General features: G+C 44.8%; 9 protein-coding genes and 2 gene segments (V, D, J or C); 8 read left to right on the forward strand and 3 right to left on the reverse strand.

The window, feature by feature from the left end:
* Positions 1-19,144: 19,144 nt before the first annotated feature.
* On the reverse strand, positions 19,145-21,415 carry timm29 (translocase of inner mitochondrial membrane 29; the record flags this gene model as incomplete). Its single annotated transcript, XM_084438877.1, has 2 exons — positions 19,145-20,386; positions 21,313-21,415. The coding sequence occupies 2 exons, from the start codon at positions 21,413-21,415 to the stop codon at positions 19,578-19,580; spliced, it is 912 nt and encodes a 303-aa protein (XP_084295003.1). The 3' UTR covers positions 19,145-19,577.
* Positions 21,416-21,777: 362 nt separating this feature from the next.
* yipf2 (Yip1 domain family, member 2) lies at positions 21,778-28,245 on the forward strand. The gene is made up of 9 exons (XM_084437943.1): positions 21,778-21,971; positions 22,366-22,449; positions 22,753-22,907; positions 23,173-23,253; positions 23,369-23,456; positions 23,608-23,724; positions 25,661-25,827; positions 27,116-27,298; positions 27,390-28,245. The coding sequence occupies exons 2-9, from the start codon at positions 22,419-22,421 to the stop codon at positions 27,468-27,470; spliced, it is 903 nt and encodes a 300-aa protein (XP_084294069.1). The 5' UTR covers positions 21,778-21,971; positions 22,366-22,418; the 3' UTR covers positions 27,471-28,245.
* A 2,330-nt stretch (positions 28,246-30,575) lies between these two features.
* On the reverse strand, positions 30,576-53,842 carry carm1 (coactivator-associated arginine methyltransferase 1). Its single transcript, XM_084438179.1, has 16 exons — positions 53,693-53,842; positions 50,938-51,063; positions 50,433-50,539; positions 49,547-49,651; positions 48,820-48,930; positions 43,556-43,733; positions 43,166-43,256; positions 39,303-39,384; positions 38,565-38,650; positions 36,164-36,253; positions 35,353-35,490; positions 34,331-34,420; positions 34,057-34,169; positions 32,855-32,935; positions 32,577-32,645; positions 30,576-32,273 (listed from the first exon to the last, which is right to left on the reverse strand). Exons 1-16 carry the CDS (start codon positions 53,832-53,834, stop codon positions 32,134-32,136), a joined length of 1,749 nt encoding a protein of 582 aa, XP_084294305.1. The 5' UTR covers positions 53,835-53,842; the 3' UTR covers positions 30,576-32,133.
* An 8,390-nt stretch (positions 53,843-62,232) lies between these two features.
* Positions 62,233-67,068, forward strand: clpp (caseinolytic mitochondrial matrix peptidase proteolytic subunit). Its single transcript, XM_084438101.1, has 7 exons — positions 62,233-62,278; positions 62,858-62,959; positions 63,063-63,134; positions 63,490-63,586; positions 64,119-64,306; positions 64,472-64,577; positions 66,451-67,068. The coding sequence occupies exons 1-7, from the start codon at positions 62,267-62,269 to the stop codon at positions 66,672-66,674; spliced, it is 801 nt and encodes a 266-aa protein (XP_084294227.1). The 5' UTR covers positions 62,233-62,266; the 3' UTR covers positions 66,675-67,068.
* Positions 67,069-68,229: 1,161 nt separating this feature from the next.
* aldh3b1 (aldehyde dehydrogenase 3 family, member B1) lies at positions 68,230-75,492 on the reverse strand (the record flags this gene model as incomplete). The annotated part of the gene is made up of 9 exons (XM_084438071.1): positions 68,230-68,836; positions 68,967-69,066; positions 71,159-71,325; positions 72,580-72,972; positions 73,652-73,733; positions 73,919-74,004; positions 74,526-74,646; positions 75,014-75,124; positions 75,331-75,492. The coding sequence occupies 9 exons, from the start codon at positions 75,490-75,492 to the stop codon at positions 68,640-68,642; spliced, it is 1,419 nt and encodes a 472-aa protein (XP_084294197.1). The 3' UTR covers positions 68,230-68,639.
* A 9,773-nt stretch (positions 75,493-85,265) lies between these two features.
* LOC311309691 (immunoglobulin heavy variable 3-33-like) lies at positions 85,266-85,748 on the forward strand. The segment is given in 2 exons: positions 85,266-85,272; positions 85,438-85,748.
* A 1,670-nt stretch (positions 85,749-87,418) lies between these two features.
* Positions 87,419-205,345, forward strand: LOC311309692 (Ig mu chain C region membrane-bound form-like). The segment is given in 8 exons: positions 87,419-87,461; positions 89,949-90,246; positions 200,343-200,404; positions 201,312-201,368; positions 201,516-201,830; positions 203,458-203,787; positions 204,101-204,436; positions 204,872-205,345.
* On the forward strand, positions 124,058-126,616 carry LOC311309157 (uncharacterized protein). Its single transcript, XM_084438333.1, has 10 exons — positions 124,058-124,068; positions 124,308-124,379; positions 124,781-124,963; positions 125,053-125,142; positions 125,275-125,388; positions 125,498-125,569; positions 125,683-125,909; positions 126,002-126,161; positions 126,250-126,344; positions 126,447-126,616. Exons 4-10 carry the CDS (start codon positions 125,094-125,096, stop codon positions 126,570-126,572), a joined length of 843 nt encoding a protein of 280 aa, XP_084294459.1. The 5' UTR covers positions 124,058-124,068; positions 124,308-124,379; positions 124,781-124,963; positions 125,053-125,093; the 3' UTR covers positions 126,573-126,616.
* Positions 205,346-219,487: 14,142 nt separating the features above from the next.
* On the forward strand, positions 219,488-241,910 carry nacc1a (nucleus accumbens associated 1, BEN and BTB (POZ) domain containing a). Of its 2 annotated transcripts, none has more exons than XM_084437728.1 (8): positions 219,488-219,614; positions 227,779-227,932; positions 228,807-229,073; positions 229,200-229,800; positions 230,500-230,670; positions 236,676-236,781; positions 240,053-240,150; positions 241,378-241,910. In XM_084437728.1, exons 2-8 carry the CDS (start codon positions 227,807-227,809, stop codon positions 241,686-241,688), a joined length of 1,680 nt encoding a protein of 559 aa, XP_084293854.1. In that variant the 5' UTR covers positions 219,488-219,614; positions 227,779-227,806; the 3' UTR covers positions 241,689-241,910. The 2 variants fall into 2 exon arrangements, with proteins under 2 accessions (XP_084293854.1, XP_084293853.1); XM_084437727.1 differs by lacking the exon at positions 219,488-219,614 and adding an exon at positions 220,195-220,813.
* Positions 241,911-251,174: 9,264 nt separating this feature from the next.
* On the forward strand, positions 251,175-256,412 carry alkbh7 (alkB homolog 7). Its single transcript, XM_084439184.1, has 4 exons — positions 251,175-251,558; positions 251,887-252,063; positions 254,149-254,273; positions 254,577-256,412. Exons 1-4 carry the CDS (start codon positions 251,265-251,267, stop codon positions 254,698-254,700), a joined length of 720 nt encoding a protein of 239 aa, XP_084295310.1. The 5' UTR covers positions 251,175-251,264; the 3' UTR covers positions 254,701-256,412.
* Positions 256,413-264,771: 8,359 nt separating this feature from the next.
* The window catches only part of cacna1aa (calcium channel, voltage-dependent, P/Q type, alpha 1A subunit, a), a gene marked incomplete at both ends in the record, with an annotated part of 107,013 nt that continues 106,784 nt past the window's right edge, over positions 264,772-265,000 (forward strand). The window contains 1 exon segment of the mRNA XM_084438178.1: positions 264,772-265,000. This exon segment is cut by the window's right edge and continues 109 nt beyond it. Within this exon segment, the coding sequence (XP_084294304.1) occupies positions 264,772-265,000 (229 nt within the window).

Consider the following 265,000-nt stretch of genomic DNA (forward strand, 5'->3'; position numbering starts at 1 on the left):
TCTCTTTCTGTCTATCTATCTGTCTGTCTATCTATCCTGTCAAGGATAATACAATTCAATAATGACATGAGAAAACAATTAAGTAAACTAACAGATAAGTAAACAAACAAACAAAAGAGATCCACCTGAAGTAGAGGAGTAAATGAAAAGGCAGAGTGTGAGCTGTGAGGAGATTGTTATGTGATGTGCTGGTCTTCTCTCAGGCTGTGACATGCTCTCACATATCTTGCTGCTTCTATGGCGCTGACACCATGTTCTCCAAGTATGTGTTGCATTTTAGTCTGGTCAGAGAGTATCAACGTTTTTGAGTTTACATTTAATTTTTGTAAAGAACTTTGTTCTAATATCTTCATATGTTCTACATTCAGGAAATGTTGTTCTGTCTCCAGCTCTCTCTGTGGACAGAGCTGACACAGCTTCTATGAACAGTCTCTATGACTGACACAGCTATGGCTGGGATCTCTGAGTCTGTACATAATGTCTTTCTCAGTTTCTCATCAGTCACAGCACTCAGATAGTTTGACACTGTATATTATCTGCTTAGAACCAAATAACATAGAAGTTTATTTTGAGTTTTTGTGGTAATGTCCAATAGTTAAAGTAATTTTCTTTTTCTTTACCTATGTGGTTGGTCCAGATGGTGTGAGGGCTGTCCTGAGGCCTTGTGTTGTTAGAGGAAGTGAGTCTCAGGACCAGCTGTCTGAGGGGACGTGTCTCTATGTTCTCCTCTTGGTAATGGAGAGCTTTGTAATGGTAGGAGTTGGGGTCACTTGTTTTTAGGTACCTAGAATAGCATTTGTCCAGTTATTACTCACTCCCTCCCTCCGTTACTCCGGACAATGTTGGCCTGCATTTCTCTGTTGGCACCACAAGAGGCAGTAGTCACCAAAATCAAGAAGGACACCAAAATTAACCTGTCGATCTGTGTGTAGGGCTTTGATTGGGTGTTTGTCCCATTTTTCAGTCTTGATTTACAAGAGGACCCCATACTTCACTACCATACAGTAAAATAAGTTCAATTATAGATTTGAATATTTTAAGACAGATTCTAACAGACATTTTTCTTTTATTGATGTTTGAAGACTTTTTTTTTTTATAGCATCTTCCCTTGTCTCTGAGATCATCAACAGCCAAATTGAAATTTATGGTAGGTAATTTTTAGTCCCAAATATGGTTAACTGTATGTGTTCCATGTCAGTGGGGCCCATGTGTAACCCGGCTGAACAGGGACTCAGACGCAGAGAAAGTAGACCCGAAAACAGTGTTCAAAAGTCAATTATACAACGGTTAGTTCTGGTTCTTGATTCTGATTGGCTGGAAGCCGTGTTAAAATACTTTGTAACACACACCTGGGACCGCATATCATTCCATTTTCAGTATTAATGCGCCTCCCATTTGATCCAATGCATTGTAGTTGTTGTTGTTGCTTGGCAACCCTTTTGTTAGGGGAACTATTTTGCTCGGCGGAATTGAGGGAATGATGCTTCGTTTTGAATAAATCTTAATATTTTACATTGCTGTGTTTATTTTACACTAATAGATGTAGTAACCGTTATAAAAGCAATAAACCACTCGAGGCCGTGTGTTATAGTGATTTTATAACAGCTAGGGGGATTTTAGGCACTCCGCTTCGCGTCGTGCCTAACAACGCCCCCAAGCTGTTATAAAATCACTATAACACACGGCCTCGAATGGTTTATTGCTTAAGTCTTTACTGCACAAAAGGCAAACAATAACCAGGCCAGAAACAGGCAAACACACAGAAGATATAAAAAGGTCCAAACTGAGGCAAGGCAACAACTCTAAACAAGGAAAGAATCTTCCAAACAGAAACTGAATACAAAAGGCCCACGTACAAGATCACAAACACATAATGACATTTTGGCACAGAAGACATCCTAAATAGGCACCCCACAATAGGGAACAGGTGAAGCCAATCAGGGCGGGGCAGACAATCACTCAGGCAGGGGAACGCTCTAGGGCAGGGGGTGGAGTCTGAAACGAGGGGGAAGGTGAGAACCACGCATGACACAAACACATGACCTAGGGGGCAGGGCGGGGCATGACACCATGAAGAACCTATTTGAGTTTCCCTGACACCTGGGTCATTTTTGGAAGACCATAATTATAGTCTGTGATCCAGTTGCCGTCAGAATGCCTGTTTAGATGGAGCAAGCAATATTAGATCGTCAGCAAAATTATTTCAGAGCCACTTTTGGAACGGATGCATGTGAGGATGTGTGTGTGAAGGGAGTGAGGAGGGCATGCGTATAAATATAAATGTCTGTCTGGAGTGTGAACATTTTAGAAGAGAGAGAGAGAGAGAGAGAGAGAGAGAGAGAGAGAGAGAGAGAGAGAGAGAGAGAGAGAGAGAGAGAGACTATCTATAAGGTTGTTTTGTATAGTTCAATTTACTGGGTTCTGCTGCATGCGGGTCTGTTACTGTCTTTCTAATGTAGTGTCATTTTACTGTGATCAGATAGGGGTGTTAAGGGACTGACTGTGAATGCTCTCAGACAGTAGGAGTCTAGGTCTGTAATGCTATAATCGAATGTGCTATTGCCAAGAGGAGAGCTGTGTGTGTAGTGACCAAACGATTCCACTCGAAGCCGACCTTTAACGATGTACAGACCCAGTGTTCGACATACCTGCAGTAATTGGTGCCTGCTTTTGTTAACAGTTTTGTCAAAGTTGTTCCTGTGGTGATGTGAAAGGAGGGGAATACAGATTTTTTCTCTCTCTCTCTCCATCTCTTTCTCTCTTCATATAGACAGAGAGACAGGGAGAAAGAAAGAGAGAGTAACATCAGGTCAAGCTTACAGTGTGAGAGCAGCTTGAACTCTCAGCTCTACACGTCTCTTTCCAATTCTCAGCTCTGGTCTGTTATTGACTCTCCCTTCCCTCAACACGCAGCTTTCGTGTGGTTCTTCTTCCCTCCAAAGCATCACATATTTGTTTTGGTCATTTCTTTGTCATTTGTCTTCCTTTCTGTCACCTTGTGGAGAGAGAAGAGGGAGAAGGAAAGAGAGAGGGAATGTTCTGTCCTCTCATTATTGTGTGATTCTGAATGGGAACTGTTTCACAGAGAGGCAGTACTGGAATTGTGGTCTTTGTATACAGAGGTTATGATTCCATGCGTGAGAAAAAGCCATTTTAATAGGTTTTCAGTGTGTGGTTAGTCCCGCTGGCCAAGGCTCAGTCTGTCAAATAACTTCCAGAGTCGGATCAACGTGGCTTCTGTTTCTGCTTTAGAGCACGCTGGCAGCTCTGACGAACGGTGTCGTTCTGGAGTGTGGACATAAGATGTTGATTCTAAGATGGAGGTCCTCTGCTGGCAGTGGGAGAATGAGTGAGAGACACTGAGAAAGACCAGTACCAAACATGAGACACAGAGAGACCAGTACCAAAAATGAGACACAGAGAGACCAGTACCAAATATGAGACACTGAGAGACCAGTACCAAACATGAAACACTGAGAGACCAGTACCAAACATGAAACACTGAGAGACCAGTACCAACCATGAAACACTGAGAGACCAGTACCAAACATGAGACACAGAGAGATCAGTACCAAACATGAGACACAGAGAGACCAGTACCAAACATGAGACACAGAGAGACCAGTACCAAATATGAGACACTGAGAGACCAGTACCAAACATGAAACACTGAGAGACCAGTACCAAACATGAAACACTGAGAGACCAGTACCAAACATGAAACACTGAGAGACCAGTACCAAACATGAGACACAGAGAGACCAGTACCAAATATGAGACACAGAGAGACCAGTACCAAACATGAGACACAGAGAGACCAGTACCAAACATGAAACACTGAGAGACCAGTACCAAACATGAGACACAGAGAGACCAGTACCAAACATGAGACACAGAGAGACCAGTACCAAACATGAGACACAGAGAGACCAGTACCAAACATGAGACACTGAGAGACCAGTACCAAACATGAGACACAGAGAGACCAGTACCAAACATGAGACACTGAGAGACCAGTACCAAACATGAGACACTGAGAGACCAGTACCAAACATGAGACACAGAGAGACCAGTACCAAATATGAGACACTGAGAGACCAGTACCAAACATGAGACACAGAGAGACCAGTACCAAATATGAGACACTGAGAGACCAGTACCAAACATGAAACACTGAGAGACCAGTACCAAACATGAAACACTGAGAGACCAGTACCAAACATGAGACACAGAGAGACCAGTACCAAATATGAGACACTGAGAGACCAATACCAAATATGAGACACTGAGAGACCAGTACCAAACATGAGACACTGAGAGACCAGTACCAAACATGAGACACAGAGAGACCAGTACCAAACATGAGACACAGAGAGACCAGTACCAAACATGAGACACTGAGAGACCAGTACAAAACATGAAACACTGAGAGACCAGTACCAAACATGAAACACTGAGAGACCAGTACAAAACATGAGACACTGAGAGACCAGTACCAAACATGAAACACTGAGAGACCAGTACAAAACATGAAACACTGAGAGACCAGTACCAAACATGAGACACAGAGAGACCAGTACCAAATATGAGACACAGAGAGACCAGTACCAAACATGAGACACAGAGAGACCAGTACCAAACATGAAACACTGAGAGACCAGTACAAAACATGAAACACTGAGAGACCAGTACCAACCATGAAACACTGAGAGACCAGTACCAAACATGAGACACTGAGAGACCAGTACCAAACATGAGACACAGAGAGACCAGTACCAAACATGAGACACAGAGAGACCAGTACCAAACGTGAGACACTGAGAGACCAGTACCAAACATGAAACACTGAGAGACCAGTACCAAACATGAGACACAGAGAGACCAGTACAAAACATGAAACACTGAGAGACCAGTACCAAACATGAGACACAGAGAGACCAGTACTAAACATGAGACACTGAGAGACCAGTACCAAACATGAGACACTGAGAGACCAGTACAAACATGGGTTCTCGATCAGTACCAACTTTCTGAAGGGTTGACTTTTATAGTGAAGCTAGTCGATCTTCTCCTCAGTGTGATAGAGGAGTGTTGTTGATTCCCATCATACACACTGGTACTGTAGGCCTATTTTTCTGAGCACTAGTTTATATCAAAGAACCGAAGACGCAAATAAGACTCCAGTCTTACAGTAGGAGGCGTCTGGGGCCGCTGACCATGACAATGACCTTCTTATTTCTTTTTTTGTTGATATTTTGGGGAATTTCTACTTTATTATAGGACCGTGTAGATGAACAGGGAAGGTGTAAGAGAGAGAGGGGGGAGGCCATGCAGCACATGAGCCAGGCCGGATTCGAACCCAGGTTGCTATGGTAAGGATTAGCCTTTACGTGGTACACGCCTTAACCCCATGAACCACCGGGGCGCTCTGGCAATGACCTTCTGACCCTCTTTAATAGAAGTCTGACCCTCTGTGTGAGGAAGGTCAGACTGCAGGAGAGAGGGGGTGGGACTAGAGAGGGGGAGGAGGGAGAAAGAGGATTGACATGAGGAATGAAAGAATATAATATTGGGCCCCCAAACCTAGAATAATAATATAATAATAATAACAACAACAACAATAATAATAAGAATAGTCTTAATGAAAACCATATTAATAATAATAATATTAACAATAATAATGGTAATGATAACCATATAATAACAATAATAATAATAATAATAATAATGCTAATAATTATTATAATAATTATAATAATAATTATAATAATTGTAATAATAATAATAATAATAATAATAATAATAATAATAATAATAATAATAGTGGTTTATGGGGGCCCCTGGCAGTGCAGAATCATCCTCACTTTTCTCCCCTTACGGCTCCCCTACAGCTGCTGGTGTAAAAAAGAAAGGTGTGCTCGGGCAGTGAAAGCCAGAGGAGAGTGAGCTGACTGAGAGGGTTGAGGGAGTGGAGAGAGGAGAGAGCAGGAGAGGGTTGAGGGAGTGGAGAGAGGAGAGAGCACGAGAGGGTTGAGGGAGTGGAGAGAGGAGAGAGCAGGAGAGGGTTGAGGGAGTGGAGAGAGGAGAGAGCACGAGAGGGTTGAGGGAGTGGAGAGAGGAGAGAGCAGGAGAGGGTTGAGGGAGTGGAGAGAGGAGAGAGCAGGAGAGGGTTGAGGGAGGGGAGAGAGGAGAGAGCAGGAGAGGGTTGAGGGAGTGGAGAGAGGAGAGAGCAGGAGAGGGTTGAGGGAGTGGAGAGAGGAGAGAGCAGGAGAGGGTTGAGGGAGTGGAGAGAGGAGAGAGCAGGAGAGGGTTGAGGGAGGGGAGAGAGGAGAGAGCAGGAGAGGGTTGAGGGAGTGGAGAGAGGAGAGAGCAGGAGAGGGTTGAGGGAGTGGAGAGAGGAGAGAGCAGGAGAGGGTTGAGGGAGTGGAGAGAGGAGAGAGCAGGAGAGGGTTGAGGGAGTGGAGAGAGGAGAGAGCAGGAGAGGGTTGAGGGAGTGGAGAGAGGAGAGAGCAGGAGAGGGTTGAGGGAGTGGAGAGAGGAGAGAGCAGGAGAGGGTTGAGGGAGTGGAGAGAGGAGAGAGCACGAGAGGGTTGAGGGAGTGGAGAGAGGAGAGAGCAGGAGAGGGTTGAGGGAGGGGAGAGAGGAGAGAGCAGGAGAGGGTTGAGGGAGTGGAGAGAGGAGAGAGCAGGAGAGGGTTGAGGGAGTGGAGAGGAGAGAGCAGGAGAGGGTTGAGGGAGGGGAGAGAGGAGAGAGCAGGAGAGGGTTGAGGGAGTGGAGAGAGGAGAGAGCAGGAGAGGGTTGAGGGAGTGGAGAGAGGAGAGAGCAGGAGAGGGTTGAGGGAGTGGAGAGGAGAGAGCAGGAGAGGGTTGAGGGAGTGGAGAGAGGAGAGAGCAGGAGAGGGTTGAGGGAGTGGAGAGGAGAGAGCAGGAGAGGGTTGAGGGAGTGGAGAGAGGAGAGAGCAGGAGAGGGTTGAGGGAGTGGAGAGAGGAGAGAGCAGGAGAGGGTTGAGGGAGTGGAGAGAGGAGAGAGCAGGAGAGGGTTGAGGGACTTGGAGGAACTCTGTATAATTCAATTTGTTAGATGTTTTTTTCTGCCACAGAGACAGAGATCATGAAGACAGATGATACAGAGAGAGGGGGGGGGCAGAGGCCATAATGATAATGAGTTATCATTCAACCGGCCTGCACATTCTCTCTGTCTCTCTCTCTCTCTGTCTCCTTTCACCCTCCCTCTTCATCTCCTCCCTCCTCTCTCTCTCTCTGTCTCCTTTCACCCTCCCTCTTCATCTCCTCCCTCCTCTCTCTCTCTCTCTCTCTGTCTCCTTCCACCCTCCCTCTTCATCTCCTCCCTCCTCTCTCTCTCTCTGTCTCCTTCCACCCTCCCTCTTCATCTCCTCCCTCCTCTCTCTCTCTCTCTTTTCACCCTCCCTCTTCATCTCCTCCCTCCTCTCTCTCTCTGTCTCCTTTCACCCTCCCTCTTCATCTCCTCCCTCCTCTCTCTCTCTGTCTCCTTTCACCCTTCCTCTTCATCTCCTCCCTCCTCTCTCTCTCTTTGTCTCCTTTCACCCTCCCTCTTCATCTCCTCCCTCCTCTCTCTCTGTCTCCTTTCACCCTTCCTCTTCATCTCCTCCCTCCTCTCTCTCTCTTTGTCTCCTTTCACCCTCCCTCTTCATCTCCTCCCTCCTCTCTCTCTCTCTCCCCAGCCTGCTCTGTCTCTATCAGTCCATCTCTGTCTGTCCAGCCGGTCCAGTCGTGGCGTGGTCAGCGTCGATGCTCCCGGGGTCCGCATGGCGCCCGGCCACGCTGGAGATGGGAGCAGATAACCGTCAGGGTTGAAAGGTCACAGGTCAATGATCAGAGGTCAGACGGCGTTAGCAGTAGTTTGTCTCATCCAGGAAACACTGTAGGCCTGGCTGACCCCCCCTCCTGGGCCAAACGATGCTGCCCCCTTTCTCTCTCTCCCTCTCTCCCTATCCCTCTCTCTCTCTCCCTCTCTCTCTCTCTCTCCCTATCCCTCTCTCTCTCTCCCTCTCTCTCTCTCTCTCTCTCTCTCTCTCTCTCTCACACACAGCAGGATAATGCGGTCATTGTTATCATCAGAGGCAGCCATTATTGGCCTTAATGGAGATGGAATCTGCCGGTTCCCTTATTACTGTTGAAGCAGTGGCCCCCAGGCGCACAGGACATGATACGCTGGCTGTGGCCATTTTTGTACAATCAACGGGTACTGAGATGAACAGCCTCTGACCCGGGCTTTCCGTACCCGCCCGTCCTCAGATGTGTTTTTGCGCACGGTCGATGTTTTCAGCCGTTTCATCATTTGGTTGCGAGAGATATTTGTGTCATGTCAAAGACAGCACCTTGTTCTTGTTATGTCTCAGACTGCACACTCGCACACACTCGCACACACTCGCACACACTCACACACACTCACACACACTCACACACGCCCTGGAGGACATATGCTCCGTGCCACAAACATCTTCTCTTTCTCCACGTCTGCTTCTCTCTCCCCCTGCTCGTCTCTCTTTGTTTCTCTCTCTTTGCTTCTCTCTGTTTTCACATCCTCCCCTCCATCTCCCTCCTCTCAGCTTGTTCTCTCTCTTTCTCTTCGTAGCACACGTATGTTTCACGTTTGTTTCATGTATGTCTTTCACCTATGTTTAACTTTTGACTGACTAGTATGGTTAGCACATGCATGTTTCACGTATCTTTAACTTTTGACTGACTAGTATGGTTAGCACATGCATGCTTCACATATGTTTAACTTTTGACTGACTAGTATGGTTAGCACATACATGCTTCACATATGTTTTGACCGACTAGTGCAGTGCCCGTTCCAAACGCTCATGTTTTCGGAACGGTTCGATTGCAAGGAGACCCGTGTGTGTGTGTGTGTGTGTGTGTAAGAATCTTGACAACAGAGGTCCCCTGTTGCATTTAAATTGAAGTCAGGGACTTTAGAGTTAAAGGTGAATTCTGGAGTGGACTGGGGGAGGGGTGGTAGTGCCTGTGTAACTGAGGGACAGTGTCCTCATGAGTCCCAGGTAGCAAGTGCAACTCACTCCTCAGAGGAGCACTAACAGTCTCTTTCTGGAGAAACCACTGATCAAAACAACTTCTGTGACGTTCCTCGGGTCCTGAGCAATACACCTGCTGAATGCCAACTTCATACAGTACCCGGTTCTGGAGGTAAGATCTTGTGCTAGACAGACATTACAGTAGGCTACAGACAGACAGATTCCAGCCTTTATAATTAGGTATGTTACCCTCCCTACCAGGGCTGTATGATGAATCATGTCCTAATACCAACCCATAAACACATCCTCATCACATTGATATCAGGCTTTGCCCTTGATACTAAGCCATCTTGTCTATAACAGAGTTATATTTCATATAATTTCAAATACAACATGAGAATTCTCAGGTCTTGGTAATATTCAAACTTTATTGATTTTTCCTTGACAAAGCACCAGTCTCAGACAGATTACAGTGACAGCTGCTGAAAGCAGCCTTTTTTTCTTCTTCTTCTTTTTTTTTGAGACAGCTGACATGATGAACGTTGCATCAGAGGAAATGAGGTCACACTTGGCCACGGTTGTCATTCATCGTCCGACGAGTCAGACACGTCCGAACCCACCGACAGCGATGAATGTGACCCGGAGCACCTCTCTCTGTCAGGGTGAAGGGATACTGCAGGCCTACACCTTCCCTCAGTGACATCAGCTCAGCCAAGACTTAAGCCCCAGACGCACTGGAAGAGTCTGACGCTAGCGTTTTGAAGTACACCAACTGTTTTAAATGGCCGATCACGCACCAAAATCGTTTTGAGGCGAGTCAAACTGCCTTGACGCTTCTACTCCGAACCCGTTTACATTTTGGGGCGTCAAATGGGGACAAATCAATCTAAATTAAATCAGCTCCCTATCAAAGCTGACGCCTGCAGTGCGCCATAGGAGCGTCAAATGAGGTGAGTCAAATGAAGCGTGTCAGTTGACTCTTCCAGTGCATTTGGGGCGTTAGGCGGCCATCTTGGTAAGGACTATTGTGAGTGTACGCGTGGTGGACAATTGTCTTGATGACACGTGTGTGCGTGTGCATTTCTCTGTCTGTGTCTGGGTGCGGGATGTGAACTCAAGCAGCAGGGTACACTCAACACTCGATGGTTTCTCTGACTCACAAACTCACCGACAGCGTTGAATGTTCCCTGGGACTCGACAGCTCAGCTGAAGATGACTGACAAGCTGCAAAAGGAGCAACTTTTCTGCTGCAAGAGGAGCAAAATTTCTATAATCGAATTGAGACCGAGGAACCACACAATCTCAACATGGTGCTAGTCAACATTGTTGTTCTCTGTCAACATTGTTGTGCTCCGTTAGTCAACACTGTTGTGCTCTGTTAGTCAACATTGTTGTGTCCTGTTAGTCAACATTGTTGTGTCCTGTTAGTCAACATTGTTGGTCTGTTAGTTAACATTGAGTCCCAGAGCAGGATCATTGGGTTAGCTGATGAATACACCGCTAGGCCAACTGCTAGCGAAAACCAAACCACAAAATAAACAATAATATTGACTGCTTGCACATGTAGACAGAAGCATGGATCCAAACAACAACAACAAAAGAATGGAATCAACAAACTACTGCAAAACAACCATGACCGTCTACATCACACAGACATGTGCTGAACACACAGTTCTAAAATACCTGAACATCACAGGATATAAAATCAAATTATTCAAGTTTAAATAACTGTTTCTACATCATGCAAAACTTGATGTGTACAAAGTAGCATCGTTGACATAGTACATGGAAACACCAAGACAACAGTAGCTTGAGTGTACAACATAGTAACATAGTTACCAATTTAGAATCATCACCTCCTATCCAAACCCCAGTGTGTGTGTGGGGGGGGGGGGGGGGGGGCAAGCAAGCATGGAGGGAGAGCGGGGACACTGGGGGGAGAAACACAGGAGGAAGGGAGGAAAGGAGGAAGGGAGGAAGGGAAGGAAGGAAGGAGGGAGGCTGTCTGGGTGGGGAGTTTGGGGGGTGGGTTGATCGATTCCAGGCTTGGCGTTTCCAGACAGGCTGAATGGTAAAGGTCAGAGGTCGGGTCTCGTTTCCTCTGAAAGAGAGGCTGTGTGTGTGTGTGTGTGTGTGTGTGTGTGTGTGTGTGTGTGTGTGTGTGTGTGTGTGTGTGCAGGTCAATATGTGCCACATATATATGCATGTTTGTGTGTGTGTGTGTGTCTCAGTGTGTAATTGTGTGCGTATATATGCACAGAATTACACACTGAGACACATATTGACCTATATATACATAATGTATATGTGTGTCTGTATGTATGTTTGGGTGTGTGTGAGCGTGTGTGTGTGTCTTTGTAACAGAGTGTGTGTGTACTGTACCTGTCTGGTTTGGCCGTGTGTCCATTTGCCTGTCTGCTCCAGCTAGGGTGTAACAGGATCACATGGATGGATGGACAGACAGACAGACAGACAGACAGACAGACAGATTGCAGACAGATAGATTACAGACAGACAGATAGATTACAGACAGACAGATTGTAGACAGACAGACTGCAGACAGACAGACAGATTGTAGATAGAGAGACAGACAGACACTAATATATACATGTATCACATCTACAGTTCAGTTCACATCATATGTATGTTCAATGATTAAATACACAACATACAGCCCATGCTGCTTTAGACATGTGTGCTATTGGATTGAGCATGATCACATGTATGCACACACACACACATGCACGCACACTCACACATGTACACACACACATACACAAACACAAATGCACACACACACATTAACATAAAAATACACACACACACAAATACACACTCTCACACACACACACACACACACACACACACACACACACACACACACACACACACAAAAGTGCACACACACGCACGCATGCACACACACGCACACACACACACACATTAAAACACACACAAAAATACACATACACAGACACACACATAAAAAATACTCACACACACACAATTTCAGACAGAGAGAGCATACTAATTGGCCCACACAGACAGTGATGGAGTGGAGGGACTCTTAACACCCTGCTGTTAGCACAACTCTCTGGTAACTGCAACCAAAATAAACATTTAGCACTGACCCACACACACACACACACACACGTGCACTCGCACACACACACACTCACCTTACCATGTGGGAGTTAGTTTTTGGCCCTGTCTAAAGGTGCTGAGCTGTTGGTTCAGGGTCAGAGAATTAGTGTGTGTATTTTTATGTGTGTGTGTATATATATATATATATATATATATATGTGTGTGTGTGTATTTTTGTGTATGTGTGGATTTGTGGGTGTGTATTTTTATGTGTGTGTATATATATATCTATATATATCTATATATATGTGTGTGTGTGTGTGTATTATTATGTGTATGTGTGGAGTTGTGAGTGTGTATTTTTATGTGTGAGTATATATATATATATCTTTATATATATGTGTGTGTGTGTGTGTGTATATTTTATGTGTACGTGTGGATTTGTGGGTGTGTATTTTTATGTGTGTGTGTGTGTGTGTGCGTGGGGGGGTATTTGTGTATGTGTGTGTGTGATCTAGTGATTGTTAGGTGAATGAGGAGACAGATGAGCGATGGTGACGGTCTCAGTCCGGGGGTGGAGTGCAGAGGAAACTGGAGGGGGGGGGGGGGGGGGGGGGGTCAGCAGAGGAAGGACCGAGCCCCTCCCCCTCCCCCACCTGGGACTTGAACCCGTGACCTTGCGGTGAATGAGTTCAAGGCAGGCACCTCCTTATTGTGAACGGCCGTTGTGTGTGTGTGTGTGTGTGTTTTGCTCACTTCTTTATATATTTAGGCAACTGGGGTTGGTTTTCAAGTCTGTCATTTTGTGTGTCTGTGTCTAAGTCTATCTTGTGTATGTGTATACGTCTTTCATACGTTTAAACTTTTAAAATATAAAATTCAGTGATTTGTACTCGAACTTTCTCAGGTGTGTGTGCAGTGTGCTACTCTGCACTAGTCCATGCAGCTCTGTGAGTGTGTGTGTGTACCTGAGTGTGTCTTGGTTTTGAAGAGCTGAAATATTTTCTCAATGGTGCCCATCAGTATTTTTAATATTTTTAGTGTTTATGTGTAAGTATGTGTGTCTATGATTTGTATGTGTGTACGTGTTTGTGTGTGTGTGTGTGTGTTTTTGCGGGGTTATTGATGAAGATGTCAGACATAATGAGAATAGTGAAAGCCCTTCCCCCCTCGTCTGGGTGACTGAGTCTGTGTCTACCTGACCCAGACTGAATCAATACTCTAATCCAATTCCCCCCCCCCCCCCAACACACACACACACACACTCCAAGGTGGGGTAAGCTACATACCCTAGATAACACACGGTACACACATACACACTCACACTATCACACATACTAGAGGCAAGATGCAGAGTCCCCAACACTATCACATGACAGGGGCACAATCATGTGCTGTTCAAAGTCATAATCAGCAAATTCACTCAGTACAAGTCGATGTGAAACCATTCCCTCACATGCATGTAGACTAGTGAGATGCAAAGGAACAACACTGCCATTGTGTGACTCTGGTAGACAGACAGACCTGTGGTAGACAGACAGACAGACCTGTGGTGGACAGACAGACAGACCTGTGGTGGACAGACACAGACAGACCTGTGGTAGACAGACAGACCTGTGGTGGACAGACAGACCCCCCCCCTGCATTGCATCATGCATTCATATCTGCTCCCCCCACCAGCCCCTGACACGCTGTCACATCATGTTTGTGTCTGCTGCTAAGAGCCTCTCCCAGAGAATGACTCTGCACTCACGTGTCAGCTCCCATTTCTGAGCTCCCATCCTTGGAAAACACAGATGAAACACACACACACACACACCAGCACCAGGTAGGACGCTGGCAGAGGATGAGTGTGCTGGTGTGAGATGAAAGAGGTAAAAAATTGCACTTACCCCCTGGTTCTCTTGTGTCCAGACCTCGATGCAGACACTCCGGTTCACTCCTCCTTGCTCTGCCCCCTCCTTACGTCTCTCTCTCTCTCTCTCTCCCTTTCTCTCTCTCACACCCTACATTCCTCTATCTCTGTCTAGCCCACCCTTTCTGCCCCTCTCCCTCCATCCTCCATTGCAAAGTCTGCCCTCTCTCTCTCTCTGTTCTCATCTTTCACTCGTCCGCCTGCGACCGATCCCTCGCTCCCATGTGCCTCTCCCTGCTCTGTCTCCTCCTCCAGCTCCTGCCTAATACTCTTCCCTTCTCTCTCTTCTTCTTGCTGCTGTAAACTTAACTGCAGACTGTCTGCTGTTTCCGTGCCTGTGAGAGAGAGAGAGAGAGAGAGAGAGAGAGAGGGAGGGAGTGGGGAGTGCAAACCAGGACACAGCCTGTGTCAGTTTGAATGAAAATTGTGCACGCTCGGCTTATCCCTCCTCCCCCTCTCTGTTTTCTCCCTGCTACCCCTCCTCCACTCCCACCCTCTAGTGTGCTTCTCTCTCTCTCTCTCCCTCCCCCCCTCTCTCTCTCTTTCCACCTTCTAAAATGTTCACACTCCAGACAGACATGTATATTTATACGCATGCCCTCCTCACTCCGTCATTTTACACTCTTCTTCACACACACACATCCTCACACATGCATCCGTTCTTAAAGTGGCTCTGAAATAATTTGGCCGAACTCGTACATTTAGATCTAACACAGCCGTCCAACCATAAAACAGAGCAACCTCCTGCACATTTATTATCCTTCTTTTTTTCAGTACTCCCCCCTACCCCCCCCGCTTAGTTACATATTGATTGACTGGTGTTCGTGTGTGTGTGTGTGAGGGCTAGTGTTGTTGTGGTCACAGAGGTCAATATGGTGGCCAGACTTGCCCCCCCCCCCCCCATTCTCTCAGCCACTCTCTCTAAGCCCAGTCTGGCAGTGACCCCCACCGAGGTGAAAGAGCGTTTGGGTGAGGCAGCTGGAAAGGAAACCTGTTTTGCCGCAGGAGGGTGAGGTCAAAGAACCAGAGCGAGCAGACGACAGGACCCTGGTGGAGGACAGGACACATCCACACCACCACCTTATCTTTAGTTTTACATCGTATAGATTGTATTTTTGGTGTAGTTAGTAGCTTGTGTACTGTTGTAATTATTTGTAACCCCAGCACATCTTGGAGCTGGCAGTAACATTTCACTGTGATTGTACACGTGACAAATAAAGATCTGAACGAGAATATGGTTTTCACACGGCTTCTATCACGTCAAATAAACCTGCTGGTGGACCAGCAGTGGTCTGTCTCACCGACCACCTGACCATGACCACTCCGAGACCTCCTGAGGGATAGAATGACCGTCTGCAGTCAATGGGTGGAAATGAGGGAGGGAGGGAGGGAGGGAGGAGAGGGGGATGGGTCAGGGTCGATAGACACAGGATGAGAGAATGTGGAGAAACGCAGGAGAGGAGGAGGAGGGGATGTAACAGGACAGAGGGTGACAGACGACAGGGATTGGACGCTGTTCAAAAACAGTTTCTGTATGTATAGCCTGTTCAATCCCTCAGTATAATGGCATTACTCTACCCTATGTGATAACCTTCGCTTCTCATTTTAAGTGGAAAATCACCTCCTTTGTGTGTGTGTATTTCTGATGTCACTTCCATGCAGACATGGTGCTCGCTATGCAGACCATGACAAACTACAGAGTGCATTAGAATTGGATCAATTATAAAACGGAGAAGAGAGCTGAAAATGTCAATATGTCTCACTCCCCCTCCGGGATTATTTATGATAGCTATAGCATGTACATAACACACCCATGCCCCCCCCCCCCCCCAGTTATTGATTCATATAGCATGTACATAATCCATCCATACAGGTATCTATCTTATCTTTATACTGTGTAGAAATTGTACTTCTTGTGTGATTTGTAAATTGAGTATTGAAGTGTATCTGTTGAGCGTCATCGGTAGCAGCATCTCACTGTGACTGTACATTACATGTGACAAATTAAAGAATGGGTTGTTATTGCATACACAGGGGGGTTGGCACAGATGGACACTCATATGAGCGAAGCCTCTTTCTCTGTTGCTTCCGGGGCGTTTTGACGTGCGGCTGCTGAATTCTTGATGTGGGAGGTGAAGCATGTAAGTCAAGATACCACAGCACATATACATACTCAATAAAATCAATCAATCAATCAATCAATCATTAAAATAGTCAATCAATAACAGATGGGTTGTAGGGCCTGGCAGTCACTCAGGCCTTCGCCCCTGACTCCTCCAGGTGACATCTGATAGCACTCACCAGTGATTTGTAAAGGCACCTTTGTGACTTCATTGATTCACCTTTGACCCCATTAAGGTCAGTTTCAGGTTCAGGTCTGCTGCTGTCCAGGAGGGTAGGGTTACCTAGCCTGTTGTTTGAGAACTCTAGGGTAATGGGGGCGTGGCAGGTCTCTGTCTTTGCTGAGGTTGATGTCAGTGTCTAGAAAGCTACTTTTATGTCCCATCTTTTTCCAATTCCACACGGCCCCCTGCGGCTGTTGTTCCAGTGGACCAGGATCCAGGTGTTCCTGTATGGAGCTCTTTTCCAGGGTACAGACAGGTGCCAACACTGATACCTTGCGTGCGTCTGGCTGGTCTGCCTGTGGACTAGCGTTGTGTCTGCAGTCCTCTGTGCCCCAGCATGAATGGCTGCTGATCAGGATGGATGAGCCTGTCCTGGAGAGGAGATAGGGATCAGGAAGTGGAGCCAACGCCGTCTCAGTGTCCAGAGAAGTGGACCACTGGATCAATAAACGTCATGAGCAGGGAGGGCGACTGAGGGAATGAAGGAGATGGAGGGAGAGATAAAGAGAAGAGAAGCAGGGAAGTAAAGAGAGAGAAAGATAAGAGGGGAGACGGAGAGATAGGGTGAGAAAGCCGGGGGAAGATAAATTAATCTGAAGAGCAAGGACTTCTCCACAAAATGAACGAAACTTCTGCAATGACATGGGGGGGCAGGGAGTGCAATTAGTGTAATACTTAACTTCAGTCATTAGGATGAAAAGACACTCATTCTCTCTGCCTGAGGGCTAGCACAGCGTCTCTGATCTCTAAAGGAAGACCAGGGATGAATCCTGATTGACTCACCTCAAATGCACAAGTATGCACACAGCTTATTGGAGAAATCAGACAAAGAGAGGCATTGATCCAGTCTTGGCTGTCACTATCTGTATAATCAATGGGGATTAGGGCTGTCAACTGAGCTCAGAAATGATATTCGACTTTCTCTCTGAAATATTTTCAGAAAATCAAATATATTCTATTATTGTGTATTGTATAATTTTGCATAGAAAAGGACGCATACAATGGAACCACTTCTAACCACAAGAGGGCACTTGCCGCCTATTATCATGAACAAGCACCAGCTGATCTTTTGTGTCCCTCTGCGTTCGCAGGATTCAAGTATTCAACTAACATTAAAGGAGAATTCCACCCTAGAACAACATTAGGTTCAACAACTAGACACCCATAAAAAATAAAGAAAAATGTGGTTTCCTTGACTATAGTTGCTCCATGTAAACAAGGCATGTTCACAAAGTCTGCGTCGACATGTCCCCGGAAGCAAAATAATGAGGACTACAACAAAAAAAACGTCTAGGAGGTCGGGGACTCGAGGCGGGTGCACCATGCCAACCCTATGGCTCTAGCCTACCCTATAAAGTTAGTGCAACAAAAAAATTAAAAATATGGGATTGCACACAGTTCTTTGGACTTTTTGCGGTGTTGCAGCAACCGATGGAAACTCACTTCCGCTGGTGCAGGTAAATCCTTGATTCCACAAATTGCACAGTATTTGGTATTGTCTGTGTTTTTCTTCAGTGGCAAATATAGCTACAATGCAACAAATGTTCTGAGTGACAAATGTTCACTTGAGAGATAATGATGGCTACTGCTGTTGTCCTGCCATATTCTGACTCCGTTCGCCTCCTCCCGATAGCTCAGTTTCGCACAATGCATGCCGGTCAATTGAGTCTGAAAATAAAAAACTGAAAATAACAGCGTCTGTAACCACCACATTCAGTTTATTGAACTTATTACTAAAAATAATGACATTTTATGGTTTGGTTTAAGTTCATTGTAAACAAGACACATACTACATGTGTTTAGAGGCTACAAAATCATAGACTTGAATTCTCCTTTAATACCCAGTCAACATGGGTGACATTTAGTGCAAACAGGGTCCTTTAATCAGGCCTATATCCTAGCCAACTGAAAACAAAACAAGAAGAATAGCCTGTAGTGCTCTGGTCCACTTGATCGTATTTAGTGCTTGTTTATAGGGCTGTGTATTGACAAGAATCTGACGATACGATACGTATCCCAATACAGGGATGACGATACGATATATTGCGATATATTAGGATACTATAAGCAAGGTAATATATTGCGATTTTCGCCCCAAAAACAATCTAGGCCTACTACTTTTAGTAGTTTAACCACGCTGAAATATAAAAATCGATACAGCGCTTGAGAATCGATACAATATTGCATCACGAAATATCGCGATATTTAATCAATATTTTCTTACACCCCTACTTTCTTACAGGCCCTAATGTTGCCTGCCGGGTGCAGAGAAGACACACTTGGATTTTAAGGAAGTAAGATATTTCCTCGCCACCTAGATAGATGGATATATGCTGTAGATAGTGGTTTTGCTGATTTTTAGCTATTTTGAAAAGATTGAATACTAACGTAATGTATTTGTGTTTTAGAGTTTTGTGTTTGTGTGTTAGAAGATGGGCGGGACTCGGGAGGCTGTGTGACGCACGTTGCTCTGCGGTAGCCTTCTTATCAAATCTACATTTTGAAGATTAATTATGCATTTCCCACTAGTCGACTAGTTGAAGTTCGAGTATTTATTTGACAACCCTGATGGGGATATGGTGGGAATTCTGCCAGTGCTAAGTTTCCTCAGTAGAGGGTCCATTTTTCTGCATTGATTCCCATAGAAATGGAGGAATCTGCTGCCAAGTGACTTAACTCCCTACGCTCACAAGAGAGGAACCTCTGCAGGAGCAAATGATCATTTGAAACAAAAAGCACACGACTTTCAATTTAACAGTTTTAATAGGTCCAGCACAAACATACTTTTGTAATCCTTATTCATGATAAATCCTTTGAGATGTTCTCCATTGTTGTCAAGTGATGTGGGATCATGTTGGAACAATATGCATCTTTTTGTTCAAATTTGTAAAGTGAAATGCAGTTTTTATTAATAAAGGATATCAGCTAACTGTTTGCCATCATATGACACCAGAACTCACTGCATCAACAGGCTTTGGTTCTGCGTCATACTGTAGGCTTTAGGCCTTTGCGGAACACAAGAAACATACATCTTACACTTCACCTACCATCCACACCCAGTAAATGTGTCCATTCATGAATTCTACTCCTAACTTGTCATTACATATCCACCAATCCTAATCTTGAATCCACAGTGGGACCACCAATCATCATCTTGGCCCCACAGTGTGCCCACCAATCACTGTACCAATGCCAGTAAGAGTCAACTGATCTTTTACATTGAGGCCTGAGCTGCAGGCTGCTCCTGTGTCTCTGACTCCGTCTGCTGTGTCTCTGACTCTGTCTGCTGTGTCTCTGACTCTGTCTGCTGTGTCTCTGACTCTGTCTGCTGTGTCTCTGACTCTGTCTGCTGTGTTTCTGTCTGCTGCTCTCCCACACTCTCCTCCTTCCCCTCCCCATTTCCTGTTCCTGTTGCTGCTGCCGTTTTGTCCTTGTCTTCTTCCTCCTCTATATTCAGGGGCAGCCACGACTCCTTATGCAGTCTCTCATTCTTCTCTACCTCCTGAACGCTAGGCGGCGCTGTGGCCGCCATGGCAGCTGGCAGGTGCTTGAACTCCTCGTCGTTCACGTCGTAGTCCTTCATCTTGGTGTCCAGGACCCACCAGTGGCCGGCGAAGCCCACATCCAGAACCCTCTGGGGTAGCTCCCTCCAGGGCACGGAGAGGTTGGAGCACTGGGCCTCGTAGAGGCTGCAGTCCGGGTCGTAGTCGGTGCGGTAGGTGAGCGAGGCCACGCCCAGGCTGACGTGACGCAGGCAGCCCTCGTTGTGAAGCCTGACCAGGCTCTGGACATGGCCATCGGACGCCCCGCTGCGTATCCACGGCGACAGGAGGCCCAGCTGATTGGAGCGGTCCAGGAGGGAGGTCTGGAAGGAGGAGCTGTCAGGGTTGGTGTATACACAAGCGCAGGTTCCTCCCAGGAGACCCAGGTATACGGAGGCTTTGATTGGTCGCTCCCAAGCACCAACCACAATCTCTCGACACGCCTCCTTGTAGTCGGATAAGAGGCCTCGGCACCACACACCTGACGGAGAGACTAGATTAATGCTACATTCATGTGGTGTTGGAATAATCGGAAAAATGAGTTCCTGACTGAAAATTCACATGAACGCCCCCCTAAAAGTCGGCGAAGATTTAGGTACACGACTTGCCGACTTGTGACGTCATAGTCAGGAAGTAGCGGATGAAAGTAGGTTAAATGTTTAGTTGTGGGCTGTAATTTATAAGGTAAGCCATATGGTATTAGGTTGTAACTGTTAGTTGCTGTCCACTTAGAGTGATCTAGATTAGTTAAGTTATTCAACAAGTCAGGTTTGTGCTTCAGGGAATCCTTTGCTCTTTGTTGTCAAAAACTAGAAACAGCTACCGGCGGGTTGTTTAAACGCCATGGGCGAAAAAATACAGTATCTTCTTTGTAGCGTTCATGTTGTTTCCATATTACGACTTTAAAGCTCATGAGCACACCGAATAGGGAAAAAACGACTTCACATCTCGGGAAATTGGACCATCCGAGGAGCACGTGAATGCAGAATAACACACCTGAAAAGAAGCCAGACTGACACACACCTGACACAGACAAAATTATGCAGAGGTCTAAATACGCTTATGAATTCTGAAGAGAAAGTGATCAAGAACACAACTTGGGACACTAATGGACTCCCATCATGTGTTCCCCAAAAAGCTTATTGAAAATGTCAACAACTGTTACCAAGTAGCAGAACATGTGCAAGTGGACATGGACGGTTCCTATCAAGGCAGCATGCCTTAGAGTTAAAAACAAACAAACAAGCGTTTGGTGTGCTGTAGCTAATGTCATGTGATGAAATGACTTTGTCAATGGCATTGCTAACATGGTTGCAGTTGTCATAAGGGTGATCGGGGGCAGACAAACTCGTAGCAGTTAGGGAAACAAAATAGCACAAAAATAGACTTAAGTCTAAGACTTCTCACCCGCTTTGCTGTTTTTCAACCTTTCCCATCGGGTGGCTTTGACCGGCGTGGCTGCCTCTGCCGCAGAAGAGCACAGTCTCCTCACTACCCACGAGGCCGCCATGTTGTTCGTCGACCGGTAGTCTTTCCGGAAGTTGTCGCTGGCTCCGCAGGAAGGCGCAGCGGTGTAGAGTTGCAGTCATGCCAATGGGAAATCAGGCAAAACAGGTCATAGTTGAGCCAAGATGGCGACTAGAAGGTCGTTCGAAAGGAAAATATATTATTATAGACAGCAGGCATTTTACAATTATATCATAACTGAATGAAAGAGTTAATTATCCTCTGATTTTTATATACAAATTGTATTTTTATGTACGTCACGTGTCCCCGGATATATCTTCCGTTTTATCGTTGATCACGTGACCATTATCCTCAGGATCCGTTGTGTACGTAAGGTGACGTGGAACATGGTTCAGTATCGTTAATGCTGAGAGGCGTATTAGCTAACAGATCTCGACACTCGCTGTCCATGCTGTTGTTGTCCGGTGAGTTTAGATAGGCGTAAATATAACGTCTTGAGTTGTGGGATCATCACAGTGCTGTTAGCCCAGGCTGATCTAGCTAAGGATCACATTGCTGGCAGGCCCTCGCTGCGATCCGGACCCCTGCAGCAGAGACAGGTAAGCCTCCTCACGATCAACATGTGGCCAGAGACTGCAGCCAGTCCGAATAAAATAACCAATAAAACGAATTACTAGTGGCTAAATGACTTTAATTGTTCATGGTCTGATGGCCAACTACAACACATACACACACAGACGACCGCAAACTTTAACAAGATGCACATTGTGCGAGAGAAAGCTGCTGTATTTTAAATGATTGTTATAAGCAGTTGCAACACGTTTGTGGACTGTCCTGTTTTTGATTGAGAATGGGGAAGTGTGTATCTAACAGTGTCTTGGTAGACTGCTACCGCAATGGGTTGATCAGGCCTACTACCTGTCTTCCTCAAACACCAAGGCCAAACAGACAGTAGCCTATCATGGAAGTCCTCTTTGTCTGATCATTTGCCAGGTTGTGTATGAGGTTGCCAGGTTTCCAGAGGTTGCCAGGTTTCCAGCGTTGCCATGGCAAGTCCAGATGATCTGAAATTCCAAGGTGAGGCTCATGTTTCCTCCCTCTCCTCCTATCTCTCCTATCTCTGTTCTCTCTTCCTGCCTCTCACCTGCTTTCTGCCTCCAACAACACTCCATCCCACCTTCACCTGCTTCAACCTACCTCCTCTTTCTCACTATCCTTCTCATGTGCAACTCCCCCCTCTCTTCCTCTCCTCCTCTCTCCACCTGTCTCACCTCCTCCTCTCTCCTCCTGTCTGCTGTCTCACCTCCTCTGTCCTCCTGTCTCACCTCCTTCCCCTCTCCTCCTGTCTCACCCACATCCCTCCTCTCTCCTGGTCTGCAGAGTTTGACGAGGCTGCGGACCTGCTGTCGGTAGACCCCGGGGCCTCCACGCTCAGCGTGTCGGGGGGGCCCAGCTCCGCGCCGGCCGGGGGGGCCGGAGGAGACGTCAGACTGGACCTATCAGGGGACGAGGAGGGCCAGGAGGAGAGTTCAGAGGTCAGCATGTCATGTGTTCAACACAGTTGTCTGACCATAGCCTTCATTTTATTACTGCGATGGCTTTAGGACCAAATCATCAAGAAATTAGATGTATGTAAATTGTAAATTGGCAATGATTTAGAAAAGCCTTTTAGAGAGCCATTTCCCCCCTAGTGTCATATAATATGTATGCAGAGCTAACTCATTTTGTGCAGCTACTGTAACTGTTTACTGTGATTATAACATTAGCTACTGTAACTGTTTACTGTAATTATAACATTAGCTCCTGGGAGGACAGAAACAAACCAGTGGATTCTGGACCTTTGAATACTATCAGTCATTCTTCAATGTGGACACAATGCAGGTATCCATTCAATTAACTACCGTAGATATATGGCCAGTAATACCACCTATAATGAGATGATTGCTCTGCATGTCTCCCAGTGATTGGCTTTGCTGTCCCCTGTCACATGATGCAGGTGTTGGACCGGGTCAAGGGGTCGGTGATGCCGTTACCAGGAAGGAACTTCATCAAACACCACATCCGTTCAAATCCAGATTTATACGGTAAAGAAACGCCATCGTCTCATATGAATGTATCACTTTCAGCATGAACAGCAAAGGAAACAAGGTCAGACTATTGAGACACAGCCCAGCTCTACTGTTGACCACTGCCACCCCAGAGTGACCGATCGACCTGTCCTCCCTGTGTGAGCAGGGCCCTTCTGGATCTGCGTGACGCTGGTGTTCTCCGTGGCCATCAGCGGGAACCTCTCCACCTTCCTAAGCAAATTGGGGGACCCTCAGTACCACTACAGACCCCAGTTCCACAGAGGTGAGGAGATGCCTGTACCACTACAGACCCAGTATCACTACAGACCCCAGTACCACTACAGACCCAGTATCACTACAGACCCAGTATCACTACAGACCCAGTATCACTACAGACCCAGTACCACTACAGACCCCAGTTCCACAGAGGTGAGGAGATGCCTGTACCACTACAGACCCAGTATCACTACAGACCCCAGTACCACTACAGACCCAGTATCACTACAGACCCAGTACCACTACAGACCCAGTATCACTACAGACCCCAGTACCACTACAGACCCAGTATCACTACAGACCCAGTATCACTACAGACCCAGTATCACTACAGACCCCAGTACCACTACAGACCCAGTATCACTACAGACCCCAGTACCACTACAGACCCAGTATCACTACAGACCCCTGTACCACTACAGACCCAGTATCACTACAGACCCCTGTACCACTACAGACCCAGTATCACTACAGACCCAGTACCACTACAGACCCAGTATCACTACAGACCCCTGTACCACTACAGACCCAGTATCACTACAGACCCAGTACCACTACAGACCCAGTATCACTACAGACCCCAGGACCACTACAGACCCAGTATCACTACAGACCCAGTACCACTACAGACCCAGCATCACTACAGACCCCTGTACCACTACAGACCCCTGTACCACTACAGACCCAGCATCACTACAGACCCCTGTACCACTACAGACCCAGTATCACTACAGACCCCAGTACCACTACAGACCCAGTATCACTACAGACCCAGCATCACTACAGACCCCTGTACCACTACAGACCCAGTATCACTACAGACCCAGTATCACTACAGACCCAGTACCACTACAGACCCAGTACCACTACAGACCCAGTATCACTACAGACCCCAGTACCACTACAGACCCAGTATCACTACAGACCCCTGTACCACTACAGACCCAGTATCACTACAGACCCCAGTACCACTACAGACCCAGTATCACTACAGACCTAATACCACTACAGACCCAGTACCACTACAGACCCAGTACCACTACAGACCCCTGTACCACTACAGACCCAGTATCACTACAGACCCAGTACCACTACAGACCCCAGTACCACTACAGACCCAGTATCACTACAGACCCAGTACCACTACAGACCCAGTATCACTACAGACCCAGTATCACTACAGACCCCAGGACCACTACAGACCCAGTACCACTACAGACCCAGTATCACTACAGACCCAGTATCACTACAGACCCCTGTACCACTACAGACCCCTGTACCACTACAGACCCAGTATCACTACAGACCCAGTATCACTACAGACCCCTGTACCACTACAGACCCAGTACCACTACAGACCCAGTACCACTACAGACCCCTGTACCACTACAGACCCAGTATCACTACAGACCCAGTACCACTACAGACCCCAGTACCACTACAGACCCAGTATCACTACAGACCCAGTACCACTACAGACCCAGTATCACTACAGACCCAGTATCACTACAGACCCCAGGACCACTACAGACCCAGTACCACTACAGACCCAGTATCACTACAGACCCAGTATCACTACAGACCCCTGTACCACTACAGACCCCTGTACCACTACAGACCCAGTATCACTACAGACCCCTGTACCACTACAGACCCAGTATCACTACAGACCCAGTATCACTACAGACCCCAGGACCACTACAGACCCAGTATCACTACAGACCCCTGTACCACTACAGACCCAGTACCACTACAGACCCAGTATCACTACAGACCCCTGTACCACTACAGACCCCAGGACCACTACAGACCCAGTACCACTACAGACCCGGTCTAGACTGGAGTGGGAAGGAAACTATGGACTGGATCATCACACCTCACGCTCAGACACACACAAAAATACTCAAAGCTGCTCTAGTGATCTCTCTCTCTCTCATCCACAGTGACGATAGCAGCGGTAGTGATCTTCCTGTACGCGTCGCTGGTTCCTCTGGGCGTGTGGGGCTTCCTGACGTGGCGCCAGGGGGCGGAGCGGCAGACCGGCGGATACTCATTCCTGGAGACGTTGTGCGTCTACGGCTACTCTCTCTTCATCTACATCCCCACCTCGGTGAGCTGACCGCTCTATCTGGAGAAACCATGCAGATATTATATATCTCTCTGAAGAGACCAGTGTAGATGTATCTCTCTGGAGAGACTGTGCAGATATTATATCTCTCTGGAGAGACCAGTGTAGATGTATCTCTCTCTGGAGATACCAGTGCAGATATTATATCTCTCTGTAGAGACCAGTGCAGATATATCTCTCTGGAGAGACCGTGCAGATATTATCTCTCTCTCTGGAGAGAGAGAGTGCAGATATTATATCTCTCTGGGGAGACCAGTGCTGATATTATGTTTTGGTCGTAACAGATAGAAATGTCACACATCTTACCCAAAATGTAAACAAACCAGGCTTGTGCCGTTACCAGAGATGCAGTGTGTAGCCTGGTCCATGAATTCACAAAATGTCTGATTGGCACAGTGTTTGTCTAAGAAGTGTCAGATTTACGCTGCATGCACCTAGTCTTTATCAAGTCTGTGGTAATGAAGACAAACACATAGTTTGTGCTCTTTCTATGTTGAGAATGACATCTTGAAAACAAGAAAATAATCCACAAACTGTAGCTCTCGTATGTAGATTTATTCTGAAGTGCCGAGTCTTACACTGAAATCATCTGGTCATAAATTAAATGAACAATCATCAGGTTCAAAATACCTCCATGCAATCATAATATAACCCATCATTGTGTGACTCTTCCAAACGGAATAAATCTTCTATATGTGAGCTATAGTGTGCAGATTATTTTCTTGTTTTCATGTTATACTTTTAATCTAGCACCTGATGTGAAAGTTTGTGTGCGACTTCTCCCTCGATCTTGTTTCACCTTCCTCTCATCACCCTCCTGGGATCTGACCACCGTTCTCTTCTTTTATAGCTTCACTAATAATTCTGCCATGTCAGGCATGATAAAACAGGAGTGTTGGGTATATTTGCCCTCTGCTGCTGAGTAGGGTGAAGAGGATTGTGTTCAGTAACCCTGACCCCTCCCTCCCCTGCAGGTGTTGTGGATCATACCATTATCTCCCTCCTCTGCAGGTGTTGTGGATCATACCATTGTCTCCCTCCTCTGCAGGTGTTGTGGATCATACCATTATCTCCCTCCTCTGCAGGTGTTGTGGATCATACCATTATCTCCCTCCTCTGCAGGTGTTGTGGGTCATACCATTATCTCCCTCCTCTGCAGGTGTTGTGGGTCATACCATTATCTCCCTCCTCTGCAGGCAATGTGGATCATACCATTATCTCCCTCCTCTGCAGGCGTTGTGGATCATACCATTATCTCCCTCCTCTGCAGGTGTTGTGGATCATACCACTAGATTGGCTCCGCTGGCTACTGATCCTGGTTGCCATGGTGATCTCCGGCTCGTTGCTGGTCCTCACCTTCTGGCCGGTCGTCCGCGACGACACCAAGGCGACGGCCTTCGCCACCGTGGCGACCATAGTGGTTCTCCACGCTCTGCTGGCTGTGGGCTGCAAGGTGAGACCTGCCTTCATTCACACCCTCTGTCAAAAAAAAAAAAAAAATGGTGGCTGACAAACTCATGTTGTCCTCCCTTCCCGTCTTTCAGATGTACTTCTTCCAGACTGCGGACCACACAGCGGCCTCCTCGAACCACACAACCCTGCTGACCACTCCCCAGACACACTGACCAGGAAGACCTGGGGGGGGGGGGGCGGCATGCACGGTTAGGGGGGTGAATGTCCCCTACCTTTTCAACGGCCCCTGAAGTCACATCAGCTGGAGACCAATAGTTGATGTGGGGAAAACAGGACACAGAAGGATGGATGGTCACTGCAAGGTGACTAGTCACCATTTTGCTCTTGCCTTTTCACATCAGTGATTGCAGAAGGGATAGTGGGAAAGATAGCTCTTTTGGGTATATAGTACCTGTATGTATATATAAATGATGGGTTATGATTGCATGGAGGTATTTTGAAATGGATGATTCCTCGTTTAATTCATGAAAAGATGATTCTGCTGTAAGACTCGACACTTCAGCAATAAATCTATATGCCTGCTGTAAGTCTGCAGGCTGCACTGGGAAGGGAGGGGCGGGGCTTCTTTCATTTCATCTGAGTTGGGCCGAAAATTCAGGCCAAAGTGAATTCACATGGGGGTTGGCGCTAGAGTCTATGGCCCTCACCTGTCCCATTTCCTCCCTGGCAGTGCAGGATGAAGGAAGCCATTTAGAAGTATTGAGATGCACCAAAGGAAGGGTACACTGGATGAATGTGAAACTAACATGTTAACTGTGAAACCCAAACCACTCCCTGGGACCTGAAATGTGTTGAAGCGAACCCGCTCTTTAATTCCATACATCTAGAACCATAATTTTGTTTTCGTATACAGGTGAAAAGGTTTATGTCAGTATAATTATTTATTTATTCCTTCCTTCTTGTATTGCCTTTATCTCCCCTTTTTGTTTTAGTTTGTGTGAATAAACTTATCATTCACCTCAAACCTGAAGCCATGGTTTCTCCCTGGTGTCTGACAGGAGATTAGACAGACCGATACAGCTGAAGACTACAGCTACAGTAGACTACAGGCCATCAAGGCCTCACGCCTGTCCATTCTTTAGCCTCTACCCATTCCTGCTTTTTCACATTCAATAGGGTTATCTTAGATACCAGATTTTCTCAATAAACCACAGAACTTCAACGATCGAGGGCAAGGGGATGAGTATATCTGTGGTCCATATTAATAAGGTGTATCTATATACTTAGATTTCCTGGATGTTTTGAGGTTAAAAAAATGTTGAGGCACAGAGATGATGCATACATCCGTCCTATGATCTTGCATCTACATAACTGCAGTGGAGGGCGCTTAAGTCGTGTTAGGATTGGTCCCTACTGTTGGATTTGTCCAAAGATTCTCAGCGTAGGACCCAGGCATTGGTGCTTGTCCTTAGTCCCAGCCCTGGCTCATTCAGCTCAGCCATGACAGGACCAAGCTTGTGTGTGTGTCATACATGGGAGAGGTGAGTGGGCAGCATAAACAGCTCCAGCAGATGGGGGGGTGGGGGGGGTGGTATCGGTGGTGCTGCTAGACTCACTGATCAGGACATACCAGCTGCTCCAATAACCAACCAGGAGACATCACCGCCGCTCCCAAGGTAGGTCATTATAAACACATCCCAAGAACTCCATAAACGGTCTGAGTTTGCCATTCACACATCCGGTGTGGTATGGATGTGTTCCAGGATCTGCTCCCATCAGGAGACTCCCAAGGTCAGCGGGCGTGAACAGTGTTGTTGCCGACTACCACTACGCTCTGCTACCTCGGGGCGACTGGTTGCCCCGTCACTCCGAGGCCCCTGGGGTCGACAGACGCGGTCACGGCTCTTCTCTGTCCTGGCCCCGCAGTGGTGGAACGAACTGGCCACTGATGTCGAGAGCAGAGTCGCTGCCCATCTTTCACAGCTGGCTCAAAACTCACCTCTTCTGGAAGTACTACCACAATCCCCCCTCTTAAAGTCGCACTGAAATGAAAAAAGCATTCTGTCCCATTTTGGTTCACATAATTGGTCATAGTGTTCACCTATTCAATGATGTATGCCAAATAAAAATACAAAATTCTACTTTTGTTGTAATCTTATATCAAAGTATATAATTTCTTACTTCCTGGAAAAAGGTAGATCACGTGCAATGACGACAACAGGTACCTTCGATTTTAGGCCAACCTCACGACATCCACCCGTCAATCAACGCTATCCTATCGAATCTGTCTAAAGTTCTTAAAACCCGTCCACTTGTCAATGTTCCAATCAAATTCCTCTGAACGCATGTCGCACCCTCAGCTTGTTTGCGTCGGAAATACGTCAAACTACGGAAGTTAGATGATCTCAAACGTAAGCAACTATTGTATTTATATTTTGCTATTCTTCACTTTGCCTTCTGCACTAGATTATGCTCTTAGTCACTTGTTTAGAAAGGAGATACACTTGTGAGCTCTGGTGAGTAGTACACCGACTACCCATGTTAAAATGCAATTATTATAAGTCGCTTTGGATAAAAGGGTCAGCTAATGTAAGGATACTGAACAAGAGACAGACAGCAGGAGAAACGGGGTCTAACTCATAGTCGTACTTCCTGAGGACACGGAGCAAAAGCTGTGATGACAAGGGAAGGTGAGCGCTAGGCTAGCTACCACACACTAACATGGGAAGGTGAGCGCTAGACTAGCTACCACACACTAACATGGGCAGGTGAGCGCTAGACTAGCTACCACACACTAACATGGGCAGGTGAGCGCTAGACTAGCTACCACACACTAACATGGGCAGGTGAGCGCTAGACTAGCTACCACACACTAACATGGGCAGGTGAGCGCTAGACTAGCTACCACACCCTAACATGGGCAGGTGAGCGTTAGACTAGCTACCACACACTAACATGGGCAGATGAGCGCTAGACTAGCTACCACACACTAACATGGGCAGGTGAGCGCTAGACTAGCTACCACACACTAACATGGGCAGGTGAGCGCTAGACTAGCTACCACACACTAACATGGGCAGGTGAGCGTTAGACTAGCTACCACACCCTAACATGGGCAGGTGAGCGCTAGACTAGCTACCACACCCTAACATGGGCAGATGAGCGCTAGGCTAGCTACCACACCCTAACATGGGCAGGTGAGCGCTAGGCTAGCTACCACACACTAACAAGGGCAGGTGAGCGCTAGGCTAGCTACCACACACTAACATGCAGCTGTAAAATACTACCAGACCACGTGATTCAGGATGGTTTTTGGGAACTTCTCCACCAACATTTAATTTGCTCCTTTTTTTTGTTGTTTGTTGCTTTTTTGTGAAAGAAAGAAAAAATAAAATAAAGACAAAAAAAGGTTACACCTACAAACTAACAAGAGACACTTTTCTCTTTAAAACTGCTAAATCATAAATTCAAAATGAACTCAGTCCAAAAAAAAATAGGTGAGACTGGAAGCGATGCATACATGTCCATGAAGTCTCTGTCCGGAGGATGGCCAATCACAGCTCTAGCCTGATAGTGGGGGAGGGGAAGGGGGGGGTCTGGGCAGAGGGTCTGGGGAGAGGTGATATGTTGGAGATCGTTGGCGAGGGAGGGAGGGGGTGTGACTCCGCCCCGCTTTCGTCTCACCTTCAGTCTCAGTCGCAACACAGAGGAGCGAGCGGAAGGGAGCGAGGAGGTAAACTAGGATACAGGGAGCGAGGATGTAAACTAGGAGACATCTGATCCAGTTCTGCAGCTCCAGACGCCGACGCCAGAGTCCTTGGTCCTTCCTGCCGGCTTGCGCCCCCCCCCCCCCCCCCCTCCTCCTATAGCCGGGGGCAACAGACCCTTCCGTCACCTTGGCTAGGGCAGGGCATGCTGCCCCCGTCCCTGGAGCTCATTGGCCAGAGATGGGCACACCTCAACAGCCAATCAGCCCCACTAGAGGCGAGGTTCCGTTGCAACTTCCAGGGTCCCGCGGGTATTCTCGACTGAGATTCGGGTTCTAGAGGGTTCTCCTATAAAAACAGACGTCTAGCCTAGGTCTGCGTTTTTCCTATAAAGACTACAACGATGGCCGACCGCGGTCGAGGTGGGGTGAGTCTATACAGAAGTGTTCTCTACAGGGAGGTGAAAACATAATGAGGGTGGTTGGTAGTGTTCTACTACACAGTTAATAAGGCCCCATGTCCTTCCAGTGCAGGTCTGTAGAGGAGGGGGGGGGGGGGGGGGGGGGCAGTTGAGGGTGACAGTTGCTGGTAAGTGCTGCCAGGGGGGGTGGGGTGCGGTCCGACTTCCAAAACAGACGGAGGCAGGAGCACGAGTGGAGAACGAGAGAGGGAGGAACCCAGAGAGAGGGGGAGATGACTCCTGCTCTACAGTCCTTCCACTTTGAATCCAGAGTCTCTGAGCGAGCGAGCGTGCGTGTGAAGCATACAAAGGTCCAGTTAAACTAAGTCCATGTCTTCCCCCTCCCCTCCGCCCCCCTCCACCACTGTCATCTCTCACACGGGGGAGTGCTGCCCCCTGCTGCCTGGACTGGGCGTGGCATCGTAGCGTAGCTGCAGCACATGGAGGGAGAAGAGGAGGAGGTGGAGGAGGAGGAAGGAGGGATCGAGCTCTCGGCTAACGGACAGTGTCTGTGGGCGTTGTCGGGACGGATACGAGAGCGTTAACATGGGGTGACGGAGAGGACGACAACGGAGGCGGTGCTGACGGGGGAACGACAGCACTGGTTTTGGTATACTGGTTTTGGCTGTGGTCGGAGGGGGGGGGGGGGCGGGGCCTAGACATGCAGAGGGGGACGGGCGGTGGGGGGGCGGGGCCCAAGAGATCTCCTTAGTTCCCGTAATGCATGGTGTTGCTAGGTATCGCCATGGGAGACGCCATGGAGATGGGGGGTCCGCCCATGGTGAACTGGTTGGTGACGGGATAGTGAGTGCTGCTGCTGCTAGGACCCGATTGGCCAGTCGTAGCTCCTGGAGACGAGAGGGAGAGAGGGACGCAAACAAGAGTTCGAAGTTAGATTCGGAGACATCTTGTGTGTTACACAGAAACATCACACGGGCGCGCAGCTCCAGAGATCCTTCAGTCACCCCTCGTGTCCTGTCTCCTACCCGCCGGAGGAGGACACGTTTGGGGGGGGGGGGGGGGGGGGACACTCGAGGTGGCAGCTAGGAGACAGAGGACACGAGGAACGCGGGGGGAACCATCGAATGTAGGGGACAGAGTAGCGTACACTGGACCATCATTATTGTTATTATTATCATCATTGTCGTTACCCTGGACGATTCCTGTGCTCATAATGGAGCCCATCCTGGAGTGGGTGTGGTTCACTATCCCTGTGTTCACTACAGGAGAGAGAGAGAGAGAGGGGGGGGGGGGGGTGGAGAGAGAGAGAAGAAGGAGAAGGAGAGAGAGAGGGGGGTCAGGGAGAGACCGCTACAAGCACACGTGGACGGGTACGGGTACGCATACGCACACACACACACACTTAAAATAATGAACTACAATAAAGAGAAGTGTGTAGACGGGAACCTAAGTGGAGTGGTACCAGTACCCAGGGGGATGAGGTTGTTGTGGGACACCGTCGAGCCGCTGCCACCGATGACTGTACTGAGGTCATAGGCTGTAGGCATCCCTGAAAGAGAGAGAAAGAAAGAAAGAAAGAGAGAGAGCAGTCTGTTATCTCCTGAGAGAGAGCAGTCTTATCTCCTCAGAGAGAGAGCAGTCTGTTATCCCCTCAGAGAGAAAGAGCAGTCTGTTATCTCCTGAGAAAGAGTTCAGTCTTATCTCCTCAGAGAGAGAGCAGTCTGTTATCCCCTCAGAGAGAGAGCAGTCTGTTATCTCCTCAGAGAGAGAGAGCAGTCTGTTATCCCCTCAGAGAGAAAGAGAGAGCAGTCTGTTATCCCCTCAGAGAGAGAGAGCAGTCTGTTATCCCCTCAGAGAGAGAGCAGTCAGTTATCTCCTGAGAGAGAGAGCAGTCTGTTATCCCCTCAGAGAGAAAGAGAGAGAGCAGTCTGTTATCCCCTCAGAGAGAGGGCAGTCTTATCTCCTCAGAGAGAGAGAGAGAGAGCAGTCTGTTATCTCCTCAGAGAGAGAGGGAGAGCAGTCTGTTATCCTATTATCTCCTCAGAGAGAGAGAGCAGTCTTATCCCCTCAGAGAGCAGTCTGTTATCTCCTCAGAGAGAGAGAGAAAGAGAGCAGTCTGTTATCTCCTCAGAGGGCAGTTTGCCATCTCCTCAGAGAGAGAGCAGTCCGTTATTTCCTCAGAGAGAGAGAGAGCACTCCGTTATCCCCTGAGAAAGAGCAGTCCGTTATCTCCTCAGAGAGAGAGAGAGAGTCGTATCTCCAGAGAGTCTTATCTCCTCAGAGAGAGAGAGAGAGAGAGTCTCATCTCCTCAGAGACAGAGACAGAGAGAGAGGAAGAGAGAGAGAGAGTCTTATCTCCTCAGAGAGAGAGTCTCATCTCCTCGGGGAGAGAGAGAGAGAGAGAGAGAGAGAGAGTCTCATCTCCTCAGAGAGAGAGAGATGGGGAGAGAGAGAGTCTTATCTCCTCAGAGAGAGAGAGCATGCATCCCCACTGTCATTCACTACTGACGCTACCAGACTAGCAGTGGCTAATCAACGCTAGCGTTTGGTTCCAGTCCCGTGTATCTAGGTGTGTGTGTGTCCTTCATCTACACTATTGTGTGAGCGTGCACTTGGCCCATGCAGTGCGTCTCTACAGTGTGTGTGTGTGGTCTATGTGTGTGTATTTACCTGCCACGCCCATTCCCTGGCTCATGCTGTAGGCCCCCCCCGTGTTCCACATGGTCTCAGAGGGGGAGGTGTAGTGCGACCCAGGAGGGGGGGTGGGGGTGTTGCCTGTGTACCTACAAAAACACACACACACACACACATACATACAGCAGACGCGCCAATGAGAGGGAGCTTCCTCCTCTCTCTCTCTCTCTACCCCCCTCCCCCACTTTTTACCCTGAATGGTACGGGCTGACGTGACCGGCCAGCAGCTGGGCGGGAGATACCAACTCACCTGAAAAAGGGGTTCTTCAAATCCAAGAGGTTGCTGGACTTGGAGCCCGTCTGGTCCACTTGGGCAACAATACTGATGTCGTAGCTTTGTCTGTTGGGGAAGAGGGTAGGGGGTTAAACGGACCTGTTTATGTTGAAAAACAAACAAATAAACAAAAAGCAATGACAGAAAAGAGGAAATAAAGACCGAGGCAGATTCAACACTCGGAGATGCAAGCGCTCTGAAGGCCACGCCGCCATGTTAGGCCAAGGAGACGCAAGCGCTGCATGTTAGGCCACGCCCACGTTCCAGTGATGTAGCTCCTATTGTTCTCACGCTGGCGTCAGTCCAGCAGTCGCCGGGATCGATTTAGATTCAGCTATTTTTATGGAACGCGGCAGTTGACTGATTTTAACCGACCATTTTCAAGGTGTGTGGGTTCACTACCAACGATTAGAGGCAGTATCCCATCACATAGTGGTGGTGACACAGATGACCAGTGGCCAAACTGAAGTACCCATCTAATTTTAGTACCTATTTAACTTTAGTACCTACCTAGCTGCTAGCTAACTTTAGTACCTACCTACCCGCTAGCTTACTTTAGCACCTACCTACCCGCTAGCTTACTTTAGCACCTACCTATCCACTAGCTAACTTTAGTATCCATCTACCTGTTAGCTAACTTTAGTATCTACCTAGCTGCTAGCTTACTTTAGTTACTACCTAGCAGCTACCTAACTTTAGCCACTTCGGTTTTGAGTGCATAAGAGGAAGCAGGAAGAGCTGTACCATGGCACCTTGTTTCTGAAAAAAATATGTACGGTAGTGAACGGCAGGAAAAAAATAATTTCTTGACTCGGTTTGAATTGTGCCATGACCATACACATATGATGTTTGTCAATTTATGGCTCCTAAAAACATATGACACATGGCTGCATTTTGGGTGAGGAGCCATCCACACTGATCTCCAGCAACACACAGAACCCCCCCCCCCCCCCCCCCCCACACACACACACGCTTCTTCCAGTCAGTGTGCCCCTCACCTCTTGTTGGCGATCAGCAGTGCGGTGCCGGACAGTGTGTCCCCGGCCTTGGTGAACAGCGGGGACTGCAGCAGACAACGCACCTGGTACCAGTGTGTGAGAGGCTCCGTGGGGGCCGTGGACAACCACACCGTCATCCTGGGAGGGGGAGAGAGAGAGGGAGGGGGGGGGGGGAGAGAGAGAGAGAGGGAGGGAGAGGGTAGAGAGAGAGAAAGGAGAAGGAGGGAGAGGGGAGAGAGGGAGAGTGTGGGAGAGAGAGAGAGGGAGGGAGAGAGAGGAAGGGAGGGAGGGGGGTAGAGAGAGAGAAAGGAGAAGGAGGGAGAGGGTAGAGAGAGGGAGAGAAGGAGAGAGGGAGAGAGAGAGAGAGAGAGAGAGAGGGAGGGAGAGAGAGAGAGAGGGAGGGAGGGAGGGAGGGAGGGAGGGAGGGAGAGGGTAGAGAGAGAGAAAGGAGAAGGAGGGAGAGGGGAGAGAGAGGGAGAGAGGGAGAGAAGGAGAGAGGGTAGAGAGAGAGAAAGGAGAAGGAGGGAGAGGGGAGAGAGAGAGAGAGAGGGAGGAGGGGGAGAGAGGGAGGGAGAGGGGTAGAGAGAGAACGGAGAAGGAGGCAGAGGGGAGAGAGAGGGAGGGAGAGGGGTAGAGAGAGAACGGAGAAGGAGGCAGAGGGGAGAGAGAGGGAGGGAGAGGGGGAGAGAGGGAGGGAGAGGGGGGAGAGAGAGAGAGAGACGGGCCACTGAATCCTGACTGAGCACAACAGAGAGACCTCACTAACGCTCCATGGGTGGCTGTGGTGGGCCGAGTCCAGGGGGCTACTTACATCGATCCTATGAAGGCGACGTCGAACCAGAAGGCCAGGCCATGGACCAGACCTGAGTGCATCATGTGGAACTTAAAGGGAATTTCTATCCTGAGGGGGGAGGAGCCAGGAGGAGAGGGTTAACGGTTGATGAGGAGCAGGGGGAAACACCCAAGACACAGACACACACACACACCCCCCCCCCCAAAACACAGACACACACACACCCAAGACAGACACACACACAGCCAAGACACAGACACACACACAGCCAAGACAGACACACCCAAGACACAGACGCACACACACCCAAGACAGACGCACACACACCCAAGACAGACATACAAACACCCCAGACACACACACCCCAGACGCATACAAACAAATACGCATGCAAGCACATCCACACCTGTACAGTCCCTCTTCAAACACACACACACACACACACAACTGTAAAGATCCTCTTGAAACACACACATACACACACAACTGTATAGATCCTCTTCAAACATACATACACCTGTACAGACCCTCTTCACACACACACCCTTCAAACAAATACACACACACAAACCTGTACAGACCCTCTTCAAAGACACACACCTGTACAGACCCTCTTGAAACAAACACACACACCCTCTTCAAATACACACACCTATACAGACCCTCTTTATACACACACACACCTGTACACACCCTCTTCAAACACACAGCTGTACAGACCCTCTTCTCTCCCACACACACGCACACACACTAGGGCTGGGAGTCCGAACTTCGGGATTCGAATATAATTCGAATATTGACAGAAATACTGGTATTCGAACGAATATTAGGCAGCCCTTAATATTCGAACCTGTTATACGCATAATTTTTTGTAAATGTGTTGGCTAGCAAACGTTGCTTTTGATTCAGATTCAGAGGGTTTTTCACGCCTGGTGAAGTTGCAATCGCGAGCTCATTAGCAAGGCTATTGGACACCTGGGCTCCTGTAGGAGGTGACGTTAGTTAGCACGCGTTCCAGGCAACCCGTAACTCGTGTTTTTCCGACCTCCTACACGTGAAAATGCTCTGGAATGGCAGTCAAACCCGTGAACTCGTACAGATCGATGTAGGCTACTGCCATTCCAGAGCATTTTCACGTGTAGGACGTCGGAAAAACACGAGTTACGGGTTGCCTGGAACGCACCATAAACCCAAGCATGTAGTCATGCCTAAACACTGACTAAACTCTTAGTTGCTACTAGTTAGTCGCATATTAGTTTGGTGTCTAATTTCGGTTGCACCACGGCAATTTAGGCGTTGTCTTAACTAGTAACTACTAACTAGTTACTAAAAAATAGTCGTTGTATGACTGTGACGGCAGGATCCAAATAGCCAATCGGTAAGCAAGTAAAAATGTAAACAAGGAGGTTGATCGCCCTTACCCAGCCCTTACCAAGGAGCTTGGGCCGTGTCCGAATGTCCATATACTATATAGTACATACTGCAACTCGCCTACTACATGCGATTTAGTACATACCTGTACTACTCCACGAAAACATGTTTAGTATGCGAGATAAATGAAGCATGCTTCACGAGTCATCCAGTGAAAGCGACGGGCTCCGGCTCACAACAATATTGAGCTAGCCAGGCATTTGAGTTGGTCATCCAACACGCTCGATCCTCACCTTTCTGTATAATCCCAACTGTGAAATGGATGTGATAATAGTCCACAAAATATTCTTCCTTTGCCTCGTTTAGCACCAGCTGCAACTCTCCTCCAAATGCATTATCTCCGTTAGCAAGGCTAACGTTGCACTCGGTAGCTTGTGCTTATTATTATTATTATTATTATTATTGGGGTTGGTGCTTGTGCATTGGAGGGGTTCTTTTGGGGGAGTTGGAGCCGTTGGATTGTTATGCTTAAATGATCCTAGCCAGCTAGTTTGATAACCTTCTTTGATTCAGACATAGCGTAGGCTGCCTGGTACCGTCCACTGACCAGTTGCTGGTTAACTATGAGAGGCAGGATCCCAGCCGACCGTTGCTTCCCCCCAACCCGCAACGGAGGGTTATCAGCTGGGCTGGGACTCCCCTCGCAGTTAATCTTGATATAACTAAGACATCTGATAAAAAAATCATTCTGAAAACATCATTGCTTATCGATATTGCCTATGATACAATGCCCACTAGTGGACAGAATGTGCACAACTTTATTTTAAAACCTAGGTAGGTCTTTCTGTAAGAATTTAATGGTAAAAAATATTATTAATAATAATTCGAATATATTCGAATATTATTATTAATAAATAAACGAACTTCGAATATGATTTTTGGGCAAAAGTCCCAGCCCTAACACACACACACACCCCACCCTGTACAGCCCCTCTTCAAACACACACCTGTACAGCCCCTCTTCAAACGCACGCACGCACACACACACCTGTACAGATCCTCTTCTTTGGTCTCCAGGAAGTTGACTGTGTATTTGACTGATTTAGCCATTAGAATACGGATATCGAAGGTGTCCTGATGGGAGGGAGACAGAGGAGTCAGTACACTGCCCACATCCCCATGGAAACGACCTGCGCCCAGAGGGGGCTTGGCAGTGCCGGCACGAGAACAGAGGCTCCACTCGCTGGCACCGGGCCCACCGGCTGGGCCTCGCACCCCCAGCTGTGTCACCCCAGAGCAGGCATGAAGCAGGCAGGACGGGCCGGCAGAGCTGGCTACCGCTGGGGGGACTGGGATCACACACGTGCATTAACACATACTATGAGTTTTCACCCAGTAGACGGGAGAGGGTGTGTGTGTAAGTAGTAACAGCGTCTGAGACTTGGAGTAATAGAGATGGGCAGGGATTTAGGAGCTATTCTGGTAGTGTTGATTCTGTGTCAGTCTGGCAGGGAGAGCACACACAAACACCACCACCATCCACAACTCAAGAAAAGCAGCTGACTTATTTACTGCTGACAACAAGCCGTCTCTTATTCTGCAACTCTCTCACACACACACACACGCACACGCACACACACACAGGAACGTGATCCTTCATAAACAGGTCTTGTCCGCGTGTACCCCTTCAAAACACCTCCTCCTCTTATCCTGACACACTGCCCCCCTCCATGTATGCGTGTGTGTACAGTATATGTGTGTGTGTGTGTGTGTGTGCGTTACATACCACGATGGGCTGACGGAAATACTCGTCCACCGCCGCCCCCCGCAGGGCTGACAGATCCACCCCGTGGAAGGAAGGCTGGTACCTGAGGGGGGGGGGGGCAGAGACTATTAATATTTCAATATATAAATAGTAAATGCACTGCACTTATATAGTGCTTTAATCCAAAGCACTTTAAAATGAAAGCCTCTCATTCATCCATTCACGCGCCCATGGCGGCAGCTGCCATGCAAGTGCTAGCCCCGCTCATTGGGAGCATTCTGGGGTTCAGTGTCTGGCCCAACGACACTTCGACATGTGGACAGGAGGAGCTGCAGCCACACCAGAAACTTTTAGCGCTACAGTGGAAACCGCTTTTAGTGAAGAGCTTATGTGGATCAAAAAGCTTGGGAAAGGACCATTCCTATACAAATGCTGTTTAAATAATTCATTTATAGTAATCAAGGAACCCGGCTTCTCCCATCACTGCTATGCTGATGACACCCAACTGGTCCTGTCATTTCCCCCTTCTGACACACAAGTGGAGACAAGCATAGTTGGGTGCTTGGCTGACATCTCAGAGTGGATGACGACACATCACCTCAAGCTCAATCTGGACAAGACGGAGCTGCTGTTCCTCCTGGGGAAGGGCTGCCCGCACCGCGACCTGGCCATCACCATTGAAGACACAGTGGTGACGCCGACTCAAAGACTGTGAGGAATCTTGGTGTGACCCTGGATGACCAACTGTCGTTCTCCGCACATATCACATCCGTCACACGCTCCACTAGATTATGCTCTTAGTCAGTTGATTTAGAAAGGAAATGCACTTGTGAGTTCTGGCAAGTAGTAGTACATTGGCTTTTCATACGTTAAATGCAATTATTGGAAGTAGCTTTGGATAACAGCGTAGGCTAAATGACTCATGTAATTTAATATATGGAAGAACTGATAAATTTCCCATGATGGCTACTTCGCCTGGCGGCAACCCGTCTGCTTTCTGGCCAGTGTAGCCTGGCTCCAGACCTTCTCCAAATGTGAAGGGAAACTAAATGGCAATTCAGTCCGAGTGTCGGGCTAGGTGCTGCGTGCACTGAAATCATGATGGTAAAAATAATTTGAGTCATTTCAATTATTTCATTATCTCTCAATGAAAAACATCTCTTTGAAGCCTGTCAAGCTGCCAAAACAAGCCAACAAGACGCAGCAGCGAAACTTTCTTGAACGTGCGCCTGTGGTCGAAGCTGTCCCTGTCAAGGAGATTGATAATGCCTGGTCACACAATGCCCCCTTGAGCCTTTAAATGGCAGAAGAGTTGGCAGAGAGCCTAGGAGAGGATGATTTCTACGTTTCTATAAGCTGGTTTAAGTGATTTCTAAAGAGAGAAAACATTATTGCGTTTGTGCACGGGCAGGAGACTGGAGGAGGTGATAATAATCCAGTGATCAGGTTGACCCAGAAAGCTCTCCACTGTTTATATATATATAATATGATAGTAATCATATTTTCTTTTACATATATATATATATATATGACTGCAATGTAATTGAATCATTAATGGTGCTAAAAGCTGAAGCATTGAATCTTGACATTTACTGTTGAGCCTCTCTTAGTGGTTTCTTTTTCCCACTTTATTTGATTGTGTGCACCAGTCTATTTGTTTTTGATTGTGTGCACAAGTCTATTTGTTTATTTGATTGTGTGCACCAGTCTATTTGTTTATTTGATTGTGTGCACCAGTCTATTTGTTTTTGATTGTGTGCACAAGTCTATTTGTTTATTTGATTGTGTGCACCAGTCTTTTTGTTTATTTGATTGTGTGCACCAGTCTTTTTGTTTATTTGATTGTGTGCACCAGTCTATTTGTTTATTTGATTGTGTGCATCAGTCTATTTGTTTATTTGATTGTGTGCACCAGTCTATTTGTTTATTTGATTGTGTGCATCAGTCTATTTGTTTATTTGATTGTGTGCACCAGTCTATTTGTTTATTTGATTGTGTGCACCAGTCTTTTTGTTTATTTGATTGTGTGCACCAGTCTATTTGTTTATTTGATTGTGTGCACCAGTCTTTTTGTTTATTTGATTGTGTGCATCAGTCTATTTGTTTATTTGATTGTGTGCACCAGTCTATTTGTTTATTTGATTGTGTGCACCAGTCTTTTTGTTTATTTGATTGTGTGCACCAGTCTTTTTGTTTATTTGATTGTGTGCACCAGTCTATTTGTTTATTTGATTGTGTGCATCAGTCTATTTGTTTATTTGATTGTGTGCACCAGTCTATTTGTTTATTTGATTGTGTGCATCAGTCTATTTGTTTATTTGATTGTGTGCACCAGTCTATTTGTTTATTTGATTGTGTGCACCAGTCTTTTTGTTTATTTGATTGTGTGCACCAGTCTTTTTGTTTATTTGATTGTGTGCACCAGTCTTTTTGTTTATTTGATTGTGTGCATCAGTCTATTTGTTTATTTGATTGTGTGCACCAGTCTATTTGTTTATTTGATTGTGTGCATCAGTCTATTTGTTTATTTGATTGTGTGCACCAGTCTATTTGTTTATTTGATTGTGTGCACCAGTCTATTTGTTTATTTGATTGTGTGCACCAGTCTATTTGTTTATTTGATTGTGTGCACCAGTCTATTTGTAGATGTTCTTTTTTTTTTTTTTTTAGAAAGTCACTGTATATGAGCTTGTAGTATGGGATGTCTTTTCTACCTCTCCCTATTTTGTGCTTCCATTTAGTGACATAACCAATCCAGTTCACATTTCTACTTATGCCTTTTGCTACTGTCTTAAACAAACTAATCATCAATTCAATACCAAAGTTAACGGAGCCTAATCCTCCATAGATTCTAGGCTTAAAAAGGAGTCCTGGTTTTGTTACTTCTCTGGTAGTGCCCCATACCAACCGGCAAGCTTCTTTGTTTATTTTCTTAACAGTTTTGTCAGTAGGTGGAAACACTGTACTCAAAAACATCAATTTGCTTAAAATGAACATTTTCATGATGTTGATCCTCGACTTGAATGTGGTTGTTCTATTTGTCCATTTATTTACTTCTTTAATCTCAATCTCTTTATTGTCCCAGTTTCTTTGTGCAGAATTTTCGTTACTCACTATTAAGCTCAAATTTTTACTTTCATCCTTCATTTCTATATCAAAGGGGGTTTCCATGTCGGGTTACCCCATCCATACTGCCTCAGATTTCTCTTGGTTTAAAGTGGCTCCTGAAACTGACTGATGTAAATTAAAATGTTCTTTTACAATGTCTAATTCAGATTGCGATCTCATAAAGACTGTAATGTCATCTGCGTAAGCAGAAATGATGGATCTCTAGTCCAGCCAGAGGAATTCCCTTCAGGCGCACATCATCTTTAATTATTTTCATCAGAGGGCTTATTGCCAACACACATCAGGCGCTACTAAGAGGACAGCCCAGCTTCACTCCCCTCTTTATGCTTTTCCTCTGTCAAAAGTCCATTTATGTTAACTTGACACATTGTTTTGGCATACATACACTTAATCATGTTAACAAATGTCACAGGGAAACCAAAGTGTTCCATTGTCTACCATGAATAGTTCCTTGAAATAAGGTGAGAAGCCTTCTAACAATACAATATAAAAACCATCTCCTGTCTTCTGGTACAGAATTTCTCGCAGTGTGCACAACTTGTCCCACATTAATCTTCCTTTATCTACACAGGTTTGTTCTTTTTCTATTAATGCAGCTTTGAGGTCAATTACCTTAGCATAAAGGCTCTCTCTCTCTCCCTAGCGCCCTGACTTCCTCATAGTCCTCAGTACTTATTCCCCGCCCCCAGGCCAGTCCCCCGTCCTCTCCTCTCCTCCATCCCCTCCCTCCCTCCCTCCCTCCCTCCGGGCCTCACCAGAAGTTGGCCTTGGTGAACTGCTCCATGTAGAGCTGCTCGTCTGTGAAGGGCGCCAGGTGGACATCGCCGATGGTGGGGAACATTTTACCTGTGACACCAAGGGACAAGGAAGTCAGTCGCCAATAATGCACCCATCCAGTCCGGTCATTAAACTTTCGATATATTTAGTGGTGTGGTGTTTTTTTTCTGGTTATATTCCGACTCCTTGCAAATCCCTCTCCCAAACAACCTGAAAGCTAACCTGAAAAAAGTTCCTGAAATCCGGGAACATTTTGGAGTGCAGGCGACCTGTTAACCTCTAGTCCTCTCTGACCAGACCTCCTCTCCCCCTAAACTCCAAACCTCTCTCCCTCCTCGTCTGTTCCTCCCTCCCTCCCTGGCACTCACCGCTGGGCTTCAGGAACTTCTTGGCGTGGAGGTAGCTCTCCAGCATCCTCTCGTTGAAGAGCATGTAGCCCATGGGCTCTGAGATGATGATGTCCACCTGCTCTGGCAGCGTCACCTCCTCCACCTTGCCAGGGATCACCACTACGCGGTCGCCCAGACGGTTACTGTTCACCAGCACCTGGGGGAGGGAGGGGGGGTCAGAGGGAAGGGGGGGTCAGAGGGGGTGCGCCTGCATGTGTAGTCTGATGGGGAGATCATTCAAATACACAGTCAACTTTCTACAGACCTGCCAACCTTGAAGTGACGAGAAGGAGTGAGTGAGAGAGAGGGAGGGAGGTGGGTTACGTGGGCACTGCAGAGTGTGTGTGTGTGTGTGTGTCTTAACCAGTGTTGGGCTTGTTACTCAAAAAAATGTAATATATTAGTTATTACTCATTACCCTTTTTAAAAGTAATATTGTTACTTTACTTATTACTCCAAGCCAAAAGTAACTAGTTACTTATGCAATGTATTACTTTCCCAGTAGTGTTGCATGGTATACCGATACTAGAAAGGTACCGCGATACCCTGCCGTCAAAAACGCTACAATACCCCATTTTATTAGTATCGGTACTTTAAGAATGAGCCGTATTTCTGAGTTGGGTCGAGGCAGTGTGTCGGGGCAGTGTGCGTCTCTCTCCCTCTCTGCTACTCTATCCCTCTGGGGCAGTGTGTGTGTGAGTGTGTGTATAGCAATCTGCTTCTCTCCATCCCTCTGCTACTCCCTAAGCTGAGTGCGCGTTCTAACCGTCCAGTTCACCAAACTACTTTCACACAATTCACTTATTTCTTCAAATGTTTGGGGCAAACACAAATCTAACGGAAAAAAGTTGTAAAATAGTTTGCAAAGACCATTCGCGAAGGAAAGTGAAAGGGCTTAGGGCTGCTCAGTTGGTTACTCTAGACGGTGGCGGAGGATTTCCAAAAGCAAAAGCGCCTATTTGGTAACATTTCGGATTAAAACCCAATGCTCACAATGAATACATACAATTCAATTGAATAGGCAATGATATTTGCCCTCCTGCATAATATGGACCTTTGGACATGTTATATCGTTTCTATCTTTCAACAACCTTTTAAATAACTTAAAGCTGAAAGTGAGCTCATAAGACAAACATACAAATCAAAACTGAGGGCCTACAGCACCAATTAGGCCTAAATACAATTCCATTAGGCCTAAATACAATTCAATTAGGCCTAAATACAATTCAATTGAATAAGCAATGTTGTTTACCCTCCTCTTTAATATGGAGCTTTGGACATGTTATATGCTTTCTATCTTTTCAACAACCTCTTAAATAACTTAGTAGCAGAAAGTGAGACGTAATAGCTGAAAACGATAACATAGAACAGACAGCAGCAAACAAATCAAAACTGTAGGCCTACAGCAACAACTAGGCAAAAGTAGGCTTACATTCAATTCTGCTTAATAAAGACCCAACCTACTACTACTTCACCGCAAGCTTATTTTACTGCTCACATCAGAAATGTCAAAACATTGAATAACGCACCTACTACTAGGGCTGCTCGATTATGGCAAAAATCATAATCACGATTATTTTGATTGATATTGAGATCACGATTATTTAACACGATTATTCATTGATTTTTTTTATTTTTTTATCAAGTTTTAACATTTTCTTAACATATCAAATTATACATTGACTTTGATAACAATTAATTTATTAAATGTTGACTTGCTTTTCTTTTTAACAATGTTCTTTGGATTAGATACATTTCTCCCATGGGAGACAGTATAGCTCTGCAGTGTAGGGTGCACTTGATTTGTGCAAAATCGTTTTATGGCGATTATTTTGTTTTAATGATCGTTGACAGCCCAGATCTTAATCTAGATTAAAATCCGATTAATCGAGCAGCCCTACCTACTACTGCGTAGCCATTTTCTGGTGAATGTTTTTGACATGACGGTTGATCAGCGCTCAGAATGAGCAGAACGTTAAGTGTTTTGAAAATGCACTCACAGTGAGCATTCTAAGCGTGAGCGCTCAGTAGGGGTGTATATCATTAGGGGTGTATATCAGTAGGGGTGTATATCAGTAGGGGGGTGTATATCAGTAGGGGTGTATATCAGTAGGGGTGTATATCAGTAGGGGTGTATATCAGTAGGGGTGTATATCAGTAGGGGTGTATATCAGTAGGGGGGTGTATATCAGTAGGGGTGTATATCAGTAGGGGTGTATATCAGTAGGGGTGTATATCAGTAGGGGGGTATATCAGTAGGGGGGTATATCAGTAGGGGGGTATATCAGTAGGGGTCTATATCAGTAGGGGTGTATATCAGTAGGGGGGTATATCAGTAGGGGGGTATATATCAGTAGGGGGGTGTATATCAGTAGGGGGGTGTATATCAGTAGGGGGGTGTATATCAGTAGGGGTGTATATCAGTAGGGGTGTATATCAGTAGGGGGGTATATCAGTAGGGGGGTATATATCAGTAGGGGGGTGTATATCAGTAGGGGGGTGTATATCAGTAGGGGGGTATATCAGTAGGGGGGTGTATATCAGTAGGGGTATATATCAGTAGGGGGGTATATATCAGTAGGGGGGTGTATATCAGTAGGGGGGTGTATATCAGTAGGGGTGTATATCAGTAGGGGGGTGTATATCAGTAGGGGGGTGTATATCAGTAGGGGTGTATATCAGTAGGGGTGTATATCAGTAGGGGGGTGTATATCAGTAGGGGTGTATATCAGTAGGGGGGTATATCAGTAGGGTGTATATCAGTAGGGGGGTATATCAGTAGGGGGGTATATCAGTAGGGGGGTATATCAGTAGGGGGGTGTATATCAGTAGGGGGGTGTATATCAGTAGGGGGGGGTATCAGTAGGGGGGGGTATATCAGTAGGGGGGGGTATATCAGTAGGGGTGTATATCAGTAGGGGGGTATATCAGTAGGGGGGTATATCAGTAGGGGGGTATATCAGTAGGGGGGTATATCAGTAGGGGTGTATATCAGTAGGGGGGTGTATATCAGTAGGGGGGTATATCAGTAGGGGGGTGTATATCAGTAGGGGGGTATATCAGTAGGGGGGTGTATATCAGTAGGGGGGTATATCAGTAGGGGGGTGTATATCAGTAGGGGGGTATATCAGTAGGGGGGTATATCAGTAGGGGTGTATATCAGTAGGGGGGTGTATATCAGTAGGGGGGTGTATATCAGTAGGGGGGTGTATATCAGTAGGGGTGTATATCAGTAGGGGGGTATATCAGTAGGGGGGTGTATATCAGTAGGGGGGTATATCAGTAGGGGTCTATATAAGTAGGGGTCTATATCAGTAGCGGGGTATATCAGTAGGGGGGGGTATATCAGTAGGGGGGTATATCAGTAGGGGGGTATATCAGTAGGGGGGGGTATATCAGTAGGGGTGTATATCAGTAGGGGTCTATATCAGTAGGGGGGTCTATATCAGTAGGGGGGTCTATATCAGTAGGGGGGTGTATATCAGTAGGGGGGTGTATATCAGTAGGGGGGTATATCAGTAGGGGGGTATATCAGTAGGGGGGTATATCAGTAGGGGGGTATATCAGTAGGGGGGTATATCAGTAGGGGGGTGTATCAGTAGGGGGGTGTATCAGTAGGGGGGGGTATCAGTAGGGGGGGGTATATCAGTAGGGGTGTATATCAGTAGGGGTGTATATCAGTAGGGGGGTATATCAGTAGGGGGGTATATCAGTAGGGGTGTATATCAGTAGGGGTGTATATCAGTAGGGGGGTGTATATCAGTAGGGGTGTATATCAGTAGGGGGGTGTATATCAGTAGGGGTGTATATCAGTAGGGGGGAGTATATCAGTAGGGGTGTATATCAGTAGGGGGGTGTATATCAGTAGGGGTGTATATCAGTAGGGGGGAGTATATCAGTAGGGGGGTGTATATAAGTAGGGGTGTATATCAGTAGGGGGGTATATCAGTAGGGGGGTATATCAGTAGGGGGGTGTATATCAGTAGGGGGGTATATCAGTAGGGGGGTATATCAGTAGGGGGGTGTATATCAGTAGGGGGGTATATCAGTAGGGGGGTATATCAGTAGGGGTGTATATCAGTAGGGGTGTATATCAGTAGGGGGGTGTATATCAGTAGGGGTGTATATCAGTAGGGGTCTATATCAGTAGGGGTCTATATCAGTAGCGGGGTATATCAGTAGGGGGGGGTATATCAGTAGGGGGGTATATCAGTAGGGGGGTATATCAGTAGGGGTCTATATCAGTAAGGGTGTATATCAGTAGGGGTGTATATCAGTAGGGGGGTATATCAGTAGGGGTGTATATCAGTAGGGGTGTATATCAGTAGCGGGGTATATCAGTAGGGGTGTATATCAGTAGGGGTGTATATCAGTAAGGGTGTATATCAGTAGGGGTGTATATCAGTAGGGGTGTATATCAGTAGGGGGGTATATCAGTAGGGGAGTGTATATCAGTAGGGGTGTATATCAGTAGGGGGGTGTATATCAGTAGGGGTGTATATCAGTAGGGGGGTGTATATCAGTAGGGGGGTGTATATCAGTAGGGGTATATATCAGTAGGGGTCTATATCAGTAGCGGGGTATATCAGTAGGGGGGGGTATATCAGTAGCGGGGTATATCAGTAGGGGTGTATATCAGTAGCGGGGTATATCAGTAGGGGGGGGTATATCAGTAGCGGGGTATATCAGTAGGGGGGTGTATATCAGTAGGGGTGTATATCAGTAGGGGTTGTATATCAGTAGGGGTGTATATCAGTAGGGGGGTATATCAGTAGGGGGGTGTATATCAGTAGGGGGGTGTATATCAGTAGGGGGGTGTATATCAGTAGGGGTGTAAATCAGTAGGGGGGTATATCAGTAGGGGTGTATATCAGTAGGGGGGTGTATATCAGTAGGGGGGTGTATATCAGTAGGGGGGTATATCAGTAGGGGGGTATATATCAGTAGGGGGGTGTATATCAGTAGGGGGGTATATCAGTAGGGGGGTATATCAGTAGGGGGGTATATCAGTAGGGGGGTGTATATCAGTAGGGGGGTATATCAGTAGGGGGGTGTATATCAGTAGGGGGGTGTATATCAGTAGGGGGGTGTATATCAGTAGAGGGGTATATCAGTAGGGGGGTATATCAGTAGGGGGGTATATCAGTAGGGGGGTATATCAGTAGGGGGGTATATCAGTAGGGGGGTATATCAGTAGGGTGAAAAAAGGAGGATCTATATAGGTGTGTGTGTGTGTTACTGACCTCTGCGTGTTGGGCCATGGTGCTGGCCTCCACGGCGTACACCTTCCTGGCTCCCGCCTGTACTGCGAAGAAGGACAGGATGCCAGAACCGCAGCCCACGTCCAGAACCACCTACACACAGGAACACGTCCACAATCACCACAATCAAACACACACCCATACAGAACCACCTACACACAGGAACACGTCCACAATCAAACACACACCCATACAGAACCACCTACACACAGGAACACGTCCACAATCAAACACACACCCATACAGAACCACCTACACACAGGAACACGTCCACAATCAAACACACACCCGTACAGAACCACCAACACACAGGAACACGTCCGCAATCAAACACACACCTGTACAGAACCACCAACACACAGGAACACGTCCACAATCAAACACACACCCTTACAGAACCACAACCCAGGTCCAGCAACACCTACACCACACTGGAACACTATACCACCATCATCATCATCACCTACACACAGGAACACCATACCATCATCATCATCATCATCACCACCTATACACAGGAACACCATACTATCACCATCATCATCTCAACTCGCTAAGATGCGCCCAGAATTCCAACTCAGCCTATTGGAGAAAGCGGTGGAGCGATGACATCCCCGTCACCAGCACCACCCTGTCCAGTCTCTCTGCCTCAGCTACGGGGAGCTCTGGTCCTGGGAGCTGGAACAGAACCGGGCCAACGGACCAGTACCTTGTCCTTGAAGTCTGTGTGGTTCTGGAGGATGGCTCGCTGGTAGGTCCCTGTCCGAACGTAGTCCTGCATCATGTTCTGCTGCTGAGAGAGGTAGCCATAGAACTAGAGAGAGAGAGAGAGAGAGGAAGGGGTAGAGAGAGAGGTGAAGTAGGCGGTGCAGGTTTATGAGCAATCTCTACTTCCCTCTAGTGCTGGTGTGCAATGCTAGTGGTGACTCCTGATTGGTCTAAATGGTAAGTGGACTGCACTTATATAGCGCTTTTATCCAAAGCGCTTCACAATGAAGGCCTCTCAATCACCCATTCACACCCACATTCACACACCAATGGCGGCAGCTGCCATGCCAGGTGCCAGCCTGTTCATTGGAAGCAATTTGGGATTCAGTGTCTTGCCCAAGGACACTTCGACATGTGGACAGGAGGAGCCGGGATTGGAGCCGCTGACCCTACGATCATTGGACGACCCCTCTACCTCCTGAAACACAGTCTAAATAACAGATACACGTCACCTATAGAAGTGGCTGCACTTAAGTTTTGAAATGAATGATGGAATGTTCAGTTAGAGTGGTGGCAGTTGGGGATTTGAAAATATCCACAGCAAACTGTCACAGTTTTCACAGTACTTTCACATATTATATCTCAAAATGTTCATCTGGTTCTCATGATTCCTGCTGTGTAAATATCTAAGCGATGACGGCAGTGGCAACTCCTGATTGGTCTAAATCTCATGCCACACACCCACACACGTCACATATAGAAGCGGCTGTACTGCTTAAAAAGTGAAGCTGAGCTTACTTCTCATATGATCACTGGTTTTGAAGTCAGGTGTGTAAGGTTGTCACACACCGTGTGCAAGGGTAAAAGGGTTGTGTGTGTGTGTGTACCTGGAAGTACTGTACAGCGGAGGATTCCTCTGTCCTCTCACTGAAGACTGACTGCTCTGTGCTGTGACCACGGCAGTTCTTCAGGAGGTTGTAGAACGAGGAGAATTCTGAGGACACAGAGCCAGCTGTCGTTAAGGGGGCACACACGCACACACACACACACACACACACACACACACACACACACACACACACACACACACACACACACACACACACACACACACACACACACACACACACACACACACACACACACACACACCTCTACTGTACAAGACACACACCACAGTAGCCCTTCTGGTTTGCTAAAACAGAGACTGACAGACCACAAATGGCCACAAATTTACAAATTAGGTTATTGGCCGCTGACTTCATATTTTTTTCCCCCTCCAAGCATCTCTTGAAGACTGGGGCCAATAGGACATATATAAGACAGACAGACGGGTCAGCTGGCCAGGCTACGGCGGAGAGCCCTGGGTAGGTGGCGTACGCCGACGGTTACCTGCGGGGGAGGAGAATTGGAGCAGCACGCTGTTGCAGCCCAGGGTGACGATGAACGACTGCTTCCCCACACGACTGCACTCCGTCTCCCTGGAGACCGAGCACTTGAACACGCATGTCTCCTCCGCTGTGGGACACGGACACACACGTTAGGATCAACACCTATGATTGACTGACTGACATAAGCGCACACAACTGATACGCGCACACAACTGATACACACACACAACTGACACATACACACACACACAGCAGTCAAACAACGTGACATCATCACAGCTCAATCACGTGACCTGCTATTAACCACAAAAGCGTCACTAGAGCCATATGATAGGCCTATTCATTCATTCTGAGAAATAGGTTAGATCTTGTTAGGCGATTCTGTGGTAACTTTATCCCCAGGGTTCTGGATATTCACAAAAGCTGTGACTTCCATTTGTTGGGTACATGCATCTCTGTAGTCAGCTGGCCCTATGTCTGACTGGTATCCCTCCATAAAATGCATCGACGCCCAGCCTGATGAAACGGTCAGGCCAAGTCTGACATCTACAAGAGTGCTAGTGATCTCAGATGAGTGGAAGACTACAGGGACACCTAACCATCCGGCCATTATAGATCACAAGTCCAACTGTGTCACCTCTCCTCCGACCATGAGGCCTGACCTAACAGAACAGGGTACAGCAACAGCACCTTTAGGAGGACTCTGACCATCTCCTCCATGGTCTCATCACATTAGTGTGTGTGTGTGAGAGAGAAAGTGAGTGTGTGTGTTGGGATGGACACATATTAAGATTGCTGCATGCTAGATGTGGGTGCAGTGTTTCCTATAATCTCATTTTAGCTAATCCATTCCAGCATCTGTTATTGGATTAAGAGCCGCTCTCAGATTAGAAGCATGTTGCTGTCACACCACCAACACGTATCGTTTCAAATCATCGTGAGACAACAGACCGGCCCATGTGTGACACACCAGTGTTTTGGCTATGGATGGTCTATGTGTGGGCATGCCCATCTGTCAGAGCACAGATCTTAGGCTGGAGAGCATGTGTTAAAATATTTACTATCATCTCCCTCTCTCCGACCTGCACTCTCAACATGCCCTGCTCTAGAGATTTGCCATGTCAAAGTTAAAAGCTTTAAAAACTGCCTAACTATCTTACACAACAGAAAGATGCAAGAGTTCACAGGGTAAAAAAAAGTCTATATGATGGTTTGACAGGTGACAACCTATTACAATATAAATAATGTACTGTATATGACAATAGTGTGGGCAGGTAAAAATAAATGAACACAAAAAATAAATCATATTGGCTGGGGGTTTCCATCCCTGTTTTGTGTGGCTGGGCATCAATGGGGCCCCTGGTATGGAAACATTTACCCATCATCACACGAAAGCTCGGAAATTGCGTTTATGGGCCCGGACCCAACGAATGTCTCTCACACACAACCCACCTAGAACTTGGCCGGGCCAGACAGAAATAACCACCCATCACACACATCTCAAACGCTACTTACGGAGAAGTATTGTTATATAACCAAAACATAAGGCTATAATGCTGCTTAAACGGTGCATCCATCACCAGCGCATCTTTCTCTGTCCCTCTCCTACAACAAAAGCTGCAGGCGAGCGGGCGGCCGGGGGAAGCTATTGTTCAGGGGAGAACAAAGATGAATGTACCTTTAGCATCACTAAGATTGGCCTGGCCTGGCTAACCCACAAACACCACGGCTGTTATTCTCCCAACGCTACACTGGATCGCGCTAAATTGTTTCAAAACCAAGTCAATAATTTACGCGGCTATCTGCGAGTCCACAAAGAAGCAGACATCTAGGGTTCGCTGGCTAACGTTAGCACCAGCTAGCTAATCACCCAGTCTGGGTGTGCAGAGATAGCTAGCTAACGTTAGCCTCAGCGAGCTAATCACCCAGTCTCGGTGTGCAGAGCTAGCTAGCTAACGTAAGCACCAGTTGGCTAATCACTGATGATCTGGCCGAAACGCCGCTCACTCAAACAAAACGCAAGATGGACACCGCTCGCCAAATGGGTCCAGATTCATATAGCGAGGCAGTGAAATACAAGACGAGGGAATACGAAGATGCAATTGATGCTAGTCGGGCATGAAGGGCAAATACATGCGTAGGTACCGTTAGCTAGCTGGACGGCTAATTGCTGCTTAGCTAGGCTACCTAACGTGTGTAGCTTGAGCCGTGATTGCAACAATATAGCTAGCCTAGCTGGCTAACGTTAGCTACTGTAGAAGCCAGGAACGATTCAGACCAAAATTGGTGGTGTAAACGTGATACGCTGCCTGCCTGAAAACAATTCTGCTATCATGATGTTATCCATGCATGGCTACCACTACTAGCTAGCTAATGCGAAGTATGCAGCAGACTCGGGGAGGCTTTCTGAAGACGAGAGAGGAGACAACGTGGTCTGCATGAGAGCTAGCTAGGCTAGCTAGTTATCCCCATCCTGCCCTGGCTGTTCAACTAGCTAGCGACTTTGTGCAACAACACAACATTGGCTGGATTATATCCAACCAAGCTAGCTAGTTTGCTACTTATATAACATGGTTAATCCACATGTTTGAGACACAGCGTTAAAATGCTAACGTTAGATACACTTGCATGCGTGAGACCCGCACGGGAATGACAGCATAGCGCAGCCTTTAGCTTAGCAGCTAGATAGCTAGCCAAATCAGCCAGGACAGGACAGGCCGAGTCGGGGACGAGCCGGCCGCCACATATCCACTCACCGTTGGATAAATTGATCAGAGCAGCGTCCTGTGTGGTTTTCACCTCCAGCCGTAGGGGCTGTTGTTCGGAGTGACGCTGAATGTCTCCGTTCGCGTCTCCAATGGAGAGGAGCCGCACGCCGGGGAACACCGACACCGCCATCTTCGATCTGGGGGCAGAGACAGGCAGCTCAGCTCGCAGTGGCGCTCAGCTCCGCTCACATCCAGGCGCTCTGCTCTCCGCTGGATGCGCTCACTAGGAAAACCCGTCCACGCGTCTGTACCGCCACCCGGTGGCCGAAGTCTGCTCTCGTATCCAATATTGAAGAGATTCAAGATTCCTTTTATTCGTCACATGTAATGTAGGTGTACAGTTACAGTGAAATGTTGCTGCCGGCTCCAAGATTATGCTACAGATGAACTCTAATACTCAATTCCAAATTTACAATTTACAAATTAACCATTTACAAAAAAAATAAGTACCCTTTCTATAAGTATAAAATTAAGCTGGGATAGGATAGATAAAGGGGGGAGGGGGGGGGGTTAGGGTTAGTTATGTACATGCTATAACTATAATAAATGAAATTCCTGAGCCTCTGTGCTTGCCACGTGAGTGCGGTATCTCTTCCCTACGGTATTTCTTCACTAGTAGTAGGCCTAGTAGTTTGGTACAGTATTTAGCATTATAAGCACTGTTATAAGGGGATTTACGTTTAAGGTTTAAGGTATTTATGTTTTGTATATAGCAGTCCATATCAACATTTTGACAGACTGTGTGCACTCTTGAGATACTAGTGCTCCTAACATTAACGATGCTAATGCAGTGTTTTTGTTGGCAAACTCATACCCAGAAGGACACACCCACTCTGGGTGTATACTCAGAGCATCAACCTGGGAGATGCTTAATTACTTTCTAAGTGTCAGATACCATTCAGTGATATGTAGCTTCACTGTACCTACAAACTCAACTGCATCAGCAGAAGACTAAAATTTTTCTTCTTGCTTGAGCATTTGGCAACAGGAGTTTGGCACAAAAATAAAAGCCACAAAAGTATAACAGCAGAGCGTCTGTAAAAAGGATCAGGTAAACAAAACGATAGCCAAAATAGATAGATAGGAACATCTATCTATCAACATTTATGACATCATAAAAATAGGATCATTACTCGATTCTTATATACACACACTGAGTAACAGGCTCGCACTACTGTTGTCAGTGACCATACAGACTGTGTGCACTCTTGAGATATTAATGCTCCTTGCTCATGTCACAGCTAAGTACACAATGGATCTCTATGGGCAAATACAGTATATATGAGAGAGAGATCCATTGTGTACTTAGCTGTGACATGAGCAATGAGCACTAATATATCAAGAGTGCACAATTTGTCAAAGTTTTTATATGGACCGTTGTATATAATCGTACACCTAAATACCACAACTACTACTACTACTACTACTACTAGGATGCTATCATCATAATAATAATAATAATAATAATAATAATAATAAAATGTAGCTCAAAGTGCTTTACAACAGGGAAATTACATGCAGAGTGCTTCACATAAAAATAGACATGAAATAAACATAAAAGCAGGGAAAATAAGATGAAAGATAAAACACAATAAAAAGATAAGAAATGATGTAAACAACATTTTAAAAGCTTGAATCATAGGTTGAAAGATAAGGCCCTCTGAAATCCATGCCTAATCCCAAATTCCTCTGTCTCTGGTGTCATTTATATTTCAACCTTCTGAAGGCCGACTTCTGTGAGCGGTCGTTGGTCCAGTCCTCGTTGACAGATAGTCTACAATTTGTCAATTCTGCTGCCAATAGTGTTTTTACCTTCTGAAGACAGATTTCTTTCCTAGGCTGATTATTTTTCCACATAAGCTTCAGATATAACATTTCTGCAGCCTAACAATTTTGTGTACATTAAACCAGATTTTTTTAAAAGCCTACGGAAGAACCACAGAGGACTCCAAACAGCACCTTGGAATGTAAAACGCCTGGCTATGTTAACCTTTAGAGTTTTATCTGGAACATTGTTTTCTGAGGATTCCTTAATTGTTCTAAATGGTTCTTGGTTCTATACCCTGTTTCAGAATGTAGGTAAACTCTGCCGACTATAGAAATCCATGTCATGGTGACCATCAGTAATCACTGAACACTCGCTGACATATCAGGTCACTGATCAATTAAGACTTCAGAACTTCTTCATGGTGAAATAATACATTTAATCAATGATTCAATCAATACATGTTACTGTACCATTTACTGCAGATTAAATACATTTTCTTTAAGGCACAATAGGTTGCCAGTATTTGCTGTATCTTGAGTCAACCAAACTTCTCTTTATTGTAAACACAAATGTTGCATCCATATTACATGACTGTTCCCCATTTCTGAATTTGAGCAATACTTTCTGTTGTACCAAGATCACTGCATCACATCTTTAGTTTTTTTCTGAACTCCGTCAGGTTTTAGTACACATGCCCCCACTATTCATTCATTCAAGCACACTATCAAAATGTTAATGAAGTGTTTTTGTTGGCAAAATGATACCCAGAAGGACACACCCACTCAGAATACCTGGGAGATGCTTAATTACTTTCTAAGTGTCAGATACGTACACATACGTACATACGTACCAGTTAGTGATACATACTGTAGCTTCACTGAGCATTTGGAAACAGGAGTTTGGCACAAAAATAAAAGTCACAAAAGTATAACAGCAGAACGTCTGTAAAAAGGATCAGGTAAACAAAACGATAGCCAAAATAGATAGATAGGAAGATGACATCATAAAAATAGGATCGTTACTTGATTCTTAGATGCACACACTGAGTAACAGGCTCACGCCACTGAACTACTGTTGTCAGTGACCATACAAAACAATGGCACATATTTATATTAAGATAAGATCCTTCATATTCTTATTCTCTACACTGAGTAACATCAGACCAGTGTGGACACTGATGTTGCATGACCTGAGACTGGGCCTGTATGGGTTCAACACTGCACTGTGAATACATAGAATTACTCTTTTCAAAACATAAAATACAAACACAGTTTACTTTACAACTTCATTAACAGCACCATGAATTGTTAAGGGAATTCAACAAGGATTCTTAACCAAGATCGAGATCATTCCACAATGACCTGGGTGGGGCTTGGCATTGCTAGCGTGTCCCAGCTGAAGGTGTGTGTTGTCCTGGCCGCGTCAGTGTCTGGGCGTGGGGGGAGAACTGGAGCCAGGGTGGCACGAGGAATGTTCTGAAGTGTGGTGGTGGAGTTTATTTAGCATCGGCAGTGTTGCCTGTGAAAGACAAAGGATGGGAGGTTTGTCAGCACAACTGTACAAGTACACATGTAAACATGTTGTCCCGCACCCATGCACGCTCCCTTGTGGTAACAAGCCCCCCTGCCTCTCACAGACTCCTCAATCCCTCAATCTAGTGGTCAAACAAGTCCATGTGCAGTGCCTGTATGGTCTTCAGTCAAAATAATGAATGTTGAAATACAGACATATCTGGGGCTACTAAACACCTCAAGATCTGCAGCCGTTTGCACCATCTAATCTTAAATTCCATCTTAAGTTCCGTCTTAAAGTCCACACTAAACACTATGTTCAAACTAGTTAGTTTGATACTTAAGTTGTGTCAATGTTCGGTTGCACCACTGAGATGTAAGTTCCATCTTAGTTACACTGGAATAAAGTCCCCAATAACCAAAACATTGTCGCAGAAAATGATGTTTTCGCTGTCTGTGGCTAATCATTGCTGTGAACCAGCTACACCGTTAACATTGCAGCCACTCTGCTTGTCTGAAACAGGCGTTTGATCATCCTTTTTCCCCTTTTGTCCCCTGTGTAGATAATCCCGCCATTAATAATAGACTGGGCTATTCACCAAATTATTAAAAAACTATGGATTATTACAGTATATTGATTATCTGTGGCGAGCAGACGATAGCCTACTCATTCTCTTTACATTATAATTAACCACAATAACGATGTGATCTTAGAAAATAAAGTAGGCTAGCCTACTGATCAATCGTTGGGTATTGTCATTTGTGTAGGCTACAGCCTACCATGTGTAAAAACCTGATCACATATGAGCTGGGCATGGATGGAATGAAATCTTTCTGTTCACAAATGCGTTTTCATGGTTGTTTGGTGCTTTGATTTTAAAATATGTGCCATCTATGCACCCCACCAGGTCAGGGAAACCGGCAACATTGTACATCTTCTTCCTGATGGTTCACTGTCTGGCTGCTGAAGGCGCTCTTCCAGGCGCCAGCATAACGCCAGTGCAACTCTTCTCACCGGACGGCACACGGTCATTTTGTGTCCCCCACCACATTTTGCATCGAGCCGGTTGCAAAATATTGCGATGCAGACTTGAAGAGACAGAGGTAGAGCTCCGTTCAGGTCCGACCGGTGCTGGATGTCGTTAGCATTCATGTCGGTTATAGACATAATTTATATACATAATTTGCTCTCGTCTAAACTGATAAAAGGCGTGGATGTCTATATCGTCGTACAGCCTACATCTAGGGGAGATATTCGGTCTCTTAGTACTGTACTCTCTTTCATATTTCATATTGACATAATCTATGCTAATCTTTGAACTGGTAAAATACCATTCTGTTCACCTCTGTTCAAGTTAGCTAAATGTCAACTGTTATTTAAAGTTATAACTTAATTCTTACACCTACTAAGGGTTAGGTGTAAGATTTAAGTTATAACTTATGCCTACGTTCAGGTGGTGCAACCCATAAATGTTAGTAGCTTGTAAACTCCAATCTAACCTTGGACGTTACATTCAAACTAAGCTATGTTCCAACTTAAGATCAGCTGGTGCAACCCAGTGCTGCTCTCTGCAGATGTAGAAAGTACATGGTTTCCAGAGTAAACATCTCTGAGACTATACTGAGACACCAAGCATAGTTTTTGATGTTAAAATCAAAATGTACCTGTCAATAGAAAAATGCATCAAAAAGGCGCCCATTTTGTGGTGGATTTTGGTACTATAGGGGGACTGACTGACCCTCTCTGACTCACTCACTCTCGATGTGACACCGGCCAGCTTAAAGTCCCCCCCCACCCCCTTCGGCTATTGCCGGGTGGCGGACAATGAGATACTGTATGGCCTCTCTGATGTGCTCTGAGAGAGGACACGGTGCCAAAAGAGAGGATAAGTAATAATATGTCATGATGTCCCACAAACAGCATGGAATCGTCCCTCACCTCAGAAGAGAGCGCAGGACTTGGGGGGTCTGAAGGGGTTGTCGCTGGAGGGGACCCCCATGAGAAGAGGGTCTTTGTGGGCATTCTGTAGACAAAACATCTTCAGGTCAGCTGCTGCTTGTGACACCTGCGTTTGAAAAAGGCAGAGAAATAAAACAGATTTCTCACTGAAGTAGGCTAATTACCTGGGAAGTCGTTCCCACTGAGAATATCTTTTTCAAGAGAGACCGGGACAAAATCAGCCACAATGATGCACTGGAAACTGCCCCTCTGCTAATTGTTCCCATAATCATTTCTTTCTTCTCATTGATCACTGTGTTTTTCTGGCAGACATATTATTATTATGATTACTATTATTATTATTATTATAGATCCAGATCTTTTGACAGTATACATTATGGTCATGAACAGTTCAGCAACATCATAATCACTGGTTTTTATTGATCTAATTCGCCCTCACAGCCTCCTTGAAGTGAGGTGGAGGTCTATAGACTAATCTGAAGTGTGAGGTGGTCTATAGACTAATCTGAAGTGTGAGGTGGTCTATAGAGACTAATGTGAAGTGTGAGGTGGTCTATAGAGACTAATCTGAAGTGTGTGGTGGTCTATAGAGACTAATCTGAATTGTGAGGTGGTCTATAGAGACTAATTTGAAGTGTGATGAGGTCTACAGAGACTAATATGAAGTATGAGGTGGTCTATAGAGACTAATTTGAAGTGTGAGGAGGTTTATATAGACCAATATGAAGTGTGAGGTCTATAGAGAATAATCTGAGGTGTGAGGGGGTCTATAGAGACTAATCTGAAGTGTGAGGAGGTCTATAGAGACTAATCTGGAGTGTGAGGTGGTCTATAGAGACTAATCTGAAGTATGAGGTGGAGGTCTATAGAGACTAGTCTGTAGTGTGTGGAAGTCTAGAGACCAATCTGGAGTGTGAGGTGGAGACTAATCGGAAGTGTGAGGTGGAGGTCTATAGAGACAATCTGAAGTGTGAGGTGGAGGTCTATAGAGACTAATCTGAAGTGTGAGGTGGAGGACTACGATAGACTAATCTGAAGTGTGAGGTGGAGGTCTATAGAGACTAATCTTAAGTGTGAGGTGGAGTTCCATAGAGACTAATTTGAAGTGTGAGGTGGAGGTCTATAGGCACAAATCTGAAGTGTGAGGTGGTCTATAGAGACTCATCTGAAATGTGAGGTGGTCTATAGACTAATCTGAAGTGTGAGGTGGTCTATAGAGACTAATCTGACGTGTGGGGAAGTCTAGAGACTAATCTGTAGTGTGAGGTGGAGACTAATCTGAAGTGTGAGGTGGAGGTCTATAGAGACTAATCTGAAGTGTGAGGTGGAGGGCTATAGACTAATCTGAAGTGTGAGGTAAAGGTCTATAGACTAATCTGAAGTGTGAGGTAAAGGTCTATAGACTAATCTGAAGTGTGAGGTGGAGGCTTATAGACTAATTTGAAGTGTGAGGTGGAGGTCTATAGACTAATCTTAAGTGTGAGGTGGGGGGCTATGATACACTGATCTGGAGTAGCCGGGCCAACAATCGCACCACTGTCACACACCCACAATCAACAAAGGCCGCCACTGTGCAGCCCAGCACGGAAACAAGCAGCTGTTTGCTTTCACCCAACTACACAGCCCCGGGACATAATATTTCACATTCTTGGATCTTATTCTTAGAACCATTATTCAATCGTTCATTGTTAGTAGGCAGTATCTGAAATTAACCATTATAATGAACAAAGTAACAAAAAAGAGATCAATTTCTATACTGTAGTTGTAAGGTCGTGCAACATTTTCTTAGCTCGTTACATTATTGTTTCATTTCCAACCTATCCATCACAGACCACGAACAACAGCCTGTACAATTTATAACTAGCAGAAGCTCTTTCACACATTTCACTAAAGTAGCTGGCTACTTATTCACTGGTGCTACCATGTTGACAACTCAGTCCTCAGAAGTTACATCCAGCAAAATTGATCAGAATGACATTGCAGCTCTACGTTCAGCCTACCTTGATCCTACGAACACTCGCCTCTAAACGCAACTGTTTCACGGCTTTTTGAGCAATGACCAAACTGCTGCTGTTTGCGCTGTTGTTCGACATGTCTGCGACTGACCGGTCGAGTGGAAGGAGAAGTCCCTGACTGACATCACACCAGGAGACCAGTCGACTCACATGCTCCCCCACCTGGTGACCAGATGTACCTACATGCCCAGACCAGTTTTCAGAGAAACTCCTAGAACTCCAGCTCTTAGATGTTGATCTTGAAGTTGATGCGCTGAAAAATGTGTCAGAAAAAAATAAGATGAATCTGATTTTAACTAGGTGAACAATTTATAATTATAGTGATAGCTGCCACAGTCCCACCCAGCTTTGTCCAAGGAACCTAATCATTGCATATGCCACTCTTGCCTGACTGTAGGCTACAACTGTATCCTTTTTTTTTCTTTTTCTTTTTTTAAATTACAATTTTTTTGCACATCATTAATTGCACCGTCTATATCACGGACACGGTCACAGTCATCCATGATCGGATGGAATAAATAGATGAGGATTGATTTTCCTCTACAGTAGGCTATACATTTATACATTACTAGTTTGGGAACCTTTAATGTAGACCTTTAGGACTGGAATGAGGAACTGATGAGTGCTGATAAGGTACTGTAAGGAAGCAATGACAAAAATTCCAAACATGTAGGCTACCTGTAGAACTACTGGTTATATATGGCGAGAATAATTTCTACCCCGTGGGGAAGGACATGATTGAGACCGAAGGGTGTTTTTGGTGGAATAAAACGATGGAGAAAAGATGGAGAAAACTTGATTAGAAGGTTTCCGGTAAGCCCTATGGCTGTTTAGAAGGTTTTCACGGCTTCTGAACAATTATTATATTGTCTACATCACCCCCCACGAAGGTTCCATCAACTTGCCATGTGCTCTTTATGAATTTTCCTCATTTATTTAAAGAAGCTACAATTTACAGTGTCACGTTGACTCAAACTGTGAAAACTTGAATTCAACATAGGACTACAGTATGCTACATGCCAACAAATAGTAAATTAATTAAGTAGTCATGTCCAGCCCACAAAGATCTGATGTCCAATTGCTCATTCAATGCCATTGCAACTGAACATAGTGAACATTTATCACAATGCATATTTCTGGTGCATCATCCAGCGATGATGTTGACATGTTGAACGCTCACCAGTGGTCACGTGACAGAGCAGTCATCACGTGACAGAGAAGTTTAAACCGACTTCAGGAAGTTTAAGAAGAAGTGCTTCCGGCTCACCCGGGGTCATCCAGAGGGGATCGCACATTACAGACCTCACTATGCTGATACGAGTGAGTACTACCGACAAATAGGAAAACATCATAGTAAAAGCTCCTTCTGCATTTTGAATTAAAATGATTTAATATACGATACAGCGTTGTCATTCAAATACGTCCATTTTAAAGTCAAATGATTGAGAGCGATGATGAAAATGCACTTGTGTAACTAAGTCTGTAGCTAGCTGGTTAGGTAACTAGACTAACGTTAGCCTGCTAGCTGATTCAGACATTGATTGAATGTTTGTCAACATCATGGATGTATTAATAGAACGTCAACATGTAATTTTGATCCCGACGTCATCTGTCAGCCAGCCTTCTCTGTGGTGCTTTAGTAGCCTGGTTCATGAGTACAGAATGCCAGCTAAGTTTTAATGTCTGCAAAAACTTCATCGGATAAAATAACAGAACAGATTTTGTTAGACTGTTCAATCAATGATATCAATCAATCAAAGATTGATCATATCGTACACGTTTGGAACAGTTGACATGTAGTAACGTTAGTCATGTAATCATTTGTAAGGGAAATTGTGTAATTTAAATTAATTTTCCCCACAGTAAGTTGATATATCTCTCTCTATCTGTGTGTCCCAGAGGGTGTTGCAGTGCGGGGCGTCGGCAATAAAAGGCATCAGGTCCATCCACCACAGCTCTCCCTGGAGGAGTCCACTCATCCCCATTGTAGTAGAGCAGACGGTAAGCACTTCCCCCTCAACAGAGCTCTGTCCTACACTCCAGACGGGATTTTTCTTGTTTTTTCGGATCATGCGAGATACTTTCTCATCTGTTCATGTTGCAGGGAAGAGGAGAGCGAGCATATGACATCTACTCCCGGCTCCTGAGGGAGAGGATTATTTGTGTCATGGGCCCGGTAAGAGTGGCTGTTTGGGATACTGTGGGGGACAGTGTGCTTTGGATTGGGATTCAAACCCATCTCCATTTGGAGCACAGGGTTTGCCGCTGCAAGGTTAAAGGTTAGATGTGCTGCACAGAAATCATTCAGCTCAGATATCAATCCATGTTTGGGTTATACCAAAGTGTCTGTTATTTGAAATGGACATTTGTTCATCTCTCTCTTTCTCTCCCTCTCTCTCTTTCTCCTCTCCTCCCTCTCTTCCTCTCTCCTCTCTCTTTCTCTCCCTCTCTCCCCTCTCTATTCTCTTTCTCTCTCTCTCTCTCTCTCTCTCTCTCTCTCTCTCACTTTCTCTCTCTCTCTCTCTCCCTAGATTGATGACTCAGTGGCCAGTCTGGTGATCGCTCAACTCCTCTTTCTGCAGTCGGAGAGCAACAACAAAACCATCCACATGTACATCAACAGCCCTGGTGAGAGGGGAGGGGAGGGGAGGGGAGGGGAGCGGAGGGGAGCGGAGAGGAAGAGGAGAGGTGCAGGGACGGAAGGAGCAATGACAAGAGGAAGAGGGATAGTCAGACAGACATGTGAAACACGCCTAGGATCTGGGATTGAAGGACACCAGTAGGGAGTCCCAAGACCAAGTCATAGACGGAGAGAGAAAATCACTGCCGAGTGCAGCCCCGACAAAACGTTGCAAAGTGGTTATTGATACGGAAATGGTGGTGCGTTGAACACCCTGCGTGTTATGGAAGCTTTGCACCGATGGCAGCGGAGAAGATAGGGTGAGGTTTATTTATCAGTCTGCTGATTGGGTAACACCTCTGACACACTCGACTAACGAGAGAAGACCTACCTCCAAGCCTGTGGCACACCGTTTCACAACGTTTTGAGGATGCGTGTCGTTCAACCCGGAAACCATAGCAAAACGGTGCAGAGCGTTTTGAGCTTGAAGTCACCCCAGGTCATCCTCGTTCACGTCTGTGCTCCCCTCTCCGTTCCCAGGCGGCGTGGTGACGGCAGGCTTGGCCATCTATGACACCATGCAGTACATACTCAATCCCATCTCCACCTGGTGTGTGGGCCAGGCGGCCAGTATGGGCAGTCTGCTGCTGGCTGCGGGCACCGCTGGCATGAGGCACTCCCTGCCCAACGCCCGCATCATGGTGCACCAGCCCTCGGGCGGAGCCAGGGTATGTACCAGGGGGGGGTTATGGGGGTGAAGGCTGGGTGGGAGGAGGGGCAGAGAGCCAGGGTGCGTGCCGGGGGGGTTGGGGCTAGACAAGACACATGACTGTAGCTCTGTACTGCTGCTTATCATGGTTAAATAAACATGTTCCGTGTGTGTGTGTGTTCAGGGTCAGGCCACGGACATCGCCATCCAGGCTGAAGAGATCCTGAAACTCAAGAGACAGATCAACACCATCTACGCTAAACACACTGGCCAGGCCCTGGAGTTGATAGGTGAGTCAGATCAACACCATCTACTCCAAACACACACTGGCCAGGCCCTGGAGTTGATAGGTGAGTCAGATCAACACCATCTACTCCAAACACACACTGGCCAGGCCCTGGAGTTGATAGGTGAGTCAGATCAACACCATCTACTCCAAACACACACTGGCCAGGCCCTGGAGTTGATAGGTGAGTCAGATCAACACCATCTACTCCAAACACACACTGGCCAGGCCCTGGAGTTGATAGGTGAGTCAGATCAACACCATCTACTCCAAACACACACTGGCCAGGCCCTGGAGTTGATAGGTGAGTCAGATGCCTGGTTCAGAAAAGGCTCACATCACGTCCAGCTCTCACAAGCACTATGTTAATAACAATGGACCTCATTCCTGAACATTTTCTTAAGTGTCTTCTTAAATGTCTTCTTACAAACTTTGTAAGACCAATCCTAAGAAAGATCCCCGCCGGATTCATGAACGCTTGGAAAAAGCGCTCCCCTTCTTAAGTTGAATGCACGTTCTCGTACACCTGAATTTGCATACTTAAACACCCCGCCAGCTCCTTACTACAGGGTCGTGTGCACACAGAATCCCCAGACAGCGCGGAAGAAGTTGAGAGATTCCCAATTGACATGATTGATGTTCAAGTTCACATGCAAATTCGACATTTTATTCGTCACACAACATACCAGTAAAATGAGCAGTGAGATGTTTCTCCGCTGGCTCAATTATAACGTGCACACGAAGCTTAAGCAAGGTGAAAAAAACTATACAAAATAACAATAGAAAACAAGACAGTATATGGACTTTAAATACAAAATGCAAAATATATAGCCTACATGAAAGGGATGGGATGTGCTGAGAGCAGATTAAATCGCACAGTTTAGTTAAATGCATGAGTAGGCTACCTGTGGATCTTGATAGGCCCTATCTATATTATGTAGGCCCATATGATATATTTTAGTTATGGATATTCACATGTTAATTTACAGAATGTAGATGTGTCCATTCTGACGACTATGGAATATAAGGTGCTGTTGTGCTGAGTCTGAGTATAGCGACTGAGTTTAGAGCTTATTTATTAATTCACTGCCATTTGCAGTGTTTATTTAGTGCTTTTATTTATTTTAGGACACCACAATGCCTTGTAAAGTATAAATGTGAAACGTAATTGGCAATGATACAAATATTCTCGTATTTATTATTATTATTATTATTTCAAGCCTAGGATGTCTGTAGATCCAATGCAATCACCTCGGATTTCTCATAAATTCAGCCCTTACGAACATGGGCGCACTCCAATCTGGCCTACCTACGACTGCATTTTCGCGTTCACAAATCCTGTTCTTAGATAAGAACAAATCCCAGATAAGAAACCATTCAGGAATGCCAGAATGGAACTTGTAAGTGGAGTTGAGAAGAAATTTCTTCTTAACTTTTTCTAAAATGCGTTCAGGAATGAGGACCAATGTCTAGAGGCTCTGAGTTGGATGTTTTCAGCTAATCATTGACTATTGTAACTCTGCAACCTTTCTACATGAGTCAAGGGACTCAATTACCGACTGACACCTTTGTTTCATTTCATTATGTGGGGAATGCTGTATGGCTGTGGTTTAGTAAAGATATTCAGTACAATTCCACAGTGACGCTAACGGAATGGCATTCAGACCAGTGTTCATTTATTTCTTAGTCCTGTCAGTTTGATTAGAAATGTCATTATGTATTTGTATGCACTGCTGTTCTGTGATAATGCATCACGTTGATATTGCAATTTCGTATTGTAGCATTTATTAATTTGCTAAGGAAGAACACGTGTCATATTCTGCAGCCATTTTGTGCCACGCATGCTCACCACACGCCTCTCTTCTTGCGTCTCCCAGAGGGCGTCATGGAGAGAGACCGCTACATGAGTCCCATGGAGGCCCAGGACTTTGGCATCATCGACCGGGTCCTGGTGCACCCCCCCCAGGCTGGCCAGGATGAGCCAGAGCTGGTCCAGAAGGAGCCCGCCGCCGCCAGCCCCGCCCCTGCCAGCGACTCCCCCGTCCCCGAGCAGGGTTCTCCCGGGACCAACCCCCCTTCGTCCTACAAGCCTGAACCCTGACCCCCAACGCCCTGGAAGCAGAGTGGAATCGCTGGGGTGCCTGTCCATTGTCTGAATCGCTTCCTCCTCTTTATTTCCACATTCTGGTCTACATTGACTTGAAAACGCTGGGGTTAGGGTTAGGCCTAACGTGACCCTCCACACCATCCTGACATGTGAAGACAAATTCCTGGGTGTCAGTAAGTGGGCATAAAATTAGATGAAATATCTGGAAATTGGAATAATATAGGTGCAAACTGTCTTGCTATGTTGTGCCCTCTCAACATGATCCACATGGGTATATATGCCATGAGGAAGCTACTAAAGACCATTGAGATGCACCTGTCATTCTGTACTATATCTCTGTGCTTGTAATGCCTCTGGAGAAAGGAGAGGTAGCATGAGCACCATTTAAATAAACATTTTTAAAGAATTTGATATATTTATCAAAACCAAGATGTGTACAGTGTGTGTGGATGAGCAGAAATACACTATCCATTTCTCAAACTGAGTAGTGTCCATCCAAAGTGGATAAACTAGTCAAGCGCCCAAATGTATTTGCCTTGAAGCAGAGGCAGTTCTGTGGGTCGTTTGCATTGATTGAAATGAAGTAATTTTTGAGCTAGAAACTGACCCGGCATCACGCCAATCTGAACATGGATGCTTGTGGTGAAAATAATGTTATTTATACCAACAGATTTAACACAAGTGGTGTCTATAGCCAAGATGGCTGGAGGTGTTCTGAGAATATTCCTGTAGTATTCCAGAGTATACTCTGTAGTGTGCCTCCAGTCATGTCATAAGCATGAACATTCACGAAAGCCTGTCTTGTAAGATTCTCAGTTGCGTTCCATCTTCCTGTTACTGGATAATCCAAGTGTCACTGGGCTGAAACCTGGCTTAAGATACCATGCTTGTTGATGTCAAACCAGTTACTCCATGTTTTTGCTAGGATTCTGGTTAAATAAATTAAGAGATTAATTAGTATAGTAGCAGTTTTATTCATTAAAATGTCATTTTTATTTTCATACTTAAAAAACGGAAGTAGTATCTAGTCTCCACAATGGACAATCAATAAAGATGGTGAATACAGAAGCAATATCTAGAATCCACATGGACAATCAATCACAATTATATAAAATAGTCTCATGATTCAGTAAACCAAAACAAAGTGACCCACAGGAAGTTATCACAATCCGCCAACAAACATGACAAGAGAAAACAAATAGGCACAACGTACAGAATGCCACATGTAAACACATTTGTAAAACCAATCTACTTTAGTTCAATGGAATCTGGCACCTGTGAAAATTCACCCCGTGTTCCACAAAAGGGCTCGTGCAAATGTAATAGGCAAAGTTATCAGTACATAGTGATAGTTAACCTAAAACTCCCGTGAATTAAAATGGTCTACAATAGCATTCTCCCATCTACACCGATCTGAATGTGAAGGATGGGTCAAAGCAACATTGAGTGTCAGAGGGGAGGGAAAGGATTCGGTAGGGAATGTGAATCCAGAACCTGCGTGACCCGGTTAGATCAGAAACGCATAGGGAAAGGATTCGGTAGGGAATGTGAATCCAGAACCTGCGTGACCCGGTTAGATCAGAAACGCATAGTAAGTAAGCACTGCCTCTTTTAAATCAGCTCTTTTGTAGTCATGTCAAAGTGATTGTGTCTTCCACAGAGGGTACAACAAATCTGAGTGATAAGAATTACATTTTACATCAATACAAACTCTAAAACAGTTTTAAAAGGCCTTGTGAGTAAAGGGTGCTCCCGAACCCTGGACAACAGTCAATATTAGGCAGCGAATGGAACGGTTAATATAAGGTACAAAATTAAGGAGTCATCTGTGTGTGCTCGTACCACACACACACACACACACACACAATCTGAAAGTACTCACTTGACACTCATGCATACCGTACAAAAAAAACAAAAACATGCGCGCACACACATCTCCCATGATGCCCGGCGGCAGGCTCACATGAGGGAGCAGCCTCCCCAGCTCTTCTTGGTGCTGGTGGCCCAGCGGAGCCAGCCCAGGCTGGAGTCCCGGTACGGAGGGTACCTCAGCACGTTGATCCGCTCCAGGCCCCAGCTGCGCTGCATGCAGCCCCGGCGGTGGCTGAACGTCTCGAAGCTCCAGCGGCCGTGGTAGCTGCCCGAGCCGCTCGCCCCTGAGGGGGAGGCAGGGACAGGAGAGAGGGTTAGGATGACTGGGGGGGGTAGGATAGGGCGTGGCTGAGCAACTATTGTGCAATGCTTTCTTGTTTGAAAGAAGGGTGGGGGGCTGGTGCACACACATACCTACTCCTCCGAACGGCAGGCCAGGGAGGGTCATGTGAACAATACCATCGTTGGAGCAGAAACCTCCACTGCTGGTCTTCTCCAACACAGTGGTCACCACCTGAAGAAGCAGAGATATGGTCACTCAATCGACAGTTGTCATAGTGTGCTGCGTATCACCGCGAGTTCAATCCTTGGTGTGGACATACCAAGGTACCATGACATATTTTGTCACTGGATGTTGTAGAAGTTATGTAACGAGCGTGGGTTATATTTGTTAATTATAGACCCTTTTACAGCCTAGTCAGCGTAAGTATGCGCGCGCATTTTTGAAACAGTAGCAGAGGAAGACAGACGAAATCGCCATTATTAAGCGTACGGACTGGACTGAGGAAATCAAAAGAAATGCCTGCGTTTGCGGTGGCCATTTTATATCAGGCAAGTTATTTTGACTACCTGGTTTCACTGGAATTTCTGGTTGAAATGTAGCCCTTCTCAGTCCTGTTGTCGCATTCCGCTCGCTCATACCAGACAACAGTCCTTTGCTGGTCCATTCACTTTGCCGTCAAAATAAATCGATGTCGGCCTAGTTAGGAGAGGCGCTCATATTTAGCCTACATGTGTCAGATAAACATGGAACTTCACTTACCTAAGCAAAAGGGTCTATTTTAACAAATGCTGGGTTGAAGCTTCAAAGCACCGCCACCACCACAGAAGACTACCTCGGAAAAATAATTTCACTCGGACAGAACGCGTCCAAGTTATTTATTGGCTTCAAAACCCAGCATTTGTTAAAATAGAGCGTGGGTCATATTTGTTCATTATAGACCCAGTTATGTATGCGCGCACATTCTTGAAACAGAAGCAGGGGGAGACAGACGAGTTCAGAGCGAGTCGTATTTTAGTGCAAAGACTATTTTATATACCATCAATATGTCTGGCTGTTGCGTCTACGGGTGTAGGCTAGAAATCAGTGCTCTAGTGGCAAACTTTATTCGTTTCAAGAGGAAACTGGCCTTTTCAGAACTGGAGTCGTCTGTGGCTACAAGCCATTAAGCGTAGCCTACGGACTGGACTGAGGACATAATGAGAAATGCCCGCGTTTGCGGTGCCCATTTTATATCAGGCAAGTTATTTTCTCGTCCCTATAGCGCCCTAGAATACAGCTTGTCGGTGGACACGCAACCGTATGCATTTCAGATTGATCATGTTGGCAATGTGTGTGAATTTGCTGCCATGTGAGAGATAAGGACCTGTTTTCGCATGTCGTTGACAAGCTTCCCCTTATGATGTCAGAACGATGGCTTATGAATGCGATGTTATCATGTTAAATACAGTAGCCCAGAGATGGTTAGCATTGGCAAGGCTATTTCAGTTTGATAAAAGGCGTTGTGGTGTTTGAGCACGAGTTGTCGTAGCCTAATGGACTTCGTTCTGGTGTGGAATTATAGTTGTTTACGTTTTGATAGGAACAATTAAATTGTCCCAAGTGTTGCAAATTATTGGTACCCCTACCAATGGCGATTGCTCCTATAAGGCTTGGTTATCATCAGTGTAACTGCTAGCCACTGACCACTACCATTAATTTTATGGAAGCTGCTGCTAGTTGTTGTGAGCCCATGAGCTAACTGGCTATCCCGCTCTTATTGTGCAGGATTAGCATTGGAAGCATTGGAACTGATGTGTCCAGGTGACAAGACCCATCTTTATTTATCAAACATTACCGTCCTACCAGTCCCGCACAGAAACAAGCCAGCCAACACACATAGGCCAGGCTTGACCTGGCCTGGTTTACTTCAATTCACGTCACATATTTGAAGTTTCCAGGTTTTACTAATTGCAAAAGTCAGGCTTACTCAGTTAGCCAGCTTTGTGAAATACCCCCCTGAAGAGGCACAGATATGGTCCCTCAATCAACACAGTGGTCACCACCTGAAGAAGCACAGATATGGTCCCTCAATCAACACAGTGGTCACCACCCGAAGAAGCACATATATGGTCACTCAATCTAAAGTAGGCTTTTGACAGACGGACCACCTAAAATATGGAAAATATTTCAAAGTAAGAGTTTACCGTGATGAACTATTCCTGAGTAAGTGATCCCTCCCCCCCACCCCCCTCTGAAATATTCTTCCTCGACATCTCGCTCCCAATATTGACGACTGGGGCATTTTTTCCCAGGACAGAACTCCCACAGACGTCTCCCGCCTCACCGAGTTCTCGTCAGAGAAGACGTAGAGGGCCAGCGGTTTCTCCTGGCGGTTGATGAAGGCCACGCCCTCCTCCAGGGACGCCACGGTGAGGATGGGCAGGATGGGGCCGAAGATCTCCTCCTGCATCAGAACGTCGTCCTCTGGGACATCCACCAGGACCGTGGGGGCTGGAGGGGGGGACACGCTCGGGTCAACCGCAGATTCAGTTAATCCTACTCAACAGCTCTTTATATTTGCCTTTATCTGAATTTCACCACAGGTCGGTCAAGAACGCCTCATTCACGATGGTGAACAGGCGAACCTGTCAATCCCTGGGCAGTCTATTGCAAAACAGAATCTGTACCACAAGCTATAATCACTACAACTGTGTTTTACTGGCCCCTCCCTTTCCTGTTGTAAAGCAATTTGTGCTGCATTTCTTGTATGAAAGGTGCTATAAAAAATAAAGTTTTACTTACGAGCTATAATCACTACCACAAGCTATAATCACTACTACAAGGAAACATTGCATTTCATTCTGCAACTAGGCCAGGTCCAGCCTGGCTTATGTGCATGGCTGGCTTGTATCTGTTCAGGAATGGTAGGACGGAAGCCATGGCTGCTTGTCGAGGCTGGCTGCCTGTATGGTAATTCATTACAGTACAGTGCTGTCAGGATATTGGCCGCGCCTGATTATGTGTTATCTGTATTGTAAAGCGCTTTGTGCATTCGTGCTGTGAAAGGCGCTATATAAATAAAACTTACTTACTTACTAGTCATGCCACTTAAATAGCTGTGAATTGAAATGACATGAAATAATGTCTGATAAATTAAGATAGGTCTCGTCTCCTGGACACATCAGTTCCAATCTCTTCCAATGCTAATCCAGCACAATAAGAGCGGGACAGCCAGTTAGCTCATGAGCTCACAACAACTAGCAGCAGCTTCTATAACATTAATGGTAGCGGTCAGCGGCTCAAGCAGTTACACTGATAAAGTCATCCCCACTGGGTCTTGAACCCCTGTCTCCCGGATGGGAGTCCAATGCTCTGACCGCTACTCTACTTGTGCAGTGGAGATCGGCAGGTTGATTTTGGTGTCCTTCTTGATTTTGGTGTGCTGGGACTACTGCCTCTTGTGGTGCTAACAGAGAAATGCAGGCCAACATTGTCCGGAGTGACGGAGGGAGGGACAACCGCTATACTAGGTGTGCTGGCTCACAGCCACGCACAAAAAAAGATGAATTCACACTGACAAGCAGCAGGTGGCAGTATACACTCACCATCCCACCTGATCCCATCCCTCCGACCCTCCTAACCCCGACCCTCCAAATCCTCTGACCCTGACATCTAACCTCTAACCTTCCAAACCCTCTAAATCTGACCTCTTATCCTGACCCTCCAAACCCACCTGACCTCCCCTCCCCTCCAAACCCAGCTCACCGATGTAGCGCTCCCCCTCGTGGCTCTGTCCTCCAATCACCACCCTGCCCTGGCTCTTGCCCAGCAGCTCCATGAGCCGGCTCCAGTGGCGCGGCGTGACGATGCGGCCCATGTCGGGAGAGGTCTGCGGGTCGTCCCCGTAGAACGCCTTCAGGCTGTCGCGCAGCGCGGGCAGCAGGGCGTCACGCATGGCGGCCGAGCAGAGCACGTAGTCGGGCGCCACGCAGCTCTGGCCAGCATTGAAGAACTTGGACCAGATCAGGCGGCGGGCGGCGGAGACCACGTCCAGGTTCCCGTGGATCAGGCAGGGGCACTTCCCGCCTAGCTCCAGGGTGACGGGCGTGAGGTGCAACGCCGCCGCCTGGAGGATGGAGCGAGCCACCGCCTGGGAACCTGGGGGAGGAAGAGGAGGAGGGTGAGAAGACGCCGCTATTCGGCAGGGTTATTCTGCGTTCCTTTTGTATCGGAAACGTCGGGTCAGGTCGACGTGACATATTTGATGACGATTCTGACCTGAGCTCAGTTTTCTGCCATTTTAATCGGGTTAAAAAAAATCTAGCCTGACTTCATCAACGTCAGCTGCTGACATCAAACAAGTTGACTCCGCGCATCAATAATAAGTGAAAGCTGTAATAAGACTGTTTATTAGCGCTTCGGTCTTATTTGTGTCTCATGAAATCAGTCGAACACACAGTACTGTCCAACTTCTATCAGTGGACAATGTTGCTACGGTGTTCGTATGCACAAAATAGCGTAGTTCGTTGTTATCAACTGGTATTGCTAACAATGATTAACTTGGCTAGAACTACAAAGATGGGGCAAAAGGGGTGAAAGTGGGTTTTCCTGCTTTGTTTCTGGAACGCATTCAACTGGGATGTGACGTCGTCCCAGGCGCCAAATCCAGAACTCTGATACAAAAGAAATGCAGCACTAGAATGGAGCCCAAGTAGCTGAGCAATACTGGCAGACAGCAGAGAGAGAGTAACAGAGAGTAGGAGAGAGAGTAGTAGCAAAAGAAAAACTGGACTATGGTGCTTATTTGTAATATCAGTGCCTCTCTGGTCGGCTGTACCTGTGTAGAAGATGTGGTCGAATCTCTTCTCCAGCAATGCCCTAGTCTCCTTTGCACCACCGCATACCACGGCATAGCAGTCCTGTCACAGCATGGAGTAAGAATGAGTATACCAACGTAGAGTACTAACAGCCCTGACCTCTGACACCTCAGCTAATGTTACCTCATACTGGGCCGTTATCAATGACACCTAACGTTACCTCCATTCTGGGCCGTTATCAATGACACCTCAGCTAATGTTAGCTCCATACTGGGCCTTATATTTACCTGAGACAGGTATTTGGGGATGAGTTCTGCCAGGACCTTCTCTGTGGCTTGGCTGATCTCCGATGGCTTGAGGACTACACAGTTTCCTGGTCGATGACATCATCACAGCAATAATGACATCATGAAAGAATTAGAGTTAACCTACAAGCTAAGTCCAAATACAACACCTATCCCCTTCCCAAAAATGCAAACCCCACCCACCTGACACTCCGGGCAGACTCAAGCAAAAAGTATTTTGAAATACTATTTAGACCCAGGTCTGCATTCCACCTTATACTCTGATAGGTTGGGTCTGGGTCAGAGTTTTCTCCATTTTTCTTTAGCATATCACAACCTCATCACATTCCTCACAGAACTCAAGTATGCAGGAAATATGTACCAGGGCTCCATCTGGATCCTCTAAAATGCAACCCTCCTTCATTAGAGGAATCTCTGATCTGACATGAGACATCAAAGCACAAGCTTTCTCCTCTCCAGTCACATTATATCAGAGATCCCCTCCTGAAGATGATGAAGGAAGGTTGCATTTCTGGAGAATTTGGACCGGGCCCGGGTGTTGTTTCTGGACTGGGTAATAGGAGGTTAGAGATTGGAGTGTGGCGGTCACCTGCTGCAATTGCCCCCACCAGGGGTAAGAGGATGAGCTGTAGGGGGTAGTTCCAGGCTCCGATGATTAAAACCACCCCCAAGGGTTCTCTACGGATAAAACAGTCATCCAGCCTGGTGGCCTGAAGATGGGTTGATGGACGTGTGGATGGAGAGAAAGGAGAAGAAACGAGAGAGAGAGAGAAAAGGGGAAGAGAGCGAGAGAGAGAGAGAGGAGGGGGTTGGAGGCAAAAGAGAGAAAGAGCTGTATGTCAATTAACCTTTGTCCAACATATGTCAATAACCTCACACAAAAAAACATGTTAACTTTCATTTTAGTCACTGAGAGAGACAAGGCCTCCCCAAATTCACAGTTTGACAGGACATTTACCAAGCTCAAAGAAACCAAACAATTCATACCGATTATTATGATTAGAGGCTCATGAAACCGATGACGGCAAAACTAACGAAGACACAGCAAAAGCATTCATTTGAAGCACAAGGCCTCACCAGATTCTTGCCCACGTATTCATTCTGCATCCAGGTCTTCAGGTTGTCCATAGCATAGTAGATGTCATTCAGCACCATGTGAACCTCTGACAGGATGGCCTCAAACTTGGGCTGTGGTGGTGGGGTGGGGGTAGACATTGATTACAGAGTGAACACACTGGTGACACAACATCTTTCTCACTGAGGCTGCCATACGCCTGCCCCGTAGTAAACAGACACAGAGTAGATCCACTCTATGCCTTCTTTAAATAGAAGCAGTCAAAGATTTGGGCTACACAGTTGGCTCCCCTTATTTTCATTCTGTAGGCGTGTTTCACCTTGGCCAGGTCCTTGTGGAGTGCGTCTACAATCAGCTGCTCGTTCTCCTTCACTAACGAGAGGAGATTATTGAGCTGGGTTCTACGGAACTGCTCGGGAACCGTCACCCCGGAGCAGAACGTGGCTCGCAGCCGGGACATCATCTCACTTTGGCTGTCCATCTCTGAGAGAGAGAGAGAGAGAGAGAGAGAGAGAGAGAGAGAGAGAGAAAGAAACACACGCACACATGAACGCCTTTTGACAGAACTTCAAAGCCAATACATCAAGTAGCCTAGATCAATTCCCTTCAGAGAAGCAGACTGCAATGTTATGTCATATTTTAGAGATTCAGCCTAGCCTACTTCCAGCATTTATCGAATCAGGCAACAGATTGAGAGACAGCGCCATACGGAAACCCACAGACATTTACCAAGCTCAAAGAAACCAAACAATTCATACCGATTATTATGATTAGAGGCTCATGAAACCGACGACGGCAAAACTAACGAAGACGCCCAGGGGCGTAGATTCACTTTTATTCCCATGGGTTTTTTTCACCTCAAAGGGGCCCCTAGCCTTTGTCAATCAAAAAAATGTTTCTAATAATATATTCCTTAAAATAGCCTATTGAATTTATCTTAATATGTACCAGCTGAAACATATAGCTGTGATATACTGGAGCTATATAAACTTATTTCTACATAAGAACGAGGACCGTGAGAAAAGACGTGTTCTTTATTATAAGGACGAGACCAGACTAAACATGACACAGCACTTCCAGGCATCAACTGCAGTTACGTAGTCACCAGTAGGCCTAGTATGTGCTAGAGCTCCACAACAAATAGTATAGCCATACTAATGTAAGACAAATCACTAGGCTCAATAAAATTAAAAAATACATTCGCTCAGAGGTAACATGTCATGGTAAAGGCTAAGCCTAATAATCCAAAGTAGGCTACTCAAAAAAAAGTTTAACACATGCAAAATGAAAAAAAATATTTACAAGTAGGCTAACATAGTCACCTGCTATTCTGTGGAATTCCTCCTTCATGGTCAGAGGTTGTGTCCAGAGCAAGGGACACTTTCCTTAGTTATGGCTCTACACACAGTAGCTTTCCCAATGTGTGATATCGCCAATGTTAGTAGGCCTAGGCTATATAAAAAAAACTCCCGTTTGCAGAAACGCAGGGCAGCCCACATTGCTCTGATGTAATGCCGCGTTCCAGATAGGATTTTGAGCTCGTAAGTTACGACTTCAAGTCACGACTCACGACTTCATAGCGTTCCAGGCAAACTGTCTGAATGCGTGGCATTCTCTGGATAAATGTAAACAAGCCGATATGGTAAAAGCTTGAGATTTGGCACATTGTCAGAGCTGGCAAGCTAAACATTGTATGCCTAATTTCGCTATGCTAAGAAATCGTACGTCACATTTTATTTATTGACATCATCGACTTTTCGCCGTTTGCATGGTCACGTTCAGGTTTACCTTAATGTTAGCTAGCTAGCACTAGCTATGTCTTGTCAACATATTTGGGCATCATTACATACACATAGCAGATTGTAGTGCAATTGATTACAACGTACACATTTACTTTACGTTGCCCTAAAGTTATCTTTGTCGCCATACCCATGGGGGCTGCCATCTTGCTTAGAGGGCCGTGTGACGTCAGAGAGCGCAACTGGGAGTACATCGATCTGGTACGAGTTCACGGGTGGGACGTTACGGGTTTGACTGCCATTCCAGTGCATTTTCACGTGTAGAAGGTCGGAAAAACACGAGTTACGGGTTGGAACGCGATTTCAGGCCGGAAAATGTTATTTAGTAGGCTAGATAGCCTACATACTGGAGTTTGCGGAAAAAACGGTAACGTTATTAGAATGATAGGGCATCCCATCACCAGTCTTAAAATCCTCTCCCTGTGAAACATGCATGCATTTAAAACTTCACGAAGTAATGCGCTTCCTCATTTGGGGAGACTGTTGGAACGGAAAACCCAGGCTTTCCCTTACTTGAGGCTTAACGAACTCAGTATTTGCACTGAACCCGCTTTCTGGAATACCCCCCTGCTTTCATGTGATTCAATCGTTGAACTCAAGCCGCCTGTCTTTTTTCCCCGCCGCAATATATCCTCTAGGGGCCCGTGGGTTCGCAGAACCCACGCACCCTATGCAAATTACGCTATGAAGACGCCGCAAAAGCATTCGTTTGAAGCACATGGAGAACAGAACAGGGGGGCTGCGAAGCGACTGATCGCGGCTGATTCCCGACAGCTGTAGGATGTCGGCAACCAGATTGAGTCCACCGATTTATCACCACAAAATAACTGACTTGTCATTTCCCCCTAGTGCCCTTACTCTAATGGTCTCATAAAACCTATAGGCTACAGTGTATGCCTGAGGAACAAAGTTGAGGATTGTGTCCCCAATGCGTCCGCTAAAGGATTCTTACTGAGCTGTATTTCATCTGTTATAGTTGTAGTTTTAGAGGTTACATTCGCGAGGATTTTGACGTTTCGACTCACCTGTCAATTTGTCGGTAGCTACTGTCGCCAAGCCTAGGCTGCTGTCTCTCACTCTCTTATATAGGCTACTAATCTAGCCTACATTCCACCACCCGGACGAGGCAGACAGACTGACTGACTTTGGGAAGCAAAGGAGTATTTCCGGGTGCCTGGGTTCTTGTTGTCAGCCTGCTGTAGGTCTAGTTCATGGTTAGAGTTAATTGTCTTGTTGGGCGTGGAAACGTGTTAATGCCTGTTAATGTAGCCTCGTAGGTAGGCTACTCGACCCAATCTCCTCCACAGGTAGGCCTACAGCCAACCAGAGAGCACCCTGATGTCGCAAGCTCATGTTGTTAGTCGAAAATCAGTCTGGTATGGATAGCCTACTCGCGATCGACAAACGATGTCGCCAATTCAAAATTCAAGGTCTGTTTATAAGCCATGTATCGGCCATGCTTCACACATGTTATGAATTCCTATTCCTTAGGACAGTGCAAACAGTAGCCTACAAAAACAGTGCAAATACAAAAACAGTGTAGGCCTGCGCAAATTACTATATATATATATATAAATCAGCGTTGGTTCTGAGGAATTTGAAATAAACAGCTACGCTGGGTGGGATTATGACAGAGAGGAGTTAAATTGCATTTTTTCAGATGGTTTTGTGCGTGGCTGTAAGCCAGCGCACCAAAGATAGCAAATGTCCGGTTGTCACTCCCTCCCATAGACATTATAAAGAACTATGGTGCGTTCGTTTATAACTGGGAGGTGGCAAATTGCGACTTGCTACTAGGAATTATTAAATAAAACAACGCATGAACTCGCACTTCCTTGTCGCAAATTCGGATATGTTTCTCAGCCCCCAGTTGCTCGAATGCACTAGATATAACTAGGTAACTGTGATATAATGGTATATAGCTCGAATGCACACAGGTCGGAGGTAGGTATTTTGCCACTTGCGACTTGCCACTTCCGACCATAAATGAACGCACCACTAGACTGACCATTGTGCTGTAGAATTCCAATGGACTCACGTCCGACGTGGCAGCCATCTTGTGCAGGGCATCCCACTATGTGACGTCAATGATCCCACAGATTCAGTGTATATTTTAAATGGTAGATGTTAGATTATCTGGGAGAAAGTCCCTGTAATTGTGCATAAGTGGCATTTCCTACCACTGGGATTAGCTGGAATGCTTGTATATTTATATTGTGACAATTTTTTTTTTTTATTGTGACTTGCCAAGAGATTAGCAGCCCCCCTCCCCCTGCCAGTATACTGTTAAGGTCTACTCTGTATCTGGTGTATTCTCCAGGGTTCCCACTAATTTTTACCAATAAAAATTACAACTCTACAATAAAAGAATCCAAAGCCTCGGTGTCTCTCACGATCTTGACCGGGACCTTGATGTCACTCCCCACTAGAGACCCGTGACCTCACGTGACATAAGGCAAATCAGCAGGATCCACCTGCTCTTGCATGTCAGCATGAACCGCCAAGAACAAGGCCTAACCCAGCCTGGGTGTGACTCCGAAGTGCCAATATCGCCCGAGCCCGCTCTCCAAGAAAACAAACTGGCGCAGCCAGGAGAGCAGGTTTCACTGAACTGGTTACAAATTTGGTCTTGGACTTTGCTTCCAAAACAGGACAATCCTGTTTCCAGTGCCCTTTCTGCTGACAATAATGGCAAACATCACCCCCATCACGCCACTTTGGTTCAGGACGAAGAGAATCATATTAGTAGTAGCCTCCCTTAGTAACTTCCCAAATTCTAGTCAAGGCTAACTGATGCTCATGGTGAAGGAGCAACAGCTCCCTCTGCTGCTCAAAAGCGAGGCTGCACTGGTACCCAGAAGTAGACCAGTTGCCTCAGCGCTCGAGGGGGACAACCCTTCCGCTAGAAAGGCCGCAGCAACCAGACCTTCCATCAACGCCACTCGAACCTGGTCTCTAACTTATTACCACCTATGTCAGTATCATAATGTTCAGCTAATTGGTCTTTTGGTCTAGCAGGAGGAGCCCTCAGATTTTGAGGTACCCCTATTCGAGTTACACAAGTGTTTTTTCATATCCGATATGTCTATGAAATGGATTGTTGTTGACTTTTATTTTGGGCTATTCTACCTAGCCCAATCTCTGAAAAAGAGTCCCATTAGGCCAGTCCGAATAGGGGAATAAAGACCATAACTTGAGAATGCTCACTCTTATCTTCATCAGATTTGCTGAGGTATTTGACAGGTGTCTGCCCTACATCACAAAAGAGACATCATTTACATATACAAATACTGAAATATAGTACTGTAAACATAGCTTTAGTTTAGGTGGAAATTGTAAATAAAAATGTGAATATAGCCTACATGTAGCTCCCCCAGTCCAATTCTTTGTGTATTCATTATTTGCTGTGCATTGTCCCTTGTGTTTCCTGTGTCATCTTGTAAGTTTGTAAACTTTGTCTTTTGTTCTACACTTGAGTGTGTACTGTGCCTCGGTTTCATTGTTTAGTCTTTGGTGTAGTTCTTTACCCCTCTTGGTGCCTTTAACATTTTGTGGAAACGTGTTAGACTTGCCCTTGGTGTAACTGTGTGACTTCATGCCAGGGTGATGGAGAATAAAAATGAGAATGCATACTCGTGCTGTGACATGATTTTAAAGATATTTTAAAGTTTCAAATTATGGTCCAGGCAGTGATAAGACTCATGTATTTGTCATTTGTCTCCTCTTCCTCCTTCTACCTCATGCACACTTCCACATAGTTTCATTTAGCTTATCTTTTAGCCTTCATGCACAGTTTGTCCTTAGGGAAATATCAGTATAGTTTTACTTTGTTGTATATGAAATGTGTTGGTTTGTCAACCTCTAGTAGTTAAGAAATGCTACATATATATATATATATATATATATTTTTTTTTTAAAGAGGTGGGTAAACTGAGTTTACGTGGGTATACCCTCCACTACACGCTTGTTTTCATAGGCTAAATAGTTTATAGTTCTTGTGGTGTTGACCTTAAAACCTTTAGGTCAGGGGGCCTAAACTTGATACACAGCCTCATCTGCAGGTGCCTCCCCAGCTGAAGCTTGTTTTCTTGTGGGCCAGATGCCACCAGGCGGATAGTTCACACACACACACACACACACACACACACACACACACACACACACACACACACACACACACACACACACACACACACACACCTACAGTAAGATGACCCCAGGGTGATGGGGTGTTATGCATGATGAACCCCAGCTTGTCAGTTGCTCGTTTCAAAAGACCATTTTAGCTTCTGGGTTGATTCTGAGACTCAGTAAGGACTGTCCCTTTTCACTCTTATAATCTAAAACTACCATACTTTAGTAGAGTTGAAAGGTAGTTTGCATTGGCCAGCTGTTAGTTACCACGTTTGAACCACATGAGCAAAATTTGCATCTTATTTGATAAGATATTAAGATATTTGAAGTCAACAGATACTCAGAAACAATGAAATAAATCTGCAATTATTTATTGTTTATATCAATTGATGTTAATGTTGTCTTGGTATCTTAAGGTTGTGTTCAACAGTGGTGAAATGAACTATTTCAGCATGAGGAGTAGGCTTGATATTTTCAAAATCAAAAACACTTTTCCTGCCATTTCCTGAGTCTTACTATAATTATTAGTGATATAATTCTATATAAATATAACTGGAGTGAGTGCTATTAACAAAACAAAGTTCTGTTTCACATGATGTGGCCCAAGCACACAGACTATCCTACATGAATATGGTTGTGCTCTTATAACTGATATCTCTTCATCAATCACTCACCTGCTGACTCCATCACCTGCCCAGCCAGCCTACCAGGCCTTGCTCTCTCTACTCTGTCTCTGATCAGGAACACCAAGAAAGAAAAAAAATGTTTCGCATAGTGCATGCAAATCATTCAGCAATGTAATGCATGGAGCTAATATGTTTACCTAGTGTGTGTTATGTAATCCCTGTAGAAAACCTGCCCAGTGTAAAGTAACTGGTAATCCCTGTTTTGCTTGTTGTTCCAGCAGGGACCTTATCTCCACAACCTGATACGTCTCCTGCTGCCTGAGGACATTCGCCACATTCCCACAATGCACTACAGTAGCTCTCAGATTACAGCTCACGTTCCCTGACCTAACAACAAGGTCAACTCCACCTCCCACTTCTGAAATGCCAAATTTCCCCCTAGTGGGATTATTAAAATATTATTCATCTTCTTTATCATCTGATATTTTCTCCTCATTCCTTAGTAAGAGTTAGTCTGGGCAGCTACTTGAATTGCTTTTTTGGGGAAATTCAAAACTGGAGATTTTTAGTGCTAGTTAAGAGGATGTATTATTTGTGCCTACGGCTCCTGGTATCATACAGTACTATACTAGTAGGACCCCGGTCACTGCTGCTTGGATCCATCTTACCCCACTAAAGTTCATCCTTGGTTGTGAAGGTGCGTTTATTCTTTGTTGGGGAACTGTCACATATTCAAAAAAGCTACATGTTCAACAAAGCTACAGGCTTATTTCCCTGAACAGATTTTAGAAGAGTGGAGCATGTTGGAACATATGATTATTGTCCTTGCTTATAGGAGGAACTACTCAAAAAACTCACTGTTTCATTAAACCATTATCATGTAGTGTGCCATCTATTTATTGACATTTGACCCCCCAGTGGAGCTCTTCATTCCTGATGACATCCTGATGCAAATCCAGCTCTCTCAAAATGGCTACTTAAGTTCTTCTGTCTTACTGTCTCGTTGTGTCTTGTGTGTACCAGCTGAGTTAATATCTCCATCAGCATCCTCCTCCTGCTCAACAAATAACAACTATTATAACTAACCTAGTTCTGTCTCCTTCTGCCCTGTGAGTGCTGATGGACGCTATTCCTTGATAACTCAGAAAGCCACATCTTCACATCCAACAGTTTCCTTTTTTGTCCTTTCTTTCTTTCTTTCTTTCTTTCTTTCTTTCTTTCTTTCTTTCTTTCTTTCTTTCTTTCTTTCTTTCTTTCTTTCTTTCTTTCTTTCTTTCTTTCTTTCTTTCTTTCTTTCTTTCTCTCTCTCTGTCTAACAGATTTGCATGGTCAGAAAATGGAGTCCATTCCCTCTGGTCCAGTCCTGAACCATTCACATTGCATTACGTTTCACTGAATCATTCACATTATGTTTCACTGAAACTTTCACATTATATGACGTTTCACTGAATCATTCACATTATACTATGTTTCATTGTGGAAATAATGAGATGAATGGTTATATCCACATGCTTATGCATTAAAAACTCCTCATTGTTCTTTGATGAAATTATTATAATTTCTATGTCATGTTGCCTTTGATTGATTGATCGACTCTTGACCCAAGAAAGCTCCCTCTGGATACACATCCATCTCAGTTTCTACTGTGCGCTTCTGTCTTGGAACAGCTGAGCTGATGTTGTTTCTCCTTCCTCACTGTGTGAGAAACTGTGTGGATGGAATAATAAATATCACTCTTTTAGGAAACCCTAACCATAAACTGACTAGTGTTATATTCTTATTTGTCCATCCTTCAAGCTTTCTGCACACATGCACGCACGCATGCACACACACACACACACACACACACACACACACACACACACACACACACACACACACACACACACCCACGTAAGATGCCCCCAGGGCGATGGGGTGTTATGCATGATGAACCCCAGCTTGTCAGTTTGTCGTTTCAAAAGACGATTTCAGCTTCTGGGTTGATTCAGATACTGTCCTCATCAACCTGTAAACAAATTCCACCATAGTTCAATTGAGTTGAAACTTATTTTACATTGGGCAGCTGTGAACCAGGAAGTTAGCACACAATGTTTGAACCAGATAAGCAAAACTTGCATCTTATTTGATTATTGTAATACTCAACACAACAGATACCCCCAAAAAAGATTAAGTAAATATGACATTATTCATATCATTTGATGTTACAGGCATGTTATCCTGGTTTAGTTGCGTTCAACAGTGCTGAAGTCAACTATTTAATCATTAGCTTTGTAATCAGATACTCTGCATTTAATCAGCAGATAAAACAGCATACTTGGTTTTGGTGGGTAGTAGCAGAGCCTTGCATACGATCTGGATGGAAGTGTAATATAATGTGTCATATCATTTTAATACAGTCCATAGTGATGAATCCCAAACAATCTCTGAATTGTAAAATATTTTCTAGTCGGCAGTTCCTCATAGTTCTGAGGAATGTACTGTATTAGAAACCCCTGTGTGTGACTTTGTTTCATTGTTGTCTCTCTCCTGTATGTCAAGACTCTACGTGTTTGTAGGGGTGTTGTAAGAACATGTTTTCATAGGCGTGTGTTTCTCAGTTTGAAATGACTGAAGTATAAAATGACAAGTATGTCCTTTACATCAGAATGCACCAGCAGTCAGATCATGTTGTGTAGTTATCTGATATACTGTCTTAGGTCAACTAATCGGTATTCATCTTAAATGGCACATGAACTTGAGCAGGTTGGTGTTGCATCCAAACACATTGCTCAAATATATTAAAGGAGTAGTAAAGGGAAAATGCATGTTTAGCCCTGTTTTAAAGTTACTTATGATCATATACAATGGTTCAGATCAAAACGTTGACAAAACTAGCACTAACACCTCGGTGAGTTTCTTGTCTTTGAAATTGAGAGTTTAACATGTTTTTTGAAAGATTTTTCAAGGTGCCCACCCACATCCATTGTATGACCAAAACGGTGGTAGAGCAATTATCAGACTTTCTCAAAAGTGCTAGTTTTGTTAACGTTTTGCTCTGAACCAATGTATATGATCATAAGTAACTTTAAAACAGGGCTAAACATGCATTTTCCCTTTACTACTCCTTTAAGGGAGCACTTAAATCACCAATCACCATCATCGCGGATCTCAATGAATGAAATATCCATGTTGAAAATCTTTATTGATTACATTGTGTAATTTGTCAAGAACAAAATGATGTATGAATGGTCAATGGAAACCAAAATCATTAACCCACTGAGGGCTGGATGTGATGATTAAGAGTTCCCTTTAATTTTTTTGAGCAGTGTATATTATGGGGATACATACTGTCCGTAAAAATGTACCTACAGTCATGTGTTATGATATGCAATCATTTTTAGATAAACCAAGCTCTAATAAAGGCCCACTGTGATGAGTGAGTTTCACAGTGAGGTGCAGGACTGGAATTAACTTCAGGTCATTGTTCAAGTTAACCAAACTCATTTTCCTACTCCATGTGAAGATAACATTGCACCTTTACTTAAATACATTTCCCCAATACTGACTTGTTCTGAATAAGTCTTGTCGCTTGTATATGCTTATTCAGATACTACAAGCCAACCCCACAATGTCATGCAAATTCAATAGCCTCAGTGGGTGTACTTATGACCCGTCTCCCTGTCACTGAAGAGTGATCCACCTTTGATCAAAACATGACAGGTGAACTGCATCTCCTCCTGCTCCTGTTGGGTCTCTGTCGTACGTACTCATTCTTACTGGAACCCTAGATAAGCACCGCTTAAGGCGCTGAGCTGTAGGATTTGACATTTAGGACATTTAAAATAATATCTACCCAATAAATGATTCCCTTATTTTCTCCTTCAGGGGTGCAAGGTCAGAGTCTGGAGTCCATTCCCTCCAGTCCAGTCCTAAAGAAGCCTGGAGAAACTCTCAGTCTCTCCTGTAAGGCGACTGGGTTTAATTTTGGACAGTATGGAATGAACTGGATCAGACAACCAAGTGGAAAAGCGTTGGACTGGACAGGTGTTATTTGGAATGACGCCAGCAAAACCATCTATGCAGAAAGTGTAGAAGGAAGGATTGAAATCACCAGAGAGAACTCCAACAGCCTGGTGTACATGAAGCTGTCTGGTCTGAGGCCGGAAGACTCGGCAGTGTATTACTGCGCCCGATAAGCACAGTGATGTGAGTGAGTGGAGGAGCTGTACAAAAATCCCTCAGAGAATATGACTGTACTAGAACCATGGGAGGGCAGTAGAGTACAGATAGTGAAGTAGTGATAATGAAACACACACACACACACACACACACACACACACACACACACACACACACACACACACACACAGCTGTCTTTAAAGTCATCCTTTTCCCCAGCTTCCTCTTGGCCCAGCGTTTATTCGTATGCGTCCTGTTGTTTTGGGGCATTCTGGGTGCCTGTTTTTTGGGCCTTCATTTTTAATTTTTGAATCTGGTACTGCCGATTCTGAACCAGACATCCTGAAGTTCTCATCAATGCTCTGATGGCTCTCATGGCACCAACCAACCAAGTCAGCTACAGCAGATCGTACGGGAAGGTAGAAAAGGACGATGACAGTAGTCAGCACACATGTGACGAATATGGCAGCCATGTTGATCCTGCAAGCATGCCTATGCTCCCCTGACTTCCCCCTTCACCCTCCTCTTGCTCACCTGAGAGACAAACCCGCAAAAATAAACAAACTAAACAACTGGTGTAACCAGGCCAGTGGCTAAAGCAGTTACACTGATGATATCATAAAGTCATAAAGACCCACCATGATTGGTTTTGGTGTCCTTCTTCCAGTCCCTAGGTGTGGGTTGGGGTTAGAATAAGGGTTGGGGTTTGGGCAGGATCTGACCTATAAGGCAAGGGGTAAAGATTGGAGTGAAAGGATGAACATGTGGAGGTTTGGGGTATAGTCCCATAAAGTCATCCCCACCGGTTCCCCGGTCTCCCGGGTTGGAGTTCAGTGGAGACCGGGGTTCAAGACCCGGTGGGGATGACTTTATGTTATCATCAGTGTAACTGCTTTAGCCACTGATTGCTACAATTAATGTTATGGAAGCTGCTGCTAGTTGTTGTGAGACTCAGATCATAGTATGCTTGCTGCATACTGTATACTGTAAGCTTATACTCATTAATGAGTGTGACAGGGGTCATGCTTGGGACAACAGTAATAAGTTCTGCCATGTGTATATTGTAGCTGTCTAAACTCTATTTCCAGCATGGTCTGTCCTTGTCACACAGACACTGCCTGATATCTTAAAAACAACCATGTTATAATATCACTGCTTCTTTTGGCTTCGCTTTTATTATTATTAATCATTTTACAATTATTATTATTATTATTATTAGTATCATTATTATTATTAATATTATTGTTATTATTATTATTATTATTATTATTATTACTGTTTTATTCTAAGAGTATCTAGATGACAGAGGGACTGGAAAGTGAAAAGGTGTGACATACAATACAGTATAATCCTGTTCAAACCAGTTTCAGACTTGGAAGATATTGTGAGCTCCCTGCCGTCCCTTTCTGAACCATAAACACACTTAAATGATCTTTGCATTGACCACTGCTGAATTAGCTTACTGATGCATTTTCATATCTATTCGGGGTGTTCTAAACATTCTGAAACACCATCCTCCATAGTATATTGTGTTAAAAACTGTAAAACTAGGTTTATGCAAATTCCCCCCATAGAACACCTCCCTTCTTTTCCTCTAACTTATATCAGCATGTCTTCATGTGTTTCTCTGAGTCCTGGAGAATAGAGGAGAGCAGCTCTCACCAGTTCACCATCTTCAACACCAACCATGTTCCCGGGATCTCTGCTGCTGCTGCTGGCAGCTGCTTCCTGTGAGTCTGCCTGGACTTGGGAGATCAACACAATAAAGACAGATGACTTAGTTCAAACATGTAACATGTCATTTATTTTTTTCTCTTTTTTCTCTACAATGTTGTTCATGTATTTCTTTCCTCAGGTGTGAACAGTGAACAGCTCACTCAGTCCGCCTCTAAGATTGTCGAGCCAGGTCAAACACTGACCATCACCTGTCAGGTCACCTATTCTGTGGGCAGCTACCGGACAGCTTGGATACGTCTACCTGCTGGGAAAGGACTGGAGTGGATTGCAGGCATACAAGATGGATGGACTACAAATTACAAAGAGTCACTGAAAAATAAGTTCAGTTACTCGTTAAACTACGCCAGCAAAACTGTGACTCTGAAAGGAAAGAGTCTGCAGCCTGAAGACACAGCTGTGTATTACTGCGCCCGAGGAGAATCACAGTGAGAGAGAGAGGTGGGAGAGTCGTACAAAAACCACTTCCCTGTTCAGCACAAGCAGAAACATCACCTCAACTACAGCTGATATCAATGCTCCCCTACTGCAGGATAACACACTGAGTACTGTGTCATCAGACTCAACACTGGAAGTACCAGAGGACATCCATGACAAAGACTACCTCCACCTGCCAATGACATTACCAAAGTATTATGAATAATAATGATGATGATGATGATGATAATACTAATAATAATAATAACAACAACAATAATAATAATAATAATAATAATAATGATACTTATAATAATTATAATAACAGTAATACACTTTGTGTGTATAGCACCTTTCATAGAAAAATTCAGTGCTTCACATAAAAAAGACACAAATAGACATAAAATGAACATAAAAACAAGGATAGAGTTCCGTATTAAATGTAAAATAATATGGAAGATAAAACCCACTTGATGAAAATAAGATAAAAATAAGAAATAAGATACAAATAAAGTTATGAAAATAAAGAAATCAAGTCAAATACACCATAAAAAAAGAAATGCAGCAGAAATGCTAAATCATAATAATGGCTTCCAAGGCCAAAGGCAGATAGTAATTCCCTTTGTTTCCTTGACTATAATTATACAAAGCAGACGTAAATCCCTTCATCTCCTTTAGTATGATTTAATCAATGCAGATGGAAATTATCCTCGCATGCCCTGTTATTAGTATATGGGGCCCACGGCCCAAGGCAGACGGTAATTCCATTTGCCTCCTTTAATATAATTACATGGTTAAAAATGTAAAAATAAAATAATAAAAATAAAGAAATAAAGTAGCTAAAATATAATATAAAATAGAAGAAGAAAAAAGTGCAGCAGTAAGCAAGTGCAAAAGCGTTTCAGGCCTGAATCAGGAAAGTCATCGCTAGATAAAGGTTAAAGTGAAGTTACAATAATCTAATAAGATAAGAGAGAAATTATACCATTATATATTCCACACAGATAAATAAAAAGTCCCTGGTCATGTCATTTAAAAAATCAGGACACAGATATTAAGATTATCACCTATCGCCACCTTCTTAAATAATGGCCTACTGTAAGTCATTTTTTGAGGAAAACTATTTTTGGCCTGAGTCATATCTTCATGATTATGGCCACCTCTGGTAAAAAATATTAAAAACCGACATGTTTCGACCGCACTGGTTTCGCATGTTTCAGTGCAGAGAATACCCTGAAGAGAGAATGCCCTGAAGAAGACCAGTGCGGTCGAAACATGTTTGTTTTTGTGTGTTGGCTGTAAGCCGACACACCAAGGAGAGGGAATCCTTTTTGTCCGTGCTTCTTGCGTCGTGTTGTTGACCTGCAATTCCATTGCTGCTACCACAAGAGGCAGTAGTCCCAGAACATCAAAACCAAAAGACTCAACTGACCCCTACATGCGTAGTTTCTCTCCCTATCTGTGTGTGTGTATGGGGTGTGCAGGGGGTGGGGGGGGGGTTGGGGGGTCCCAACCCCAACCCGTATTCTAACCCCAACCCACACTAGGGACTGGAAGAAGGACACCAAAACCCACCCGCCAATCTCTACTGCACAAGTAGAGTAGTGGTCAGAGCATTGGACTCCCACCCAGGAGACCAGGGTTCAGGACCCCGTGGGGATAACTTTATGGGACTATACCCCAAACCTCCACACGTTCATCCTTTCACTCCAACCTTTTTATCCCTTACCTAAATTCCACAAGTAGAGAAGTGGTTAGAGCATTAGACTCCCACGCATGACATTCTCAGAGATTACCGTCTATGCTGAGCGAAACTCCTCTAGTCTATATGTAGCTAAACAAACGCTGTTGTTTACGTTTTGTAACGGATGTGTCCAGGTGACAAGACCCATCTTAAATTATTAGTCATAATTTCATGTCATTTCAATTCACAGCTATTTCAGTGGCATGACTAACTTCCGTCCTACCAGTCCTGAACAGAAACAAGCCAGCCATGCACATAAGCCAGGCTTGACCTGGCCTGGTTTATTATGAGTGCAAATTGATTAATTCTCTTCTTCTCTCAGGTGTGAACAGTGAAGAGCTCACTCAGCCAGCCTCTATGACTGTCCAGCCTGGTCAAACACTGACCATCACCTGTAAGGTCTCCTATCCTGTTACCAGCTATGGCACTGGCTGGATACGACAGCCGGCAGGGAAAGCCCTGGAATGGGTTGGATATACCAGCAATGTAGGAAGTTTATACTACAAGGACTCACTGAAACAGAAATTCACCATGACCAGAGACACCCCCAGCAGCACTCTGACTCTGAAAGGACAGAGTCTGCAGCCTGAAGACACAGCTGTGTACTACTGTGCTCGACGGTAATATGTATCAACCTGAAGGGGGCGATCTTAGTCTGTACCTCAAGAAGAAGCAGTCCAGTGAAAATCCATAGGTTGCTGCTATTAAGTTGAAAAGATGAGTCTGACGAAAAGATGAGTTTGACAAAACATTTCCTAAACAAAACACAGCTGCAACCTATATCTCAATCACTATACACATGTATTGTTGTTTCACTGAAATATAGGTTATTAAAACGAATGAGTTATCTATACTTTCATTCACACTAAGATTGTTAAACATCACATGACACCATTTTCCCTTCATCTTTATTTTCTTTAAGACAGTAGCAGAGTGGAATTGCAACGTTCTTGCAATGTCATGCCTTTTAGGTCCATACACAAGCATGTTGATCCATGTGAATGCTTCAGTAAAAGTTAAATGTATCCCTTACAGTACCTTGATGTGCCGTGTTCTAATGAGTAAAAAGATTACAACTTTAACCTACATCATCATTCCACTAGTTATATCTGTGTCCTTCAATTATGCAAATCGTTTACGCCTGAATGTCCTCCCTCTCCCTCCACTTCTCCCTTATATAACCAGTCTGTGTGAGTCCTAGTGAGTCTCTCCTCATCTCTCCCTCCACCTCTACCTTATATAACCAGTCTCTGTGTGAGAGTAGTGAGTCTCTCTGAGTCCTGGAGAATAGAGAAGAGCAGCTCTCACCAGTTCATCTTCAACACCAACCATGTTCCCTGGATCTCTGCTGCTGCTGCTGGCAGCTGCTTCCTGTGAGTTGGGTTTCTTGGAGAAACACAACAAACATTAATGGTTTTTATATTGTGAGTGAAAATTGATTAATTCTCTTCTTCTCTCAGGTGTGAACAGCGAAGAGCTCACTCAGCCAGCCTCTATGACTGTCCAGACTGGTCAAACACTGACCATCACCTGTAAGGTCTCCTATTCTGTTAGTGGATACTGGACAGCCTGGATACGACAACCTGCAGGGAAAGGACTGGAGTATATTGGGATGATATATACTGCACAGACCCTCTACAAAGATTCACTGAAAAACAAGTTCACTCTCACAGTCGATGGCTCCAGCCGGTCTCTGAGTCTGAAAGGACAGAGTCTGCAGCCTGAAGACACAGCTGTTTATTACTGTGCTCGCTACCACAGTGGTACAAACCAACATCACTCCAGTACAAAAACTCTCCACTCATGTTTATATATATCAACTTGAAGGGGGCGATCATAGTCTGAGAATAAAATGCAGCCCTGTGGTCGTGTGAACTGAAGACTAAATATAGAAAATAGAATCAATGGAATGACAGCCAACCCACACAGCTACATTATTCATGTGTATCAAATCAATTAATCAATCAAAGCTTTATTTGTATAGCGCATTTCATACCCAGAGGCAACACAATGCGCTTTACAGAGAACAAGGGAGGTGGGCATACGACCCACCCCTACATATTCCAGAGGGAAGCAAAAAACCAGTATCACCCGGGGAGCCAGATAAGTGAGCTGTAAAAATTCTTCCCTGACCCCTCTCAACAAGGTGATCGAGCAAGCTCCTGGCTGGAGTATGTTTGTCTACTGGCTAAGAACATTTATAAAGCAATAAATTACATTAAATCACATTTTCAGTGTAAGAGAGGCTGAAAACATCATAGGAGAGACATGGCAAACACTGGTGTATGTCTCTGTGTGCGTGAATGTGCATGGGCCCAGATAGAGGCAGGGGTAGGGAGGGGGTAGGAATGGGAAACAGACCCGGGTTAGGGTGAGGGGGATCTGAGCCCAGGACTGGTGTATGTCTGTGTGAGTGTGAGTTTGCCTGGGTCCAGGTAGAGGCAGGGGTCGGGGTAGGAAAAGGAAACGGACCCGGGTTAGGGTGAGGGGAAAGGGGACTGGGCCCGGGCCCAGGCCCAGGCCTAAAGCCGGAAATGGACTGGTGTATGTCTGTGTGTACCGGTGTATGTTAACTAAATGCTACGACATCCACAGCAAGCACTAGGGAGAGGGGAGGCAGAACAGGGTTAGTAGCACACAGAGCCATAAAAGCAACACAAATATTAAAACAGGCAACCTGGAGCAAGCTCCTGGAATATATTTGTCCAACGGCTAAGAACATTTATAGAGCTATAAATGACATTAAATTACATTTTCAGAGCAAGAAAGGCTAAGAGCATCATGGGAGAGGTATGGCAAACACTGGTGTGTGTCTGTATGTGCGTGAGTGTGCCTGGGCCCAGATAGAGGCAGGGGTTGGGGTAGGGTGAGGGTAGGAAAAGGATACAGACCCGGGTTAGGGTGAGGGGATCCGAGCCCAGGACTGGAGTATGTCTGTGTGTGTGTGAGCGTGAGTGTGCCTGGGTCCGGGTAGAGGCAGGGGTCGGGGGTAGGGTGGGGGTGGGAAAGGGATACGGACCCGGGTTAGGGTGAGGGGAAAGGGGACTGGGCCCAGGTCCAGGCCTAAGCCGGTGTAAAAATACAGAGCCTGTTCCACTGACACCACATACTCAGAGGAAACAGACTCTATCTAGGACTTTATTTGGAAAGTAAGATACACCTGTAGAGTGAATGTATAAAGTCCACATCACACACTGCAATAGGCCTATTGAGTCTCAGCCATCAACCATTTCTTTTTCAAAAGGAGAGTGAAAATCCACCTGTCTTTCATATACAGCTGAGTCATCCATGTAGACAGTCGCAGTACCAAGAGAGGTAAAGAACAGGGATCTCAGCTCAAACAGATGGAGGCTCTGCACCAACACAGATCAGTGGAGGTTGGGCACATGCATGTACAGTATGTTGTTTCTGGTCAACCAAACACAGACACACTTTGGAGTTTTTCAAAAGGAAAGTTTGATTGAAAACGACAGTATATGACCTGCTCACTCCAAGAGGCGGAGTTTATGCAAACTTCCCCACTCTCTCTCTCTGTTATAAATCTGTCATTGATCAAGTAGGAACATTGTAGACTCCATACAGAGTAGCATATAGCCATGCCTCTGACTAAACTATTGCTGCTGGCTGTTTGTCTAACAGGTAGGTTATGTCCTTTTAATATAGCTATGACTCTGACTAAACTACTGGTGACTGTTTGTCTAACAGGTTTGTGATGTCCTTCTAATATAACCATGACTGGTGGTGGCTGTTTGTCTAACAGGTTATATCCAGTCTTCTACATGCAGAAAATTCTCCTTTACAGCCTAGAGTGTGGATGTGAGACTTTCTGACTTTGTCTCCACAGGTGTTCAGGGTCAGACACTGACTGAGTCTGAACCAATGGTTAAACAGCCTGGAGAATCCCACAAACTGACCTGTACAGCCTCTGGTTTCACCTTCAGTAGCTACAGGATGGCATGGATCAGACAGGCTCCAGGGAAAGGACTAGAAGTTGCTGCTAGCCTTTATAGCACCAATCCATATTATTCTCAGTCAGTTCAGGGTAGGTTCACCATCTCCAGAGATGACTCCAGGAGTCAAGTGTACTTACAGATGAACAGTCTGAAGACTGAGGACACAGCTGTGTATTACTGCGCCAGAGACACAGTGAGAGAGAGAGGTGGGAGAGTCATGATAACACACTGAGTACTGTGTCAACAGACTCAACACTGGAAGTACCAGAGGACATCCATGACAAAGACTACCTCCACCTGCCAATGACATTACCAAAGTATTATCAATAAAAATGATGATAAATGATGTCCTTTACAATAAAGAATTCACATGCTCAGAGTGCTTCACATACATAGAGACATTAAATGAAAATAATATTAGGGATGGAGTGCCATAGTTAATGTAAAATAAGATGGAAGATAAAACTCACTTTTTCAAAATAATATCTAAATAAAAATGCGATCAAAATGATCTTATTAAAGTTAAAAACAGCTGGCTTGGCCTGGTGTTAAAACCATGAACGAAGCGACAGGACGGAGCGCCATGGAGGTATAATATCGGAGCGCCCCTTGTTCGGAGCATGGAGGTATAATATAACTGGAGACGGCATTGAAAATGGCTGCCTATTCATTTCAATGAAAGTTGCTCACCGGCGCATGAAGCCATTTGACGTAGTGGCCAAAGCCCGGTATTGCAAGTCATGTCACGGCATGCGGCCCAAGAACCTTATTTCCCATGTTAGTGGATGATGATAGATAGGGCTAGAAAAGGAAAACAAAATTTTTCTGGGTATCATTCAGCATCAGAGACCAATCTTATCAATATAAACTTTTAGTTTTAGGGGTTTTGGGGTTTTTGAAGCCACCAATACCTGTATTGAGCCATTTAAACATGTGCTGTGCATGAGCCTCGGGGACGCGCTGGTCGAGCGTTCGTGAGTCCTGCGAGCTCGGGAAAGCACGTCACCATAGGAAGACCCGCCCTACTCTGCCTCTGATTGGATAGGAAGTCATGTAATGACGTCGGTTAACATTTGCTATGCTTTAGCAATGAAGCTTATGATCATGCTAATCAGAACGTATGTCTATGATGCAAATGATCATGACATGTGGTTACTTTAGGACATCGTTGGAAAAGATCTAGAGGGTAAGTGGGTCAATGTTGAATAACTTAGCTAACATTACCTAATGTTACATTTCTTTATATTAACATCAACTATATTGATAGGCTAGGGAGCTATGCTAACGGTAGCTAATGCTAACGGCTTAGGGTTAACGTTAGTTAATGCTAACGTTACGTTCGGAGGTCTGATGTATTTCAATTTTAACAATGTTGAGCATGATCAATGTGACATTGTTCATACATTGATTACAGTCTGTAATCTTGTCTGGCATTATTTAGCTATAGTGGGCTGATGCTTGCTGCTGCTACTATAGCATTTGCCACATTATACATCAAATTAATCAAGCATAGTTAGTGTTATTACCTGAAGGCATTATTACCATTGCAAGTAAGCATGCCATGTATATGCCATGCCTGGAAATCAAATTAATAGTGTAATTATTCCCCATCATAGCTCATTGTACACTGATATAATCATTATCCTTGCCTTTGCTAATACTCATCTCTTTTATCAAACTTTGTGCTAGGAAAGAAATCTGGCTGTGATTCGGCGCTAGTGCTCATCCAGGCTGTTGTCATCTCCCGCCTGGACTCCTGCAACTCCCTACTTGCTGCCATCCTGCAGCGTTGGCCATCAGACTCCTGGAGAAAGCTGCTGCTGACCTGGTGTTCAACGGCCCCATGCTCTTCCACAAAACTTCCCTACTCCGTTCTCTGCACTGGCTCCCTGCGCTGTCCCATCCAGTTTAGGACTGTGATGCAAGCCTACAGGGCAAATGAACAGCTCCCTCCGACCTCCAGGCTGTGGTCAAGCTCTGCTGCCTTGAGGTGATTTGTTCCCCAGTTGCTCCAAGCCCCCCTACGGCAGATTGGCCTGGCCATGGCTTTTTTCTGTCCTGGCCTCACAGTGGTGGAATGAACTGTGCACTGATGTCAGAACAGAGCCAATAATACACACTGTTCATAGTGAGCCTAGTTATTATTGATTAACTTGGACTGTTTCCTCTCTCCTTGTCAGTCATTAAAATATGTTCAGTGTTTCACAATACTGATGTATAACATTTCATTATTTTGTCTCAGACCATTTCTGAAACAATCATCAGTGTCAGTATACATTTCCCTCCAATGTTATTGCTTGCCCATTTTTAACCATTTAACTACCAGACTGTACAAACGAATTGCACAACTATAGTATTTTCTAGGTATAGCCTACTTCTCCACTTTCTCTTAATGTTGGTATGAAATGGCAGTCAAACTATGCAATGATGTTCCACACTGTTTCCACCCAAATTCCCAACAAATGTGTCCACCACACTGTTCAGGACATTCACAGGTCTTGCTCTCAGGGATCGGTAAAAGAAAGGGACATGGTTCCTCCATAATGTGCTAAGGCTCTGCTTAGATCAAAGGCTTGGTCATCAGAAAATATCACAAAGACAGTGATCACAAAACAATTAAAAACATGTCACCAGTGTATGCCTTAACCCTAGTCAAATTTCTAGTATGTGTGAACCATATACATGGCAGTAAACAGATCTTGAGTCATACAAACTGGAGGATGCTTGACCCATACAAACTACTTTAACTCAATTTCAATAAACAACTTCAAAATATGGCAGACAGAAGAGCTGAGCAGACTTGGTAGATGACTGGATGATCTTACAGAGAACCAAGGGAAATTGACTGGTATTAATGCTAAGAGTAATGAGGGATGAGGTGCAGCTGGGCAGAGTGGAGACAGGTGGCAGGTGATGCAGGAGATGGGAAGGTGAGTAGGCAACAACCAAGCATGAACAGGAACTGGACCACTGGCTCCCCTTGACTGTCCAACCCATCCATCAGCGCCAGCAGAGTGGACACGATAGAGCCAGAGAGAGAGAGACAAATGCAACGCAAGGTTAGTTTAGTTCCAATCGCCCATGTGCAACATCAATCAAGTACGCAGCCAAGCTGAAGAACCGAGTTACATCAGAGGCGGAGCGAGGCGGTGGCTCCGTGACAGACAGGCCTCACCTGTGTATCTGGTCCTGTCTGCTGGAGCGTACTGGGGCCAGCCGGTCTATCTTGTGGAAGAAGATGAAGGAGGGTCTCATTAGGTTGACCTGGGGAGAGACCAACAAACAGCCATCACAAGCTCTCAGTCAACACTGAGGATGATGGTCAGGTGTCCTGTCCAATAATTATACCCCCCTCCCCCAACCGCCACAGTTGCCCCATTGGCTAACCTGGTCAAAGAGAAGGCAGAGCTGATTATGTGTTCTGATTCAAGTAGGGAGTTGCAGGAGTCCAGGCGGGAGATGACAACAGCCTGGATGAGCACTAGCGCCGAATCACAGCCAGATTTCTTTCCTAGCACAAAGTTTGATAAAAGAGATGAGTATTAGCAAAGGCAAGGAGAATGATTATATCAGTGTACAATGAGCTATGATGGGGAATAATTACACTATTAATTTGATTTCCAGGCATGGCATATACATGGCATGCTTACTTGCAATGGTAATAATGCCTTCAGGTAATAACACTAACTATGCTTGATTAATTTGATGTATAATGTGGCAAATGCTATAGTAGCAGCAGCAAGCATCAGCCCACTATAGCTAAATAATGCCAGACAAGATTACAGACTGTAATCAATGTATGAACAATGTCACATTGATCATGCTCAACATTGTTAAAATTGAAATACATCAGACCTCCGAACGTAACGTTAGCATTAACTAACGTTAACCCTAAGCCGTTAGCATTAGCTACCGTTAGCATAGCTCCCTAGCCTATCAATATAGTTGATGTTAATATAAAGAAATGTAACATTAGGTAATGTTAGCTAAGTTATTCAACATTGACCCACTTACCCTCTAGATCTTTTCCAACGATGTCCTAAAGTAACCACATGTCATGATCATTTGCATCATAGACATACGTTCATATCTATGATTAGCATGATCATAAGCTTCATTGCTAAAGCATAGCAAATGTTAACCGACGTCATTACATGACTTCCTATCCAATCAGAGGCAGAGTAGGGCGGGTCTTCCTATGGTGACGTGCTTTCCCGAGCTCGCAGGACTCACGAACGCGCGACCAGCGCGTCCCCGAGGCTCGTGCACAGCACATGTTTAAATGGCTTAATACAGGTATTGGTGGCTTCAAAAACCCCAAAACCCCTAAAACTAAAAGTTTATATTGATAAGATTGGTCTCTGATGCTGAATGATACCCAGAAAAATTTTGTTTTCCTTTTCTAGCCCTATCTATCATCATCCACTAACATGGGAAATAAGGTTCTTGGGCCGCATGCCGTGACATGACTTGCAATACCGGGCTTGGCCTGAAAGCCCATGGTGGCTTCAATGCGCCAAGCTGATCCTGGGGGCTTGGTTCGGAGGCGGAACTACTTTAGAGCGATTAATGGCGGCGAGTGAACCGGTGATCCTAAGAACTTCCCTGGTGATACTGTGCTTGTCGAGGACCTGCAGAGCGTGGGGATGTTCTATTAATACATCCATGAGATGTAACCAGGCTGAAGTTAGAACCCGTTTCTCAGAACCCGTTTGGAATTATCCGGTCCACCTAAAAAAAAAAAAAGGTTCAAATCGGGATTGAATCAAGACTAAAAGAAAACTACCCAAAATGTCACGGGTTCTATACTACACAGTGGTAGTAGACCCCCTCACGGTCTGACTTGTGGAGTTTCACGAGATTCTGATGTGGCATTTCAAAATAAAAGCCTTCTAAAGTCTCAAAAACTGCTTAAATCAGGATTAAATCAGGATTAAAAGAAAACTACCCAAGATGCCACGGGTTCTATGCTACACAGTGGGAGGAGACCCCCTCCCAGTCTGACTCGTGGAGTTTCACGAGATTCTGATGTGGCATTTCAAAATAAAAGCCTTCTAAATTCTCAAAAACTGCTTAAATCGGGATTAAATCAGGATTAAAAGAAAACTACACAAGATGCCACGGGTTCTATGCTACACGGTGCCAGTAGACCCCCTCTTGGTCTGACTCGTGGAGTTTCAAGAGATTCTGATGTGGCATCTCAAAATAAAAGCCTTCTAAAGTCTCAAAAACTGCTTAAATCAGGATTAAAAGAAAACTACCCAATGCTTTGACACGTTGGTGGCGCTAGAGGGTTCGAGGTGTGGACATGAGTCTTGCTGAGGAGACTCAGGGGACTGTCCTGAATGAGTGTGCCAATTTTCATAACTTTCTACCATACATTTCTATGGGCTGCCATACTCCAATGGCAGAGGAATAATGAAGAAAGAAAGAAGAATAAGAAAAGGTAGAAACATAATGGTGGCCTACGCAGCTTCGCTGCTTTGCCCCCAATTATAGGCTAAAGATAGGAAATGAATTGTATACCGTGAGGTGTATCACAGAAAAATAAAAACAGTCCCAAGTTATGTCATTTTAAAAATCAGGACACAGACATTATAACATTATCAGATATTTTCTGTGATAGCATCCTAACTCATTTTATGCCTACATCTGTTCACTATGCAAATTACATCTTCCCTTTTCTTTACCTCTCTCTCCCTCCACCTCTACCTTATATAACCAGTCTCTGTGTGAGAGTCCTAGTTAGTCTCTGAGTCCTGAAGCATAGTCCTGGCAGCTGCTTCCTGTGAGTTGGGTTGCTGGCAGAAACACAACAAACATGAATGGTTTTTATATTGTGAGTGCAAATTGATTAATTATCTTCTTCTCTCAGGTGTGAGCAGTGAAGAGCTCACTCAGCCAGCCTCTATGACTGTCCAGCCTTGTCAAACACTGACCATCACCTGTAAGGTCTCCTATTCTGTTACCAGCTATGGCAATGGCTGGATACGACAGCCAGCAGGGAAAGCCCTGGAATAGGTTGGATATACCAGCAGTGGAGGAAGTTTATACTACAAGGACTCACTGAAAAATAAATTCACCATGACCAGAGACACCCCCAGCAGCACTCTGACTCTGAAAGGACAGAGTCTGCAGCCTGAAGACACAGCTGTGTACTACTGTGCTCAGCAGACACAGCGGTACAAACCTACAGCAGACCTGTACAAAAACTCTCCACTGTGATTTGATAATGCCTTTGCCTTTTGGCTCAGCTCTTTTTTCGTCACAACAGTGCGGTAAAGCGACTGCAGAACCGCACCAGCTGCTCCAATTCTCCAGCCAAACTCCCTCTCCATGGTTCCCTCACTCGTGAACAAGACCCCCAGATATTTGAACTCCTTCACTTGGGGTAAGGAATCATTTCCTACTCGGAGTGGACAGGCCACCGGTTTCCTGTTGAGAACCATGGCCTCAGATTTAGAAGTGCTGATTCTCATCCCAGCCGCTTCACACTCAGTTGGGACCCTATCCAGAGAGTGCTGGAGGTCGCAGGCAGATGATGCCAACAGGACCACATCATCTGCAAATAGCAGCGACGCGATCCCCATCTCACCGAACTGCAAACCCACCTCCCCACGGCTACACCTCGATATCCTGTCCATGAAAATCACAAACAGGATTGGTGACAGCGCAGCCCTGGCGGAGGCCAACCCCCACCGGAAAGGAAGACGACTTACTGCCAAGGACCCGGACACAGCTCTCGCTCTGGGTGTACAGGGATTGGATGGCCCTAAGTAGGGACCCCCTCACCCCATACTCCCGCATAACACTCCACAAGACCTCTCGAGGGACCCGGTCGTAAGCCTTCTCCAAGTCCACAAAACACATGTAGACAGGTTGGGCAAACTCCCAAGCCCCCTCCAAGATCCTCGCGAGAGTGAAGAGCTGGTCGGTGGTTCCATGACCAGGACGAAATCCGCATTGTTCCTCTTCGATCTGAGGTTCGACTATCGGCTGGACCCTCCTATCCAGCACCTTGGAGTACACTTTCCCTTGGAGGCTGAGTAATGTGATGCCTCTATAATTGGCACACACCCTCTGGTCCCCTTTTTTGAATATTGGGACCACCACCCCAGTCTGCCACTCCTTTGGCACTGACCCAGACTTCCATGCAGTGTTAAAGAGGCGTGTCAACCAAGACAGCCCTTCAACACCCAGCGTGTTCAGCATTTCTGGACGAATCTCATCAGTCCCTGGGGCTTTGCCACTGTGGAGTTGTTTGACTACCTCAGTGACCTCCTCCAAGGAAATTGACGACCACCCATCATCTTCCGGCTCTGCCTCGATCGTAGAGGGTGGATTAGTCGGGTTTAGGAGTTCCTCAAAGTGCTCCTTCCAATGCTCAACAACCTCCTCAGTTGAGGTCAGCAGTGTCCCCTCCTTGCTGTATGCAGCTTGGATGGTCCCCCGCTTTCCCTTCCTGAGGTGTCTGATAGTCTTCTAGAAACACTTTGGTGCCGACCGAAAGTCCTTCTCCATGGTTTCTCCGAACTCCTCCCACACCCTCTGCTTTGCCTTGGTCACAGCCGAAGCCGCAGCCCTCTGGGCCAGTCGATACCCTGCAACTGCTTCTGGGGTCTCCCGGGCTAACATATCCCGGAAGGCCTCCTTCTTCAATCGGACGGCTTCCCTGACCACCGTTGTCCACCACGGTGGCCGAGGATTACCGCCCCTTGAGGTACCTATGGCCCTCAGGCCACAGCTCCCAGCCGCAGCTTCAGCAATGGAGGCTTTTAACACCGACCACTCATGCTCAATGTCCCCAACCTCCATAGGGATGCCTGAGAAGCTCCGCCAGAGGTGGCGATTGAAATCTCTCCGGACAGGCTCTTCCTCCAGACGTTCCCAGTTCACCCTCACTACACGCTTGCGTTTTCCAGGTCTGTCCAGAAGCTTCCCCCGCCATCGAAACCAGCTCACCACCAGATGGTGATCAGTGGACAGCTCTGCCCCTCTCTCACACTCTTACCCGAGTGTCCAAAACACATGGCCTCAGATCAGATGATATGATAACGAAATCGATCATCGACCTTCGGCCTAAGGTGTTCTGATGCCAGGTGTACTTGTGGGCATCCTTGTGTTCGAACATGGTGTTTGTTATGGACAAACCGTGACTAGCACAGAAGTCCAACAACAAAACACCACTCGGGTTCAGATCGTGGTGGCCATGCCTCCCAATCACGCCCCTCCAAGTTTCTCCATCATTGCCTACGTGTGCATTGAAGTCCCCCAATAGGACAGTGGAGTCCCCTGCAGGAGCCCCAAATAGGACTCCACTTAGGGTCTGCAGGAAGGCCGAGTACTCCGAACTGCTGTTCGGTGCATAAGCACAAACCACAGTCAGTGTCCCCCCCCCCCCCACAGTCCTAAGGCGCAGGGAGGAAACCCTCTCGTCCACTGGGGTGAACTCCAGCACAGAGGCGCTCAGCTGGGGGCTAGCTAGTATAGCCACACCTGCCTTACGCCTTATACCGTCAGCAACTCCGGAGAAGAACAGGGTCCAACCCCTATCCAGGAGTATGGTTCCAGTGCCGATGCTGTGCGTGGAGGTTAGCCCCACCAGGTGTAATTGGTATCGCTCCACCTCCCTCACAAGCTCCGGCTCCTTCCCCCCAGCGAGGTCACATTCCATGTCCCCAGAGCCAGCCTTTGCCGCCTGGGTCCGGTCCGTCGGTGCCCCCCGCCTTCACCGCCACTTAGTTGGCAGCGTACCCGACCCTGACAATTCCTCCCGCAGGTGGTGGGTCCACGGGACGATGGAGGATGAGATGGTGTTGCCACGTTGCTTGTTCGGGCTGGGCCCGGCTGGGCTCCGTGGTAAGCCCGGCCACCAGGCGCTCACAGGCGGGCCCTCCGTCTGGGCCTGGCTCCAGACGAGGGCCCCGGGCTTCCTCCGGGCCGGGTCTCTCTTCCTTTTAGTTGTTCTGTCATCAGTTTTTTTTTTTACCTGTAACCCAAGGTAGGGGGGCTAGGGGGTTCTACCACTTGCCCAAGGTGGACCCCCAGACTAGTGGAGGGAAGGAGGCGTCTTACTTCTCCATTCTAGTTTTGCACAGAAAACTAGCCACTGCACGTGTATTGGTGTTTCACTGAAATATAGATTATTCAAAACGAATTAGTTATCTATACTTTCATTCACACTAAGATTGTTGAACATCACATCACACCATTTTCCCTTCATCTTTATGTTCTTTAAGACAGTAGCAGAGTGGAATTGCACCCTTCTTTCAATGTCATGCCTTTTAGACTGGAGGTCCATACAAAAGCATGTTGATCCATGTGAATGCTTCAGTAAAAGTTAAATGTATCCCTTACAGTCCTTGATGTGCTGTGTTCTAATGAGTATAAAAAGATTACAACTTTAACCTACATCAGGTGTGTCAAACTCTGGCCCGTGGGCCAAATTTGGCCCGCAGTGTAATTATATTTGGCCCGCGAGGCAATACCAAATGACTACTAGAGCTGGCCCGCCAGTATTATACAGCGCATTCACCGCTAATACTACAAATCCCATAATGCTCTGCTGTTGTTTTGGCGCGTCAATCAAGACAGGACCCAGAAACGCCCTCTCTTCTGTGACAGTAGTCATAGCAATCTCATACTACAACTGTAACCGTGTTACCCCTTCTTAAAAATGGCGAAAAGAAAGGCAGAAAACAGAAGCTTTACGTTATGTAACGTCTCACTGTGATAGAGACACCTGTGTTGACCTAGCCGGCCGCTGTGTTTGCTCTGTTCCTGTTCATTCAATCCTGTCTGCCTTCTTGCCGGCCTGTCTGCCTGCCTGCCTGTCTGCCTGGCTGGCTGTCTGCATGCCGGCTGTCTGTCTGTCTGCCTGGCTGCAGGACAGTCAGGGTTTTACAAGCTTCTCTACTGAGCAGATGGAGCACCAACACTTGTGTCTGAGGGCGTATTCACATATGTTAGTGCACACCATTGATGCGCACCGAAAGCGAAAGTGATAAGTGCATATTCAATGTTAAAGCAAAACTTGTTTGGGTCCATATTAAAATTTTCATTTGTTCAATGTTGGCCCGCGACTTTGTTCAAGTTTTACATTTTGGCCCACTGTGTATTTGAGTTTGACACCCCTGACCTACATCATCATTCCACTAGTTATATCTGTGTCCTTCAATTATGCAAATCGCCTGAATGTCCTCCCTCTCCCTTATATAACCAGTCTCTGTGTGAGAGTCCCAGTGAGTCTCTCCTCATCTCTCCCTCCACCTCTACCTTATATAACCAGTCTCTGTGTGAGAGTAGTTAGTCTCTCTGAGTCCTGGAGAATAGAGAAGAGCAGCTCCCATGAGTTCATCTTCAACACCAACCATGTTCCCTGGATCTTTGCTGCTGCTGCTGGCAGTTGCTTCCTGTGAGTCAAATGAGCTGAGAAATACAACAAATATATATTCTAACATAATGTTAATATGCCACTTTAAGTTTACATTATATCATGTTCTCATGTCTTGTTTTCTCCACACAGGTGTTCAGAGTAACATTGTGTTACGGCTCGCATGCCCTCGCCTCCACAACCGCCTCCCTCTCTCCCCTCTGGGCCCGCTGCGCGCTCGGGGCGTCCTACGCGCTCTACCGCACGTCGCATCAGCCCGGGCATACAACGCTCTGACTCTCCGGAGTTTCCCCCCACTGCCGGGCGTTCCCCGTCTCCGGCCAGCTCCGCGGACTTGGCAGTCTCCTCCCACTCCGGTGACGAAGAGTCGGATCCCGACATGCCCAGCACATCGGCCCGTGCGCAAAGACAAGAACGGCGCGCTCGTCTCCGACGATGACGCGGCTCTACTCACCGGTTTCCAATTATCATCACCACACCTGTCCCTCGTTCTGCAATCAGCTTCAACCTCTACAAGAACCTGGTCTACACTCCACTCATCGCCAGATCTTACCATAAACTCTTGTGGTAAAGTATAGCCTAGCCTACATCTCCTTACCTGTGTTTTGTAGTGTTTTTTCCCGTTCCCCGTTTGTGATTACTCTCACTCACCCTGCCTCCCCTCCTCATCTCTCCAGTTCCTGCCTGACCCACGCTTGTCCGATTACCCCGCTCCTGCCTGACCCACGCCTGTACAACAACCCTGCTCCTGCCTGACCCTCGCCTGTACGACAACGCTCCTGCCTGAACATCGCCTGTACGACAACCCCGCTCCTGCCTGACCATCGCCTGTACAACAACCCCGCTCCTGCCTGACCATCGCCTGTACGACAACCCCGCTCCTGCCTGACCATCGCCTGTACGACTACCACGCTCCTGCCTGACCATCGGCTGTACGACTACCACATCCCCCTTTGTGATCTTATTAAATCGCCCCTCCGGGCTTTACCGTTCCTTGCCTCCTCCTTTCCTGTTGCGCCTGGGTCCTAAAACCGAACTCTAACACATTGAGCTCATCCAGTCTGGTCCCGTGGTAGTGAAGCCAGGAGAGTCTTTCACCATCTCCTGCAAAGTCTCTGGTTTTTCTGTGTCATCTAACTGCCCTGACTGGATAAGACAAGCTGAGGGCAGAACTATGGAGTTTATAGGATATACATGCACCAGCACTAGTAGCTCTCATACTGTCGACTCTCTGAAGGGCATGTTCAGCCACAGATATCACAGCTCCAGCACCACAGTGTTTCTAGAGGGGAGGAACTTGCAGACAGCAGACACAGCTGTGTATTACTGTGCTCGGGGACCACACTAATACACACCAACAGCAGGCCTGTACAAAAACCCTCCACTCACTAGCTGGAGATCATTATCAACCTGAAGGAGATGATCTTAATCTTTGAATAAAATGAGGTCCAGTGAACTGAAGATTGTTAGTGGAATATTATTTCGTAGTAAAAAACAAACAGTTTAGATACAATCAGCATGTATATAATGAATAATCTGTTAGTTCATTAATGATAACAAGAGATATGTCTATATCAGGCTGTCGATCACTGTCAGTCTCCCAGAAAGTGATTCAGATAAGGCATGAGTGCAGAAAGTTTCAGACTTCACACTGCTTTCTGTAATATTGGACCTGAGTAGAGTTCTGCCTTTAGATAAATACTTATAATCATCACAGAACACGGCAGTGACATTTCCCCTCATATCACCATTCATCCTTTCATTCCTCATATCACCATTCATCCTTTCATTCCTGATATCACCATTCATCCTTTCATTCCTCATATCACCATTCATCCTTTCATTCCTCATATCACCATTCATCTCTCATTCCTGATATCACCATTCATCCTTTCATTCCTCATATGACCATTCATCCTTTCATTCCTCATATGACCATTCATCCTTTCATTCCTCATATCACTATTCATCCTTTCATTCCTCATATCACCAGCCATCCTTTAATTCCTGTTTTCTTTCAATATTTTCAGCAGGACTTTCTTCTCTGTCCTCCACCTCTGAGTCTCACCGTGAAATAAGTGATTCAACATGAATTGATTGTTTCTGTCTGATGATGGAAGGTTGTCAATAAAAGAACATAGCATCCTTTCTCCTTTCACTATGCAAATTATTCTCTTCCTCTCCTCATCTCTCCCTCCACCTCTCCCTTATATAACCAGTCTGTGTGAGAGTCCTAGTGAGTCTCTCTGAGTCCTGAAGAATAGAGAAGAGCAGCTCCCATCAGTTCATCTTCAACACCAACCATGTTCCCTGGATCTCTGCTGCTCCTGCTGCTGGCAGCTGCTTCCTGTGAGTTGGGTTGCTGGCAGAAACACAACAAACATTAATAGTTTTTATATTGTGAGTGAAAATTGATTAATTCTCTTCTTCTCTCAGGTGTGAACAGTGAAGAGCTCACTCAGCCAGCCTCTATGACTGTCCAGCCTGGTCAAACACTGACCATCACCTGTAAGGTCTCCTATTCTGTTAGTTCGGGTGGATACTGGACAGCCTGGATACGACAACCTGCAGGGAAAGGACTGGAGTATATTGGGATGATATATACTGGAGAGACCCGCTACAAAGATTCACTGAAAAACAAGTTCACTCTCACAGTCGATGGCTCCAGCCGGTCTCTGAGTCTGAAAGGACAGAGTCTGCAGCTTGAAGACACAGCTGTTTATTACTGTGCTCGCTACCACAGTGGTACAAACCAACATCACTCCAGTACAGAAACTCTCCACTCATGTTTATATATATCAACCTGAAGGGGGCGATCATAGTCTGAGAATAAAATGCAGTCCTGTGGTCCCGTGAACTGAAGACTAAATATAGAAAATAGAATCAATGGAATGACAGCCAACCCACACAGCTACATTATTCATGTGTAAAAAATACAGAGCCTGTTCCACTGACACCACATACTCAGAGGAAACAGACTCTATCTAGGACTTTATTTGGAAAGTAAGATACACCTGTAGAGTGAATGTATTAAATCCACATCACACACTGCAATAGGCCTATTGAGTCTCAGCCATCAACCATTGCTGTTTCAAAAGGAGAGTGAAAATCCACCTGTCTTTCATATATAGCCGAGTCATCCATGTAGACAGTCGCAGTACCAAGAGAGGTAAAGAACAGGGATCTCAGCTCAAACAGATGGAGGCTCTGCACCAACACAGATCAGTGGAGGTTGGGCACATGCATGTACAGTATGTTGTTTCTGGTCAACCAAACACAGACACACTTTGGAGTTTTTCAAAAGGAAAGTTTGATTGAAAACGACACTCCAAGAGGCGGAGTTTATGCAAACATCCCCCTCTCTCTCTCTGTTATAAATCTGTCATTGATCAAGTAGGAACATTGTAGACTCCATACAGAGTAGCATAAAGCCATGCCTCTGACTAAACTATTGCTGCTGGCTGTTTGTCTAACAGGTAGGTTATGTCCTTTTAATATAGCCATGACTCTGACTAAACTACTGGTGACTGTTTGTCTAACAGGTTTGTGATGTCCTTCTAATATAACCATGACTGGTGGTGGCTGTTTGTCTAACAGGTTATATCCAGTCTTCTACATGCGGAACATTCTCCTTTACCGCCTAGAGTGTGGATGTGAGAGTTTCTGACTTTGTCTCCACAGGTGTTCAGGGTCAGACACTGACTGAGTCTGAACCAATGGTTAAACAGCCTGGAGAATCCCACAAACTGACCTGTACAGCCTCTGGCTTCAGCTTCAGTAGCTACAGGATGGCCTGGATCAGACAGGCTCCAGGGAAAGGACTGGAATTTGCTGCTAGCCTTTATAGCACCAGTCCATATTATTCTCAGTCAGTTCAGGGTAGGTTCACCATCTCCAGAGATGACTCCAGAAGTCAAGTGTACTTACAGATGAACAGTCTGAAGACTGAGGACACAGCTGTGTATTACTGCGCCAGAGACACAGTGAGAGAGAGAGGTAGGAGAGTCGTACAAAAACCACTTCCCTGTTCAGCACAAGCAGAAACATCACCTCAACTACAGCTGATATCAATGATCCCCTACTGCAGGATAACACACTGTGTCATCAGACTCAACACTGGAAGTACCAGAGGACACATTGGCGATTTTATAGGGGGGGCAAGTGCCCCCCCTGATTGGACAGCCCAACTCTGCTCAGATTCTTAAAAATTAAAAAAAAAAAAACTTTTTTTTTTTTTTTTACTAATTAACACAATTATTAAATACATAATTGTGGTTTGTACCAGTTTGTGTTAGATCAGCATTCATTTTAAAGGTGTATTTATTCCTTAAACTAGGCTACCTTTAAACATTTATATATATTCATAATCCACTAATGGCACAACTCGTCTGTCGAAAAAAATGAGATCTGACTGTACTGCTCAGTGCTCAACAAGCTACATCTAGCCAACCTGCTCATAATGGCAAAAAGAGTTATAAAACAATTTACCACTTCTTCATAAAATAAAATAAAATCTGGCAATGCTAATGAAGAAGCTACCACTCGAAATGACAATGCAGGTGCAATCGAATGCAGAAGTGCTCCAGAGGCTATCGGAGCTAGCACTAGCACTAGCAACATCACCATCGGCGAGGAAGCTAGCACCAGCAGGCAGTTGCAGTTTGATGTTGGGTATGGCCTAGTGCTCGGTCATAAAGTCATATTGACATGCTCGTGGTGTCTAGATGAAGTTTGATGCGTTGTACATATTGAATTGTCATACGGATTTCTTATTAGCATACTGTTCACAACTGGGATTCTTTGTAAATAGATGGGACGAGACGGCAGAACTGTTTTTTTTTTTTCTCACGTCAAAATGTTGCGTAAAAAAAAGAGGGTAAAATCGCCTATGAGAGGACATCCATGATAAAGACTACCTGCACCTGCCAATGACATTACCAAAGTATTATCAATAAAAATGATGATACATGATGTCCTTTACAATAAAGAATTAACATGCTCAGAGTGCTTCACATACAAAGAGACATAAAATGAAAATAAAATTAGGGATGGAGTGCCATAGTTAATGTAAAATAAGATGGAAGATACAACTCACTTTTTCAAAATAAGATCTAAATAAAAATGCGATCAAAATGATCTTATTTAAGTTAAAAACAGCTGGCTTGGCCTGGTGTTAAAACCATGAACGAAGCGACAGGACGGAGCGCCCCTTGTTCGGAGGCGGAACTACTTTAGAGCGATTAATGGCGGCGAGTGAACCGGTGATCCTAAGAACTTCCCTGGCGATACTGTGCTTGTCCAGGACCTGCAGAGCGTGGGGATGTTCTATTAATACATCCATGAGATGTAACGAGCCTGAAGTTAGAACCCGTTTCTCAGAACCCGTTTGGAATTATCCGGTCCACCTAAAAAAAAAGGTTCAAATCGGGATTGAATCAAGATTAAAAGAAAACTACCCAAAATGTCACGGGTTCTATACTACACAGTGGTGGTAGACCAAGCCCCCAGGATTCGAAATCTATTTCCGGTGACTTTTGTACTTGCGCAGTTGAGCTTTTCTGTCCGACGCGCGTCCACGAAAAAGTTCACCTTTATGTGAAATGTAGACGCACGTTCCCGGCTCTCTCGGCTCTCCCCGCTTTGATTTAGCAATGAAAACCGGCTTGCATATTAACCTGTTTTTGTCAAATATATCCATTGGAGAAATTATTTTTTCATCCAGGCATCTTAGTTTTAACAGGTTAAATATAACTGAACATGTTTTGTTTGCTAGTAGATGGTATTCATTCCGTTCGCGATAACGTTATTGCAGCCAGGCTAAATTCCTCCAGGGAGCCAGTGACCGGCGAGTTGAAGAGCTTCCCTCCCCGCCAGCAGGAGCTTTGGCCGCTGCTACCGCATCTCGGATAACCCGCTGAGTTCGTGGCTGCTATTTCACATTCACCCTAGATCAATCCCAATACCGATCCATGGTAATAATGAATCAATCGTTCAGATCAGCAGTGCTGCATGCATGTTACAACATCATTGTTAGCTTTATTAACATAACCATAGCCTACATTTATCTCTCTAACGTTAGGCTATCCATCTTACACCAGTCGGCCATTCGATAGCTAGAAGCGGTCAACGCCAACGTTGACTGAAAACACCCAAACTCAGTGTATCGTTTCATCTTCATGCTACACATCAACTCCTTTCCATTGTATGTGAATAAATTACTGTTATTCTAAAAATATCCCATTTCTGTCCATTCCTGGAAAAGGCTAATAATTGCTGTCAAATGATCACTCCAGTTTATCACCGTATCCCACTACCATTTCAACTATGCACAGGAGGTTGTCTTGTGGTCATTTTCATTAAAAAATGATTAGCCTGATCAGTTTGTTGTATGTATTAAGCCCTTTTTGAGCGGTGTGCTTTGACTACTCTCCTTTTTTGTGGTCATTTTCATTAACACATTTGATTAAACATCCGCACTGGCCTATGAACGGCTAAAGATTCCCCAGGCAGAGCTGGTTGATGCTAGGGAAAGGGATGTCTGGGGCTCCCTGCTGGAACTGCTGCCTCCGCGACCCGACCCCGGATAAGCGGATGACGATGGATGGTATTAAAAGACTTTAGCCGGGACCCGTTGATGTTAGAATGAATAGGCTACCTTTATTTGTGGTACTTGAACTTGTGTCTGCGTTTCTGGCTTGCCATCATGGATGTATTGTTCATAGGCTATGTTTATCGGATGAGATGCAGTTGTCCGGGCAGGTCAGCTAATGTGATTTACGAATGGAAATGCATGCTTGGGAATATTTAGACATTTCAAACTTCCTCTGTTAAGGTGGTGCTGGGGACAGCGCAGACGGCCTGCATGGCAGTAAATTATCAAAAATGAGGCAAAATCTATCTATGAAAATAACCTCAGATTGAAACATATTTTGTGGTGAATAAGGCGATATAGGCTAAATGTGTATTTATACGGAGATAAGATTCGATTGATCAAGGGCGAGTGTGAAATAGCAGCCACGAACTCAGCGGGTTATCCGAGATGCGGTAGCCGCGGCCAAAGCTCCTGCTGGCGGGGAGTGAAGCTTTTCAACTCGCCGGTCACTGGCTCCCTGGAGGAATTTAGCCTGGCTGCAATAACGTTATCGCGAACGGAATGAATACCATCTACTAGCAAACAAAACATGTTCAGTTATATTTAACCTGTTAAAACTAAGATGCCTGGATGAAAAAATAATTTCTCCAATGGATATATTTGACAAAAACAGGTTAATATGCAAGCCGGTTTTCATTGCTAAATCAAAGCGGGGAGAGCCGAGAGAGCCGGGAACGTGCGTCTACATTTCATATAAAGGTGAACTTTTTTGTGGACGCGCGTCGGACAGAAAAGCTCAACTGCGCAAGTACAAAAGTCACCGGAAGGCCAGAAAAGCACAACTGCGCAAGTACAAAAGTCACCGGAAATAGTCAAATGACTACAAATTTGCCAAGATGGCGCGGTTCAATAGGGCTTCATTGTTGATATCGGTCAGTGGATGGAGTGGCTGTATCCAGTTCTATTAATACATCCATGTGGTAGACCCCCTCACGGTCTGACTCGTGGAGTTTCACGAGATTCTGATGTGGTATTTCAAAATAAAAGCCTTCTAAAGTCTCAAAAACTGCTTAAATCAGGATTAACTCAGGATTAAAAGAAAACTACCCAAGAAGCCACGGGTTCTATGCTACACAGTGGTAGGAGGCCCCCTCCCAGTCTGACTCGTGGAGTTTCACGAGATTCTGATGTGCCATTTCAAAATAAAAGCCTTCTAAAGTCTCAAAAACTGCTTAAATCAGGATTAAAAGAAAACTACCCAAGATGCCACGGGTTCTATGCTACACAGTGCCAGTAGACCTCCTCTTGGTCTGACTCGTGGAGTCATATAACTTGTTTGGAATTATAAACAAGTGGCTGCTAATACATTTGAGGCCATTCATGGTCATTACCGTAATATCACTTTTCATTACCGTCGTGCTCTTTTCATTACCGTAACACTTGCTTAATAACTTTATATTTTGATAGGAATACAAAAAATCTAAAGAAAAATGTAATTTTAGGCAGCACATGTTTGGTAAGTTTTTTCTTTATTTTTTTAAATCACTTGTAAAATTTAGACTATAGTAAAAGTGAATATGGAACATGAAATTGTGTTACGGTAATTCAGTTTGTAACTAAAATTATTATATAAATATATATTTATCTGGATTATTATACTATGTGACTACTTATAACTACTACCAGCAACATACATTAAGAAATTAAACATCTAGCATTTACTCATATTTAGTTATCATCACTTGAAAATGTGTTACGGTAATGAATTTATTTGGTCAATGACTCATTAAAACTGTCTAAAAATTTATTTTAAAACATAGAGAACTACTCTTTAACTGAAACTAGTTAATTTAGAATCTTGTTGATAATAATGAGGGAAAATTTTTTCAAAATTTGCAAAGAATCTTTTTGGGACATGTTACACCAAGTTTGTGAGAATCACCCCTATGCAAAAGTGAGCTTGTAGCCTACCGTATGGTTTTGCAAATAAATAGATCACCGAATCGAAAGAGACCGAACGCATTGATCATTGTGTAGCCTATTAGGTTACGCGTACGTAGGCTATATCCATTCGCCTCTGATGCATGGTCGAATTTGTTGAAAGTCACTTGAAATTGTTATTGAGCCCGTGTACTTTTGCAACCAATGTTTTTCGGTCTCCGGTTTCACAAAAATCTTCGTCCCCACGAGTGGCGTGATAAAAAAGTATATCTTTCACACGAAACCGCAAAATCCACTACCAAGTGATGTAATATACATGCCAAAGCAGTAGGTGACGATGTAACTTCAAACGGAAAGGCCATTTTAACCAATCAGAAGCCAGAGTCAATACTGGAACAGGAGCGCAGAAAGGTGGAAAACCATGTGGAAAATACAAAAACACAAACAACAATGGCAACTCGCAGGGACACCAGGGGCCTCATTTATCAAAGAGCGTGTAAATTCAGGTGTAAAAGAGGGCGTACGACGAAAACAAGGAAAATGTGAAAAGTAGCGTACGACGAGAATATTTACACGCTTTTCGGATCTATCAAAAATGGCGTACACGCTGCTGCGCCAAATTCACCACAGAAAATCCGACGGTGGCGGAGAAGAGAGCGGACGCGCACGCGCCCCGTGTTCCGCCCTCTCCACGCCCAAATTCAACCATATATGGTCAAAACTATGACAGCGCACAACGTGGATACCCCGGAAGGAACCGACATAATATAGCGTGGAGCATAGGAAAGACAAATACGTTTATGGAAAAACGCGGAAAGAAGAGAAACTTTTCGGAGACGGAGGTGCATGTGCTTGTTGGTGAGGTCCACGCGAGGAAAGAAAATCATCTTCGGAAGGTAAGCTATTTGTACGAGCCTACATTTGTCTGATTGCTCCTACAGTTTAGGTAGCCTACTGTACGTTTCGTGCATCCTGTATTTGGCGTAGGCTACACGGACATTCTGTATTATGTGGCTGTGAGGAAAGCAAACATTCCACACATTCTGTGGTAGGCTATGATTGATTTAGGACCAAAAACAGGGAACGATAACACAGATGACCACTTCATAATGTTAGACCACATTAAACATTTTCCCCTCTGGGAAATTAAGACTCTCATCTAAATCACCCGGTAAATCACACTTAAGCATTTATTTGGCTGCCAACAGAAAAACATATCAATTGAATATGGCTACACAATAAAATGTTTAATGCATAATCAAGTTAACAGACAAACTCAAAGAAAATGACTGAAATTGTTTCTCCAGACTCTGACGTGGGGTGGGACTCAGAGGAGGGGGAGTCTGCAGTGGTCCTTGACCTGACGGTCGTGCCCCCGCCGGTTGCAGCCTCTACATCCAGCGCCACGACCTCCAGTGCCTCCACCTCCAGCGCACCGGCCTCCACCTCCAGTGCCATCTCCAGCGCCTCCGTCTCCGTCTCCACCGCCCACGCCTCCACCTCCGGCTGCCAGCGTCCCTGCCTCAAGGGTCCCTGAGGGCTGGGCTTCCTCTCAGACGCTGTGCTGGAGGCTCATGACCCTAGAGGCCCAGAGGGAAATGGCAGAAGGGATTGGGGCAGTTGTGGGGCAGTTGTGCAGCAGTTGGTGGAGGTCACCACACTACACCACCAGAGCCAACAGGACATCCTCACTGCACTTCATTCCCTCACAAATGCTGTCACGGACCTCACACTGTCACTCACTACCACACTCACGGACCTCACACAGTCACTCACTACCACACTCAAGGACCTCACACAGTCACTCACTACCACACTCACGGACCTCACACATTCACTCACAAACGCACTCACACACCTCACACAGTCACCCACCAACAGACAATAAAATGGTAGAAATGTGAACCTTACTTGTTTGTGTCTTCATAGCTGGCGCATGACCTCAGTGTGGGCCCTTTGGCCCCGCTGGTAAACCTCATGACGGGGAGGGGGCTGAGGGCTTGGGTCCTCATTTTGTGGTGGGGTCTTGACTGGTTCTCATTCTTATAAGCTTTGAATATACATCTTGGCAAACATAACAGAATGATGTACAAGGAGGGGACAGATACCTAGTGAAAGTACTATTGGTTGCTAGTAAAAAGACAATAATGAGGGCTTGGTATAAGGTGGAACCCCCAACCAAGGAGCAGTGGTGGGTGTTGTGGAGGAGATTTATGAGATTTATTTATGCATTGAGGATGCAGGAAGGAAAGTTTGAAGGGAGATGGGAAAAATGGATGGATTATAGAAGGAAGTGTGATGATACCACTAATATTAAAATGGTCATATTTGAGTAAGAAAAAAAAGCTGCATGGATGGAAGTACCCATAAGCTGTTATTGTAAGTTTTTATGTTTTATTGTATTGTCGTTGTATGGATGGAAAATGCTAATAAACATTAAAGTAAATAAGACAAAGAATATGTATCTTGGCTATGCACACACCAACAAGCCAGCCGTCACGCGCAGCGCCTGCCTCCAGTCTAGCCCCTACCCTGCTGTGCGCCAGGATGAATGAGTCATGCGTGGAGCCAGGCCACCGTGCCACTACACTTGTGATGAGCATGTCGGCGTCACATATGATTTGGGTATTTATAGTGTGGACTTTTTTGCGATTCACATAGACGTATTCATTCACTGATGGTGCCCTTATGTGGGTGCAGTCGCCATCGCCGTCACCTCTTTGGAGTTCTATCTCGGCCAGTAGGCCGAGTAGCGCCGGATTCATTTAGGCTCGCATTACGCACAGGAGGACTGTCATTTATATGCTTACCAAACAGCAAACAGGTCCACATGATCACATATTAATGACAATCTAATTGGTCAATTATTGCCGTTTGATGGAGTGCCTGCATTAGGTGTGTGACATATAGCGCGGAAAGGTTTGGGACAGCGCATAGGTTCAGTTTGGGGAACAAATCCATATTGGACCATGAATGAGCCGGTTAGAGGACACGTCTAATCTTGCATTGCGATATATGTTTGTGCTGAATTGGGCTATTAGCCTACATGATTGTGCGTTCAGAAACTGTCGCTCTTATATTCTCTCCATCAAACATTGTAATTCACCGACGCACCACCTGCGTCGCCAGTTCCCCGTGTTCAAAAAGGGTGTAGGAAACCGTGTAAATCGGTACGACAACCTGAGAGGTGTCCTACAAAAGCGTGTAGAAAGGCGACTAAATTTTCGCCCTTTCGGCTTGATAGATCGCAATGTGGGGGGGGGGAATGGCGTACGCCTGAAATCGCGAAAAAGACCGTGTAAAATATGGCGTACCTCAATGATAAATGAGGCCCCAGCCTATTTAAGATCCACAAACCAAACCATTGTTATATGCACACTGAAGAAGGCCGGACGGCCGAATAAATAATACACAAGACATTCCTTTGAGTGCGGTCCCCGTCTATCTTTATTTTGATTCGCAGGGCAGAATCTTTTGTTTGGACAGATACAAACATACGACGTGAAGAAGACGGTAGCTATCGGTGGCAAAGGCAGTTAGTTAACGTTACGATGATTCCTGTAGCCGTTTTGCTGCTAATTAGGGCCCGAGCACTGGCGGTGCGAGGCCCTATTGAATTTCGAAGGATTATTATTCTACCTTCTTGTTCTTCTTCTTCTCCCCAAACAAATGCCTTTTTGACGGCCTAAACATCGATGAAAACGGATGAAACTTTGCAGATACGTCAGTCCCGGTGAAAAATTTGATAATTCATGGGTGACGGAAATGGGCGTGGCAAAACGGCTCGAGAGCGCCCCCTGGTAAATTTAAAATGGCGAGCCCCACCTTTCAGTTTGATGTAGGCGAACGAAATTCGGAGAGCATATGTATTTCATCGAGACACACTAAAATGTCTCTGTGAGCTATACCCAACATGCAACAGGAAGTCCGCCATTTTGCTCTTAATGTGCCATTTTCCCTTGTTTTTACCATTTCCATGCCTCGTACTTTAACGAACTCCTCCTACAGATTTCATCCGATCAACTTCATATTCGGTCAGCTTCATCTTAAGACCTTTGTGATCAAAAGTTATCAAAAAAATTTAGTTTTCACCACACACCCTTGCCGTGGCGCCCCGCCAAAGTTTGACATTTCGCCATAAAACACGAAGTCCTCATAACTCCTCCATACATTATCCAATTTGTCCAATATATCTCACGCTTCATGACGGTTCTGTCCTGAACACATCTATGTGTCAGTATTGCGTCATACTTATAGCGCCACCTATTGGTGAAACAGGAAGTCCTCATAACTCCTGCATACATTATCCAATTTGTCCGATATATCTCACGCTTGATGACGGTTCTGTCCTGAACACATCTATGTGTCAGTATTGCGTCATACTTATAGCGCCACCTATTGGTTAAACAGGAAGTCCTCATAACTCCTGCATACATTATCCAATTTGTCCGATATATCTCACGCTTCATGACGGTTCTGTCCTGAACACATCTTTGTGTCAGTATTGCGTCATACTTATAGCGCCACCTATTGGTGAAACAGGAAGTCCTCATAACTCCTGCATACATTATCCAATTTGTCCGATATATCTCACGCTTCATGACGGTTCTGTCCTGAACACATCTATGGGTCAGTATTGCGTCATACTTATAGCGCCACCTATTGGTGAAACAGGAAGTCCTCATAACTCCTGCATACATTATCCAATTTGTCCGATATATCTCACGCTTCATGACGGTTCTGTCCTGAACACATCTATGTGTCAGTATTGCGTCATACTTATAGCGCCACCTATTGGTGAAACAGGAAGTCCTCATAACTCCTGCATACATTATCCAATTTGTCCGATATATCTCATGCTTCATGACGGTTCTGTCCTGAACACATCTATGTGTCAGTATTGCGTCATACTTATAGCGCCACCTATTGGTGAAACAGGAAGTCCTCATAACTCCTACATACATTATCCAATTTGTCCGATATATCTCACGCTTCATGACGGTTCTGTCGTGAACACATCTATGTGTCAGTATTGCGTCATACTTATAGCGCCACCTATTGGTGAAACAGGAAGTCCTCATAACTCCTGCATACATCATCCGATTTGTACCAAATTGCTGATGCTTCATGAAGGTGACATTCTGAACACATCTAAGCGTCGGTATTGAGTCACACTTACAGCGCCACCTACTGGTGAAACAGGAAGTACTCATAACTCCTACATATGTTATCCCATTTACTCCTAATTGCTCAGGGTTGATGAAGGTCACATCCTGAACACATCTGTAGGTCAGTATTGAGTCATACTTATAGCGCCGCCTACAGGTCAAGCAGGAAGTCCTCATAACTTCTACATACGTTATCCCATTTACTCCAAATTGCTCAGGGTTGTTGAAGGTCGCATCCTGAACACATCTGTGCGTGAGCATTGGGTCATACTAATAGCGCCACCTACTGCTTACAGAAAGTCATCATAACTCCTACATACATTGTCTGATTTACACAACATTTCTCACGCTTCATCAAGGTACTGTCCTGAACACATCTATGTGTTGGTATTGAGTCACGCTTAGAGCGCCACCTACTGGTGACAGGAAGTTTCTCTCAGTACTGGACACCGAAATAGCACACCCTTTGATGGCGCCACACCCCGACCCGCATGGGGTGCGAGGGCCCGCTCACTGCTGCTCGCAGCACTAGTGTGAGTTTGAGTTTGCCTCCGTTTATGCCTGAGAAACAGAAGTCAAACCAACGCAGCATCAAAATAGCTACAGGAATCATTGTAATGTTGGCTAACTGCTTAAACCACCGACAGCTACCGTTAATGTTATGGAAGTTGCTGTTGTTGCTGCTAGCTATCACGGTCTTATTGTGCAACTTTACAGCTTGCTAGACAGCACCATACAACACCACACTTGCACATCATTAGAATTTCAGCAATTTATTTGGGATTCAACATTCAAAACTGAATACTACCTGAGTAGCCTACATTTCAACCTGCTGCCAGTGCCATCAGTGCTCGGTTTGTTTACATTACGTACGCTGCTTGCGTACAAGAATACAGTAGGACCCCACTATCCGAACCCAACGGGACCGAAGGTCGTTCGTATCTCTGAAATGTCCGGATGACTGAAACTTATGTTAAAATGCACAAAATTCAATAAGTGGTATACTTGTTTCATATAGACTCATATAGACCAATAAATACCCTTAATTACTTGTGAAAATGCATCAAAATTGCAATCAAATAGCCAACTAAACTCATATATCCTAGCCTATAATAGACCTACCGTAGCCTATAATACAAATAAACGAATGTCCACTTGAGTGCGTGCTTTGATCAAATACAGTACTTTATTCTCAAATGAGGCGTACGCTGCATCGATAGGCTACTGTATTCGCAGAACAAAATGTATAGCCTTAAAACAACCCAACATTAGAACAATTAGAGCAAATGATAATCAATAAATAAATAAATGAAATGACAGACAAGTTGCCGTGTCTTAAGCTATTGTAGCCTAAAAGAAAGTCTCTAAAACAACCGATGTAGGCTAACGTGGCCTAGGCTGTAGGCTATTATTTAACAAATACAGTAGGTCTAGTAGGCTAATCCACATGCCCACAACACGTCTGTATTCCTATTCCCGAAGTCCATTAACTGGGAACGAAAAATGACTCGTTGCTCCTCTGCTTCAGGTTCCTGACGCGCTTTCTGCTACCAAGGAATGCAGCTCTCGCGCAGCAGACTCGTTTGCGTTTTATGCTCGACATTAAAGTAACAAAGAAAATGAAACGTGACAGTAGGCTACAGCCTACAGGCAACATACAGTTCTGTTTTTATTCACAGTAGGATACAGTACTGTAATGAAAATCCCACCAGTAACCAGATAGCAGGCTAAAAAAAAAAAGAAAAGTTTTTTAAGCCTGTCCGGTAGACCGGGAGGTTCGGATCTCTGAAGTTCGGATGAGTGGGGTCCTACTGTACCTTATTCGTATTCGTGCACACCCCTAGTCTGGGGCCCCTGCTGGAACTGCTGCCTCCGCGACCCGACCCCGGATAAACGGATGAAGATGGATGGATGGATGTATATTTTTGTTTTACACAAGATGCAAATTAAAGGTATAATATGTAATATGTGGATTAAAATAAACATGTTTTCAAAAATAATACATCCATAGGGCTTTGCAAAGGCTGCAGAGTAAAAGTATTGCTTTTCCATAAAAAAATGATATTTTGTCTGAAATTATTGCATTATGAAATTTTGACGGCCGATGACTCTCTGTTGATATCATAGTATATGATATAGTATTACAGCGTTGGTACTGCGCACTGGGTTGCCAGGTACTATAGCTTCACCACTGTGAGATTAGCAGTAGCCAGCTAAAGTTATAACTTCCATGAATTAGCAGCATTATAGATGTTGGTTAGTGTGTGTGCGACTATAAAACGGCAGCTTTTCCATCCACTTCAGCTCACTCTTTTCAGCTAAATGTTTGGTAAAATGGCCGAGTTTCGTCATCCTGCTTCTCTGCCTGAGCCCCGGCGAACCGTCCGATATGAATCTCAAAAGCTCAGTGACTGAAGAAGGAGCAAAAGTCGGATAGATATCGGGCCAGCCTTTGCTCGTTGGAAGGAGTTTATGGAGTTTCATGGGATAAAGTCGCATGGTGACATGGCTACTTTTCTACTAGACCGGTAAGCTAGCTAACTAGCTATCGTTATCTTTCTTGGAATCTGCATAGCCAGACCTCACGTTATTTCCACACTACAGCATCTAACGTAACTTATTACATGGCGCTCTGAAATACTTGATTGTGATTACTGATTAGTGTAACGTTATGTTCCTCTAGGAGTGAAGATCTTATCACAGTATGACTGAAACAGTGCATTCTCTGGCATTTTGGCAACCAATACTTTGTGTTGTTGCAGTTCTTATCTTTAGACACTAGATGGGGGAAATAATCCACATATTACATATTTTACCTTTAACAGTAATAAAAAAATAAAAAAACTCAGATGATATTAATATTATATAGCTACAGTAATTATAGATGCTATGCAGCAGTGAGTCAGGGCCAGGCATTTCATTCATGTCTGTGACATACAGTATAATCCTGTTCAAACTAGTTTCAGACTTGGAAGATATTGTGAGCTCCCTGCCGTCCCTTTCTGAACCATAAACACACTTAAATGATCTTTGCATTGACCACTGCTGAATTAGCATACTGGTGCATTTTCATATCTATTCAGGGTGTTCTAAACATTCTGAAACAGCATCCTCCATAGTATATTGTGTTAAAAACTGTAAAACTAGGTTTATGCAAATTCCCCCCATAGAACACCTCCCTTCTTTTCCTCTCACTTATATCAGCATGTCTTCATGTGTCTCTCTGAGTTCTGGAGAATAGAGGAGAGCAGCTCTCACCAGTTCACCATCTTCAACACCAACTATGTTCCCTGGATCTCTGCTGCTGCTGCTGGCAGCTGCTTCCTGTGAGTCTGCCTGTTGGGCTGAGAAATACAATTAAAAAATGACAATTTTTACAATATGATAGTTTGTATGAATGGTTAACATGGTGTTAGTGTGTCTTAAGGTTTTGTTTTGTCTCCATACAGGTGTTCACAGTAACGCTGAGGTAATCCAGTCTGGTCCTGTGGTTGTGAAGCCAGGAGAGTCTTTCACTGTCTCATGTAAACACTCCCAGACATCATGTCCTTACTTGATCAGACACGCTGAGGGCAAAGCCATGGAGTACATGGGATATGGATGTACTAGTGGGAGCAGCGATGTTGCAAATCCATTTAAAAACAAGTTTGGTTTCAGAAGTGACGGCTCTAGTGTGTTTCTAGAAGGGAGGAACCCTCAGCCTGAAGACACAGCTGTGTATTACTGTGCCAATCCTTCACAGTGTTACAAACCAACAGCAGACCTGTACAAAAACCCTAACTCCCTAAACTACAGCGACAGCATATGAAAAGTGATGAGTCTATCCCTACTAACACAGTACGTAAAACTGACGGGACACATTGGTGTAATTGTGGTAACTTTGCGACGGTACCAGCAGCGGACCTAGCTGACACCTAGCTGACACTTGCCTTTTCAGTCGCAAAATAACCAAAATAGCCGTCCTCAAGTACACTGTAAGGGAACGTAGCCGCCACTGCTGCTTAAATCCGTAACTACGATGTAATTAAATAACGTGACAATGTGGTTACATCACAGTCCCAATCTGACTTTATTGGAAATGTGTCACAGTGGGTCAGAACATTTGTAAATTACTTAGGTTTTAAAATAAATTTTGAAGTCATACAGTTACAGAATTATAATAATGAGGAGAAATCCTGCATGTCTGTTTTGTGTGTAATTTCTCATTTACAGTAAATATTAACACTAAAGATTTGCAGTCTAGGCCTAATAAAAATAATGATAAAAAATATGCCTATGAATAAACTCCTAATTTTGCAACCTAAATGTGAGCAATGAACGCTGAGCAGTGAACGTAGAATGCAAGGCATTGGGCTACTTTCTTAGGTGACACAATTTAAGAACTAGACAAACAAGTTACACACTCTGTGCCAGTAGGTGGCGGTATGCACATTAAAGTTGTTTGCGATCCGCCACTAAACCCAGCGAAGAAGACACACTTGGAAACTTCCGCTCCGTTTGAAACAGAAATGATTGAGAAAGACCAACATGCTGTCTTTGTGTCGACAACACAGATCATGTAAGTATCTCAATTTCAATGTATACATACATACTATGCATTTTGGTATCGTCCCAGATAAAACACCAACGTTATGTGCAAGCTACCCTTTTGTAATGATTATCTATATGCAGATGCTCTCTTTCCAATGTTAGCTAACTAGCTAGCCAGCTAACGTGATTAGCCTTTTTCTGTACATGGCTAGCTAAGTAGCCTACGTAAAATTACTCTCGCAATTATTGTTAAAACGTTCGCTTTTGTGTAATTGTAGCTTAAATTATAATGTTGGCTTGGCAACGTGAGAATATTTCAGTTGTGTACACTATAACTTTTATGAAGTGTTGTTGTGGGCCATTGTTTCCTAATTACGGGCAATGGTGGAGTCTTCTGGAGTGTAGCAGGCTCGCGCGAGCTCCTGCACGTTCGTACTGTTTCATCGCTTGGAATAAAATGCGATAATTAGCTTACTCATTGATTTCGCATTAACCCACGACACCGTTAGTATGTGTTTGTTTTTAGGCATTAATTTTTCCGATTTTAACGTTAACAGAATACTAGAAGCCCCAACAACGGAGCTAGGCTAGCTAGCAGGATTTGTTATAGCAGCCATCTTGGCTTTTGGTACGTGGTCCTGTGGAGTGTGCATGTCAGCCAACGAGAGGGTCACCCACCCACTTTCTCTCTCTCTCTCCCTCTCTCCCCTCCCATGCTCTCAGTTGCCAACCTCCCAGTTCTTGTTTGAACTGAGCAAGAAGCAGGTGAGCGGGGCAGGAAGAGGCGCTAAGATGGGGACAGGCGTGGCCAGGGGCAGTCCTGGGACAGCACCACAGGCTCTGTGAGTCTTGTTCAGTTGAATGCCCTCATGAGTATTAACAGAAGAGCACCATATACATATGCACACACACACTCTAACATGTCGCTCTCTCCTCAGCTCAGCCCAATGGTCTCTGATGGTTCTGTCTGGCCAGCCCTTAGGTGGAGAAACACCTGATCATCAATATAGGCAGGCATACGCGCAGTTTGACTTTTTGATCAGGGGGGGCAGTCAGTCCCAGCCCCCCCCCCCCCCCATCAAATAGGGATTATAGTGGTAAAAATACGTGCCCTGCACGGACATTGGAATGCGCATATTCTGTTACAGCTGCATGATTGACCCACAACATTTCAAAACATAGTGCTTATTATTTCCAATATCCACGTTTCGTTCAACTGCGCCTCCGCTGCGCCGTCCATTAGCACAAAAAATTGGAATTCGTTTCAATATAGCCTAGGCCTACTTCAAACAATATTTTCCAATAAATTCTTCCAAAAACTAAAACGGAATGTATGCTACGCCTTTCATGCTTCAATGTCGGGATGTGTCATTATAAACAGCGTATTAGAATCCAGCAATTGCCTCTTCACATGTAGCCTATCTGCATTTATATCAAAGAATAATCACCAAAAGAATAATAGTGCGTACATAATCGATTCGACAACTGGACAATGGATACATTGCACAGATATGCAGTATGCAACAGTTCGTTCATGGCTAGCAATGGTAGGCCTACAGCTATGGGATTAGCTCATGTTTGGGCTGTCAAAGCTGCCACTCTTATGTTGCTATAGCCTACAATTATCAGAACAATATGAACATTCAGTTGAAAGTTTTCCATCCACCCATAACTGGATGAGGAATCAGCACAATCAATTCTCACGCAAGCAGGAGCCGTTCAGTGCATTTCTCTGATCCGGTCGCAACCCAGTCTCTAGAATACATGTTTTGGACGCGTTGCAGAAAAGTTTGCGCATCTGGCCAACAGGGGGGGCAGTGCCCCCCCTTGCCCCAGCCAATCTGCGCGCCTGTAGGCAGGCACACGTAAGTACAAATGCACATACGTTTCCATAGACGGGATAAACAAATGGGAATATTGATATTGAGTTAGCGGTAGACATGTGAGATTCATAAGACGCATCACTGACGCCAGTGACGCCACAATATCAGGGAAATTGAGCAATTGCTTCCCTGTAGTGCAAACTTGCAAGATTCGCTCAGTTATTAACCCTTCTTGCCTTTTTTGTTGTTGGTTTTCTCTCTCCTCCTTCCTCTCTGTGCAGTTCTCCTGTGTGCTGAGCCGCTATCCCATGTATTGCCACTGCTGACAGGGTAGAGCTCAGCCCCATGCAGAAGTGAGTGATGAGGAGAGGTAAGATCATTTTCCCGTTTTTTTTCCCTCCAGTTTTAGGAACCGTCTCAAGAATGTGTTCCCCACTTTTATGCCTTTAAATCAGGGTTGGAGTATTCCAGGTGTGTGGCCATGGCCATGAACACCAGTAGAGGAGGGAACCAAGTGTCTCATTCTCTCTCCACAGTTGTGTGGTTGTAACCCCCCACTAGCTACATATTCATTCAATCTTTATTTAACCTCGTGAATCAATTGAGAGTAAGCTCTCATTTACAATGACGTATAATCACTCTATATTTGAACTTGTACTACAGGTGAGATAATCCTTTTTAATGGTCTCTCTCATTGCTGTGCAAGACTTGGGTGTTCTCCTGCTCTGAGTGCCCATTCTCCTATACCTCCCAGATCTACCTCCACAAGCACATCAAGAGGAGCCATGACAACCTCTGTCTCTGCTGAGGAACACACAGAGCATTATGAAGTAGCCAGTGCCTTGGCGAAGGTGTTTGAGCAGCAGTCATCAATGGATTAACTCCCAAGACACAAGGAAGAGACAGCGCAACACACGCTATGACTCCAGTGACGAAGGTAATATAATAAAGTGCATTCAACAGTCCCAAAAGAGTACTACTTGAGTTGACTAATCTGAGCTAATTTACCTCTACTATATGTTCCAGTGCCCAGGCAGCCGGTCGGCAGAACTCAGACCAGACCAGCTATGCCAGGTGCCAGAGCCGGAAGGCCTGCTCTGCCAGTTATCAATGCAGGTATCCATGCATGTTTGTGTTGGTGAAATGTCTATGCATATTTGCACACTTACAGTTAACTCAGGACTGTCTGAAGACTCATGTACTCAGTTCACTAATTCGCTCATCTCACATCTCACTACTCGGCAGTAGATGTTCATCGCCCGGGTCCTTTGAGCCAAGGCGCTGTGAGCCCAGGCCCTTCAGCCCTTCAGACGTCCAGGCACGAGCAGCATGCATCAGCGATTAGCACCCCGGCCAGACCAGGTCAGGGTCTGACATGTCTCATGTCGAGTTGATTCTTCCCCTTATGCCAGAATCACTACGCCGCCAGCACCATAGTTTCCTGCTCATCCCTTTATCCTCTGGTTTTCAGGTAGTTCTCTGATGCCATCGCCTGTGAGACCAACAGCTCCAGCAGGGTTGCCATCAAGCTCTGCAGATGCTGGTATGCTGAATTTTGTGAACTACTTCATGCTGCATGTAGGGATATACTTTGAGCTGAATATCCATTATGGGACCGTACAATTACTTATAGCCACATCTGTGTTTAATATCCAGACTTCCAGAGGATGATGTGTCAGCAGTTCTCCAGCGTCATGCAGAGTCTGAGGGAGATGGCACAGACAATGATGAGGCTGGAGCAGAGACTGGAGCAGAGACTGTCCGGCGAGTCTGCAGACAGCTATCGGGGAGCAGTACTGGATGACCTGCACCCTGCTAAAACGGAGGAGGAGCTGCTGGTCTTGGAGGAGCAGCTGAAGAACAAGGATCATCAAAGGAAGATGGTGAGTAACTTCAAGGCAGAACTTTGTTCCTTATTTTTGCAGAGAAGTGTTAAGGAAATGTAAAAGTAAATGATTGTCTTTATGTTTTGCAGACACGATATCTGAGTTCCATTGGCGGCAAAGATCTGCCAGATGTGGTCCGGCGGGTGCTGTCAGCCATTGCCATACACAGAGTGTGGTGTGTCTACAGCGTCCATGGGAAGAGGGGGAAGAAGCCTCTGAAGAATATGACCCTCTACAATGTCATATTACGTAAGGGATTGTTCATATTTTCGCAAAATAATACATTGTCTTTGCTTCATGCCATGTGCATTGAAACCATTCCCTTTTTGGTTAAAAGGTGCAGTTATGGCCTGTAAGCCAAGCACCACTGTGACGGAGGTGTCTGCCCAGCTGCAGGAGATGCTGAAACATGCCCCTGCTCGATGCAAAAAGGTATGTGATGTCAGGCAGTTAATTTTCTCGTATCCAGTGACATGGCACGCTTCCAATGAACGTATGCGACTTGCTTTTACAGCCATTTCATTATGTCCTTAGGCATCTGCTCCAGCCCAGCTGACCTCCCCAGCCCAGCCCCTGACCGCAGCTCCAGCCCTGACCACAGTGGAGTATTCAGATGAGGATGACCTCTTCTGCCCAGACCCTCGATTCAGATGTGGGTGACCCCCAGCCCGTCTCCCTAAACCTGCCTTTCCAGCCTGCCAGGATGGATGCCTTTTTTGTAAATAGTTTTTGTAAATTTTAACCTTTTTTTTGTGGGATACAACGGTCTGTTCCCGGTCTGCCTGCCACAGAATGCGCACTGTTTCATTTTTGTTTTTAGAACTTTTGCAATTGTCAGATAATGGGTTGCTAGCCAGAGCTTGTACATGCTTTTTTTTGCTTTTCTGGCTATGCGTAATGTGACAGACCGTAAACCTCATCCTTGTAAATATGTATACTTTTAATTTGTAATGTACTTTGTGTAATAAAATGTTCTAAACTGTTCAGTCTTATATTGGTTTGTATCATAATGCTTGCTGCTATATCCCCATATAGCATTAATTCGTTTTTGTACTGGTAAATGCTAAATATAGCCAGTGGTACTGCAAATGCTAAATATAGCCAGTGGTACTGCAAATGCTAAATATAGCCAGTGGTCAGGGTTTAGTAAGTAAGTGACCATATTTGCACCGTGCGAAAAAGACGTGCAGACCAAGTCATATAAATACCTGTAAATCTAGTGTCAGCTAAGTGAGTTTATTACGGAAGTTCCTGCCCACGTTTTTTGCACGCGGCCGCACCGTATTTGCACCGTGCGAAAAAGACGTGCAGACCAAGGCTGCGTTCCGAATCGCATACTTCTACTACTTACTACTAGTACCTACTACAGCTGCCCTCAGAAAGTACGTACTTTGCAAGCAGTAGGCATCCAATTGGGACATACTACTCTGTCATAACATTGCGCCCTGAAATCTGACCACATCCGTCGCAGTCCATAAAGCGACATTCGCCCACAGCTGTCCGCAGAGACGCGCAAGATTCGAGATGGTTGGCGCAGTAAATCCCTTGCAGATGCACGAGAACGCCAGAGACGCCAATACCGTCGGAGGACAAGAGCTCTCCTGTTGTTCCTTTGCAATGTATGTAGTTTGAACTGAATTGTACATTTTAACCTGATCAAGGTATTTATCCACGTCAGTAAAATTACATAATGCATTTCAGTCATTGTCATTCTATGTCCTGTCTGCATGTGAAGCAGCCTCACATTTAACTTAGTAACGTCAGTGTAAACATTATTGCCAATTCTGTTGTGTAACTTAGTTGACTGAACCTACATTTTACAAACTTTGATATGTGACAGTATATAATCAGATCATTGCAGTTGTAATGTAGTGTCCTTGTATCTCAAACTGGAAATAAACCATTCATGCAATTAAGTTAACTTTTTATTTCCCATTCATTTCACATTCAATCACCATACTCATATTCATAGGATGTCCACCCTACAACATATTGCCAGTTGAACCCCAATGCACCCATCCTGCAGCTCTACTTTGATGATCTCCTGGCTGCAGCAGTGTCTGCACCACTTGACTGTGTTCCAGCTCTCCAAGAACACGATTACACGATCCAACATTAGGATACACAGCATCACACCTCATTGTTTCTTCACCAAAACCAAGCTTGATGCCTGTTAATTTGTTCTTCATTTTGTATTGTCACTCTCATTTTCCCAAGCTACCATTATGCATTATGTTTTGTTTAACACGTGTGATGTATAAATCCAATGATCAATCATAACTACATCTAATGATCAATCATGACTTGTGTATTGTGTACTGTGTAATCCACACATCACTTTGTCCCAGTTTCACCTGTAACTTTGAAGGAAAAAGTGTGGATGCTTTGAAAGACCATTTCAAGTCCAGTGGAGGCCAAGCTACCCGTCAGTCAACAATTATTCAACACTCAGGATACAGTATATTTGACTGATTGAGCTCTAAGAAAGCACAGGTTAGTTGGTCGAAACATTTAATGAGGCATTTTAAGCAAACAAATGAAGCTAATAAAATTAAACATGCTGCAACACAAGACAAACAAAACAAACAAAGCTAAATGATCATTTCTTGGCGAGTGCCTCCAGTAGTGCCAAAAAGCGGTCCTCCCGCCTCTCCTCTCTTGACCGAGACTCATCCTCTCTCCTCCTGGCCTCCTCGTCTCTTCTCTCCTCCCTTGTAAGTTTTATTAGTCAGGTGCACATCATACAGGTATAATATGCACTGGAATGCAATTGCTAGCTCCCAAATGTGCATAGTACAGTAAAAAAATAGAAGTAATTAAGTAAAAGACACTAAAAATTTAAAAAAGAGTAAAAATACAGCACAATCTTGTTATACTGAGGGAGACTGGAGTAGTCCACACCATCTTGTATTTGTCATACCTTGTTCTGGCTGCCTCCTCTCTCCTCCTGGCCTCCTCTTCTCTCCTCTCTCCTCCTGCTCTCCTGGTACCTCTCTTCCTCCCTAGCCCTGGCTGCCTCCTCTCTCCCCCTGGCCTCCTCATACCTTTGCCCCTCTAGTGCCTGCTGTCTTGCCTCTCTCTTTTCCGTCTCTCTAAGGTACTCCAGTACCTGGCTACTGGACTGACCTCCCTCCCTCCTTCTCTTTCGCAGTGGTACAGCAGGACACTCGTCCTCCACAGGAATGGGATCAGACACAGAGGGAGTTGAGACTTCAACAGCCTCCTGGCTTGCTGATGAAATTAGCAATGGTGGGGTGATGGATGGCTTACTGCCCAATGCAGCATCCATCACCCCATACCATTTCCAGGAGGCTGCTGTTGCCTCCCCTCCCTCTGTGCTGACCCCTGTTTTAGGACACTTCAAATCCTGCAAATTAGATGACAGGATTAGTTAATGACACTAAAGCATAGTAAATGGCTAATCGAAGGCATACACACAACACTGGTGACTGACTTTCTATTTTTGTTTGAGGTTCTCCCATTTCTTTTTTATGGTGGCTGGTGTCACCTTCCCCTCCAAGCCAAGCTCAACCACAAACATCCTAAGGGGACAAGGAACATGCCCAGCAATGACAAATGCTCCTTTCATCACATTTCGTAAAATAGGGTCAAGTGTTACTCACTCAAACCCCTTTATTGCTGCATTTCTCTTCCCAGTGAACAGCTCCTCCTTCTCCATCCTCCACTGGATGAGTTGCTCAGTATGTTCATCTGTCCCTAACAAATTAATGATGTTTTCCAGTGAGACAAAGCAGTTGACTGACTAGTACTTCAACTACCTAGTTAACGTTAGCTAACTGACGTCCTGGATAGGCTCGTGCATTATCAGCAAACTATTTTCTGGTGAGCTGAATTGGTATGTCGTACGTTCTATTAATACACCCATGGTCGTACCTTACATAGCTAGCTATACTGACTTGGCTTGCATTCTGCTTTTTGGCAAATTTGACGAATGATGAGAAGAGTGAGAGGTAACGTTGTTAACTTCAGTGCACCACATAGCTAGCTAGCTAACTAGCTGGCTAGTTGATGTTACAGAAGTAAGTTACGCTAGTAGCTACCACTATAGATACCACTAGGCCACTGGCTGAGGTTATAGGTTTACATTTGCGCTCATTTATCCACTTAGCTTCGTGCAGCAATAGTATCTTTTAATGTTTCAATTATACACACAACACGAGTCGCTACAAATATGTAGTGACGTTACTGTACTTACACTTGAATGCGCTGCCGCTGCCGCTTGCACATCTGTCTGCGCGCCGCAGGATTCATAATAAAGCCTCCAGCGCGACTCGCACGTGACGTAATTTCCGCTGCGCACAGGATTGTGGGTCAGAATAGGCAGAGAAGACTGCTGGCTTGCATACTGCAAAATACGACCGGATGTAGTATCACATCCTGGCATTTTTGCCATACTGCATGTGGCATACTATGTATTGGGACATACTACTTTCGGTTTTGGCATACTATATAGTAGGGTAGTAGGCGATTCGGAACGCAGCCCAAGTCATATAAATACCTGTTAATCTAGTGTCAGCCAAGTGAGTTTATAACGGAGGTTCCTGCCCACTTGATCACGTGCGTTCTTTGCACGCGGCCGCAACTTCTGAATGACGTGTCGTTCTTACGTAGCGTCTACTAAACGGCAGATCTCGCGTTTCCGTAAATGGCCGCGTAATTTCCGCACGCGGCGCAGACGAATCGTCACCTATAGCGGCCGTATGTCGAACGTTTGCGCAACCTGCGTGTGTTAGTAGGGATGGAGCACATATACTGTTGTTTCTCACTATATACCTCTCTCTCTCTCTCTCTCTCTCTCTCTCTAAATAATAAAGGGTGTCTGTCTTCAAGAAACTCCTGGAGAGTAGAGAAGATCAGTGCCCACCAGTTCACAAACCATGTTGCCTGGATCTCTGCTACTGTTTCCTGTGAGTGTAACACTGACTCTTAATGAAGCTGACTATGGTTAGTGTATCTCAACAGCATCGACCACAGAACCAACTAAGGGCTTCATAATTCACAAAACTCATCTTCAATGATGCATTTTAACTTTTAACAAAACATACTTTATTCTGGGAGTCTGGGAGAATTTAGCAAATCCTAGTAACAGAATCATACTGTAGACAAGGCAAATCGATATTTGCTGTGAATAATTAGAAGGTATTTTGTATTCTTTCTTCCAACGTGTTCAGGGCGACGTTGTTCCAAACCAGCCTGGGTCTGTGGCTGTGAAGTCAGGAGAGTCTTTCTCCATCTCCTGTCAGATCTCTACAGTAAGCTACTGCAGGCCTCCACTGGATCCAGCAGTCCCTGGGGAAGGCGCTGGAATGGACGGGACACCAGCACAGTGGTGGGAAAACCAAAGACTCGCTGGAGAACACAGTCAGCTTCACAGTGGAAACCTCCAGTAACACAGTGACCCTGCAAGGGAACCACTTCCAGCCTGAAGACACAGCTGTGTGTATTCCCCCCCCTGGGATTATCTATAGCTATAGCATGTACTGCAATACGCTCATGCCTTTATTTATATAGACAGTATATTAATTAAGTACATGCTATGTATTTACTTACTTACTTTATCCTCTTCATTCCTTGAGGAACATAAAGCTGCTTCCCCCGTGTTGCTATCTTGTCGTGGTGGGAAGGCTTGTGTGCCTCCATGACCATGAAGGCTATACCAGCGGGGGTCAGCCCACGCCCCACCCACAGGCTCAACCAAGCCAGGCAGGTTTCAGGGTAGAGGCCAGATGAAAAGCAACACCTGGCCCTCCAGGTTGGGGGTTGGGCATGGGGCTAACAACTCCACCCCAGAAAAAGGCAGCCCGTTACGGAAACTACAACAAATGTATAGCATGTGCATTATTAATCCATGTTAGTTCCTTTATTTCTATATCCCCCCGGGATTATTTATATTTATAGGATGTACCTAATTCATCCATGCCGGTAGCTTTATTTGTATAGTTTTGTGTAATTTGTAATTTTGTGTAATTTGTACATCACAGAGCCGGCAGTAACATTTCACTGTACGTTACACTGCACTTTATAATGCACATCAACAGCAGAGCTGTACAAAAACCAATCCTCTGGGGGAATCCAACTCATGAATAGATGTGCTGCTGTGCTGTACTGTACAGTATGTAGAGCCTACTGTACCTCTGTGTCCTGATGAGTAGGATGATTGTGGTAACAAGATGAGTCACAGAGCACAATTAACCCTTCAGTCCCAGACAGATCACATGCTGATATGAAAGAATCATGCATTTCAACAAGGTCTTTTTGCATGAGGTGGAAACGGGACACATCCTGTCTTGGCACTGTTCTGGACCAGGATGTTCACTGCAGATAGAGGGGGCTGAGATGAAGAGGTCAACCGAATATTTATTCGCCATGTCCCAAGTGGCTATGACAGAACATTTTAATAAGGAATTTGATGAATTTATCAAAGCCTCGTGATTGGCTCCAGCGATGGGTGGAAGGAGCTCATGCAGAATGCTCTAATCCTCTCTATATGTATTTCACTGTATTCAGATATTCAGGGATTGTGAAGGAATGAGAATATATTTTTCAGAGTCTGAACCAGTTGTTAAAAAGTCTGGAGTATCCCACAAGCTCACCTGTACAGCCTCTGGGTTCGACTTCAGAAGCTATGTTTGGAAGTGGTTCAGACAGGCTTCTGGAAAAGGATTAGAATGGATTGCATTGGTGCACACAGCTTGTTCTCCAATCTACTACTCCCCGTCATTCCAGGGTAGATTCACCATCTTCAGAGATGACTCCAGGAGTAAGGTGTATCTCCAGATGAACAGTCTAAATCAAATCAAATCAAATCAAACTTTATTTGTATAGCACATTTCATATACAGAGGCAACACAATGCGCTCAGAGAGCAATGGGGGGTGGGAATAGGTCCCACCCCTTTCATATTCCAGAGGTCCCACCCCTACATATTCCTGAAGTGTGAGGACACAGCAGTGTATTACGGTGCCAGACACACACAGTGAGAGAGAGTGGTGGGAGAATCACACAAAAATAACTTCCCCATTCAGCACAACCATAACTATGCCCTTTCAGTACATGGGCACAGAAACATCTCCATTGTGGGGAAGAAGAGTGCTGATTTTAACAAGGACATATTTAAAGGGGTAGTTCAGATTTTTTTTTACATAGAGCCTCGGTGGCCCGGCCTGCTGTAAACGGCCGTAAATGCCCCCCCCCCCCCCCCTCCGCTCAACAAATCGCACGAGCTTCCATGCTGTCTCTTGTTCCAGCATTAGCGGCTAGACATCATGTGATCTCTGATGACTAGTATTTACATCCAAAGCTATACTCTGATCCACCTCCTCTGGTCTAGACTCCATGTGATCTCTCTTCCCTGTGAGGAGGAGTCAATGCAAAACTCTGACTCCTTCCATCTCTACTAATGTCAGTGCAGAGTGGAGGAGAGGGACTGGAGCTCTGACCAGACTGAGGAACACTCACAACACCAGAACTACTGAGAGTTCATCATGACAACAACTACTCTGGTTCTGCTGATGACAATAGGCCTGATAGGTAAAAACATGTTATAACCCTTATTTGAGAAGAATCTCTGAGGTTTTGAGTCTAATAAGGATTAAACCTTCTATATCTCTGACGTCTCTCTGGTCTCCACAGGTGTTCAGGGTCAGACATTGACTGAGTCTGAACCAGTGGTCAAACAGCCTGGAGAATCCCACAAACTGACCTGTACATATTCAGGGTTTGGTGGAGACATCGCTGCAGCTTGGATCAGACAGGCTCCTGGTAAAGGACTGGAGTGGCTTGCCTACATCAGCAGTGGTGGCACCAAATACTACTCCCAGTCAGTCCAGGGTCGGTTCACCATCTCCAGAGACAATAACAAGGACCAGGTGTATCTCCAGATGAACAGTCTGAAGACTGAAGACTCTGCTGTTTATTATTGTGCTCGAGAGACACAGTGACTGGAGCTGGTTGAACAGCTGTACAAAAACCTACTGTACTCACTCTGCTAGTCAAACCACTACTCACAGTATCACTGTTGAGACATACTGTATTACTGTACAAAATGGTGTATATTACATACTGAAAAAATCTGTGGTGTGTCCAGTAGAACACAACATCAAGACCCATCAACAACCCCATGTTACAGTGGCATTAAAAGAGAGGGAGACACACAGTTACATTAAAAGATTGATATGATTCAACAAGGCCAATACCCTCCATCAGTTCAACAAGGCCAATTCCCTCCATCCAATAATAACAACAATTAAAGAATACTCTGACAAAAGTGCCATCAACACCAGCTCCCTTGCGATGAAGGCACAGAAGAGAGAGTATGTACTTCCTGAGGCAGCTGAAGAAATTCGGCCTACCAAAGGAAATTATGGTACTCTTGTACACCTTCATCATCGAGTCCATCTTCACCTCCTCCATCACCATCTGGTACTCCGCCGCTACAGCCAAGGACAGGGCCAGACTGCAGCGCATCATCCGATTGGCCGAGAAGGTGATAGGCTGCAACCTGCCCTCCCTCCTGGTCCTGCACAACCCCAGGACCCTGAAGCGGGCTCCGAAGATTGCGGCCAACCGCTCCCACCCCGGCCATAATCTCTTCATGCCACTCCCCTCAGGCAGGAGGCTGCTGTCTGTCAGGTCTACCACAGATGCAGCTTCTTCCCCACGGCCATCAGCCTCTTCAACAAGCATTGTGTGCCCCTCTGACCCCCCCCCCCCTTCCCCGCCCACCACAGACCTCGCCACATTTGAGAGACACCGTCTATAAACACTTGCACACGACCACTGAATGTACTGTATAGGACGCAACGCACTCACATCACGCCGCACACACCATATACACACACCGTATACACACACACACATTACACACACCGTATACACACACTCACACACATTACACACACCATATACACACACTCACACACATTACACACACACCGTATACACACACTCACATACACATTACACACACCATATACACACACATACACATTACACACACCGTATACACACACTCACATACACATTACACACACCATATACACACACTCACATACACATTACAGACACAATATACTGTACACACACTCACAAACACATTACACACACTCACATACACATTACACTATGCACACTCACTGTACAGTATATATGTTACAGTCAATGTGAGAAAACGGGGAATGTGAGCTTTTCCCGGTTATTGCGCACATTCCCCGACCTCGCGGGGAATGTAGGAGAAACATGTGCGTTTCTCACATCTCCCGGGTAATGTGCACATTCCCCGACCTTGCGGGAGATGTGAGAAATTGGTTAGTATTTCTCACATCTCCCGTACGGTCGGAGATTGTGCACATTAACCGGGAAATGCTTACAATTCCCGACTTTGCGGTAAATCTAGGAAAGCGCAACCATATGCAAAACCTCTGCGCAGCCGGGTGGTGGGAGAGGGCTTATATGACGCCTCAGATGGCCTGCACCATAAGAGGCACCCACGGTAGTTGGGCTAACGTTTCTGGCACACACCTGTGAGAGATTTTTCGTCTTTTCGTCTGTCTTTCGGCTAGCTAACGTGTAGGGTTCCTTTGGAGGTTCCCACCTTCCTGTTGTTGCAATGTTCCTTTTGCGTTTGTTAACTTGATCACCAGTGTATCCTCCTAATACTACTTACACTGTGTGCAGCATAGGCTATATTACTGTTCAAGGTAGACCACAGACTGTTATTAACTGTAGGGGAGGACCGGGACGAATGAAACACTTTTTGGTTTGATCAGATTTACACAGAAATTAATAAAGATGGAGATTACATTTTTTGATGACAAACAACTTGTACATGTCCTTTACTAACCTATTAGTTGTAAGTTTCGTTCTGTGGTGTAACAGTTCAATTCAAGACGGCCGAGAACAGAAGATGTGCATTGTTTCTCTTGTCCCTGTCGTGCGGGGCGAGTGAAACAGATGAGTGGGACGAGTGAAACAGTGAGATTGTTTTGCTTATTGTGTTGCGTAGCCTCGCGGCTTGTAGGCTAATTATCTTAACTTTCAACACATGTATAATTAGACCCAATTTAATGTTTCCATTAATGCAATTGATGCTATGTATTCGAAAACCATGGGCAAAATGTCAAGCGCCTCTCGTTCTAAGCGCACAAGCCCTCTCCCACCACCCGGCTGCGCAGAGGTTTTGCATACGGCTGGACTTTGCTAGATTTACCGCAAGGTCGGGAATTGTAAACATTTCCCGGTTAATGTGCACAATCCCCGACCTTGCGGGAGATGTGAGAAATACTAACCAATTTCTCACATCTCCCGCAAGGTCGGGGAATGTGCACATTACCCGGGAGATGTGAGAAACGCACATGTTTCTCCTACATTCCCCGCGAGGTCGGGGAATGTGCGCAATAACCGGGAAAAGCTCACATTCCCCGTTTTCTCACATTGACCGTAACATATACACTGACACACACTGCACTACTTTTGTTATATTGTTCTTTTTCTTAGCTTATCCTTTTTTACACTAGCTCTTTGCACTGTCCTGTCTCATCCCTGCACCCTGTCCAATGTTATCTCCATGTTATGCACCACGACCAAAAGCAAGTTCGTAGTACGTTGAAAAGATTGCATGGCAATAAGCGGATTCTGATTTTGATATAGATACTGTAGATAGATAGATAGATAGATAGATAGATAGATCTTTATTTTTGTGTCACTCCGTAACAAACATTTCCATCACATTAGTACAAAAGTGCAATAATAAAAAAGTTAAGGACCACTCACAATGAGTTGTGAGACACAATTTTATTACAAATCAAAATAGAATAAAGCGTACATTATAGTACTACACACATACAACGATACAATTGAGAATACAATACAGTATAGGGAAATACTAATACAGTATAAAGGAGAATAAGGACTAAAATAATAGAGAGGAATAGAAATGGGTCAGTTTATGGACCAGTACTCATGAAAGCTACTCTTCTTTTTAGGATGAGTGGGAGGCTTTGGCGCATTCGTTGATACAGTGTCTAACGGCAAAAATTATACACAATTTATTTGGATCATCAGGTCAAAGTGCTTTGAGAGGGAGATAAAAAGATCTTGGCACTGTTCTGGACCAGGATGTTCACTGCAGATAGAGGGGGCTGAGATGAAGAGGTCAACCGAATATTTATTCGCCATGTCCCAAGTGGCTATGACAGAACATTTTAATAAGGAATTTGATGAATTTATCAAAGCCTCGTGATTGGCTCCAGCGATGGGTGGAAGGAGCTCATGCAGAATGCTCTAATCCTCTCTATATGTATTTCACTGTATTCAGATATTCAGGGATTGTGAAGGAATGAGAATATATTTTTCAGAGTCTGAACCAGTTGTTAAAAAGTCTGGAGTATCCCACAAGCTCACCTGTACAGCCTCTGGGTTCGACTTCAGAAGCTATGTTTGGAACTGGTTCAGACAGGCTTCTGGAAAAGGATTAGAATGGATTGCATTGGTGCACACAGCTTGTTCTCCAATCTACTACTCAGTCCAGGGTAGATTCACCATCTTCAGAGATGACTCCAGGAGTAAGGTGTATCTCCAGATGAACAGTCTAAATCAAATCACTGGCAAAAATTATACACAATTTATTTGGATCATCAGGTCAAAGTGCTTTGAGAGGGAGATAAAAAGATCTGAGCGAATGTCCTTGTAAAGTTCACAGTGTAATAGGGCATGGGCTACTGATTCAATGGAGCCACTGTTGCATAGTGTACAGAAACGCTAGTGTAAAGCCGCATGGTGACATGGCTACTTTTCTACTAGACCGGTAAGCTAGCTAACTAGCTATCGTTATCTTTCTTGGAATCTGCATAGCCAGACCTCACGTTATTTCCACACTACAGCATCTAACGTAAGTTATTACATGGCGCTCTGAAATACTTGATTGTGATTACTGATTAGTGTAACGTTATGTTCCTCTAGGAGTGAAGATCTTATCACAGTATGACTGAAACAGTGCATTCTCTGGCATTTTGGCAACCAATACTTTGTGTTGTTGCAGTTCTTATCTTTAGACACTAGATGGGGGAAATAATCCACATATTACATATTTTACCTTTAACAGTAATAAAAAAATAAAAAAACTCAGATGATATTAATATTATATAGCTACAGTAATTATAGATGCTATGCAGCAGTGAGTCAGGGCCAGGCATTTCATTCATGTCTGTGACATACAGTATAATCCTGTTCAAACCAGTTTCAGACTTGGAAGATATTGTGAGCTCCCTGCCGTCCCTTTCTGAACCATAAACACACTTAAATGATCTTTGCATTGACCACTGCTGAATTAGCTTACTGGTGCATTTTCATATCTATTCGGGGTGTTCTAAACATTCTGAAACAGCATCCTCCATAGTATATTGTGTTAAAAACTGTAAAACTAGGTTTATGCAAATTCCCCCCATAGAACACCTCCCTTCTTTTCCTCTCACTTATATCAGCATGTCTTCATGTGTTTCTCTGAGTTCTGGAGAATAGAGGAGAGCAGCTCTCACCAGTTCACCATCTTCAACACCAACTATGTTCCCTGGATCTCTGCTGCTGCTGCTGGCAGCTGCTTCCTGTGAGTCTGCCTGTTGGGCTGAGAAATACAATTAAAAAATGACAATTTTTACAATATGATAGTTTGTATGAATGGTTAACATGGTGTTAGTGTGTCTTAAGGTTTTGTTTTGTCTCCATACAGGTGTTCACAGTAACGCTGAGGTAATCCAGTCTGGTCCTGTGGTTGTGAAGCCAGGAGAGTCTTTCACTGTCTCATGTAAACACTCCCAGACATCATGTCCTTACTTGATCAGACACGCTGAGGGCAAAGCCATGGAGTACATGGGATATGGATGTACTAGTGGGAGCAGCGATGTTGCAAATCCATTTAAAAACAAGTTTGGTTTCAGAAATGACGGCTCTAGTGTGTTTCTAGAAGGGAGGAACCCTCAGCCTGAAGACACAGCTGTGTATTACTGTGCCTATCCTTCACAGTGTTACAAACCAACAGCAGACCTGTACAAAAACCCTAACTCCCTAAACTACAGCGACAGCATATGAAAAGTGATGAGTCTATGGAGCACATATACTGTTGTTTCTCACTATATACCTCTCTCTCTCTCTCTCTCTCTAAATAATAAAGGGTGTCTGTCTTCAAGAAACTCCTGGAGAGTAGAGAAGATCAGCGCCCCCCAGTTCACAAACCATGTTGCCTGGATCTCTGCTACTGTTTCCTGTGAGTGTAACACTGACTCTTAATGAAGCTGACTATGGTTAGTGTATCTCAACAGCATCGACCACAGAACCAACTAAGGGCTTCATAATTCACAAAACTCATCTTCAATGATGCATTTTAACTTTTAACAAAACATACTTTATTCTGGGAGTCTGGGAGATTTAGCAAATCCTAGTAACAGAATCATACTGTAGACAAGGCAAATCGATATTTGCTGTGAATAATTAGAAGATATTTTGTATTCTTTCTTCCAACGTGTTCAGGGCGACGTTGTTCCAAACCAGCCTGGGTCTGTGGCTGTGAAGTCAGGAGAGTCTTTCTCCATCTCCTGTCAGATCTCTACAGCAAGCTACTGCAGGCCTCCACTGGATCCAGCAGTCCCTGGGGAAGGCGCTGGAATGGACGGGACACCAGCACAGTGGTGGGAAAACCAAAGACTCGCTGGAGAACACAGTCAGCTTCACAGTGGAAACCTCCAGTAACACAGTGACCCTGCAAGGGAACCACTTCCAGCCTGAAGACACAGCTGTGTGTATTCCCCCCCCTGGGATTATCTATAGCTATAGCATGTACTGCAATACGCTCATGCCTTTATTTATATAGACAGTATATTAATTAAGTACATGCTATGTATTACTTACTTACTTTATCCTCTTCATTCCTTGAGGAACATAAAGCTGCTTCCCCCGTGTTGCTATCTTGTCGTGGTGGGAAGGCTTGTGTGCCTCCATGACCATGAAGGCTATACCAGCGGGGGTCAGCCCACGCCCCACCCACAGGCTCAACCAAGCCAGGCAGGTTTCAGGGTAGAGGCCAGATGAAAAGCAACACCTGGCCCTCCAGGTTGGGGGTTGGGCATGGGGCTAACAACTCCACCCCAGAAAAAGGCAGCCCGTTACGGAAACTACAACAAATGTATAGCATGTGCATTATTAATCCATGTTAGTTCCTTTATTTCTATATCCCCCCGGGATTATTTATATTTATAGGATGTACCTAATTCATCCATGCCGGTAGCTTTATTTGTATAGTTTTGTGTAATTTGTAATTTTGTGTAATTTGTACATCACAGAGCCGGCAGTAACATTTCACTGTACGTTACACTGCACTTTATAATGCACATCAACAGCAGAGCTGTACAAAAACCAATCCTCTGGGGGAATCCAACTCATGAATAGATGTGCTGCTGTGCTGTACTGTATGTAGAGCCTACTGTACCTCTGTGTCCTGATGAGTAGGATGATTGTGGTAACAAGATGAGTCACAGAGCACAATTAACCCTTCAGTCCCAGACAGATCACATGCTGATATGAAAGAATCATGCATTTCAACAAGGTCTTTTTGCATGAGGTGGAAACGGGACACATCCTGTCTTGGCACTGTTCTGGACCAGGATGTTCACTGCAGATAGAGGGGGCTGAGATGAAGAGGTCAACCGAATATTTATTCGCCATGTCCCAAGTGGCTATGACAGAACATTTTAATAAGGAATTTGATGAATTTATCAAAGCCTCGTGATTGGCTCCAGCGATGGGTGGAAGGAGCTCATGCAGAATGCTCTAATCCTCTCTATATGTATTTCACTGTATTCAGATATTCAGGGATTGTGAAGGAATGAGAATATATTTTTCAGAGTCTGAACCAGTTGTTAAAAAGCCTGGAGTATCCCACAAGCTCACCTGTACAGCCTCTGGGTTCGACTTCAGAAGCTATGTTTGGAAGTGGTTCAGACAGGCTTCTGGAAAAGGATTAGAATGGATTGCATTGGTGCACACAGCTTGTTCTCCAATCTACTACTCCCCGTCAGTCCAGGGTAGATTCACCATCTTCAGAGATGACTCCAGGAGTAAGGTGTATCTCCAGATGAACAGTCTAAATCAAATCAAATCAAATCAAACTTTATTTGTATAGCACATTTCATATACAGAGGCAACACAATGCGCTCAGAGAGCAATGGGGGGTGGGAATAGGTCCCACCCCTTTCATATTCCAGAGGTCCCACCCCTACATATTCCTGAAGTGTGAGGACACAGCAGTGTATTACGGTGCCAGACACACACAGTGAGAGAGAGTGGTGGGAGAATCACACAAAAATAACTTCCCCATTCAGCACAACCATAACTATGCCCTTTCAGTACATGGGCACAGAAACATCTCCATTGTGGGGAAGAAGAGTGCTGATTTTAACAAGGACATATTTAAAGGGGTAGTTCAGATTTTTTTTTACATAGAGCCTCGGTGGCCCGGCCTGCTGTAAACGGCCGTAAATGCCCCCCCCCCCCCCTCCGCTCAACAAATCGCACGAGCTTCCATGCTGTCTCTTGTTCCAGCATTAGCGGCTAGACATCATGTGATCTCTGATGACTAGTATTTACATCCAAAGCTATACTCTGATCCACCTCCTCTGGTCTAGACTCCATGTGATCTCTCTTCCCTGTGAGGAGGAGTCAATGCAAAACTCTGACTCCTTCCATCTCTACTAATGTCAGTGCAGAGTGGAGGAGAGGGACTGGAGCTCTGACCAGACTGAGGAACACTCACAACACCAGAACTACTGAGAGTTCATCATGACAACAACTACTCTGGTTCTGCTGATGACAATAGGCCTGATAGGTAAAAACATGTTATAACCCTTATTTGAGAAGAATCTCTGAGGTTTTGAGTCTAATAAGGATTAAACCTTCTATATCTCTGACGTCTCTCTGGTCTCCACAGGTGTTCAGGGTCAGACATTGACTGAGTCTGAACCAGTGGTCAAACAGCCTGGAGAATCCCACAAACTGACCTGTACATATTCAGGGTTTGGTGGAGACATCGCTGCAGCTTGGATCAGACAGGCTCCTGGTAAAGGACTGGAGTGGCTTGCCTACATCAGCAGTGGTGGCACCAAATACTACTCCCAGTCAGTCCAGGGTCGGTTCACCATCTCCAGAGACAATAACAAGGACCAGGTGTATCTCCAGATGAACAGTCTGAAGACTGAAGACTCTGCTGTTTATTATTGTGCTCGAGAGACACAGTGACTGGAGCTGGTTGAACAGCTGTACAAAAACCTACTGTACTCACTCTGCTAGTCAAACCACTACTCACAGTATCACTGTTGAGACATACTGTATTACTGTACAAAATGGTGTATATTACATACTGAAAAAATCTGTGGTGTGTCCAGTAGAACACAACATCAAGACCCATCAACAACCCCATGTTACAGTGGCATTAAAAGAGAGGGAGACACACAGTTACATTAAAAGATTGATATGATTCAACAAGGCCAATACCCTCCATCAGTTCAACAAGGCCAATTCCCTCCATCCAATAATAACAACAATTAAAGAATACTCTGACAAAAGTGCCATCAACACCAGCTCCCTTGCGATGAAGGCACAGAAGAGAGAGTATGTACTTCCTGAGGCAGCTGAAGAAATTCGGCCTACCAAAGGAAATTATGGTACTCTTGTACACCTTCATCATCGAGTCCATCTTCACCTCCTCCATCACCATCTGGTACTCCGCCGCTACAGCCAAGGACAGGGCCAGACTGCAGCGCATCATCCGATTGGCCGAGAAGGTGATAGGCTGCAACCTGCCCTCCCTCCTGGTCCTGCACAACCCCAGGACCCTGAAGCGGGCTCCGAAGATTGCGGCCAACCGCTCCCACCCCGGCCATAATCTCTTCATGCCACTCCCCTCAGGCAGGAGGCTGCTGTCTGTCAGGTCTACCACAGATGCAGCTTCTTCCCCACGGCCATCAGCCTCTTCAACAAGCATTGTGTGCCCCTCTGACCCCCCCCCCCCTTCCCCGCCCACCACAGACCTCGCCACATTTGAGAGACACCGTCTATAAACACTTGCACACGACCACTGAATGTACTGTATAGGACGCAACGCACTCACATCACGCCGCACACACCATATACACACACCGTATACACACACACACATTACACACACCGTATACACACACTCACACACATTACACACACCATATACACACACTCACACACATTACACACACACCGTATACACACACTCACATACACATTACACACACCATATACACACACACACACATTACACACACCGTATACACACACTCACATACACATTACACACACCATATACACACACTCACATACACATTACAGACACAATATACTGTACACACACTCACAAACACATTACACACACTCACATACACATTACACTATGCACACTCACTGTACAGTATATACACTGACACACACTGCACTACTTTTGTTATATTGTTCTTTTTCTTAGCTTATCCTTTTTTACACTAGCTCTTTGCACTGTCCTGTCTCATCCCTGCACCCTGTCCAATGTTATCTCCATGTTATGCACCACGACCAAAAGCAAGTTCGTAGTACGTTGAAAAGATTGCATGGCAATAAGCGGATTCTGATTTTGATATAGATACTGTAGATAGATAGATAGATAGATAGATAGATCTTTATTTTTGTGTCACTCCGTAACAAACATTTCCATCACATTAGTACAAAAGTGCAATAATAAAAAAGTTAAGGACCACTCACAATGAGTTGTGAGACACAATTTTATTACAAATCAAAATAGAATAAAGCGTACATTATAGTACTACACACATACAACGATACAATTGAGAATACAATACAGTATAGGGAAATACTAATACAGTATAAAGGAGAATAAGGACTAAAATAATAGAGAGGAATAGAAATGGGTCAGTTTATGGACCAGTACTCATGAAAGCTACTCTTCTTTTTAGGATGAGTGGGAGGCTTTGGCGCATTCGTTGATACAGTGTCTAACGGCAAAAATTATACACAATTTATTTGGATCATCAGGTCAAAGTGCTTTGAGAGGGAGATAAAAAGATCTTGGCACTGTTCTGGACCAGGATGTTCACTGCAGATAGAGGGGGCTGAGATGAAGAGGTCAACCGAATATTTATTCGCCATGTCCCAAGTGGCTATGACAGAACATTTTAATAAGGAATTTGATGAATTTATCAAAGCCTCGTGATTGGCTCCAGCGATGGGTGGAAGGAGCTCATGCAGAATGCTCTAATCCTCTCTATATGTATTTCACTGTATTCAGATATTCAGGGATTGTGAAGGAATGAGAATATATTTTTCAGAGTCTGAACCAGTTGTTAAAAAGTCTGGAGTATCCCACAAGCTCACCTGTACAGCCTCTGGGTTCGACTTCAGAAGCTATGTTTGGAACTGGTTCAGACAGGCTTCTGGAAAAGGATTAGAATGGATTGCATTGGTGCACACAGCTTGTTCTCCAATCTACTACTCAGTCCAGGGTAGATTCACCATCTTCAGAGATGACTCCAGGAGTAAGGTGTATCTCCAGATGAACAGTCTAAATCAAATCACTGGCAAAAATTATACACAATTTATTTGGATCATCAGGTCAAAGTGCTTTGAGAGGGAGATAAAAAGATCTGAGCGAATGTCCTTGTAAAGTTCACAGTGTAATAGGGCATGGGCTACTGATTCAATGGAGCCACTGTTGCATAGTGTACAGAAACGCTAGTGTAAAGCCGCATGGTGACATGGCTACTTTTCTACTAGACCGGTAAGCTAGCTAACTAGCTATCGTTATCTTTCTTGGAATCTGCATAGCCAGACCTCACGTTATTTCCACACTACAGCATCTAACGTAAGTTATTACATGGCGCTCTGAAATACTTGATTGTGATTACTGATTAGTGTAACGTTATGTTCCTCTAGGAGTGAAGATCTTATCACAGTATGACTGAAACAGTGCATTCTCTGGCATTTTGGCAACCAATACTTTGTGTTGTTGCAGTTCTTATCTTTAGACACTAGATGGGGGAAATAATCCACATATTACATATTTTACCTTTAACAGTAATTAAAAAAAAAAAAAACTCAGATGATATTAATATTATATAGCTACAGTAATTATAGATGCTATGCAGCAGTGAGTCAGGGCCAGGCATTTCATTCATGTCTGTGACATACAGTATAATTCTGTTCAAACCAGTTTTAGACTTGGAAGATATTGTGAGCTCCCTGCCGTCCCTTTCTGAACCATAAACACACTTAAATGATCTTTGCATTGACCACTGCTGAATTAGCCTACTGTACCTCTGTGTCCTGATGAGTAGGATGATTGTGGTAACAAGATGAGTCACAGAGCACAATTAACCCTTCAGTCCCAGACAGATCACATGCTGATATGAAAGAATCATGCATTTCAACAAGGTCTTTTTGCATGAGGTGGAAACGGGACACATCCTGTCTTGGCACTGTTCTGGACCAGGATGTTCACTGCAGATAGAGGGGGCTGAGATGAAGAGGTCAACCGAATATTTATTCGCCATGTCCCAAGTGGCTATGACAGAACATTTTAATAAGGAATTTGATGAATTTATCAAAGCCTCGTGATTGGCTCCAGCGATGGGTGGAAGGAGCTCATGCAGAATGCTCTAATCCTCTCTATATGTATTTCACTGTATTCAGATATTCAGGGATTGTGAAGGAATGAGAATATATTTTTCAGAGTCTGAACCAGTTGTTAAAAAGTCTGGAGTATCCCACAAGCTCACCTGTACAGCCTCTGGGTTCGACTTTAGAAGCTATCTTTGGAAGTGGTTCAGACAGGCTTCTGGAAAAGGATTAGAATGGATTGCATTGGTGCACACAGCTTGTTCTCCAATCTACTACTCCCCGTCAGTCCAGGGTAGATTCACCATCTTCAGAGATGACTCCAGGAGTAAGGTGTATCTCCAGATGAACAGTCTAAATCAAATCAAATCAAATCAAACTTTATTTGTATAGCACATTTCATATACAGAGGCAACACAATACGCTCAGAGAGCAATGGGGGGTGGGAATAGGTCCCACCCCTTTCATATTCCAGAGGTCCCACCCCTACATATTCCTGAAGTGTGAGGACACAGCAGTGTATTACTGTGCCAGACACACAGTGAGAGAGTGGTGGGAGAATCACACAAAAATAACTTCCCCATTCAGCACAACCATAACTATGCCCTTTCAGTACATGGGCACAGAAACATCTCCATTGTGGGGAAGAAGAGTGCTGATTTTAACAAGGACATATTTAAAGGGGTAGTTCAGATTTTCTTTTACATAGAGCCTCGGTGGCCCGGCCTGCTGTAAATGGCCGTAAATGCCCCCCCCCCCCCCCCCCCTCCGAGCTTCCGCAAGAGCTTCCATTCTGTCTCTTGTTCCAGCATTAGCGGCATACTAATGCTAGTATAATGCAGTAGTAATGGCTAGCATTCGTACTGTACAAAACTCAACCAGACATCATGTGATCTCTGATGACTAGTATTTACATCCAAATAATTCTCCAATTACTTATTGTAACAATATTCAGAATAGAGGGATTCAGTGCTTTCTTGGTGTGCACAAACTGACTCCAAACTTGGCCATCTGTGGGGATATGGGTTGGGAACCTTGTGTAGTTAGACAGAAAGGTGATATGGTACGTTTATGGAACAGACTAATTAGAATGCCTGAGGACAGGTTAACAAAAAAAGTGTTCAACTGGGACCTCAATCACAACTACCCGTGGGCTAGGGAAATGTTGTCTATTTTTTATCAAAGTCATTTTCACTATGTTTTCAGAAACAAACTACCATGTGATGTTTCTCAATTTAAAAATAAAATGTTTCTGATCCATAAGGAGAAATGGGCAGCCGATATTTGGCTCAAACCTAAACTCCGCACATATGCTCTTATTAAAGAGAACTACAGTTCTGAACCATATGTTTATTTGAATCTTACAAGAGCTAAACGGTCAGTTTGTGCACAACTGAGATCTGGGACCCTCCCTCTAGCAATAGAAACAGGCAGATTCAATGGAGTTCCAGAAGAAGACCGGTTGTGCTTATTATGTGATCTTGGTGAAATAGAAAGTGAAATCCATTTTATGTTTTATTGTCCTTTGTATGATGATCTGAGACAGGTATTGTTTGAAAAAATGTTCTGTGCTCATCCTGAAGCATTTTGGCTACAAGACGAATTTAGACTTGAATTATTTTTTAAAAAGGGAGTTTTTGTTGTTTCTCAATTAATTTGCAAAGCATGGGAGAGAAGACAAAATGCATTATTTGTGTAATGTTTGTGTTGTCTGGCTGTATGTTGAAATTGTCAATCTATTTGTTTTTGTTTCTTTTTTTTTCTTTATGGTCGTGTCTCATAAGCCCATATGGGCTGGGCACCAAAAGTGGTGTGTGACACGGAAATAAAATAATCAATCAATCAATCAATCCAAGTGAATCCGGTACTCTGATCCATCTCCTCTGGTCTAGACTCCATGTGATCTCTCTTCCCTGTGAGGAGGAGTCAATGCAAAACTCTGACTCTTTCAATCTCTACTAATGTCAGTGCAGAGTGGAGGAGAGGGACTGGAGCTCTGACCAGACTGAGGAACACTCACAACACCAGAACTACTGAGAGTTCATCATGACAACAACTACTCTGGTTCTGCTGATGACAATAGGCCTGATAGGTAAAAACATGTTATAACCCTTATTTGAGAAGAATCTCTGAGGTTTTGAGTCTAATAAGGATTAAACCTTCTATATCTCTGCTGTCTCTCTGGTCTCCACAGGTGTTCAGGGTCAGACACTGACTGAGTCTGAACCAGTGGTCAAACAGCCTGGAGAATCCCACAAACTGACCTGTACATATTCAGGGTTTGGTGGAGACATCCAAGCAGCTTGGATCAGACAGGCTCCTGGTAAAGGACTGGAGTGGCTTGCCTACATCAGCGATGGAAGTGTCACCAAATCCTACTCCCAGTCAGTCCAGGGTCGGTTCACCATCTCCAGAGACAATAACAAGGACCAGGTGTATCTCCAGATGAACAGTCTGAAGACTGAAGACTCTGCTGTTTATTATTGTGCTCGAGAGACACAGTGACTGGAGCTGGTTGAACAGCTGTACAAAAACCTACTGTACTCACTCTGCTAGTCAAACCACTACATACAGTATCACTGTAGAGACACATTACTGTACAAAATGTATATTAAATAAACATTTTCCAACTGGTAAAAATGGACATTGAAAAGATCAATGCTCTGTCCAGTAGAACTCAACATCAAGAGTCAAGACCCATCAGCAACAACCCTATGTTACAGTGGCACCAAAACAGGGAGAAACACAGTTGGTACATTCGAAGATTGATTTGATTCAACAAGGCCAATATCTTCCATCAGCTATCCTAAATGAAGTCAAGAAATTAAAATCAGACAATAAAATAAATATAATGGAAATGATTTCTTCACATCATAGGGAGCATTGTCACTCCATCAGAATAATATACAGGACATGAACCTGATCCTAATTTAAATATTTATAAGACTAATCATCCCCTTAATCACTGATTGATCGGTAACACTTTACAATAAGGGTACATTAATAAGCATTAGTTAATGCATTATTAAGCATTAAGTAGGCCTAACAGTTAACTAATGTCTCTATTAACCATTTACTAATGTTATTTATGTTAACTAAGCTTAACTCACCTAACCCTAACCCTAACCTTAACTAAGCTATTAATTAACATTAGTAACCTAACCCTAAATAAGCATTAGTTAACAGTTAACTAATGTTTTTTGTGACCCTTATTATAAAGTGTGACCGATTGATCTGTACACCCACTGTTCACTATGAATATAGATCAGAGTGGTGTAGCCTGTTGGATGACTGATTTACATTCAAAGCTGTACTCTGACTCCATCTCCTCTTATCAAGACTCCATGTGATCTCTCCTCCATGTGAGGAGGAGTCAATGCAAAACTCTGCCTCCTTCCATCTCTACTAATGTCAGTGTAGAGTGGAGGAGAGGGACTGGATCTCTGACCAGACTGAGGAACACTCACAACACCAGAACTACTGAGAGTTCATCATGACAACAACTACTCTGGTTCTGCTGATGACAATAGGATGGACAGGTTACTACATCTAACTATATGATTTGTGATGCTTTGCAAGGTTTTCATCTCGAATGGTTTCAGGCTTTGATATAAATTTTTAGTCCAAATATTTATTTTTGTCCTCAGGTGTTCAGGGTCAGACACTGACTGAGTCTGAACCAATGATTAAACAGCCTGGAGAATCCCACAAACTGACCTGCACATACTCTGGACTCGCAACCAATTCTGATTTTAGCTGGATCAGACAGGCTCCTGGTAAAAGACTGGAGTGGATTGCTTATATATCCGGACCAGGTGGCAGCACTGTCTCCTACTCCCAGTCAATTCAGGGTCGGTTCACCATCTCCAGAGACAATGGCAAGAAGCAGGTGTATCTCCAGATGAACAGTCTGAAGACTGAAGACTCTGCTGTTTATTATTGTGCTCGAGAGACACAGTGACTCATGAGGCTGCAGAACTGTACAAAAACCCACCAAGCATATCGTTCACTGTTAGAGTATTTGGGGCTGAGCTGTTCTCAAATAAAATAAAATAAAATAAAATAAAAAGCATATACTTGTGAACATACAGTACTGATAGATATTTCAATAAAAGTACTTATGACACAACTTATGCCTTTGAACACACTTTCTTTGACTATTTAGGTTTCATCATTATGTTTAAGATTAATTTCTTATTGTCCAAGGCCTTTGCCTCAAAAGATAACTTGTTCTCAGCCAATCTACTTCATTTAATGAAGGTTTAATATATGAGCTTGAGGTTTGTTTCAGTGAGAAATGTGCTTGGTTACACAGTATATGGACCTGTAAGAATATGTTGGTAGAGAATCATGACACCCCTCTCCATATCTGCTCCTGCTCTATGCAAATACACTCCCCTCTTACAGTATATATTACTATGCGCTCTTTCACTCAGTTGGAATAGAGAAGAGCAGCTCCCACAAGTTCATCTTCAACACCAACCATGTTCCCTGGATCTCTGCTGCTGCTGCTGGCAGCTGCTTCCTGTGAGTCTCTGTTGATTTGAGGATTTGAAAATGAGTGATTCTGCATTACACTGAAAATACAATATTTAATTCAAGCCAAACATTTTTTAGCCAGTAGTGTTTTTAATGTGTCATATATTGGATGTTGAAGTTGCTCATGTTAATCTGTTTGTCCTTGGCAGGTGTGCATTGTGGTCTAGACCTCAGCCAGTCAGGCTCAGTGGTTGTGAAGCCAGGAGAGTCTTTGACTCTCACCTGTAAGGTCTCTGGGTATTCTCTGACTGATAGCACCAATGTCTATGGGGTAGCTTGGATACGACAGCCTGCAGAGAAAGCTCTAGAATGGATTTGGAATATCTATTATGATGGTAGCTCCATCTCTCAAAGTTCCCTAAACGCCAGGTTCAGTGTCACCAGAGATGTCTCGAGTGGTACAGTGACTCTGAAAGGACAGAGACTGCAGCCTGAAGACACAGCTGTGTATTACTGTGCTCGCTCCCACAGTGGTACAAACCAAGAACAAAGCTGGACAAAAACCTCAAACCCTCCCTGAATAAATGTTACATTACAGACTACATTACAAAATATGAATCACAAAACATTTGCATTATATGAAGATTAAAACATATGACGAATCATACCGAATACTGAATTAAAATAATAACAGTTAAAACATGTATGCTGGCTTCATATCAACACCATGCTGTTATAATTAATAATGATAATAATAATAATAGTAGTAGTAGTAGTAGTAGTATGTACAGTACTCTTCATGGTATAATATGGAATAGAGAACTGACAGGCGATTAACCCTCCTCAGGCCTGCAGGGGGCGACAGAGGTTAGGAGATCTGAAGAGAGACCCTGGCAGTATGAGGTTAGGAGATCTGAAGAGAGACCCTGGCATTATGAGGTTAGGAGATCTGAAGAGAGACCCTGGCAGTATGAGGTTAGGAGATCTGAAGAGAGACTCTGGCAGAATGAGGTTAGGAGGTCAGAGTTAATCTGATGTTCAGTGATGGGGGTACACTGCATGATGTCAAAACGCTGACATGGATCATGTGATGTCTACTTCAGACAAAAACCTAATGGGTTCCTTGACAATTTCGTAAGCTTGAACCTAGGTCAGATACGTATCCTTTCAGATTCATTGTTCACTAGTTTTTACGAACCAGAGGTGACATCTACCAGCTGTCAACCTCGGACTCCTACTCTACTCACCATCTCTCCTCCCTCAGAGGAGGAGTCAATGCAAAACAATCAAAGCACTGTATCCCAAGAACTGATTAAGTTTTTACAAATACAGCATTCAAAAGACCTAAACCAAAACCCTCCAAAATGTTGGTACCTTTGAATGTACCTGTAGTGACAACATTGTAGTGACATAGCAACTGATATGTAACATGGTACTATTGTTCAGTTAGCATGAAATCAAACAGTTTTAATTACAATGCTATTTCTACTTTATAGTAATTAATGTACACAGAAAGTAAAGTCTTAGCAACATTTCTCAATATGCCAGTCCTGCAGCCATACTGTAAATTGTTTCGTGGACCACTTTTATTAGTAGCTTTTTTTTTCTATTTCTAATTTATCTCAGTAAATATGCAAATGTGTTTGTGAGAAGAGCCAGGTCTCCTCCCAGTCCAGCAGAGTCTGATATAACTGGACTCCACACATCCTCTCCCTCTGTCTCCAAAGCAACCACTCCCAGAGTGCATCTGTCTTCCTCCTCTGTTGACAGAATCATGAGAGGTCTAGAATGTATGTTCCTCCTGGCTCTCGTTCCAGGTGAGTTAGAAACAGAGGTGTCTCTGTCCAGTGGAGGAGGGAGGAGAGGAGCTGTGCTTGGCTGGTGACCCCTCTCCTTCATCTGAACTCTCTGTCTGTTTTTCAGCTGTTCAGGGCCAGTCTCTCACCTCCTCTGAGCTAGTGGTGAAGAGACCAGGAGACTCAGTCACTCTGTCCTGCACTGTGGCTGGATTCTCTATGAGTAGCTACTATATGCACTGGATACGTCAGAAACCAGAGAAAGGACGGGAGTGGATTGGATTCATTGATGCTGGCACTACTGCTTACTATGCCCAGTCTCTCCAAGGCCAGTTCTCCATCACCAAAGTCAGCTCTAAAAAGCAGCTGTTCTTGGAGGTGAAAAGCCTGAAGACTGAAGACTCTGCTGTTTATTATTGTGCTCGAGAGACACAGTGACACAGGAGACTGCAGAGCTGCACACAAACTGATCACCGCCGATCTCACTGAGAGCCAATGAAGTGTGACTGTGTCTTTAAAAACACACTCCTCTAGAGAACTAGGAGAGGAGAACACCCACAATGCATCATGTCATGAACATCATTCTTCTATGGGAGCTTCATAAAACACACTAAAAACTCTGTCCAGTATCTTCTAGAAATATCCTCTAGATCACCAACTTTCTCAACCTCATTTTAACAAGTCAAACAGCAACCTACAGTATAGAGTATGATAATAATGAATGCCTTGTATGTTGAAATTGATCAAGAGATAACCAAGATAAATAGAGAGAGAGAGAGAGAGAGAGAGAGAGAGGGAGAGAGAGAGAGAGAGAGAGAGAGAGAGAGAGAGAGAGAGAGAGAGAGAAGCCTCTAGAGGTGGTCCATGCAAAGTCTCCCTCTGCTTCATGTCTTCATAATCAGACTCTCAGCTCTGTTCTTCTCATTCTAGACAGCTTGGACTGACATCACAGACCTGAACAATCTATCCCTGAGCCATGGAACTGAGGACCGTCTGGAGTGTAGTTCTCATGGTGGTCTCCATACTCAGTACGTAATACAGTATTCTATGTTGGATGATATGCGTAAATGTTCTTAGAAGACCTTTTTTCTTTTCTTTTTTTAACTCATGGCAATAACAACAGTAGTAAAGAGTTGAATAAAACAAAACTTGCTTGTCCTTTCATGGCACTTTGTAAGGTAGTTCTGAAAGTCATTTTGTCTCCACAGGTGTTCAGGGTCAAACACTGACTGAGTCTGAACCAATGGTTAAACAGCCTGGAGAATCCCACAAACTGACCTGTACAGCCTCTGGCTTCACCTTCAGTAGCTACGAGATGGCCTGGATCAGACAGGCTCCTGGTAAAGGACTGGAGTGGCTTGCCTACATCAGCAGTGGGGGTGGCACCAAATACTACTCCCAGTCAGTCCAGGGTCGGTTCACCATCTCCAGAGACAATAACAAGGACCAGGTGTATCTCCAGATAAACAGTCTGAAGACTGAAGACTCTGCTGTTTACTATTGTGCTCGACACACAGTGACTGGCTGTACAGCTGTACACAAACCTACTGTACTCACTCTGCTAATCAAACCACTACATACGGTAGCTCTGTAGAGAAATATTACTAATGTTGTATACAAACATTTTCCAACTGGTAAAATGGGCATTGAAAAGAGTACACAAAGTAGAACACAACATCAAGACCCATCAACAACCCTATGTTACAGTGGCACTAAAACAAATCGAGACACAAAGTTACATTCAAAGATTGAAATGATTCAACAAGGCCAATATGCTCCATCAGCTATTCCATAATAACAACAGATAAATAATACTCTGACAAAGTGCCCTCAATGTTATAGTGCTACAGTATACATGTTTCTGATGTAGTTTTGCTCATACAGAATGTACTGTAATAAATCTGTTGTTGTTTATCACTCATCTTGACATTAGTCCTCTCAGTGCAAAGTGCTGTGATGCAAATGAGTAAAAACTCCCTCCCTTCTCTGTATATAAAGAGTCTGTCTGTCTCTGTCTCTCAGTTCTCTCCCTGTGGGTTATTAGCATGAACATCCTATTTGTAACGTGTCTGATTTGTATGTTTTATATGTGTCTTACTTGGTGATATGATCTAATGCTGTGTTAATGTCCAGGTGTCCTCTATCAGACAGAGCTGACTCAGCCAGGCTTCATGACCCTGCAGGCTGGATGGTCTCTGAGCTCTCCTGTCAGGTCTCTGGTTATTCAGTTACCAGTACCTACAGTGCAGACTGGAATCATCACCCTGCAGGAAAAGCAATGAAGTAGATTGGAGTAATTTGTTATGATGATAGCACAGCTTAAAAAGATTCACTTAAAAAGAAGTTCAGTATCACTAGGGATATTCTTAAAGGACAGAGTCTGCAGCCTGAAGACACAGCTGTATTAGTCTCAACGACAGACCCATGAGAGTTCTTTCGCTGACAGACTACGCACACAACAACAAAGCTGGACAAAAACCTCAAACCCTCCCTGAATAAATGTTACATTACAGACACATTACAAAATATGAATCACAAAACATTACCATTAGTCTATATGAAGATTAAAACATATGACGAATCATACCAAATACTGAATTAAAATAATGACAGTTAGAATTTACTGCATGCTGCAGATCTCTCTATGGGTCTGGGACACTTCATGTAAAAATCTGGTGCTCAAATCCTGGCAATTCATTGATTTCGCAGGAATCCCTGCAACACCAATCAGTAACGACTTTCGTGATTAGGCGTTCCCACCCATAGATATGCCCCGCCCATCTAACCTGGGCTAGCGTCTCTCTTTTGCTGCTATGACCTGTCACTCTTTCAATTTTGAGTCGTCGATATGCCCTCAGAATACCAGTTTGGGCGGCAAAGTGGCACAGACTCTATTATGTAGTATTCTGAATATAATAATAATATATAATACATAATATTTGAGTCTGGAGAGAGACTACAGCTGTATTATTGTGCTCGACGCCCACAGTGGTACAAACCTACAGCAGGCTGTAGAAAAACCTCAAACTCTCCCGGAATAAACACAACCACTGTTATACTGAGTGCCTAGAACGTTGCATACTGTACATCTAATAGGTAATAACTGAAGGTACTGTACACCATGCAATATGTTGATATCTGCATCATGGATGAAAGCTTATCAACATCATAGTATTTTATATCCAAAATAAGGAAAAATGCATCCTCAAACATCAAAGTTGTGTCGGTAGAATATTGTTTTCCACCTCCTCTGGTCTAGACTCCATGTGATCTCTCCTCCCTGTGAGGAGGAGTCAATGCAAAACTCTGACTCCTTCAATCTCTACTAATGTCAGTGCAGAGTGGAGGAGAGGGACTGGAGCTCTGACCAGACTGAGGAACACTCACAACACCAGAACTACTGAGAGTTCATCATGACAACAACTACTCTGGTTCTGCTGATGACAATAGGCCTGATAGGTAAAAACATGTTCTGACCCTTATTTGAGAAGAATCTCTGAGGTTTTGAGTCTAATAAGGATTAAACCTTCTATATCTCTGCTGTCTCTCTGGTCTCCACAGGTGTTCAGGGTCAGACATTGACTGAGTCTGAACCAGTGGTCAAACAGCCTGGAGAATCCCACAAACTGACCTGTACAGCCTCTGGGCTAACCATAAGTGGCTACTGGTTGGCCTGGATCAGACAGGCTCCAGGGAAAGGACTAGAATTTTTGGCTGCATATTATGACACTAGCAATATTGCCCATTCTCAGTCAATTCAGGGTCGGTTCACAATCTCCAGAGACGATAGCAAGCAGCAGGTGTATCTCCAGATGAACAGTCTGAAGACTGAAGACTCTGCTGTTTATTATTGTGCTCGAGAGACACAGTGACTCATGAGGCTGCAGAACTGTACAAAAACCCACCAAGCATATCGTTCACTGTTAGAGTATTTGGGGCTGAGCTGTTCTCAAATAAAATAAAATAAAAAGCATATACTTGTGAACATACAGTACTGATAGATATTTCAATAAAAGTACTTATGACACAACTTATGCCTTTGAACACACTTTCTTTGACTATTTAGGTTTCATCATGATGTTTAAGATTAATTTCTTATTGTCCAAGGCCTTTGCCTCAAAAGATAACTTGTTCTCAGCCAATCTACTTCATTTAATGAAGGTTTAATATATGAGCTTGAGGTTTGTTTCAGTGAGAAATGTGCTTGGTTACACAGTATATGGACCTGTAAGAATATGTTGGTAGAGAATCATGACACCCCTCTCCATATCTGCTCCTGCTCTATGCAAATACACTCCCCTCTTACAGTATATATTACTATGCGCTCTTTCACTCAGTTGGAATAGAGAAGAGCAGCTCCCACAAGTTCATCTTCAACACCAACCATGTTCCCTGGATCTCTGCTGCTGCTGCTGGCAGCTGCTTCCTGTGAGTCTCTGTTGATTTGAGGATTTGAAAATGAGTGATTCTGCATTACACTGAAAATACAATATTTAATTCAAGCCAAACATTTTTTAGCCAGTAGTGTTTTTAATGTGTCATATATTGGATGTTGAAGTTGCTCATGTTAATCTGTTTGTCCTTGGCAGGTGTGCATTGTGGTCTAGACCTCAGCCAGTCAGGCTCAGTGGTTGTGAAGCCAGGAGAGTCTTTGACTCTCACCTGTAAGGTCTCTGGGTATTCTCTGACTGATAGCACCAATGTCTATGGGGTAGCTTGGATACGACAGCCTGCAGAGAAAGCTCTAGAATGGATTTGGAATATCTATTATGATGGTAGCTCCAAATCTCAAAGTTCCCTAAACGCCAGGTTCAGTGTCACCAGAGATGTCTCGAGTGGTACAGTGACTCTGAAAGGACAGAGTCTGCAGCCTGAAGACACAGCTGTGTATTACTGTGCTCGCTCCCACAGTGGTACAAACCAAGAACAAAGCTGGACAAAAACCTCAAACCCTCCCTGAATAAATGTTACATTACAGACTACATTACAAAATATGAATCACAAAACATTTGCATTATATGAAGATTAAAACATATGACGAATCATACCGAATACTGAATTAAAATAATAACAGTTAAAACATGTATGCTGGCTTCATATCAACACCATGCTGTTATAATTAATAATGATAATAATAATAATAGTAGTAGTAGTAGTAGTAGTATGTACAGTACTCTTCATGGTATAATATGGAATAGAGAACTGACAGGCGATTAACCCTCCTCAGGCCTGCAGGGGGCGACAGAGGTTAGGAAATCTGAAGAGAGACCCTGGCAGTATGAGGTTAGGAGATCTGAAGAGAGACCCTGGCAGTATGAGGTTAGGAGATCTGAAGAGAGACTCTGGCAGAATGAGGTTAGGAGGTCAGAGTTAATCTGATGTTCAGTGATGGGGGTACACTGCATGATGTCAAAACGCTGACATGGATCATGTGATGTCTACTTCAGACAAAAACCTAATGGGTTCCTTGACAATTTCGTAAGCTTGAACCCAGGTCAGATACGTATCCTTTCAGATTCATGGTTCACTAGTTTTTACGAACTAGAGGTGACATCTACCAGCTGTCAACCTCGGACTCCTACTCTACTCACCATCTCTCCTCCCTCAGAGGAGGAGTCAATGCAAAACAATCAAAGCACTGTATCCCAAGAACTGATTAAGTTTTTACAAATACAGCATTCAAAAGACCTAAACCAAAACCCTCCAAAATGTTGGTACCTTTGAATGTACCTGTAGTGACAACATTGTAGTGACATAGCAACTGATATGTAACATGGTACTATTGTTCAGTTAGCATGAAATCAAACAGTTTTAATTACAATGCTATTTCTACTTTATAGTAATTAATGTACACAGAAAGTAAAGTCTTAGCAACATTTCTCAATATGCCAGTCCTGCAGCCATACTGTAAATTGTTTCGTGGACCACTTTTATTAGTAGCTTTATTTTTCTATTTCTAATTTATCTCAGTAAATATGCAAATGTGTTTGTGAGAAGAGCCAGGTCTCCTCCCAGTCCAGCAGAGTCTGATATAACTGGACTCCACACATCCTCTCCCTCTGTCTTCAAAGCAACCACTCCCAGAGTGCATCTGTCTTCCTCCTCTGTTGACAGAATCATGAGAGGTCTAGAATGTATGTTCCTCCTGGCTCTTGTTCCAGGTGAGTTAGAAACAGAGGCGTCTCTGTCCAGTGGAGGAGGGAGGAGAGGAGCTGTGCTTGGCTGGTGACCCCTCTCCTTCATCTGAACTCTCTGTCTGTTTTTCAGCTGTTCAGGGCCAGTCTCTCACCTCCTCTGAGCCAGTGGGGAAGAGACCAGGAGACTCAGTCACTCTGTCCTGCACTGTGGCTGGATTCTCTATGAGTAGCTACTGGATGCACTGGATACGTCAGAAACCAGAGAAAGGACTGGAGTGGATTGGATTCATTGATACTGGCACTACTGCTTACTATGCCCAGTCTCTCCAACGCCAGTTCTCCATCACCAAAGACAGCTCTAAAAACCAGCTGTTCTTGGAGGTGAAAAGCCTGAAGACTGAAGACTCTGCTGTTTATTATTGTGCTCGAGAGACACAGTGACACAGGAGACTGCAGAGCTGCACACAAACTGATCACCGCCGATCTCACTGAGAGCCAATGAAGTGTGACTGTGTCTTTAAAAACACACTCCTCTAGAGAACTAGGAGAGGAGAACACCCACAATGCATCATGTCATATGAACATCATTCTTCTATGGGAGCTTCATAAAACACACTAAAAACTCTGTCCAGTATCTTCTAGAAATATCCTCTAGATCACCAACTTTCTCAACCTAATTTTAACAAGTCAAACAGCAACCTACAGTATAGAGTATGATAATAATGAATGCCTTGAATGTTGAAATTGATCAAGAGATAACCAAGATAAATAGAGAGAGAGAGAGAGAGAGAGAGAGAGAGAGAGGGAGAGAGAGAGAGAGAGAGAGAGAGAGAGAAGCCTCTAGAGGGCGGTCCATGCAAAGTCTCCCTCTGCTTCATGTCTTCATAATCAGACTCTCAGCTCTGTTCTTCTCATTCTAGACAGCTTGGACTGACATCACAGACCTGAACAATCTATCCCTGAGCCATGGAACTGAGGACCGTCTGGAGTGTAGTTCTCATGGTGGTCTCCATACTCAGTACTTAATACAGTATTCTATGTTGGATGATATGCGTAAATGTTCTTAGAAGACCTTTTTTCTTTTCTTTTTTTTAACTCATGGCAATAACAACAGTAGTAAAGAGTTGAATAAAACAAAACTTGCTTGTCCTTTTATGGCACTTTGTAAGGTAGTTCTGAAAGTCATTTTGTCTCGACAGGTGTTCAGGGTCAAACACTGACTGAGTCTGAACCAATGGTTAAACAGCCTGGAGAATCCCACAAACTGACCTGTACAGCCTCTGGCTTCACCTTCAGTAGTTATGAGATGGCCTGGATCAGACAGGCTCCTGGTAAAGGACTGGAGTGGCTTGCCTACATCAGCAGTGGGGGTGGCACCAAATACTACTCCCAGTCAGTCCAGGGTCGGTTCACCATCTCCAGAGACAATAACAAGGATCAGGTGTATCTCCAGATGAACAGTCTGAAGACTGAAGACTCTGCTGTTTACTATTGTGCTCGACACACAGTGACTGGAGCTGGTTGAACAGCTGTACAAAAACCTACTGTACTCACTCTGCTAATCAAACCACTACATACGGTAGCTCTGTAGAGAAATATTACTAATGTTGTATACAAACATTTTCCAACTGGTAAAATGGGCATTGAAAAGAGTACACAAAGTAGAACACAACATCAAGACCCATCAACAACCGTATGTTACAGTGGCACTAAAACAAATCGAGACACAAAGTTACATTCAAAGATTGAAATGATTCAACAAGGCCAATATGCTCCATCAGCTATTCCATAATAACAACAGATAAATAATACTCTGACAAAGTGCCCTCAATGTTATAGTGCTACAGTATACATGTTTCTGATGTAGTTTTGCTCATACAGAATGTACTGTAATAAATCTGTTGTTGTTTATCACTCATCTTGACATTAGTCCTCTCAGTGCAAAGTGCTGTGATGCAAATGAGTAAAAACTCCCTCCCTTCTCTGTATATAAAGAGTCTGTCTGTCTCTGTCTCTCAGTTCTCTCCCTGTGGGTTATTAGCATGAACATCCTATTTGTAACGTGTCTGATTTGTATGTTTTATATGTGTCTTACTTGGTGATATGATCTAATGCTGTGTTAATGTCCAGGTGTCCTCTATCAGACAGAGCTGACTCAGCCAGGCTTCATGACCCTGCAGGCTGGATGGTCTCTGAGCTCTCCTGTCAGGTGTCTGGTTATTCAGTTACCAGTACCTACAGTGCAGACTGGAATCATCACCCTGCAGGAAAAGCAATGAAGTAGATTGGAGTAATTTGTTATGATGATAGCACAGCTTAAAAAGATTCACTGAAAAAGAAGTTCAGTATCACTAGGGATATTCTTAAAGGACAGAGTCTGCAGCCTGAAGACACAGCTGTATTAGTCTCAACGACAGACCCATGAGAGTTCTTTCGCTGACAGACTACGCACACAACAACAAAGCTGGACAAAAACCTCAAACCCTCCCTGAATAAATGTTACATTACAGACACATTACAAAATATGAATCACAAAACATTACCATTAGTCTATATGAAGATTAAAACATATGACGAATCATACCAAATACTGAATTAAAATAATGACAGTTAGAATTTACTGCATGCTGCAGATCTCTCTATGGGTCTGGGACACTTCATGTAAAAATCTGGTGCTCAAATCCTGGCAATTCATTGATTTCGCAGGAATCCCTGCAACACCAATCAGTAACGACTTTCGTGATTAGGCGTTCCCACCCATAGATATGCCCCGCCCATCTAACCTGGGCTAGCGTCTCTCTTTTGCTGCCATGACCTGTCACTCTTTCAATTTTGAGTCGTCGATATGCCCTCAGAACACCAGTTTGGGCGGCAAAGTGGCACAGACTCTATTATGTAGTATTCTGAATATAATAATAATATATAATACATAATATTTGAGTCTGGAGAGAGACTACAGCTGTATTATTGTGCTCGACGCCCACAGTGGTACAAACCTACAGCAGGCTGTAGAAAAACCTCAAACTCTCCCGGAATAAACACAACCACTGTTATACTGAGTGCCTAGAACGTTGCATACTGTACATCTAATAGGTAATAACTGAAGGTACTGTACACCATGCAATATGTTGATGTCTGCATCATGGATGAAAGTTTATCAACATCATAGTATTGTATATCCAAAATAAGGAAAAATGCATCCTCAAACATCAAAGTTGTGTCGGTAGAATATTGTTTTCCACCTCCTCTGGTCTAGACTCCATGTGATCTCTCCTCCCTGTGAGGAGGAGTCAATGCAAAACTCTGACTCCTTCCATCTCTACTAATGTCAGTGCAGAGTGGAGGAGAGGGACTGGAGCTCTGACCAGACTGAGGAACACTCACAACACCAGAACTACTGAGAGTTCATCATGACAACAACTACTCTGGTTCTGCTGATGACAATAGGCCTGATAGGTAAAAACATGTTCTGACCCTTATTTGAGAAGAATCTCTGAGGTTTTGAGTCTAATAAGGATTAAACCTTCTATATCTCTGCTGTCTCTCTGGTCTCCACAGGTGTTCAGGGTCAGACATTGACTGAGTCTGAACCAGTGGTCAAACAGCCTGGAGAATCCCACAAACTGACCTGTAAAGCCTCTGGGCTAACCATAAGTCGCTACTGGTTGGCCTGGATCAGACAGGCTCCAGGGAAAGGACTAGAATTTTTGGCTGCATATTATGACACTAGCAATATTGCCCATTCTCAGTCAATTCAGGGTCGGTTCACAATCTCCAGAGACGATAGCAAGCAGCAGGTGTATCTCCAGATGAACAGTCTGAAGACTGAAGACTCTGCTGTTTATTATTGTGCTCGAGAGACACAGTGACTCATGAGGCTGCAGAACTGTACAAAAACCCACCAAGCATATCGTTCACTGTTAGAGTATTTGGGGCTGAGCTGTTCTCAAATAAAATAAAATAAAAAGCATATACTTGTGAACATACAGTACTGATAGTTGTATTACTGTATATTACTGTGCTCGCTACCACAGTGGTACAAACCAAGAGCAAAGCTGGACAAAAACCTCAAACTCTCCCTGAATAAATGTTACATTACAGACTACATTACAAAATATGAATCACAAAACATTTGCATTATATGAAGATTAAAACATACAAATCATACCGAATACTGAATTAAAATAATAACAGTTAAAACATGTATGCTGGCTTCATATCAACACCATGCTGTTATAATTAGGACCACCAAATGGCTACAGCATTTTGTTAATCGATTATTATTATTATTAATAGTGATAATAATAATAATAATAATAATAGTAGTAGTAGTAGTAGTAGTATGTACAGTACTCTTCATGGTATAATATGGAATAGAGAACTGACAGGCGATTAACCCTCCTCAGGCCTGCAGGGGGCGACAGAGGTTAGGAGATCTGAAGAGAGACCCTGGCAGTATGAGGTTAGGAGATCTGAAGAGAGACCTGGCATTATGAGGTTAGGAGATCTGAAGAGAGACCCTGGCAGCATGAGGTTAGGAGATCTGAAGAGAGACCCTAGCATTATGAGGTTAGGAGATCTGAAGAGAGACCCTGGCAGTATGAGGTTAGGAGATCTGAAGAGAGACCCTAGCATTATGAGGTTAGGAGATCTGAAGAGAGACCCTGGCATTATGAGGTTAGGAGATCTGAAGAGAGACCCTGGCAGTATGAGGTTAGGATATCTGAAGAGAGACCCTGGCAGTATGAGGTTAGGAGATCAGAGTTAATCTGATGTTCAGTGATGGGGGTACACTGCATGATGTCAAAACGCTGACATGGATCATGTGATGTCTACTTCAGACAAAAACCTTATGGGTTCCTTGACAATTTCGTAAGCTTGAACCCAGGTCAGATACGTATCCTTTCAGATTCATGGTTCACTAGTTTTTACGAACTAGAGGTGACATCTACCAGCTGTCAACCTCGGACTCCTACTCTACTCATCATCTCTCCTCCCTCAGAGGAGGAGTCAATGCAAAACAATCAAAGCACTTTATCCCAAGAACTGATTAAGTTTTTACAAATACAGCATTCAAAAGACCTAAACCAAAACCCTCCAAAATGTTGGTACCTTTGAATGTACCTGTAGTGACAACATTGTAGTGACATAGCAACTGATATGTAACATGGTACTATTGTTCAGTTAGCATGAAATCAAACAGTTTTAATTACAATGCTGTCTCTACTTTATAGTAATTAATGTACACAGAAAGTAAAGTCTTAGCAACATTTCTCAATATGCCAGTCCTGCAGCCATACTGTAAATTGTTTCGTGGACCACTTTTATTAATAGCTTTATTTTTCTATTTCTAATTTATCTCAGTAAATATGCAAATGTGTTTTTTGAGAAGAGCCAGGTCTCCTCCCAGTCCAGCAGAGTCTGATATAACTGGACTCCACACATCCTCTCCCTCTGTCTCCACAACAACCACTCCCAGACTGCATCTGTCTTCCTCCTCTGTTGACAGAATCATGAGAGGTCTAGAATGTATGTTCCTCCTGGCTCTTGTTCCAGGTGAGTTAGAAACAGAGGCGTCTCTGTCCAGTGGAGGAGGGAGGAGAGGAGCTGTGCTTGGCTGGTGACCCCTCTCCTTCATCTGAACTCTCTGTCTGTTTTTCAGCTGTTCAGGGCCAGTCTCTCACCTCCTCTGAGCCAGTGGTGAAGAGACCAGGAGACTCAGTCACTCTGTCCTGCACTGTTGCTGGATTCTCTATGAGTAGCTACTATATGCACTGGATACGTCAGAAACCAGAGAAAGGACTGGAGTGGATTGGATTCATTGATACTGGCACTACTGCTTTCTATGCCCAGTCTCTCCAAGGCCAGTTCTCCATCACCAAAGACAGCTCTAAAAACCAGCTGTTCTTGGAGGTGAAAAGCCTGAAGACTGAAGACTCTGCTGTTTATTATTGTGCTCGAGAGACACAGTGACACAGGAGACTGCAGAGCTGCACACAAACTGATCACCGCCGATCTCACTGAGAGCCAATGAAGTGTGACTGTGTCTTTAAAAACACACTCCTCTAGAGAACTAGGAGAGGAGAACACCCACAATGCATCATGTCATATTAATATCATTCTTCTGTGGGAGCTTCATATAACACACTTGTACAATAACTTCTAGAACAATCACCAACTTGGCCTTAACCTCATTTTAACCAGAGTGTTAAATATCAAGTTGAAACTGATCAAAAAACAACCAACCGCAAGATCAATGAACTAACCTTTTTTAGTCAGAGTAATCTGTTGCGAGTTAAAAAAGAAAAGAACCCCACAGAACATAACTATCTATCTATCTATCTATCTATCTATCTATCTATCTATCTATCTATCTATCTATCTATCTATCTATCTATCTATCTATCTGTCTGTCTGTCTGTCTGTCTGTCTGTCTGTCTGTCTGTCTGTCTGTCTAATATACAGTATATATATACAATATATATATATATATATATATATATATATAGATAGATAGATAGATAGATAGATAGATAGATAGATAGATAGATAGATAGATAGATAGATAGATAGATAGATAGATAGATAGATAGATAGTGATGTTGGATCACCTTGATTAACCTTACTGGTCAATGAATGCTGAGAAGAGAATAATCTTTCTGTTGTTTTATTCATCATCATAAGCATGTATCAAAAACATACAGTATCAAAGCTTTGGGCTTTGGATCAATATTGATTTGACACACATAGCTTAGTTTAACATAGTTACGTAACAGGATTAGACAATATAACGTACCGTAAACAGATGAGCAGATGTTGCAACAGGTGGACCTAGCATGCTAACCTAAGCTAAAGCCAGCGTGAGATAGCCTAAGTCATCAGAGCTACGAGGTAAAGCGCACCGCTCCAGTCCAGTGGTTCTTACTTTTATACTGTTCAGTGGAGACGCTTAATATAGGCTGTCATCTGACCATTCTTTATTATGGCCAGAAGCAGTGATGAAACATTACCTAGGTCAAGATTAGATCTGACCTATATCCAATGTCTGGATTGAGCAATGTTCCCTGTTGACGGCTCTTCTGCTGACTGCATGGTCAATTGAGAGACCCCTGACCTTTCCTCAACTGTATCACCTTTGGCCGTAGCTAAATATACACTGGTATTAGAGACACTTAAGCCCGATATAGCTTTTATATGACAGCGAATGAGATCACTGAAACTAGAGACAGAGAAACCCACAACAGACCCCCGTCTGAGGGATTAATTTCCCTCAAAACCAGTAACATCACAGTTGGCTTCTAGCTTAACTCAAAAATGTCAATAAAACAACAATTAACATTAAACAATAACTTCAGACAATAGATGCTAACTCAAAAACACACAGTCAATTTTCAAAAGAATTGTGTTTGTTATTCAGAAAACATTAGCTTTGTCTGTAGGTTGGAGTAGGGAGCGGAGTCCTGCGTCTTTGTCCTCAATTTTCATGGGACAGTTGGCGGCAGTCTCCACTGCCTCGTCCAGAACCCCACAGCCAAGCCATCTCGCGAGAGAGAGTTTCTCGAACACATGTGGAGAGGAAACCCACATGTTAGTCACAGTTCTTAACCATTTTTTCCTTTTTCTTGAAACATAAGACAGTTAAACACTTTTAGACTGTTAAACAAAACAAACAAAAATTCGTACATTGACAGATAAATAAACTGCTTTGTCCTGTTACAGATAACTAATGACAATATGTATATATTAGTGATTATTCATTAAGAAAAGTCATTCTCACGGACATGTTTTTCTGCCTCCTCGCGATGTCCGTTGAGGTCCTTCTGTTTTCCTCCTCCCCCCGTCTGATCCATTGGCACACGTTCAGTCTTCTGCCACCCGTCTGATGGTCACCGTCTAATCCTCTGCCACTCGTCTGATGGCATCCATAGGAATGTCCTTTACCACCCGTCTGATCCTTAACACTCACACTCCCTAGCATAGGAGTGTCCTTTGTCCGATCAGTCCAGTAGAGTGTAGAGGAGACTGGGTAGACTGGCACTCCATAGACGCCTTTCCTTGATGGTCTTTGGCTCAAGAGTCACTTTGTTCCTTGTTACTGGAACTTCAGCACAATGCAGAGGTTACAGATGTCCACATTTACTTTTGGGTAGAGGGGAGACTGGAACTCAGCATAACGTAGGAGTTAGGGCACAATTGCATCAGCAAAAACATTTGCAATTCTCTTGTTCCAATTAAAAATTAAAGTTATTATACATTTCTGATAAACTTGTTGTGCAGATAAATTTCGGACCAGCGCCTTGTCTGTACATTAACTTAAACTTGCTGCTTGGTTGGTATCAAAATAGAACTTATTTAAAACTTTAACTTGAGTTAAATAAACCTTGCCAAAATCAAACCACACCTAAAGTTGTTTCGCACAGTGAGGCGTGGCCAGGCAATTTCAGGCAAGTTTTGGAGCAATGAGCAAGAGAATATGAAGACAACAAGAAAGTTGACATCCCAATGTTCATTTTGCATCAGTTGGGGATTGAACTTGTAACTTCTGACACCAAGCAACATCCTCTATCTCACTGAGCTAATTAACAACAACTGAAGTTTGGTTTTACAAATAGACCATGTGTCATCATAAAACACTGAACGTGTGGTATATGCAATAGCCCATGAAATATCGTTGTTGATTAAAGTATACACTGAAACAAAGGATACAACAATAGATGTTGCATCATATACTAATGGTCTGCTCTTTAAAGTGTGGATGAGTGGCCTAAGTGATCAACGTCTCATAATATATTCAACAAATTAAAGAGAGAGCTGTTGACAGTACTTTGTATTGTAAAACATTTTGATGCATTGTCGCTCAATCTTAATGACACTCTGGTCACTAAGTTTGTGAATGACAGTCTGAAGATCTAATGTATCCTCGGCAGGGGCTAGGTATGTTTGCCAACAGCGATGTCTCCGATTGGTGGAGCTTGCGTTGGATTGTGGGTAATGTAGTGTTGGTTTCAGAGAACAGAATTAAACATTTTCCAAAAATCCAATTTCTGAAATAAAATTCTGAAAGAAATCACACTACATCTATCCTTTATGACAATTCTCGCTGATGTGTTGTCCACGAGAAGTTAGACTTCAGTGGACGATGAAGAATAATAATAACATAGGCAAATACAATAGGGTCCCTGCAGCTACACTGCCTGGCTCCTAAATAAACCAATCCCCCCCTTGGACACGAAATTATCAAAATAATGCAGTGGACAATTAATGACATGTTTTAACTAAATCTCTCCTATAGGGGACTAATCAATAATTCAAGTCCTTAGTTGAGCACAAAGCATTGACCACGCATAGCAGAATTAATGTCCATACTCCTGGCGTACTAGAGCTATCTTTCTTCACTGTTTCTATTATATCATTTTTATTTCATTTTATTGTATTTTATCTTATTTTTATTTATTTTTCAAAACCCCATTCCCTGGCCTTCCCTTTGTGTCCCTCCCAGAGGTCTGGCTGGGGGTAAGGTGCCATTCTCCTTTCTCCATGCCCCGTGCGGCATCACATTCCATGTTCCACGCACCTGAACCATAGGCCTCCTTTCGGAACCCTATCGTCCAGCCGCCGGAACCCCACAGTCCAACCGCCGGGCTCACCCGTCAATCACCTCCCCCGTCTGGCGCCAGCCTCGTTGGGGTACACATTCTTTTGGGCGATGACCTCAGCATGTCTCATGGTCACACCTGGCCTTTGGGGTATGATGAGATTTCACAAACAATGAACAGCTGATAATCTCTGACGCTCTCTACTCTACCTGCTTCCTGTAGCTGTGGCCTGTCATTCACTACTGCCTTGACCCCGCCCCCTCTCTGTAATGGAGAGAGAGACAACATTGGTCAACAATCACACTTGGCTTTCACACAGTGGTAAATGCAGGCTAGAAAGAGATGTTTCGTTTCTGCCAGGACAATTTCCGCATGTGTGCTCAACACTTGTCTTGGCATCGATGTACTGCTCTGTTCTGATTCTGCCATGTTGTTCTATCTTCCATACAGACGGTTCATGATGGTCTCCTGACCTCCATTGCTGCGCGACTGGTCTGGTTCCAATTTTATTTCTGCTGCACACAGAGACTTTAACAACAGATTAACAAATTCCTTATTTGATAGTACAATTGCATAACAACAGTGTAATATAACAATTTGTTCAATTTCTCATATAGTCATTGATTTTCTCTCCACATTCCTTTCTCTCATTATTTCCTGGTGATAATAGTGAGTAAAAATCGACTGATTATGATTTGGACAGTTCAATTAAAATTTTCAAAAATATAAATTATTCTAGCAACAATTCAGCTTATAAAACTAACACTATTATTCTAAAAAAACATTCTATACCTATTTCTAATATTTTACATCTATTTCCTAATAAAAACATAAATTATACTAAACAATGTCTTGCCCTGCTTTTTAACACTACCCTAGCTAAGAGCAAACACTAATTGGGACAATGTTTTTATTAAAAGAATGATTTTATAATTCTCTTTGCTAAATGACTTTGCAGAAGATAAAATATTACTAATTTCTTCCCCTGCAGGGCACTAGATTTCCAATGAATCTTTCGCTTGGAATGGTTAGTCTAGAATATAATTTAGCAAATAGTATTTACTCTCTCTTCCTTGCCCTCATGTACACACTAATCTTTTCTTTGTCCCGCCTATGCCACTGAGTTTAAACAGTTCACTTGATTACTGCTTCTTGCTTTCCCTATAACTCAAATAAGTCATTGCCTACTTTCCCATCAGGGATAGGTAATAGTCACTAAAGTCGTCACTCTAGTCACTACGCTTCCCCTATTACTTTTTAACAGTAATTTCCAGTCAGGTTAAGCATGTTACTTGGTTAATTGGCTACTCACTCACAGCTCACCTGATCCTCTCTTCAGTGTAGCCTTGATGGTTAGTCTCCAGCTCTCGGATGTCAGGTCACGATGGACAATACAATCCCATCGTAGAACGGACCTTGGCTCCAGAGCACCTCACAAGTTAGTTCAGTCAGTTATTAGATTGTATGTCAATAGAAATATTTATCTCCAGTGGAGATAACATTTCTTGTGTACTCATGTTGTATTTGTTTGACCCAATGGCTGGTTCACCACGGCCGCTCTGTCCATCCTGCAGGTAAAAATACACTTCACAGATGTTAACCAGCTACGTCGTATTATTAAAGTTTTGATCAGAAACCTTAATCACGTGCCTTCCTACGAGCCTGCAAGATGGAAGACGTGGAGCGGTGGCACCCAGGCGATTAACCAATTAATCACTGGGTCAGTTATTTGTCTTAAATCTGCGCGTCATTCACCACTGGTGACGGCGTTGGCCCAATCAAACCACGTTGGTAGACGCACAGGAATCGATTCTCCTTCACGACTTCGTCTCTCCTTACTCTGGAACAATACTCTTAGAAGTCATATTATTGTTATGTTGTACACACATTACAGCAATATTTCCTTAAGTAGTCTATTGTTCTGTAGATTCTGATCGCTTGATATTGTTACGTTACTTCATACGCAGTACAGTGCCAATTCTTAACCCAGTACTATATATACCTGTTGTGGCCACTGAGTGTCTTCCAGCTGTGCTGGGGGAATACTTTTTCCTCTTGGTTCATGACAACCGAGTCATCTACACAATGTACTGCAGACCACCAGGTAAGCTGATGACCTGTCCTCCCCATTCTTTCTCAGGACAATAGGTGTCCTGAGCGTCTGGGGAGACAAGCACCATTATTGCAGACAGTACTCAAATCATCATTAGCAAGTTCCCTATTATTTTAAATAATATATATATATATTCAGGGTATTTCAAATTGCAGTTTTAATAGTTTAATATCATAATTTGCTAACAACTAATCAGTTTTGATTGTTCAATATTATTATTCAGCCTGTGGGTTACAGTAATTTTGTAAGAGAGGGAGAGACAGAGGGAGACAGTGAGAGAGAGGGGCGGGGGCGAGAGCAGAGGGGGGTGGGGGCTAGCCCGCCCGCCTGAGCCGGGGCCGTTGCTATTAATAGATTATTGGTGCCTAAGAATTGTGTGTAACTGACGCACACACCGACCCTGCAGATTTCTGCTCCCCATCTCAAGCCGTCAGAGCGATTATTCTCAAGAGCGTTATAATAGCACTTTACTCAGATCAGCTGGCTTTTTTAGTGAGTAAGTTTCAGCACATTAGCATAGCTGTAGCGCTTAGCATTTTAAGCATCGTCACAGTTATTTTTATGACATGCATACACATTATTATCATTTTTTAGTCGTCACTCGCTTTTTCTGTATATTTCCTGACACTTTTCAACTACAAATCATTTCCTGGAATCTGGCGTAACCACAAATGTCACTTGTTTTCGAAATCCCTGTTCTGGTGTTTGTATCCGTTAGTTTGTGGTTAAATTGTCAAATTAGGTACGGTACCTGTACAATTACGACCGAATGACTTCTCGACTGTTTTACCATGAAATCAGGCCCTTTTTACACATTCCTTTGTCCCCTTGGAATCGTGTATTTTTCCCCTTTTCTGCCAAGGTGATACGTCTAAATTCTGCAGTATTATAATCAACATATCCAATCGAGATAGTCACTTCTGCTTTCTGGGACCCCTTGTTTTTACTGTTTTTGGTTACAGCGCAGGGAAAACGACTATGCCAGTCCTGGCCAGCTGCCAGCGGTCGGTCCTTTCCCTTAGATCTTAGAAACGCGTCTGTATATCATTCACTTCTAAGGAATATCTATATCACTCATTCCAAATCAATCAAATCTCTGGGAAATAGCACTGACTGGCGGTTGATGCTCAAACATACAATTTTAAGCGTCATTTTCCTGTTAGTTACAGTGACAACATTAAACTCATGCAAATTTTCACACAGCTTAAATCTGGCATTATTCCCGTTCAACATTCATTGACCCTTTAATTAATCAGTTCCATATATCAGGTTCTTTTACTGAAATATATTCAATCCTTGCCTGACAACGCCATTTTGATGTTGGATCACCTTGATTAACCTTACTGGTCAATGAATGCTGAGAAGAGAATAATCTTTCTGTTGTTTTATTCATCATCATAAGCATGTATCAAAAACATACAGTATCAAAGCTTTGGGCTTTGGATCAATATTGATTTGACACACATAGCTTAGTTTAACATAGTTACGTAACAGGATTAGACAATATAACGTACCGTAAACAGATGAGCAGATGTTGCAACAGGTGGACCTAGCATGCTAACCTAAGCTAAAGCCAGCGTGAGATAGCCTAAGTCATCAGAGCTACGAGGTAAAGCGCACCGCTCCAGTCCAGTGGTTCTTACTTTTATACTGTTCAGTGGAGACGCTTAATATAGGCTGTCATCTGACCATTCTTTATTATGGCCAGAAGCAGTGATGAAACATTACCTAGGTCAAGATTAGATCTGACCTATATCCAATGTCTGGATTGAGCAATGTTCCCTGTTGACGGCTCTTCTGCTGACTGCATGGTCAATTGAGAGACCCCTGACCTTTCCTCAACTGTATCACCTTTGGCCGTAGCTAAATATACACTGGTATTAGAGACACTTAAGCCCGATATAGCTTTTATATGACAGCGAATGAGATCACTGAAACTAGAGACAGAGAAACCCACAACAATAGATAGATAGATAGATAGATAGATAGATAGATTGATAGATATACACACTGATAGAGAGAGAGAGAGAGAGAGAGTGTTTGCGTGTGTGTGTGTGTGAGAGAGAGAGACAGAGAGAGAGAGAGAGAGAGAGAGAGAGAGTGTGTGTGTGTGTGTGTGTGTGTGTGTGTGTGTGTGTGTGTGTGTGTGTTTGTGTGTGTGTGTGTGAGAGAGACAGACAGAGAGAGAGAGAGAGAGAGAGAGAGAGAGAGAGGGAGAGAGAGAGTCCCTATTTAAACCTTTAGAGGGCGGTCCATGCAAAGTCTCCCTCTGCTTCACGTCTTCATAATCAGACTCTCAGCTCTGTTCTTCTCATTCTAGACAGCTTGGACTGACATCACAGACCTGAACAATCTATCCCTGAGCCATGGAACTGAGGACCGTCTGGAGTGTAGTTCTCATGGTGGTCTCCATACACAGTAAGCATTGTGAGGTTATGAGTCAACAATCATAGTTTACATTGTTGATCAGTGTGAATTCAAGAACATTTTGTTTAAATGTGTTTCAGGTATCTGCTGTGATATCAGACTTGATCAGTCTCCCTCTCAGGTGAAAAGGCCTGGAGACAATGTTAAACTGGTCTGTCAAACCTCTGGGTTTACAATGACAAGCTTCTACATGCACTGGATAAGACAGAAACCAGGAGAAGGTCTAGAGTGGATTGGGAGAGTAAACTGTGGTACTTCAGATATAATCTATGCAGACTCCTTTAAAGATGGGTTCACCCTGACTGAGGATGTCTCCACCAGCACACAGTACTTGGAGGCCAGGAGTCTGAGAACAGAGGACTCTGCTGTTTATTATTGTGCTCGATAGACACAGTGACTTCAGCTGGTTGAGCAGCTGTACCAAAACCCACTCACACTGACAACATGGCCTTCTGTGTGTTAACTAGAACCACTCTGAGTTGGCCTTGCAAATCAATCGTAAAAAATAAATAAATAGATTACTCAAAACAATCATATTTGTTTCTTAGCACTTATTAATAATGAGCATTTAACTTGCTTTCTGGATTTATACTTTAGGATTAAAATCCTCCAACATTGTATTTTCCTTCACATTCAGATTCAGATTCAGATTAAATGAAGTCAAGAAATTAAAATCAGACAAAAATAAATATTATGGAAATTATTCCTTCACATCATAGGGCACATTGTCGCTCCATCAGAATAATATCCAGGACATGAAAGTGACCCTAATTTAAATATTTACAGGACTAATCATCCTCTTAATCAATGATGGATCTGTACACCCACTGTTCACTATGAATATAGATCAGAGTGGTGTAGCCTGTTGGATGACTGATTTCCATTCAAAGCTGTACTCTGACTCCATCTCCTCTTATCAAGACTATCAACAGAGAGAGGGTTGGTGGCGAGGACTGTGTGAGCGAAGACAATCAAGGACGCTTAGTTCTACAAACATAAGATACTGTAGTAGATGCACAATATTCTTTTCTATGCAAGGAATAGGAGGCCAGTTAGACTTGTTCATTCAGGGTTTTAAGCTGAACTTGTCAAACGGCGGTAACTATGAAATAAGATTCTATATCTCCAGTTCCAGCTCTGTCTGATAAACAAGACTCATGTTCGTATTGTTGTATTGGAGCCGACCAGGAATAATTCTATTGCCACCACAAAGTGAACCACAAAGCTTCACCAGCATCGGTGACCCGTTTACAGGTAAATATTAACATAATAGTGGTCATTAATTGTTGTATCATGAATGCCTGATGTTTTAATAATGATATACTTTCAAGTTGGTCCACAACTCTCTCAATGGCTAACGCAAGTTTGCACGCTAATTTCAAAACTTCTGTTTTTGTTCCACGTTAGCCAAACTGTCGTTTTCTTTATTATTGGTCCTTCATCTCAATATTAATTTATTGTTTATGTAACATTACCGTTAATGTTACTTGCATGAAGTGATGTTGTGACCAGGGATATGGTCATTGATTTTATTCTAATACCATAATAATATCATAGCTAATAATACTGAGTCATATCAACTACAAGTTGGCTGCTGGCTCATGTGCACATTAAAAATAACTAGGTAATTGCAAAATTGCTGTTTTATTTCATCCATTTTCTCTGGCTTAAAGGGGAACTTTCATGACTGAAATGTACTTCATTCAAATGGTCAAACACATGCCTGAAGTTCATCAACCGGGTCAATGAGGTGGGTATGGATGTGAACCAAGCCATATCCCACCCCTACACCCAGAGTCTGGTCCAGTATGTCTGTGGCCTGGGCCCCAGAAAAGGTTCCCACATGCTCAAGGTAAACCAATACTGTATAACACAAAAGGAGGGCCAGAATGGGACCCTGTGTACTGTAGTTATGTATCGAGTGGAGTATCCTATTTTAGACCTCACTGTCGTTGACTACCTTACTTGTCTGTGGTTGTGTGTGTGTGTGTGACTTGACCCTGTAATACTCATTTTTCATTTTAGAATCAGCCACCAAGTGTGTGTGTCAAGATCCCGCAGAGTGTTCCAAAGACTCCGACCACCTCTGTGTCACTCAGGAGATGGGCTTGTTGTTGTGACAATGACAGGATGTGAGTTCGGGGCTCAGAGGTGCAGGGGTGAGGAGGTCAGTGTAGTCAGTGTTGAGGCCTGTGACGGTCTGTTTGCGGTTCTGTTGGCGTTGTCCTGTGGTGCTTGTGCTGTTGTCTCCCCCTACAGGTCTACCTTGCAACCAGACGTCAGTCCTGAACCTGTGTCCCTGGCCGGCTGGTAGCTGGGCTGATTGGCGTCTGATGGCCTACACCTGGTGGAGCTGGCTTATATACAGGCGTCCCCCATTGTTCCAAGAGAGACCTATTCTCCACGCTGACTTTTTGTTCTGTTGTGGCATTTAGTGTTTGTGGCAGTTTTTGTTCTACATCTTACAACAACTCGCATTCATATCATCCATGCATCCACTCACTTACACCACTGATTACTGATGGACACACCTCATATTTGTTTTTGTAAGCTTTAGTTGGTTATTGGTTAATAAATATATTTTGTTATTCCCGCTACCTGGCTTAAGTCTCCCCTTCTTGTGATGGCCTCTGAGCCGGGCATGACAGGCCTGTCTGCCATGAGAGGTCAGTCACTATGGTTACAAATGTACAACTGTAGAACTGATGCACTGATCCCTATAGTATTGCACTGTAAAGAGGGGTATTCCCCTTTCTAACACTTGTACTGTACATAGACATATCTAATGTGTTCCCGATGTCTTCATCAAAAGAGGTTTTTAAGTGAAAAGAGTCTGTACATTTTTCATACGGCAGTCTACATGCATGCCAGTATTGTTGGAGTGACCAATTGATTGTATGAGTGATTGATTGAGTGCTTGAGTTGTCTTACTTGTGATAGATAACACCTGTCACTTATTTCATCTATATTAGGCTGCACCCTACACCCAAAGACATGCTTTTGACAAAGGCTTGAAACGTGTCAGCGTAATTTCTGGCCAACAATACATAGTGAAACGGAATCAAAACTGTCTTTGATCCTCACTGTGCTGCTTGGCATGTTCTTTTCAAGACAGCGACTCTTTGGATACCTAATGTAAATAAAAAGGAGCGCTTACATCCCCTGCTTAACATGTTAACACAATGATTTGATATGTCCATTCTAGTCATGTTGTAGTCAAAGAACTCAGTGTTTTGACAAATTGAGCTCAGTGTTTTGACAATGCAATAACTGAAAACAGGAATTAATAAAATATTTCAATCACAGATCAGAAGCTTCTCTTTTTCATAATTGTACAGTATTTTCTAAAGTATTACTAGAAATGTGCTCAATGGTCTATCAAGTTATTTGAAAACAATGGAACATTAACTTTATTATAATTATGTAGGCTACTGTATGTACCTTATTATATTAGGTTGAGTGTAATATAATGTTGTTGTCCCTTACTGTAACACTTCACTTACACTTATGAACACTACTGTAACTAGCTGCTGCAGTGCTTATTACATGCATATTAGCGCATAAGCTGTTTATTATCCATTATAAAGCACTTAGTAATGCCTTATTTATTTCACACGATCATATCTACAACTAGTAGGCCATTATGTCAATAACTTCCTAATTGCTTATGATGGTAAATAGGCAAGTTGTTGTGCATGAATTATGATCCCAATAATAGCACATCAGTATAGTAATGTCTAGTTTGTCCAATCACTTGTCAGATTCTAACCAGGCCAGGTCAAGCCTGGCTTATGTGTGTTGGCTGGCTTGTTTCTGTGCGGGCCGGTGTAGGACGGTAATGTCTGATAAATAAAGATGGGTCTTGTCACCTGGACACATCACTTCCAATGCTTCCAATGCTAATCCAGCACAATAAGAGCGGGATAGCCAGTTAGCTCATGGGCTCACAACAACTAGCAGCAGCTTCCATAACATTAATGGTAGCGGTCAGTGGCTAAAGGTTTGTGGGGTGGAGACAGCTTTGTCGCTTCGTGGTGAGCTTGTTTGGGTCGAGACTTGCATATTGGGGCAAGCAGGGGTATGCATTGGTTGTCGTTTGACGGATAGTTACGGGGCTACCCTGGTTAGGCTTACGGCTTCTCCCCTTTGGGATTTGCTGTGCTCTCCCGGTATTGTTGCGGTGGTGCGGCTAGAGCAATTGTCTCGGGGACCCATTCAGAGCCGTAAGGTGGGGTAATCAGCTTTGCTGGGGGCTTCACCGGGCTACTGAGCTAGGGTTTAAAGAGCCTCCCGCTAAAACTGCATGAAGACTAGGGTTGAGATTATTGAGCTAGATTTGGGTTAGGCAGTCAGCTAGAGGGTACGCTCCGTTACGAGTGGTTACTTCCTATGCGTCCTGTCAGTGTTATGCCTCGTCTTGGGTCCGTATATGCATTCTCCCCGTAAAGCTTGAAGTGAATTTGTGAATCATGTCCGGAGTAGAGGATTTTCTTGAGGATCCCTCGTATGATTTATTAGATCGCTATACCAAGGCTCAACTGTTGCTTGTCGCTGAGCATTTTGGCTTAGAAATTGTGGAGGCGTTAAAGCCTGGGGTCAAAGCCTGTTTAGTGTCTAATCTGGTAAAGATGAGGATATTGCCAAAGCCTGCTGGGGAGGCTTCTCACAGATTGGGTGAGGGCGTGTCTCCTGTAATGAACCCTAGTCTCCTTTGAGCAACAGAAGGGATTGCTTAAATTGCAGATGGACCATGAGGGAATGCAAATTGAAAAGGAGCTGAGACTTGAAAAAATGAGGCATGAACTAGAAATGGAGAAGGAAAAAATAAGGCAGGAAACTGAGAAGGCTCGATTGGATTTGCAGCACCAAAAGTTGAGTTTGATTAAGGACGGTCTACTCCCAGGTGATGCTGTAGGTGACGAGACTTTTGGGGGAACGTCCCACAGTTCCTTTGATATTATTCGCAACTTGCGCCTGTTGCCGAAGTTTAACGAGAAGGACCCAGAGTCGTTTTTCTCTTTGTTTGAGCGAGTTGCTGATACGCGTGGGTGGCCTGACGCTGAGCGCACCCTTATGTTGCAGTGTGTTTTTACAGGGAAGGCTCAAGAAGCGTATTCTTCTTTGACTCGGGTTGATTGTCTGAGCTATGCTAAAGTGAAGTCCGCGGTTCTTAAGGTATACGAGTTGGTGCCGGAGGCCTACCGTCAGCACTTTAGAAATTGGAGGAAGAATAAGACCCAGTCCCATTTGGAGTTTGCACGCGACTTGGTGTTGCATTTTAGTCGCTGGTGTAAGGCCTCGGAGGTGGATAACTTTGAAGATTTGTGTAACTTGGTAGTGCTTGAACAGTTTAAGAACGCTGTTCCTCCTCACATTGCCACGTATGTTAGTGAGAAAATGGTTAAAACTGCCGCTGAAGCTGCTGCGCTGGCGGATGATTACGCATTAACGCACAAGTTTAAATTTGGGGAGCCTCACGCTCATTCTGCTGAGTCAGGGTTTAAGAGAAATCTCCCTGCGACAAATCTGAGTGTTGAGCAGGGACACAGGTCTGAGTCTAGCGCCCGGGAGGGTGAGAGAGTATGCCATTACTGTAATAAGAAAGGGCACTGGAAGTCCGAGTGCTACGCGCTTAAATCCAAAAGTAAGCCACCTTGGTTGTCTAATGGTGCCAAAGCAAAAGGGGCTGGTCTCGCCGCACCAGTGGTGAAGGGCGTCAGTTCTGATACCCCAGAGTGTGACCTTCTGTCCAAACCTCCACTCTCCTCAGATCTTGATTCCTATTTGCCGTTCCTCACAGATGGGTTTGTGTCTCTTGTGGACAGTGCTAAAAAGGTGCCTGTAAAAATTCTGAGGGATACGGGTGCGTTTGACTCGTTCATTTTATCCTCAGCTCTGCCATTTTCTGACGAGTCTGACACTGGTGACTCCATTCCCATTCGGGGGATAGGTTTAAAGGTTTTACATGTTCCCCTACATAGGATAATGCTCTCCTCTGAGTTGTTCCAGGGTGAGGTATCTGTGGGTGTGCGCCCAGCGCTACCCTTTGACGGGGTTTCTATGATTATTGGTAATGGCTTGGCTGGTGCACGAGTGTGGGCTGATGTGGCGCCACCTGTTGTTACCCCTGTGCCGCTTTTCAAGGGCCAGCCCGATGACAGTGAGAGGGAGTTCCCTGACGTTTTCACTGCATGCGCGGTTACGCGTGCCATGAACCGTGCCAATCAAGGCACAGATGATTTGGCCGATGATATGCCTGACCCCGTTGTGTTAACACTGTCTGACTTTCCCTGGTCTGTCCCTCACAGTGACCTGGTGAGAGAGCAGCAGGCGGATCCCACTCTGAAGGGGTTGTTTGAGGGGGCTCTCCCTGTTGGTGGAGTGAAAAACAGTGCTCAGGCATATTTAATTCTCAACGATGTGCTGGTGAGAAAGTGGGTTCCCCATGGGGCTGATTTTATTGGAGACCCTATTTATCAGGTAGTCGTGCCATCTAAATTCCGCAATGTGGTCTGGAAAGTGTCGCATGATGAGTGTGGACACTTAGGGGTGCGTAAAACATATGACTGCGTTCTTCGGTATTTTTTCTGGCCTCGCTTGAAGAGGGATGTGGCGTCCTATATTAGAACATGCCACACGTGTCAGTTGACTGGGAAACCGAACCAGGGCATTAAACCAGCTCCTTTGTGTCCGATTCCGGCAATCAGTCAACCGTTCGAACATCTCATTATCGACTGTGTAGGTCCTCTCCCTCGGTCTCGCGGTGGTGCAGTTTACTTATTGACGGTAATGTGTCAGGCGACTAGGTATCCTGCAGCCTATCCTTTGCGCACCATTACGACTAGGTCTGTGGTGCGGGCCTTGTCGCAGTTTATATAGATCTTTGGTATCCCAAAGATTATTCAATCCGATCAAGGGTCTAACTTCTCTTCCCATCTGTTCTCCCAGGTCCTGAAACTGCTCCGTGTGAAACACAATAAGGCATCTGCCTATCATGCGCAGAATCAGGGCGCATTTGAACGGTTTCACGCGACGCTTAAATCATTGCTGCGTGCATATTGTACTCAGATGGATGGGGACTGGGAAGATGGTTTACCCTGGTTGATGCTGGCAGCTAGGGAGGTTGTTCAAGAGAGCACAGTGGTAGAGCTGGTCGTCCAATGATTGTAGGGTCGGCGGTTCGAATCCCGCCTCCTCCTGTCCACATGTCGAAGTGTCCTTGGGCAAGACACTGAACCCCAAATTGCTCCCAATGAGCAGGTTAGCACCTTGCACGGCAGCTGCCGCCATTGGTGTGTGAATGTGTGTGTGAATGGGTGAATGAGAGGCCATTGTAAAGCGCTTTGGATAAAAGCGCTATATAAGTGCAGTCCATTTACCATTTACCAGCACAGGGTTTAGCCCTAACGATCTGGTGTTCGGTCATACAATGCGTGGCCCGTTAGCTGTGCTACAGGATGATTGGAAGGAGTCCAATCCCCCCCAAAACCTGTTGAGCTACGTTAATGGTTTCAGGCATAGGCTTTACGCAGCGGGAGAACTAGCTAAAAAGAAACTGGCTTGTGCTCAACAAAAGATGAAATGTCTCTATGACCGTCGGGTTGAGCAACATGCTTTTAGCCCAGGTGATCAGGTTCTTGCGCTCTTGCCTGTGGTTGGTTCCCCCTTCCATGCTAAGTTTACTGGCCCGCATACCGTAGTAAGGCGGATTTCGGATCTGAATTACCTGATTGCAACACCCTTACGTAGGAAGCCGAATCAGCTCTGCCACATTAATTTGTTGAAACCATATTATAGTCGGGACGGTGCGTCTGGCTCTGTGGGGCAGGTAGCTCAGGCCCTTCCCCGTCCAGTGGGTGTCGCTGGTACTGTTGGGAGGGAGTCCTCTCCTCAGGCGGTGGCAGGGCTTGAGGAGGAGGATGGCTTGTCCACACCTGACCCGGTGCTGTTGACGGCGAGATTAAACAACTCTGAGTCGCTCCGTCAACTTGGTGGTGCTTTGGGACATTTGTCAGAGGTGGAATGCACACAGCTACTGGAGCTTGTGAGTGACTACGCCTCTCTTTTTAGCGATACCCCCACACAGACTCATTTGATTGAGCACGACATCGATGTGGGTGATGCTCAGCCTATTAGGCAACGATTTTATAGGGTTAAGCAGGCCTTTGTCACTGTTAAGGCCCTCCTCTGTGCCGCTCCAGTTTTGGCTGCTCCTCGTTTGAATGAGCCGTTTCAGCTCCAAGTGGACGCCAGTCATGTGGGGGCAGGGGCTTTGCTACTGCAGACGGATGAGCTGGGAATCGAACGGCCGGTTAGCTTCTCAAAAAAGTTTAATTCATACCAGCTTAATTATTCTGTGATTGAGAAGGAAGCTCTCGCCCTTGTCTGGGCTTTGCATCATTTTGATGTATACCTGGTTTCTGGTCTGGCTCCTGTGACGGTTTATACAGACCATAACCCCTTGACTTTCCTTAACTCCCTGAAATGTCCTAATCAGAGGCTCATTCGTTGGTCCTTGTTGTTACAGTCTTATACTCTGGACATTTGTCACATTAATGGGAGGGACAACGTAGTGGCAGATGCGTTGTCCCGAGCGCCCTGTTGAGTATTGTTTTGTTTTTTGTCTTTGTCCTGTTGCCTGTGTCCTCCCTTCCTGCTGTCTCTTCCCCTCTTAATCTGCTTCACAGGATCCTGTTGCTGAGGCTGGAGGAGTATGAGGTTGGGTATGGATGTGGGTGTGCGGGGCCTGTACATGTTCTGTTTGATTTGTTTTTTTTCTTTACCGGTGGTGTTATTGGTGCATGTTTGTAACTGTCCTTCTCCTGTGTGGTTTGTCTGGGGCTTTACTAGTGTCCCCTTGGGGGCATTGTCTCTGTGGTGGGGGGTGTGACGGCCCTCTGGCCCTCTATGGGTAACCCTGTGTCTGTTTGCCAATCAGGACAATTCGGGACAGCTGCCATATCCTGTGTGGCCATAAAGGGCGCTCCAGGCCACACGCTTGTGTGCTCCACCCGCACCATTATTCTGTCTTTGTTTGGTTTGGTTATGCTACACCATACAACACCCTCTTCACCATACATTTCACTGCATACACTCACCTACATGCCTGATATACTGATTTTCATACCCCATTAGATTATTGTTTAGTTTTCGGTTCTATACTTTATTATATTAAATTCTTGATTATTTTACTTATTCGGTGTGTGTCTCCCTTTTTGTTATGGCCATGAGCCTGGTCGTAACAATAATTTGCAACACTTGGGACAATTTAATTGTTCCTATCAAAACGTAAACAACTATAATTCTGCACCAAAACGAAGTCCATTAGGCTACGACAACTCGTGCTCAAACACCACAACGCCTTTTATCAAACTGAAATAGCCCTGCCAGTGCTAACCATCTCTGGGCTACTGTATTTAACATAACATCGCATTCATAAGCCATCGTGCTGACTAGGCTGTAAAAGGGTCTATAATTAACAAATATGACCCACGCTCGTTACATAACTTCTACAACATCCAGTGACTAAATATGTCATGGTACCTTGGTATGTCCACACCAAGGATCGAACTCACAACCTTCACCGTGATCATCCAGTGACTAAATATGTCATGGTACCTTGGTATGTCCACACCAAGGATCGAACTCACAACCTTCACCGTGATAGGCAGCGCACTATGCACTCGGCCACCGCTGACCTGGGAATTCTGTGGAGTCTTTTGGTTTTGATGTTCTGGGACTACTGCCTCTTGTGGTAGCAGCAATGGAATTGCAGGTCAACAACACGACAGCAAGAGAGAGAGAAAGAAGCACAGACAAAAAGGATTCCCTCTCCTTGGTGTGTCGGCTTACAGCCAACACACAAAAACAGTTGTCTACCATAATGTTACTCCTAGATTTAGAAATAAACAAATTATAAGCATGACTTAATATGACCACAACATCTAAAGGTAAAAAACACGGCCCTTTCATCAACTTTCAAGCTTGTGCGTGCTAGACATAACGGCAGTGAATGGGGTTTCTTGTCACAAAGGTAATGCCCATAATTTCCCTCTAGGGGGCGCGTGACGCTTACCACGGGAGTCAATGGAAGTCTGGTATTGAAGCGCTCTACTGGTGTCTATTTACTTCACTGCCTTAAGCCCGCCCCCTCATCCGGCTCGAGCCTGTAGAGCCCGCCTCCAACATCCGCTTGCTTTATTTTTCCTAAACCGGTAGTTCTCCTCGCATCTTCTTTTACAATTTTTGTTGGTGTTATGCCTAGTGATGCCATCGCGAATGTTATCTACTCGAAACTTCCCCATGTGCAGCCTACAGTAAAAACATTAAAACAACTGTTCTTCTTCCGGTCCAGACCGGATGATTATGCTATGCGTCATCGCGCTTCCGCTCTAGACCGGCGAAACAACTGCGAACGAGACAGGCCCCAGACGCGTTCCCACCCATAGATATGCCCCGCCCATCTAACCTGGGCTAGCGTCTCTCTTTTGCTGCTATGACCTGTCACTCTTTCAATTTTTTCAAGCTTCCTCTGAACATCAAGTCCGCCACCACCCTGGACTCTTTTAGAGCACAGCTTAAAACTCACCTCTTTGTCCCAGACGATCTATAATTTATGTCCTTGTCTTGTGTCTTAAATGTAGTTTCATTTTGTGTCTCTGCAGTCCTTTGTTTTTGTTTGTCTCTTTTTGTACCCGGGCTGTGCCCCGGGCTGATGTAACAGTTGGTTGGGGGGCGCATTATAAATAAAAATAACATAACATAACATAACAATAACTGAAGGTACTGTAAATACACCAATATGTTGATGTCTGCATCATGGATGAAAGTTTATTAACACCATAGTATTTTATATCCAAAACAAGGAAAAATGCATCCTCAAACATCAAAGTTGTGTCGGTAGAATATTGTTTGACAAGCTCTCCTCTCTTGTCTTGCTGTGTGTAGATGATATAGTGGTAGTGTGTTTGAAACAGAGTACGCATTTTATGCCTCTAGAGGCCGAGCCAGGTTATGATATGTGCAAAGAAACCACAACAGTACATGATATCATCACACAACTGTACACAAACCAAGACTCACCAAACATCAAGAATGAGTCATTAAGGGTTAATCTCATATTAGAGATAAAGACGGGATACCTCACACTGACTCAAGGGTTGATTTCATATCAGAGATACCTCATACTCACTCAACTCAAAGTATTTTCTCATCTTTGGTTGGATCGATTCATCAATAACTTCAGAGTATATGAACATGTACTAGACTCTCCTCTTATCTAGACACCATGTGATCTCTGATGACTGTAATGTAGTATTTACATCCACAGTTGTACTCTGACTCGATCTACTCTGGTCTAGACTCCATGTGATCTCAGATGACTGTAGAGTTTACATACTGTACAAAGCTGTACTCTAACTCTCTTAACGTGGTCTCTGATGACTAGTATTTACATCCAAAGCTGTACTCTGATCCACCTCCTCTGGTCTAGACTCCATGTGATCTCTCCTCCCTGTGAGGAGGAGTCAATGCAAAACTCTGACTCCTTCCATCTCTACTAATGTCAGTGCAGAGTGGAGGAGAGGGACTGGAGCTCTGACCAGACTGAGGAACACTCACAACACCAGAACTACTGAGAGTTCATCATGACAACAACTACTCTGGTTCTGCTGATGACAATAGGCCTGATAGGTAAAAACATGTTCTGACCCTTATTTGAGAAGAATCTCTGAGGTTTTGAGTCTAATAAGGATTAAACCTTCTATATCTCTGCTGTCTCTCTGGTCTCCACAGGTGTTCAGGGTCAGACACTGACTGAGTCTGAACCAGTGGTCAAACAGCCTGGAGAATCCCACAAACTGACCTGTACAGCCTCTGGCTTCACCTTCAGTAGCTACTGGATGGCATGGATCAGACAGGCTCCAGGGAAAGGACTAGAATTTTTGGCTGCATATTATGACACTAGAAATATTGCCCATTCTCAGTCAATTCAGGGTCGGTTCACCATCTCCAGAGACAATGGCAAGCAGCAGGTGTATCTCCAGATGAACAGTCTGAAGACTGAAGACTCTGCTGTTTATTATTGTGCTCGACACACAGTGACTCATGAGGCTGCAGAACTGTACAAAAACCCACCAAGCACATCGTTCACTGTTCGAGTATTTGGTGCTGAGCTGTTCTCAAAAAAAATTAAAAGCATATACTTGTGAACATACAGTACTGATAGATATTTCAATAAAAGTACTTATGACATAACTTATGCCTTTGAACACACTTTCTTTGATTATTTAAGTTTCATCATGATGTTTAAGATTAATTTCTTATTGTCCAAGGCCTTTGCCTCAAAAGATAACTTGTTCTCAGCCAATCTACTTCATTTAATGAAGGTTTAATATATGAGCTTGAGGTTTGTTTCAGTGAGAAATGTGCTTGGTTACACAGTATATGGACCTGTAAGAATATGTTGGTAGAGAATCATGACACCCCTCTCCATATCTGCTCCTGCTCTATGCAAATACACTCCCCTCTTACAGTATATATTACTATGCGCTCTTTCACTCAGTTGGAATAGAGAAGAGCAGCTCCCACAAGTTCATCTTCAACACCAACCATGTTCCCTGGATCTCTGCTGCTGCTGCTGCTGGCAGCTGCTTCCTCTGAGTCTCTGTTGACTTGAAAATTAGTATTTCTGCATTACTCTGAAAATACAATATTTATTCAAGCCACATTTTTTTTTAGGCAGCAGTGTTGTTGATATGTTATATATTGTGAATTACTCTGCTCGCTATCATAGTGGTACTAAACAACAGCAGACTTGAACAAAACAAACTCTCCCTGAATAAACATTACATTACAGACTACGTTACAAAATATGAATCACAAAACATGTGCATTAGTCTGAACATTAAAACATATTGAAGAATCATACCAAATACTGAATTTAAATAATGACAGACCATGTATGGAGGCTTAAAGGACCGTTCGCTAACGCTGTCGCAGCGCAGAGAACATTTCATCGGTGAACACTTCTGTCACTGTGTGTGTGTGTGTGTGCCTCACCACAGTGTGCTGTGCAAAATCCACTATATGACAATAAAAGTTGTTTATTAAGATGGCTTGTGCCCCCCCCCCCCCCCACAATGCCCTTAAACATAACCTCACAACTATTACCAGTACACGACTGACTATATTCACAGCTTTGTCTCCATCATACTGTGAACGCCTTATTAAAGAACTCTTTTAAATTAATTGGATGCTGATAGGATGCACAGGACTTTCAAATGTGACAAAAGTAACATGATGATTTGCATATTATGCACAGTAGCCTACATCACCCACCTCCCGCCTGCAGTACCTACCTTCACACCCCTAGGTGTCACACTATTACCTCCATTTAGCAGAATGGCAAAAAGGTCAACAAAAGGCCATTTGGCTAGGTTAACATCATAACAAAAAGGCTTTTCCCTCTACTAACAAACTAAAATTAAAGTGTGAACTACTACATGCACATTACCAAGCAGCACAGCACTTTTACGCCCACCCCCATTCTCATCACATTACAGTTAAATAGTTAGTGTTTATCTTTTTATTGATTACACAAGTCTCCGAATTAACAGCTTAGCAAACCATTAAGTACAGAAGGCTTACATTTGCATTCACATAGTTAACAATTCACTACATTCATAGGCATTACCTACAGTAATAGCTACTGTATGAGATTCACCCTTTATATTTTATTATATATAATGTGTGAATAATGTATAAGATATCCAGCCATCCAGTATTTTTCACACTTCTTCTAGGTCTGTACCCATGTCAAACATGACAAGTGTGTGTCATGATTGATGCTGTGCTATTTTAAATGTTGGTTATACCTCACTGGTATAGCTACATTGGCAGACAATAAATGTCTAAAAGTGTGTACCTTTAAGTGTTTGAAGTGGTTGCGTGTTTCCAGGTCTTTGATAGGGGTGCTGTAGCAATGTGCTGTGAGGGGGAGGTTTTTGTACAGGCATGTGTCATGGTGATGAATACGGCACACAGTGTTACACACCATGACAAAAACCTCAGTGGTGTTAGAGGGCTGTCAGCAGACTCAACTCCCTCACCTCTACACCAGCTCTGCTGGACAGCCGAGACAGGAGACACATCATACTGTACCTACGGTAGGTATAAATAAGAAATCAACTACATGTATCTACACTTGGTACTGTACTATCAGCCTGACAGAATGTTTTAGTGACTTATCTCGTAGCTTCTCAGGTCATACTGTGTGATAGACATTAGGGGTGGGAATCTCTTGGCACCTCACGATTCGATTAGAATCTGATTCAGAGGGCAACAATGCAATTATAAAACGATTGTTGATTATTAAATGATTATCAATCCATCTTGATGCATCAACATTTTTTATTGGTGTCTCATGTTTGCTGTGTTCCACAAGTATTTCATTTTAGCTCGACGCGTTGTGTTAACGTTTGAGTTTTTGTTAAGGTGGCTGAACATGAGAAAGTAATCCGACCAGCACCTACTGTTTAAAAGAGAATGGACAGTATGCAAATACTTTGGCTTCTATAAAGTTGAAGGGAAAAAAAGACCTGGACAAGATCCACACAGTATGCAAGTTGTGTCGAGCTAAAATGAAGTACTTTGGGAACACAACAAACATGAGACATGTTTATATTCACATCGATGCCCTCTGAATCGGAATCGAATCGTGAGGTGCCAAGTGATTCCCAACCCTAGTGGCTCTTGTCCAGGTCTTTTTTGTGCGTTGCGACATGCACCAAATAAAGCAAATGTCCGGTTGTCACTCTTTCCCTCCCTCCTTCCCTCTTTCCCTCTTTCCCTCCTTCATGTTGTTGACCTGCAGTTCTATGTTGCCACCACAAGAGGCAGTGGTCCCAGAACACCAAAACAAAAACAGTAGGACACCGCACATTTTCCAGGTCCTCGGTGGTGTAGTGGATAAAGCACCTCCCATGCCAAAGGTCAGGGCTTCAAGCCTCGGTGTGGGAGATTTTTTGTCACTGGATGTTATAGAAACTATGTACCTGGTGGTGCTATGTCAATTATTGAATTTATGTGCAGTAATTGAACATTTGAAATACTCCTGTTTGGAAATGATACCTAGAGTATAGGTGTCTCAGTAATCACCCATTATACCCATATTAGGCTATACTTTGCATGTATTTACCATGTAAATGTTTTTTTTTTCTTTCAGATGGACGGGAGAGATCCCATGGGAACAAAACATTTTGGTTTTTTTATCATTAAGGAAATGTAGTCTGTTTTGCAGATGAATTAACTGTGTCAAACTGATTGTGCCACCACAAGAGGCAGTGGCACAATTGAGTATAGGTGTCTCAGTAATTGCCCATTATATATTAGGCTATACTTCGCATGTATTTACCAGGACCTATCTTAATTTATCAGACATTATTTAATGTAATTTCAATTCACAGCTATTTCAGTGGCATGACTAGCTTCCGTCCTACCAGTCCTGAACAGAAACAAGCCAGCCACGCACATATAAGCCAGGCTGGACCTGGCCTGGTTCCCTTCAATTTCACAGAAGCCAAAGTGCTTGCATAGCCTATATTCACTTTTAAAGCAGCAAGTGCTGGCAATAGAATAGTAAAGCGCTGTCCTATTGTATTGCACTGTACTGTACTTTATTATTATGATTATCATGTAGTAAATTATTATTATTTTGCTGCAAGGCTGAGGAGCCAGAACCCAAGTATTTTAATCCCATTTACTGTACTTGTTTGAACAACGTAACAATAAAGACATTTTGAATCTTGAAAACAAGTTCTTTTCTATAACAGATTTTAATAATGGACAACAGTGGTTGTCTGTGGAAATACGCTGGGAGTTTTAGAGATGGGCTAAATTACTGTGTGTAACCACCGTGGCCACCGTGATAAACACTAATGCATAAAAACCTCTTAGAAAAGAGGGTTGACATGGTTCATAAAACCTGTACTACTGTATACCTGATCTGTGGCACCACAACATACAGTAGCCAAGCCTTATAAACGAATAAAATATAAATAGCTTTACTACAGTATGTAAAATTAAAAAATTTTATTCTACATATTTTATTAATTCATTTGTTTACTGTTTTTATTCAATTTGATTGTGTTAGTTCTCATCAAATGACAACGTTGACAGCACAATGTTCCACACATTAAAACTAGGATTTAACCCTAACCCTGACCACATTAACAACACCATACACATTAAAACTAGGATTTAACCCTAACCCTGACCACATTAACAACACCACACACGTTAAAACTAGGATTTTACCCTAACCCTGACCACATTAACAACACCACACATGTTAAAACTAGGATTTAACCCTAACCCTGACCACATTAACAACACCACACACGTTAAAACTAGGATTTAACCCTAACCCTGACCACATTAACAACACCACACACATTAAAACTAGGATTTAACCCTAACCCTGACCACATTAACAACACCACACACGTTAAAACTAGGATTTAACCCTAACCCTGACCACATTAACAACACCACACACATTAAAACTAGGATTTAAACCTAACCCTGACCACATTAACAACACCACACACGTTAAAACTAGGATTTAACCCTAACCCTGACCACACACCACACACATTAAAAATAGGATTTAACCCTAACCCTGACCACATTAACAACACCATACACATTAAAACTAGGATTTAACCCTAAACCTGACCACATTAACAACACCACACACGTTAAAATTAGGATTTCTGTGATGCAAATAAAATGCAAAAACTCTCCTGTGATTTATAGGCTGTATGGCTATATCAGGCCTTCCATATGGGTTTTAAAATAAGCTGCAGGAGTTCACTAGTGAGACTTTTTTATGATTCCTCCTCAGTGATTTACAATATACATGTACTGTGGGAAATGTTGAAAAATCTGTGGGGGGAACAAAAGATACTGCTAATCGATCTGGTACTTTAACAGTACTACCACTCTTACCGATACTGCTAATCGATCTGGTACTTTAACAGTACTCTTATCGGTTCTTTTTTCTTCTTCCTTGTGTATTATCATTACTGAATTATTGTGTTGTATATTGTATTTATTTATTTATTTATTTATTTATTTATTTATTTATTTATTTATTTATTTATTTATTTATTTATTTATTTATTTATTTATTTATTTATTATCATTAGGCTACTGAATTTGTGTGTTGTGTATAGTACATGAAGTGATGGGACTATATTGCCCTTTTATAGTATCGTAAAAATCAAATCATTTTACAACTTGCTTCATTTCTAATAAACAAGCAGAGTCAACATCAAAAAGAATGCAACAGCAGTGTATTCACACACATTCAGCACCAGTATGTTCCCATGCATTCAGCACCAGTATATTCACACACATTCACATACATTCAGCACCAGTACATTCACACACATTCAGCACCAGTACATTCACACACATTCATCACCAGTGCATTCACAAACATGCACACACATTCAGCACCAGTGCATTCACAAACATTCAGCACCAGTGCATTCACAAACATGCACACACATTCAGCACCAGTGCATTCACAAACATTCAGCACCAGTGCATTCACAAACATGCACACACATTCAGCACCAGTGCATTCAAAAACATTCAGCACCAGTACATTCACACACATTCAGTACCAGTACATTCACACACATACAGCACCAGTGCATTCCAAGGTTGTTTTTTTTATATGTTCACGTACTGTAATTCTGCTGCTGGTGAGTAACATTTCTGCATTCATATCAGTGTGTTTTCAATGCGGGGTATGACTGCTTATATGGGGGTAGGCTATGACTGCTTATTTATATCAATCCTAAATCCTAATTGTAAACAAATCTAAATACTATAATCTAAATACTATACTGTTAGTAGGGCCTATATTCTATTGTCTACACGTATATTCAGCAGTGCGTATGGTAGGCTATGTCACAACCATGGAAGATGCATGATGTGCGTACTGTATTTTGTGCCATGTGGAAAAAAAGACGTGCATGCATAGTGCATAAAGGCCTCGCAATGCCTACTTTGCACAGGGCCGTGCATATCTCCCAGATGGCCCTGCTTATGTATGAAATGAAAAAGACTAAAACTAAATACATTTTCTCTATAATTTTAGTTTATTTTAGTTAGTTTTGTAAACACACAATACAGTTTTAGTTAGTTAGAGTTTTTTGTAACGCCTAGTTTCTTTTTTTTTTTTTTCATTAACTATAATAACATTGGTGCATTCACCGGTGCCACACACGCTGGCGCTGGGTCTGCCGCACACCTGATTAATCACTTAATCCAATCATATAGGACAGGAAATAAAGGTGCCAAGTGACTTTCAGGAAGTAGTGGAGCTGGTGCACAGAGCCTATCCATTTTATAATGTATAGTATGCGTTTGTGGGGACTCTGCTCTCTAGATGGTAATAATGCTGCCACATTATTATATAGCTATAGGTACATGTGGATAGAAAGCTAGCTATTTAGCTAAGATGTGGAACAGTAATAATTCACATAGAAAGGGTCTTTACCCATGGTATATCGTGAATATACAACAGCTCCTTATCAATCAGATTGTGAGGTCAGAACTAACCATTATATAAGAATGAAATTAATAGGCTAATATGAATCTTTGACAGTCCAGTTTTAGAATACAGAGATTACAAAGTCTAATTAAACTGCAAAAGAGTACACATAGACTAATTAAATAGCCAAGCAACAAACAGTCTAATTAAAACCTTAGCTTACCTTAATTTTGAAAGGTAAGTTGTTAAACTAAACTCTTTGAAACAAGGCACAAACTGATGTTGCATTGGTTTTTGTAATGACGTGTGTGACTGTGTATATATGGGGGGCAGCACAGTGATACACACCATTACAAAAACCTCAGTGGGATGGCATGTTACTTAAAACAGCAGCTGCCTATGAGCCAAGTGACTGCTACAGTCACTGCTAACTGTACCATCAAAAAGCTCATTTAGATCACTGATAGTTCATAATAATGAAATACTAACTAGTATTATTCACATAAATGTTAGTTTCCTAAAATTTTCAGTATCTTTAATTACTGTATTACTATAATCTGTTATATTTTAATGACATTGTTGCAAATATATAGAGATTATAAATGACAAGAATGGTTTCCCTTGGTTGGCATACACTTTGTTCTTCTTTCTTCATTGTGTTGATTTTGTATAGAATTGATTGAGAACATGTACAGTACTGTCCAAGTCTTGAGTCTTGATCTTCCACCTCTTACTCAAATAAGTCATGTTTGAAATTTAAATCTGAATTAAAAGGTGAGGTATTTGATAATATATTGTTGATTATAGCCTAAAATCACTGGTAATATTTGCTTAAAGATAATTGTGTATGCCATTTTGACCTCAGGACTACTGGTTACTATGGGCATTAACAGACAGGAAACCATATTCACTAGACTCATGGAACAGGTGCTTCCTCCTCCAGTAACTGTATGGGCAGACTTAAACTCATTTAGACAGACGCTAGAGCTAAACACGGCCTGCTCTGGTGTCATATGGTGGCATATTCATACACTGTATGGTCAATTATTTTTATTACATTTTTGTTCTGTGGGAACATATTCAATCACATCTACACAGAAAGCAAGATACAGTATCTACAGTAGCAAAGAAAATGTAAACATTTAAACCACTGTCCACTGAGAGCCGAAGTTGTCTTTTCATAACCATATTGTAGCAGGCAATGGGGCTACAGCTACCGGTCCTTTGCTTCGCTGGAGAAAACCACATAAAATGTTCCATAGACATCTTGAAAAATAGTGTTTAAATAAATAACATCTGTATCTTTATCATCGACACTAAAATACTAAGACAGTCACTACTCACATCCTCCCATCATGTCACCCCAACAAAACACAACCCTCATAAGCTTCTTTCTCAAGAAATGTTGATTTCATTACACAACTATAGAGTGTAGATCTGGTCCAGCTGGACTAAAGCTAAGCAAAACTAGAAATGGTGCTCAGAGAGCAAAGATAGCCCTTTTCCACCAAAGTAACTCTGGTTCATGAACCGATTCGATTCAGAATTCTTGGAACCTTGGTTCTATCTAGGGAACGGTCCCGCATTTCAACCAGTTTTGAGTGGCAGCAGCTTGGAGATATAGGCATGTGTAAAGTTGTTAAGGTGGTGTGTCACAAAAGTGGCTTGTGTAGTCTACTTCATTATAATTATAGTAGGTCGTCATCACACTATTGTTTTAGGGAATGTAAATTATCATTTGTATAAAGTTAGTTCGATGGCTGGCGATTTAGATAGTTCGCACTTAGCATAGAGAGAATTAGATGATTTATACCTGGGAGCCTTCCCAGCACGCATTTACACAGGCCTAGCTGAAGTGGTCGATTATCACTCTGATCATGGAGTAAAGCACAGTTGTTTACAGCAAATCTATAGACCACGCCTGCGATATCGTCACGGTTCGCGCTGAAAAACCTATTTTTTGGTGCCGGTTCGGAAGTTAACTTTTCAGTTCCCGAACTCATTTATTTTTGGTCTTCTTCTTCTTCTTTCGTGTGTCATCATCAGATGTCCAGCTCAGTAGCGTATAGCCACGCCCTCGTCTCAGGTCCCACATCGAAGAGGCCAGCCTCCGAGGGTGGTTTATACAGGGGACAGGCGGTGATTATGTGCTCAGCTGTCTGCTCCGGCTCCCCACACTCACACGTTGCTCCGTCTGCCAGGCCCCACTTCCTCATTGTTGCTCTGTAGCGTCCGACCCCAGTTCGCAGGCGGTTCAGCAGGGTCCATTTCCGGCGCGGCAGTTCCTCTCCTTTAATACGCCTCCCGGGTCCTGGATGTAACGGTGGATGCGTGTAGGCCCGGCCGACTCCCACTCCTGCTTCCAGGCTGCCGCCAGCCATGCCTCTGTAGGCTGGTCCTGAGGGATGGACCTGAGCAGATCTTGTGCCGCCTTGTTGTACGGGTGGCGGGACTTGAGTCTATGGGGGGGCAGTGGCGTTGTGGTGGTGTTGTGCAAGATATGCCAGTCGTGTCTTTGGGCTTTCCTTGCTAGGGCGAGGGTAGCAGCCTCTCGTCGGAGGCCGGCCGGGGCAATTCCTGCTAGTACTGGCAGGTGGCACACAGGAGTGGGCTTCAGGCAGCCAGTTATGGTCCGCAGAGCGTTATTTATCGCAATGTCGACCTTCCTGGCATGAGGGCTTCTGCACCAGGCTGGGGCACAGTATTCAGCTGCAGAGAAGACCAGGGCTTGGGTGGAGATTCGAAGCACCTTGGCGGTTGCACCCCAGCTAGTTCCAGCGAGACGTCGGATTAGTGAGACCCTTGATGACACTTTGGCCGTCACCTCTTCAAGGTGTTGTTTGAAGGAGAGTGTCCTATCCAGGCGTACACCGAGGTACCGCGGGGCTTGCTGGCACTCCAGGCGCTTGTTGTTTACAAAAACTTCCAGTTCCCTTCTTGCCTCGCTGTTGTTGAGGTGGTAAGCTGCTGACACTGTCTTGCCAATGCTGAGCTGGAGGCGCCACATGCGCAGATAGGCTGCTAGGGTGTCCATGTCGTGGTTTAGGCCGACTTCCATCGCCTCCCATGTTGGTCGTCGCATCATGATGGCCAGGTCATCAGCGTAGCCATATTTCCGGGATGTTGTTTCCGGTAGGTCGTGGATATAGATGTTGAACAGCATTGGTGCGAGGACAGACCCCTGCGGGACGCCATTCCTCAGCCTCCTGAGCCTGCTGTATTGTCCGTCACTGGTCTTTAAGGTGAAGCTGCGGTTCGTCAGCATCTCCATGATGAACTTCACCATGTGCCGGTCGGGGATGGTCTTTAGCAGCTTTAGGTGGAGTCCACGGTGCCAGACGGTGTCGTAGGCAGCTGTAAGGTCAAGCAACACTACTCCAGCCTTTTGTTTTTGCTGGAAGCTGTCCTCAATGTCTTGAGTGAGCAGTGTCACCTGGTCGACCGTTGACCGTCCGCGGCGGAAACCGGCTTGTTCCCGTGGAAGTTGTGGGTCCACTACTGGCTCGATGCGGCTATGGATCATCCTCTCCAAGATCATGAATGGGACGCAGAGCAGTGATATTGGTCTGTAGGACTCAGGGTCTTCAGCAGGTTTGTTTGGCTTTGGAAGGGCTATGACAGCAGCACGGCGCCAGATCTTCGGGAGCTTGGACCTCCGAAAGCATGCTGAGTAGAACGAACAGAGCCATGCAGATGTTCTTGCGCTCTGGTGGATTGCAAACTCAGGGTGGATGTAATCAGGCCCTGGTGCCTTCACTTGTTTGATTTTGCTCATGGCTGTCTGGAGCTCAGCGGTTGTGAAGTCTCCTGACAGGTTAGCATCCACACTGGCCGCCCTACATAAGGAGGACACCTCGTGTGATGTTGTGCGGGCAAAGTTTTTATCTGCACCCGGGAAACGGAGTTTGCCGTTACTGGGCACCTGGGGGCTAATGGTGTTCTGCCTGTGAGCTGGTTGATAGTCCGCCATGCCTTGCGGCTAGAGTGGGTGAAGTCGATTGACTCCATAACTTCGGTCCACCTTGACCTTCGGGTGGTGTCCAGCTTCTGCAGGAGTGCTGTTGCGGACTCCACTTCTTCCCTGGAGCTTGCCTGCTGGTGGAAATGCAGGAGGTGTCTGCACTCTTCATCCCAGCCCGGGATGTACTTTGCGTTAAAGCCACGGGGGATGGTTTTCCTTGCTGCCCCAAGGAGTACTTTGCAGTACGCTGCATACCCGACGTCCACGTCGGCATTGTCTGGGTCTGGGAGGCAGACTGATTTTCTTTCTGTCTCCTCAGTGAATGACTGCCAGTTTGCCTTTCGAAAGTTCCATCTCCTGACGGGTTTCCCTGCTACTGGCTGCACCAGGGATGGGACCTTTATGATGGACGGTCGGTGGTGTGAGCGGGGGAACCTTTCCAGGACGCGCCTCTCCGGCTTTTGGGCCATGTGGCACACAGCGAAGGCCAGGTCTGGGTTGGTGTGGGTATTCCAGCGTGCGGAAAAGAAGCTGGGAGGTTCTTTTGGATCAAACAACAGCAACGCATTGGCGCTGGAGGCCCATTGGCTTAGTGTCTCTCCGTTTGGTGTTGTGTGGCTGTAACCCCAGTCTGTGTTTTGGCAGTTGAAGTCCCCTGCATAGATGGCGGGTGCAGGTGCTAGCGGGAGAGATGCCATGGTCAGCGTTGATGGCGGGGGCTTGTAGACATTGACAACCGATGTGATCTGCACTTTAGTGGACAGCCATTCGATACTCGAGCCTGGTGGGGATTGGCCAGTGGCTGTCCAGCTAAGGTCGTCCGTGACAAAGGTCGCAAGTCCATGTTGTTTGCTGTGAAAGGATCCGGCAAGCTGGAATCCGGGCAGTTTGAGGATGTTGTCACTGTCACAGTGTGTCTCCTGGAGGAGGACGGCTGCTACTTTGTGGGAGTCGGCGAGGTGGTGGATGACTTCCAGTTTGGCGGTGGTGAGGCCCTCTACATTAAGCTGGAGCACTGACAGGACCTGGTGCTCGATGGTCGGGATGGCAGCCCGTCCTGACGTGGACGTTCGATGTCCCTCCGGCCTCTTGCACCTCGGCCTGCCAGCTGGGTGATGACTGGTTGGCGACATTAGTTTTGCAAGCTGGTCTTGCACCATTTCTTGCTACTCACGAAGGAGGCCACGTGAAGGCTGTCGTCATCTCCTCCTCTATTTTTGGTCGAAATGCTCGGAACCGTTCAAAATTAGGTTTGCGAACCAGCACCGAACCGGTTCCCTCTTGGTGGAAAAGGCCTAAGACAGAGCACCCATGAATGCATTTCGTGGCTCTGTGCACACACACGTGTGTGAGCAGGACATGTTTGGTATTGCTGCATTTGGTAGGTTGAGGGCTTTATACCAGTCCAAACCCTGTGTCTCTATGAGCTTCCCATGTTGAGGTATGGCCATTTTAATTCCCCCTATTGACATGTGATTCGAATCTGTTCCAATGTTGAATGTTTCTAAATTAGCTCATGCTGTTCTCATTGTTTACATCCCACCAGCTGATCACCTCTGCTGATCTTCATTTCCATTTCCATCCAGGGGGTTGTCAAGGTTGTCCAGTTGTAACCAAGTGAAACATGGAGTAGCAGATGAAACTCACTCCTCAAAGGAGCGCTGACAGTCCTATTGGGGGCGGAGGCAGACACCTTCTCATAGTGCCCCCTGTCAGTAGCTGCGATTAACCACCTTACGCGAAGCAAAGTCTGCCAACTTAGGGTCACCACCCAGGCTAGTGTTCGGCTGCCACAGGCGGGGAGAGCAGCCGGGGGAGCTCTGTTGGCTCCCAACCCAGAATTCTGCAGCTGAACACCGAAGGGCTCACCCCCAGTAAAATCGATGTCATCGAGCACCTGGCCTGCACCACCAAGGCCCTCGTCATCCTCCCCCAGGAGACCCACTGTGCAACAGCAGATAAGCTAGTTCTCCCAACTTTCGCTCTAGCTGGGTCTATCTTAAGCAGGAAGCACGGCCTTGCTACGTTCATCTATCAAAGGTTGAACTGCACTCTCGTCGACCAATCCTCGACTGGCTCGGAGATTGAGTGGTTGTGCGTGGACGTTGCCGGCTTTAAAATCGTCAACTTCTACAAGACTCCGCCCTCACGGATCACACCAGTGCATCTCTCAGTCTTCCCTCACCCCTGCCTCTATGCTGGTGACTTCAATTGTCAGCACGAGGACTGGGGGTACAGCACCAATACATCCGACGGAGAAAATCTGGCTGCTTGGGAAGCTAACAACAGCCTGGCCCTATTGTACGATCCCAAGGGCGCAGACAGCTTTGTCTCAGGTCGCTGGAAAACTGGGACGAATCATGACTTGCATTCGCGAGCATTGGCGTTGATAACCGGCTCCCTGATAGACGCGTGCTAGGAAAGTTCCAGCACTCCCAACATCAACCATCGCTGATTACCATGCCTAAACTTGTGGACCTCATCCCAAGTGAGACGGTGAAACGATGGAACTTCCGAAAGCCCAACTGGAAACGCTATCGCCTCCTTACCCATAGATCCATGAGGTGCCTTCCATCACCTAACACCAACGTGGACGAGGCGTACCGGGAACTCTGCGGCATACTGGTGAAAGCAGCCAAAAAAAGAGCCCAAGAGTTACCGCCCCATCTCTCTGTTATGTATCCCCTTCAAGATCCTCAAGCGTCTCATCTACGCCTGCGTCGAACCAATCATCGACCCACTGCTCCCACAGGAGCAGGCCGGGTTCCGACGAGGGAGATCGACCATAGATCAAGTCACTTTGATGACTCAAGACATCGAGGACAGCTTTTCGGCTTAAAAGAAAGCCGGAGCTGTCTTTATAGACCTGACTGCTGCCTACGACAACGTATGGCACCATGGCCTCACCTGCAAGCTGCTCCGCCTGCTGCCGGACAGGCACATGGTCAGTATAATCATGGAGCTTGTCCGAAACCGCAGCTTCACCCTCATAACCGGTAGCAGACAGTGAAGCAGGTTGCGACGCCTTAAGAACGGCGTCCCCCAGGGATCTGTCCTGGCCCTCCTCCTTTATAACATCTACACCTACGACCTGCCGACCACAGTCTCCAGGAAGTATGCCTATGCAGACAACGCTGTGCTGGTGTACTCAGCTGGAGACTGGCAGGCCGTGGAGGAGACACTGAGCCAGTACATGCAGACACTAGCGGCATACATCCGGAAATGGAGATTGAAGCTCAGAGAGGCAAAGACGTTGTCAGCGGCCTTCCACAAGGAAGCCAAACATGAGCTCCAAGTGCACATCGATGGAACACTCCTGCCATACAGCGCTGAACCAACCTATCTCGGCGTGACATTGGACACGTCGAATCACTGCACAAGAAGTTAACAGCTCATGTGGCGTTGATGAGACGGCTGGTCCGATCAGGCTGGGGTGCTGGTGCAAAAACACTGCGTACGGCAGCCCTAGTCCTGGTCTACTCGACCAGTGAATATTGCGCACCGATCTGGTGTCGCAGCGCTCACACCCGCCTCATCAACCCCCCTATCAACAAAGCTTTGCGCATCATGATAGGATGCCTGCGTCCCACTCCTGTGGACAACCTTCCCATCCTCGCAGGCATCCAGCCCGCACAGGAACCACAGCACGTTTCGCCTGCCGGGCCTAACCATCTGCTCCACGATAGGCTCACTGCAACAGCGGAGCCTCCCCGGCGTCTGTAGTCCTGCAGCAATGCAGAGATCGTAACATCAGCGAGGCAGGATGGGCGGACCACATCTGGTGTGCTGAGTGGGAAGCAAACACCTCCAGACTCCGTGATTTCATCCCGGCCGCCGGTCCTTCCCCTCCCAGGATGGACTTACCCAGACCGGCGTGGGTGAGGCTTAATCGCCTCCAGACCGGCATCGGATGCTTCCGCTCATCGATGCACAAATGGGGCTTGGTATCCTGTGCGGCGTGCGAGTGTGGCGCCGAGGAACAAACTGTAGACCATGTCATCCAGGACTGTCCGATATACCGGACACCCAACGGAATGCATGGCCAGATGGTTTTGGATGACGATACGGTGACTTGGCTCCTAGAGGTGTGCCTGGATATATGGCACGGGTGACCCCTCACCCAGGCTCGGGGTGGTAAAAGGATAGCCCCTCGGCCCCAAGCCTAGGTAGGAGAGGACACAACACCTAACCCGCACGACGACAAAGAAGAACTGTCAGCATGTCTGACTCACAAGCGGGAGAGCTTGTCGAACATGGGTTTGAATCCCGCCCTGGGCAAGCCCTTAACATGGGTTACACAGTCATACAGGTACCTAGGCTTGGTGTTTACCTAGACAACAGGCTGGAATGGGCTGAAAATGCCAAGGCCATTTACAAGAAGGGACAGAGTTGACTCTACTGTACTTCCTGAGGAGGAATCAGGTCCTTTGATGTTTGTCGAACAATGCTCAACATGATCTACCAGTCTGTTGTGCCGTCTTTGCAGTTGTGTGAACTAACAGAATGTACAAGCTGATTAGTAGGGCGGACTCTGTTCTGGGTTCAGCCTGGACTCAGTGACTGCAGTGGCAGAGAGAAGAATGCTGACCAAACTGAAGGCCATCATGGACAATGTCTCCCACCCTCTTCGCGACACTCTGGTCAGGCAGAGGTGTACCTTCAGCGGCAGACTGATCCTGCCACGGTGCTCCACTGAGCGCTTCCTTAGGTCCTTCCTACCTGCGCCATCAGACCTTTTAAAGCATCCCCTGACTGGTGGGATGCCACGGTCTTGAACTGACATTTCAGATTCTGGTTCTATTGTTTTCTACTGCACTTTTTAAATACCGATGATTGTGCCTTTAAATTTTGTTTTTAACAGGACCTGAGGGGCAGGGGGGTCTTTATTTTGCCACACTGTGACACATACCTATCATGAGCGGCAACACGGCACACAGAACATACTGTACATGCAACTTTTGGGGACCGCTGGTGGAATTTGTTCCCTGTGTTCATCCAATCCCGAGCCATCCTCCTCCAGGGGCAGCCAGGAGGAGGGCCATGGTTCATGGCGCCCAGGGACAAAGTCCAACTGCTCAGTCCATGTCCTGGTCAGGGACTGACCTGACAAGCATCTGTTCTTCTTCATGTTTTTCATATTGGGTTCTTTGCGAGAAAACCCTTGTGAAAACGTGGAGAACATACACACTCTGCACAGAAAGCCCTAGAGACCTGTGAGGTGACAGTACAAGGTACTGCGCCACCATGGTGCACGTGAGCAATTCTGGGGTTCAGTGTCTTGCTCAAGGACACTTTGGCACACGCTGGCACCTTGTGATCTCTAGCTGGCCGCTCTACCTCCCGAGCTACATGCCACCCTAATGCCCTTGTTTATGCTGCACTGCCCACCCGCAACATCAAATTGCTAGCTTTTTGGTGGCGTAGTGGCTAATGCGGTGTTTATGTAAGGCTGTCATGTAAGGACCCGAGCCCAGCGTGAGGCCACGGATAATGGAAGAAGGACTGGTTACTGAAGTTATGCAACAATTCTCTCACAGGAAGCATGTGCCCTGAGGGATGGGGCCAATCAGCTGCAACTAAAGTCACTGAAACGTTTCCTCTGAACCCAAGAGAAACCCTAGACCTAAATTGAGGTTTTGGCTTAAGAGCAGTTGAAAAAATATCACTGTGATGGCTATTTTGACTACTGGGGACAGGGAACACAAGTCACTGTAACATCTGGTGAGTAATTGTATTCTGACTGATTTAAAAATCTGCTATAGGCTACAAATACATGTGTGTGCATTAAAAACACGCTATGGATCAATTTAAACAGAATTTCAGAGATCAAAGCAAATGTTCAGGTTTTGTCATCAGCTTCCACTGGCACTTCAAGGCTGGAACAGGTTGGTTTATTACTTTGAATGGTTTTGTACTAAGTGTTCATCAAATTAATCACTGTGACTACTACTTCGACTACTGGGGTAAAGGGACCATGGTGACCATAACAGCAGGTAAGAAAACAGTTATTATCCATATTATGTTGACAATTAATTAATTAATAGTTAACTTAAATAAGTATCTTAAAGGCTTAAACAAGTCTGTAAACCCATTGGTAATGTCTGAAGTTTTTGATTGATTTGATTGAAAAATCTAAATTCAAAATTTCTGTGGTTTTTGAGAGCTAGTTTATGGTTTTTGTGCTAAGTCTGTATTGGATCTTATCACTGTGACGGTGCTTTCGACTACTGGGGAAAAGGCACTATGGTTACCGTCACTTCGGGTAAGAAATGTATCATTTCACTAAAGCTATGCATTTGAAAGACTATTCAGTTATATTCCTGGATATCTTTTCATGTAGATATGTTTCATTCGACGATATAACGGTAAGGTCTGTGTGGATGGTATCAAAATGTAATTTGATGCACCTTAGTTTTTGTATATAGCATGTAATGACTTTCTGCACTGTGATAACGCGGCTTTTGATTACTGGGGAAAAGGCACTATGGTTACTGTTTCATCAGGTAAGACATGTCCAGTAATTCAATGTCTTAGCTATACCAACATTATCTCCGAATACTATTCAATCAAGCTGCCATGGGTAATAGATCATGAGAGACTTTTTATATCAGTTAGTGAGTGCAAGCAGCACTGTGGTACGCCTTTGACTACTGGGGTAAGGGTACAACGGTAACTGTCTCAACAGGTAAGGAATTTAGAAAGATTTGATCTGATTATATTGGGAATAAATAGCCTACATAAGTCAAAGAAACAATGTTGTGTTTTACTTTTGTTCAGTAAAGTGTGTTGCAAGCTTGTGCTAATAGTAGAACATGGTCATTGTCATTCTCAGGTCTGTCAGTTGCCCCGACCGTGTTTCCTCTGGCACAATGTGGTTCTGGAACCGGGGACATGCTGACTCTTGGTTGTCTTGCCACCGGCTTTACACCGGCCTCTCTGACCTTCAAATGGACCGACCCGAACAAAAGCGCAATAGACTCCATCCAGTACCCGGCTGTCCGGACCAACGGAAATTACATGGCCGTCAGTCAGGTCAACGTTAAAAAACAAGACTGGGACGCCATGAAGACTTTCACTTGTGATGTGGTACATTCTACAGGAAACACAAAGAAAGAGATTACTAAAACTTTACCTCCAACTAAAAAACGTAAGTTTAACTGATATTTTTGGAATATTTTGGGAATATATATATTTGTCTTAGCCTACTTAATGCTCTAATTAATGTGACTGAGTTAATGGGCCAACCTCAAAGTATGGTCTGGGATGTACCACATTTACAGTAATAACACATTTACTAGCTTTTTAATTTAATAGCTGATGTTGTTAAATTATTTTTTAAGGGTAAATGATTACGTTTGTGTAGCCACAATCCAGTAGCTAGCAGATAATTAAAATAAATAAATAAATATATATAGGCTATATATATATATGTATGTATATATAGGCTATATATATATATATATATATATATATATATATATATATATATATTATATATTTACAACACTGTGCTAAATGATTAGTTGGAACAGTACAAGGAGTATTTTGTTTCATATCAACGATGGTTATTATTACTATTATTATTATTATTATTATTATTATTATTAGCCTATTATTTTACACATTTGGACATAAATTGTGATGTTTAGTTTTTTATTAATCTATTTTACAAAAGCTTGTTTCTTAGCAGCAAAAACAAGAACAGTTTAGAAATGTGAAATATAATATTTTCCCATTTGTTTGGTCTTATCACAGGCTCAGAAAATATTGCAAGCGGCATATGATATTGATTTTGTATCCCGAATACAATCTTGTTTATAGATTTCATTACATCTATTCATGCACTCTGCATTATATTAGCCATATCTAGTTTGTGCTAAATAATCTAGCCTCTGTACCATGTGGTCTAAAAAAAACAATCTTGCTGTTGATATAAAAACACCCATCTGATCAATCACCTTACACTTAATATACATTTCATACAGAGGATTATAATGATCATAAGTGTGATGGCTGCTGAACAGATACAGCACATGCATCAAGATATGCTGATAGCTGATGGTCCACTTGCTGCTCTAGATTGTATAATGTTGTTACAAATAGTTCCGTAATACTTTCTTTATCGGCTATTAAAACAAACTACTAATAGCAAAATAAATAAAGTCAGATCATGTCAGCTCCACGCTGTAATGAAAGACTAGAGATTATATGGCTTGCCCATGCTACTCTGACTGGCTACTGACTGATCTCACCTATTCGGCTTTGTCCACTCTCATCTGTCTGCTCAACCACGTCATGTCCAGTGAAAATGTTCTATACTGTACAGATTGTATGTGTAATATGTGCACCGTGAATTTGTTCACCTTTGTACATCAGGCTTGTGCAGTTACAGTATGCAGATAGTGAGGCCAAACATGAAAGCTATGCCTTTTATAGTGACTTCAAGTATCATTGATTATAGAGGAGATTAAAAGTAATCAAGCCACTCTAATTAAATTGTTACAGTAGGTTATTTAGTTCAATAGGGGGTTCTACAAATTAGGTAGCAAGGGTGTAGGGGGTAAAGCTATATAAAAAAAAAAAATCACAAATGGGTGAAGCTATATGACAGACTAGGTGACCCTCTCCATTGCAGCATTAAGTTCCTCTGTTGGCTTGGGCGTATTTCGTTTGTTTGTTTCTTGGCTTCTGCATACATATACCGTACGTGTCTGTTTGTTTCTGGGCTTCTGCATACATATACTGTATCGTGGGTGTCTGTGTTTGTTTTTCAGCTGAATATCTGCTGGGCCCGTCTCTGTTCGTCATGACCCCCTCCCCTAAAGAGGACAATGAGACGGCTTCCTTCGCCTGTGTAGCCAAAGACTTTTCGCCCAAACAGCCTCACACCCTCAGATGGACCAAAAAGGGAAAGGGAATAACAGGGTTATATCAGTTCAGTGCGATTTCTGAGAGGAAAGAAGGTGACAATACTCTGTACAGCGCCACCAGCTATCTCCAGGTCAAAGAGAGCGAATGGATAGATGAGAATGCCGAGTTCACTTGCACATTTGAGCACATAACTGGAAATCTAACAAAATCTGTGAAGTACTCATCCTCAGCTGGTAAGTTAAATACTTTTTACAAGTAAAATATCTTTAAAACAATTGTCTTCTTTGCCAGGCAAACACAGTGTAAGATGTCCTTTCCCTGGTTCTTTCACTAACAACACTGTTGCTGTCAAACCATGATAAGATACCAATACATGAAAGAAAATGGCCCATACATCTGTAGTGCTGTCCTAGTCTTCCTTTCAAAGGATTATAAGAGATCAATGTGAGATCAATGCGTAGGAAAGAAAACCGTGAAAAAACAGGCTTTTGTTTTGTTGTTGTGTTGGTGGCTTTGTACAATAATCGAAATAACCTTTCTCGGCAGGTCCATCCAGTTGCACCAGTGTGAAGATTGAGATCATACCACCCACTGTTGAGGACTTGTTCCTCCAGAACAGAGACAAGAAGACAGTTGAGCTTGCGTGCCATGTGGAAGAGGATGAGAACTCCTCAGGCGGCCTCAAGAACATCACATGGAAGGATGAAAATGAAAAACCCCTGACCAGCACAAGGAGCCGTTCCAGTGAGAATGAGTACCTCTTCATTGACACGCTGCGCATTCCATATGAAGACTGGGTAAAAAGAGCCGAGTTCACCTGTGAAGTTCTACATGCTGAATTCCACGGTAACCATGAGATAAGAACATACAGAAGATCTGTTGGTAAGACAACCTTATTTTACTTTCTCACCCCCAGTCTGCATACAAATGTAATAAGTTGAGTGTAGATCAGTAATTCCATTTGTTGGAAAATCTTTTGTCACCCCAACAATAGGCAGAGGGGTCTGCTGTATTCTTATAATGTATTTAATCTCAGAGGTGAATACTGTAGGTCCACTCAGAGCTCAGATGGAATGCTCTTGCTATGCATACAGAAGAAAAAAGCTGATGGTCACTGTCAATTCATCATTGTCTTTGCTTTTCATCAATTTTTTTTAACAGCAGAGATCACCAAACATCATTGATGAAAGGTGTTGCATTTCAAGAACATGCATCAATGAACGATTGTTTATGTACAGTATGCTAAAGGTGTGCTGGTATATGCACAACCTACTCAATGTTGGGGGAGAAGGCTTAACTGTGTTCTCATGCTTTCAGAACCTAAAACAGTTTGGAAGCGTCCCTCTGTCTTTCTGCTGGCTCCGGCAGAACAAACCAGCAGTGACACGGTGACCCTGACTTGCTACGCTAAAGACTTCTATCCCAAAGAGATTTTAGTCAGCTGGCTGATTAACGACACCATTGTGCTTAAGACTTCAGAGTTCCAGTCCTACACCACCAGCACTATTAGCACAAGCGACCGTCTCAGATTCTCTGTCTATAGTCAGCTCACCATGTCATCCAATGACTGGCATGCAAACGAAGGGGTGTACAGCTGCGTAGTTTACCACGAAGACATTCCGGAGACTACCAAAATGCTCGTCAGAACCATGGACCACACCTCCAACAAACCCAGCCTGGTCAACCTCAGTTTGAATATTCCTCAGAACTGCAAGGCCCAGTAGAGGTTGTGTGGTGTTGCTTTGTATGACGCTCTGTATGTTTGTTTGTTTGTTTGTTGTTTGTGATATGGCATGCTGTATGTCCTTGAAGTGCATAATCAAAATCAAAATAAAAAAGTTGAATTCATAATCCTGTTGAACTATGTCCTGTGCCGTTCCTATTCCTGTACCCCGCCATAGTAGTAAGGCTAGTTAAGCTACGATATGGTACTGTATCTAAACAGTTGTCTGAATCTGGCAGTAGTTTATTGACTAGTGAGTTTCGGGCAAAGCTATGCATTAAGTGCCTCAGTCATTAAAACATGGTATCTGCCTCAGGTCCCAAACACCACAAAGTGCACAGAAACTTATAGGGACAAAATGTCATAGTATGAAGCCTCTTATTCACACCTATAGATGTTTCCAGCAGATCTCAAGACAATCCATGCAGCCCAGTGGTAAAGCGATAGGAGATTTAGATGCTAGCCACAATCATTCAGATCTGTGCTGCAGTTTATCTATTTCAACTTTGCCTTCCATGTGGTCACTGTGGTGTCCTTCATCGGTTTCCGTGTCCTCTGCTGTGTACTTGTGTTACCTCTACTGGGCCTCACCCCTCTAGACATGTCAGATATTATGTTCTGCCAATTGAAATCCCAACATGGTCTCCAAAGTCCAGAGGAGGCTGTTCTCACTCTAGGGAGGGGGGGGGGGCAGGTCATGGTCACCTCCACTGCTGGTTTGTCTCACATCTTGAGAGGGCACCCCCTCAAGATGCAAAACTATCTACAGTATAGTCACATGAGATTAGGGACCAACAATAATCCTGCTAACTCAGGAACACAAGGCTGACTCGAACACCATCAGGTCCTACAGTTACAGAGCCTAGAGAAACTGTCAAGGTTACACAGGTTAGAGAGAATGTCAAGGTTGCTGAATGACAACATTCTCCTCTCCTCATCCAGTGTATCCTCATGCAGAGTGTCTCATATTGACCGACTGCCCATGTAGCAACGCTTTTGAAACAGATGGAGACAGCACGGGGACAGCCATCACCTTCATCTTCCTCTTCCTCATAACTCTGTTGTACAGCATTGGAGCCACTGTCATCAAGGTACTGACTAGCAGAAATTAGAAAGTGAGCTACATCAAAGTATTAGCCTATCAGCAATGCCAACAGAGAAAAGTAACTGTTAAATAAACAAGTGAAGTCTAAATGGTTCAGCGCATCACCTCATAATACTATGCTTTCTTGTTTGCTTCTCATTTCAGGTCAAATGAACAAACTGCTTTAGGAGGAATTTGTGTGTTCCCTTTTTATACCTGTTCATGTTATCTGTATATGTACATTAACATGGCTAGCATTAGCATAGCTATATTACTGTTGTCATTTTAAGCCTATTTCTTTGAGTCGTTTTAACTGTAGTGTTCAAAATTTGTAAATATTAATTGTTTTGTCATGTTTAGTGAATAAATGCTTAACTGAAAGGAACAATTCAAAAGTCTCTTCTTTTTTTTTTTTCTGGGCTGATAGCATTTGCATGATGCCTTCCACGATCCACCTGGAGTCAGCAGTGCATATTCAGCTACTGGTAAATGAGTGTTGACTACAGTCATTAGAGATATTATAACTTATGAGACAATTTAAAAATAGTGCAGGAACATTCAAATGAAGGCACGTTTCGGTTACTGGGTGTGAGCAGATCTGGCACCTGGATTTAGAAATGCACTGTTGCTCAGAGCTGGGTTTCACTTCCCGTTTTGGGACTAGGGAGTTACCCAACGCTTCCCCTTGCTGTCTGTCCTGTTCGCTGAGGCCTGTCCTGCTGTGCGCCACCTCGCCCTTCGCACCTGACCACTACTGGCTTTCAGCGGTCAACGGCTCACATCACACTTACGCCATGTAGAAAAAGTTAAAAGCCATAACACTATATCCTCTCCATATAATCCTGGTTCATTTGAATAGTACAAAGAGTAAGTATTAATCATTTGTTATCAAAAAGCTGAACTTGATTTATAATTATACCATGTCAATGTAGTGAACAACTAACTGTTAGCTTTGAGTTGCAATGAACAAGCAAGGCAATCTACCGGACGAAGTTTATGAAGTTTCCTTATATTTTCTGTTCATTGTTTCTGTGTAGCATCGTTTCAGCGGGTTGTCCAACCGACAATCACCCTGCACCCTGTCTGGGAGGACAGGCAGGGGGAGGTGCGCGTCAGCCTCCTCTGCAGACTGAGCGGGTACTACCCAGATAATCTGACTGTGCAATGGCTGAGAGACGACCAGGTTCTGCAGGTCTCCCCCACCCTGAGGAAGCTACACTGCGGCCTGGAGGAGAATGCAACCATCAGCCTCAACAGCCGGCTGGAGCTGAATATGAGCGACTGGTTACAGGGGTCAAGCTTCCAGTGCAAAGCCACCCACAATACAACCGTGTTCAACAAGACCACTAGTATTTGCTTAGGTGAGTTGTTCAACGTTTGTTCAACGTTTGAAACTGAGACCGACACAAGTGTTTCCTCTGAAATGTTTTAGGATATTTCTGTATTTTCTTTCTGTTTTCCTGTCAGGCCGTCTCTTTCCTCCTCCCGCCATTCACCTGGAGACCCCCAGATTCAGGACGGTGATGACAGAGACCAATCTCAAGGCTACATGCAGAGTCCACACTCCGTACGAGGCCAGCGTCTCCTGGCTTCTGGACGGGAAAGCGGCAGAAGGGAACCCCGCGAGCCGGGTCAGCAGCGTCACGCAGGGCAGCAGCAGTAACCTGACGGTGTCCTCCCAGAAATGGAAGACCCTGAGCAACATAACATGTAGAGCTGAACATCCCTGCTTCAAGTCTAACGAGAGGACAACGAGCCTCACAGGTACTGTGCGGACCCACCAAATTAGAGAATGTATGTATCCAAAGCACTTTGTAACTGTGTTTTGAAAGGTGCTATACAAATAACATTTTTATTATTATTATTATTATTATTATTATTATGGTAGATATACATGCAGATGTCTCGCAACTTCAACCTCTTCTATCACACTCCTTTATGCCCCTCTTTTTGCTTGTGTATACGCCATCTGTCTTCCAGGGCCTACAGTGAAAGATCCCTCAGTGTTGATCAGAAGGTCTCTCCCAGACGTCCTGAAGGGAGACAGTGCTGTGCTGGAGTGTGACGTCACGCAGCTCTCATCCAGTGACCTCTACGTCACCTTTCAGGCTGACGGAGATGATTTTGACCAGAAACAGTATGTTGATATGGCACCCTCCAAAGACCTCCAGTCACTGACCAGACGTGTCCTTGTCCCCACACCACAGCAGAACAAAGACAGCACTTTCACCTGTAAAGTGACTCAGGGCTTCTCCAAAAGCTGGGTGTCGAATTCCACAGGAAAGATTTTTGGTCTGTGACCCTTCATTGCCATTTCTAAAATGTATTTTCCTTGCGTAATGTATAAAGGTGCAATGTGTGATTACTGGCGTCATCTAGTGGTGAAGTTGAGGATTGCAATCATCAATTACATGGTGCAACATGGCGGCCTCCGTGCAAGGACCCACTCCCTATGTAGATATAAAGGGCTCGGTAATGAAAACAACAATTCTTATTTTCATGGGATTATACACAAATTAAAACATACGTATGAATATCATGTTCCATTTATGCCAAGTTTCTGCCCCTAGATGCCGCTACATTCTACTCAGTGCACCTTTAAATCTCTGTCATTTGTTGTGGGGTCCCTTATGTCCGAATACTAAAGAGTAGGGGTGTAACAATATATCGTGCCACAATATATCGCGAAACAGAAACGTCACAATACGCATCGTCAAGGTGAAAACAATATTGTGATATGTTTATTGTATATCAGTGAACACTGGCTACACAACGCTGGTAACAAACATGTCTTTTGTCTAGGCTTATCCATGATATTCCAACAATTAAGCTCTAAATTCACAAAGTGTATTGGAGTAGAAATGTGGAGAAATGCACTTTTGGTGTGAACAGCAGCACTACTGCAACGCTTCACACCTGCCCTTAGTGTATCGTATTGTTATCTTCAACCCAATATCCTGTATCGTATCGTGAGATTAGTGTATCGTTACACCCCTACTAAAGAGACACTGTTCCTTTTTTTGCTCTCAGGAGACCCATCTGTAGAACTCCTTCTAGTTCCCAGGGAGGCGTCGGGACCAGGAGACCAGAAACTAGTGTGTTCTGGTCTGGGCTTCAACCCCAAGATCAGGTGGTTCTCTGGGTCTGAGGAGATGTCTGGACCTGCCCCTGAGGTCACCATGAGAGAAGATGGACGCGTTTCGGTGACCAGTCATATCACAATTCCTCAAGACAAGTGGAACCAGGGGTCGGAGTTTACCTGTGAGGTCAAAGATTCCCAGAAAACAGTCAACAGGAGCATCAGTATGTGCTCAGGTACACTATCTCGTCATGACCAACTGCACACGTTTCTGACAAAGTATCCACTGACTTAGCAATGGCACAGTTTGATGAAATTACCACACCAGACCTGTGTCTTTGCACTGTCCTGTCCCACACCCTGTCCTATGTCGGCAACAGCATATGCCTTATGTGCCCTAGTCAAATTCCTAGTATGTGTGAACCATATACTGTACATGGCAGATAAAATGGATCTTGAAACTTGAATCTTAAAACAACATACTAGTCAGTAGTCACACTGAAAATGAGTTCTCATACTTATTTCAATATTGTTTTCCAATGTGCAATGAGCCTAATAAACAAATTAGTTCATAATACGTTAGAAATTAGATACCTGATTTAAATCTGCTGAGGTCTGAGTCTGAATGTGACCAACCAAACTTAATCCGACTGGGCTAGAAATGACCCAAGACCATCTTCTCTCTTCTCAGTAACTACAGCCTCGTTTCAGGCAGCTTGGATGTATCTCCAGGGACCCCCCCTCCATAAACTCTGGACTGACGCACAGGTGCCCATCACTTGCCTGTTGGTTGGTTCAACTCTTGTAGACTTCTCTGTGCGCTGGAGGGTGGATGGAGTCCATATCTCTCAGAATGTGTCGGGCCAAAAATTGGACCATGGTAATGGGACAGAGACTGTTGTTAGCATCTTGAAGATACCTGCGAAGACTTGGCACGCTCATGCACAGGTATCCTGCGAGGCAACGCACCACTGCTCCAGCCATGGCCATGAGAGGAACATCAGCAAAACCAGAGGTAATATGAAATTATACTGCAATATTACATTATATTATCGATTATCTGTTATATGAAGAGATACTTGTTTAACATGTCAACGTATTAATATTAAAATACACATTTGAGAGAACAACTCACAACTAAGCGGTTTTGAAATGAAAATAGGCTCAGTGATGAATAATTTTACAATGTCTATTCCTTGCCCACTTCAGACCCGAAGCCACCAACAGTCCAGACAATGAGAGCATCCGACGCAGACCTGTCTGGGTCAGGTGACGGCGCGCAGCTGTGCCTGGTGGCAGGGTTCTACCCCGCTGACGTCACGGTGCACTGGGAACGGAACGGCAGCGAGTTAGCATCATCTCTCTACACCAGCAGCCCTCCAGTACTGCATGAAGAGAGCGCAACCTACTCCCTGAGCAGCAGACTGACCATACCCCAGTCCCAGCGAGGCCACGACAACACTTACTCCTGTGTGGTCCAACATGAGTCGTCCAGAGCTCCAATCAGAAGCTTGATAAGTAAATACACACCGAGTACACCAAGGGCTACGGGATACCGAGCAGGGCAGGATGGGCTGGGGCTGGGGCTGGGGTGGGGGTTGAGGGGGGCAAGATGTCACGCCAGACTGGAGAGGAGACAGACAGACAGACAGACAGACAGACAGACAGACAGATAGATAGATAGATAGATAGATAGATAGATAGATAGATAGATAGATAGATAGATAGATAGATAGATAGATAGATAGATAGATAGATAGATAGATAACTCAACCCTGCTCTCTGCCACTGTTGTCCCCTAGTTTAGAGTCAAGCGCCACAAAACATGGGCATAGGGGTGGAGCCAGTGCATTACCAATCCAGCTGCATTTAAACAGCCAATCATGAAGGCCAATCAGCCTCCCCGCACAGCCCTCGATCTGCGTGGGCCAATCATCCTCTCTGCACAAAAGGAAGGGCGGTAAAGGCTAGTTCCCATAAACACAGGCCATTTAGGGTTAAGGTTTGGTTTAGGGTTAGGTTTAGGGTTGGAGTTAGGTCTTTGACCAGTCTCTGCATTTATGGGAACTAGCCTTCCACACAGGCCATAGCTGTACCCCATCTAGCCACAACCATCCCCCGGCCGTAGGTGACCTCTGACCTTCCGTTTCCGCCAGCTTCGGCGAGCCCCACCACGCCCACGGCCGACCTCCTGCAGGGCTCCGGCAAGCTTGTGTGCCTGGCATTTGGCTTCACCCCCGCGGCCGTCAACATCACCTGGCTGGTTGACGGCGTGGCGGAGCTGCGGAACCACAGCACCAGCGCCCCCTACAGGGGGCCGGGGGGAAGGTTCTCGATCCACAGCCACCTGCACCTGCCGGCGCAGGACTGGCAACCCGGGGTGGTGTACACCTGCAGGGTGACGCACGCCACACGCACGTTGGTGCTCAACATATCCAAACCAGGTGTCTGCTCGTCAGTCATATTGTCCCTCTTTATTTTTTAAAACCTTTAAAAAAAATCTTATTTAAAGTTTCACATGTAACATAAAACACATAAAATACATCGAATATGCCTCCATATGAACACGCTATGTAGGCTACATACAGTATAGGGTGTCTACCTACATGAACATGCTAACACTAAGAGTAGGAATCTGCCTGAACAACGAAAACAAAATTGATAACAACTCATCTAAATAATGTTGTTTTTGTTGTCATCCTCTGTACAGAGATTCTGGAGGAGGGTGTGTACTTTGATGAGAATGAGGAAGAGCCCATTATCCAGGACATGACAGAGGAGCACTGGCACATGGCGTGCATCTTCCTCATCCTCTTCTTTGTCTCTCTTCTCTACGGCATCTCGATCACTCTGGTGAAGGTGAGGGGGGGGGGGGGGTCTGTCTGCTGTGTATGAACTTCAGATTATGTAGTATGGTCTGGTTTAGATGTACAGTAGTATGTAAATTATGTACTATGGTCTGGACTAGGTGTAGTATGTAAATTATGTAGTATGGTCTGGTATAGGTGTAGTATGCAGTATGGTCTGGTCTAGATGTAGTATGTGGATTATGTAGTATCATCTGGTCTAGGTGTAGTATATAGATTAAGTAGTATAGTGTGTAGATTATGTAGCATGGTCTGGTCTAGGCGTAGTATGTAGATTATGTAGTATGGTGTAGCAACTCATAATGTAACAAAGGCTCATAATGTAATAACGGCTCATAATGTAATAATTTATTACATTATAAACTAACTAAAAGTTAATAATGTAATAATCAGCTCATAATGTAATAAAACCATGCGCTCATAACGTAATAACTGATTTGCGCATAATGTAATAATGTAATAACTTATTACATTATGAGCCTTACTGGGGCCGCTCGTAATGTAATAACAGCTCATAATGTAATAATGGCTCATATTGTTGGAAAAGTGTTAATTATCATCATTTTTACCTCTGCAATTCCTGAAGGGGAGGAAGGTAATGCTTTCACCTTTCTGTCTGTCTGTCTGTCTGCCTGTCTGTCTGTCTGTCTGTCTGTCTGTCTGTCTTTCTTTCTATCTATCTATCTTGTCTGTCTGTCTCTCTGTCTGTCGGTGTCTGTCTGTCAGCATGTAGAAGTTTGTAAAAGTTTGCTGAACACTGATTGGCTGAAGGTGTTTGTCTGTCAAGAAAAGTACCCCCTCTCACATAATTGCTCTCTATGGGGCGAAGGCCAGACCGATATTGCGTAGCGAAGCAGTGAGCTCGCTAGATCGAGATGGTCATACCAGGCTACCTCATGGTGACCCCAGTGATGTCCCTCATGGTGACCCCTGTGATGTCCCTCATGGTGACCCAAATGATGTTCCTCATGGAGACCTCAACACAGTCCGTCACACAATGAGCCCTGATGTTGTTCCTGGTCCTACAGGCCCAAAACGTATCTTTCATGCTGACCCTGACACTCTCTCAGTTGCTAGCCCTAACTTGCCTCTGCTCGTACGGTCATCATTATCCGGTATTGCCTGTTGATGGATTTGACAGTGTTGGACACCTTCAACAGTTTCCAACTTGTTCAGAGAGCTAACCATGCGAATCCTACCAGGAATTTATATATGTGATACTTTGGTGGGAATATTGTGACGTGTGAAATTGTGAAATTAACACTTTTCCGACAATATGAGCCATTATTACATTATGAGCTGTTATTACATTACGAGCGGCCCCAGTAAGGCTCATAATGTAATAAATTATTACATTATTACATTATGCGCAAATCAGTTATTACGTTATGAGCGCATGGTTTTATTACATTATGAGCTGATTATTACATTATGAACTTTTTAGTTAGTTTATAGTGTAATAAGTTATTACTTTATGAGACGTTATTACTTTATGAGTCTTTATTACGTTATGATTTGCTACATGGTCTAGGTGTAGTATGCAGATTATGTAGTATGGTCTAGGTGTAGTATGTAAATTATGTAGTATGGTCTGGTCAAGGTGTAGTATGTGGATTATGTAGTATGGTCTGGTCTTGGTGTAGTATGCAGATTATGTAGTATGGTCTAGGTGTAGTATGTAGATTATGTAGTATGGTCTGGTCTAGCTGTAGTATGTAGATTATGTAGTATTGTCTAGGTGTAGTATGCAGATTATGTATTATGGTCTAGGTGTAGTATGTAAATTATGTAGTATGGTCTGGTCTAGGTGTAGTATGTGGATTATGTAGTATGGTCTGGTCTAGGTGTAGTATGCAGATTATGTAGTATGGTCTAGGTGTAGTATGTAGATTATGTAGTATGGTCTGGTCTAGCTGTAGTATGTAGATTAAGTAGTGTGGTCTAAATGTAGTATGTAGATTATGTAGTATGGTCTGGTCTTGGTGTCTGTAGTATGTAGATTATGGAGTATGGTCTAGGTGTGGCATGTAGATTATGTAGTAGGTCTGGTATAGGTGTAGTATGTAGATTATAGTCTGGCGTAGGTGTAGTAGGCCTATGTAGATTATGTAGTAAATCTGGTCTAGGTGTAGTATGTAGATTATGTAGTATGGTCTGGTCTAGTATGTAGATTATGTACTATGGTCTGGTCTAGGTGTAGTTTGTATATTATGTAGTAGTTCTGGTTTAAGTGTAGTATGTAGATTATGTAGCATGGTCTAAGTGTAGAATCAGGGCCAACTCTAGTCTTTTGGAGGCCCTAGGCAAAACTGTATTTTGAGATAAATCCTACCCACCATCAAGCAATAAAGGCCGAGTTGCCATCATCCCATCGTCATGTAACGGCTATCATCAGCAGCAATGGTGCACTTGAACATGACCCGAGTATTACATTCGGTTGGGGCCTAAAACAATCAGATCAATCTATTGCTGGGGGAAGGAGGGCCTCTCTGAAATCTGTGATTTTGATTGGTTTCATGATGACTGGCACATACTCTATCCAATGAGAACATTAACACTGTCCAAAAAAGTTCCCCCCAAAAAAGTTTTGCGAGGCTGGAGGCCTTAGGCTTTTGCCTATTCTGCCTACAGTATAGGAGACGCCGGCCCTGTGTAAAATGCAGATTATGTAGTAGGTCTTGTCTAGATGTAGTACAGTGTGTAGATTATGTAGTATGGTCAGTCTACCGCACATTAACTTATTTATCGGCCACAAAGACATAATGGATTACACATCTAAGTGTTTATGTCTGTTCTACTGTTAGCAGTTTGGCCTTGTTTCACTTAATCACATTTGATTAAATTCAATTTTGCAGTAATTACTCTAGATGCTGCATCACTTCACAATCAGCACCTGAAGTGCTGAACAGACTCAAACTGTATCTTTTCACCTCAGTAAAATGCTTTTTCTGTACATGCAATGTCTTCTGTTCAGATTTTCTGACTTCAAAATGTGAAATAAATGACAGATTTCTGATTACATTTCATATTTATATCTTCACAGACCAAATGATGACTGGAGAATACTTTCATCTCATGGATCCATGTTTGTTGAGCTCAAAGGAAACATGTTTGAGCTCACAGCATACCTTTACACTTCTCATTCTCAGATTTAAACATTCTTGCCATTTTTCCATAATAGTGCATGTTGTTTGGATTGATATTGTTAACCCTAAATTGGCACCGAGTACTGTTCTGTTCTTCAGGATTATTACTGCCAATAATAAATTCTGAACCATGCCATGTGGTTTTGTAATGTAGTTCACACTCACAACATTGGTTTTTGTTCAAACGTATCCACCATGATGCCATGGCAGCCATAAAATACAAACATACAGTACAAGAGCATGGCACCTTTCAGACTGTAGTGTCACAAAATAAACTAAAGTACCTGAAATACAGTACATTGGAATACCAACGTCTTCCACTAGAGGGTGTCATGACACTGCCGTACATTTGTCATAGGCAGCTAATCCCCATGTAACAGGCTAGTCGTGTTAGTCAGGGACGCACAGGTCTGAAATCAACTGGAAATATTAGATGGATAAGATTCAGCACAGGCACGATCCCCATAACAACACAAACATTATATTTTCACAATGTTAATTTGTGCTATGTCTACGTACATGAGTGTGTGCAGGTGTGTGTGCTTGAGTGAAGGAGAAAGAGAGAAAGATTGTGTGTGAGGGAGAGAGAGAGAGCGGAAGAATGTGGATGTTTGTGCGTCTGTCAGTGTGTTTGTGCTATGTCTATGTGTGTGCACATCTGCACATCTGCACAAGTGTTAGTGTCTGTGTGCCTAATGGATTTCTATGAGAGAGAGAGAGTGTGTGTGTGTGTGTGTGTGTGTGTGTGTGTGTGTGTGTGTGTGTGTGTGTGTGTGTGTGTCTGTCTGTCTGTCTGTCTGTCTGTCTGTCTGTCTGTGTGTGTCTGTGTGTGCCTGTGCCTACTGCCTAGTGGGTTTTAAGGAATTCACGTCTGGGAGGGATGACTGTGCTCATCTAGCTTCATGATTGGCCAGCTCTCCTCTGATATTGACATAGACGGTGCCCTGATTGGCTCAGCATCCCTTTGCCAAAGCCTAAAACTGTGACGCTGTTGCTGGGACGAGTCACAGCATGCTGGCAGCCACAGAGCCAAGAGGCTGAAGACCAGAAGGAATGGTTCCAAGCAGGCTGCCCTGACCCTCTCTCTGTCTGACCAACTCCCTGACCGACCCTCTCTCTCTCTCTGTCCAACTCCCTGACTGGCCCCCTCTCTCTCTTTCTCTCTCTCTCTCTCTCTGGCTGACCAACTCCCTGACTGACCCTCTCTCTCTGACTGACCAACTCCCTGACTGACCCCCCTCTCTCTCTCTCTAACTGACCAACTCCCTGAATGATCGTCTCTCTCTCTCTGACTGACCAACTCCCTGACTGACCCTCTCTCTCTGACTGACCAACTCCCTGACTGACCCCCCTCTCTCTCTCTCTCTCTAACTGACCAACTCCCTGAATGATCGTCTCTCTCTCTCTGACTGACCAACTCCCTGACTGACCCTCTCTCTCTGACTGACCAACTCCCTGACTGACCCCCCCCCTCTCTCTCTCTCTCTCTAACTGACCAACTCCCTGAATGATCCTCTCTCTCTCTGACCAATTCCCTGACTGACCCTCTCTCTCTCTCTCTCTGACTGACCAACTCCCTGAATGATCCTCTCTCTCTCTGACCAATTCCCTGACTGACCCTCTCTCTCTCTCTCTCTCTGACTGACCAACTCCCTGACTGACCCTCTCCCTCCCTGTCTGACAAACTCCCCGACTGACCCTCTCTCTCTCTCTCTCTCTCTCTCTCTCTCTCTCTCTCTCTCTCGCTCCGTCTGACCAGCTCCCTGACTGAGCCTCTCTCTCTTTCCCTGTCTGACCAACTCCCTGACTGACCCCCCTCTACATACTCTCTCTCCCTCTCTCTCTGTCTAAATCATTAACCATGAAGAAATAATCCAGGTCAATCCTCACTCCATAGGACAGACAAACAAAAGCCACTTAGCTGGATAATCATCCCTATTATTGTTGTCAACATCATCAAACATCATCATCAACATCATCAACAAGATTATCATCATCATCATTGTCATCATCACATTATCGTCATTGTGATTATCATCACCATCATCATCATCATCATCAAATCAAATCCAGCTTGTAATGTATCTGCCTCTACCACAGGAATTTGCATTACTTTTCTTGTGATCATAATGCATTATACAAATATTATAATGTTGTATAACTATGAATTCTAATACACTATGATCATTGCGGAAAAATAGCGGTAACACTTTCTATGAAGCTCTTAACGCATTATAAACATACTTATAATGTGTTATAATCTGCTTATAGCGCTGTATAATTATAGTTATAACACATATTATAAAAATATATATATAATGCATTACAATGGTGATTACAATACATTATACAATCATTCTAATGTTTTACAACTATGAGAATTTTAATGCACTATGATCCTCTCAGAATAAATATCTGAGTGACCAGCAATTATGAAGTATTATGACACTTGACCTTATATAAGTCATTATAAAATGCTTTTTGTATTTATAGAGCATTACAAATATTTATGTGTGCTTATAACTATAATTATACAGTGCTATAAGCAGATTATAATGCATTGTATTTAGAAGTAGGCCTATATTTATAATGCATTATAGACAATAAAGTGTTGCCAAAATGTCTGTGAGTGATCAGCAATTATTAAGTTTTATGACACTTGATCTTATATGTCATTATAAAATGCTTTAAGTGTTATGATTATTTTTATAAAGCATAATGAATATTTATGAGTAGCCTACTTATAACTATAATTATACAGTGCTATAAAGATTATAATGCATTCTAAGAACGTTTATACTTTGTTTTTTTCCAACCTGGAGAGTTCATTTGAAATAGCCTATTTGATGATTGAAGTAGGCCTATCTCTGTCTAAATAGACATGTGTTTTGAACCAGCTCTGGAATATGTGGCATAGTCTACCATACAATAATACGTTTGTTGTGATTGGTTCTTGTGATCGTGATTGGTCCCCACATAGTGCTGGTCCTTGTGATCGTCGCGTCCTCGTGCAGCTCAAGTCTCAACCTATGGAGCAGTGATGCATACAGCACATAGCTCATCTGCAGCAGCTGTCCAGCGTTTACATCCTTGTTTAATAGACAGAATTGTACATCCAAGCACTGAGAATCTGGAGACAGTATTAGATATCCCCTAAAATCTTTTTTTTTGCCTACAGTTGATTTATTCATGAGACCCTACTGACCCATACATATTTAGTGTCATTGCCGTCACGCATGGAAGCTTGTAAAATTTATTCAGAAATGCATTAAATGATTAAATGCATTGTATTCATACTGTTGTATGAAATATGTATGATGTATTCATATGTATGCAGCTATTCCAGCTCATAGACAGCATGGAAATATATACTGTGCAGTATCCAGGGATAAATCTAGAGAGAAAGCGTTCATGTACATTCATGTATAATGCATACCATGTATGTTATATAACCCTACCCCATGTATGTGAATACACAGATACTATCTACATGTATGAGCATACATTTCAAAACAGTTGTGGTTTCTACTATATCCTTTTTAGGAAGGGTCTTTAAACATCAAGCAGGCTGTTGTGTTTTCCCTAAAAGACATCAGTGCCATGCAGATGTACTTTATTCATATAATTTCCCATTTAGTGGTCATGCATTTGTATTTCATGCGTGCACCGGGTTCACCTAAGTTCAACTTAGTCTAGACACACACACACGCACGCACGAAAACACACACACGCACGCACGCACACACACACACACGCGGCCTACTTTCCCATTCTATCGCTAACACACGGCTAGGGAGAGAGACGTGTTTCTGTTCTGCTGTTCTGTGCCAATGCGCAAACACTCCGCGCCGTGGCGTGGGATAGGTCGGTCTCCCCAAATGGAGGCTGCGCTTGAGACATCATGCGATTGAATGACGAGCGCGTCATGCCTCTCTCCGGGTCTCTCTTTAGTCTCTCCGGTCTCTCACTCTCTCTGGTCTGGCCGATCGGTGACTCTGTGATCCCCTAGGACACTAGTACTGCCCTCGATAACTCTGCGATCGGCGTCTCGCCATAGCTCACAATGAATGTCTGCTTGTAGCGAGAGAAAGCGAGGAGTGAGAGCGCTGCTACCGACGTCTCCTCCATTGAAAAGCGCTGCATCAGTTCCCCCAGCCAGGGGTGAGTGTCTTCTGACGAGCGGGGCTGTCTGTCGGGGTCATGTGAGGATGTAGGGGCGGAAGGAGATGTAGGGATGTGCCTGTGTCCCTGGATGGCACCGCGGGTCTGAGCTGCTAGCTTTACTAACGGTATAGCCATTGGTCTTGAATGTGTTTGTTGTAGGAACAAAATATATTGTTTGGGCAAGATATGCGATTGAGGAGGGGTTGGTAGGAGGATGGCACGTAAACTTAGCTATGCTAAGCTAACGATGACACCTTAATGTTACCGGTATTTTCCAAATTCACACATGGTTCCTACCCAGCCTCTCTCCTTTTGAACGACACAAGACAAAAAGTAGCGTCGTAACAAAGTTAAAAGTTTGCCAGGCTGACAGTATGTCTGTCATGGTTTGTGCCAGACGATTTCTACTTAAATCGGCATTATATTGTACTCCATAAAAGTTGCTGGGAGCCGACAGAAGTGGTGGTAGCTTAGCTGAGCAGCTCGTCTTGTGTCGTCGGTCCCCCCTCCTCCTCCACCCCGCCCTCCGTGCCGCACTGGTTCCGTCTGGCTCGGCCTCGGCTGCCGGTGTCCTGGGATGACCTGTTGATGTCGGGAAAATGGAGAATCATGGCAGGGGGAGCGATTTCCCCATCCCCAAAAATATTTAATTAAAGTTAAGATTCTGTACCGATAAACGGACGTCGTCGTCGCGGGGAAAACCTATCTACAATCCGATGTAGTTTTTTTCGGATATCGCTTGTCTTTTAATTTTCGTGGACAGGTCGCAGAAGAAGCACGGAATATATCGGCGGTGAGCGAGGGTGGATGGTGCCGCCGGGGCGAACCCAAAAAAATTGAGCAGCGCTTTGCTGTGTTAGCTTAGCTTAGCTTAGCGCCCTGCCAGGCAGGCCTGCGGATGGCCATCTAAACCTCGCAGTGCCAGGAGATAACTAGCGGAACAAATGTGGACTTTTATATCAGTTGATTGACAAAAACGTAGTGATATCCTTGCACTTTCTCTGACACCGAGGAAACGCATCATCGTTGCGCTTCTTTTACCCGGTGGCAGCTCGCTGCCATCCTCCGGACCGCGTCGCCCCCCGGGCCGTGCCAGTGGAGCGCTCCAGCCGGGCAGACTGGCACACCGTGCGGCACGGTCACCCCGATACCGACCCCGTCTGATCCCGCATCCAGTCTGGTCGAACGCTACTTCGGTGAGATGGAGGCACTTTATGCTAGTTCACTCAAGAGGTTAAACTTAAAACATTAGCTAGAGATTCTTGTGGGCATTTTCTAAATCGTGGGTTGTAAACTTTCCTCTTTTTTTTTTAACCAAATTGTCATCTTGTCATAAAATCAATCAGTTGACTTTCTAAACGACAAGCAAATAAAAATGTTTTGAATTCATATGCATTTGTTAACTGGAGAGGTGCAAGCAAACCCATTTTTCAGCATATGGACACATCAAAGCACATCAAAACCAGGAAATGCCTACAGACCTACAGATATTGTGCCAGCCTCAGCTACCAATGGAGCTAGCTAGCTCTTAGAATCTGCACAGCAATGTAAACTGTTTTAAACTGAACGGTTGGATGTTCATAGACGTGGAGCTGGATCAGATGAAAATGCTTTACTCTGTATAAGTTCACAAAATTGGGCACTCGGCCCATCACAACATAGTCTGCGCTGTGGTGGCTGTGTTTAAATACTGGCAAAACATTCCTCCTTGGTCTTGTTGTGAGTATGTTTGACCTACTTTCCCCCTCTGTGACTTTGCTGGCTGGTATGAGGTGAGCCAGTGGGTGAACTAGGGTGAGCCTCCCTAGCTGCACTCTAACCTATATATTTAACCAATGTGCATGAGATGACCTTTTTCCCTGGGGACACCCTTCCTACAGGCCTCTCTCTCTCTCTCTCTCTCTCTCTCTCTCTCTATTTCTCTTTCTCTTCAATCTCTCTCTGTCTCTGCAAACACATCCATCTCTCAGTCTTCTCTCTGTGTGCTGCAGTTCCCTGCCAAACTGTAAACAAACAGCATTGTCTAATGTGTGTGGTGTGTGATTGTGTGTGTGTGTATGACTGAGTGTGTCTTTTTATGTTTGTTTGAGTTTGTGTGCGCGCGCATCTGTTTTTGTGTGAGAGAGCTTGAGAGAGGGAGAGACAAAGGGGGCATTTCTTTTTACCGTGGAGGCTGGCCAGGTCCCAAACGAAAGGCTTAGAGATAGGATGGGCTGCTTACTTCAGTCTTAGTCTTTAAGTCAGACTTGGTTGTCAGGAGGCTATGGGGTGGTAGGTAGTCTCTGTGGGGTGGTGGTCTCTGTGGGGTGGTGGTCTCTATGGGGTGGTAGTCTCTGTGGGGTGGTGGTCTATGGGGTGGTAGTCTCTGTGGGGTGGTGGTCACTGTGGGGTGGTGGTCACTGTGGGGTGGTGGTCTCTGTGGGGTGGTAGTCTCTGTGGGGCGGTGGTCTATGGGGTGGTGGTCACTGTGGGGTGGTGGTCTCTGTGGGGTGGTAGTCTCTATGGGGTGGTGGTCTCTATGGGGTGGGGGTCTCTGTGGGGTGGTGGTCTATGGGGTGGTGGTCTCTGTGGGGTGGTGATCTCTGTGGGGTGGTGGTCTCTGTGGGGTGGTAGTCTCTGTGGGGTGGGGGTCTCTGTGGGGTGGTGGACTCTGTGGGATGGTGGTCTCTGTGGGGTGGGGGTCTCTGTGGGGTGGTGGACTCTGTGGGGTGGTTGTCTCTGTGGGGTGGTGTTCTCTGTGGGGTGGTGGTCTCTGTGGGGTGGTGGTCTCTGTGGGGTGGGGGTCTCTGTGGGGTGGTGGACTCTGTGGGGTGGGGGTCTCTGTGGGGTGGTGGTCTCTGTGGGGTGGGGGTCTCTGTGGGGTGGTGAACTCGCTGCCGTCACACTCCCATAGTGTGTGAGGCGTCGGCCACGTCAGGGCTATTGTGTGTGTGCTGTGCATGCATCTGCGTGTGTCAACACTAGAACGGCCCCCTCTCTTAGTCCCTTCCTCACCTACCCTTATATAAGAACCAAACAGATCTAACAAGTTCTCCGTAGGTCACCTCCCCCCCCACACACACACACACACTGTTTCCCCCAGCTATCACCTCGGTGTCAACTCAGCTGGCGAGATGAAGGACCGAACACGACAAAAGAAAGCCACTTCACAGCATTGAGACAGAACCGTGTTGATCCCTGGCTAGGAAAGGAAAACATTCCTCCAGTTTGACCTTTGAGATGTCCTAGGCTGACACAGAGGCACTTGTGTCTCGCTCCTGCCTCTGTTTTTGGTTTGAGGGTTTACAGAACCAATTCAGTCAAAATCTGCACTGTGGTATTATTCATTAACATGGCTCCATTTTGTCCGGTAGTAAAAGGACATTACTGTAGTGTGAAAATTGCAGAGACTCATTTTACAGGTTGCTTAGGCAGGAGTTTGCTGTCAGTGCTCGAGCAATGGGGGCCTGCTAGAGGAGAGTCTAGTGAAAGTCCTCTTTCTGTCTGATCTGAGTCATGTTCTAGGGTTCCACAGTGTGATCGCATTTTTGCGACCGTTTCTCTGTCCAGTGTAACGTTGGTCTCACAAGTGCCAGTAGAGTCTAGCTGTCCAGATGCCCATTTTCTTTACTTTTTTTTCTTCTTAATTCAAAAACCATGACTTATCAAACTGCAATGTTGTGTGTGTTTTGTTATCCATCTATAACCACCATTTGTGGGGTTTTTTTTATGACGACAATGCATTTACAGTATTTAGTCCTGTACTTGTTTCATTGGTAACACTTTACAATAAGGTACACAAACCTGAGTTGGTAATGAGTAACTAATGAGGAACCAATGATTAGCCTAATTAATGAGGAGTTACTGATTAACTAGAATCCATGACTGTCATCTGACATCTAGTAGATAATGATGGGTTTCTAAAGAACAGACTGGGGACTACTATAGTAGTTAGTGAGGAACCAACGATTAGTTAATGAGTAGTTACTGATTAACTCTGAATCCTAATGTTTATATAATGATTAAGTAATGATGAGTTAATGAAGGACTACCTAGTAACTACTCTGTATGATGTAGGGCTGTCAACTAAGCTCAGACGTGCTATTTGACTTTCTGAAAATCAAATATATTTGATTATTGGGATTATATAATTTTGCATAGAAAATTATGCATACAATAGAACTGCCAGTACCAGTTCTAACCACAAGAGGGCACTCTGCGCCTATGGTGAAGAACAAGCACCAACGGTCGATCGATCAATCAATCAATCAAAGCTTTATTTGTATAGCGCATTTCATACACAGAGGCAACACAATGCGCTTTACAGAGAACAAGGTAGGTGGGCATACGACCCACCCCTACAAATTCAGAGGGAAGCAAAAAACCAGTATCACCCGAATGGTGCTTTCATATCCATCTCTGTGGTCACGGGAAGTATTCAAGTAACGTTAATACCCAGTCACCATGGGTGACATTTAGTGCAAACAGAGTCCTTTGATTAGGCCTATAGCCTATCCAACTGAAAACAAAACAAGAGGAATATCTTGTAGAGTTGCAAAGTAAATTCCGGAAATTGCAAAGTGATAGCGAATTGACCCTGACCTAGTGTCCAATTACCCCCTATTAACTGTTATAGGGGCCGGTTGGCGATGTGAACGGGAGAGACAACTCTCTCAGCTCGCGACCATAATACCGACACCAGACGGCGTTGCTGTGGTGCAACGAACCCTCGAGCCAAGATTAAACTAACCATCCTCAGGGAGCGGAGGCCCAATATGCCGTGTCCTCTATGCCGTGTCCTCTGGGATCCGGCCATACTCGGATCTGGAAAGTCCGCCGATCCCCGCTGGGTAGCTGCACCGGAACACGATACATTAGATGTAGTTGGATTTTTTTTAATGCAATTCTAGATTTTGCAGCTTGATCTTGGTTAAAACAACTTGAATTAATTATTATTCAGTTGAAATTCAATCCTGTACTGTACATTCCTCCATCAAATGCACAGATCATTCCTACTGTAGCATCCTGCACATTACAGCAGGGCTGTAGAGTAGGTCTTCTCTCTTAGAATTTCATTTTCATTTTTAAATTTTGTATTAGAAAAATTTGCCTGCATGTCTGCTTATGACAAACTAATAGTTTATTTATGTCTGTACATGACCAGGTAAATACATTTGGTAAATAACCCCCAAATTTACAGTTTATTCCCGTTAATTCCCATAAATTCCTATGGAATTTTGCAACCCTAATATTCTGTAGTGCTCTGGTCCACTTGATCGTATTCAGTGCTTGTTTACACTGTTGCCTGCCAGCTACCGAGAAGACGCACTTGGATGTTATGGAAGTAGTTAGGCCTAAGGTAGGCTATGCCATTTCCTCGCCACTTGGATACATAGATACTGTGTAGATACAGTTGTTTGTCTGTTTTTTGGCCATGTTGAAAACAATGAATACTAACGTAATGTGTTTTGGCATGATTAGTAGATGGGTGGGACTCGAGAGGCTGTGTGACGCACGTTGCTCTGCGGTAGCCTTCTAATCAAATCTACATTTTGAAGATTAATTATGCATTTCCCCCCCAAAGTCAACTAGTTGAAGTTCGAGTATTTATTTTACACCCCTAGTATGATTTAACTGTGTAACGGCAGATGCTAACGTACCATCTGGCTCCCTGAGTAGGGACCGTCCTGACCTGGCTGTGCAGCAAAATGTTGGTGCCCCCAGATCATGTAGTGGAGTCGCTAGCTGGAGGAGGAGGCCTGGGTTCCTTTCATGACACGTTCCACACATAGAACATGGAATAGAGCAGGACAGGGAGAGAAAGAGGGCTACTAGATTAAAGTACAGGTTGATTAAGCTTACAAAGCAACACAGTACGCTAGTGTCTATAGTGTCAGCACCTTGTTGTTAGTAGGCTACTGATCTTAATTGTAATTTTATAAGCCTACGTATAATTTGGGGTCATTCCAATTCAAAGAGCATTAGCATTGGTACTAGGGATTGCCTGTGTACTGCATGTTAAGTCCATATGGGGATGCTCTCCACTGCTGTTACTAGTGTCGTGCTGACAGCTTACCTGATTGGGTTTCCTCCTCTGGCCCCCGTCTCGTCCAGTTAACATTGACCTTTCTTTCTCTCTCTCTCTCTCTCAAACATGCCCACTCCTCCTTCCCTTGCTCCCCTCTAGTGTTGTCACGATACTGGCATTTCTAACTTCGATACGATACCTTGAAAAGTATCGATACTCGATACCATTTTCGATACCACGGGGAGAAGTTGACAACATTGAGGGCATAACATTTTTGATTTTTTGACCTGCTGAAAGCAGACAGTGTCTTCCTCAGCCTCGACAGCGCTCCAGACACACGGTCTATATCCAGGCCCTTGCTAATGGCTAGGTGTAGGTTGTGCCCAAAGCAGGGGACCCATGTGAAGTCCTGCTGAAATGCTTTCTTGTTATTTGAGGCATTATCAGTGGTGATGCCAGCCATATTTGACATGTCCAGCTCCCATGTTTCATGTACCATCTCCTCCAACGCCTCCCTCAAGCTGTCCCCTGTGTGCTCTGAGTGCAGCCCAACACAGCCCAAACACCAGCTCTGCATGTCCCAGGATTCTGTTATAAACTGCAGAGTTACTGCCATGAATGTGGATGTGGCCCTGCTGGGCCACAGGTCAGTGGTGCATGAAAAGAAGGGTTTCCCCCCAAGGCTCTCCATGATTTTATCTTTTGTTTCATAGTATAGGGCGGGGATTTCAGTGTTTATGAAATGATTCCGTGAAGGAAGGGCATACTTGTTATTTAACTGTCCAAGAAGTTGTCTGAACCCAGGTTTCTCAACAGTATACACGGGGACCTGATCCATGCATATGTACTCTGCTACAGCCCTGTTCAGTTTCTTGGCTTCATTTGATTTTGCATCATACTTTCTTTGTTGTTCAAATACAGCTAGTAGGGTAGGCTGTGTGTGTGTCGCTTTTGTTGCTGGTCGATTCTCCTCAGCTTCTCTCTGGTACTATATGAGAAGAGAAATATCACACTTTTAAAAACCTTGGTTTCTCTTTAGATCCGACCTTTAAAAATAACTCAATTATCTAATCTAATCTTAGAAATTAAGTAAAGTTAATAGTACTGTGTGTTAAGCATAACAGCATCTAAGTTGATTTACTGACCATTAACTCAAAATTCCTCAGGCTTGATAGCTGGTGTTGTCCTGTTAGCCCAACAGCCATTCTCGAAGCTAAGCTAACTAGCTCTAGTTTACATCCATGAGCTAGCTAGTAGCTAGCTAGCTAATTCCCCTCAGCTATTCAGACGCCACATTGACTGCTTTGGCCCATTGATGGATAGCTTTGAGGGGGATTAGCTAGCTAGCTTAGCTAGCCTAGCTTCACGTTAGCTATCTTATCTACCGCCCCCCCCCCCCCCCCCCACACAAACACACACACAGTCAATGCGGCGTTTCGATAGCAAGCTCATGGATGTATTAAACTAGAGTTCATGTATTAAACTAAAGTTAATAGTTTACTGGGCCATTTTGTTTAATGTTTCAGTGATGTTGAAAGTGGAGCTGTCACCCTCTCTAAATTCTTTATAGAGATCCGCGTGTCGGTCCTAGAGGTGTTTTGCTAAATTTGTTGTGTTTGCACCTTTCGTTGGCACTACTCTGGAACAACGCTTGCAAATGGGCTTCGTGGCATCTTTAGCTTTTCCTTCGTCATTTGCTTCAAACCCGAAGTACTTCCAAACTGCACTTCTGCTGTTTTCTTTATGCACGAGTCGCGGAGGCTCTGCACTTGCCATCTTCGGAGCGAGTGAGAGGATTTGTTGACAAGACAGGTCTGTGAGGGGGAGGGGGCGGGGCCATGTGTGCAGAGCAGCAGCGTGTGTGTGCCTGTGTGTGTGTGCCTGTGTGTGTGTACCTGTGTGTCAACAACTCGCTGTAGGAGAGAAGACAGAGCGAGAAAGCCAGCTGGTATCGATAGTGTGGAAAATATCGATATTGCGGGAAATTAGTATTGAAACTGTTTTAAATATTCAGAATCGATATGAATCGAAAAATCGATATTTTTGACAACACTACTCCCCTCCCTCCCCTCCTTCTCCTCCCTCCCTCTCTCCCTCCTCCCTCCCTCCCTCCCTCCCTCCCTCCCTCCCTCCCTCCCTCCCTTCCTCGTCCAGACCCTGTGGTGGTGTGCCCAGGCGCACCATGGCCCAGACCCTTCAGATGGCGATCCCAAACTTCGGCAACAACGTCCTGGAGTGTCTGAACGAGCAGCGTCTGCAGGGCCTCTACTGCGACGTCTCCGTGGTCGTCAAGGGCCACGCCTTCAAGGTGGGTCGCCCTCGCTCGCTCGCTCTTCGCCAGCCGACAGAAGATTGCTCGCCGTCTTGTTTCGGCCCAGCAAAATAAAATTGTTCGAAAACCTCACCTTGGTTTTGTAGTAGGCCTTTTTCGACCGCAGGATCTTGCCCCAGGTACTAGGGACTTTTGCAGGAACTCACTCCGTTCCCACCACAGGAACCAGGGTCTAGGATCTAGTACCTCGACCTACTTTTACAGTACAGATAAGTACTTTTCTGGGGAGCAGGCATAAGAGAAATAAGGTTGCACAGCAGCGCCCATATTTTATATAACCGCTGCTTTTTAAATGGATCTCTGAGGAGGGTGGGATTTAGATCGGCACAGAGGGCAACCGGACGGACGACCATATGTGCGGTTCTTCTGAATCACATATTCACCAACTTCCAAATTATGGGAATGAACGAAAATGAACTGGAAATATATGGGAATTATTAGGAATAAATTCTGCTTTCCAGTATATTCCCGTTAATTCCCATTAATTCCCCAAAATTCCCGTTTATACCCATGGGAGTAAATTAAGTAAGTAGCCTTCAGAACCAATGGTTCTGGAGCCTAGTGGCCCATAAGGCAGAAGCCTATCTCCTGATTCCTTAGCGTGAGACAGCTTGATGTACATACAAGTACACTCCCTGGATATGACGCTAGTACGTCTGAGGGATTTACCCCCAACCCTTGATGCTGAGTGCCAGGCAGGGAGGCATTGGGTACTATAAAGCCTTTTGGAATTATTTGGACTACTATTATAGTCTTTGGAATTCCCATGGGAAGTTTTGCGAAGATTCCTGGAATTTTGCAACCCTAGACAGGACGATCTTTCTCACCCCCTCCCCCCCCCCCCCCCCAGGCGCACCGTGCCGTGCTGGCGGCCAGCAGCTCGTATTTCCGGGACCTGTTCAGCAGCGGCGGGCCCGGAGCGGGGGCCGGCGGGAAGGGTCCGGCGGTGGTGGAGCTGCCCCCGGCCGTCCAGCCCCAGAGCTTCCAGCAGATCCTGGCCTTCTGCTACACCGGCCGCCTCAGCATGACGGTGGGGGACCAGTTCCTGCTCATGTACACCGCCGGCTTCCTGCAGATCCAGCAGATCATGGAGAAGGGCACCGAGTTCTTCCTCAAGGTAGGGGGGGGGGGTCTTGAGATGAGCTTGCCGCCCGCCTTTAATGGTGTCCGTGCGGTTTTCTCTGCATCTTCGTCCCGCGTTTCTCTGCATGTTAATCGTGTGCGCGTGTCCCCCCCCCCTCAGGTCTCCTCCCCCAGCTGCGACTCTCAGGGCCTGCATCCCGAGGAGGCCCCGCCCTCTGAGCCCCAGAGCCCCGTCACTCAGACTGGCGGCGGGGGCGGGGCCGGGGTGCGCCCCGCCTCCTGCCTGACGCCGCTCTCTCTGGTGTCGCGGGTGAAGTCGGAGCCGCAGCAGCAGCCCAGCCAACCAGAGGCCTCGCCCTACTCCGTGGTCTGCACGCCCGTGGCCAAGCGCCTGTGGGAGGGCGGCAGCAGTCGAGACGGGGCCAGCTCGGGGGGCAGCGGGGGAGGAGGAGGGATGAGGAAGGCCGCCCGCTTCTCCCAGGAGTCTGTGCGTGGCAGCGCCATCCAGAGCCCGGTCGGCGTGGGGCTGGCCGCGGGGGGTCACGGCAGCGGAACCAACGGCAACGGCGCTGCCGTCATGGGCAACGCCGTGTCGGAGGGCGCCAGCCCAGGCACCCTGAGTGCCTACGCCAGCGACTCGCCGATCAGCTACCACGACGAGGAGGAGGAGGAGGAGGTGACGGACGAGAGCGCGGAGGAGCAGTACCGGCAGATCTGCAACATGTACACCATGTACAGCATGCTCAACGTGGGCGCGGCAGGTACGCAGGGAAGGCTCTGTGTGACCGTCTTGTCGTCAAAAATGCCCCAAAAGGTTTTGTTTCAGTTCGGCCCATTTATTTAGTGCATACGATGTTTAATGGCAAGGCCACGCCACTCGTAGTCGGTCAGGGGCAGCCGTTGGCGTGAAGGAGAGCGGGGTAGCGCGTTGGAGGCGCCAACCGGATTGAAACTCACGGTTAACGGCTACTTGGGGATATTTGTGTTCCTTGATGATAGCAAAGAGCGGCCGTAGGAAATCAACTCTCTAATTCGTTGGTATTAGTTGGCTAGATAATTATTAGATTATCTTTAATAATTTCAACGTGTTCCATGGTCCATGTAGCCTAGCTTTTCACACTTGCGAAATGCGATTCAGGGTCTGGAAAGGCTTTCGTCCAGAGTGATCTCTTGGTTGGAATTCCAGCCAGGTCAGTCAGCGTCCTTTGAATGCATCTTTTGAATTAAATTGCGCAATGTGATTGGTTACTTATTGCTGAGGACTCCTTTAGCAACGCCTATTTCGGAAAACGGCAATGGGAGTCTGTTCAGACTGGATAATGAAGTGGAACAAAATGTGAATTCAGTCTGAGTGTCAGGCTATGATCATATGCTCCCACTAGCAAACATAGGCATGCAGAACCAGGAGGCTAGAGCAGGCCTCTGCATAACTGTGTGTGTTTCTCTGACCCCCATCTCAGCTGGTGAGCGAGTGGAGGCCCTGCCGGACCACACAGAGACAAGGGGCCGCATGCGAGGACGCCAGGACCTCTCGTCCCTCCCCGCCGAGCTCATCACTCAGATAGGCAACCGCTGCCACCCCAAACTCTACGAGGAGGGAGACCCCACTGAGAAGCTAGAACTGGTCTCAGGTACGTGAAGCTAGAACTAGTCTCAGGTAGATGAAGCTAGAACTAGTCTCAGGTAGATGAAGCTAGAACTAGTCTCAGGTAGATGAAGCTAGAACTAGTCTCTGGTAGATGAAGCTAGAACTAGTCTCAGGTAGATGAACCTAGAACTAGTCTCTGGTAGATGAAGCTAGAACTAGTCTCAGGTAGATGAACCTAGAACTAGTCTCAGGCAGATGAAGCTAGAACTAGTCTCAGGCAGATGAAGGTTGAACTAATCTAAGGTACATGAAGCTAGAACTAGTCTCGGGTACATGAAGCTAGAAGTAGTCTGAGGTACATGAAGCTATAACTAGTCTCAGGTACACACAGCTAGAACTAGTCTCAGGTAGATGAAGCTAGAAATATTTTCATTGTTATTTAACCTTTATTTAACCAGGCAAGCCCTTAAGAACAAATTCTTAATTACAATAGCGGCCTGACGAGGCAAAAGCCTCTTGGGGGTGGGGTGGGGGTGTGAAAACGAATGCCAAGGTTAATTTTTAAAAAGTTAAAAGACAACAGCACACATCCAGACAATCAACACAGTTCAAAGACATCAACGCAAATCCCGATTCCCAACACTTCAACATAGATCCAAACATTTCCTACACACCCCCTATTTACATACAGTCACATCATCAGGCAATACAGTGAAGACAACAGAGCAGCAGCAGAACAGGAGTAACATTTAGCATTAACACACACACCGGCAAAGAAGCGGCAGCAGCAGAAGACCAAGCATACATCAAGCTTTCCAAACAAACCCTCCAATCACAACACCAGGCAATACAATAAAGGAAGAGAGAGAGAACAGGTAGCACACACAAGCATTACGACAGACTGGAAAAACAAAGCAGCAAGTGAACAAAGGAAATGGTAAACGGGGCTAGGGCGTATTAGGAGTCCAAGAAACAGCTGCAAGTGTCCGTGAGAATGTCCGTAACAGAGTCCTTGAAAACTAACTTTGGGATAAGATTGTCCAGTTTTAGTGTTTTTTGTAAGTTGTTCCAGTCTCTGGCTGCAGCAGCCCAGAATGATGTCAGACCGAGTGCAGTGTTTGTTTGGGGAATTTTGAGCAGAATGTGGGGAGCTGATCGGGTGTTATAGACCTGCTTAGACAGGAGCTGTAGTTTGCAGCAAGTGACACAGGTAAGGGGGGGACAGACCAAGGAGGGTTTTGTAAATAAACATGAACCAGTGAATATCACGACGAGTGTGTAAGGATGGCCAGTTGACAGAGCAATATAGAGGGCAGTGGTGTGTTTTGTAAGGGGAATTACAGTAGACGGCAACCCGGATAGCAGAGTAATAGAGAACATTAAGCTTTTGGAGTGTGCCCTTGCATGACGACCTATAAACAACATCACCCTAATCAAACATGGGAAGGATGGTCATTTGAACAAGAGTGTGTTTAGCAGAGGGAGTGAAGGTGGAGCACATTCTGTACAAAAAGCCAAGTTTGGATTTGATCTTAGACTGTAACCTGCTGATATGGCGTGAGGACAGAGTGCTGTCTAGCCAGATACCCAGATATCCAGTGACCTGGTCCAGGATAGCCCTGTCAAGGCTAGCGATATCTCGGGCTAGAAGGGGTCCAGAACCCTTCCTACCGAGCCACATGACCTTGGTCTTGGTGGTGTTTAGCAGGAGGCTTAGGATGGAGAAAGCATGTTGGACCTGAAGGAAGCTATCCTGGAGTGATGTAACTACTGCATCTGGGGAGGGACCAACAGCATAAAGAACTGTGCCGTCAGCATAGAGGTGGATACATGAGTCTCCAAAAGAGCAAGCAATATTGTTTATGTATATAGAACAAAAGTATGGGGCCTAAGATCGAGCCCTGGGGGACAACCTTATTGACAGGGAGAGGCTGAGAGAGAAGTTGTTCTGATTTAACACATTGCACCCTAATAAGGTAAGGTAGTTAGAGAACCATGCCAATGAGTGACTAGAGACCCCAATGCTGCCCAGTCTGCCAGCAAGGATAGAGTGATCGACAGTCTTAGCTAAATCAATAAATATTGCACAATATTGTTTAGAATCTAATCTAAACAGTGATGTCATTGAGCACTTTGAGGGTTGCAGTGACACAGCTATAGCCAGATTGGAAACCAGATTGAACACCAGACAGAATATGATGAACATCCAGGTAATTAGTAAGTTGCTTATTTACCAGTTTCTCCAACACTTTTGAAAGACAAGGCAGTATAGAGACGGGCCAGTTAGGATCAGCCTCATCTCCTCCCTTGAAAAAGGGGACGCTCTATAGCTGCTTTCCATGCACATAGGATTTCAGCCACGCGGATGGACAGGTTAGAAAGGTCTGCAATTGGAGCTGTGATGATGGGGGCCGCAATCTTAAAGAAGAAAGGGTCCAGCTCATCAGACCCAGCTGTTTTGTGCGGGTCCAGCCTAAGCAGCTCATCCAGGGTGAGGCTGTGTAAGGGGGCAGGGGGCCCTGGGGGAGGTACAAGGTGAGGGTCTTCATGTAAGTTGGGGGGTGGGCTTAAGGGGGAAGAACTATCGGTCATGCAGGGGGGGGGGGTGGCAGACTCATAAATAGTCTCAGGTAGATGAAGCTAGAACTAGTCTCAGGTACGTAAAGCTGGAACTAGTCTCAGGTAGATGAAGCTGGAACTAGTCTCAGGTAGATGAAGCTAGAACTTGTCTCAGGTACATGAAGCTAGAACTAGTTTCAGGTACATGAAGCTAGCACTACTGTAGTCTCGGGTACATGAACCTAGAACTAGTCTCAGGTAGATGAAGGTAGAACTAGTCTCAGGTACGTAAAGCTGGAACTAGTCTCAGGTACATGAAGCTAGAATTGGTCTCAGGCAGAGGACGCTAGAACTAGTCTCATGTCCGTGTGTGTGTGTGTGTGCGTGCGCGCGCGCGCGTGTGTGTCTGAGGGGGGCTGTTAGCGTTAGCTGCAGTATGCAAGGGACAGAGACACGAAAGCGGAAAAGCTTTTACAGTAAGATGTGAGTAAGATGAACACTAAATAGATAGATACTTTAATGATCCCCTAGGGGGAAATTTGGCATTTCAGCAGTGGAAAAAAATACAGCAAAGGTTGGAAATGCAGATACAGAATATGCATGGTACTGTAACAATAAGCATAAAAAAGAACAAAGACTATATACATCCAAACCTACATCACATGTAGAGTATAGTATATAATATAATATGCACATGCATACATCCAGTCTGTATAAATAGATATCTCTAAGAATACACATATGTACATACATACATCCAGGCTGTATAGATATGCCTTGTAATACACATACATACATACACACACACACACACAGGGTTAGTGACCAGATGGTCCAGTAATTATCATGTTAGTGGAAACTGGCCAGATAGCTTGCTGCAGTTTGCTCATTTTGCATTATCATATCAAGGGGGAGGGACTAGGCATGGTTTTTCGGGGGACAAGGCCTGAGTCTCAGATTTGTGGTTATGGACTCACTCATCCACATGTTTCAGATCCAGATCACCTTAGTAAGGGACACCAGTGAAGGGTCCGGGGTTTAAAATGGAAGTAGTTCTGACCGCACAGGGTAGGTACAGTAACAGTTGCAAGTTGTTTTTAAATGACTGTGTGAGATGGGTTTTGAGCATGTGGCATAGATGATATGTACAGTATGTACTTAATATTAGCCATGACAAGAGCACCCAGAGAGTCTGTCTGCTCTGCATTAGGGTGGTTTGCCAAGCCACCGAGAGTTGGCATGTGACGGACATCTTGGAAGTCCACCGCTGGAAGACTTTAGAAATGCCAAGGAGTTTTACTTTTTCTCAGTATTTTAAACATGCTAAACAAATGGGAATGTTATTTTTCTTTTCATTATAATTTTGTACATTCCTAGTATTGACTTGAAAGACCTGAAAACCTGTATTTGTCCCTGTGGGGAATTTCAGGATTCAGAACAGCAACAGAAAAGCATAGAAAAGGATAGCCAATAATTAAGAGCAAAAAACATGAATAAATAATGAATCAATTAGTGCAGAGTTCATGTGCAAAGTGCAAAAGTCCATAGAGTCCCTGGGTCTCAGCCTATCAGCTCCAGCTCACCAGATCCAGCTCACCAGATCCGCCAGGGTTTGCCAGCCCACCTGGTTGTAGTGCCTGATGGCTGCTGGCAGGAAGGACTGTCCCCTACATAACCCTAACCCTAACCCCAGTCCCCTACATAGGTTAAATCCATATGTCTCATTATATTGATAATGAAATCAAAACTATTCATTTTCAAAGCATAAAATTAAATTGTAAATTACATGGTGAGAGAGGTGTGAACAGCGTGAATCAAAGGTGCTCAAATGCCAAAACATTATGATAGCCACAGTCTATATGTACGACGCTTATGTGGACAGTTATATTTTAATTTCTAAATGGATGTAAACTAATGTCAAACAAGGTGTGAGTGGTCAGACCTGTGGAGATGGATTACTCAGTTTCACAGATTTTATCCTACTGTGTACGTATGTGCTGATTGTGACAGACGAAAGTTTGAAAATCAGGCCGGGTAGGCTAATGTAAAAAAAAAAAAAAAAAAGTTAGGCTAATTTAGCCTGCCGTTGCCATCCTGATCATGTGAGATCAAATTCTGTTTCACTCCGTAGATCAGTTTGGAAATTCACACGTTCAAACTGATTTCCACCCAACAAGATATTGGTCAGGCCAATCACAACCATTTATCTAATATGGAGTTGGTTTGATACAACGACTGTACCCACTTGATACGATGATACGATGACTAACTCACGTTTCATTGCTCTGATTGGTTGGAGGTCTATCCGATTGCGTCCAGTGGTATATTGGGCTGCAACCGATGATAACGCTCCTTGGAAATGGAAAATAAAAGCATTTCCAGACCCTTCACATTTTTGTAAATTGGGTCTGGCGAAGCCAGGGTAGTCCCTGGGGGCTTGGCTTGGAAAGATCCCAGACACTAGGAAATTGGGTCTGGCGAAGCCAGGCTAAGGCTAATCTACATGTTTATCTACAAGAAGAAAAAATAAATCCAACTTGAGTGCACTTTAACAGACTTTATCTAGTTTAATGCCAGTTAGTGTGACAGAGGTGCCAACATCTGACAATTTGGGGACAAATTCTCGATGTAATTCAGTTTGGCCTAAGAAGCCTGTTGACTGCAAAATATTTGTTGACAGTGATTAGGATGGATGGTTTTATTGAAGACCTCTTGGTTGTCTGTAGTCTAACTTTTCCTTGTGCCATCTTATCAAGGTTTTGGCTACGTTCAGTCTGACTCTGGCTGTACATTAAACTTGTGCATAGGTGCTAATATTACTATAAAGCCTTTATATTTTGTTATTTCATGGGGAAAACACACAAAAATTGGCTTTATAGACCAAAAGAACTTGCTTCCACATTTTGTCAGTGATCTCCCAGCATTGTGCTGGGTGTTGTCAGTGGTCTTCCAGCATTGTGCTGGGTGTTGTCAGTGGTCTTCCAGCATTGTGCTGGGTGTTGTCAGTGTTCTTCCAGCATTGTGCTGGGTGTTGTCAGTGGTCTTCCAGCATTGTGCTGGGTGTTGTCAGTGATCTTCCAGCATTGTGCTGGGTGTTGTCAGTGGTCTTCCAGCATTGTGCTGGGTGTTGTCAGTGGTTTTCCAGCATTGTGCTGGGTGTTGTTGCTAGGTCATTTAGAACACGACTGCAAAGCCTTGTGGGTATATGTGGGTATGTTTAGTTTGCAAAAGTGTGCGTGTGTTACCCCCTCTATACTGGGGTATCTTTTCTTTCTTTTTTTTCTTTTTTTACCCGCAGATTGATGGTCTATATGGGTGTGTTGGCTGATGTGTTTAAACATGTACGTGTGTGTGTGCGCGCCCGCGTGTGTGTGTTTAAATAGGTACGTGTGTGTGTGTTTAAACAGGTATGTGTGTGTGTATGTTTAAACAGGTACGTGTGTGTGTGTGTTTGTGTGTGTGTGTGCTTGTGTGTGTGTGTTTAAACAGGTACGTGTGTGTTCATATCACGAGCCCAGCTGATGAACTGTCACGTCAGCGCAGGAACGAGACACAAGGTACTGCTCAGGAGGCTGCTGGCTGCATTCTTTGACAGGTTAGTCGTGTGTGTGTGTCTGTCTGTCTCTGTGTGTGTGTGAGAGAGAGAGTGAGAGAGATGTCTGCCATATCAGTCTCTATAGCAGTGGATCTCAAACTGGGTGCCGTGACGATACAAGCCAGATGAGCTGCACAGAATCTCCGTTCATTTACAGTTTTTGAAACTATTCAGTAAAAGCTTCTTCCACCATGTAAAAACAAAACCAGACAAGGTGTGCCTGGCTAGAGTTGGACCCCACTCCACAGTCACCAGCTCAATGGCCTTGTGATTAGTGTGTCCACCCTGAGATTGGGAGGTTGGGGGTTCAATCCCGAGCCGAGTCATACCAAAGTCACTCAGCATCAAGGGCTGGATTGGGGGTAAGTCCCTGTGACATACTAGCGTCATGTCCAGGGGGTGTACTTCTGCCCTATGGGCTACTAGGCTGCAGAACCATTGGTCATCAAGGCTACTTACTGACTTACCACAGTCGGTCTGGCATTCACGTCCACGCCTTTTGCTTCACTTCCGCAAACTAACTAACGTTAATGAGCTCAGCAACTAGATTAGGGAATCCCTTGCTACTAATATTCATGCTGGACCAGCTAACGGCTCCTTCTGAAATTCGAGACTGCAGGCACACTGGGGTACAACGCCTCGTTGGTTTTGTAGACTTTTCGCACATGCATGTTTTTGTCAGTCAGTCAGTCAGTCAGTCAGTGGAAACGGACTTTCCCTATTGTTGGCTGGCCCGTGGGCGGGTCCAGCAGTGAATTAACACATCATTCATATTAAAAATCCTTGTTAAAATTTGCATTTATGCTGCAGTTATTTATGAGACAAAAGATGTTCCTGTTGCCAAGGGAACACCTAGCAGCAGTGGTGGAATCAATACAAGCTGAGCCCAGATCAGAACCAACACTGGCCACTCCAACACCAGGCAGTACTGAACACTACCGACACCACGCAGTACTGAACACTACCAACACCAGGCAGTAATGAACACTACCAGCACCAGGCAGTACTGAACACTACCAACACCAGGCAGTACTGAACACTACAGACACCAGGCAGTACTGAACGCCACCAACACCAGGCAGTACTGAAAGCTAGCGACACCAGGCAGTACTGAACACACTACCGACACCAGGCAGTACTGAACACACTACTGACACCAGGCAGTACTGAACACTACCAGCACCAGGCAGTACTGAACACACTACAGACACCAGGCAGTACTGACCGCTACCGATACCAGACAGTACTGAACACACTACCAGCACCAGGCAGTACTGAACACACTACCAGCACCAGGCAGTACTAACCACCACCAACACCAGGCAGTACTGAACACACTACCAGCACCAGGCAGTACTGAACACACTACCAGCACCAGGCAGTACTAACCACTACCGACACCAGGCAGTACTGAACACTACTGACACCAGGCAGTACTAACCACTACCAACACCAGGCAGTACTGACCGCTACCGACACCAGAAAGTACTGAACACACTACCAGCACGAGGCAGTAGTGAACACACTACCAGCACCAGGCAGTACTGAACACACTACCAACACCAGGCAATACTGAACACTACCAGCACCAGGCAGTACTGAACACACTACCAACACCAGGCAGTACTGAACACTACCAGCACCAGGCAAATACAAAAAAACACAAATAAATTAACTATACATCTATAGATTATTAGTATACTTAGTATTAGTATCTATAGATTTACATGCTTTGCTACATGCTCCAAAGAATAGGCTAAGAAGTTAAATGGATCCGATCAGAATGGTGGAGAATGACAGACATGTCACTGAAATTGTTTCGCTTCATGTTAATTTCAGTTTATTGAATACATTCTTAGAACACATCCATGGTGCCTTTTTTTTAAGTTTAAAGGGGTGTTGGAGAAAGGGTTGGGGGTGACGCTTTGCAAAACAAAATGTGGTAACACTTTATAATAAGAGCACACTATAAGCATTTGTAATTCATCATTTATAGTTATTCATTCATTATTACACATTAGTAAGCAATTAACACATTTATAAAGGTTTTATTCTTCATTAATAAGATAAAGTAAAATGTGTTTATTCGCTGTTTTTTCTTACCTTATGAACAATGTATTTGCCATTTGTAAATTACGTATCATATCAATTACAAATGTTTTTCATGAGTTAATGGTTCATCAGGTTGTTTATAGCGTGGAAGTTAATGATCGACAAACTATTTATAAATACTTTATGCATGCATTTATCCATGTAATTAATTATTCTAAATATTTCAAAAACAAAAGAAATGGTGATGGATTTTAGAAGAAGCCCCCCCTCCTGCAACCAGTTACTCTACAAGGTACACCGATTGAGACGGTGGAGGAATATAAGTACCTGGGCACTATCATCGACTCCAAACTCACCTGGACTGCAAACACAGTGGCAAGATACACAAAAGCACAACAGAGACTTTATTTTTTAAGGAAGCTACGCAGCTTCAAGGCAGACGGAATAACACTGAGACTGTTCTACCTGACGTTCGTTCAGAGCGTGGTGACCTTCACCATCCAGCGCTGGGGTGGAAGTCTGTCCATCCAGAACAGAAACATGCAGGACAAGGTTACTAAGACGGGGAGGAAAATCACTGGCTCAGATATTCAGAGTATCTCTCAGCTCTCTGATCAGTACACCATCAACCTTGCCAGACGATTACTGGACGATCCTTCCCATCCCCTCTTCTCAGAGTTCCCCCTACTCCCCTCTGGACGCAGGTTTAGAATGCCCAAAACAAGGACAAAACCAGCCAGCACTTCTTTTGTGCCAAGAAGCATTAAATTATTGAACAGCTGTTGATGCCTGTTGCAGTGATGATGATGTTGATGCGATGATGTTGGTGAGGATGGTGATGACGATGATGGTGGTTGGTGACATTGTGGTGTTGGTGATGGGCGTACATTTTAATGTTTTATGTATGCTTGACTCAATAATGAATGAATAACGCTTTATAAATTATGAATTAATACTTAATAAATGCTTTATAGTGTGCACTTATTACACTATGGTCCAACATTGGGAACCACTGCTGCTACAGGCATTCTCCAGACTTCAGCCCTATGTGGGAAATGTTCCAGGATTTGGAGGACGGCCCTACCTACCCAACCACTACCACAACCACTACCCTACCCAACCACTACCACAACCACTACCCTACCCAACCACAACCACTACCCTACCCAACCACTACCACACACTCTCATACTCTGTCTCTTTGATCCCCCACTCCCAGAAACACCCTGGCGAACAGCTGTGGAACAGGAATCCGCTCATCCACAAATGACCCCAGCCGCAAACCGCTGGACAACAGAGTGCTTCACGCAGTCAAATGTGAGTGTGTGGGTGTGTGTGTGTACCTATTATCCCCTTTACCTACCTACTACTATACTACCTATACTACTACTACTTATAGTAGGCATAGTCAGCTGACCACAGTGGATTGTGAATTGCAGTGTGGATCCTTACTGTCTGTTTCTCTCCCTTGCTCTGTCTCTCTTCCCTCCACATCCTCTTATTCTCTCTTCTTCCTTTCTCCTCCCATTCTTCCCTCTCCCTGTCTCTCCCCCTGTCTCTCTCTCTCTCTCTCTCCTGTCTCTAACCTCTCTCTCTCTCTCTCCTGTCTCTAACCTCTCTCTCTCTCCTGTCTCTAACCTCTCTCTCTCCCTCTCCTGTCTCTAACCTCTCTCTCTCTTCTTCTCCTGTCTCTAACCTCTCTCTTCCTCTCCTGTCTCTAACCTCTCTCTCTCCCTCCTGTCTCTAACCTCTCTCTCTCTCCCTCCTGTCTCTAACCTCTCTCTCTCTCTCTCCTGTCTCTAACCTCTCTCTCTCTCTCTCCTGTCTCTAACCTCTCTCTCTCTCCCTCCTGTCTCTAACCTCTTACTCTCTTTCTCCTGTCTCTAACCTCTCTCTCTCTCCCTCCTGTCTCTAACCTCTCTCTCTCTCTCTCCTGTCTCTAACCTCTCTCTCTCTCTCTCCTGTCTCTAACCTCTCTCTCTCTCCCTCCTGTCTCTAACCTCTTACTCTCTTTCTCCTGTCTCTAACCTCTCTCTCTCTCTCTCTCTCTCCTGTCTCTAACCTCTCTCTCTCTCTTCCTCTCCTGTCTCTAACCTCTCTCTCTCTTCTCCTCCTGTCTATATCCTCTCTCTCTCTCCTGTCTCTAACCTCTCTCTCTCTCTCTCTCTCTCTCCTGTCTCTAACCTCTCCCTCTCTCTCTCTCTCTCTCCTGTCTCTAACCTCTCTCTCTCTCTTCTTCTCCTGTCTCTAACCTTTCTCTCTTCCTCTCTTGTCTCTAACCTCTCTCTCTCTCTCTCTCTCTCTCTCTCTCTCCTGTCTCTAACCTCTCTCTCTCTTCCTCTCCTGTCTCTAACCTCTCTCTCTCTCTCTCCCTCTCCTGTCTCTAACCTCTCTCTCCCTCCCTCCCTCCCATCTCTAACCTCTCTCTCTCCCTCCCATCTCTAACCTCTCTCTCTCTCCCTCCCTCCCATCTCTAACCTCTCTCTCTCTCCCTCCTGTCTCTAACCTCTCTCTCTCTCTCTCTCTCTCCCTCCCTCCCTCCAGTCTATTGTCAGAACTTCGCCACCAGCTTCAAAGAGAGTGAGATGAACGCCATCGCGGCCGACATGTGCACCAACGCGCGCCGCGTGGTCCGGAAGAGCTGGATCCCCAAGCTCAAGCTGCTGATGGCGGAGAGCGACGCCTACTCCGCCTTCCTGCCCGATGCCGTCAAGATGGAGGACGACACCCTGGGGGCGGAGCCCGCCTTCGACCCCGCCTCCCTGGAGGGCGGAGCCGGCGTGGAGACGGCCAGCGGCGGCGTGGGGTCGGAGTCGCTACAGGGCGTGGGCGGGGAGGGTGGCCCTTTGTTCTAGCGCAGGGGGCGGCGGAGGAGTTAGGCGTGGCGTGGTGACATCTACCTGTATCGCCCCATCCTCTCTAACCCCCCCCTCTCCCCTGCGCCGACCCCTTGACCATCTTTTGAGCTTTCACCCCCATCGTATGACTCTGGGACGTTGCTTAGGCTAACACTCAATGCAACAAGGAAGTTTTGCTTATTGGCTTCCTTGGGCGACAGTCTAGATCCTCGAGGTGGTTTCCTGCCTGTGATTGGATAGGGGCAGGGGGAGGGCGGGGTCATGGGGTGAGGGGAAAGGCTTTTCTATTTTTCCCTCCACTTCCTTTTTCTTTTCTTCTTTCTTTCTTTGTTTTTGTAGCTGTGTAACCACCCCCCCCCCCTCCCCTTTTTTAAATACATTCCCGTAGGGAAGGAGGGATGGGGTAGCATCTGGAGACGGAGGTATAGGGGTGGATGAGAGAGAGAGAGGGAGGGTACTGAGTGTGTGTGGGGTGGGGAGGGATAGAAAGAAAGGAACGGACACAGGGATGTACGAGAACACGGGAGAGAGAAGCTGCTGCCCAGCAGGAAGCTCTCTCCCCTCCTCGGACCCCCCCCCCCCCTCCCCCCAAACTCCCTCCAACCCTCCCCCAGCACACGCACAGCCCCTCCCTGTGACTAGAACAACGTTATTTTGCCCTGTTTAAGAAATGTACCGTGTACTTTTTGTATCATTTCCTCTTTCAGTGATTTCAGCCGCGTGTGTGTGCTTGTAACAGGCGAGGTATCGAGAGAGAGAGAGAGAGAGAGAGAGACAGAGAGAGAGAGAGAGAGAGAGAGGAACGGGGTTCATGATTGTAACGCTCAACAGGAGGGATGGTCATATTTTTAGAAATGTGTATTTATATAAACCAGCACATGCTGTGTGCCGCGAGTAAGAGAGGGATTGTTTTAAAATCTCCATTTTGCTTTATTGTATTTTGAAGAGAAGTTTTGCAAAGATGAGTCCTGTTGAATATGGAAAAGTGCTATTTTTGCATTAAGAGATGGTATAACACTTGCGGTCAGAGCTGTCTTAATATTGGTCACTTACTTGTTTACGTCTCGATGACACATGACAGAGAACAAAGAAACTGATAGAACATCTGTTTTCAGATAGAAATTTGGCCACTTGCTAACAGACAGAGGCTACTGCTTACTCCCTTCTGTGTTTGTAAAGAAAATCTAACGAGGTCCATTGAGGTGACTATTTCGCGCTAGCTAGGGATGGTACACGCTATAGCTCTGTCGCTACGCTAGCTAGATCGCTTGCTGAAAAATCATGGCTAGCTAAATGTAAAAAAAAAAAAAAAAAAAGAAAGATATAAAATATGAAAAGCTTTCATGGATATGGCTGACTATATGACTACTTTGCTATCCCCTGTTCTATATATGTTGAATCGATGACCCTCAATGAAGCAAACTACTGACATTGTGCAAGCGATAAAGCTACGGTGAATGGTTTGGACTATATGGAATGTGCCTTTAATTGTGGTCTATGAATGGGGGGGTACTTATGTGAATGGGTGGAGGTGTTGTAAGGAGGTGGTGGGTCTTCCACTTTGTCTGGTGTTCAGTGCAGTGTGCACTGGTGTTCAGTACAGTGTGCAGTAAGATGCCACAGCTTTTGTCCTGGAAAGATGGACGTTGGGGTGAGCTGTGTGTGTGTGTGTGTGTGTGTGTGTGTGTGTGTGTGTGTGTGTGTGTGTGTGTGTGAGAGATTGGGATATAGAAAATCAGTGATTTTCCATGTACAAGTGAGTGTGAAGTAGGTGTGTGTGTGTGCGCGTGCACGTGCTTGTACACTGCTGCGCCTACACAGCCTGTACAAAGACAGCTGAAGCACTCTGGGACGTATGTCCAGATAGCGGTGTTACTACGCTCTTGCATTGGAAATCCAAAATGGCACATTGTATTTGGATGTTTGTTATTTTTCTGCACCTTCCGAGAGAGATAGAAGGGGACATATCCGCACCTTGACATGAGATGAAGCAGTGGTCTGAGCACCTTTTGAGGGGTTGTCTGGAGAGTAAGCCTTGTAGGGTCACGTAAAAAAAAAAAGTGTAGCAAAAGCTACCAAGTGTTGTGGCAAGAGCAACAGGCTCCTTTTCATAACGAGTGACTCTGGTTCCTGATGTAAATATTGAGAAGACTGTTGAGCTGAACCTAACTTCACGCTCTAGACTTTTTTAATAGGATGTTAGTGACTGTGCGAAGGGTGGGAGAGGCCCGCTTCACTTTTTCTATTTGTTTGGTTCTTTTTTTTTACCTGATGTTGATGTTGACTGTGTGAGAAGAGCTCCCAGCATGCATCTTTGCCTACAGATAGGAGATTGGCAAAGGGGGAGGACCCCTGTCCCTGGATAAGCAAGAGGATGATGATGATGATGATGGGTAATTCAGGTCTAACCTCACAGCCCTGTCTTGCTACTGGCTGATTAAGTGTGACTGAGGTGTTGTTGTTGTTGTTTTGGGAGAGCCTCTCATGGCTTCCCAGGATCCCTCTGACCCATTTCCTCAGAATGTGTATGAAAGCCAGACTCTTTCCCTGGACGGCTGCTCTTCCTGTTGTCTGCACCTGTACTCTCCTCACGGCTGTGGGGGAGCGAAGATGAGACGCCTCTGGCTGGAAGTTAACATGTCCACCAGAGAAGAAAGATGTTTTTTTTTTTTCCTTTTCTCCATGTTTGCGAGGCAGGGTTTTTGTGGAAGGTGACTGGTCTACCGGAGTCCTGGTACATTTGGGCATTTTTACTTGTCTGGGGGAACTATAATGTAAACATTTCACATTTCTGAACGTGCAGCCTACCAGGCCTTACCGAGGGTAGCGCCGTGACAGCGAATGATCAGTCCGACTCGGCTGCCCTCAGGTTAGGCTAAGGAGGAAAGGTGACCCATTGCATCTGATTGGATCACCCCTCTATGGGAATCTCAACTTCTCTCACATACACCACCTGCTGTTCGCAGAATGTACTGCAGCCCAGAGACAGAAGGGCAGTATAGCTCAGATTACAGGAAAAGTATGACATTTCATGAAGAGACCCTCTGTAACACGTAGACAGGTGTGTTAGAAGCAGAGAGAGGGAGAGAGAGAGTAGCTGGTGTAAAGTAATTCCAAGTATTGTGGCTGACCCCCCCCCCCCCCCTTCCTCGCCTTTGCGACTACGTGTGTGTGTGTGTGTGTGTGTGCGTGCGTGCGTGCGTGCGTGCGTGCGTGCGTGCGTGCGTGCGTGCGTGCGTGCGTGCGTGCGTGCGTGCGTGCGTGCGTGAGCAGTATGTGTGAGAGAAAGAGCTTGCACACCCGGGCTGGACTCTCCTAGGTAGGCGTCCACGTTCCTAGGCTTGTGCACATCAGCGTCTGTGGACACGCAGAGACAGAGAAGAGGATGGGCCAGGCAGGCTGGTATGGTGTGGCATGGAGGAATCTTTTTTCACTGTACACAGTACATATATAAATATGACTACATACATGTATAGATGAATACTGTATATTATACATAGAGGCACACAAGAAGTCAGATTGTTAGTTGTGCACTCACAGCATGAGGTATATATTTACCCAGAAACCGCTTATTGAAACAAAGTGCAGTAGCGTCCACCTGTGTCTTTGTCCCTGCTCCTAGCCCTCTGTGACCCTGTAGCGCCAGCGCTCTAGCGATCATTCTGTTGTCTGTGTTCCAAGTGCCAATAACTTTGTGAAACCCTGTAACTGTGACCCAATATTATTCATGGTAATTGCACATTAACTACTGTAAAAAAACAAAACAAAAAAACATATAGAACATGTCAAAATTGATTAAAAAAACTGAGTATCTTAATAAAAGATTTGTAACAAATATTTAGGTTTTGCTCTTTTTTATAGCGTCTGCTTTACTTGCTACACTCAGGCCTGCTGTACAGCCTACCTGGTGGTTAGCCTGGAAGCCAGACTCATCAGGGGGGAAAAAAATGTTTTCACGATAGTCTGGACTTCCAGCCGCCCAGAACGATTTGAGTGAGCGGGACTACTTGCCTTGACAGACAAACTCCCTCAGCCAATCAGTGTAACAAAACATAGATCAACCTTTTGCCAAATCCAGTCGAAAGAACGGAGACAACGTCTTTTCCGCTGAGAAACTGCTAGTGCATACTCTTGTTCTTTAATTGTTATCATTGAGTATTTCTGCAATAACTGCACTTATGGCTGTGTTTATTCTTCTAACGTTAACATTAACGCTCACTGCTTTCTACTAGCAGACTCCTGTTATCTACGGGAACCAATCAGGGACTGGGGGTGGAACAGCAGTTAAAATGCAGTCTCCTTGTTGGTGCCCAATTTTCTGGGAAAACTCAAATTGTTCTAGGCGGCTGGAAGTCCAGATTCTAGCGTGAAAACTTTTATTATTTTATTTTTTCCGCGATGAGTCTGGCTTCCAGCCTTCCTTGTGGTGGCTCTAGGCCCCAGCATCCACTAGGCATCTTTTTCTGAGTTCCAGTTCCTTGTTTCACTTGTTATCCCGACCCACACCCTGACCCACACCCTGACCCTGACCCACACCTCCCACACCTCGACCGACACCCTGACCCACACCCTGACCCTGACCCACAACCTGACCCAGACCCTGACCCACACCCTGACCCACACCCTGACCCTGACCCACACCCTGACCCACACCCTGACCCAGACCCTGACCCACACCCTGACCCTGACCCACACCCTGACCCTGACCCACACCCTGACCCACACCCTGACCCAGACCCTGACCCACACCCTGACCCTGACCCACACCCTGACCCACACCCACACCCTGACCCACACCCTGACCCAGACCCTGACCCACACCCTGACCCTGACCCACACCCTGACCCAGACCCACACCTCGACCCACACCCAGACCCTGACCCTGACCCTGACCCACACCTCGACCCACACCCTGACCCACACCCTGACCCACACCCTGACCCACACCCTGACCCACACCCTGACCCACACCTCGACCCACACCCTGACCCACACCCTGACCCACACCTCGACCCACACCCAGACCCTGACCCACACCTCGACCCACACCCTGACCCACACCCTGACCCACACCTCGACCCAGACCCTGACCCACACCTCGACCCACACCCAGACCCTGACCCTGACCCACACCTCGACCCACACCCTGACCCACACCCTGACCCACACCTCGACCCAGACCCTGACCCACACCTCGACCCACACCCAGACCCAGACCCTGACCCACACCTCGACCCACACCCAGACCCAGACCCTGACCCACACCTCAACCAAGTCGAGGGTGAAGAATCTAGGGAGAAATATCTATAACATCTACAGAGTCTTACTGCTATGTATTTGATTTTGTGTTTGTTTGTTTTCACATGGACACTGTGTAGTCGATAGAGTGAGGGAGGCAGCTGATGCTGCTGTGGCCGTTCGGGGTAGTGGGTGTCAAGAGGTCACACTTAGGCCACGGGGGGCCTCTCCTCTGGGGTATCAGTTGCACATCTCTATGGGACACTATAAACAGACACAACCCGGACTGACAACCATTGGTGATTGAGACATCATGTGAGGGTGACAGGCGACACATCTGTATGGTCACTCCTCCACCAATCTAACTTCACTAGGCCCTAAACGGGCAGGCCTAGGCATGGGGGGTGGGCCGAGAGAGCACTATTTAACGTCTCAACCAAACCAACCAACCTTGATACTTCGATTCGGAAACGGCAGGCAACTCGGCCGGACAGATTCGCTGCTCCCAACAGGCAGACACGCTGATAACACCATGTGGGGAGGGAAGTCTAAGGCCTTGACTTTGCGCCACAGCTGCAGCCAGCAGAGAAGCAGGGAGAGACGGAGACTAGGGAAACATCCGAGTTAACATGTGATTGTATCTTTGTACAATAAATCTATCATCTGTCGCCACTTCCAATCCTGTGTTGGGTGATTTCATCAATGACTATCACAACAAGAAGGCAATTAACATCATGGTTCATAATTAGACGGTGCTGCAACTCTTATCAAGGCTTACAAAAAATTACACAACGCAGAGCAACAGAAGAAGAAGACCTCAAAAGCCAACAAGGGGGTGGGACTTTAGACTGACCCCTGTACATGCGTGCAGCCTGCACATATGCACACATATTTTGTGCATGTGTCCTGCCCATGCTGTACGAGAGTCCACCACCAGAGGGATGCTGCCACACTCTTTTTTCCATTGCCAAGTACATTTTGCTTTGTACATAAAAAAAAAAGAAAAGATTGGTGTGTCAGTAAAAGTATAGTGGTCTACAATCAAATACCCCCCCTCCTTTGCATTGGGTGGGGGACAATTATTACTACTGGTTATGATAACTGTAGTACACTTTGCTGCTACCATAGGGACGTCTGCTGCATTTCAGTCATGTTTCTGCACTGCGGCAGTTGGCACATGATCTATACTGGCTGCTCTAAATCAGCCATTCTGAACCAGGCAGCTAGGGCCCACCGGTGGTCCGCAGAGCGCCATCCAGTGGGCCACGGAGGTAGTGGTGCCTACTGCCAAATGGTTAGGAAAAAAAAAAAAGTTTGGTAATTTACAAAGCTAGTTATTTTTGTATCTAAATGTACTCAATAATTCACATATAAAAAAAAAAACATCAAGTTAAAATGCATAATTTCCATAACCAGTTACGTTTGAATATCACAATGTCAATCACATCCACTGGTGTTGAGACAAATGTGCTCAGCTAACATAGCTAGTGAACGTTCCATCGGATGCAAACTTCAGTCATGTTATGTTTTTTTTCCTCATGTTTCTCAAGGTGGTCCTCGGAATTTTGGTGCGTGGCTGTAAGCCAGCGCACCAAAGATAGCAAATGTCCGGTTGTCACTCCCTCCCTCCCTCCTTCCCTCCCGTCCTCCCTTCCTCCATCGTGTTGTTGACCTGCAGTTCTATATTTCTACCACAAGAGGCAGTGTTTTTTTGTGTATGGCTGTAAGCCAGCGCACCTAGACAAGAGGCAGTGTTTTTTTTGTCCATGGCTGTAAACCAGCGCACCTAGACAAGAGGCAGTGGTTTTTTGTGCATGGCTGTAAGCCAGCGCACCTAGAATAGCACTTGTCCGGCTATCACTCCCTCCCTCCCTCCGGTCAATGTTGACCTGCATTTCTTTGTTGGCACCACAAGAGGCAGTAGTCCCAGCACACCAAAATAAAGAAGGACACCAAAATGAATCCGCCTATCTCACTGCACAAGTAGAGTAGCGGTGAAAGCATAGGACTCCCATCCAGGAGACGGGGCTTCAAGGCCCCAGTGGGGATGACTTTATGGGACTATACCCCAAATGTCCACATGTTCATCCTTTTACTCCAAACTTTACCCCTTGCCTTATAGGTCAGATTCTGTCCCAATCCCAACCCTTATTCTAACCCCAACCCACACTAGGGACTGGAAGAAGGACACCAAATCCAACCCGCTGCACAAGTAGAGTAGTGGTGAGAGCATAGGACTCCCACCCGGGAGACGGGGGTTCAAGGCCCCAGTGGGGATGACTTAATGGGACTATACCCCAAACCTCCTCACATTCTTACTTTCACTCCAATCTTTTTATCCCTTACCTTTGTCCAGAAACAGAAGTTGAACCAATTGCAGCAAAATAGCTAACATTACAGGAATCATCAGTGTAAATGCTTTAGCCACTGACCGCTACCATTAATGTTATGGAAGCTGTTGCTAGTTGTTGTGAGCTCATGAGCTAACTGGCTATCCCGCTCTTATTGTGCTGGATTAGAATTGGAAGCATTGGAACTGATGTGTCCAGGCGACAAGACCCATCTCAATTTATCAGACATTATTTCATGTCATTTCAATTCACAGCTATTTCAGTGTTGGACTAGCTTCTGTTCGACCAGTCATGAACAGAAACAAGACAGCCATGCACATAAGCCAGGCTGGACCTGGCCTGGTTTTAACTATCAAAAGTGGGCCTTGAGTTACAAAAGGTTGAGAACCCCTGCTCTAAATGAACTTCTCCAGCAGGTGTCACCAGTGTACTCTGTGTTAAATGAGGCCTCGAGTAATAAATCTATTGGCTGAAAAGATAGTGCTATGGAATATAGAAGGCCATCAGTGCTTCAGAACAGCTCATTATTCCATCACTAAGTGCATCCCACTACAAACTTGTTTCCTCTGTGTATGTATATGAATATATGCATGACGATCGTAAACAGATGTGACATTTTGGATATGTGGATCTTTGGTGTGGATTTTCTTGCTTGCCTTAGGCCACTCATCGTTATCTCTCATCCATTCTGACTGAGGGCCCTTTTAAAACATGCGTTGTAACAGAGGAACTGTTCTCAGCCATATGACTTGCAGTTTTTTGGCAGAGGTTTTATGTCAGTGCAACTTTAGACACCGAAATAAATGCACAACAAATGCAGAAAGCAGGCACATATATTCTTACAGCTGCCTTAAATATAGACTGTGTCTATCATGTATGCTCTCCCTAAGGTACACAAGTGTTGGAAAGACCTGGTCATCCCATGGTAGCCTGCAATGATAGTCTGCTAGAACCTTCATCCATTTATCTTGACAGATGCTATTCTGCCCCCTTGTGGTGCAACTTCCATCTTATTTTAAAGACACCGGGATTTTATTACTGAATATTCATGCGACTTCATCTGAAGCGTATCTTGTCACTGATGTCGTCTCATGTAGGCTACACCAATATACCCAGACATACAATGACGTATAGTCTACTTTAGAGTGAGTAGGCCTTACCGTGACCCCGCTATGTGACGGCCTTCATTTCGCTCTGTGTTGTGTTTTCTGTGGCACTCGTTTCTTTGACCCGTGTTATGGGATTATCAAGGGCGGGACGTGAACCTGCAACCTTGTGCTGGCAGGTCGGATATGCTAACAACTATGAGTATGCCAAAAGGTTTAAGCCGCTCGGCTTGATCCTTTATACGAGGGGAGTGAGGTTCATTAAATGACCTGCAGTTTTATTTCTTTATTCCGTTTCATGGTTCCCGTTTCTGCAACAGTGAATTCCAATGTACCGAATTACGATATAAGCCTACTGTTTAAAAAAAATAAAAAAATAAAAAGGGGAGGCACAATTTCAGTATTATACGTAAGCCTATACAGAATTAGGTGTGGCGAGTGTTTGTGTGTGGTAGGGTGGGTGAGCGGTGTTATGTACAGTGTGTGTGTCATTAAAGTATGTGGAACAATCAGAGGTCGTGTGCAAGTGGTGCAGGGGGTATCTAGTCAGTGTGTGAGTGTGTGTGGGGGTCAGTGTGTGAGTATGTGTGGGGGTACACCAGGGAGCGTATGAAGTCAATCAGATCGCTACGACCCTCTTTCTAGAGGAAGGGGAAAAAACACTTTCTACTTTAGAGGGTTCGACTCATGGATGTATTGGTTCGACCACTCCGTTGACCCAAACCGTACTAAAAACTACAACACCCACAGTGCAGCCATAATTCCAACATGGCGTCTTTTGCTGAAGTCTGAAGCTAAAATACTCCTGGAAAAAACATCGATATAGGCTACTAGACCAACTCCACTGTGCTTAAAATATTGGTTAAATCAACATAAGCATGAGGTTGCTGCTTACAGTTGCCAGGGAAATTCATAAACGACCGAAATGCAGTACCGCAGCGGGTTTTCGTTCCGTAGCCAGTTCCTCCGGACATGCAGAAAGCGGCCTAACGTCACTGCACCGCAGAGAGCAACCGCAGGTGTGCGGCTCCACCGAGGAGCTGGTCCAGCGGCTGGCCGGACAGGTGCAGCTGCGGACAGAGTTCCTGACTGAGGAAGAGGAGGGCGCGCTGATCAAAGAACTCGAGCCTGTTCTGAGGAGGAAACGATACGAATTCGACCACTGGGATGACGTAAGTTCCTCTTCGAGCTGCTTTATAAAAGTAGGCCTGTGGCTTGTTATTGAGGTGTATGCCAGCAACTTCGTAATAAAGTAGAAAAAGGTTGGCCTACCTAGTATTTAGTTAAATAATCAGGTTATTTCATCATGCACTTAAAGTCACTAGAAAAAGAGAAATAACTGACAAATTGTCTTATTTAACAATTAAAATATTTATCTAGCACCCTGAAATGATCTACCCTGTAGATCAGCAATGTACCCTACCGTTTTTTTAGACTTTATACGTTGCTACTAAAAGGTCTACTTTATTTCACTGACCGGTACCCACCTCAACTCCCTAGGCTATCCATGGCTACAGAGAAACGGAGCGTGTGCAGTGGGGTCAGTCTGTTTGTGAGGGGGTGCTGGAGAGAGTCAGAGCCGTAGCGTTTCCCGAGGGGACTCCCCTCTTAGGCCCCGTCCACGTGCTCGACCTGGACAAGGCCGGCTACATCAAACCTCACATCGACAGCGTCAAGGTAAGGTGCCGTCTTTTTACCTTGTGTGTAGTCTGACACGCAGGTTTGTGGGATAAGCCTGTCATTGGTGCCAGCAGTTCCTCCCAGCTGCGCCAATCAGATTAAATCCCTCTACACCTTATTTTGCAAGGGCACCGTTGGAAAAAACCAGGCCAGATCAAGCCTGGTTTATGTGCGTGGCTGGCTTGTTCCTGTTGAGGACTAATAGGACGGAAGCTAATCATGCCACTGAAATAGCTGTGAATTGAAATGACATGAAATAATGTCTGATAAATTAAGATAGGTCTTGTCTCCTGGACACATCAGTCCCAATGCTTCCAATGCTAATCCAGCACAATATGCTAACAACAACTAGCAGCAGCTTCCATAACATTAATGGTAGCGGTCAGTGGCTAAAGCAGTTACACTGATGATTCCTATAACGTTAGCTATTTTGCTGCAATTCAACTTCTGTTTCTGGTCAAAGGTAAGGGATAAACCCAGATAACACAAGGCTAGCAGACCTACAGCGGGTCCCCGATGGACGAGCTGGCAGACCTCCGGCCGAATCCGCTGGCGTGTTCCGGCCATTTGTACATCGAATGGCAAGCGGACCTCTGCCGGATTATTAGCGTCAGGGACAGCGGTCCGCCAGTAATCCAAAATGCTCCCGCTATTGCTCCACCACCATTCCACCGGTAGTTTATTGTCTATATCCTAGGCCCATTGGCCCTAGGCTTATGGATTTTCTATTGCTAAATTAACTTACTCTGAACAATTTTTTTGGTAACCCTTCCTTTCATAGTCCCCCAATTACTAAACATTTACCTGGTAAATACATGCAAAGTATAGCCTAATATATAATGGGTAATTACTGAGACACCTATACTGTAGGCATCATTTCAAAACAGGAGTATTTCAAATGTTCAATTACTGCACATAAATTCAATAAATGACATAGCACCACCACCAGGTCACCACATTTTTACATAACTTCTATAACATCCAGTGACAAACACAAATGACAAATCACAATGCTCATATGTATTAAAAGGCTTTGAATTATATGGATACACGCAGGAATCTGTGAGTGGGACCGAGAAAAGGAGGAGCAGAAAACAAAACAAAGTTGCATACACAGAGAAACATAACAGTAAGCACAAGTCTAGTATATCAGTGGAACTTGTAATTGGTCACTTAATTGGTCACCCAGTTTCTGCAATCAGTTTGACACAGTTAATTCATCTGCAAAACAGACTGTACATTTCCTTAAAAATAAAAATATAATTTTTTGTTCCCATGGGATCTCTCCCGTCCGTTTGAAAAAAGGGGTCAGAGAGGAGAGGAAGAAAGGTTGTGGCTAAAGTTAGAAATCAAACAGGTTTGTCCTCAACCGGGGATCGAACCCTGATCTCCCGAATGGGAGTTGGAAATTTTTGTGCCTATGGAACCTCTCCCTTACTTCCAAAAAAAGGGGAAAGGAGAGTCTAAGGAGGGAGGGAGATGGCTGGAAAGGCCGAAAGTAAACTTAGGAAGAAACCCACAGGCTAGCAGATGGTGTGGGTATGGTTTCCGAAAATTGTCCCCACCGGGGCCTAGAACCCCGTTCTCCCGGGTGGGAGTCCGATGCTTTCACTGCTACTCTACTTGGGACTACTGCCTCTTGTGGTGCCAACAGAGAAATGCAGGTCAACATTCAACGGAGTAAGGGAGGGAGGGAGTGACAACCCGACAAGCGCTATCTATGGTGCACTAGCTTACAGCCACGCACAAAAACAAGCTTAGCACTGCCCAAGACGATTGTGATTGATTGGTTTAAAAGCAATACAACGTTTTTCCCCCCCTATCTCAGAATGATAAAAGGGTGCAGCCACACCTTTCTCCAGCACTGACACAGCGTTAAAAGGAAGCATAGAGATAGGTCTGGCTATGCGAGGCCACCTTGTGTGGCGTTGGCTAGCGCAACCTGTTTGTGTGACTTGAATTAAGGCAGAGAAAGAGCAAAGATGGCCGCTGATGATTTCCCTCCTGGTGTCACTTGGCACTGGATTATCTCTCCATCTCTACCTTCTACACGCCCCCTTCCCCGCCCGTTCCTGGCACCAGTACTGCGGCAGCACCATCGCAGGACTCAGCCTGTTGTCAGACAGCGTCATGCGGCTGGTGAAGGAGGACGACGCAGCCCAGAGGTTGGACCTGCTGCTGCCTAGACGCTCACTCTACATACTCAGGTAAGGAGCAAGGTGTCTTTATAAGGTCTGTATCAGCTCTAGATACTCAGGTAAGGAGCAAGGTGTCTTCATAAGGTCTGTATCAGCTCTACATACTCCGGTAAGGGGCAAGGTGTCTTCATAAGGTCTTAATCAGCTCTACATACTCAGGTGTCTTTATAAGGTCTGTGTCAGTCCGAACCTCTGTGGGAATGTGTCGGCGGAGAACATACAAATTAATGTGGGCCTCTGTTGTTGTTGTTGTTGATGTTGTTGTTGTACTGTATAGCGATTCATCAGTTTCCTCCTGCTGTGTGCCTCCAGGGACCAGGCCAGATATGAGTTCACTCATGAGATCCTGAGAGACCAGGACTCCGTCTTCAACGGTCAGAGAGTCCCTCGTCAGCGGCGCATCTCTATCATCTGCCGCAATCTCAACCCAGCCTGAGACCAGGCGGCTAGGGGGGACACATATCACTGTAACACAAACTCAGTCACTGGCTATGTGGGGGCCTATTAAATCTGCTTAAGACCCCCCCCCCCCCCCCCACACACACACATTTTCAGTTTTCTCAGTTTTATTTTTTCTGTATTCTGATTTTTACATTTTTATTTATTTTCCCAGTATTTTTTTTTCAAGCAGAGCTTAAAAGCCCCTTTACAATTTTCCCCGTGCAAAATTAAGTGACGTCACAAACTACAAGATACAAACAACTCTAGCCAAGGAGGTTAAAAGCCAGCGGCACAACAAATAGAGGGGTATGGCGTTTAATCATGTTTGTCTCCACAAATGTGCGCTTTCTCCCAAATATCTCAATTCTGTGCTTTAATCACAGAAATCATCAAGCCCTAAAATCTGATGAAGTTCCCACAGTACAAACATGATGGGAAAGGGGTGACTCCCTAGTGTGATGTCCTGATGTGTGGTTCACCCAACCTGCACTTTACCCAAAAAACCTAGATATGAAGAGGCAAATATTATAATTAAAAAGTTTTTGTATTTGCACTTTCTCTTGTACTATTAAGTACAATTTTATGCATGGAAATAACGACACGTTTCGAAGTTCTGGGTATATTTTCCAAAGAATGTCCCTTGACAACTCATCATGGTCCAGAGTGAAGATGGAGATGAGACTGAACTATGAGCTTACTGACGGCCACAGAAACCTCAGTTGCTGAGCCAGTGAGCGTTATTCTGTTGTGTGTGTTGCACACGTGTTGATGAGACACTGTAGACCCAGGAGTGAGGGATGGCTCAGCTTCTCTCTGTAACGACGTGCCTGGATCCTTGGTGTCTCCATTTCCTGAACATCTGTAGCACCAACACTCTATAACCATCACACACGGTCCTGGATGTTCTCAAGTGCAGAACGGCCTGTGTGATTAGGGCTCCCGCAGAACCAGTATGCAGACCTGGTCTTTTTCTGTATTACGAGATGGACGGACACACTCCCAACATCAGGAGATACAGCATGGACACTTAACATTCCTCCTCTTCATCTGTGGAACCTGAGGGAGATCGTCGTTCCCTGTGTTTCATAAGTTGACCGGTCAGCAGATGGGTCTTCAACACCTGTATGTGTTAGAGAGACATAGACAGCTGTGTGTGTGTGTTTGAGATATAGACAGGTGTGCGTGCGTGCGTGTGTGTGTGTGAGAGAGATAGACAGAGAAAGAGACTCCTTCCATGTAGTCCATTATGTGATTCCTGGTGACCAGGACAATGTCAGCAGGATGGTTTTATATGGTGTGGTTGGTTCATTTGGTTCAAAAGTGTAATTGACTTACATCATTGACTGGGTCCTGTCAAACTTAAAGGACTATGCTCGTTTTTGACAACCTGGACCTTATTTACGACATATTATAAGAAGTTTGACTCACCCAGATCACTTTTGTGTTGTTCGGAGGCAGGTAGAAGAAATTTAAAATCCAGCGCGAGCCAGTATATCCATGTAATGGCGGCGCACGGGGCAAAGGGAATGCAGCTTCTAAAAATCCATTTTCGGCCGCTAAACGGTTGTTTTCATCAATCACATTGCATGAATCGACAGTTGATATTCCTCTACGCGAGCCATTCTTTCGGTTGGTTTTCAAATGGTCTGTAGCCACTGTAATATGATCTTTAGAAGCCTCTCCCCCACTTGCTCCAGCACGCATGCGCACAGGCCAGCGCAGCCTGCTATTCTCCGGCTCACGTTCTCTGCGCTACGATCGTAGTTGGTGCAGAGAATATTGTCGTCGTCATTCGTCAGCAACAATCCGATCGTAGCGCAGAGAATGTGAGGGAGCATAGCCAGTGTAAAGATCATATTACAGTGGCTACAGACCACGTATTTGAAAACCGAAAGAATGGCTCGCGTAGAGGAATATCAACTGTCGATTCATGCAATGTGATTGATGAAAACAACCGTTTAGCGGCCGAAAATGGATTTTTAGAAGCTGCATTCCCTTTGCCCCGTGCGCCGCCATTACATGGATATACTGGCTCGCGCTGGATTTTAAATTTCTTCTACCTGCCTCCGAACAACACAAAAGTGATCTGGGTGAGTCAAACTTCTTATAATATGTCGTAAATAAGGTCCAGGTTGTCAAAAACGAGCATAGTCCTTTAACACTGCTATGTTGACTCCCATCACAGTATGTCTCAAAGCTTTTAGTAAAAGAGATTTGCATTTATATGTAAACACACACATTAAAGTTGTCGTTGGTTTGAATTTCATTAAAGGCTTTTTTCAGTCTGTTCTCATGCAATCCAATCAAGCTTGCATAACAGTGCAAACAATAACTACCGACATATTTAGGCCTCTGAAACGCCCTTAGCCCAGACAACTAAGCGAAATCATCATTGTTTGAGGATCTGAAGATGTAATTACATGACCATATACATACTGCCAAGATGGAAGTGGGTCTCTGGGGAGTGTGACCTAGTCTGCTGGAAGGCTGGGTCTGGGGGAGGCTGGGTCTGGGGGAGGCTGAGGGGGAGCAGGGTTCACCAGGGTTGCTGCGCACTACATCTAACCATTGAATTATTCAATCTTATGAATCATTGAGTCACGGCACTCCTTTCCAGGTCCCTTGCTACTGTACAACCCAGGCTCACGCGCTTCTGCACCCACAGAAGTTCTCAAACACCAGATTAAACCAGACACAACCTGCCCCACTTTAAACACTTTTTCTTGTTTGTACTTTTCAACACACACGCACGCAAACATGTACAGTATGAACAGGCAGGACAACATGTGTATGCGTAATAGGTTTTAGTGTTGATCTCCGGTGTTCCTCCTTAGGGCTGTGATTCATGCGGCTTGGACAGAAGGCTGCAGCTCCTCCTGAAGGGCTCTGGTTCTGAAGGGCAAGAGATAATTTCACAGACCATCAAACCCTGGCGTGATCACAAACACACACACTCACACACACACTCAAATCCCATAAACTTTTGTTTGTCTTTGTCTACAAAAATAGCCCTCCTGTAGCTATGAGTTTAGGGTAGTGATCTACTGATACGGTATGAGTTTAGGGTGGTGATCTATTGTGTAATATATCAGTTTAGGGTAATGATCTATTGTGTAATATATGAGTTTGGGATGGTGATCTATTGTGTACTATGAGTTTAGGGTAGCGATCTATTGTGTAATGTTATAATAGAATATAATAGAAAATGTATGTATAACCAGTACAGGTACAAGTAGGCCTACATTGGAACTATTGTTATCGCTTGTCCTTACAATGTCTTATCAGCACGAATCAATTCCTCATTCCATTTCCTAGACACGCAACTACACATGGTCCCCAGTCTGGCAATTTACTATCTGTAGTCTTGCAGTCTCAAATTGACCCTCATCTACTTATTCCATCCAATCATGGATGACTGACCGTAATATAAGCGGTACAATTATTAAGATTCAAGTATCCAGTTGCAAAGAGTCAATTGTTATTGTCTATGCAGGCAAGAAACAATTGTTATTGTCTGTCGTATATAGGCAAGATGTTCAATTGTTCAAGCATTGTCAGGTGTTGGTTCAAGTGTACAGTAGCCTAGTAGGCTATACAGAGTCAAATGTTGTTGTCTATTGTATAGACATGGTGCCCAAAGTGATCAAGTGATCAGGTGTTGTTGATACGGGGGCGGGGGCGTGTCTTCAGTCAAGCCGCGTTTTTCCAGACTGAGTCAGGAAAGAAGCTGGTGTGGATCCTGTCCTTCACGGTCATGATGCTCAGATCTTTCGTGTCTCCGGTGAGATGTTATGCTATGTTGTGTCTGACAAACAGAATGGTTTGTCAGGATTAAGACCTCATGCCGGCTCTGCTGCTCGGTGCTACACCTCCCCCGCAGGCTCCGATGGGGGCGGCCGGAGGACCCGGGCTACGCATGCATCAGTAGGCCTACCCAGTCGGTGGGAGGTGAATCTGCTGACCTCTCATTAGAAGAGCTAATGTGAGGCCAGCTCAAGTATCTGACCAGCCCTCACTCTGGAACAGCCAAGGGCGTAGTTTTGGTTTCAACATTGGTAGGGACCATATAACAGTGTAGCCTGCATACACATTTTTTGCTGGGGAAGAGAGGTTAAACCTCTTAAATATGCATATATTTATGAAATTGAATAATACTGTACTAATACAGTGTATCACATCCTGCCTGCTGCTGCGTCCCTCCACTCTCTCTTGACTTTTGCTGCTGCTGCATCACTCCACTCTCTTTCTCTCTCGGTTGCTGCTGCGTCCCTCCACTCTCTCTCTCTCTCAACTGCTGCTGTGTTTCATATATAAAAATGATTTGAAAAAATCGAAATTTTCATTGGATTTTTAGACTGACATTCAACTCATAAATTCTTGAGGCTCACATTCTCTGCGCTACGATCGGATTGTTGCTGACGAATGACGACGACAATATTCTCTGCACCAACAACGATCGTAGCGCAGAGAATGTGAGCCGGAGAATAGCCAGTCTGCGCGCTGGCCTGTGCGCATGCGTGCTGGAGCAAGTGGGGAAAGGCGTGTAAAGATCATATTACAGAGGCTAAAGACCCCGTATTTGAAAACGACAACAATGCCTCGCGTTGAGGAATCTCAACTGTCGATTCATCCAATCTGATTGATGAAAACAACCGTTTAGCGGACGAAAATAGATTTTGAGAAACTGCATTCCCGTTGCCCCGATCACCGTCATTACATGGATATACTGTCTCGCGCTGGATTTTAAATTTCTTCTACAGGCCTCCGAACTACACAAAAGTGATCTCGGTGAGTCAAACTTCTTATAATATGTCGTAAATAAGGTCCAGGTTGTCAAAAACGAGCATTGCCCTTTAACACCCTCCGGCCAATATAGTGAGAGGAAAATTATGGGATTCCAGTTAGCAAGTATAGCCTAAGTTAGCTAATAACTGTAGGCCTAAGAAAACAGGCTACACAGGGTATAAAGAAAAACAGACCTGAGTCCTCATAAAAGTAACTTTAACGGCTCACACGGGCTGGCTAATCTCTAGATAACGTTACCTTATGAGTATTCCGTTTCCCCTATAATTGTAACAAGAACACCTGTCAGGCTAAAACAATGTATTTATTTTTACATCAAAACTTACGACTTTAATATCACTGACGTTTTTTAGCATAAGTTAATGGGAATTTAATATGGCGAAAATTAGCATCACGTCTAGCACAGACTGGGTTTGACAAAGCTATAGCTAGCTAATAGCCCGGCTAGTATGCTGACACTAACGGTTGTTAGTTGTGAGGACGCCGTGATGTCCAACTCAATTAAATCTCTGGTCGGCAGCTAATGTATAATAATGTAATGGCTGCTGCTATCCTAATGTTACAGGATGATAGAAACCGTCTTAACAGTTCTCTAGCTAGCCAGCTATAGGCTATCACCAGTTGATAATTTGCCACAATGTAAAGACAAGTGATGTTAGTTTAGGTAACGTTAGCTAGCACCAACCTAGCTGGTTTTCATGTGGCTAATGCCTAACGTTAGCTACTTAGTTTACCAGTAGCTAGCTAACCTAGCTAACGCTAACGTTACTTACAGTTGCGGAGAAAAAGCTCCTGATATCCCTCATCCTCTTCGGAGGGGGAGGCGATCGCCTGGCGGAGGCATAAAAAATACTGGGATGGCACATTCACGGCGGAGGAAGTAGCAAGTGCCCCCCCTGATTGGACAGCCCAACTCTGCTCAGATTCTTAAAAAAAAAAAAAAAAAAAGTTTTTTTTTTTTTTTTTTTACTAATTAACACAATTATTAAATACATAATTGTGGTTTGTACCAGTTTGTGTTAGATCATCATTAATTTTAAAAGTGTATTTATTACTTAAACTAGGCTACCTTTAAAAATATATATATATTCATAATCCACTAATAGCACAACTCGTCCGTCGAAAAATATGAGATCTGACTGTACTGCTCAGTGCTCAACAAGCTACAACTAGCCAACCTGCTCATAATGGCAAAAAGAGCTATAAAAACAATTTACCACTTCTTCATAAAATAAAATAAAATCTGGCAATGCTAATGCAGAAGCTACCACTCGAAATGACAGCGCAGCAGGTGCAATCGAATGCAGAAGTGCTCCAGAGGCTATCGGGGCTAGCACTAGCACTAGCAACATCACCATCGGCGAGGAAGCTAGCACCAGCAGGCAGTTGCAGTTTGATGTTGTGATGTTGGGTATGGCCTAGTGCTCGGTCATAAAGTCATATTGACATGCTCGTGGTGTCTAGATGAAGTTTGATGCATTGTACATATTGAATTGTCATACGGATTTCTCATTAGCATACTGTTCACAACTGGTATTCTTTATAAATAGATGGGACGAGACGGCAGAACAGTTTTTGTTTTTTTCTCACGTCAAAATGTTCCCCCCCCCTACTCTCAGAGGGTAAAATCGCCTATGATGCAAAGTAATTAGTTAACTCACTCAAAATGGTACCAATTATGTCCTTCCAAACTATGGGAAGGCCATCTAAATGATCTAATATAACTGCACTCCAAAGATAATGCGAACAAGATTGCTTAAAAGTTGGTAGGGACAATTTGGGCCTCCCAAAATGTTGGTAGGGACATGTCCCGACCGTCCATACGCAAACCTACGCCCTTGGGAACAGCCATTAGCCTTTACAGATTACAGATACCATAAGTGTTGAATTTGAAAGTAATTATTTCCTTGTATTTGAGTATTTACAAATAAGATAGCCACAAAGCACCTTGTCACATCTGGAAATCATATAAGTATTCGCTTCCCTTAATTACTATTTGAAAGGTTTATATATATATATATATATATATATATATATATATATATATATATATACATTTTAAAATATATTTTAAATATGCTCAAATAGTCTGCTACAATATTTCTGCAGTTGAGCTCATGTTTTGATATTGTCAATAACTGTACAGGTAGGCCTATGTGTAATTTAACCAGATACTCCACGGCTGGTTCCACCTGGGAGAATACAAAACTAACTTTGAATTTCTTTAGGATCACAATGACATAATGAAAGTCACATTCAAGTGTGTTTATTGCCAAGCTATTAAGCATATAAAATAAGCATGCTTTGCAAAATATAATTCCAATACGCTAAAACGTATTCGCAAATACTTTTAAATGTCAAAATAATAAGGATATAATATCTTAAGAATTATAGGCTTATACACACATTGTATAGGCCTATATAAAAACATCGCACACACATTAACACATTGTAGGCTACACATCCTGTAGCCTATACACATCGCACACCTTTTTGCATTTTGTGTCATTTGCACTGTTCTGATTATGTCTCTGCACTATCTTGTCTAGTCCTTGCACCCAGTCTAATGTTGTCTATTCTTCCATCAGTGTTATGCACCAACTGACCAGAACAAATTCCTAAAACTACCTGGCAATAAAACTGAACTGACAGACCTATCAAATCGCAATGAGGTTTTGTTGGATAGTTTCATGCATGGGAGAGTGTGTTTGTCCCCTGTATGTCCTGTCTTCTATCCGAGTGGGCTCAACGGGTCGTTCTCACAACCGGAAGCCCATCTGAAAGCGACATTGATAAGCCAACAACCCATTCTTCCTGATATCGGATAGGGGGATATCGGTTAAGGTCGCGTCCGTATCGATCTTCTCACACAGAAACAGTCTTGCTATGTAGACTGCCCGGATGTCACTAATTTGCCGGTCGACCTTAAGTCCATATCTGCATAATTTCCCATTCAGAACGACTGCTTTTTCGGGCGCCAGTCAATTAACTCACAAAATAGATGAAGCGCGGAGCGCGCCGGACTGCTGCCTGCGAGGCTGCTGCGCTTTCATTCTGTCCAACATCAACACCTGCTCGCACCCCAAGTCAATACTGGCATCATCGAATAGTACAGAGCTGAAGACGATTCGTTTTTATCTTATTTGTTTAATCATACGGACAGTTATTTTGTAGGCCTACACGATCAGACTACACCATGATGTGCGGCAGCGGCAGCATTAACGGCAATCAATAACGGGCATTAGCGAGACACCTCCGAGCACCGGCCTGGGCGGAGTGGAGAGCTCCGTCCATTAATTTCCAAATGTCTGCTGCTAAGAATAGCCTGCCCCCCCCCCCTCTCTCTCTCTCTCTCTCTCTCTCTCTCTCTCTCATCTCTCCTGGAACACGCGCACATGCACCCGCACGTACGGGGGTGCAGCAGTTGAAGCCCCGCACGAGATACCTTACATCTACTATAGGCCTAGGCTAGCCTACCTTACACCCCCCACACAGACGCACACCAGCCAATCACGCTTGCCAGGTCGTTTATGAAAGAACACTAGTTGTTGTTGCACGTTTTCCGTAACATAGCCTACTATTTGCTCTAGCAGGGTGTGCGTGTATGTGTGTGTGTTTGCGCGCGCGAGAGAGAGAGAGGTATAGACTCCCATGGGCAAGGCACAGTCAGGCTACATTGATGCCATGCGTCTAGAAGTTGGACGTGGAGCCAGTGTGTGTATGTGTGGTGGGAGGGGGGTCTGTGTGCGTCACGCTGCAGCGGCTGCCTCTTACACATCTCTACACGGCTCTGGTCGCATCATACAGCTGCAATTATTATTACTAGCCCGTAGGTCTAGAGCTCAAACCGTTTGGAAGATAGGAGGCGATTTTGCTTCTATCACGCTTCTTGACATCATACTTAGGCTGATTTCTAAAGAAATACCCCCTCTCCCTCCCTCTCCATCCATCCATCCCACCCTCCCTCCCTCCCTCCCTTCCTCCCTCCCTCCCTTCCTCCCCTAGGGGCCGCTGGACTGGAAGAGACGAGGCCGCGGAGCGCACTTATCCAAAGAGAGAGAGACGGGAGGACGGGAGGAGCACTTGTATTTTCAGCGGGTGAAGGCACTCTGCGGGGCGGGGATGGTGAGAGACTTTAACGGGTTTATTTTTTTGTGCAATGCGCTCAACCCAGTGATGGAAAGTACGACCGCCTGTGAAACACGTGAGAGGTGTCTGTCTGCCGCGCGGCTTCGGTGATGCTATCCGTGTCCGTGTGTCCACTCCAGCTTTGATCACGTATGGATTGCCGTGCAGGTGTTGGGAGGCGATGCGTGTGGCGAGGGTAAATTCCGTGTAATTCATGAATTAAATTTGACCCAATCGTTAGCTACTGACATTGACATCTGAAGAAAAACAATCAACGACGATTTAAAAAAAAATTGAAGATGGTAAACTATAAATAACTTCATTATCGACAAATGTCACATTTTTCCTGGTGTCGAGATGCTCGGCTGTCTGTGCGCGCTTGTAAAGCGAGTGTGAGGAGTCGGGAGGGCGATCATAGTCACACTGTAGGCTACCAAACATTGCGGATGTTACCAAATAAATAAATAATATACGATTTTTTCTTTTCCTTTTTTGCCTTTTTTAGTCTCAGAAACCTAGGCGATAGGCTACTACAACCACGACCAGAATGACCGGTTGAGAAAACGCGGTGCGGATTTGTTTTTATATTTTGGTGTTTTTGTCATTTTTATTTACTTAGGCCCACACATTGTTGTGAGGGTTAATATTGGCATTACAGCAGTCATGACAGCGGAGGACTAAATCGCCAAGAAAAGCAGGAGAGGTTCCGGACGAGGCTGTAGCGCGCTGGAGGTGGTGCAGACCGGGCCAGCCATGGAGAACATGGGCCGTTCATTCGAACTCATCCTGGAATATGCCCGGTGTGATATTGGCTCGGTTGCTGTTTTTATGGACATGAAAACGAAGTACGCGGTCGCGAAGGCTAACTGACAATTGTGTTACAACCGCACTCTAAACATTTTTGTAACCGCGCTTGGTCATTAAGACTAACGCACAGATAAGGAGCCGATGCATGGGCGTCTTCTCCTCAGCTAAGGGCCGCATTACTCCCCCCGTGCAGGTGTTGAAGACTATAAGAAAACAGTTGTGCATATGAGCTGTCCTCAGGCAGATGGGATGTAATGTTGTGTGGTCGCGCTGAGCATTCGCCTCCTTTTCCGCTGCTTCGTGAAGATTGGCGTTCGGTGTCCAGAGAATGGCGCGGTTCGGAGACGAGGTGCCGTCCCGGTACGGCGGCGGGCCCGGCGCGGGGGGCCGCGGCGGCAGCAGGCAGGGCGGCCCGCATGGTCACGGACACGGACACGGACACGGAGGGCCAGGAGGGCCCGGAGGGCCCGGGGCCCAGAGGATGTATAAACAGTCAATGGCGCAGAGAGCCAGGACCATGGCCCTCTACAACCCCATCCCGGTGCGACAGAACTGCT

Source organism: Borostomias antarcticus (assembly GCF_949987555.1).
Source record: "Borostomias antarcticus genome assembly, chromosome: 5".
NCBI lineage: Eukaryota > Metazoa > Chordata > Actinopteri > Stomiiformes > Stomiidae > Borostomias > Borostomias antarcticus.

What these genes read in the sequence shown, in the direction of transcription:
- yipf2 (XM_084437943.1), top strand. Translation starts at nt 22,419, where the DNA reads ATGGCAAGTCCAGATGATCTGAAATTCCAAG. An exon ending in GCCAGGAGGAGAGTTCAGAG is followed by an intron (nt 22,908 to 23,172) that starts GTCAGCATGTCA and finishes TTATAACATTAG; the next exon opens with CTCCTGGGAGGACAGAAACA. An exon ending in TTCAAATCCAGATTTATACG is followed by an intron (nt 23,457 to 23,607) that starts GTAAAGAAACGC and finishes CTGTGTGAGCAG; the next exon opens with GGCCCTTCTGGATCTGCGTG.
- nacc1a (XM_084437728.1), top strand. Translation starts at nt 227,807, where the DNA reads ATGGCCCAGACCCTTCAGATGGCGATCCCAAACTTCGGCAACAACGTC. An exon ending in GCACCGAGTTCTTCCTCAAG is followed by an intron (nt 229,074 to 229,199) that starts GTAGGGGGGGGG and finishes CCCCCCCCTCAG; the next exon opens with GTCTCCTCCCCCAGCTGCGA. An exon ending in GAAGCTAGAACTGGTCTCAG is followed by an intron (nt 230,671 to 236,675) that starts GTACGTGAAGCT and finishes GTGTTTAAACAG; the next exon opens with GTACGTGTGTGTTCATATCA.
- clpp (XM_084438101.1), top strand. An exon ending in TTATTTGTGTCATGGGCCCG is followed by an intron (nt 63,135 to 63,489) that starts GTAAGAGTGGCT and finishes CTCTCTCCCTAG; the next exon opens with ATTGATGACTCAGTGGCCAG. An exon ending in AGCCCTCGGGCGGAGCCAGG is followed by an intron (nt 64,307 to 64,471) that starts GTATGTACCAGG and finishes GTGTGTGTTCAG; the next exon opens with GGTCAGGCCACGGACATCGC.
- LOC311309157 (XM_084438333.1), top strand. Translation starts at nt 125,094, where the DNA reads ATGCCAGGTGCCAGAGCCGGAAGGCCTGCTCTGCCAGTTATCAATGCA. An exon ending in TCTGCCAGTTATCAATGCAG is followed by an intron (nt 125,143 to 125,274) that starts GTATCCATGCAT and finishes ACTCGGCAGTAG; the next exon opens with ATGTTCATCGCCCGGGTCCT. An exon ending in CCCCTGCTCGATGCAAAAAG is followed by an intron (nt 126,345 to 126,446) that starts GTATGTGATGTC and finishes TTATGTCCTTAG; the next exon opens with GCATCTGCTCCAGCCCAGCT.
- carm1 (XM_084438179.1), bottom strand. Translation starts at nt 53,834, where the DNA reads ATGGCGGTGTCGGTGTTCCCCGGCGTGCGGCTCCTCTCCATTGGAGAC. An exon ending in GTCGCCTTCATAGGATCGAT is followed by an intron (nt 35,491 to 36,163) that starts GTAAGTAGCCCC and finishes TCCCCCTCCCAG; the next exon opens with GATGACGGTGTGGTTGTCCA. An exon ending in GAGCACAGGAATCGTCCAGG is followed by an intron (nt 32,274 to 32,576) that starts GTAACGACAATG and finishes TCTCGTCTCCAG; the next exon opens with GAGCTACGACTGGCCAATCG.
- alkbh7 (XM_084439184.1), top strand. Translation starts at nt 251,265, where the DNA reads ATGAGGTTGCTGCTTACAGTTGCCAGGGAAATTCATAAACGACCGAAA. An exon ending in AATTCGACCACTGGGATGAC is followed by an intron (nt 251,559 to 251,886) that starts GTAAGTTCCTCT and finishes TCAACTCCCTAG; the next exon opens with GCTATCCATGGCTACAGAGA. An exon ending in CGCTCACTCTACATACTCAG is followed by an intron (nt 254,274 to 254,576) that starts GTAAGGAGCAAG and finishes GTGTGCCTCCAG; the next exon opens with GGACCAGGCCAGATATGAGT.